The 246,560-nt window shown below is 45.0% G+C and overlaps 2 protein-coding genes across 3 annotated transcripts; one reads left to right on the forward strand and one right to left on the reverse strand.

Moving 5' to 3' along the window:
• Positions 1-53,584: 53,584 nt before the first annotated feature.
• On the reverse strand, positions 53,585-82,373 carry RDH13 (retinol dehydrogenase 13). 2 transcript variants are annotated; one of them, XM_044290756.1, is made up of 7 exons: positions 82,111-82,373; positions 75,976-76,094; positions 74,057-74,212; positions 69,362-69,466; positions 59,108-59,320; positions 54,682-54,783; positions 53,585-53,921 (listed from the first exon to the last, which is right to left on the reverse strand). In XM_044290756.1, exons 1-7 carry the CDS (start codon positions 82,182-82,184, stop codon positions 53,695-53,697), a joined length of 996 nt encoding a protein of 331 aa, XP_044146691.1. In that variant the 5' UTR covers positions 82,185-82,373; the 3' UTR covers positions 53,585-53,694. The 2 variants fall into 2 exon arrangements, with proteins under 2 accessions (XP_044146691.1, XP_044146692.1); XM_044290757.1 differs by lacking the exon at positions 69,362-69,466.
• An 18,397-nt stretch (positions 82,374-100,770) lies between these two features.
• On the forward strand, positions 100,771-243,055 carry SOS1 (SOS Ras/Rac guanine nucleotide exchange factor 1). Its single transcript, XM_044289759.1, has 22 exons — positions 100,771-101,469; positions 164,665-164,790; positions 168,313-168,444; positions 169,470-169,634; positions 169,858-170,067; positions 171,951-172,094; positions 174,961-175,071; positions 177,361-177,459; positions 179,324-179,451; positions 194,747-195,402; positions 201,904-201,985; positions 207,098-207,220; positions 210,578-210,681; positions 210,774-210,996; positions 214,507-214,626; positions 218,237-218,399; positions 222,168-222,285; positions 225,383-225,555; positions 225,688-225,804; positions 227,131-227,395; positions 228,236-228,354; positions 241,911-243,055. Exons 1-22 carry the CDS (start codon positions 101,383-101,385, stop codon positions 242,403-242,405), a joined length of 3,960 nt encoding a protein of 1,319 aa, XP_044145694.1. The 5' UTR covers positions 100,771-101,382; the 3' UTR covers positions 242,406-243,055.
• Positions 243,056-246,560: the final 3,505 nt, after the last annotated feature.

The raw sequence follows: 246,560 nt of genomic DNA on the forward strand, positions 1-246,560 counted from the left end.
AGAAGGTATTGCACAGATGTCACAAGTCACTGCAGACACCCTCTATAGAAAAAGTATTAAAATGTATGGACAAAATATACTAGTTTTCACTTATATTTTTTCTATCTCTGGCCCTGACACACAGAAGGTATTGCATAGATGTCACAAGTCACTGCAGACACCCTCTATAGAAAAAGTATTTAAAAAAAAAATTGATGGCTATATTAAATTGCTGCCACCACACAAAATAGTCCTTAAAAGGACTTTTGGGTCTTTGAAATGGATTGCGATCACACTCCCTACACTATCTATCCCTTCCTAAGGGCAGTTCTCCCTGACTACTAATGAGCCGAACACGCGCCATCGGGTGCTATATATCCAGCCAATCACTGTAATGCCAGTAACCAACAAGGCTACAACATTACAGTGATGGCAGTGCTTACCTGCATGTTTATTGGCTGCATAGCAGCCGTGAAACGTGCAGGAAGGAGACTCGAGCATGGCGCTCACTCGTACCGCCTTGTAGTGAGCATAGCGATGCTCGAGCCGAACAACAGTTCGGCCGAGCCTGATCACTCAACACTACATGTGACTGAACGTGTTGTCACTGACCTAGGAAAAGCTGTGAGAGGGTCACTGACCTAGGAAAAGCTGTGAGAGGGCTGCGGCAGTACTGTGAGCGCCAGCGCTTTCTCAAACAGCTGATCGGTGGGGTCCCAGGTGTCGGACCCCCACCGATCAGATACTGATGACCTAAAACCCCTTTAATGTAGTTTAACTGTATCTCACCACTGGTGGGAATTTGATATTAAAGTATGGTTCTTTCACTTTGTTAAGGTCTGAATGATATATACCCACTAGCTGAAGGACCCGTCTCCGCATGGGTAAATTTAATCTATTTAATTTAAAGTTTGTATGTGTCATTAAAAGATATCGACAGTATCCACTATAACAGTGACATCCACAGCCCCCCACCCCTTAAAGGGAGTCTTTCACCAAATATGACCATTACAGACCACTCAAATCAGATTCTTCATTACTTTCCCCAGATTACTATGGTACCTTTCATATTGGAGTCCATCGCCGATTTGCTCCAAAAAACACTTTTATACGATATGGTAATTAGATTCTGAAGGTGCCCAGGGGCGGCATTCATGCGGCCGGTGCCCAGGCCCCTCTGTGCTTTGCTTACCAAACCCCTCCACTTTCACCCCTCTGGCCCGCCCTTGTTTAATCTGATTACCTCCTCCTCTCTGTCTGAAATCTCGCGTCCTTGCCGCTCTACTCATTCCTGGCGCATGCATGGGCAGAGGAACAGGGACTTTGAATGCGCATGCGCCAGCCTGCGCAACCCGATCCAGCATGCGGAGGCACAGGATTTCAGACGGAGAGGAGGGGGTAATCAGATTAAACAAGGGCGGGCCAGAGGGGTGAAAGAGGAGGGGTTTGGTAAGCAAAGCGCAGAGGGGCCTGGGCACCGGCCGCATGAACACCCTGGGCACCTTCAGAACCTAATTACCATATGGTATAAAAGTGTTTTTTGGAGCAAATCGGCGATGGACTCCAATATGAAAGGTACCATAGTAATCTGGGGAAAGTAATGGAGAACCTGATTTGAGTGGTCTGTAATGGTCATATTCGGTGAAAGACTCCCTTTGACACTGCCCCCCCCCCCACCCACACACACACAGTGCCTTGTCTCCTTAAAATGGGACCTCCACAGCAGCCGACCCCCTTAACTTTGACCTTTACAGCAGCCTGCCCCTTTAACAGCGAGTTCCACAGAACCCCACCCCCTTGACAGTGACCTCCACAGGGTCCCACCCCCTTAACAATGACCTCTACAGCACCCAGACCCCTTAACACTGACCATAGGTTACAGTCCCCTTAACTGACCTCCACCATTCCCGTCCCCTTAACAGAGACCTCCACAGTGACTGCCCTGTTAACAGTGACTGCCACAGTACCCTGCTCCCTTTACAGTGACCTCCAATGTACCCTGCCCCTTTAACAGTGACCTCCACAGAGCTCTATTCCCTTAAAATGTGACTTCCACAACACGCCACCCCCTTAACAGTTACCTCTACTGGACCCTTCACCTTAAATCTGACCTCCATAGTGGACCATCCCCTTAACTGTGACCACCACAGTTCCCTGCTTCCTTAACAGAGACCTCCACAGTTTCTGCCCCTTTAACAGTGACCTCCACAGCATCCCGCCCCCTTAACAGTGACCTCCACAGCGGTCGCCACTTTATTAGTGACCTCCACAGTACCCCATCTCGTTAACAGTGATTTCCACAACACCCCGCCCCCTTAACAGTGGCCTCTACAGCAATCTGCCCCTTAACATTGATCTCCATAGCGGACCGTCCCCTTAACTGTGACCTCCACAGCAGCCTGCCCCTAGGGTAGCCAGAGGTCCGGTTTTAGGCCAGACAGTCCAGCTTTCAGACTCTCTGTCCTTCGTCTAGCACAGGGCCTGGATGGAGGAAGGGATGTCCTTTTAAACTGCTCTCTCTCAGACAGCAGCACTGTACTGTCTGAGCGTGAGCTTCAGGGAGAAAGTCATCGTCCCTCCCACCCCTGCAGCTGACAGAAGTTGATTTTTACTTTCATTTTTTCAATCCCCGTCGGCTGTGGAGTGGGTGGGGCGTGGTCTGATCGGACCAGGGGGCGTGGCTTAGCGGGACCTGGGGGTGGGGTTTTTAAGTCCGTATTTTGAGGGAGGCCTAAATGGCCACCCTACCTGCCGCCTGAACTATGACCTCCACAGCACTCCGCTCCCTTAACAGTGTCATCCACAGCGCCCTGCCCCTTTAAAGCTGACCTGCAGCAGTAAAGAAAAATGGCTAGGTTGTTATGGAAACCTGGTGTAAAACTGTGTGTATGTGGAGACAAAGGGCCTGTGAGATTCTATTGGCTGATAAGGGACATGTGAACGTGTGTATGGCAGTTGGGATATGAAGAGAAAGACCTACAGGCTTCTATTAGCTAATGTAGGTCATGTGATGTGCCATATCTCAGGAACGGTACGTGTTAAAGAGCTGAGACCCGGTCTAAAACCATCCCGGACACCTGATATACCTGTGTGCCAAATTTCGTGATTGTAAGTGCGACGGTGTGGATTCATTTAGCGGACATACAGGGAGTGCAGAATTATTAGGCAAGTTGTATTTTTGAGGATTAATTTTATTATTGAACAACAACCATGTTCTCAATGAACCCCAAAAACTCATTAATATCAAAGCTGAATATTTTTGGAAGTAGTTTTTAGTTTGTTTTTAGTTTTAGCTATTTTAGGGGAATATCTGTGTGTGCAGGTGACTATTACTGTGCATAATTATTAGGCAACTTAACAAAAAACAAATATATACCCATTTCAATTATTTATTTTTACCAGTGAAACCAATATAACATCTCAACATTCACAAATATACATTTCTGACATTCAAAAACAAAACAAAAACAAATCAGTGACCAATATAGCCACCTTTCTTTGCAAGGACACTCAAAAGCCTGCCATCCATGGATTCTGTCAGTGTTTTGATCTGTTCACCATCAACATTGCGTGCAGCAGCAACCACAGCCTCCCAGACACTGTTCAGAGAGGTGTACTGTTTTCCCTCCTTGTAAATCTCACATTTGATGATGGACCACAGGTTCTCAATGGGGTTCAGATCAGGTGAACAAGGAGGCCATGTCATTAGATTTTCTTCTTTTATACCCTTTCATGCCATCCACGCTGTGGAGTACTTGGACGCGTGTGATGGAGCATTGTCCTGCATGAAAATCATGTTTTTCTTGAAGGATGCAGACTTCTTCCTGTACCACTGCTTGAAGAAGGTGTCCTCCAGAAACTGGCAGTAGGACTGGGAGTTGAGCTTGACTCCATCCTCAACCCGTAAAAGCCCCACAAGCTCATCTTTGATGATACCAGCCCAAACCAGTACTCCACCTCCACCTTGCTGGCGTCTGAGTCGGACTGGAGCTCTCTGCCCTTTACCAATCCAGCCATGGGCCCATCCATCTGGCCCATCAAGACTCACTCTCATTTCATCAGTCCATAAAACCTTAGAAAAATCAGTCTTGAGATATTTCTTGGCCCAGTCTTGACGTTTCAGCTTGTGTGTCTTGTTCAGTGGTGGTCGTCTTTCAGCCTTTCTTACCTTAGCCATGTCTCTGAGTATTGTACACCTTGTGCTTTTGGGCACTCCAGTGATGTTGCAGCTCTGAAATATGGCCAAACTGGTGGCAAGTGGCATCTTGGCAGCTGCACGCTTGACTTTTCTCAGTTCATGGGCAGTTATTTTGCGCCTTGGTTTTTCCACACGCTTCTTGCGATGAAGGTCTTATCTGAGGCTGATGGAGACTGGAGGGGGTCTTACTTTTCTCCTCTAAATCCTGGGTGCATTTTATAGTCCAGTGTGCATTAAAGTCTGAAAAATATGGTACACTGTATGTACTATAGTTACATCATTTGTTGGTAAACATACATGCTGTGCCTTGCCTTACCACCCCCCATTGTGTGTGCCACTTGTTAGCTCCAGAACTCATGTGGCAATGGTAGCAGTTTCAGTCTGTACACTGCACCCATCTGGCTTCGGCATGCCGAATGCATGTATCTTCCCTCTTGCTTTGAGGGAAGCCAACTTCCAGAACATCAGCTTCAAGCTCAGGCATTGCATGCCTAAGGATCTGCAGAGAGAATCATTAGAGAGATAGAGTGAAAGAGTACTACAACCTCCATTCAGCATACACTGCTACTGGAGAAGTACTGCACTGTCATATGCCTTGCAACTGTGCCTTGTTATCATCAGATGTACTACTACTCCTATTCTGCACTTTAGTAAAGAGAGATTTATTTATACCAACTGGCCTGGTTACTGACTCCACTATTTGCTAGACACTGCACCTGCCTTCCTGCCTTGCACTCCGACCAACAACTAACATCAATGGTACCCCAACTACCACAAGGCATGAGCCCCAACACCAGGGTATGCCCTGAAGGAAGAAAGGATGCCCCTGCAGTCACTGCATGGCCCCAGGGAGCACCAGAGGGAGAGATTGCCACTGTGGCGAGCACTACTACTACCCATAAGACCACAACTACCACCTCACCTTTCTGGATGCTTGTAGTTTCATTGACCATAAGGTGACAAAAACCAACTATACTTGTATCATGGTATGCACATGGTTGGAGATTTAGTGACACATCTTTTTTTCTCCCATACAGAATCACTGCAGTCATATTATGCAAGCATTTTACCATGGATTTTTATTTCTGTGTATCCCCCAACATAGTCTTTCATCATTCATGTGAAATGGAGAGACCACGCAGTGAGCTTTTTCTTACAGTAATCTTCAGGTCTCCAGTTGTCATGGATGTACCGAGACATACTGACGTTCCCACGACAGGTGGCAGGAGATCTGTGAGACTGGCAACACATGGTTTGATCTGACATGTTTTCCTTTTGGATCAAATGATGTCTGTGTTGTTTCTGGTGCTTGTCACACCTTCTTTCCCCAGGTGTGGCTATTGTGGTCAATTAACCTTCTCTATTTATTGTTGGTTCTCCCACTATGCTATGCGGTTTATAGCTTCTGTTGGACTTGTGGTTAGCTTGTGTTTGGTTCTTGACTGGTTCCTGGTGCTACCAAAGCTTCTTTGAAGATAAGTGTTTACTTTCTCTTTTGTATTTTTGTTTATATATGTGTGTGTGTTACCTTTCCCTGTTGTTTGTCATTAGGCCTGAGGGAAACTCCTGTTCGTCCTTCCCTTTGGAGGAACAGGTAGACTCAGTCCTTACATTAGTTCCATGGTCCTTTAAGGTGAGATAGAATTCTAGGTATCCGGTGTATAAACTTGACTACCTTTGGGGCCTGTTCATACTGGTAGTCTTTCAGGACTGGAGATAAGGTTTTCTCTAGGAGGTGTCCATCTTCCTTCCCTACTTTCCAGGCCTTATTCTGGTACCCCCTTTCCCTCCTATGCTTGGTGTGGTGTTTTCCTCCCACACACAAGCGTGACACCAGTCTGCTGGTAGTGTCCAGCTCCTCTTCTTCCAGGGGTCTCCAGCCTCATTGTGGAGTTCATCATAGGGAGTGAGACCCTTGGAGGAGGAGGAAATTGTGTGTGAATTATGTGCATCCAGTGGATTTTGCTGCAATTTCATACCTGTAATGTGCTGGACGACAGAAGAGGCACAGTGGCATGGAGCTGAAGAGGATGGGAGTGTTGGTGGTGGAAACAAGGGGGGTTGTAGTTCTCACGGTGGCTAATCCCTCTCCCTTTATGGGGAGTAGCCACCCTCTTTCCCTTTGGGTGCAGATTATAAAAGTGCTATAGGAGATTTGTTTGCTTCACTAACCGACGGCTGACCTGAGCGGTTTCTTCATCAGGGAGGAACCTGTAACCTTTCTCTACAGAGAACACAGCATGGTGGCCCTGTGGTGTTCCAGCTTGGGATCTCTGGCCAGGAGATTAACGGATCGAGCACCCTCCTCTCCACTCTAGTCTTCTCATCCATAGCCGCATCAATCCAGGACTTTTATCAGAGTGGCCAGTCTGCGGCCCCAGCTTCTAGGGGGCAACATGACATGTGGCGACACATTCTGGTCAGGTGCTGGTACAAGGACTTCAGCCATGGCTTCAGCAGTGGCCAGTGATGGTTCTGTGTACTGTGCAGATGAGCGGCATTCTGTTCAAGCCATGTTTAGCTCCTAAAGTTCGTCGAGAAGCTCTGGTGCCTCTGGTGATGGTACCTTCCCCATTGGAGCAACAAACACAGCCAACCTTGCTCCCTTCTTGGTAAGCCATTTCCATTCCCACTATGAGTGGGGCATTCTCTGCAGTATTCTTGTGTCTGGGTTGCAGTCCTTCACAATTTTGGCATGGTTTCTCATCAATGGAAGTGGTGGCAGTCCTCATGGTGGTTAATCCTTCTCTCTAGTGCTTCTTGGGCCACGAGTGCATTGATGGGAGGGCACACCCTTTCTTCCCCCGAGCACACCCTGGACTTTTGGGGGCTCCTACCTGGTGGTGGCTGGGGTGTCCTTGACGTAACATAGAAAGGGTAAAAGGCAGGAGGGCAGGCAAGGGGACCCACAGATGGATGGTAGAGTCAATGACCAGGTCCATTTGGTTGTAATAAAGTTTCTCTCTAAGCAGATGATGGAAGCACTAGGCATAGTTCTGAGGTATATAACACAGCAGTATATAGGAGGTGGCAATGAGCAATCCTTCCTGAGCCTCTCTCTAAGGCCTCATGCCCACAAACGTATTTTCTTTCCGTGTCCGTTCTGTTTATTTTGCGGACCATATACTGAACCATTCACTTCAAAGGGTCTGCAAAAAAAAACTGAAGTTGCTCCATGTGCTTACCATTTCCATATGTCCTTATGTCCTATTATTGTCTGCACTACGGACAAGGATAGTACTGTTCTATTAGGGGCCAGCTGTTCCGTTCCACAAAATACAGAATGCACACGGACATCATCCGTATTTTTTGCAGATCTGTTTTTTGCAGACTGCAAAATACATACGGTTGTGTGCATGAGGCCTAAACTCATGCAAATAACCATCTTTTCTTTTCGTGTCTGTTCTGTTTTTTTTTGCAGCCAGTATGCAGAGCCATTCACTTCAATGGGTCCGCAAAAGAAACAGAAATGACTCAGTGTGCATTCCATTTTTGTATGTCCACATGTTTCTGTATGTCCACATGTATGTCCTATTCTTGTCCGGTTTGTGGACAAGGGCAGCCATTGTTATAATGGATCTGCAAAAAAAACGGATGCAACACGGACGTCACATGGATGTCATCCTTTTTCTAAAGATCCGAGTTTTGCGGACCGCAAATTGCATACGGTCATGTGCATGAGCCTTAAGGCCTCATTCACATTTCCATTTTAATGGACATGTGCTATGCACATTTTCTATGAGCAGTCCATGTACCATTACGCTAGCAACCTGTGTCTGCCGCTGTCGTGCTCTCTGGGTTGGTCTTCGCTTCAGCGCTGCTGGAGTTAATCCTTCTCCCAGTCCTGCTGTAAATTAAGGTGCTGATCAGCCTTCTATTTGTTCTTTAGCTGAGATTCTTGTCCCACCCCCTTGCCTAAGATTTGGGTTTTCTAGTATTTAATAAGGCCGGGTTCACATCACCATTTATTTTTCCGTTCTTCTGATCCGTCAGAAGAAAAGAAAAATAAAGAAAAACAGATCCTGTATTTTAAGCATCCGTTATTTTAGCCACTTCCATCTGAGATCTATTATTTTAGATAGAAAAAAAAACTGCGTGGAGGACTGCTGCCATAAATCAATGTGTGCAGGCATGGAACGTGCTGGCTGCCACTGCTGAGACCATTGATTGGCCGGCAGTGGTGACATGCATGTAAACGGCTCACCACATTTTCTGTCTAACAGGACTTGAGGCAGAGTGGGGAGCTCAGCACTGCAACCAGAGGACTGATGAAAGGTTAGTCTTTTTTTTTACTAGTCTATATGAAAAAGGGGTTGCCAAACGGGTAATCGCTTTGATCTTGATGTGAAGTGAATGGGAGCACCACTGCGGTGACGAGCACTGTCCACTGCAATGTTGTGAGTACTGTGTAGTTTTGGCGCAGGTGGCATTTTTACATCATCACCACCATATTCTGAAAATTTGTGGCTGGGGTCATCAGCCTCACCAGATTTACTATCCTTTACGACAGTTTGGGCTTGATTCATGAAAACTAAGAAGCAACCAATCAGATTCCAGCTATTTTTCTAGTGGATATTAGAAAATGAAAGCAGAAATCTGATTGGTCGCTATGGGTGACATTTGCACTAGTTTCAGGCTGCACACCTGTCTGAGCACTGACCATTTGATATTGGACTAACCACACTGGATAGCAAGTAACCAAGAAATAAGACAGATTTCATTTTTGTGTGGGTTTCCTCCAGGTTCTCCCTCTCTACAGGTAGATTAAGTGGCTTTTTATGAAATTAGATGAGAAATTGGATAGCGATCCCCACTGGAGATATGAATGATTAGAGTGCTGACAATGCTCATACACTAATTATAGGCATAGATACTATGAAGAGAGTATACATCATACAAAGATTGTGGTGCTTTTAACTCTTCTGATGTAACAGGAGTCGCCGTCCGAATATTAGATGGTCACAAAGAATCTGACAGTGGGAGCCACTGGAACTAGCTGGTAGCGCTTGGGAACCTATGGATGAATGCCAGGCTCAGTGTAATGTCCATTGGCAGTATAAATCGGAAAGATTTCTCAATGTATAACTCTGAAAAAAGACTCTGATGTATGCCACTGTACGGGTATACAATGTCATACATTTATTTATACCCAGTATACATTTTTTGCGGTGGCCCAGTCTACTGCACCTTCCTATACTGTTAAAAAATGGAAGGCCAATGTATATCACCCCAGTGGAGGCCAAGAGGATACTTTCTTAGCGTCCATTGGCTCAACAGAGCCCTATGGATACATTTCACGGATATTACAGAGGCTTTTCATACTCTGAACTGAGCTTTACATTGCTTTCTAGGAACGCTTTTTGCCCTCCGGAGTTGAGCATGGCACTTGATGTGGTTCTTAAATATGCCTTATGGGGTGTCCAAAAAGAAGCCTTAAAAGGATATTTATTGAAGCATCTATGCCAGCTTTTTGAAGCCTTTTTTTTTTTTTTTAACCAAATTTGCGACTTTTGACTGTGCTCGCCAAAAAGGGAATGGGCAGAAGGATCTGGGTCTAGGCAGCACTATAGATTAAAGGGGTTGTCTCACTTGTAGAGAAAGTTAATACAAGGCACTTACTAATGTATTGTGATTGCCCATATTGCCTCCTTTACTTCACATTATACACTGCTCGTTTCCATGGTTACGACCACCCTGAAATCCAGCAGCAGTCACCATGTTTTCACACTATAGGTAAAAACACTTGCCTAAGTGCATTCCCACAGTCCCGGCCACCAAATAGGCAGACACTTTTTCCTATATTGTGCAAGCACAACCTCCACTGATAGATGGCAGGGTGGTTGTAACCATGGAAACAGGCAGTATATCATGTTATGGAAAAATGAATCCAGCCAGCAAAGGAAGTAATATGGACAATCACAATACATTAGATTTAGTAAGTGGCTTGTATTAACTTTCTCTAAATGAGAAATGCCACTTGCTGAAGTGAGATAACCCCTTTAAGGCACTCTCTCCCCAAGGAGAGATAGTAACCCCCCAAATCCTGACTTAGGCCTCTCACCCAGTTAAGCCAGTACTCTCTTCTCTGCACTGATCAGGGGCAATCACCCTGAAACAGCTGTCTGCAGATAAGAGGTGCTGTCTTATTTAATAATTGAGTCATGTCCCAAGGCCTATTTAAAGGGTCAAACTGACTTATAGGTTAGCTGCCTTATACCTGGTGGTATCAGAGGCAGAGCTTGTTAAGAGCTCATTTGCATCTCTTTCTTCTCAAAATTACAGAGGAGCATGTATGGTCTATAAGTCTCCTCACGCCGATTAAGGCGCTCTCTCCCCAAGGAGAGAAAGTACCCCCAAAAGCTCTATAGATTTAAAGGGGTTTTCCAGCCCTTAATATTGATGACCTATCGTCAGGTACTGTATCATCTGACACCCGAGACCCCCGCTGATAAGCCATCTCCTCGTCATTACACTACATCTCATCTCCTGTGGAGCAGTGATATAGTGCATTGTAATTACGAGCACTTGCTCCTTTCACTTATATCATAGTCAACTATCAAAATAATGCCAGTGTGACACTTGACTCTGACACCTGACTCTGACTTGAATAGAGCGAGTACTTACAGGTGAAACTGGAAAAATTTGAATATCGTGCAAAGTTTATTTATTTCAGTAATGCAACTTAAAAGGTGAAACTAACATATGAGATAGACTCATTACATGCAAAGCGAGATATTTCAAGTCTTTATTTGTTATAATTTGGATGATTATGGCCCATAGCTTATGAAACCCCAAAGTCACAATTTTGAGGTACCCTTTGCTCAGGGGATATGGATTAATTAGCTGTCTAGAGTGCGACACTTTGAGCCTAGAATATTGAACCTTTTCACAAAATTCAAATTTTAAGCTGCATTATTTGCAATTACTTTTAATTTGTATTACTGAAATACTGTAAATGAACTTTTGCACGATATTCTAATTTTTCGAGTTTCACCTGTACAGTGAGGAACAGAAGTATTTGAACACTCTGATTTTGCAAGTTCTCCCACTTAGAAATCATGGAGGGCTCTGAAATTGATATTGCAGGTGAATTTCAAAAAAATATTCAGGAAATCACATTGTATGATTTTTTAAGAATGTATTTGTCTTGCACTGCTGAACATAAGTATTTGAACACTTGAGAAAATCAGTGTTAATATTTGATACAAAAGCCTTTGTTTGCAATTACAGAGGTCAAACGTTTCCTGTACTTCTTGACCAGGTTTGCACACACTGCAACAGGGATTTTGGCCCACTCCCCCACACAGATCTCCTCTAGATCTGTCAGGTTTTGGGGCTGTCGCTGAGTACCTAGGCCACTCCAGTACCTTGATATGCTTCTAACGGAGCCACTCCTTGGTTATCCTGACTGTGTGCTTCGGGTCGTCGTCATGTTGGAAGACCCAGCCATGACACATCTTCAATGCTCTTACTGAGGGAAGGAGGTTGTTGCTCAAATCCTCTCCTTAATACAGTGCAGTTGTCCTGTCCCCTTCGCAGAAAAGCACCCCCAAAGCATGATGTTACCACCCCCATGCTTCACAGTGTTCTCGGAATGCAACTCATCCTTGTTTTTCCTCCAAACACCACAAGTGAAGTTTAGACCAAAAAGTTCTACTTTGGTCTCATCTGACCAAATGACTTTCTCCCATGCCTCCTCTGTATCATCCAGATGGTCATTGGCAAACTTCAGACGGGTCTGGATATGTGATGAATTGAGCAGGGGAACCTTCCGTGCAATGCATGATTTGAAACCATGACGGCGTAGTGTCCTACCGACAGTGACCTTTGAAACTGTGGTCCCAGCTCTCTTCATGTCATTGAGCAGCTCCTCCCTTGTAGTTCTGGGATGATTCCTCACCTTTCTTATCATCAGTGATACCCCACAAGGTGATATCTTGCATGGAGCCCCAGTCCGAGGGAGACTGACAGTCGTCTTTAGCCTCTTCCATTTTTTAACAATTGCTCCAACAGTTGATCTATTTTCACCAAGCTGCTTGGCAATTGCCCCGTAGCCCTTTCCAGCCTTGTGGAGGTCCACAGTTTTGCCTCTGGTGTCTTTTGACAGCTCTTTGGTCTTGCCCATGGTGGTGGTGTGGGGTGGACAGGGGTCTTTAAAGAGCTCAGACAGGTGCTACTAAGTTGGATTAATGAGTGGAGTAGAGGTGGACTTTTCAAAGGCACAGTAACAGGTCTTTGAGAGCCAGAATTCTTGCTGTTTCTCAGGTGTTCAAATATTTATGTTCAGCAGTGCAAGACAAATACATTCTTTAAAAATCATACAATGTGATTTCCTGATTTTTATTTTTATTTTTATTCTGTCTCTTAGATTGGGAATGCACCTACAATGTGAATTTCAGACCCCTCCATGATTTCTAAGTGGGAGAACTTGCAAAATCGCAGGGTGTTCAAATACTTATGTTCCTCACTGTATATTGCACTGCTCTTCAGAGACACAGTGCAGTGTAATGAAGAGGACATGGTGGTCGCATGGAGTGCCCCTCTTCTTCAAACAGCTGATGGGCAGAGGAGAACCTAAGCTTTTGTTGGACTTGGGACCAACCACTGGACACTTGCATCCTAAATTGCGTATGCAATATAAATTTGTTTCATCATTAATAGAGCTCTGTCTTTACCCACAACGGTATGTTAGCAGTTTTAATCCACTACCTGGCACTGTAATTCATGGGCAGAAAGAAAATTACAGTCTGCATTTAAAATCCAATCAAGGAAATCTCATTGTTTCATACTGATACTTTTAATTTTTTTTTATTTATGCAGGTAATCTACTAGACATGGCATCTAAATATCCTGTAAAGTCAGGCTACAAGTATTCATTCTACAGGACAAAACTTGGGGAACCGGTAATTCTTCCACCTCTGTATCATCTATGTATCTGTCATCCATCTACTGGCTCATAATACATAATATTGTAACAATGTGTAGCCAACAACATAAAAAATTATTGTCCAGAATATAATACAGCTATACAGGCACACTACTGGAATTCTACAGGAGAAATGTATTACACTCACTTGCAATACTAGATTTCTGCTGTCCAGAGTTCCAGGGTAGACAAGCAGATATCTACTGGTCTTAAAATTATAGTCAGTACCAGCACACTTATCTGCCATACCTTTTTTTTTTTCATTCCCTGTTTTGTTTTGTTTTTTACCTCTGTCCACATAACTCCCCTTGGAGCAGACACGTATTGCGAACATAACAAGCAAATAGAATTACAAGCTACACTGCCTGTCCAAAAATAAAGTCAACACCAAAAAAAAGCTTTTTGCTTTAATTACGGCATTTAGATTCGCTGTGGCATTGTTTCGATAAGCTTCTGCAATGTCACAAGATTTATTTCCATCCAGTGTTGCATTAATTTTTCACCAAGATCTTGCATTGATGATGGTAGAGTCTGACTGCTGCACAAAGCCTTCTCCAGCACATCCCAAAGATTCTTAATGGGGTTAAGGTCTGGACTCTGTGGTGGCCAATCCATGTGTGAAACTGATGTCTCAAGCTCCCTGAACCACTCTTTCACAATTTGAGCCCGATTGAATCCTGGCATTGTCATCTTGGAATATGCCCTTGCCATCAAGGAAGAAAAAAATCAATTGAGGAAATAACCTGGCCATTCAGTATGTTCAGGTAGTCAGCTGACCTCATTCCTGGAGCACATTCTGTTGCTGAACCTAGACCTGACCAACTTCAGCAACCCCATATCATAGCACTGCCCCCACAGGCTTGTACAGTAGGCACTAGGCATGATGGTTGCATCACTTCATCTGCCTTTCTTCTTACCCTGATGCGCCCATACTCTGGAACAGGGTAAATATTGACTCATCAGACCACGTGACCTTCTTCTATTGTTCCAGAGTCCAATCTTTTGTCCAAATTGAAGCCTTTTTTTCTGGTTTTCCTCACTGATTAGTTGTTTTCTTACAGCTACACAGCTGTTCAGTCCCAATCCCTTGAGTTCCCTTTGCATTGTGCATGTGGAAATGCTCTTACTTTCACTATTAAACATAGCCCTGAGTTCTACTGTTTTTCTTCGATTTGATTTCGCCAAACGTTTAAGTGATTGCTGATCACGATCATTCAGGATTTTTTTTACCGCCACATTTCTTCCTCTGATACAATGGGTCCCCACTATGCTTCCAGTTTTTAATAATGTGTTGGACAGTTCTTAACCCAATTTTAGTTGTTTCTGCAATCTCCTTAGATGTTTTCTCTGCTTGATGCATGCCAATGATTTGACCCTTCTCAAACAGACTAACATCTTTTCCACAACCACAAGATGTGTCTTTCGACATGGTTATTTAAGAAATGAGAAGCAACTCATTGCACCAGTTGGGGTTAAATAACTTATTGCCAACTGAAAGATAATCGCCCATGCAGTCATTATCCAATAGGAGGCTCATAACTATTTGCTTAGTTAAATCCAGGACAGGCAGTGTATAAGCAACCAAGTTGTTGGCGGAGCTCTTGTTGGCCATGGCAGAATTTTGAACACTTGGACTTTGTGCAGGTTAATTAGTAGAATGAGGTCCAGGTTGATGGAGCTTAGCCATTTATTTCAAATTGCTGTATAGACAAGGGATAAACAAAGATCAACCAAAATAATAGAGTATGACAGTTCCCTTTTAAAATCACCAATATTTATTATAATTATCCAAAATACATTGCATGTCTTAATTATAGTAGCCGAATCAAATAAAAAGCACCATCAAAGAACACTTCAATATACTCTGTAAATACAACCAATATATATCAATATTGCACCTTATCCCTGGTAATCCAACTACAAATAGCTGTAATGAGTAGGGGCAACTTTATGCAATCAAAAATAGCTAAATTGTGATTAACAGACACTTGAGTTTGCGTTTTTTTGCAGTAATGTTAATGTAAAGATTTATTTATTTATTTCAGCTTTACCAACCAGGATATGAGTTTGATCTGACAGATCCAAACAGTTATTTGCTCAGCACAGAGTATAACAATTTACACGATCCACACCTGAAATCCTTCTTCTCTAACAAAACCAGACATAGCCATCTACTGTCACAAGGATATATAACCAAAGACAATAGGGTAAGTTTACTGGTTCAGTCCAATACTATCTATCTATATATCTCATTATCTCATTAGTGGTGGGTAAGTGAATTCTGAACCGTACGGGACGCCGCACTCAGGGTCAGAACACTAATTCCCCCACAGCATTTTCTTTACTTGCAAAGACCTTTTTACAATATTATACGTGACTGTATACAAATAGACATTACTTAGCATCGAGATATTTTCAAAAAGGAATACTCCACTATTACCAGTTGCTGGGAAGGGAGACCACTCCACTGCATCCTATTGAACAGCGCTATACAATATAGATCGCTTAGAAGCACTAACAGCTGTACGGCTAAGACAGCCATTTATCATTTTTACTACCTTTTTATCCTTTTTTATTTCTTATTTTACCATAAATTTTATACTTAACTCACTATTTTTCTTCACTAAAGTCTGGTACCAGCTATTTTATCACACACCTATTATTTTTTTACCCCATCCGGCAAACACATCCAGTGTACGGAGTCCTCACTTATTTATTCCCCGCCTACTGTCAACCAAATATACAAGATTTTATACAAGTATTTAAAATAAAGCAATTTTATGTAATCCCATCTATGAGTGCGCCTGCTACCTTTCTTACCAAATATCTCATTATCTATCTATCTATCTATCTATCTATCTATCTATCTATCTATCTCACAAAAGTGAGTACACCCCTCACATTTTTGTAAATATTTTATTATATCTTTTCATGGGACAACACTGAAGATATGACACTTTGATACAATGTAAAGTAGTCAGCGTACAGCTTGTATAACAGTGTAAATTCGGTGTGCCCTCAAAATAACTCAACACACAGCCATTAATGTCTAAACCACTGGCAATGAAAGTGAGTGCACTACTAAGTGAAAATGGCCAAATTGTGCCCGATTAGCCATTTTCCCTCCCCGGTGTCATGTGACTCATTAGTGTTACAAGGTCTCAGGTGTGAATTGGGAGCAGGTGTGTTAAATTTGGTGTTATCCCTCTCACACTCTCTCATACTGGTCACTGGAAGTTCAACATGGCTCTCTGAGGATCTGAAAAGAAGAATTGTTGCTCTATGTAAAGATGGCCTAGGCTATAAGAAGATTGCCAACATCCTGAAATTAAGCTGCAGAACGGTGGCCAAGACCATACAGCAGTTTAACAAGACAGATTCCACTCAGAACAGGCCTCGCCATGGTCGACTGAAGAAGTTGAGTGCACGTGCTCAGCGTCATATCCAGAGGTTTTCTTTTCAAAAAAGCCATATGAGTGCTGCCAGCATTGCTGCAGAGGTTAAATGGGTGCGGGGTCAGCCTGTCAGTTCTCAGACCATATGCCGCACACTGCATCAAATTGCATGGCTGTCGTCCCAGAAGGATGCACAGGAAAGCCTACAAACAGTTCGATGAAAACAAGCAGACTAAGGACATGGATTACTGTAAGCATGTCCTGTGGTCTGATGAGACCAAGATAAACGTACTTGGTTCAGATGGTGTCAAGCGTGTGTGGCGGCAACCAGGTGAGAAGTACAAAGACAAGTGTATCTTGCCTACAGTGAAGCATGGTGGGGGGAGTGTCATGGTTTGGGGCTGCATGAGTGCTGCTGGCTGTGGGAAGCTATAGTTCATTGAGGGACCCATGAATGCCAACATTTACTGTGACATACCGAAGCAGAAACTGGGCCGCAGGGCAGTATTCCAACATGATAACGACCCCAAACACACCTCCTAAACAACCACTGCCTTGCTAAAGAAACTGAGGGTAAAGTTGCTGGACTGGCCAAGCATGTCTTCAGACCTAAACCCTATGGAGCATCTGTGGGGAATCCTCAAATGGAAGATGGAAGAGCGCAAGGTCTCTAACATCTACCAGCATCGTGATGTCTTCATGAAGGAGTGGAAATGGATTCCATTGGCAACTTGTGAAGCTCTTGTGAACTCCATGCCCAAGAGAGTTCAGGCAGTGCTGGAAAATAATGGTGGCCACACAAAATATTGACATTTTGGGCACAATTTGGCCATTTTCACTTACTTTTGTTGCAAGCGGTTTAGACATTAATGGCTGCATGTTGAGATATTTTTAGGGCACACCAAACTTACACTGTTATACAAGATATACACTGACTACTTTACATTGTATCAAAGTGTCATTTCTTCAGTGTTGTCCCATGAAAAGATATAATAAAATATTTACAAAAATGTAAGTGGTGTACTCAGTTTTGTGAGATACTCTATCTATCTATATCTTATTGTTCCTCCTTTCTTTTGTGTTGCTGAAATAATGTTAGTATTATTGGGACTGGATGAAGGATATATGGTCTCCTACGTGTCTCTCAACTTTTTTGATCTTTTAAAGAGGACCGTCACTTGACATGTCTGATTTAGTAACTACTTGTTATGACCATGTAATAACAATTCAGTAGCATCTTTTCTTAAGATGTTGTGTCACTCCTCTATTATTCCTATTCGTAGTTTAATGATAAATTGCCTAATGGATTCACCTTACCATTGTTACCATTTACCTTTTCATAGTGGTTTGACTTTGATTGTACAGTGACAAACTGTGCTTAGACAACAATCCAAACTGGTAAGACCTAGTTGACAATATATTCATAAACTTATACTAAGAACAAAAGAGGAATGGCACAACATAGAGGTATATGAAAAAATTCTCCAGAATTGTCATTGTCAGGAGTGTTGAAAGGTACTCTTTTAAAGGCTCTATACATCATTCTACAAGGGTAAAGCAGTTCTGTACCTTTATCTTACTGATGATCTATCCTTTGGATAGGTCATTAGCATCTGATTGATGGGGGTCTGACATCTAGGACCCCCACTGATAAGCTGTTTGAGAAGGCAGTAATGTACTGTGATTGTCCATAATGCCTCCATTGCTGGATTCATTTTTCCATTGTATTATACACTGCTTGTTTCCTGGGGTTACTGCCACTGATGCAGCGCAGATACAAGGTGGGCCAGGATGGCAGTTGCTGCGCATGCGTGCTTATGCATGCTCCAAATGTCCTAGGCACCAGAGAGGCCAGCGCTTTTTCCTATAAAGTTCCTGAAGTGAGACAACCCCTTTAATACTGAAGACCTCTCCTCAGGATAGGTCTTCAGTATGTAATCATACCAAGCACAGAACTATCCATTGGTAGCAGCTGTGCTTGGTATTGCTGCTCTGCCCCATTTGATTTAATGGGACTTTGCTGCACCTAGGTTAAGTGACAGATGAACGTGACGTCATTGGCCTAGGAAGAGGCCTCTGCTGATACTGATGACCTATCCTAAAGATGAACTCTGAACACTCTGAAAAGCCTTTTCAAACTGCAGAGATTGCTGTTCCAAAAAAAGACAAGACTCACCTCACAGATCCCTCTCTGTTCTCTGCTTCCTGGTCCAGCAATGACACCACTGCACAGGGGCATGCGATCAGTGCAGCCAATCATCGTAGATGTCCGCATGCCTCTGTGTCAGGATGTCATTGCTGGACCAAAAAGCAGATGGCAGCATGGGAGTGGCAAGGAATCCAAGAGGTATTGCTTTTTTAAAGTTTTGAAATGCACTCTATATTAGTTTAAAACTTTTTTTTCAGGTAGAACCCCCCCAATGGGAAAATGTGAAGTAATGTGCAGGCAGTGTGATAGAGCAGGAGAAGATGAGCAGATTAATATATAGTTTTATTGGAAAATATGCAGTATAACTTGCAATTGATTCATTTATGTTCCTGCTCATTCTGGGCTTTGAAGTCCAGGAGGTGGTACTACCAGTGTTTGGCAGCCTTCCCTCTATGACTGTGTATCGCGATAGCTGTCAATCACTGATAGGACCACCTCCTGGACTTAAAAGTCCAGAATAGGAATGGATATAAGTGGAAAAAGTTTTACTGAATATTTTCCCATAAAACTATACTTCAATCTGCTCAGCTCCTCCTGCTCTATGACATGGTGCCTTCAGCTCAGACACCATGTTTATTGTGACAGGTTCCCTTTCAGGCTGGTGGAGTTTATGCAGAGTTTTCAGATTTCTATAAAAAAAAAAATTAAAAAAAGAAGCAAAAACCAACAAACATTTACAGTACATTCAACCATTACAGTAATGATTGTATGAAATGGATTCAAACATATTAACCGTGTCATAGAAGTAAAATCATCAGTTGGATTGTAGCAAAATTCGATGCCCGCAAAGACTTGTACTGATTCTAAGTACAGTTAGGCCACTTTCACATGAATGTAGTTTTGTTAGTATCTTCCATCAGTATTTATAAGCAAAAAAAAAGGATTGGAAGAAAAAGTTAGAATTAGAGAAAAAGTATAATGGAAAGATATGTTCCTTCTTTGTGTTTTGGACCCTACCTTGGTTTTGACTTATAGATACTGACCAAATGCTGAAAGTGACCTACTGGCCAAATGCTCAACCAGCTGACAGGTACATTACATGAGTGATTGTCTTGGCCTTGATATGGTATCTTGTGTGTTTAGGTCAAGTGTTCCTTACCAGAATTTAACCAATACAATAACTATATTCATCATAGAATGATTGCATTGAACAAACAATATGTAAAAGAACAGGTAAGTATAATTTCATTGCAAAATTATATTAAATTTAGGAATTGAAGACAGCAGGTGAAGATAGATCCGCTAAGGGATATATTTTTGGGTATTCAAAAGTATTCGCCCAGTGGAAAGCTCACGGAGAGCTAAAATGTTATGTGAACAGCCCCTTATATTACAGATAGTTGTACATTATTGTAATATATGCCTCAATTGACCAATAACTACAACATGGTTATAGTTCCTAATTAACAGAATGTATTTTAGCCAGTAGAAAAAAAAACTTTGGTAGATGCAGTTTGGGCTTCGTCCATATGTATGTTGGGGGCACTGTTAGGAGCCTTTAGCACTGATACTGTCAAATACAGTGGCGTGTGAACAGTCAAGCAAGTTGAAGATGAAATGATCTACAAAAGGTATAAAATTAAAGATTCAACATTTTAAGCAATACCAGAGTATTATTTTGGTTTAGTATAATTTTATAGTGAAAAAAGGAAAGGAGTACCTTGCAAAAGTACGGGAACCCAAGGAGATTTGTGCACTCAGATATCTTTTACTAAGGTCTCAGCATAAATAGCCTGTTAGGGTTAAGGCTTGTTCACAATCATCGTTAGGTAAGGCCAGGTGATGCACATTTCAAAGCTTTATAAATACTCAGACTCCTCTAACCTTGTCCCAAAAAACAGCAGTCATGGCTTCTTCTAAGCAACTGCCTAAATTGTTAAGGCCTGCAAAGCAGGAGAAGGCTATAAGGTCAGGTCAATGGAAGGTCTGGAAGACCCAACAAAAATTTCAGAGACAGCTGCTTGTAGGATTGCTAGAAAGGCAAATCAAAACTCCTATATGACTGCAAAAGACCTTCAGGAAGATTTAGCAGACTCTGGAGTTGCAGTACATTGTTCTACTGTTCAGTGACACCAGTACAAATATGGCCTTCATGGAAGAGTCATCAGACGAAAATCTTCAGAGTCAAACGTTTGCAAAAGAACATCTAAAGAAGCCTGATGCATTTTGGAAACAAGTCATGTAGAGGGAAGAATAGACTCAGAGAAATTCCAGCAAATTCTGGAAGCAAACATAACACCAACTGTAAAAAAGCCGAAGTTGAAAAAAGGATGCCTTCTACAAATGGATAATGATCCTAAACACACTTGACTACTATAAAAGGCACAACTGAAGGTTTTACCTTGTCCCCTGAGCTGAACATCATTGTAAATCTGTGGATAGACCACAAAAAAAGCAGTGCATGCAAGATGGCCCAGGAATCTCACAGAACTGGAAGACTTTTGCAAGGAAGAATGGATGAAAATCCCTCAAACAAGAATTGATTCTTGGCTAGCTAAAAAAAAGTGTTTACAAGCTGTCATACTTGCCAAAGGGGGTGCTACTAGGCTCTAACCATGCAGGGTGCCTAAAGTTTTGCTTCAGCTCTTTTAGTTTTTTGTTATTTTGAAAATGTAAAGGATAAAAATAAAAATAAATTTTTTGATTAAAATACTAAGGTAATGTGTCATCTTTACCTTCAGGCCTTTTGGAGACCATTTCATCTTCAACTTGCTTAACTTATCACAGTAACAGTAATTTTGACCAGGGGTTCCCAACCTTTTGCATTTTACTGTATCTGAGACAAAACAGCATAATGTTGACCTCCCTTAAGGAAAGCCATTTGTTTCTGGCATGCACTTTTATTTGAGTTTTTCTGCTACCTCGGAACCGAAGCTAAGTTCGGTTGCAAGTTTAAAAGTGATCCCAAAAGAAAGAAAGATGGTCCAGCTTCACTGAAAAAAACTTGAGGCTTTATTCAATCCCGTGCAGATAAAAACCAACATACAGCAATGCAGAAAATCGACCGGTTTCGGATCACTATAGATGTGGATCCTTAGTCATGATGTGCATCAGTAGGAGGTGAGGTCGAGACTAAATAGTGAACCACCAAACACAGGTGATCACAATCAGGTACAGGACACACCTCCTGATGACATCCTTCACAGATAAAGTGCATAGTAATTACAACATGCCAAAGGACATAGAAAAATAAGATAAAAACTACAAATTGCAATGATAAAAAAGAAGAAGCGTAAACATATTAGTAATGTAGAATAGTATCATGACGCCTATTCAGTCCTGATGGTATCCGTGAGCCTAGTTTGAAGATCCAAAAGCACTCACGATTGAGCAACTTTTTCTTGTGATCACCGCCTCTGCTTGGTCTGGTAACCCTTTCCACTCCTTGTACTGACATGCTGTCTGTATTATCATCGTGGACCGCAGCAAACTTGCATTGAAGAAATGAATACTGTCACCACTCGTCTCTTAGCCAGGAATTATCCCAGCAGACTTTTAAATCGATCTAAGAATATGGTTTCTACCATGTCTCGTGATAATTTAATTTTTCCCAACAAAATGCCCAGGCTTGGTCATAAAGAGAAGCAAGTTACTTTTTCCACGAGTTATAGCTGTGAATATTCACAAATATGTAATATTGTCAAAAGACATCTTCATCTTCTCAAATATGACCAAGCGTGGGGTGATGTTGTAAAAAGCGGTGTTAGATGTGTTGCCCGACGTGCTGTTACTTTAGCAAATATGGTGAGCCCCTCTATACCAGGATAAACCTGGCTCCCAGCCTACTTGGCTGAGAAACATAGGTAATTTTAAATGTGGGCATAAAAGATGTACATGTTGCTCATATATGAGGATGGGCTCGCATATTGTGTCTACAAGTAACCACACCACTCATACTATTCAGCAATATAAATTGCAACACCACATATGTGGTATATTGCATAACATGTTCTCTGTGCAATTTACAGTACATCGGGTGCACATCCAACTGTTTGAAAATTCGAATTTGCCATCACATCTCTGATGTACCTCATGCTAAAATAAAAAATGTTTCTGCCGCTAGTCTGCATTTTGCTGCGGTCCACGATGGTAATACAGACAGCATGTCAGTACAAGGAGTGGAAAGGGTTAACAGACCAAGCAGAGGCGGTGATCACAAGAAAAAGTTGCTCAATCGTGAGTGCTTTTGGATTTTCAAATTAGGCTCACTGATACCATCAGGACTGAATAGGCGTCATGATACTATTCTACATTACTAATATGTTTACGCTTCTTCTTTTTTATCATTGCAATTTGTAGTTTTTATCTTATTTTTCTATGTCCTTTGGCATGTTGTAATTACTATGCACTTTATCTGTGAAGGATGTCATCAGGAGGTGTGTCCTGTACCTGATTGTGATCACCTGTGTTTGGTGGTTCACTATTTAGTCTCGACCTCACCTCCTACTGATGCACATCATGACTAAGGATCCGCATCTATAGTGATCCGAAATCCGAAATATAGTGATCGATTTTCTGCATTGCTGTATGTTGGTTTTTATCTGCACGGGATTGAATAAAGCCTCAAGTATTTTTCAGTGAAGCTGGACCATCTTTCTTTCTTTTGGGATCCGTTGTGCGCCCAAGGTTCAGGGCGAGGTCCGGGCTCCTTGGCTTCCTGTGGTTGAGCGCGGCATTTTCCAGTGTTGCTCCAAGTTTAAAAGTGGGTTTTCACTTTAAAAATCAACACGCGACTTCATAAATAACTAATTTCAGCTCATCGGAGCCCATACATTCTAATACTGTATGGAGGAATCTCCGTACAGTATTATTCCGAAGTTTTGAACAAAGCAACTTTGGATTAAGCATCTGAAGCTTGCTTCGCTCAACTCGAATCAGGGCATTACTACTGTGAAGAGAGCACAGTGTGAGCATAAGTATTATGTACAGGCACAAAGGGGGAATGATTACTATGTGGGGGCATTAAGGGGACTGGGTCCATATACACTGCCTGTCCAAAAAAAAAAATCACCACCTGGCTTTAACTAAGCAAATAGTTATGAGCCTCCTATTGGATAATTACTGCATGGGCGATTATCTTTTATCTTTAACCCCAACTGGTGCAATGAGTTGCTTCTCATTTCTTAAACAACCATGTTGAAAGACACATCTCGTGGTTGTGGAAAAGATGTTAGTCTGTTTGAGAAGGGTCAAATCATTGGCATGCATCAAGCAGAGAAAACATCTAAGGAGATTGCAGAAACAAATAAAATTGGGTTAAGAACTGTCCAACTCATTATTAAAAACTGGAAGGATAGTGGGGACCCATCGTATTCGAGGAAGAAATGTGGCGGGAAAAATATCTTGAATAATCGTGATCGGCGATCACTTAAACGTTTGGTTAAATCAAATCGAAGAAAAACAACAGTAGAACTCAGGGCTATGTTTAATAGTGAAAGTACGAGCATTTCCACACACACAATGTGAAGGGAGCTCAAGGGATTGGGACTGAACAGCTGTGTAGCCGTAAGAAAACAACTAATCAGTGAGGCAAACCTGAAAAAAAGGCTTCAATTTGCTAGGGAGCATAAAGATTGGACTCTGGAGCAATGTAAGAAGGTCATGTGGTCTGATGAGTCAATATCTACTCTGTTCCAGAGTATGGGCGCATCAGGGTAAGAAGAAAGGCGGATGAAGTGATGCAACCATCATGCCTAGTGCCTACTGTACAAGCCTGTGGGGGCAGTGCTATGATATGGGGTTGCTGCAGTTGGTCAGGTCTAGGTTCAGCAACAGTATGTGCTCCAAGAATGAGGTCAGCTGACTACCTGAACATACTGAATAACCAGGTTATTCCATCAATGGATTTTTTCTTCCCTGATGGCACGGGCATGTTCCAAGATGACAATGCCAGGATTCATCGGGCTCAAATTGTGAAAGAGTGGTTCAGGCAGCATGAGACATCATTTTCATACATGGATTGGCCACCACAGTGTCCAGACCTTAACCCCATTGAGAATCTTTGGGATGTGCTGGAGAAGGCTTTGCGCAGCAGTCAGACTTTACCATCATCAATGCAAGATCTTGGTGAAAAATTAATGCAATACTGGATGGAAATAAATCTTGTGACACTGCAGAAGCTTATCAAAACAATGCCACAGCGAATGCATGCCGTAATCGAAGCTAAAGAAGGTCCAACAAATTTTTTTGGGTGGCGATTATTTTTTTGGGATGGGCAGTGTTGTAATGTTTTGGGCAGAGGAAAAAAAATATATATACATATTGACCCATATTAACAAGATTGGAAAATGTCGCGCTCATCCACAGGGAACCAGGAGCCCGGACCTCGCCCTGAACCTTGGCGCACAGTAAGTTCCAAAATAACAAGAAAAACGGTCCAGCTTCACTGAAGATACTTGAGGCTTTATTTAAATCCCGTGCAGATGAAAACCAACATACAGCAATGCAGAAAATCGACCGGTTTCAGATCACTACGAGTACGGATCCTTAGTCATGACTAAGGATCCGTACTTGTAGTGATCCGAAACCAGTCGATTTTCTGCATTGCTGTATGTTGGTTTTCATCTGCACGGGATTTAAATAAAGCCTCAAGTATCTTCAGTGAAGCTGGACCGTTTTTCATGTTATTTTGGATATTAACAAGATGTTTTTTTATTTGCTCGTATATGTGTATAGGTCATCAATTTGTAAAAACTGGCATACTCCTTTAAGCATAACCCCTGTCTATATGCCCTACAGTGCCCATTGCCTGCTGTCTCATACTGCCCCTTTGTGTGCCTATGATTTTATATGGCGTCACACACAGTCTTTTCGAATAGATTCATATGAAATTGGTATTCTCCCATAGAAGTTTGCCTTTTGATAGAGAACATCGTGCCACGTGGGCAGGGCCGTCTTTAACGCGGGCAAAAGGAGCAGCTGCCCCAGGCCCGGTTGCTCCTGAGTGGGGCAAATGCAGCTCCGTGTCCCGATCCTATCCTTTACTATGTGAGCGGCAGGGGTTTCGTTACATGACCCTGCAGGGTAGTCCCTGCAGCACAGGTTGCTGCTGACAGGCGCTTGTAGCCACTTCATACAGTGCTGGTGCCTCACAAAGAGTCCCACACCCATTGCATTTACCTCAGCACTCTTCTTTTACTCCTTACTGGGGTCTAGTCCTTCTGAACCTGTACCATACTTACCTTTTGCACCTTTCTTCATGTGTTACTGGTGTATAAAACTAGTGCACAGAAAGCAGTGCCATTGCTCTCAGCGATTACGACTCATTTTTCTAAGAGTAATTGCTATGGGAAACGGTTTCACCTTTTTGTCAGAATTTCATTTTATGCACAAAGTCTGGTGTCAGTCAGGGTAGCGTGCGCCATATACCCCTATGTACGCGTCTGACTAAAATGCTAGCTTGTCCCAGACGTCGTCCATCGCCATCATGTGTTATGGGCATACCTTATATAATGGAGGGATTCTTGCAAATGTTCCTTGTTTTACTTTTTAGGGACTAGGCCTGACCTGCTACGTACATGCGCCCATTTCTGTGTGCCAAAACTTATGGCGCAGATTTGAGGGAGGTTTTTTCTCCCTGGCTGTGACGCTCTGTGCTGCAATTGGACAGCGCTACAGCCAGGGAGACTACTCTACGAGGTGTATGTGTATTATATTTTTTTTTGTGTGTGTGTTGTGCTGGAGGGCGTGATTGCATGCTAGGGTGGGGGGGATCCAGGGGGGGATCCAGGGGGCTCAAGTAAATTCTTGCCCAGGGTCCAATCAATATTAAAGACGGCTCTGCACGTGGGTCTGTAATATGCACCTGAAGGGACGCTGTGAGATAACAAATAAGGTATCATAAAGCCCCAAATTCCCAGATCTGCCAGGAAAATGATGAATGGCTTTGAACACACACAATGCACAGCTGAAATACAATATTTATTTATTTATTTTTGCCACTTTCATCTTTATCTTTCTACCATATTAATAATAATAATAATAATAATAATAATATATTTGCTTTCTTTTTCTTACAGCAATATATTAAAAAGCAAATAGACAGCATTAATAGGAGCAAGTGAGTAACTGTTAACAATGAGTACTAAAGTATGTCGATAGTATCAATTAGTGTTTCATAAAGGCTACATGCACACGACCGTGCCGTTTTTTGTGGTCTGCAAACCGCGGATCCGCAAAAAACGGAAGCCGCCCGTGTGCCTTCCGCAATTTGCGGAACGGGCGGCCATTGATATAACTGCCTATTCTTATCCGTTTTGCGGACAAGAATAGGACATGTTATATTTTTTTTTGCGGGCCCGCGGAACGGAGCAACGGATGCGGACAGCACACGGAGTGCTGTCCGCATCTTTTGCGGCCCCATTAAAGTGAATGGGTCCGCATCCGAACTGCCAAAACAGCGGCTCGGATGTGGACCCAAACAACGGCCGTGTGCATGAGGCCTAAGTCAAATCATTTTTTATGTATCATTTGTGTACTTGAATCATGAGATGAACATTATTTGGCCTAGTCATATGCAGAGATTGCATCAGCTGTACATAGGCACACTGTAATGATGCATTACTCAAACTCATACACAAGGCTGTTAATATTTATGAGAAATGTATAAGGGAACGGCCACTGTTTTTACTCACATCACGCCCGTGTCAGTGCTCCCCCACATTGCAATAACCTCATAGTGGGCAAATTAAAAAATAATGTCAGGTAACCAACAGGCCAGGTTCACAATTTGCAGAACATTCTCCCAGCAGTACTTCAGTCAGTCTTTGTTCACATCTCCTGGAGATCTGGCAGGCTGTTTCGGCAAAGAGCAACCTGTCAGATCCTCTACTTCACCGCCGAATCCTCATTGACGTTCACATCTCCTGGAGATCTGGCAGGCTGTTTCGGCAAAGAGCAACCTGTCAGATCCTCTACTTCACCGCCGGATCCTCATTGACTGCAATGAGGACTGGCAGCGATCTGTCTGATTTTGGGCATAAATGCATGCAACATTTTTTGTAAGGCCAACAGTCGGCATTTGTGCCGTATTAGGCAGTCGAATCTCCTAAACAGATATGTGAATGCAGCCTAAGTACCATGTGGCATGTTTCAAGTTGATGCATATTAATTGATAAATCTTATTGGTGTTATGAAAAAGTGTATACATCGCTGAAAACTGGCATAGCTGCACTGATAAATATGTCCCTTTGGGTTGTGGTATGGACACAGAGTAAGGGCACATGCACACACCAGCACAGACTCACACATCCTCCTTTTGCTCATGCACACACTATCACAGACTCACACATCCTCCTTTTGCTCATGCACATACTAGCATAGACTCACACATCCTCCTTTTGCACATGCACATACTAGCACAGACTCACAAATCCTCTGTTTGCTCATGCACATACTAGCATAGACTCACACATCCTCCTTTTGCTCATGCACACACTGGCACAGACTCACACATCCTCTGTTTGCTCATGAACACACTAGCACAGACTCACACATCCTCCTTTTGCACATGCACACACCAGCACAGACTCACACATCCACCTTTTGCACAAGCACACACTATCACAGACTCACACATCCTCCTTTTGCACATGCACACACCAGCACAGACTCACACATCCACCTTTTGCACATGCACACACCAGCACAGACTCACACATCCTCCTTTTGCACATGCACACACTGGCACAGACTCACACATCCTCCTTTTACACATGCACACACCAGCACAGACTCACACATCCTCCTTTTGCACATGCACAGACTCACACATCCTCCTTTTGCACATGCACAGACTAGCACAGACTCACACATCCTCTGTTTGCTCATGCACACACCAGCACAGACTCACACATCCTTCTTTTGCACATGCACACACCAGCACAGACTCACACATCCACCTTTTGCACATGCACACACTAGCACAGACTCACACATCCTCCTTTTGCACATGCACACACCAGCACAGACTCACACATCCTCCTTTTGCACATGCACACACTAGCACAGACTCACACATCCTCCTTTTGCACATGCACAGACTAGCACAGACTCACACATCCTCCTTTTGCACATGCGCACACCAGCACAGACTCACACATCCACCTTTTGCACATGCACACACTAGCACAGACTCACACATCCTCCTTTTGCACATGCACACACCAGCACAGACTCACACATCCTCCTTTTGCACATGCACACACTAGCACAGACTCACACATCCTCCTTTTGCACATGCACACACTAGCACAGACTCACACATCCTCCTTTTGCACATGCACACACTAGCACAGACTCACACATCCTCCTTTTACACATGCACACACCAGCACAGACTCACACATCCTCCTTTTGCACATGCGCACACCAGCACAGACTCACACATCCTCCTTTTGCACATGCACACACCAGCACAGACTCACACATCCACCTTTTGCACATGCACACACTAGCACAGACTCACACATCCTCCTTTTGCACATGCACACACCAGCACAGACTCACACATCCACCTTTTGCACATGCACACACTAGCACAGACTCACACATCCTCCTTTTGCACATGCACACACCAGCACAGACTCACACATCCTCCTTTTGCACATGCACACACTAGCACAGACTCACACATCCTCCTTTTGCACATGCACAGACTAGCACAGACTCACACATCCTCTGTTTGCTCATGAACACACTAGCACAGACTCACACATCCACCTTTTGCACATGCACACACCAGCACAGACTCACACATCCTCCTTTTGCTCATGAACACACTAGCACAGACTCACACATCCTCCTTTTGCACATGCACACACCAGCACAGACTCACACATCCTCCTTTTGCTCATGAACACACTAGCACAGACTCACACATCCTCCTTTTGCACATGCACACACCAGCACAGACTCACACATCCTCCTTTTGCACATGCACACACCAGCACAGACTCACACATCCTCCTTTTGCACATGCACACACTAGCACAGACTCACACATCCTCCTTTTGCACATGCACAGACTAGCACAGACTCACACATCCTCTGTTTGCTCATGAACACACTAGCACAGACTCACACATCCACCTTTTGCACATGCACACACCAGCACAGACTCACACATCATCTGTCTGCTGCAGGCTCTGCTGAGTACAGTTATGATCTGCACATAATATAGTGCTTCACAGTGCTGACACAGGCAGAGAACGGAGCTTACACATGGCTCCTGTGCTCTGCTTTCTGATATAGACCATCCTGCAGTATAGAGAAAAAGAGATTTTGTCCAGCTTGTACTTGTGGTAATCCAAGGCTTCTTTATTGAAAATTCAGTATAAAATCCAGGTACAGAAAGCAGAGTCTACATGTTTCGGGCACAATGCAATCTTAGCCCTTACTCATGACTGTTTCAGATACACTGTGAGTTACTTTTGTAGAAAGGAGTGTATACCTGGCCGGACATGCGAGCACAGACTCCAAAATCTATACTAAGAGGCCTACGATCCAAAAGGGCTCAGCGTCACAGAGTCTCATTCAGCTCTACAGAGGCTGACTCACCTGAATCAGAATGTGATACCAACCAGACACAGACAGAGACATCCAAAAATCGCCCTATACCAGGAACTAATCCACACAGACAAGCGGCAAAAAACGCAGAGGAGGGCGACGACATCACAAGTCGCCGTTATCCCGCAAGATTCAGGAAGGAGCACCAAAATGACTCACAAAAGTGAGTACCCGTGCAGAGCCAGCACGTGTGGTAAGACACCAAAAAAGAGAAAGTAGGGCTCACACTAAATAGTATTATGAATATATAAATTTTATTAGTGTCTCCATATGAGACAAATCACAATTAAAACACATGGGAAACAATGGATGGTGAAAAATGAGCACACAGAATGACATGGAGCACGACTAAATTACTAAAAATGGCAAATAGATACAAAAATGAGTATATAGATATAGCACTAAGTGTGCATGTAAAGCAAATAGAATGTTAGTAATACATGTAATCAGGCAAAGCTATACAGGCTAGGTAATGATATCATACATAGTGAAACCAAAGTCTGCATATAAAGTGACCAGTGCACATAGTCAGAATAGATATATAGCCAACGCTGAGTAAATCATTATAACGCCATAAACCAACTACCTGTATAGTGCTCCAGCAACCCCGACGCACGTTTCACGCAAGGCTTCTTCAGGGGGAAGTGTGTGTGGAGGGGGGGGCTAGTGGGGTGGTTTATATAGCCAAAATGACATGGCTAATGGACGCAGAGCAGCTGCATACGATTAGGGAGCAGGACATGTGTGGCCACACACGGAAGTGACGCGATGCGTTCCAGCTTGGAACGCATTGCATCACTTCCGGTTCCTGTAGGTGGAACGCATGGTGGAACGCAAGACGTCACTTCCGGGATTCGGCAGGAGTAACAGGGTGAAGGGAAAGCTATGACCTAATGCGCTCCAGTATATACATGGAGCCTAACTGATGAATGGGGGAGCAAATGTAACTTATATTTATATTTTATAGAGCATGCCAGAGTGTATTAAGCCAAACTGTGGAAAAGACAATATACAGTACATCATATGGCACAATGAAAAACGGACCTCCTACAGCGCTAAATGACAAGCATGTTAATAAATAAAGTATATACATATATGTAATATATTACAATTAGGATGAGCAGAAAAGTGTATAGATGATAAAAAACCAATAAGTTGCACGTAAAACGTATATATAAATATATACACATGTGGAAGCTTGTCCCCACACATGTGTGTATACAATGAATACCACAGAAGATACTACAGTGATATAAATATATAAAGTGACAAAAGTGAATAAGGTACAAGCACTGCTGTACATATAGGAAAGAGAACAGATAAGGTGTGTGAGTGCGCGTGGATGCACGTGCGCACAGGGGAAAACATGAGCGCACGCGAGTGCACGCGCACACAGACACATGCAAATACATGAGTGTGTAAGATAGATAATAATTTAAGACCTAATTATATGTAGATAAAGGTGAATGCAAAAGGTCCGAAAGGGACGGTTGAAAAATATATAATGTCCGTGCTGAAAACGCCATGAAGTGAGAATACAGAAACATGGTCAATTAGTCTAGGAAGTAGATACATCTGTGGACCAGAATGGAGGGGAGAAGAAGAGCACGCCGAATCCCAGGTAACGATGGCAACCACACCTAAATAACTGACACAAGAGATATATAAGAAAAACGGAATTAAAAATCAGACTATGTGAAAGACAAATAAAACAAAAATTATAAAAACGAGTCAGCCAAAGAGAAGGCAGCCCTAAGGGATATTATACTAACCCTAAAAGCACCCAAGGTGGAGCCGTGCCTGGGAACAGACAAGACCCCACCAGTGGGCAGACACACACACATAAAATATGTAATCGCTCTAAGGAACACAAATAATAATACATAACCAAAATAAAGAGCTCAAGAAAAACCAGGAAGACCAACTACAACTCGAGGGTGAGGCCCCAAGGGCATTACGGCAAAAAAGGGGCAAAGCTTAAACCCTCATTTAAACCATGTGGGGTGACAGTATGCAATTGGAAGATCCACCTAGCCTCTCGTTGGGCTAGGAGGCGTTTCCAATTGCCACTCCTACTGCCCACAAAGACCCTGTCGATCCCCCTTACCTGGAGCAAAGAACTGTCGCAGGCATGATGTGTCTTGAAATGGCGAGGGATGGTCTTTAGGGCGATGTCATCTTCCTCAGTGGCAGCTGACTGTATCCCCAGCACATGTTCTCTCGTACGACGCCTCAATTCACGTGATGTGAGGCCAACATATAGAAACCCTCGAGTTGTAGTTGGTCTTCCTATTTAGTGCGAGCCCTACTTTCTCTTTTTTGGTGTCTTAAGATTCAGGAAGGGAAAGACGACCTACAAATAATTAATTTGTCAGCCTGTTTACTGTCAGACCATGAGCTCAAGGTTCTAGGTCGAGGTTTAACATTTGCGCCGTCATGCCATTTTGATTTGTACAGGACCATATTGGACGTGAACAGACTAGCCCGCAGTCTAACCCTGCAGCAACATTTCCAACCAACAGACTCACAGGTGTGTAGTCCAGGAGATGCTGCGGCTGGTGTGTCCACCTCCAACGTGGATCCTGACTTAGCTATGAATACAACTTTGAACCCAAATCATATATATGATCCAGCCAGTATGTCCTTTAATGAAATGCTACGTGTGTATGATTTATTGGAATTGGGAAACACTTGCCCACCGTCCAATCCTGTTTACCGTTCGTCAGATTTCAATCCCTCTAATCGTGATTTCTATCCTGTGCAATCTAGATCTCATGCACTGGATAGATTTCAGGAATTAGTTGAAAAGGATTTAGTCTCTTTGCACAATTCTGTTGTTTCACAACAAAGGGATCCAAATGCGCACAATCTATCCAAAAAAGAATTCCAAGCACTGCATAACCTCAGCAATAGAAATGACATTGTTGTGAAGCAAGCTGACAAGGGGGGAGCGGTGGTCATCTTGGATAGTGAACTCTATAGATCCCTTATCCATCAGATGTTACATAATGACAAGATCTATGATGTTTTACCTGGTGACCCGCTCCCCTCTTTTCAGAAAGAATTGAAAAACCTGTTGTTACAGGGATCCAATATAGGTGTTCTTAATCAAAAAGAATGTGATTATATCTTTGTTGCAGCCCCGGTTCTTACATGCTTTACCAAAAGTGCATAAATCAATCTTCCCCCCTCCACTGAGACCAATTGTCTCAGGCATAGGGTCGTATTCCGAACGCCTATGCCAGTGGGTCGACTCGTTACTGCAACCCTTGATTCCAAATATCCCCGGTTTTCTGAGAGACACTAAATCAGTTTTACAGGCTGTACAAAACCTGGAATGGTCCCAAGATTATCTATGGGTGACAGCTGATGTAGTCGCACTTTACCCTAGCATTCCCCATAAATTGGTAAATATCTCCCTGGTATGGTTTTTGGAGAATTTTGGAAATTTTTCTGTGGTGCTAATGGAGTATGTGGTGGCCGTGGTGGACTTCCTCCTGAGGCGGAATTATTTCATGTTTGATGGAAAGTTTTTCCTGCAGACATCGGGTGTGTCGATGGGGGCTAAGTTCTCTCCCTCCATAGCCAATATATTTATGGCATGGTGGGAGAGGGGCTTTCTCCTCATCGACACCAACCCATTTTCGGATAGCATAAGATGGTATGGCCGTTACATCGATGACCTGATCTTTATCTGGTCTGGTGATGTGGCGGCCATACCATCATTTGCAGATTATCTGAACGCATGTGTGAACGGTATCCAATTTACCGTTCAACATAGCGCCAGGAGCATTGAGTTCCTGGATCTCCGCCTCAGGGGAGACTCCGCCTCGGCCTCCATTTACACTAGCACCTACAGAAAACCAACATCAGGCAATACAATACTACATGCACAATCATGCCATCCCATGCATACCATCAGAAATATACCAAAAGGAGAACTAATTAGGGCTAGAAGAAACTGCAGTGACGAGTCGACATACGAAACAGAGGCGCAAAACATCATAAGTAGACTAACACATAGAGCATATTCGGAAAAAAAGATGAAGAAATGCAGCAGAGACATTCAATACATGAATAGGAATACACTATTGAACACACATATAGAAACAAAGAGACAAAAAACTAGAGAGATATCTAACCAAGAAAGAAAAAATATTTTTGTCACACAATATAGTAAGGAATACACTCAAATTTGTGACATTGTCAGAAAACACTTCCCAGTGCTAGCGTGTGACAAAACATGGGCATCTATGGTACACAATGGCATTAAATGTGCAGCCCGAAAGGCACCCACCATAGCTAGCTCCATCAGCCCATCTCTCTTCAAAAATGACAAATCTCGAACAACACAAAACACATGGCTGTCAACAACAGGAAACTATAAATGTGGTCACTCCATTTGCATTTGTTGTAAATACATGAAGATCTGTCAGAATTTTGAATCCACTATTAACGGCCAAGTTTTCAAAATAAAATCCTTTTTAAATTGTAATACCACTTATGCGATCTACTGCATAACATGCACAAACTGTAGGCTACAATATGTGGGATGTACCACAAATGCAATAAAAACACGCATTAGAAAACATATATCAGACATACCGCACCATGAGAACCGCAACATATCTGCAGCAAGTCTCCATTTTGCCATGGTACATGGTGGTGATGTCTCCTATATGTCAGTACAAGGCATTGAAAAGGTTAAAAAACCAACACGAGGTGGTGACAGAAAGAGGAAACTCTTAAACAGAGAATCATATTGGATTTTCCGACTTGAAAGTCGCCAGCCTCAAGGTTTAAATAAGAAACTGGATCTAATTCTGCAGTATTAACTAACGGCTTATTTCTCTTCCTTTCTTCCTTTATTTCCCATTTCCTTTAGGCTACTTTCACACTAGCGTTCGTTGGTCCGTTCGTGAGCTCTGTTTGAAGGAGCTCGCGAGCGGACCCGAACGCCTCCGTCCAGCCCTAATGCAGTCTGAATGGAGCGGATCCGCACGGACTGTGTCGGTTTGGCGGCGTTCAGCCTCCGCTCCGCTCGCCTCCGCGCGGCCGGGCGGACAGCTGAGCGGTGCTCGCAGCGTTCGGCTGTCCGCCTGGCCGTGCGGAGGCGAGCGGATCCGTTCGGACTTGCGTTGTAGATCGGTGGGAACGGATCCGCTTGAGGATGACTCCATATGGCTCAGTCTTCGGCCGGATCCGTCTCCCATTGACTCTGCGTTGGGAGTCTGGGCGGATCCGCTCAGGCATCTTGCGCACTTAGAAATGTTTCTAAGTTATTAATGCAGACGGATCCGTACTGAACGGAGCCGCCGTCTGCATTGATATGATCGGATCCGATCAGAACGGATCCGATCAAGCGCAAGTGTGAAAGTGGCCTTATATGTATTATTTTATGGACCATATGAATTGTCTTTTTGGCATGTTTTTACCTATGTACACATTTGTAGAAGGGAGGGGTTGAATTTTCAGCTGAATTTTCAGCCTGATTATCTCAGGTGAGAGACCCTCCCCCTCCTCTCTACAAAAGTAACTCACAGTGTATCTGAAACAGTCATGAGTAAGGGCTAAGATTGCATTGTGCCCGAAACATGTAGACTCTGCTTTCTGTACCTGGATTTTATACTGAATTTTCAATAAAGAAGCCTTGGATTACCACAAGTACAAGCTGGACAAAATCTCTTTTTCTCTATACTTCCGTATTTCTCCTGATTCGGGTGAAGGAGCTGCTCCGTGCTATACCAGTGGAATCCCTGGCAGGTGAGAGCTGCTCAATACTTTTGTTTTCTTCAGACCATCCTGCAGTGTACAGTAATTAGGACAGATTTCATGCTCAGTAATCTGAAAGCAGCCATTTTAATTTATCCACTTAGACTAAACAAGCTATTATAAATAATTAAAGGCATTTAATAATTTATTTATAATAACATGTTTTTCCAGTATTTTCAGTTTGTTATTTTTTTTGTTTCCCGGAGAACCCCTTTAAGTTACACAGTATAATAGAGGACGGTCCCCCACTTAAGACCTTTTTCTATGAGTCATAATAGAGAATAACAAGTATGATTGGTTCTGCCGTACCTAGGCCACCCTTGTATCGTAAGAACATCAATTTGTTTAAAGCGGACCTGTCACCAGTTGGGAAAAAGTAAACTGTACTTTACTAAAATTCCCCCGCTCCATGATTCTTATGGTACTTTTTCTTGTTAACTATGTAGTTGCGGAGCCCAACCCCATTCCGGAGCTACAACCCCTATTATTTCTCACATTCCTAAATGCATATAGGGCATTCAATTTTACAGACTCCAGTAAGTGCAGACAGACTCTAATAAGTGCAGCAACCTCAGCCTCAATGTATATGCTCCTCACCACAAAGAATTTAGCCACTTACCCTCATGGTCTCCCAATGATTCACTGCCTCCACTGTGGTGCCAGTCCGCCCTAGTTTCCCCAGCATTGTATCCCGCTGCTTCCAGTATAAGTGAAGCCAGTTGCAGTGAGTAAAGAGCGTGACTGCATCCTGGTGACAGTTCCTCTTTAAAGGGGTTTTCAAAGAAGGACAAAAAATAATGGCAGCTTGCTCACAGTAAGTTAAAAAAAATTAAAGAACCCTTGCTCCCCCACTGCTTCCCAGGTCTCTACTGGTTTCTGATTCCTGATCCTGTCTAGACTTACAGGAACTGCCGCTCAGCCAATCACTGGCAGATGCAGGACACCTCTACCATCAGAGGTTGGCTGGGCAGGCATCTACAGGCATTTTCTGGATGTCGAGATGGGATAAAGTAGAGATCACGGTGGACATCAGGCATTGTCAGAATGGATACAGCAGGGGATTGATGAGATGAGTATCACTTAATATTTGGATCCACTCTGAGCCTACTGCTAACAATTTTCTCCTGCTGGAAAACCCCATTTAACAGCCATGTAATACCACATATCTGCCGTGGGGAAAAATATACCACTGGTTTAGTTCATATTCCTCTTGGAACTTTTGTTCTGCCTTTTATTTCCTACATAGCAAATATACTGTTGATTATGGACATAACAAGTCATCATGGTACCCCTAGTAAATTTTGGAGTTGGCAGCAGAGCACTTTGGAGCCAACACACACACACATAAATAAAATACACACAAGTACATACCAACATGCACACCCCACAAATACAGAAACATATACAACATTAGATGTCAATAACAAACAATTGTCACAGTTTATATTGAGGCCGCTAACTCAAACAAATTTATTGGGCTCAAGTAATGTATTGGGCTAGTGTTAGGGCTCATGCACATGGCTGTTGCCATTTTTGCGGTCTGCGGCTAAGTACGTTCCGAATTTTGTGGCATGGAATGTCATGCCAAACTGTGCTATCTTTGTCCGCAAACGGACAAGGATAGGATATTTTCCATCTTTTTTGCGGGGCTGCAGGATGGACATATGGATGCAGACAGCTGTCTGCATCTTTTGCGGCCCCATTGAGGTGAATGCAGGGATCTCAACTCTCCCGGAGGTTCAGGGAGTCTCCCGCTATTAGATAGCGGCTCCCTGACACCCGCATGTGAAACAATATCTCCCGGAAAGGTTTATCTCAGTCAGATAGCAGAGCAGAGAGATAAGAGAAGTGACAGGACAGAGTTTAGATTACAGGTTGAATTAACCCTTTAGGGTCAAATTGGCTTCTCAAGGAGATATATATGTTAAAGGCATCCCTTCTGTCTCATTCAGTAGCTATATAACTATTGAGAGAGATGCGTTTTTTTTTTTTTAAATACATTTACACATTTAACCCTCCATTTTAATTTGTATTATTTACCCCAGTGTTAAATTCACACCCCCTGGATGCTTTAATCATATATATATAAATATGATAATTTGGGGCAGGGTAATGAGCCCGGTCCTCCACACCATAGAGAAAAGTGTGCAGATACTTCATATGTTTGGAAAATGTAATAAAAAGTTCGTGAAAAAAAACAAAAAAACTCCCTGAAATGAGAAGTGCACCTCCCTGAAATGAGTTTTTGCAGGTTGGGATGTCTGTGAATGGGTCCGCATCCAATCTGCAGAAAATGCGGATCGCATGCGGACAATAACCACGACCGTGTGCATGAGCCCTTAACCAGAAAAGAGAGAAACTGAGAGAAAAATAGCAAACTTGTGAATAATCTTTAGCAGGCATGAAAGCTAGCTAGGTGTCATCACCTTCACGTTCGCTATTAAAGGGTATCCACTACTGAGCAATTTATGAATTCTCACCATTGATGTGATTCTATATTTAAAATACTTGTATTTATTGAACAGTGCTAAACTTATGGAACGAATACACAAAAGGGAGCAATATAAAAGTCAGCTACTGAAAAAAATGGAGAAGGTGAGCCTAACATATATTAAACTAAACAGGAAATTAATGGTGAAATGTAAGTTAAGATAGGCTTTAAAAATTACCAAAATCTGAACTTAGTAAATCAAGGTAAGTAGAAGCAGCACACAGCGGTATCCCAGAGCTTGTATGTGGAATGCAACAGCTATATCAAACACCACGGATCCCACGTGGACACAGAACAATTGAAGAAAAAGATGTTACAGCAGTATCTCCAATGATCTCCTTTATTGTGGTATTTCAAAGCATACAGTGGGATGCGAAAGTTTGGGCAACCTTGTTAGGGCTCTTTCACATCTGCGTTCTTTTCTTCCGGCATAGAGTTCCGTCGTCGGGGCTCTATGCCGGAAGAATCCTGATCAGTTTTATCCTAATGCATTCTGAATGGAGTGAAATCCGTTCAGGATGCATCAGGATGTCTTCAGTTCCGGAATGGAATGTTTTTTGGCCGGAGAAAATACCGCAGCATGCTGCGCTTTTTGCTCCGGCCAAAAATCCTGAAGACTTGCCGCAAGGCCGGATCCGGAATTAATGCCCATTGAAAGGCATTGATTCGGATCCGGCCTTAAGCTAAACGTCGTTTCGGCGCATTGCCGGATACAACGTTTAGCTTTTTCTGAATGGTTACCATGGCTGCCGGGACGCTAAAGTCCTGGCAGCCATGGTAAAGTGTAGTGGGGAGCAGGGGAGCAGTATACTCACTGTCTGTGCGGCTCCCGGGGCGCTCCAGAGTGACGTCAGGGCGCCCCAGGCGCATGGATCACGTGATCACATGGCACATCATCCATGCGCATGGGGCGCTCTGACGTCATTCTGGAGTGCCCCGGGAGCCGCACGGACTGTAAGTATACCGCTCCCCCGCTCCCCACTACTACTATGGCAACCAGGACTTTAATAGCGTCCTGGCTGCCATAGTAACACTGAAAGCATTTTGAAGACGGATCCATCTTCAAATGCTTTCAGTACACTTGCGTTTTTCTGGATCCGGCGTGTAATTACGGCAAGTGGAGTACACGCCGGATCCAGGCAACGCAAGTGTGAAAGAGGCCTTAATCGTCATGATTTTCCTGTATAAATCGTTGGTTGTTACGATAAAAAATGTCAGTTAAATATATCATATAGGAGACACACACAGTGATATTTGAGAAGTGAAATTAAGTTTATTGGATTTACAGAAAGTGTGATATAATTGTTTAAACAAAATTAGGCAGGTGCATAAATTTGGGCACCACAAAAAAGAAATGAAATCAATATTTAGTAGATCCTCCTTTTGCAGAAATTACAGCCTCTAAACGGCTGTAGGTTCCAATGAGAGTCTGGATTCTGGTTGAAGGTATTTTGGACCATTCCTCTTTACAAAACATCCTTAGTTCATTCAGGTTTGATGGCTTCCGAGCATGGACCGCTTTCTTTAAGTCACACCACAGATTTTCAATTATATTCAGGTCTGGGGACTGAGATGGCCATTCCAGAACGTTGTACTTGTTCCTCTGCATAAATGCCTTAGTGGATTTTGAGCAGTGTTTAGGGTCGTCTTGTTGAAAGATCCAGCCCCGGCGCAACTTCAGCTTTGTCACTGATTCCTGGACATTGGTCTCCAGAATCTGCTGATAATGAGTGGAATCCGTGCGTCCCTCAACTTTGACAAGATTCCCAGTCCCTGCACTGGCCACACAGCCCCACAGCATGATGAAACCACCACCATATTTTAGTGTGGGTAGCAGGTGTTTTTCTTGGAATGCTGTGTTCTTTTTCCTCCATGCATAACGCCCCTTGTTATGGCCAAATAACTCAATTTTAGTTTCATCAGTCCACAGCACCTTATTCCAAAATGAAGCGGGCTTGTCCAAATGTGCTTTAGCCCACCTCAAGCGGCACTTTTTGTGCTGTGGGCGGAGAAAAGTCTTCCTCTGCATCAATCTCGCATACAGCATCTCCTTGTGTAAAGTGTGCCGAATGGTTGAACGATGCACAGTGACTCCATCTGCAGCAAGAAGATGTTGTAGGTCTTTGGTGCTGGTTTGTGGGTTGACTCTGACTGTTCTCACCATTCGTCGCTTCTGTCTATCCGAGATTTTTCGTGGTCTGCCACTTTGAGCCTTAACTTGAACTGAGCCTGTAGTCTTCCATTTCCTCAATACGTTCCTAACTGTGGAAACCGACCGCTGAAATCTAAGACAGCTTTCTGTATCCTTCCCCTAAACCATGATGGTGAACAATCTTTGTCTTCAGGTTATTTAAGAGTTGTTTTGAGACCCCCATGTTGCTACTCTTCAGAGAAAATTAAAAGAGGAGGAAAACTTACAATTGACCCCCTTAAATACTCTTTCTCATAATTGGATTCACCTGTGTATGTAGGTCAGGGGTCACTGAGCTTACCAAGCCAATTTGAGTTCCAATAATTAGTTCTAAAGGTTTTGGAATCAATAAAATGACAACAGTGCCCAAATTTATGCACCTGCCTAATTTTGTTTAAACAATTATAGCACACTTTCTGTAAATCCAATAAACTTCATTTCACTTCTCAAATATCGCTGTGTGTGTCTCCTATATGATATATTTAACTGATATTTTTTATGGTAACAACCAACGATTTATACAGGAAAATCACGACGGTTAACAAGATTGCCCAAACTTTTGCATCCCACTGTATGTGCAAACAGACAATGCAACGTTTCGGCTGTCCTCAGCCTTTGTCAAGAATATGCTTTGAAATACCACAATAAAGGAGATCGTTGGAGATGCTGCTGTAACATCTTTTTCTTCAAAATCTGAACTTGTTACTGAACATTTGTCCTGTATATTTCTCTCCTTTTTAGCTGCTTTTCATACATACAGTATGTCTTCTCTCTGTTATTCGTCCTGGAAATATATGAATAAAATGACCACAGTAAATCCCTACAGTTTGACACTGCACGAATGGCACTGCATATATGAATGGCACAACACACAGTTCTAAGAAAATGTGTTAATGTTACTGTATGTGAAATATAATTATTCACTAAAATGGACATGTCAGACATGTTGCGCGACTTCAAATATGCAGATTTGTGGGGTTGCCAAGAGTTGTACCCCCACCGATCTGATGTTGTTGGCCTGTCGAGCCCAGTCAATAATTTTAGTTTGGTATACAGAAAAAAATAAAAAATTGGATACTTGCTGTTCCTTCACAACTCCTGTCCCAATGCTTACTGTGTGCCGGCTGGTTGCTACTTCTTGGTTCCATTCAACAAACTGGAAATTCCCACTTTGCCCGTCTCTGACCACAGCATCGCCCCACTTCAGCCTTAGAAGGAATTTCTTGCGCGTGGAGAGGAACCAGGAAGAAAAGACTATCAAGAACCCAGTTAGCATGGAATAGGAGTGGCCGGGAACCACCAGAAAGGCAGCTCTGGACAGGCAGGGACTTTAACAGGTGAGTATTGGATTTTTTATTTAGCATAATCCCAACAGTCAGAAAATGATAAGCCAACCTGAATACACAGGTGTATCTGTAGTGAACCTCAATGTTCTCCTTCTCCAGTGTCATTTTTATAAGTGTCCAGGAAGCTGAGATACAAGAAGTTGTTTGCCTTTCTGTGCACAAAGAAAACACTGCAGTTACTTGGGATTTACCTTTCCTAATCAACAAATTACAGTAGCTACGAAGGTCCATGAATAAAAATTTGCTTTCACTTTATTGTGCAGAGCTTCAGTTTTTTTAAATTGAAAAAAGACTGGTGCCCATAGTGTGTTCCTTCCATGTCAAAAGCAGATATAGGGGCAGGAAAACTAACTGCAGACTGCACCAAACAACTCTCCATGTCTCAAATTTCTGAACTCCTTTTACCATGACTCAAAAATTGGTATATTTAGGTTAACTGAACATCTACATTTTTAGATTTTGAGTGGTATAATGTAGTAGGAACAACTTCACAAGTGGAGTTAGGATTTAAAGGGGTTGTACCATTGGCAAACAATTAGCCCTTCTCTACAGGATAGGATAGGGGATAACTAACTGATCACTGAGAATTTGACCGCTGCGATCCCCCGATCACCATAATGGTGGTCCCGTTCCCCTGTTCTGATGGAGCAGCACTGCCTCTCCATTATTCTCTTTGGGAAATGGCGGAGATACCTGAGTACAGCAACTAGTCATCAACTAAATATCCCCACTCCTGTGGATAGGGCATAACTTAAAAACTTGGCAAAACCCTTTTAAAGTGGTTTTCCAATTACAAACACTTAGAGGGTCGTTTATTATCCTGAAATACACTTATATTATTACTTTTCCCTGTTTATGCCAGGCCTAAAAAGTGGGTGTGGCATGGGCGGTGAAATAGGCGGGCCAGCAGACCAGTCTCATTCATAATTTTCTACGTCTGTTTTAGGTGTAGAAAATGGTCTAAATGTAAGCCAGCAAGAAAGGCCCCTCATTTTATGGACGGGTGGTCACGTACGCACGATGCCACTTTATTCAACTTTATAAGACTGCCGGAGGGAGCTGACTATTTTGAATACTATTCCAGAAATCCTGCAGTTAAATAGAACGGCAGCTTGCACGTGCGATCACCACTCCATTCAAGCACAGGAGCATAGGGCCCCAGCGGTCAGACCCCTGCCAGTCAGACATTCATCCCCTATTCTGTAGACAGGGGCTAAGTGTTTGTAATCATGCAACCCCTTTGGGATATGGGTCTTATGATCTGTAGGTAAAATGCATACACTATCCCATTACATGCAGTCACATTATGACCTATTTTAAAAACGGCAGAATATCTGCCTTTTAGGTATAATGGTGTGATTAATCCTTGATGAATGTATTAACAGCATCGATAAAAAGTAATTAATCTTTTCCTAATTCTTATGGATTATTTACTTAACGTTTTCCAGAACTGGCGAAAGAATGACCTGCAACTTCTTTCACAGATGAGGAAGGAGAGGTCACAGAAACTTCAACCAATAAAGGTAAATAAAACCTGACATACTACCTTCCATCTGTCCCCTACTCATTGCTAGCTTTCCAAATGGATGTCAGTAAGTAGGAGATGGATGGAATGGAATGTGACTGCAGAATTTCAGTCCTCAGGGTTTCTTGCACAGGAACCACAGACACAAATGGGTAGGATATTTATAATCAAGACTATTTGCAAAGTACATTATTTTTTTATTAGACACATTGGGATAATATAAAAAAAAAATGGTCACAAAGGTGTATTTAGCCAAGATAAATAACCATTCATACCAACATTCTATTGCGCTATATGCAATGTTAACAATTCCTTTTTTTTTTAGGAAAAGAAAAGGCCGGTTTTAAGAATGTTTGACAGTTCAGAAGATGTAAGCAGCTTGAGTTCATATACTGATTCTAGTACAAGTGTCCACAAAGGAAAAACAGTTTCTATATCGGGTACATCAGAAACCAAAATTACTTCCTCACCTGTGTCCACTCCCAAAGATTTATTATTAAAACGTGATCTTTCTATGCAAGACATGCGACCAACAATAGAAATATTTGGTGACCAAGCAGATGTAACCAGTCCCATTCCATCTACTGATTTTAGCACAAATGTTCATACAGACGAAACAGTTTCAGAGTTAGATACATCGATAAGCCATTCTGTTTCCACTACCATGTCTACTTCTATAGAGAAACCGACAACATTGGAGTTCCCAGTATGTGACCTGCAACTTTTTAAAAACACCTACTCTATGATGTTTCACAAAATATTTGGAGCTCAAAGTGATCACTTATCATCTGTTTCTGGAGACCTTGTAGAAATAGTTTTTGATAAGATAACTTCTGCAGCACCTGGGCACCATACTGGATTTACACCCATACAAACCGTGGCAAAAGAAACATGGCATGATATCCGAGGGAAATCACCATGCAGATATTTAATCTCAAGGCTTGAAGTGATGTCAACTGCCAGTGAGATTGTCGACAATGCTTTGAGCAAATGGCATGAAATTGCTGTTCAAAAATTTAGCATCCAGTATGAAGACATATTTGGGGAAAGAACTTCATTCAAGAAACTGTACAATTTTTTTAATTGTGCAAATAACCAGGAAGAAATGTACAAAGCAACACTTCCAATAGCCACAGACTCCATACTAGAAAGTAGTAAAGAGGTTGTCCAGATTGTGCTTGCTCATTTGGAAAAATTTGCCAAATCTAAGTCCCTAATGCCACAACAATCAGACTCTGTAGTAGATTCTTCCTTGAAATATACGTCTTCAAAATCTGATGATAATGCATTAGAATCAAGATCATTGAGTGACATAGTCAGATCACAGGAACAATATCAGCTCTTTCTTAAAAAACAACTAGGGATTTTGGCAACAAGTATTGACCAACCTGAACATAAAGTGCATGTGAGCATTCAAGAACTCATTAAAACAATGCTAAACTTAATAGGTGCAGACATTGATTATGACAGAAGACATGAAATTGGGAAGAAAGTTGCAATTTCAGCTGAGGAAAAATTCCTGCTTTACATGTATCTTGAAAAAAACTACACACCAGATAAAAAGGAACTACTGAGAAGTTACTCCAGAGTTCTGCTGCTGCCTAAATCACATGATTCAAATGTGAGCAGCAAATTATTTGGAGTTCCAGACCCAGAGAACCAGTTCTTAAGGGCTGTGATTGAAGAAGTTAATGTACCTGGGATGGTCAGTTGCTCAGAAGCTGAGGATAAACTTGACAGTGTAAAAGCAGATTGGATAAAATTGGATCGTGATACGCAATGCAGAGGATATTTTGAGAATGTTTCACAGCCACTGGACCACCAGGACAAATTGGACTACAGTTGCTTTCTTCTGAATATGTATGACTGTGACCACCTGAGTCAAAATGAATTTAATCATCCCCTCAAAGTCATAGATAATCTTGTCTGTGAGACCTTAATAAATATACTAACAGACTTAAAATACCCCCTCCCTGAGCATCTATATGGCTTTTTAGAATGCCTTAACAACAAATATGATGTTTACACTACAATCAAATACCAAAGAGATAGCAATGCAACGCTTTTACCATCTGATATCAGGTCTTTCTCCCATCATCTGGTAGAGTACATCCTAAAAATGTTGCATACAGCTTCCTCATATGAGAAATGGAAGGAATCTTTGCTATCCATTTTTTCTCAAGTAAAAGCCATGCGAAATTCAGAGTTTTGCTACTGTCAAGAACACAATATTTGGGAGGAAATAGCTCAAACGGTCTCAGCAAAACTTGAAGGCTTCCTGCTGCTGAAGTTTAAGATGTATCTAACTGCAGGAGAAATAGTTGACAACAATCTAATTCAGTCCATTCCAGGAATGCACACAGAATTAGAGGTTCACACCAAGGGTATAGTAACTAGCATTTTAGGTAAAATTGAAGAGTCAATTTCTCAGCAACAAACTCATGACCAACTCAACACAGTGTATGAATTATTTTCAAGAGATGACTCAAGTATAATGTGTCTATTATTAAGTTCTTTGCTTAAACATATATGCAATGAACAATTCAATATTAGCTCAGATAAACTGGAGCCAAAATCATCAACTTCACATGGATGTTTAGATGCAGCTTGTGCTCTGCACAATCTATATGAGAGGACTTTACCTATATATTCACAAAAGTCCAGGCTTTTAGACATTGCTTCTGCTTCTATAGGGGAAGCACTCAAACACATATTGGAAACAATAGATGTGAAATCTCCCAAGGGTACATCTGACCAGTCAACCTTGCTTGGTTTTGAAACTGATCTTTCCAAATGGTGCCAGGATAGTGTCAATTTCTTGCAAATGGAAATAAAAGTGCTATCCAAGTGTATTGTTGAAGATCTTATAAACATATTGTGTAGTGCAAAGCAACAAATGAAGAAAGATATGTACCAAGCATTAGCTGTTACCATAATCTGTGAAAATGTTGTCAAAACGGTCAGTAACTCAATTTTCACAGATGTTTTGGGAAAATTCAGAGGATTTGTTAGTTTTGCAGTGAAAGTTACTCACCCATCAAGCAAAAATATATCAGAAGAAATCCATTTCCCAGGGATTTTTTGCCAACAGAATCTACTTTACCATTCTGTAGAAGATCCAAGAAGAACACTTAAAAACTTGTGGCCAAAATCCAATCTGTATAAGCATTCAAAACGCCTTTGTCATGAAATGTTTGATGTTATAAGGCATCAATTCAAAAAAATATCAAAAAACATTAGACATTCTTTACTGGATGATGAAGACGTAACCTCTGAATCTACCAGCCTGCTTGTCTTTGAGGTAGAGCAGATAAGCTTGCACTCCGGTTTTTCACAAAACGAAAGTATCACATTTCACCGGGACACACGTATAATGCAGAATATAGAGAAAAACATAAAAAGACACCTTGTACAGAGTGTGTGTGCTCATCTTAAAGGAAAAGAATCGATTACGCAAAAAATGACACATGAAGTGAAGAAGGTAATGTTGACGCTCTTTAAACAGCTCTTGATTGATTTAGGTGTACCTCTTAAATTAACCCCTTCTAGTCTGATGAGTAAGATCCATCAGCAACTACTTTCAGAAATTGTGCTGACATGCAATCAGCATGTAGTAAGTTCTCTTTTTTCTGATTCTGAAGTGAGTGATATTTCTGGTGATATCCTAAAGATACTGTCTGATATTATACATGCATCTAACAGGAGTGAGCTGTGTGACCAAGCTAACAACATGAACAGAGACAGACTGGACCATACTTGTGGTGTCCAACCCATAAGTCCTGTTTTTACAAAATTAAAGAACGTTGTCATTTCTAAAATTATTACACTCTTCTGCCAATCAATCCAGAAACAAACACAGCGTGGGACAAAAAAAGACACACTAGCAGACACAAGACTTGAATGCTATGCTCAAGAGTTAGCTGACACGATAGTTTACCAAGCTGAAGAACACCTACATGAACAGATCAAGGAAGTTTTTCCTAGTGACAATTTCTTCCCATTATCTAACACTGAAATTGCTGATCACATAGTCAGTATCCTTCTTCTGTCTTTAAAGTATACATACCATAATAAGGAAGGACAAAACAAGTCACCACCTTCTGTTAAAGAAGAGACCCAAGAAATAGCTGCCAAATGTAATGCAATGGAGATTGCAAAAATGGTGGAAGTAATCATCAGGGATACCATTCTCCATCTGACAACCATTAATCTGTCTAATATAACTCTTGATATCTGTGCAAAGAACTTGGCCAGTTCAATACTGGGACTCATACAAAGAGAGTTAGAACAAGAATGGAGGTTTATACATGGAAGTACAAAATATACTATTGATAAAAATGCTCTAGCAGCTGAGATTGTGAATGTTATTTTACAGAAATTTGATGTAAAGGATGTTTCCTGTGATACCAGTTTAACAAATGCATCATATAATGCAGCAGATAACTACACTCATACATCAAAATGTGAAAAGAGTTTGACTTTCGAATTATCAGCTTTGATACAACAAGTAGAATGTGTTCTGCATGAGGTTCAGATAAAAATAGTACTGGAACTAAAGGTGGGCAGATCTCGGCTATCCTTCCGTAACAATCAGACAAACAAATCTTCATCTGAGTATCTTTGTGAGACCTATTTAGGATATACCGGATCTGATATGAAATTTGTGGCCAAGGACATAGTTGAAATCATAATGGCAAAGCTTTCCAAACATATCCAAGACATTCAGTACTATCCGAACCTGTCATATGAAGAACAATGTTTCACGTTCTTAGAACCAGAAGATATGCTTTGTTCAGAAGAAATTAAAAATAATTCTCATTTTAATAATCCAAGTGACAGAACAACTTCAATAGACTTTGAGTCTTTTATAGAAGATTGTTTATTTACTCACCAGTTAGTTCAAGCTGTAAGTGATAAGACCACAGCTTTTGCTTCTACAGTAGCTTTTAAATGCAGGCCTCACCTTCCAGTTAATGTGAAAAATGAAAATGTTAGCACTTACCTGGCACGAGTCAACAATATCTGTTCAGGACTAGAATCCTACTCAAAAGATATAGTTAGGAAAGTACTTGAGAATCTTAAGCCTAGGTTTAAAGGTAAGTTACTGCACGTACAAAATATGACTCAACATGAAGACATTCAAGCAACACATCTCATTGATTCCATTTTGCATGAGTTGTCATTCAAACATTACAGTTCTTCGAGTGAGTCTAAGGAATTGTCATTGTACAATGTATGCATGGAATCTGGGGATGCAGAAGATGTGCACCATCCAAAGGCTTCCTCAGAAAATAGACAGAGATGGTTTAACATCACAGGTGTGGAATCCCTAACCAACAGTAACACAGAATCTGATTTTGAGAATGGAGAAGCTGTAGACCATTCGAAGACTTGTACCACAAGGCTGCCACCATCTTTGAGTATATATAAACAGAGAGGGTTAAGTGTAACAGGAGCGGTATTATCAACCAGCAGTAGCACAGAATCAGATTTTGAGAATGGAGATGCAGTGGACCATCCAAGAGCTTCTACTCCAAAGCCACCATCATCTATTATGAATGAAGACATAAGATTCAATGTACCAGAGATGGTATCCCCAAACAGTAGTAACATAGAGTCCGATACTGACAATGGAGAATCTGTGTTGTTGCCACGAAGTGTGACTAAAAGTCAACCATCATCGCCCAATGGTAATGAGCAGAGAAGTTACAATATCAGGCTTCATTTTCTGTAATGACTATCACAGCCTAGTTCACTAAAATGTAAATGTTGCCACCCAGTTTATATCTGGATTGTTTTAATGAACAATAAATGTGTATTGTATGTAATATTTGTCAGTGGGTTATGAAAATCATGTATGGCCTTCCTGCGCAGGTGCACTGTTGTGCACTACATGGCGGTGCTGCATTTATTATTCAGACAGCTATATTACTGATTATGGTTTGTCCAAGGGCCAGGTACAATAGGGATCAGAGGCAAAACACATAATATAGTCTGATGGGTAAGCGTTTTCTAAGGCCTCATGCACACGACCGTTGTGTGCATCCGTGTCTGTTGTTCCGTTTTCCGTGATTTTCTGCGGACCCATTGACTTTCAATGGGTCCGTTGAAAACTCGGAAAATGCACCGTTGTTCATCCGCATCCGTGATCCGTGTTTCCTGTCCGTCCAAAAAATATGACCTGTCCTTTTTTTTACGGACAACGGTTCGCGGACGCATTCAAGTCAATGGATCCGTAAAAAAACACGGATGCACACAAGATTGTCATCCACGTCAGTGATCCGTGTCCGTAGGCTACTTTCACACAGACGGATCGCAGATCTGACACGGATCACGGAATAACGGAACCCCGTTTTGCGGACCGTGAAAAATGTGCATGAGGCCTTAGACGTTGAAGTAACACTTTGCTCAACCCTTTTTAGCTGACTGGAGAAACACTAATTCCAGAGCCCGACTTTGCCCTCTTTGCCATGTGGTTACAGAAAGATGGTTGCTGAAACACAGGCACTGTGCGGAAACAACGCAGCTTGAAGTGATGCTGTCAGCAGGACTGTTTTAATAAACACTTGTATTCCCTATTAAAAAACAACTCTGAATCATCTTTTTTAGACATCTAGATTGTGTTGCTCCTCTGATTTTCCTCCTAGAAATTTATAAATAAATTGACAATTGGATTTTGTCAGTTGAGGGTGTGCCAGTCTTTAGTCAGAGGCAGCAGTGTCAAAATGTGTAAGGACACACCACTTTGACCAGGGGAATTGGAGAATAGAGTATCCAATTTGTAATTTTTTGGGGAATATGAGTATTTACTAAAACAGTCTTGACAGGTCCTCTTCAAAGAGGTATATGTCTCATTACAGCTCATTCCACCGTATGGCAAAAGAAACTTAAGTAGGGTCTACAGTCACGAGCAGCTAGGATAAGAGACACATTAGAACGGCGTCACTGGTTGCTATGACGCCGTGCGCTCCCTGCTGCCGCCGCAATACAGTGATACACTGGTATGATCTATACCAGTGTATTACTGTACTGTGCCGGCAGCAGGGAGCGCACGGCGTCATAGCAACCAGTGACGCCGTGCGCTCCTGCTCTCAGGAGGGATCCAGGCCGCGGTTCCACGGCCCGCACACGGCCGTGTGCATGGGGCCTTATTCAAACAAACAGTCAGTGTTTGGTTAGTGATTTTGCGCCCAAACCAGCTGCGGCTCTAAACACAGAACAGGTGCAAATCTCTTCTTTCTACTTTATATCTGCAGTGTCTCCAATACTGGTTTTGGTTCACAATCACTGATGGAAAGTGTGAATGAGGCTTAAGGGTTACTTCATATTAACTCACATGTAGTTAAAGGGTCACTGAGTTTTTGTAAAACTTTTAATATATCAGACATAGCAAAGGTTTCAATTGGTGGGGGTCTGAGTCCCGAAACCCCCACCAATCGCATATCTTGCCTTGCTGCAAGAGGGGAAGAGTGATGGACGCAATAGAACGTCTATGGGCCTGTCTTAATTCCATCTGCAGCAGTGAAGAGAGAGATCACAATATCGTAATGCTTCTCTCTCCTCATTTTAATGACTGGTGGGGGTCTGAGCACTCAGACTCCCACCGATCAAAACCTTTCATATGTATCTCTGACAAATCAAAAGTTTTATGAAAACTCAGTGACCCTTTAACATCAGCTATCCAAGCAAAGAGGATACAAGTCTTTATGTAGGACACCAGTGTCTGATCAGTGGGGTTCCAACACACGGGACTTCCGCCAATCAGCTGTTTGAGAAGGCAGCGACGCTCTCAGTAGCACCGCGGCCTTTTCACAGCTTTTCCTAGGCCAGTGGCAACAGGTTCATCAGTCACTTGGCCTAGGAGCAGCTGAGTCCCATAGAAGTGAATGGGTCTAAGCGCAATACCAAGCACACCCGCTATATAATATACGACACTGTGCATGGTGAGCACGGTGAATGCCGCAGCACTCCCAGGAGTGCCGGGCCTTCTCAAACGTCTGATCTGTGGGGGTCCTGGGGGGTAAAACTCCCACCAATCAGATACTGATGATCTATCCAGATAGGTCATCAGTATTAAAATAAAAAAAATAAAAAAATTAACTTCTAAAAAATTTTCATGTCATGGGGTCTGAGTGTTTGGATCCTTGCTGATCACTAGAACGAGAAGAGTGATGTGCTCACAAAGCATCCTTTCTCTTTAGTGCAAGAGACAGGCTCACTAGAAAGTCTATGAACCCAACTCGATTCAGTCTCCTACAGTGAGAACAGACACCGTGCTTTATGAGCACTTCTTTTCTTCAGTATATCAATCAGTGCGGGCGTCAGCAATCAGACTCCCACCAATCAAAAACATTGATGTTTTTAAGTTCAGTGGCACTATACAGTTACAGTGTGTAGCTAAAGGTGGCCATACACATTAGATGAATATTGGACAAACCCACTGAGTTCAGCAAAACCAGCCAACTGTCTTAGGGTACTTTCACAGCAGAGCAGAGTTAGCGGGACACCGCGCATGCGCCGGGAGCTTCACCAGCGGTTAGGGTAGGGAAAAATGACGGGCCAGTGTGCAGGCACGGTGATCGGATGGATGTTCTCAGCTGGACACTGACTGATACTACGCATGCGCTGGTAGCTTCACCAGCGGTTAGGGTAGGGAAAAAGTACTGGCCCGTAATTTTTCCCTACCCTAACCGCTGGTGAGGCTCCCAGCGCATGCGTAGTGTCGGCCGGTGTCCAGCTGAGAACATCCATCCGATAACGCGCCTGCAAACTGGCCCCTAATTTTTCCCTACCCTAACCACTGGTGAGGGTCCTGGCACATGCACAGTGTCGGACGGTGTCCAGCTAACTCTGCTGTGAAATTTCCCTACCCCATCGTTGTGCACCTGCGCGGCGCGGCACACGTCCTCACGTCATGTCCGGTGCGGCCGGAAGTGACGAGGGTAGGGAAATCTCACGGAACACCGGATCCAACATAAAAAATACGTAACCAAGTAGGAAAGTGAAAAAAATGTAGAAACTGATCCGTTTGTCCGTATAACAAACGGAGAGAGAAGGATCAGTTATTGCAATGCATTTCTGAGACTAAATCAGTCTACAAATGCTGTCCGTTTGCATGCAGATTGCCTGATCCGGCAGGCAGTTCCGCCGACGGGAGTACATACATATGGGTCCCTGCTAAACTTGAATGGGGAGTGTTTCACAGACAGTCTTCACTGAGATTTCGCAGTTTCACAGATGCATCCCCGGTGTATGGTCTTGATACCAACCAGCAAAGCGACTTCCTTCAAGAGGAACAGATCATAGTGCAATACCCAAATCTTTTTTAAAAGGTATAATTTATTGTACTTACAATAAAACCACTTGCATATAGCGTGTAAACTGAACTGATTGCCGGATCACTCTGCCGCAAGTGTGAAAGTAGCCTCATGTGTATGGGATGTCCTAACTCTACCTTGGGTAAAGAAGGATCAGCATGTTGGATTTCAACATGCTTGATGTTTTGAACTCACAGAATATAAGCCGTTGAGGCACAGGCGTCTCAGTAGACAACTATATAAAAAGTGTATGACCACCTTTAGCAAGCAGTATCCGCCAACATAATCCAACCTGCCCAAAGATGCATAGACGTGAACGGGGACCACTTTCAGCATCTTTTGTTGGCAATTAAAAAAAAATATTCACTTGCTCTTTTATCTCGTCATACTATCGTTGGAGGCGGGATACTTTTTCATGGGCCACCCGGTATAATGTAGTTTCGGCACTTGCAGCGCACTGTTGCTGGTGGTGAAATAAAATGTCTGCACATATGTCTAGCATATACTTAGTATATACACAGTGACCAGAGGGATCTGCATAGTCACCTGTACAGCGTGACACCATGTCATTGGAGCATGACATGTACCATTAGATGCTTTGCCTAACTCTCTCCTTAGTGATTATGTCTCTGTATACCATACATACTGGATTGCAATGAGTGGGCCAGAGTTGAGTGATTGGAAACAGGTTTATTATTATATGATACAGATTAAAAAAAACACACATAAGACCATTCAGAACCTTCACTGAAGGCAATTCATTTATGTATTAAGGTGTCGTTATGCTTTACATTCTTGCAATGCTTCATCAAGATGAACAAGTTTGGCACTTTCTTCCCACAGTTTCTTTGCAGTCTCCTCGTCCAAAGCTTGTTTGGCTGGTTCTTTTTCCTTCAGAGCATTAAAATACTTTCCAGTTGTCCCTTGGAGGTCTTCGGCCACAGCCAGATAGACGCTGGGCTGTGCCGCTTGTCTTGCACTTTTTATCAAGAACCAAAATATGGGAGCTGAAATAAGACACATGATAAGGTCAAGCCAAACGAATGTATCTAAAGTTGAAATTGCTGCAAGGCAAATGTATTTGACTATGTTTAATCTACTTGTGAACTGATAAGAAAGTTCAGTTTCAGACTATACACTGAAGAACTATCACCAAACTCCATGGCTACATGTTCTATGCAAAGTAAGGGTACTTTCACACAAGCATTGTTAGAATCAGGCAGGCAGTTCCATTGCCAGTACTGCCTGCCATATCCGGAAATCCGTATGCAAACTAATATCTTTTTTTCCGGATACGGATCTGTTAAACTTATTCATTGAAATACCGGATCCGTCTTCATCCGGAATAACGGCTCCGGTATTAAATTTTTTCAAAGCTAGAAAGAACTGCGCATGCGCAGACTGGAAAACCTGATCCGGCGATGCGGCAATTTCCGGAACACTTGGTACCGGATCCGTCATTAATACATTTCAATGGATGTGGCAAGTGCAGTAGTGTTCTGGAATTTTGGTCATAAAAATAACGCAGCAAGCTGCGGTATTTTGTCCGGTCAAATACCGTATTAGGGACGGAACGGAAGACATCCTGATGCATACTGAACGGATTGCTTTCCATTCAGAATGCATTGGGACAAAACAAAAGCGTTTTTTTCCCGTACTAATACCCTTTACCGGATTTCAATACCGGAAAAGAATAACGCTAGTGTGAAAGTGCCCTAAGTTGCAGATTTCAGCCGCTGCATTAAACTAAGACTGAATATTCCTCACCTAGTACAGAACTGGAAAAAGTAGATTTGTGCATTCCAGTGTGTCTTCCCAGTTCAGTATCTGCAACTCCAGGATGCAAGGAGTTGACCGTAACTCCTGTTCCTAAAAGGAAGAATTACTTAATTAGTAAAATTAAAAAAATATAGAAAGCGCCAAACAATTAAAATGTAACTGATTATGTTCCATATTCTGTTTTATATCTGCAAATAAAAAAGGGAAAAAAAAAAAAAAGATTAGCCGTCATGCACAAAAGTTGTTTTTTGGGGGGGGGTAAAAAGCTACATCTAACTTTTAATCCATTTCCAATTTTTTTTTAGGGAATCTGCATTACCAGCAATTAGCTAATATACTAGGGCACATGGCCATGCAATGACTTTTTTAGTATGGTACGGAGACGTAATAAGGCTACCATACAGGTACATAAGCCCTCTACTATACCTCTGCATGCCTTTTATTTCACACACAAATTACGTACAAAACCATAAAAAAGGACCATGTTTATTAAGATTTGAATTACTGCTTTTAGGGGAGAATAAATCCGTAAACATGGAGTCTGATAGAGCCTGTATAGCAGCGCAAAGGGCTGTATCGCTCCATACTATAACAGTTGTACATGCCGTTGCAGTAACACATGGGTTCCAGGCACAAAGCTCTGCAGAATTTGGACGGAATAAGATGAAACTCTGACTATAACCTAGTAGTGCATAAAGATGCTAGAATCTAGATCCTCCTATCTCACACAGTAATACAAGAGATTATCATGTATCATATGATATCACATCCACTTACTTCTCCACACACATCACATATTTTATAGTACAGGACTATTATTTATGTATCCAACCAGACTGGCATTAAAGAGGTAAGCTACTTTCACATCAGCGTTTTGCATTCCGGTTTTGGGATCCGGCAGAGGGGGACAAAACAGAACAAACCAGATCAGGATGCATTGTGTTCCGGTTTGTTCAGTTTTCTGACCGGACACACAACCACTGTCAAGTCTGCAAAACTGAACAAACCGGAGACGGCATGAAAATTGATGTAAGTCAATGTTGCCAGATCCGTTTTTCAATCCGGCACCCATTGACTTACAATGATTTTCATGTCAGATCCGGTTTCTTCAGTTTCTATTCAATCCAACCAGATCCAGACTAAACGGATTCACCTGGATATATTAAATGAAATTGAAGCATAAAAAAAACGCTGATGTAAAAGTAGCCGTGTTAGGTCATGTAAAGATATCCCCTATCCACAGGATAGGGGAAAACTACTAGATTGGTGGGCATCCCTACTGATCACAAGAACGGGAAAAGCATGGAGAGGCTGGTCAGGCATGAGTGCAGCTACTCCATTAATGGATAACGTTGCATAAGGCCTCGTTCACATCACCATTTCTCCTTTCCGTTCTCCGCCTCTGTTGAGCAGGAGAGCAGAAAGGACGGATTCTGCAGATAACTGAGACCTAACTGAGCGTAACGGAGCCTAAAGACCCCATAGACTATAATGGGGTCCGTTCGGTGTTCACTCAAAACATGATTTTTGAGCGGAGACGAAAGTCCCGCTGTATGTGGGCCGCAATACGGCTACGGGGGGCACACGGAACCCTTACACAGAGAATAGTATCAGTAATCACTGATAGGTAGTTTTCACTGACAGACTCCCTTTAAGACCACACCCTTGAGCAGCTATCAGTGACTGCCATCTCTGTATATACACTTACACAGAGAATGCTATCAATCAGTGATAACACCTCCTCTGTCTACAGCTATCAGTGACTGTCAGCTATCTCTGTATACACACTTACATAGAAAATGCTATCAATCACTGATAACACTTCCCCTGTGTACAGCTGCTAGTGCCTGACAGGTGTCTCTGTATACAGACTTAGGCTTCATGCACACGACCGTTGTGTGCACCCGTGGCCGTTGTTCCGTTTTCCGTGATTTTCTGCGGACCCATTGACTTTCAATCGGTCCGTTGAAAACTCGGGAAATGCACCGTTTGTCATCCGCCTCCGTGATTCGTGTATCCTGTCCGTCAAAAAAATACGACCTGTCCTATTTTTTTGACGGACAACGGTTCACGGACCCATTCAAGTCAATGGGTCCGTGAAAGAACACGGATGCACACAAGATTGGCATCAGTGTCCGTGATCCGTGGCCATAGGTTACTTTCATACAGACGGATCCGAAGATCCGTCTGCATAAAAGCTTTTTCAGAGCTGAATTTTCACTTCGTGAGAATTCTAACACAGAGGCGTTCCCATGGTAATGCGGACGCTTCTAGTTAGAATATACAACGAACTGTGTACATTACTGCCCCCTGCTGCCTGGCAGCACCCGATCTCTTACAGGGGGCTGTGATCCTTCAGGGGGCTGCACCTTAAGGGGTTAATTGTGCATATCATAGCCCCCTGTAAGAGATCCGGGGCTGCCAGGCAGCAGGGGGCAGACCCCCCTTCCTCCCCAGTTTAAATTCCATTGGTGGCCAGTGCGGCCCCCCCCCCTCTATTGTATTAATAACATTGGTGGCACAGTGTGCGGCCTCCCCCGTCCCCCCCTCCCTCCCTCTATTGCATTAATAATATTGGTGGCCAGTGTGCAGCCTCCCCCCCCCCCAATCATTGGTGGCAGCGGAGTTCCGATGGAGTCCCAGTTTAATCGCTGGGGCTCCGATCGGTAACCATGGCAACCAGGAAGCTACTGCAGTCCTGGTTGCCATGGTTACTTAGCAATAGTAGAAGCATCATACTTACCTGCTGGCTGCTGCGATGTCTGTGTCCGGCCGGGAGCTCCTCCTACTGGTAAGTGACAGTTCATTTAGCAATGCGTCGCACAGACCTGTCACTTACCAGTAGGAGGAGCTCCCGACATTGCAGCAGCCAGCAGGTAAGTATGATGCTTCTACTATTGCTAAGTAACCATGGCAACCAGGACTGCAGTAGCGTCCTGGTTGCCATGGTTACCGATCGGAGCCCCAGCGATTAAACTGGGACTCCGATCGGAACTCCGCTGCCACCAATAATCGGGGAGGGGGGGGGGGGGGGAGGGAAAGAGGGGAGGCCGCACACTGACCACTAATGTTATAAATGCAATAGAGGGAGTGGGGGGCAGGGGGGGCCGCACACTGGCCACCAATGTTATTAATACAATAGAGGGAGGGAGGGGGGGCCGCACTGGCCACCAATGATATTCAAACTGGGGAGGGAGGGGGATCTGCCCGCTGCTGCCTGGCAGCCCTGATCTCTTACAGGGGGCTATGATACCCACAATTAACCCCTTCAGGTGCGGCACCTGAGGGGTTAATTGTGCTGATCACGGCCCCCTGTAAGAGATCAGGGGCTGCCAGGCAGCAGTCATGTACACAGTTTGTAGTATATTCTAACTAGAAGCATCCCATCACCATGGGAACGCCTGCCTCTGTGTTAGAATATACTGTCGGATATGAGTTTTCACAATGTAACTCAAATTCGATGGTATATTCTAACATAGAGGCGTTCCCATGGTGATGGGGACTCTTCAAGTTAAAATATACTATCGGATTGGAGAAAACTCAGATCCGATGGTATAAAAGGGACTCCTGACTTTACATTGAAAGTCAATGGGGACGGATCCGTTTGCAATTGCACCATATTGTGTCAACGTCAAACCGATCCGTCCACATTGACTTGCATTGTAATTCAGGGCGGATCCGTTTCCCTCCGGCCAGGTGGACACCAAAACGACTTTTTTTTCACGTCTGTGGATCCTCCAAAAATCAAGGAAGACCCACGGACTAAAAAACGGTCATGGATCACGGACCAACGGAACCCCGTTTTGCGGACAGTGAAAAAATACTGTTGTGTGCATGAGGCCTTACACAGAGAATGCCATCACTGATAACACCTCCCTGTGAACAATGAAGTCAGAAAAAGCTGAGATAGATTACAACTTTTAAAGAAATTTCCCATGAAACGATATATCTGCTGAGCTCCTCCTGCTCTATAACATGCTGCCTACAGGTTGTTGACAAATCCAGAAAACTTAATAAGTGGTGTAAAGCTGGAAAAAGTGTCTAACTTGTAGCATGCAGTGTGATCCACTGTGATAAATCTGATGCATCTTTAGCCTGCCTGGTCTAATGTGGTAACATTTCAAGTGCCACCACAAAGGTGGAGTGATTTTGTCTACTTTGTCAGTGGAGTAGGCGTTTCTGCAAGTAAATTTGTCCCAAAAACCTGACTTTAAACCAAGAATGCACTCCAAAAGAAGCAATAAGTTACATATTACTGCATTATGCCCTAAACTTAAACTGTCTGAATAGTAGACAGAATGCATCAATAAACTAATGGGATACTGCGATCTTCTCCCCTGCCAGTCTCTATAAACCAGTCACAAAGCCAGATTTCCTGGACGTTCATATTTGTTGCATTTTGTCATATCCTTACCTTGCAGCCTTTTTGCCAGCTCATTTGTGAACAGAACATTGGCCAGTTTGCTCTGACAGTAAGCTGCTTTTGTGTTATATTTCTTCTTCTCCCAGTTTAAGTCCTCCAAGTCAATGTCTCCCACTATGTGAGCTAAGGAAGACACATTAATAATGCGCGACTGGCCGGATTCCTTCAGTCTATCAAGTAACAGGTTAGTCAGGAGGAAATGGCCTATAAAGAATAGAGAAGTGAAGAAGAAAAAGGTCATTATTTCTCACTGTCTGAAATAAAAGATTGAGGGTATAATATGACCTGTCTCTATGTTCATTTGGGGAAGGGGGGGGGCGACACAGGATCCCCCCTCTCGAGCGGTAGGACCCTCACTGATCTAATAGCTATCCCCTATCCTGTTAATAGGGGATAACTTCAAATAAAATAATTCTTTAACCCCTTCAGGACCCTGCCATTTTTCACCTTAACCCTCTGAGGACCGGGCTCATTTTCACCTTAAGGGGAACCTGTCATGTGGATATTTGATTGTAATCTAACTAATTATATACAATCATTAACTACTAAAAAGTACCTTAGATGTATTCACTTACTGGTGTGACAGATGGTTACCTCATAATATACACACAAAGATGCCGCATGCTAATGAGCTGATTTGAGTCCAGCGTGATGTCATTGAGTCCAGCGTATATTTAATTCAGAGCTATAGCCACTCCCCTGCCCACCTGCTGCTGATTCATATGGAAAATAACTGTCAATCAGCAGCAGGTGGGTGGGGAGAGTCAGGAGCTCATGAATATTCATAACTCATCATTATCAGCTAGAGCTTTTCAATACAAAATGTTAGCAGATCGACTGGGTCAATTAAAGAAAGTGACCCAGCATTTTGCTAAGAGAATCAGTCACTTATTTATGTTGCCCTTAGTTAGGATACCATAAAACTGCTGACAGGTTCCCTTTAAGGACCAGGCCATTTTTTGCAAATCTGACATGTGTCACTTTATGTGGCGATAACTTTAAACCGCTTTTACTTATCCAAGCCATTCTGAGATTATTTTCTCGTCACATATTGTACTTCATGACAGTGGTGCATTTGAGTCAAAATATTTCTTTTTTATTTATAAAAAAAATAAAAAAATAAAAAATAAAAATAATACCAAATTTACCAATTTCTCAGTTTTTAAAAACAGATAGTGATACCTCCTAAAATAGGTATTACTTAAGACAAGAATAGGACATGTTATATTTTTTTTTAGCGGGGCCACGGAAGGGAGCAAAGGAGGCAGACAGCACTCGGAGTGCTGTCCACATCTTTTGCGGCCCCATTGAAAGTCAATGGGTCCGCATCCGAGCCTCCAAAACGGCGGCTCGGATGCGGACCAAAACAATGGCCGTGTGCATGAGGCCTACGGTGGCCGTTTTGTTGGTACTATTTTAGGGTACATATGATTTTTGGTTGCTCTATATTACACTTTTTGTGAGGCAAGATGTTTTTTGGGGTATTTACAATGTTCATCTGACAGGTTAGATCATGTGGTATTTTTATACAGCAGGTTGTTACGGACGCGACAATACCAAATATGACTACTTTTTTTGTTCTTTCAGTTTTACATAATAAAGCATTTTTGAAGAAAATTATTTTTTAGTGTCTTCATATTCTGAAAGCCATAGTTTTTTTGGGGGCGACTGTCTTATGAAGGGGCTAATTTTTTTCGTTATAAGATGGCGGTTTGATTTGTAATATTTCAGGGTGCATATGACTTTTTGATCGCTTGCCATTACACTTTTAGTGATGTAAGATTACATATTTTTTTTTACGGTTAACCTGAGGGGTTAGGTCATGTGATATTTTTATAGAGCAGGTTGTTTCGTTAAGGACATGGCAATACCTAATATGTATACTTTTTATTTATTTAAGTTTTACACAGTAATATTTTTGAAACAAAAAAAACAAAAACAACATGTCTCCATAGTCTGAGAGCCATAGTTTTTAAGATTTTTTTGGGGCGATTGTCTTAGGTAGGGGCTCATTTTTTGCGGGATGAGGTGACTGTTAGATTGGTAGTATTTTGGGGGGCATACGCCTTTTTGATCGCTTGGTGTTGCACTTTTACTGATGTAAGGTGACAAAAAAAGTTTGTTTTTTTAGCACAGTTTTTATTTTGTGACTGTGTTCACCTAAGGAGTTAGGTCATGTGTTATTTTTATAGAGCCGGTCGATATGGACGCGGCGATACCCAATATGTCTACTTTTCTTTTTTTTCCCTATTGTTTTTTTACTTTATATTGGGAAAAGGACGCTTTTTTATTTTTTACTTGAAAAAAAATAAAAAAATGTAAAACTTTATTTTTAACTTCTTTTTTCACTTTAGTCCCACTCTGGGACTTCAACTTTTGGGGGTCTGATCCCCTTTACAATGCATTACAATACTTCTTTTGAGGGGACCCGATGGCCACCCCGCAGGATACCGCACATGCCACGGTCAGCACTGACCGTGGCAGTGCAAGGGTTAATGCGCCGGCATCAGTGTTTTCACCGATGCCGACGCATACAGCAGGGGTCCGGCTATCAATGACTGTCGGACCCCTGCCCAGCTTCTACCCGATCACCATGCAGTACATGTACCTCACTGGTCCTCAAAGGGATTCTGTCATCTTGTTTTCGGTTATAGAGCTGCGGACATGCACGGATAGATCGCCGCTAGCATGTCCGCAATATACCTGTCTTATAGGGCTGTGTGCTTTTATTTTGTTTAAAAAAAATGATTTTAGAGATATGTAAATGAGCCTTGTAAGGTGCCCAAGGGGCTGTACGAACCTTCCTGGTGCCCAGCCACGCCCCCCTGTGAAGGAGCCCAGCACCGCCTATGTCCTCCGAATCTCCTCCAGTTAGATTGCCGTAATCTCGCGATGCGTGAGCTCGCGCATGCACAGTTCCTTCCCTGAGGCTAAAGCCAGCACAGGGAAGGAACACTATGCGAGCTCGCGCATGGCGAGATTACGGCAATCTAACTGTGACGAAAGGAGGAGATTCGGAGGACATAGGCGGTGCAGGGCACCAGAAAGGTTCGTACAGCCCCTTGGGCACCTTACCAGGCTCACTTACATATCTCTAAAAACAAGATTTTTTAATAACTTACCAGTAAAATCTCTTTCTCACTCTTCCTTGGGGGACACGGAAGACCTTGGGTATAGCTCAGTTCCCTAGGAGGCGTGACACTAAGTGAAAACTGTTAAGCCCCTCCTCCAGCAGCTATACCCTCAGCCTGGAGAGAGAGACTGCCAAGTAGTAAGAAAAGGCAATGTCCAACAAGTAGAACCAACAGGCCAACTACCCAAATCTGGAAACTGTGTAGAATAAAACAATGAATGGGTGGGTGCGGTGTCCCCCAAGGAAGAGCGAGAAAGAGATTTTACTGGTAAGTTATACAAAAATCTAATTTTCTCGCCCATTTTCATTGGGGGACACAGAAGACCTTGGGACGTCTGAGAGCAGTCCAAGAGGGGAGGGACCACAGCTCCAAGGTGAAGCACCCAAAGGCATCAAGGAACCGCCGCCTGCAAACCCAGACGGCCTAAGTCAGCACCCTGTAGAACTTGGTAAGGCGTGCAAGGAAGACCGGTGGCCGCCTTGCACAATTGCATGGCCGAAGCCCAATGCCTCCGGCCCAGGAGGCACCGACCACTCTGGTGAAATGAACGTTGACACCAAAGGCAGAACCCTGCCCTTGGTGCGGTAACCTCAGTAATAGCCATTCTGATGAAGCAGAGGAAAGCCACCCTAAGGGCAGTCAAACCCTTGCGCGGACCTCCTGGAAACACAAGAGACCGAGCATCAACAAGAGTTGGAGATCTCCAAGTAAAACTGCAAGGCCCCAACAACGTCCAATCTGTGAAGTATCTGTTCCCGGGGGTGGGAAGGGGAGGACGATAGCCTCGTTGAGATAAAGGCAGATACCACCTTCAGAAGGAAGGAAGGGACGGGGTGGGATGGAAGGACAGAAGGCTCGGAACAAGAAGGGCCGCCATTCAAACTCCAAGGGAAAGATTGGAGCGCCGAGAGCTCAGTATGTAGTTCCCAGGGCGGTACCGGGAAACGGTACAGAGGAACCAAAGAGCCACTCCGTGGAAGTAAGTCTTGACAGGCCCAGGAGGGCCAGGGAATGCTGGAAGTGGAAGGACAGCGCCGACACTTGACACTTCAAGTAACAGAGTCCCAGTCCCAGGTCCAGGCCGGACTGGAGAAAGACAGAACCATGGGGAGAGAAAAGGCAGAGTGGGGGAATGCCCAGCTTCCCACAGAACCCCAGGTAAGAACCCTAAGTCCGACAACAGATCCTGGACGAAACACGGCTGGGAGCGAACACCAGCGTGCCCGCTGGAATTGCCTGGGCAAGCGAGAGAACCCCCAATGTGATCAGGCGCAGAACAGTAACACGGGCAGAAGGGTCGGTAAAACTGGTCCCGTCTGCCCCAGAGCAATGTCGTCCCATATCCAGCCGGAGTGGGGGAGCAGAAGGACAGACGGAAGGAACCGAAAGGGTCCGCCCAGAATCTGACAGATGCCAGGACAAGACAGGTTAAAGTCCATGTCGACGTAGCCACCACAGGAAGGTGTTCTACAGTCCCGGTGTGGGAGATCTAAGGACAATCTTGACCGAAGAGTAGTCCTCCCAAGTTACCAAGAAGGTAAGTCCACAGCAGGACCATTGCCCAGAATGGAAAACGCAATCTACACCCAGCGGGAGGACAGAACGCGGTAGACTCGGTAAATAGGCACACAGCGAGTACTGCCAGTGAGAACGAGGGAGACAGTACGAGACCACAAGGAACACCGAACCATCCAAGTGAACAACCATGCTCTCCCCCGAGGGGAGGGCAGTAAAGGAAGAGCCTTTGAAGCCTGGCCAGGGCAGAAGCCACATCAGAGTGATATGCCCCAAGCGGGAGCCAAAACAGAGCCGGCGAGGAAAAGCAGTAGAGACAGAGGCCAGCATAACACCCTCCAACCGAAAGGAGGAGTTGGCAACAGGGAAGCCATAGGACAGCCCAAAAGCAGAATCCCCGCTACTCTGTGAGACGCCCTGCTCATCGCCTCGCAGAGAGCGAATATTCTGAAGAACCCAAAGTGGAGGTCCCCCGGACCTGGATAATCGAGAACCCAAAGAGAAGTTGAGTGACCTTCCCGAGAAGAGCGGCCCGAACCTGGTAGCAGATCAGACTGAAGCGCAGAGGGCGCCAATAGGAAGGACTCATACCACACTGCATCCGAAGAGGAGGAAATGGTAGTAGGCGAGGGAACCGTAGTCCCGCCAGAGCCAACGTAGAATTTGAGGGGAGCTGCAGACAGCACCCTCAACCATGTGACCGCTTGCGCAGGGAAGCAATGCCACGGGAGGGCGAATGGGTACGCATCTAGGAACCACGAACACTCCCCAGGTGGAAGGGCCAACGAACATGGTGGATACCATCACAACGGGACCACAATATACAATCCAAACCAGAGAATGAGTACCACCCAGCTCGGTGCAGTAGAGAGCAAGTAGAGCACACCCAGGCCAGGTGCACAGAATGATCTCTTCAGATAAGAGTGCAAGGCTTGCGACAAGCATCGTATCCCAAGAGAAAAAAGTATGTCGCAGGAGGAAGGGAGGCATACGTAAGAGCAGCCCCGCAAGCAGTGAGAAGGCCAACCCACCTACGGGAGGTGAAGGCAAACACGGCCCAAACAACGCACAAGAACGTCCACTCACTGCAAAAATAGTCACTCAGCGAAGAGGGCCAGCCACAGAGTCCCACAGTATCTACAGAAGTGCAAAGTGCAACCTGAAAGGGAGTTATGCACAAGACTAGTACGGCATACGATGGAACGCAAGCAGTCCGCCCAGAAAGGGGGTAAATGTACCTGGCAAACACTGTAGTCGGCAAGAGTGCAAAGGCCCGCCCCAAAAGGGGGGGGGATGCCCAAGGCCAGTACCTACTTCAGAGAAGTAGGACATACCATATTCCGCCCAGAAGGGGGACATGCACATGGCCGCACAGTATCCAGCAGGAACACAGGAGGTCCACCTAGTGACAGGGGGGCATGCACAGGGTTATCCTAGCATTAAGTGATTGTGCAATAATCCACCCATCACCGAATTTCGTGAGAGTGCAACTACTCCGCCAATGAAGGGGGACGTGTACCAGGCCAGCACAGCATATACAAGGACAGCCGTGAATCTCGTGAGAGTGCAAAATTCCGCCCATGGAATGAGGGGTGGTCATGCACAAGGCCAGCACCGTATCCAATGGGGGTGCAAGCATTCCACTCACGATAGAGGGCCATGCTCATGGCCAGCAACGTATCCGGTGAGAGTGCAATATGCCGACTAGAAATGGGGGGTCATGCACATGGCCAGCATCGCATCCAGGGAGAGTGCGAGAACCCCGCCATGGATGGGGGTTATGCACATGGCCAGCAACTTACCGGCGAAAGAACAACCCCAGTCAGTGAGAGTGTATGTATGCCGCCTGAGGGAAGGAGGCATGCCCAAGGCCGGCAGCGAATCCAATGAGAGTGCAGCATACCGCCTATGGAAGGGGGTCATGCACATGGCCGGCAGCGAATCCAGTGAGAGTGTAGAATTCCGCCTACGGAGGGGAGTCATGCATATGGCCGGCAGCGAATCCAGTGAGAGTGCAGTGTTCCGCCTATGGAATGGGGACGTGCACATGGCCGGCACCGTATCCGGTGAGAGTGCAGTATTCCGCCTATGGAAGGGGTTCACATGCACATGGCCGGCAGCGAATCCAGTGAGAGTGCAGTGTTCCGCCTATGGAAGGGGGTCGTGCACATGGCCAGCACTGTATCCGGTGAGAGTGCAGCATACCGCCTATGGAAGGGGGTCATGCACATGGCCGTCAGTGAATCCAGTGAGAGTGCAGCGTTCCGCCTATGGAAGGGGGTCGTGCACATGGCCAGCACCGTATCCGGTGAGAGTGCAGTATTCCGCCTATAGAAAAGGGTGTCATGCACAAGGCCAGGCTGCAGCCAGGGAGAGTGCAGTATTCCGCCTAGGAAGGAGGGTCATGCACATGGCAGGCACCATAACTGGAGAGGGTGACGAATTCTGCCTAGAAAAGGCAGCATGCACTCGGCCAGCACCGTATCCCGGGAGAGGGCAAGAAACCGCCTAGAAGGGGGAACATGCACCTGGCCAGCGCCGCAGCCAGGGAGCCTATGGAAGGGGGGCATGCATACAGGCAGCACTACTGATTGATGAGGCTGCAGCGTCCTGCGCAGCCACAAGAAATCTGTTATTTATCCATTTATTTAAAAAAATATATATTTTATATCACAGCCTCTCTGAGGCAGAAAGGGGGGCCACCATACAGGGGCACAGCCTCTCTGAGAGGCAGGAAAAGGGGCCAGCCATACAGGCCCATTGGGAGCCGGCCGGTACCCAAAGGGTTAACAGGGATCCGGCCTGGAGGGCGGCGCTGCGATCACCTGGAGGCGGGGGAACCTCCAGGCGGGAAGATTTTGCGCCTGGAGAAGTTCCCGCCCCCTCCAACAGAGGCCGGAATTTTGCGGCCCAGTAGGCCGTGAAGCCGGGCCTAAATTTTTGCAGCGCCCAGCCGACCGGGGCCGCCAGTATTCGAGGTACCGACCGGGACCTGAGCAGGAGTGGCGCATGTACATACCCTGCGGGCCGGAAGAGTCAGGGGCGCAGATGGAGCGCCGGAATCGCGGTCCAGCAGGCCGCGAAGCCTGGGCCAAAATTTGCGGAGCCCGGCCGACCGGAATGACCGACGGTCGGCCGGAGCCTGTTGAAGCATAGCTGTCAAGTTCAATGCCGACCATGGGTGCCCACCCTGCGGGCCGAAAGAGTCAGGGGCCCGGAAGTGCGGCCCATCAGGCCGCGAAGCCTGGGCCAAAATTTGCGGCGCCCGGGAATGTCCATGCCGTCAGGACCGGGCCCCAGGCCCTGAGCAGCGCACCGGTAAGGGGAAGGGGGTGGGAACCTGAGACCGGGTGCACGAGGATATATGGAGGGGAGGAGAGGGAGCAGACTGCCGCCCTGCGGCACCCCAGGAGCCAGCCTAGGTCCAGCATGGGAAGGGTCTAGAGGCACCAGTATGGGGGGGGGGGGGGTCAGGCACGCAGGAGACCGTAGGGCTGGAGAAGCCACTCTCTCACCATCAGCCGTCTTCACCCTCGGTCCGTTCCAGCAGGGTCGCCCCTTCAGCTACTGGCACCGTAGTGGCAGGACGCTGGAAGAGGGACTTGGCGTGTGGGCGACCCTTGAGCTGGCGGGATGCAGGGGAGCTAGGCTTCTGTGGGGGAGGCAGCAGTGCGGGTGACCGGCACTGGCGCAGCTCGACCCCGGGAGAAACAGAGAGGTCTATTGCGTCTCTGTTGTCCCTGATGGTCTGGAAGAAAAAGAAAAAAGTAAAAAATAAAAAAATTAAACAACAAGGAGAAAACAGCCCTGCAGAGCAGGGAGTGTCTTGCCTCGTTGGACACTAAGCAAAAAACTGGCAGTCTCTCTCTCCAGGCTGAGGGTATAGCTGCTGGAGGAGGGGCTTAACAGTTTTCACTTAGTGTCCCGCCTCCTAGGGAGCTGAGCTATACCCAAGGTCTTCTGTGTCCCCCAAGGAAAATGGGCGAGAAATAATTTTTTAAACAAAATAAAAGCACACAGCCCTATAGGATAGGTATATTGCAGACATGCTAGCGGCGATCTAGCCGTGCATGTCCGCAGCTCTATAACAAAGGTGACAGAATCCCTTTAAGTCATCACCAGATATGACGTACATGTACGTCATGGGTCCTTAAGGGGTTGTCTCATCATGGTCAATGGAGTCATATCGCTAGGATATGCCCCCATTGTCTTATAGGTGCGGGTCCCACCACTGGGACCCGCACTTATATCGAGAATAGAGCCCCACAAGAGAAGGAGGCGCAGCCACCCTCCATTCATTTTCTATGGGGCCGGCGAAAATAGAAATGAATGGGAGTGGGGGGCCGCGCATGCGCGGTACGCTCCCATTCACTTGTATGGGGAGCGGGCTTGGTGGTGGCCGGACCGGAGTCCTCCAGCCACCACCTTGCAGGGCTCCGTTCTCCAGTAGTCGGACCTGCACCTGTAAGACAATGGGGGCATATCCTAGCGATATGCCCCCTTTGTCTATGATGAGACAACCCTTTTAACTCTCCAGCAATTATTTTTTTATGTTTTTTCATCTCTGCATTTCATTTTTCTGCTGACATAGCCATATGAGAACTTGTTTTTGCGGGACGAGTTGTACTTTTTAATGACACCATTTTGGGCTACACCTACTGTACTGTATGGGCGACGGTGTGAAAGAAACAACAAAAGTCTGCCATTGTTTTATGGTGTCATTTTTACAGTGTTCACTGCATGCTAAAAATGTTAATTATAGAGGAACCAAATTTATATGGTTTGTGTAATGTTTTAGCAATTAAAAAAAAATAATATTACATTTCTTAGAAAAAAAAGATAGTCTTGTGTCACAATATCCTGACACCCATAACTTTTTCATTTTTCTGCTGATACAACAGTGTGAGGACTTTTTTTTTTTTGCAGGCGATCTGCAGTTTTTTTTATTGGGATACATGTGACCTTTTGATCATTTTTTACTTCATTTTTGGTGGAAAAAGAGAGGTGACAAAAAACATCAGTTAGACAATGTGGATTTTTTTATAGCGTTCACCATCGGGGTTATATAATGGGATAATTTAATACACTGGGTTATTATGGATGTGGTGAATTACGTTTGTCTTTTCTTATTTAGGAAAAGTTGTTTCATTTTTAATATTTTAGGATTTTTGCATATTTTTTTAGTTTTTCACTTATTTTTTTTATTTTTTTTAATACCCTTAGGGTACTTGAACCTGTAATCTGATTGCTTTTACTATATGTACATTGTAATACTTCTGTACCACAGTGCATAATGATTCTGACATACAGGATGTAAAATGGCTGGGATATGTCAGGTCTGGGGGTCTAAGGATATATAAAAAAGCAGACAACCCCTTTAAGGCCACTTTCACATGGTCATTATTTGGTCAATATTTTTCATTAATAATGGAAGGATTTGTGCCTCTGCTATGTTTTGGATCCACAATGTGAAAGTGGCCTAAGAACTCCCAACTTACTGATATACATTACCTAGCCGCTCTGTTGGCCAACAGATTGATAAATGTTCCAGATCTATAAACTTCTTAGAAAATGATACCATTGCCATAAAACTTACCCAAATGGTTGACTCCAAACTGCATTTCAAATCCATCTTCTGTCTTCCAGTGAGGACACCTCATTACTGCGGCATTATTTATTAAAACATCTAGGTGTTCCTCCTCTACAAAAAAAAAAAAAAGAGGCAATCATAAAAAAAAAAATGAGAAAGACTGATTAATTTGAAAACTCTTATGGGTATTCCCATCTGATAAAGTGATGGCATATCACTAGGAAATGGCATAATTTCATGATCGTTTGGGACCACAGCAGAAACTGCAGCCAGACTTGCATTAAGGGCTTGTTCACACGACAGTGTGAAGCCCGTGCCCGTGCTGTGGACCGCAAATTGCGGTCCGCAATGCACAGGCACAGTCCATGGGGCAGCCGCATGGGAATTGCAGACCCATTCACTTGAACGGGTCCGCGATCCGATCGTTCCGCAGAAAGATAGAGCAAGTTCTATCTTTTTGTGGTGCGAAGGCACGGAACGGAACCCCAGAAAGCACTCCGTAGTACTTCCGTAGTGTTCCGTTCCGCATCTCTGGTTTTGCGGACCCATTGAAGTGAATGGGTCCGCATCCTTGATGCGGAATGCACACGGAACGGTGCCCGTGTATTGCGGATCCGCAAATGCGGGCCGCAATACAGCAACGGGCGGCACACGTTCCTGGGAATGAAACCTAACGGAGCCGTGTTGCAGGTTTCTACTGCAATGGGTGAACTGGGAGCCACTGTGCAGGAAACCACTGTGATGGGGCCACAGCCCTGAATCACCACTGATTGGACTGGTGGTGGTTCAAGAGGTCATAAACCCCTTAGATAATAAAGAGATGGCAAATCATAGCGATAGGCAATCACTTCAGATATGAGATACTATAGAAATAACCCTTTAAAGGCTATGGACACCTTTGGGTACAAGTTTTTTTTATTATTGCATTGTACTAATTTTGAGCTAAAAATAATTTTTTTCAATTGGTCTTTATTAAAAACATGAAGCCCTTTTTTCAGTACATAGCTGAGATATAGCAGCCTTTGGATTCTCTCTCTTTTTCGTCAGTTGGAGAGCTGAAGGGCTCATTATCTCTGCTCTCTGACATTATAAACACTTTATAGCTTAGTTATTAAGCTATTAAGAAAGAATGTGGCTCAAAAAGTGTTTATGACCTCATATTAGTTTAGAGATAAGGGTCATTAGGTGACCGGCACAAAGTGAAAGTACCAGTCACTCAGTGAAAATGCCCGTGCTATTAAAATATAAAAATATTTTTCCACTACGGCGAATGGCCAATTTGCCATTTGTTCATTGCTTCTCTTACACAATTTTTTAAATAAAATGTGATAAAAAAAAGTCACACACACTCCAAAATGGTATCAATAAAAACTACAAAATGAGCCCCCCCACATAGCTCAGTAGATATAACTATGAAAAAAAGTTATGTGGGTCAGAATATAGTGATGTAAAAAAAAAAAAAAAAAGAAATCGAGTTGGGAATAATCGCGGGTAAAACCTGCTTTTATTTTTACTTTCAGCTTCATTCACAGCATCCCGATTTCTATCAGTGATCTATCTTGCCCCTATTGCTGTCATTCTGGTGTTGTCTGTCAACCTTCAGACAATACAAAGCCCATATCTCTAGCTGGTACCAAACCAGAGATATAAGCAGATAAAGCAGCCGCCCCGCTCCCTGTCAGTGTGGAGGAGAATGAGGGAGCAGCTGCAGAGCTGACAGGTGACTATTAAGAGGTTAAAACAAATGCTTACTGAGTTCATGTAATTAGCTGTATGCGAGAGGATACACACTGCTCTGGGGTAGTGGGGGGAAGTTATCTAGGTTCTAATTGGTCTTGTCTGTCTCTGGTTAGCTGCATGTGAGAGGATACACACTGCTCTGGGGTAGTGGGGGGGAAGTTATCTACGTTCTAATTGGTCTTGTCTGTCTCTGGTTAGCTGCATGTGAGAGGATACACACTGCTCTGGGGTAGTGGGGGAAGTTATCTGCATTCTGATAGCTCTTGTCTGTATGTGAGAGGATACACACTGCTCTGGGGTAGTGGGGGGGAAGTTATCTACGTTCTAATTGGTCTTGTCTGTCTCTGGTTAGCTGCATGTGAGAGGATACACACTGCTCTGGGGTAGTGGGGGAAGTTATCTGCATTCTGATAGCTCTTGTCTGTATGTGAGAGGATACACACTGCTCTGGGGTAGTGAGGGGAAGTTATCTGTATTCTAATTGGTCCTGTTAGTTCATGTGAGGAGAGCAAGGGCTTATTGGAAGTGAGGGAAATACAGGATAGCCTCAAGGACAGGTCAAAGATCACCACAGGAAGTGAAGCAGGGGCCATCTTAGGAAGATGCTGACAGAGAAGCACAGAGAAATAGGGTTACTAAGGGCTGAATACAGACATCAGAAAGGTAAAGTTACCTGAAAAAGCTTCATGAATATGTTCCCTTCAGCATCACATATGTTAGGAATTAAATTTTTGGTAGTGAAATGGCAGTTACACTTTAAATTTATTTTTACACTATTTCAACATTTAAAAAAAACTATACATATGGGGTATCATTGTAATCGTACCGACACAGAGAATGAAGGGCATGGGTACGTTTTGCCGCAAATGGAACACCGTGGGAACAAAACCCGTAAAACTGTGGAGGAATAGCATATATTTTTTCCAATTACACCCCATTTGTTTGTTTTTTTACCATTTCCTACTACATTGTATGCCATGATTATTGGTGGCATTAGAATGTACAACTTGTTCCGCAAAAAATAAGCCCTTATACAGCTATGAGAATGGAAGAAAAAAAATAAAATAAAAAAATACCGGTAAGTTAGGGCAGAAAAATGAAAAAACAAAAATCTAAAAGGATGAAAAACTCGGAAACTCGTGCTTCCTGGCTTCTTACCGGCACCCTCTGATTTTAATGAGCTGAAGAGACCCAGAGCATTTAAGCTTTAATTCTTATTTTGGCCAGCAGGTGGCAGGCCAACATAAAAAAATTCGCAATTCTGAACAATTAATGGATGTAACAAATCCATAATTGTCCAGAATTTTTTTTAAATTAGATTTTTTTGGGCTCAAATACGAGCTTCAAAAATCATAAAGTTTAAAAAAACATAAAAATATAAAAGTTTCAATAACCTCCCTTCCCGTAGAATAAAAAAATACATAAATAACAAAAAATATAAACATCATGGGTATCACCGCGACCATGAACGCACGTACTATTAAAACATAAAAAATATTCTTCCAATATGGCAAATGGCGTAACAGAAAAGGATCAAAATGGCTGAATTTGCAATTTTTTCATCGCTTCTCTTACCCCAAAAGTTATAAAATGTGATCAAAAAGTCACACACACAAAATGGTATCAATAAAAGCTACAGATTGTCTTGGAAAAAATGAGCCCTCACACAGTTCAATAGATATAACCATAAAAAAGTTATGGGGGTCAGAATATGGTGATGTAAAAATATTTTTTTTCCCAAAGTTTAAATTTATTTTTACACTATTTAGACATAATAAACCTATACAGATCATTGTAATCGTATGGACCCAAAGAATTAAGGGCACGGGTCAGTTTTGCCGCAAACAGAACACCGTGGGAACAAAACCCGTAAAACAGTGGAGCAATTGCGTTTTTTTTTTCCAATTCCACCCCATTTGAATTTTTCCCCCGCTTCCCACTACATTGTATGCCATATTAAATGGTGGCTTTAGAAAGTACACTTGTCCCGCAAAAATTAAGCCCTCATACAGTTATGTGAATGGAAAAATAAAAAAGTTACGGCTCAAGGAAGATAGGGAAAAGAAAAATGAAAAACGCAAAAACGAAAAAACCTCTGGTATCCTAAGGGTTGTTTTACACGAGCGAGTCCATTGTGGGAATCGCGCTCCGTGTGGGAGTGTGATCCTCTGCTCTGGACTTGCAGTAGCGCACGGCATGATTATAATTTATAATGCTATGTGCCTCTGCTTGACCTTATTTCTACAGAATAATACTGACAGTTTTATGTCACTTTGATTCTGTGGAAAAAAGGCCATGCAGAGACACATAGCATTATTTATAACACATGATAATGCCGTGTGCTCCTGCAAGTCCAGAGCGGAGGATCACACTCACACACGGAGCGCGATTCCCGCAACGGACTCGCTCGTGTGAAACAGCCCTAAGGGTTAATAAAGATAACTGAAAATGCAATCATAAACAAAAATTGCCTCCGAAGGTGTACATAGCCTTGAATGAGAAGGGTAAAAATATTAGTTAAAGAGAACCTTTTGCGTTGTACATGCAGTCTTATCTGTTGGCAGCATGGTATAGAGCAGGAGGAGCTGAGCAGATTGATGTATAGTTTTGTGGGAAAAGATTCAATAAAACCTGTAATTTATTAATTTACACCTATCATCCTGGATTTAGGAGTCCAGTAGGCAGTTCTATCAGCGATTGATAACCTTACATGAATAGAGAGATTACTGTCAATCATTGATAGGACCGCCCACTGGACTCCTAAGCGCAGGATGAGCAGAGGCTTAAATGAATAAATTACAAGTTCTACTAAATCTTTTCCCACAAAACTCAGCTTCTTCTGCTCTTTGCCATGGTGTCCACAGACTGGACAGATTCCCTTTATATTTATTAGGGCAGCCAAAATAAAGGGTACCGATTTTTCCCACTCACCAGTCCCAATACGTTACGTTTCTGCCTTACCTTTTAGGATTCGATTTGCAAATTCTTTGATAGATTTCATAGATGCCAAGTCCAGCTGTTTGGCAAACACATTGTGATTTAGTGTTTTGCCACGGATTTCCTTTGCCGCATTTTCACACTTTCCCATGTCTCGACATGCCATGATTATTCTTCCACCTACCGATTGACGAAAATGGAAAAATTAACGGTTTACGTAGGTCTTCTGCAAGTAATTCACAGTCACTTCAACCAACCTGTAAGATACTGTACATGCTTCACCTTCAACCAAGAAGGTTCTCCAAAAACAGATCAGCCGCAAGTTTATGTTAAGTACAGTAGGATTTAACATACAGGACTGCGGCGATGTACACACGAAACAGGTTTCTTTCTCTAAGGTAACCTTAGGCCTCTTTCACGCGGGCGTCCCGGATTTGCTCTGGATGCGTCGCGTGTACATTGTGGGAAACCTGCACGAGTGTGCAAGCAATTTCAGTCAGTATTGACTGCGATTGCATTGCGCGGTTCAATTTTTTCCCCGAGAGTGCAATGCATTCTGCACGTGCGTGATAAAAAACTGAATGTGGTACCCAGACCCGAACCCAGACTTCTTCACTGAAGTTTGGGTTTGGGTTAGGTGTTCTGTATATTTTAATTATTTTCCCTTCTAACATGGTAATAAAGGAAAATAATAGCATTCTTAATACAGAATGCTTACTAAAATGTTGCTTGAGGGGGTAAAAAAAATAAATAATAATAATTAACTCCCCTCATCCTCTTGTTCGCACAGCCGGCATCGTCTTCTTTCTTGATCTTTTAAAAGACCTGCCAAAGGACCTTTGAAGTAATCGCGCTCACCACATGGTGAGCGCGGTGACGTCAGCGCAGATCCTGCTGAATGAAGATAGAAGATCCTTCAAATAAAGGATCAATTGAAAGACACCCCAACAACCACTTCAATAATGCAGCCACTGCGGACACCCTGCAAGCAAAGTCTTTGGATAGTCATTTCTTGCACTACATAAAATGGTTAGGAGGGGAGAACCTATATGTTTAAATATTGGTATATGGAGGAGCAGATTCTGTGGTATGATATAATGCATTTCTATACATCTGCTTTAGGCTACTTTCACACTAGCGTTTTAGTTTTCCGGTACTGAGATCCGTCATACGGGCTCAATACCGCAAAAAAAACGCTTCAGTTTTGTCCCCATTCATTGTCAATGGGGAAAAAACTGAACTGAACGGAATGCTCCAAAATGCATTCCGTTCAGTTTAGTTGCGTTCCCATACCGGAGAGCAAACCGCAACATGTTGTAGTTGGCTTTCCGTCCTGGTATGCGTAGCAAGACGGATCCAGCATGACCCCCAATGCAAGTCAACGGGGACTGATCCGTTTTCTCTGAATCAATAGAAAACGGATCCGTCCTCCATTGACTTTCAATAGAGTTCATGGCGGATCTGTCTTGGCAATGTTAAAGATAATACAAACGGATCTGATCACAACGAATGCAGACGGTTGTATTATCAGTAACGGAAGCTTTTTTGCTGAACCCTGCCGGATCCAGTAAAACAGTAGTGTGAAAGAAGCCTTATAGGGTTTGTCCAGGATTTTACTATCCATGGCCGATCCTCAGGATAGGCCATCAATATCTTATTTGGCGGGGTTTTGAAAACACCCCACACCTCCACCAATCAGCTGCTGCCAGATTATACAAATCTGTCCTGGTTACTGCAGCATTGCCCCCATTAGAGTGAATGGGAACAGCACTGCAGTTACAAGCTCCGTCCACTACACAATGGAGGGAGCTTTGTAGGTCCGACACTACCCTGAAATAGTTGATCGGCAGGGGTTTGGGGTGTGGGACCACTCCGATCCTCAGGATAGGCCATCAATAGTAAAATCCTGGACAATCCTTTTAATGGTTGTAACAAAAACGTACCTCTTTTTGCAAGCTCCAAAGCAGTTTCTTTACCAATTCCTGTATTCGCACCGGTTACTATCACGGTTTTCCCATCAATTTTCGCTTTGCTTGGAATGTGACCACCACCTACATAGTCCCTGAAGTATGAAACAACATTACATGAAATGAATAGGACTGAATGATTGGACCCCTTCCTGACGTCCCTTAATATTACTTATTTGTCACAATAAATGGTTCGATATTTATGTATGCCGCACCTAGCCCACTGGTTGTCTCTAGATTTTGGACTATACTATGGATGTGAATTTTTAATGTGTGAATACAGAATTAAAGGGGTTCTCCAGGCCACAAGCAGCACGTCACTGCTGGAGCCAGGCGTTGGCCGCAGCGGAGCATGTAACCAAACCCATGCTGCATCGGATGTGAACACTGTGAGGACTGAAACATGGACGCAGAGGAGGCAATGCAGAAGACTGACGCAGCAGGTAAGTATGAGTCTCTGTTTAGAAAGGCAGGCTGCGGGCACTAGATAAAAACAGATTATTCCTAGAGGACCTTTTTAATTAACAAAAATGCAAACACAAAAAAGTGTACAATAAAATAAAATAAAATAAAAAAAATAAAAACACCCACGTCAACCCATAACCACCCCAATCACCTGAGACTATACTTATTATACATCAAAAGAAAGAAACTAGGGAAGCCACTTTAACACTTTAAATTTCTGAATAGACACTAAATAAAGAATAAAAAAAGTAGACTTTGAAACGCTTCCGTTACTGATAATACAACCGTCTGCATCCGTTATGAACGGATCCGTTTGTATTATCTTTAACACAGCTATGATGGATCTTTCATGAACTCCATTGAAAGTCAATGGGGGATGGATCCGTGTTCTATTGTGCCAGATAAAACGGATCCGTCCCCGTTGACTTGCATTGTGGGTCATGAAGGATCAGTCTTGCTCCACATCCCAGGACGGAAAGCAAACTGCACATTGCTGCGGTTTTCTCTCCGGTATGAGAATGGAACGGAATGCATTTTGGAGAACTCCGTTCTGTTCAGTTAGGTTTGGTCCCCATTGATAATGAATGGGGACAAAACGGAAGCATTTTTTTCCAGTATTGAGACCCTATGACGGATCTCAATACTGGAAAACATTAACACTAGTGTGAAAGTAGCCTAAAATAGAAAAAGTGGATTGGTATCCAGAAAATCACTGTGAAATCTGCACATTAATCTACACTATGTATCATGGTTTCAGTGCATTTTTTTGCACTTTTTATGCGGTTTTTGTTGCAGATTTTAGCACGAAATTTCAGTTTATGTATAAACCCCCACTAAAGTCTAGGGGAAAACCACTATAGAAAGTGTGAAATCTCACAATTACTATGCTGCTGATTTTAAAACCCCCGCAGGAGGTCAATTTCCACACATATAAAATATGCAAAGTGTACATGAGATTGCCTAATCTCATTCACTTTGCTAGTACTGTATAAGGCTACTTTCACACTAGCGTTCGATCGGATCCGTTCTGAACGGATCCGCTCATATTAATGCAGACGGTGGTTCCGTTCAGAACGGATCTGTCTGCATTATAACTTAGAAAAAATTTCTAAGTGTGAAAGTAGCCTGAGCGGATCCGTTCCGACTTTACATTGAAAGTCAATGGGGGACGGATCCGCTTGAAGATTGAGCCATATGGTGTCATCTTCAAGCGGATCCGTCCCCATTGACTTCCATTATAAGTCGGAACGGATCCGCACGGTCAGGCGGACACCCGAACGCTGCTTGCAGCGTTCAGGTGTCCGCTCACTGAGCGGAGGCTGAGCGCTGGCAGGCGGATGCATTCTCAGTGGATCCGCCTCCACTGAGAATGCATTAGGGCCAGACGGCTGCGTTCAGGGCCGCTTGTGAGCCCATTCAAACGGAGCTCACGAGCGGACACCTGAACGCAGGTGTGAAAGGAGCCTAAGGCCTCTTTCACACGACCGTATGTGTTTTGCGGTCCGTTTTTCACGAATCCATTCTTCCGTTTTTTGTTTCGTTTTTCCGTATGGCATATACAGTAATAACAGAAAAAATTGGGCTGCGCATAAAATTTTCAATAGATGGTTCCGCAAAAACGGAACAGATACGGAAGACATACGGATGCATTTCCGTATGTGTTCCGTTTTTTTTTAAGGACTAATTAACTTGAATGGAGCCACGGAACGCGATTTGCGGACAATAATAGGACAAGACTCAAAATGTAGCGGAACGGAAATGTAGATATACGGAAACGGAATGCTCACAGAGTAGATTCCATTTTTTTTGCGGACCCATTGAAATTAATGGTTCCGTATACGGACCGTATACGGAATGCAATAAACAACCCTTATACGGAACGCAAAAAAACTTTCGTGTGAATAAGCCCTTACACTGGGGATTTTCGTGCCGAAAAAACACATTTTACCCATAGACCTCTCTAGCAAAAAAATTTAAAAAATCTGGAAACAAAATGCAAGTAAAGAATCATGCGAGTAAAAAAAAAAAAAAAAGAGGAATGGGGGTCTGATACAAACATTTTTTTTCTTATTTTCCTTCTCTATAAACTAGGTGTGTCTTATGGTCCAATGCGTCTTATGGGGTGAAAAAATATGGTATCATGTAGAGAAAGTTAAAGGGGTTATCCAATGCCTATAAGGACCTCCAGAATACCCGGGCCCCTCCTCTAGATCATACTTTCGTGCTTTCTGGTACTCGCGTCCTTCCGGATCGCTGTGCGGCTGTCGCTTTATCTCCCAGTCACTCGCAATGCTAGGGAGGCTACTCACTGTCGCAGCCTGCTCCACCAGTCGCCAGATGTTTTGATCCGAACGATGGGGAGATGCAGCGTCGACCGTGCAAGGACGCGGGTGCCGGCGAGTATGCTCTAGAGGAGGGGCTGGGGCATTCTGGGGGTCATTATAGGGATTGGATAACCCCTTTAATACAAGGGACTTACTAATGTATTGTTATTGTCCATATTGCCTCCTTTGCTGGCTGGATTCACTTTTCTATCACATTATACTCTCCTTGTTTCCAGGAGTTACAATCTTGGCTGCAGGGCAAAAACGCAGTGACCACCAGAGATACAGTGACCACCAGTGCTTTTTCCTATTGGGTGCATGCATGGCCACCACTGAAGGATTACAGGATGGCCGTAACCATGGAAACAAGCAGTGTATAATGTGATGGATAAATGAATGAAGCCAGCAAAGGAGGCAAAACACTTATGTTAGTCAGCGCCTTGTATTAACTTTCTCCACATAATAAATACCATTTCCTGAAGTGGGACAAACTTTTAACCCGCCTTCACACATAAATTCGGTCTGGCATTCTTTAGCTGTTAAAAGAGCGCATACTTTTTTTTCCCCATATCACATGCATTTATATGGTGGTTTTAGTGACTTTTTCTTTACACTGGTGAATTGCATTTTCTTTTCAGCAGTTTTTTTTTTTCCAAATAGAGAATGATATGGAAAAACACACCTAAAAATTCCACTGCTACAACATGCTTTTTTTTTTTTTTTTTTTTTTTTTTTAATGCCATGAAAGCAAAAAACGCTCCCCAACTAAAATCAAAAACAGAAATAGCAAAAACTGATGTGTGCACTTTAAAAACGTCTATAGACTTTTAGCAAACCTCTGGAGCTGGTGCTTTTCCCAATAAAAAAAATAAAAATAAAAAAAACAAACAACAAAAACAACTGTAAAGAAATGCAGCAAATATGTGAATCCAGCCATAGGCGCAACACATAGGGCACAACTACGCTGCAACATGTGTTGCGCGACATTTTGTCACACCAATGTTGCGCAACAATGTTCATAATGCTAGTCTATGGTGTCGCACTGCGACATGCTGCAACTGCGACACGGCAGTCGCAGAAAAATCCATCTTGGCTGGATGTTTTGCTACTGTCGTGTCGCAGCATGTCTCAGTGCGACACCATAGACTATCATTATAAACATTGTCCCGCGACATTGGTGCAACAAAATGTGTGGTCATGTAGCAATAGCCTTAAGGCCCAATCACACAGTGTCTCTTGACGCAGGAATTTTAGCACAGATTCCAAGCAAAAAAGTAGTAGTTTAAAGCCACAACCGCAGCAAAAAAAAAAAGGGACTGTCCATTTTTGGTGCGGGGTACGGACCAACGCCTCTGGAAGCCGTGATAGGTGTCGGTTTGTGGTTAAGTTCCATTCAATGGGGCTGAACTTTGAGCAGGTCCGTGGCTTTCAAATTGTAAAAATGTGACAGAAACTGTGGTGGAATCTGATGCGGAATACCGGGTGGATTTTGACAATATCAAAATCCCCCATGTGAACATACACTAGGGGTACATTGTATCTGCCTGAGCTAAAGTATTTTTCGCACTATAAGAAGGTTTTTAGGAGGAAAATAAGAAAACATTTTTTTTACCAAAAAGGTGTGCTTTTGGTGGGTTTTGAACTAATCGTGGTCTGTGGATGACGCACTGCTATGGGCTGGGGCATCCGTGGATGACGCACTGCTATGGGCTGGGGCATCCGTGGATGACGCACTGCTATGGGCTGGGGCATCCGTGGATGACGCACTGCTATGGGCTGGGGCATCCGTGGATGACGCACTGCTATGGGCTGGGGCATCCGTGGATGACGCACTGCTATGGGCTGGGGCATCCGTAAATGACGCACTGCTATGGGCTGGGGCATCCGTAAATGACGCACTGCTATGGGCTGGGGCATCCGTGGATGACGCACTGCTATGGGCTGGGGCATCCGTGGATGACGCACTGCTATGGGCTGGGGCATCCGTGGATGACGCACTGCTATGGGCTGGGGCATCCGTGGATGACGCACTGCTATGGGCTGGGGCATCCGTGGATGACGCACTGCTATGGGCTGGGGCATCCGTAAATGACGCACTGCTATGGGCTGGGGCATCCGTGGATGACGCACTGCTATGGGCTGGGGCATCCGTGGATGACGCACTGCTATGGGCTGGGGCATCCGTGGATGACACTGCTATACATGTGTGATCCACAGATCCCCCTCATAACAAGTATAAGGAATACGTTTTTTGTTGTTGCATACTTTGCTGAAGGTTTCGCCCTATGCATTGATAAGAATTTGCAACGTAACGTAACATGCTGTAGATTTAAGCCTCATTCACATGTCAGTGCTCAAATCCATGAGAAGGTGGTCAGTGATATATGCGCGAAGCGGTCCGTGAAGGATCCGTGTCTGTTTTTTTGCTGTCCGTGTTGCATCCGTGTTTCAATGACCCGGAACAGTTGAAAAATTATTTTCAAAGAATCTCTTCTTAATTATCCGTGAAACACAGATGGCATCCGTGGTTTTCACGGACCCATAGACTATAATGGGTGGATGTATCCGAGAACACGGACAAAATAGAGCATGCATCTGTGATAAAAAACTGACCCACGGACCGTGCTAAAACACTAATGGCTGAATACACACATTAAAATGAATCCGTGGAGAACACATACAGCACACGTCCGTGAAACTGACGTGTGAATGAGGCTTTAGGGTACGTTCACACAGAGTTTATTCTGTGCTTAAAATAAAAACTGAAGTTGAATCTGCTTTAATATTCCTTGGGGTATTTTAGGAATGCGCTTTTTATATTCCGACACAGTTTTTGCTGTGGTTTTTCATCCTGCCCATTTCAATGGGAACTCTGGACGTAGAATCGGCATAAAGAATAGACATGCCACTTCTTTTTTCCACTGCCTGTTTTTTTTTTTTTTAAACAGAATCAGAACAAAAAAAAAGCACCATGTGAATTGACAAGCCGTTTCCTTATTTAATTCAATGGAGACGAGTTGCAGGCGTTTCTGCCACGGAATCTGCGCTTAAATTAATGCGGAAAAAGATTAAAAATTTGCGCCAGAGGTCAATTCTTTGCAGATTTTTTTTCTGCATGGCTTGTGGATGAGATTTGATGTCATCCACTTTGCTGCAGATTCACAATATGACCGATCTTTTTTAGACCTGTGCATCACATCCCTAATGGCCACAAGCTTCCTTCTAGCACATAGTAACTGCAGTCATTCTGAAGGGACATGAACATGAACCAGCCAATCACAGGTATAATATTATATAATATATAATACTACAGGATACTGACTTCAGGAGGACGGAGGTCCCGAACACCGTTCCCACCACGGAAGCTCCGAGCACATACTTATTTATGGCCACCATGTCTCCCCGACTACACCAGAGGTCACTGCACACTGCTGCTGTACAAGCACAACGTGACTGCCGCCACTTCCTGCTTATCTACGGCTGCTCGTTTGAGTCAATCCTGTAAAGGGTTTTCATTATCGCCATGGAAAGGCAGGAGTCCGGTATAGTGTCCGTGCAATTGGGCCTGTAACAAAACGACGTTCACATCAGCAGCACCAGTGGAGACAGAAATAATGCGTTATTCCGCCTACCACCAGAGGGGGCTAAGGAGCATGCTTACTAGGTTTACTGGAGTTACCTCTGCGCCAAGCTCCCCCTGCAGGCGGTCAGGAGGAAGTGTGACCAGAGGGCAAGTCCCGGGATCACTTTTACTGGATTTAACCCTTTAGTAACCAGCCTGTTTTTGGGCCTTAAAGGGGTTGTGCACTTTTTACTATTGATGACCTGGCCTTAGGATAGGTCAGGTCTAGGGATGAGCGAATCGACTTCGGATGAAACATCCAAAGTCGATTTGCATAAAACTTTGTTATAATACTGTACGGAGCAGAAGCACGACTGTTGCACACGACCGTTGTTTCGTTTTCCGTGATTTTCTGCGGACCCATTGACTTTCAATGGGTCCGTTGAAAACTCGGAAAATGCACCGTTTGTCATCCGCCTCCGTGATCCGTGTATCCTGCCCGTCAAAAAAATAGGACCTGTCCTATTTTTTTGATGGACAACGGTTCACGGACCCATTCAAGTCAATGGGTCCGTGAAAAAACACAGATGCACACAAGATTGGCATCCGTGATCCGTGTCCGTAGGCTACTTTCATACAGACGGATCCGAAGATCCGTCTGCATAAGGCCCCTTTCACACAAGCAACGTGACGTGAACGCATAGCACCCGCACTAAATACTGACCCATTCATTTCAATGGGTCTGTGTACATGAGTGTTGTTTTTCACGCATCAGTTCTGCATTGCATGAAAATCGCAGCATGTTCTATAGTCTGCGTTTTTCATGCAGCCCTGGCCCCATAGAAGTGAATGGGGCTTCAGTGAAAAACGCATTGCACCCGCAAGCAACTGCGGGTGCGATGCGTTTTTCACTGATGGTTGCTAAGAGATGTTGTTTGTAAACGCGTGTGAGAAATCGCATCAAAACGCATTGCACCCGCGCGGAAAAAACTGAACAACTGAATGCAATCGCAGACAAAATTGACTGAACTTGCTTGCAAAATGGTGCGAGTTTCACTGGATGCATCCGGAGCCAATCCATCACGCCCGTGTGAACCCAGCCTAAAAGCTTTTTCAGAGCTGAGTTTTCACTTTGTGAAAACTCAGATCCGACAGTATATTCTAACACAGAGGCGTTCCCATAGTGATGGGGACGCTTCTAGTTAGAATATACTACGTACATGACTGCCCCCTGCTGCCTGGCAGCAGCCGATCTCTTACAGGGGGCTTTGATCAGCACAATTAATCCCTCAGGTGCCACACCTGAAGGGGTTAATTGTGCGTATCATAGCCCCCTGTAAGAGATCAGGGGCTGCCAGGCAGCAGGGGGCAGACCCCCCTCCCTCCCCAGTTTTAATTTCATTGGTGGCCAGTGCGGCCACCCGGCCCCCCCTCCCTCCCTCTATTGTATTAACTCATTAGTGGCCAGTGTGCGTCCTCCCCCCGGCCCCCCCTCCCTCTCTCTATTGTATTAATATCATTGGTGGCCAGTGCGGCCCCCCTCCCTCCCTTTATTGTATTATCATTGGTGGCCAGTGTGCGGCCCCCTGCCCCCCCCCCTCCCTCCCTCTATTGTATTATCATTGGTGGCAAGTGTGCACCCCCCCGGCCCCCCCTCTATTGTATTAATATCATTGGTGGTCAGTGTGCGGCCTCCCCCCCCGATCATTAGTGGCAGCGGAGAGTTCCGGTCGGAGTCCCGCTGGGGCTCCGATCGGTAACCATGGCAACCAGGACGCTACTGCAGTCCTGGTTGCCATGGTTACTTAGCAATATTAGAAGCATCATACTTACCTGCTGCGCTGTCTGTGACCGGCCGGGAGCTCCTCCTACTGGTAAGTGACAGATCATTAAGCAATGTGCACAGACCTGTCACTTACCAGTAGGAGGAGCTCCCGGCTGGTCACAGACAGCGCAGCAGGTAAGTATGATGCTTCTAATATTGCTAAGTATCCATGGCAACCAGGACTGCAGTAGCGTCCTGGTTGCCATGGTTACCGATCGGAGCCCCAGCGATTAAACTGGGACTCCGATCAGAACTCTCCCCTTCCACCAATGATCGGGGGGGGGGGGGGGGAGGGGAGACCGCACACTGGCCACCAATGATAATACAATAGAGGGAGGGGGGACCGGGGGGGCCGCACACTGGCCACCAATGACAATACAATAGAGGGAGGGAGGGGCCACCAATGATATTCAAACTGGGGAGGGAGGGGGGTCTGCCCCCTGCTGCCTGGCAGCCCCTGATCTCTTACAGGGGGCTATGATACACACAATTAACCCCTTCAGGTTCGGCACCTGAGGGGTTAATTGTGCGGATCACAGCCCCCTGTAAGAGATCGGGTGCTGCCAGGCAGCAGGGGGCAGTCATGTACACACTTCTTAGTATATTCTAACTTGAAGCGTCCCCATCACCATGGGAACGCCTCTGTGTTACAATATACTGTCGGATATGAGTTTTCACGATGTAACTCAAATCCGATGGTATATTCTAACATAGAGGCGTTCACATGGTGATGGGGACGCTTCAAGTTAAAATATATCATCGGATTGGAGAAAACTCCGATCCGATGGTATAATAGGGACTCCTGACTTTACATTGAAAGTCAATGGGGGACGGATCTGTTTGCAATTGCACCATATTGTGTCAACGTCAAACGGATCCGTCCCTATTGACTTGCATTGTAAGTCAGGACGGATCCGTTTGGCTCCGCACGGCCAGGCGGACACCAAAACGACTTTTTCCTTCATGTCCGTTGATCCTCCAAAAATCAAGGAAGACCCACGGGAGGAAAAACGGACACGGATCACGGACCTACGGACCCCATTTTTGTAGACCTTAAAAAAAAACGGTCGTGTGCATGAGGTCTTAGAATGTATTGGCTCAGATGAGCTGAAGTTATTACTTTGCGAAGTCTCGCGAGACTTCAGGTAATAACTTCATAAATTCATTTCTAATGTAAAAAAACATTTCCCTAACTCAGGTCCAGTTCCAAGGTACCGCCTGGAACCGAACCCGAGTTCGGGAAATGTTTTTTTACAGTAGAAATCAATTTATGAAGTTATTATGCAAAGTTTCTCGAGACTTCGCAAAGTAATAACTTCGGCTCACCTGAGCCAATACATTCTAATACTGTACGGAGCGCTCACTTTGATGGGACGGCTCTCTAGTATTTACTGGAACAGACGGAGTCATCCCATAGGTGTGAATGGGACGCCATACTTGTAATTACACCTGCAGAGCAGAGAAGGCAGTGCTCTTAGGAGCGCTGTGTTCTCTTTAAACAGCTGGGAGTCAGACCCCCGCCGATATGATATTGATGACCTATCTTAAAGGGGTTGTCCGGGTTCAGAGCTGAACCCGGACATACCCTTATTTTCACCCCGGCAGCACCCCTGAGCCTAGCATCGGAGCATCTCATGCTCCGATGCGCTCCCGTGCCCTGCGCTGGATCGCGCAGGGCACAGGCTCTTTTGTTTTTAATAACACACTGCCGGGCGGTAACTTCCGCCCAGCGGTGTGTTCGGTGACGTCACCGGCTCTGAGGGGCGGGCTTTAGCTCTGCCCTAGCCGTTTTACTGGCTAGGGCAGAGCCAAATCCCGCCCATCAGTGCCGGTGACGTCACCGGGGTTCCTCTCAGCCCCATGGAGAGCCCGGTACGTCACCGGAACTCTGAAAAATGCCTTTGCCCTGCGCGATTTAGCGCAGGGCAAAGGAGAGCATCGGAGCATGAACTGCTCCGATGCTCATGTCAGGGGGGCTGCCGGGGTGAAAATGGAGGGCTGTCCAGGTTCAGCTCTGAACCTGGACAACCCCTTTAAGGATAGTTCATCAGTTGTAAAAAGCGGAGAACCCCTTTTTTGACGACAAGGATGTTTTTTCACTTTTCAGGAGCTATAACGGTTTTATTTTTCCATCGATTTAGCCATATGAGGGCTTGTTTTTTGAGGGACAAGTTGTAGTTTTTAATGGTGTCATTTTGGGGGAGACATAACTTACTGATTAAAGTGGTTGTCCGGGTTCATGCTCCGATGCTCTCCTATGCCCTGCGTTAATTCGCGCAGGGCAAAGGCATTTTCAGGAGTTCTGGTGACGAATCAGGCTCTCCATGGGGCTGCCAGGAAGCCCGGTGACGTCACCGGCACTGATGGGGGGGCTTTAGCGCTGCCCTAGCCAGTAAAACGGCTAGGGCAGAGCTAAAACAAGCCTATCTGTGCCGGTGAAGCCTCCGCCCGGCAGTGTGTTATTGTAAACAAAAGAGCCCGTGCCTTGCGCAATCTAGTGCAGGGCAAGGGAGCACATCGGAGCATGAGGTGCTAACATCAGGGGGGCTGCCTGGGTGAAAATAAGGGTATGTCCGGGATCAGCTCTGAGAGGGGATAGGAAAAAACAGCAATACTGCCACTGAGTTTTTCCATTATAAATTTTGCAGCGTTAATTTTTCTGAATAAATAACACAATGACTTTATTCTCTGGGTCAATCCAATTACAGCAATACCAAATACATGTTGTTGTTTTTTTACTAGTTTTACGCAAAAAGAAGAAAATATTTTTGCATCAGCACATTCCAAGACCCTTACCTTTTTATGTTACTTTCTATGGAGCTTTGTGAGAGCTGTTTTTTTGCGGGATGACTTTTAGTTTTCATTGGTTTCATTTTGGGGTACATAACACTTTTTGATTGCTTTGATCAGCCTTTTAAGGCCCCCTATACACTGCTCGATGAAGCTGATGATTGTCAGAAAGAAGCGTTCTTTCTCAACAATCGCCTGCCCGTCAGTGAAGGAGACCACTGATATTACATGCAGTGATCTCCTCCACAGTATGTAGAGGAATGATAGCTATACCAATGCTTGTCCCCTTACAGATTTGTTGTTTGTGGGCAGTAGTGTGCTTTAGATGGCATAATCAGCTGCCCACAAGCGATAATTTAGGTGACTGCACCAACGATCTGTAAAGCCTCATTCACACATCAGTGTCCATGAAGGATCCATGTTTGGTCCATGTGTCCGTTTTTTGCTCTCTGCGTGTCATCCGTATTTCACTGACACAGCACAGCTGAAAATTAATTTCCATAGCATCTCCTCCTAATGATCCATGAAACACGGATTACATCCATGTTGCGTCCGTGTTTTTCATGGACCCATGGACTATAATGGGTGTGAGCATGTACAAAATAGAGAATGATTCAGTGCTAAAAGCACAAACCCACGGACCGCATTAAAACACTGTAAATGCACAAATTAAAATGAATGAGTAGGTGTGCTGTCCGTGGAAAACATGTACAGCACATGTCCGTGAATCTCTGACGCATGAATGAGGCATTACCCGATGAACTAGCATTTCGCTTGTTCATCAGGGAATTGGCAGCACAGTTAAACTGCCCGTTATTGCTAACAAGCGTTCGTACAAATGCTCGTTAGCGATAATCTGCCTAAATAGTGGGCAGTGTAAAGGGGCTTTATCCTCTATCATGTGGATATAGGAATTAGGGCTCATGCTCACGGCCGTTGGTCAGCCATTCCATGCATTGGATTCCGCATGTTCTATTTTTTTGCGGTGCAGAGGCACGGAGAGAAACCCCACAGAAGCACTCCATAGTTCCTCCGTTCTGCACCACACCTTCCGGATTGTGTACCCATTCAAGTGAATAGGTCCGCATCAGTGATGGAGGGAGCACACGACCTGCAGACCCGCTGCAACCAAACAACGGCCGTATGCATGAGCCCTAAGTATAAAACTTGGCACACCCTCTTTTAACCAATTCAAAGCCAGACCATTTTCACCCGTTCACAACCTCACACTTTTTTTTATCTTTTCAGGACATGCAGGCGGTTTCAAATTTTTCTCTATCTTTTTATTCTCACAAAGTACAACTAAAATACTTTTTTTTAAATGTGGTCTCCCACTCAATTCATCCTAAACTAGTTATGCCTGATTCATCCACTTTTCCCCTCGTTTCTCCTCCTCCTCTCACCTCTGCCAATCCCTTCTCTTGTTTCCTGTTTCCAAGCAGATACAGGTCAAAATACTAACTATAACATACAAGGCCGTCCATAATCCATCCCCTCCTAACCTCCTGATGTATCGTAATCCCCCATTGTCAATAGTCCACCTTTTCTCTCCTCTTGTCTGCTCCTCATACAATCAAAAAGGAATTAATTACATGCTTTATTGAGTCAAATTAAAAGGAGCTAACACACAATGCAGGTAAAAAAATGGATGAGAAGACGAGGACACAGGCAATTAGCTTGTAACACTTAGGCCCCTTGCATACGAGCGTTCCCGGATTAGGTCCAGATGCGTACCGGTGCATTGCGGCAAACTCGCGCGAGTAGGAACGCAATTGCAGTCAGTTTTGACTGCGATTGCGTTCCGATGTTCAGTTTTTATCGCGCGGGTGCAATGTGTTTTGCACGAGCGTGATAAAAAACTGATTGTGGTACCCAGACCCAAACTTCTTCACAGAAGTTCAGGTTTGGGTTAGTTGTAGTGTAGATTGTATTATTTCCCCTTATAACATGGTTATAAGGGAAAATAATAGCATTCTGAATACAGAATGCATATTACAATAGGGCTGGAGGGGTTAAAAAAAATAAAAAAATAATTTAATTCACCTTAATCCACTTGTTCGCACAGCCGGCATCTCTCTGTCTTGTTCTGTGAGGAATAGGACCTTTGATGACGTCACTACGCTCATCACATGGTCCGTCACATGATCCATCACTATGGTGATGGATCATGTGACGGACCATGTGATCGAAGGTTCTATTCTTCACAAAAGAAGACAGAAGAGATGCCGGCTGCACGAACAAGTGGATTAAGGTGAGTTAAATTTTTATTTTATTTTTTTAACCCCTCCAGCCCTATTGTAATATGAATTCTGTATTCAGAATGCTATTATTTTCCCTTATAACCATGTTATAAGGGAAAATAATAATGATCGGGTACCCATCCCGATCATTACCTAGCAACCGTGCGTGAAAATCACACCTCATCTGCACATGGTTGTGGATGCATGCGATTTTCACGCAACCCCATTCATTTCTATGGGGTTTGCGTTACGTGAAAAACGCACAAAGAGGAGCATGCTGCAATTTTCCCGCAACGCACAAGTGATGCGTGAAAATCACTGCTCATGTGCACAGCCCCATAGAAATGAATGGGTCCGGATTCAGTGCGTTCACCTCACGCATTGCACCCGCGCGGAAATCTCACCCGTGTGAAAGGGGCCTTAGGCCTCTTTCACACGAGCGTCATGTTTTTGGCCCGGATAAGATGCGAGTGCGTTGCGGAAAAATGTGCGATTTTTCGGCGAGTGCAAAACATTCTAATGCGTTTTGCACAAGCGTGAGAACAATCGGCATGTTTGGTACCCAAGCCCAAACCCGGACTTCTTCACAGAAGTTTGGGTTTGGGATCGGTGTTGTGTAGATTTTATTATTTTCCCTTATAACATGGTTATAAGGGAAAATAATAGCATTCTTAATACAGAATGCATAGTACAATAGGGCTGGAGGGGTTAAAAAAATTAAAAATAATTTTAAGGGAACCTGTCACCTGGATTTTGGGTATAGAGCTGAGCACATGGGTTGCTAGACAGCTGCAATATCCAATACCCATAGCTTTGTGTGCTTTTATTGTGTAAAATAAACAATTTGATACATATGCAAAATAACCTGAGATGAGTCCTGTCCCTGAGATGATTTTCATGCAGCCCGGCAAGTGGAGTACACGCCGGATCCGGACAACGCAAGGGTGAAAGGGCCCTTACAATAACCCTGCTGTCACTACGCAATAAAATGAGCTACTTCTACCCTCACCTACTGTCTCCTTCCCTTGTAGATTGGAAGCCCTGATGGGCAGGGTCCTCTCCGCCTCTCTATCAGTCTGTTAACAAGTTCATGCTTATTGTACCTATAACGAAATCTGAGGTGAATAGACAGATAGATAGACAGATAGATACAGGGGCGTAGCTAAAGGCTCACAGGCCCTGGTGCTAGAGTTCAGCTTGGGCCCCCATTCCCTTAGTGCTTGTTGGCAAGGGGCAGGGTAGCACATAGCCTTCACATTGAAAGGGCACCCCCTCATGCCAAATTCTTGACCTAACCCCTTTCCTCTAGACAGAGGTGTAAATAGACCAGCATGCACTTTCTATAATGCCAGTGTCTTATGTGGCACAAGGGTTTTTGGGCCCCCTCAGGCTCCTGGGCCCGGTAGCGACTGCTACCTCTGCACCCCCTATAGCTACGCCCCTGGATAGATAGACAGATCTCATATTCTCCTAAACTTACATTATCAATAGCTAATTATATAGCAGTGGCTATTGATCTATTAAGCAAATGCAAATGGTGCCTCTAGATGCCAGCCCGTCTGAAGACTAGGTGAGACACTCCACATTCTCAGAGGAAGCCCCCATTTAGCACTAGCCTGCTAATTGCAAACCATTTGGGCATCCTAATGAAGACCTGGGAGGGGAATACTTAAAATGCACAGCCACCCTAGACATATTGACTGCTAGACCAGTGGGTGGTCTAACCAATTCAGTAGATGAATGAAATAATATCAAAAGCCATAACTCTGACCTCATGGCACCCACAGCCTCAGAACCATAATAATTGTGTTAAGCCTGACATGGGCTTTGGGCAGATTCTATGCACACCATACTGGACAGGAGGCATTTCTCGGTATTCAGGATCTGGCCTTCTGGAAATCATAACTTACTCATATTTGGTGTCTGTATGACGGGGACGTAGCGACTCAGATTATGGGATCATACCTGTACCCGCAGTCCATGTCATACAGCGAGGAATCGCCATGATTCATATTGCCACCTCAGTCAGTCTTCTGGGAAGGTGGGGCAGAAACCTGAATAATATCAGACGTCCCAGAAGGCCGGACCGAAAGGAGGGAGGTTCCCTCACAGCCCACCCCTCGGATGAGGGGGGTGGGGGGGGGGGGATAAAAATGGGTGTTTGGGAACAGGTAATGGTCAGCCATTTTGGGGATCCACATCGTTTGGAGTGACTGCCCATATCACCTGTCCCCACAGCTGGAATATAACTGCTCCATCTCACTAAGCCATTATTCTGTATTTTATCCCTTTTATTTTATCTGTTTTACTGCATTGTTATTGTATGTATATTTGTATTTTTTTATCTTTTTTTTCTTTTTGTATTGCACTGCACTATTGTGTATTAAATTTAAACATTAATAAGTCCCTTCCTTGTGGTCTTATAGGACTTGCTCTTTTGGAGGGAATAACATTACCAGTAGTGTTTCAGAGGATTTTAGTTCCCATATAGATAACTTGTGTTACGGTGTTAAATTTGGGTTGAGAGAATATCTGAGTATAGGCCCCTATTGCCTTATAGTATAGGTGGTAATATTGGGGTGTTAGAATCTAGGGGAGTAAGTTAGCATAATCTAGAATAGGTGGGTGGGAATTTCTGTGGTAACTTGGTGAGCTCACTAGTATAATTCACCCCAGTGACGTGACCTATTGAGTAGGGATCGTCACAGTACTTGTTCTGTTTTAGATTATGTATGTATACTCCTGTTTAATGGCGCTTAAAAAATAATAATTTGAATCTGCTAAGACCCAGCAGCTCCTGACATAACAAAGCCATTACATGATTGGCTGTCACGCCGGACGGGATATCAGACATACAGATAAACCAGGCTCTAGGCGAGAAGCAGGGGAAGGGTCACCTCCTAGCAAATCCCTGACTTCTCTCCCTGCTCTGCTCAGCCCACATTGAGACCTAAATGGTAGGAATGATGTGTCCTCGTGCCTGGGCTAAAACGCCCTAGATTCTCTGAGATGGTGAAAAGGGGAATAGGAGCAGCCTGCTCGCACAGAACCTGGATGGGAGAGATGACACCAACACAACCAAGAAAGCAAACAAAAACCACACTTATCTTTGCAGAGCTGGAACAGACAACCTTCCTTCCTTGCTTCCAAGGCCAGAATGATTTCTATAACCCGCTCAGAGCACTGGGATGGAGTGCTATTTAAACTAATGACCCCACCCAGTGCACCTGATGGGAGGCGGATCCAGCACGGCTCCAAAACAAAACACTAAACACATGCTGCTATTCTGGCCGACCTCCGCACATAGTCAGAGCAGGGCATGACATTGGCAGGATGGAAGCAGGAAGAGTCATGGCAGCTGCTTGAACTGTATACATTTTGTTAATTGAGCACCGTGTATATACCGTAGAAAAGGGAAGAAAGGAAAAAAGCGCAGCACATCCATTCGGTGAAATCTGTGTTGTCCTTTATTCACCCAAACAGCATCAGAAAAGGCAGAGACTGTAGGGAGGGGTGGGGGCGGTTTCCAAAAACTCAGTGTTTAATCAGTGATTAATCAGTGATTTCCATCAGTGATTGTGAGCCAAAACCAGGAATTGAGGAACACAGAAAAAGGGTATCATGGAAATACAGTGCCTTGAAAGAGTATTCATACACCCACAAACCTAAATGTATTATATTGGGATTTTATTTGATAGACCAATACAAAATAGCAAATATGTGTGAAGTGAAAATAAAATGATACATGCTTTGCAAAATTTTTAATAAATAAAAATCTACAAAGTGTGAAGTGCATTTGTAGTCAGATGTCGTGCACCTTTCTTTAGAACCTCCGGACGGTGGTTCACATATGCTGAACTGCTGGGACTGTCTGAGCCCTGTGCCCTTGGACCATGGAGATCTAGGCAACTACATCACTTCCTCTCCTCTATCCCCTCATCCCTGGGACTTGATAGATCCCTTACACCATTTGAAAAAATGTGTATAGGCTCAGGAGTATACTGTCATTCTCTTTCAGAATTGTATAAAGCGTTAGTATTCCCTGAAACGGACCTCCGCCCTCCTTATACTAGCAAGTGGATTCAGGATTTGCAAGTTGATATCTCCTCTGACCAATGGTCCAAACTGTTTCAATTGGCTCATAAATCCTCCATTGCCAGTAAATATCAAGAGGCCAGCTATAAAATACTATCAAGATGGTATTATGTTCCGACCTGTCTTCAGAAAATGTTTCCGACGACGTCCCCATTATGCTGGTGTTGTGAAGCATCTCAAGGCTCGTGGCTTCATATTTTCTGGCAATGTGACAAAATCAAACGTTTCTGGGAATCAATCCACAAGACCTTGGCAACTATGTTTTCTTTTTCTGTACCAAACACGCCAGTTTTTTTCTTATTATTTCTTTCGGATTTACCCTCGAGTTTACTCCGTCGGTCATGCTTGCGCCATTTGGTAATTGCGGCTAGGTCCTGCATCCCAGCTAAATGGAAATCCCCCGCTCCACCATCCACTGAGCTTTGGGTACAGAAAGTGTAAGAGATCCGGAGAATGGAGGAAGAATAATCACAAAGCTTTTGTTACTGCCTGGTCTCCTTGGTTTGTCTTTCAGGACTCCTCGGAATACCAATCCTTACTGACCTGAAGAGGTTACTTCTACCTCTGTTACCTGCCTTATCCTATTACTGTCCTCTCTTACCTTGTGTAGCCCACCTTTCCTCTTGGGTGTTAGTCTTGTTGTCCCCCTAGTCTTGTCCTGTCATTACTATGACCCCCCCCTTTCTCTTATTCCTCCTTAAATTAGTTGGGTCAAGTTCTATTATTTTGTACCGCTCACAGAGTGGTTGTATTTCTTTCTCATTCTAGTTCTTTAATAAGACAGCTCTAATACCATGCATACCATGCAAACGCTAGAGTGAAAGTAGCCTTAGTTGCCCATACCAACCAATCAGATTGACTCTTTCATTTTCCAAAGGACTGCTGAAAAATGAAAGGTGGAATCTGATTGGTTGGTATGGGCAACTAAGCCAGACTCCCTTTGCACTCAGTTTGATAAATCTCCCCCCATAGTGTTTTTTTTTTAGCATCAGTTATGATCAGTTTTTGTCACTTCCATCAGAGATCAGTCATTTTCGATGGGAGAAAAAGTGCTGCATGCAGGAAAAATAACTGATCTCTGATGGAATTAATACAAACTGATGCAAACTGAAAAAAACGGATTTGGTATGAAAATCATTGTAAGTCAATTTGCGTCGGATCAGTTTTTTTCGTTAACAGAAAAAACAGATCTGGTACCATTGACTTACATGCCGGATCTGGTTTGTCCCACTTGGCAAACTGGACACAAAACTGCAGCTTGCGGTGGTTTTGTGTCCGGCACCAAAACGGAACGGAAGCATACTTATGCACCTTGATTAGTTTGTCCCCATTGACAGTGAATCGAGACAAAACTGAACCATTTAATTCCGGTTTTGAGACAGTAGCCATACCTGGGCAAGTGCCGGGCCCTACTGCTCCTGGGGCTTCTTACAGCTGATTGTAATGCTGAAGAGTGAGCAATTACAGCGTCTGATCAGTGGGTGCCCGACACTTGGGACCCCCGCCAATCAGCTGTTTGAGAAGGCAGCAGCGCTCACAGTAGCGCCATGGCCATCTCGCTGCTTATTGCAGGCCAGTGACCTCACGACTAAGGGCTCTTTCGCATGAGCGGATGCCATTCGTGGAATCCGCTGCGTGAAAGAGAGCCAAGCCCCGTTCCGGACAGCAGATACACAGAGCATTTACATGATTGATAATGCTCTGTGCCTCTCGGTGATCTTTTTACTACAAAATCACAGTGAGATAAAGTTGTCACTGTGATTTTGTAGCAAAAAGGTCACAGAGAGGAAAAGAGCATTATCAATCATTTTAATGCTCCGTGTCTCTGCTGTTCGGAACGGGGCTTGGCTCTCTTTCAAGCAGCAGCTTCCACGCACGGGATCCGCTCGTGTGAAAGAGCCCTAAAGGTCACGTCGCCTGGTCGTAGCTCAGCACCACTGAAGTGAATAGGGCTGAGCGCAATACCTAGCATAGCTGTTATACAATGTACTGCACTGTGCTTTTCAAGCTGCGAAAAACTGCTGATCATAGGGGTGCCAGGTGTCGTACCCCCATTGATCAAAAATCGGTGACCTATCCTAAGGATAGCTCTTTAGTATTAAAGGGGTTATCCAAAGAGTAAAACATGCCCCACAATGCCCAGGCCCCTCATATACAGTTGTGTTCAAAATTATTCAACCCCCACTGAAATTGAGTGTTTTGGCCAGTTTGACATTGATTTTGATCATTTCAGTCATCTTGTTTACAATTAAATCAAAGAGGCACTTGTAAGTCAGACAAATATAACATAACATTTATAATGAAATAACCAAAAATGTCTTTTCTGGGCTCACATCATTATCAGTTTTATTCAACCCCCAAGTGACATTCAATCTTAGTACTTAGTACAACATCCTTTTCCAGTTATAACAGCTTTTAAACGTGAAGCATAGCTTGACACAAGAAGAGGCAGCGGTATTAAGGCAGGAGCTCGTCGGTAGGATGGCAGCCCCTTAGTAGGGGCAGCATATGGAGGGAGCAGGGACCCCTGTGCGGGGAGAAGGGGGGCGGCTGCCTGTACATATATGACAGCTGTGTGTAGACATGCAGCCCCACAATGGCACTGGGTGTCGGGGGACACAGGAGGCCTCGGCTGTGCTCTGTCCTCCTGCAGTGCTCTGACAACGGGATCACCCGCAGCTCATCTCCGTGTCGGTGCACTGACAGGGCAAGGGGTGAGATCGGGCGTCACAGGGAGACCCCAGTGCCCCCCCGGCCGTGAGACACCCCGGCTCCCCTCCCTTCTGTCTGCCGCCCAGGCCGCCTTCCCCGCCAGACGGCAGCGCCAGGTGCCGGAGGTCCTGCAGGAAGTCAATGGCGGTGTCACTCAGTTGTTGTTATTATTGTTGTTGTTTGTTTCCCCTCCGCGTTCTCTCCCGATAGTTGTGCTCAGCGGCCGTTGGAAGAGGCTCGCACAGCGCCTGCGTGCTGCAGGGAGGACGGAAAGGCTGCCTGCCACTATCACGTGATGCGCGCTTCTAACTACGCCTCGGTTCCCGAGAAACGTTTTTTCTTTTTCACGCAACTTTATTTGTCTACATAGCGTAAGTCTAGAGATACAAAAGTGTATCTGTTTGTAGTATAACCGAGGAATTCCTCCCCAATGATTATATGAATGATGCAGCATATTGTATCTGAAAATAGAATATTGATAGTGATTATAAACTTACTTAGCCACAATGAGATCGGCCCCCGACATCTGTATAAATTCAATATTTCCACTGCATCACATAAACATGAGGAAAAAAAATTGATGAAAACTGTCTAAAAGAAAAACTAGCTGTGTTGTCCAAAGAAGCCAATCACAGCTCAGCTTTCAAGAGCATAATACAAAAATAAAAGATGCTCTGTGATTGGTTGCCAGGGACAACAAAGCCATCTCTCCTATAGTGTTTTTAGGAAAAATGGTGCATGTTAGCGTACATCCAGAATAGAGGTATAAAACGCACATTGATGGTCTTTTTCATCACGGTTTGTATTTTCAGACCTTAATGTTTTCTTGAATGCTCAAGGTAAGACTTTTTTCACGGGTTTTACCATAGTCTCCCCGATAAAGAGGTTGTGTCACTTCAGCAAATGACATTTATCATGTAGAGAAAGTTAAAGGGGTATTTTTATCTGAGACAATGGGGGCATATCTGGGACCCGCACCTACATTGAGAATGGAGTGGAAAAAGTGGTGGCCATGAATGGAGAGCGGCTGCGCATGTGCAATGCGCCCTCCACACCTTTCAGGCCTCTTTTCTCAGCGTAGGTGCGGGTCCCAGCAGTGGGACCCGCACCTATCAGACAATGGGGGCATATCCTAGCGATATACCCCCCCATTATCTGTAAAGAAAAAATCAAGGCAACTGGACTTACTGTAGATTTCTTGAAAACCCTTTGTCTGAGATGGGAAAACCCCTTTAATACAAGCCACTTACTAATATACTGTTACTGTCCATATTGTTTCCTTTGCTAACTGGATTCATTTTTCCATCACATTATACACTGCTTGTTTCCATGGTTACGACCACCCTGCAATCCAGCAGTTGTGGTCCTGCTTGCACACTATAGGAAAAAGTGCTGTCCTTTCTGGTGGCCGAGACAATGAGAGCTCACATAGGCTGGTGCTTTTTTCTATAGTGTGCAAGCATGGCCACCTCTGATGGATTGCAGGGTCGTCATAACCATGGAAACGAGCAGTGTATAATGTGATGGAAAAATGAATCCAGCCAGCAAAGGAAGCAGTCTACAACGGGAAGAGCGGGGTAAGTGTGGGGGAGCGGGGTAAGTATAATCTACAGTTGTGTTCCAAATTATTTAACCCCCAATGCTGTAAAGGGTTTTAGGGAATTTAGTGTACATTTGTAATTGTGTTCAGAATGAAATCTTACAAGGACTTTTTAAAGAACCAAATGCAACTAAAATGACATCAATAGTTTTTGTAATACAGTATTATTATTTTTTTTGTGATTTCTTCATTGACACAATTATTCAACCCCTTAAAGACTACCACTCTTAAGAACAGAGGTTCATTCAAGTGTTTTCGATCAGGTATTGAAAACACCTGTGGATGTCAAGGAGCAGCAATCAAGCATAATAAGCACCAATTAGGTAGATTTAGGCCGAATGCACACGGCCGTGTTCCGTGGCCGAGTGCGGGCCGTGAAAACCCTGCCAGGATTCCTGCTGACTGCTGGAGCGCACGGCGTCATGGGTTGCTATGACGCCGTGCGCTTCATGCAGCCGCTGCTGGACAGTAATACACTAGTATAGTGTATTACTGTACAGGAGCGGCTGCATGAAGCGCACGGCGTCATAGCAACCCATGACGCCATGCACTCCAGCAGTCAGCAGGAATCCTGGCAGGGTTTTCACGGCCCGCTCTCGGCCGCAAACACGGCCGTGTGCATTCGGCCTTAAAAGGACTGTGACACTCAGCTCCTTCTAGACATTTACTGGTGTGTTTACAAACATGGTGAAGTCAAGAGAATGGTCCAGGAAGACAAGAGAAGAGGTGATTTCTCTTCACAGGAAGGGCAATGGCTATAAGAAGATTGCAAAGATGTTAAACATATAAAGAGACACCATAGGAAGCATCATTCGCAAATTCAAGGCAAAGGGCACTGTTGAAATGCTACCTGGTTGTGGCAGAAAGAAGATGCTGACTTTGACTGCTGTGCGCTACCTGAAGCGCAAAGTGGAGAAAAGTCCCCGTGTGACTGCTGAGGAACTGAAAAAAGATTTGTCAGATGTGGGTACTGAAGTTTCAGCTCAGACAATAAGGCGCACACTGCATAATGAAGGCCTCCATGCCAGAACTCCCAGGAGCACCCCCTTGCTGTCTCCAAAGAATAAGAAGAGTCGACTGCAGTATGCCAAAAGTCATGTGGACAAACCACAAAGGTTTGGGGATAGTGTTCTGTGGACTGATGAAACAAAATTAGAACTGTTTGGGCCCGCAGATCAGCGCTATGTTTGGAGGAGGAAGAACAAGGATGAAGAAAAGAACACCTTGCCTACTGTGAAGCATGGCGGGGGGGTCAATCATGCTTTGGGGCTGTTTTGCTTCTACAGGTACAGGGAAGCTTCAGCGTGTGCAAGGTACCATGAATTCTCTTAAATACCAGGAGATATTGGATGAAAATGTGATGCAGTCCGTCACAAACCTGAGGCTTGGGAGACGTTGGACCTTTCAACAGGACAATGATCTTCCCGTTGTAGACTGCTTCCTTTGCAGGGGTTTGGCAGCTCCTCCAGAATTGCCACTATATATTTTTTTGTTTTTTTTGCTTCTGACTTGTTAGATTTGAGTGCGTTTGCCCTACTTGGCATTCCAACACTCTTTTGCACCTGGTAACCTCCATCACATGGTCTGGTGTGGGTGTGGCTCGCGGCCTGGTTCTGTTCACATAGTACTACTCAGTATCCATGCTGGGCATTTGTGGGGGAGCTTGGCTGCGAGCTGAACTATATCACCTTTAGACCGTGTTCACACCATAGTTAGAGCAGCGGTTAGGACCCCTTGCCATGCTGAGAACCGTGACGTGGTGCATGATGGGCTCCGATATCTCCATGACTGGAATATATTGGCAAAAGTCTCAGCTTTTAATACCTTTACTTATGTCTTGCCAGCATAGTCAGTGTTACATCTGTTTGGTGCATTTTCTCTCTGTGTATTATATGCTTCCTTTTCTGGCTGGATTCATTTTTCCATCACATTATACACTGCTCGTTCCCATGGTTATGACGACCCTGCAATCCATCAGAGGTGGCCATGCTTGCACACTATAGAAAAAAGCACCAGCCTATGTGAGCTCTCATTGTCTCGGCCACCAGAAAGGACGGCACTTTTTCCTATAGTGTGCAAGCAGGACCACAACTGCTGGATTGGAGGGTGGTCGTAACCATGGAAACAAGCAGTGTATAATGTGATGGAAAAATGAATCCAGTCAGCAAAGGAAACAATATGGACAGTAACAGTATATTAGTAAGTGGCTTGTATTAAAGGGGTTTTCCCATCTCAGACAAAGGGTTTTCAAGAAATCTACAGTAAGTCCAGTTGCCTTGATTTATTCTTTACAGATAATGGGGGGGTATATCGCTAGGATATGCCCCCATTGTCTGATAGGTGCGGGTCCCACTGCTGGGACCCGCACCTACGCTGAGAAAAGAGGCCTGAAAGGTGTGGAGGGCGCATTGCACATGCGCAGCCGCTCTCCATTCATGGCCACCACTTTTTCCACTCCATTCTCAATGTAGGTGCGGGTCCCAGATATGCCCCCATTGTCTCAGATAAAAATACCCCTTTAACTTTCTCTACATGATAAATGTCACTTGCTGAAGTGCCACAACCTCTTTATCGGGGAGACTATGGTAAAACCCGTGAAAAAAGTCTTACCTTGAGCATTCAAGAAAACATTAAGGTCTGAAAATACGAACCGTGATGAAAAAGACCATCAATGTGCGTTTTATACCTCTATTCTGGATGTACGCTAACATGCACCATTTTTCCTAAAAACACTATAGGGGAGATGGCTTTGTTGTCCCTGGCAACCAATCACAGAGCATCTTTTATTTTTGTATTATGCTCTTGAAAGCTGAGCTGTGATTGGCTTCTTTGGACAACACAGCTAGTTTTTCTTTTAGACAGTTTTCATAAAAAAAATTTCCTCATGTTTATGTGATGCAGTGGAAATATTGAATTTATACAGATGTCGGGGGCCGATCTCATTGTGGCTAAGTAAGTTTATAATCACTATCAATATTCTATTTTCAGATACAATATGCTGCATCATTCATATAATCATTGGGGAGGAATTCCTCGGTTATACTACAAACAGATACACTATATAGACAAATAAAGTTGCGTGAAAAAAAAACCGTTTCTCGGGAACCGAGGCGTGGTTAGAAGCGCGCATCACGTGATAGTGGCAGGCAGCCTTTCCGTCCTCCCTGCAGCGCGCAGGCGCGGTGCGAGCCTCTTCCAACGGCCGCTGAGCACAACTATCGGGAGAGAACGCGGAGGGGAAACAAACAACAATAATAACAACAACTGAGTGACACCGCCATTGACTTCCTGCAGGACCTCCGTCACCTGGCGCTGCCGTCTGGCGGGGAAGGCGGCCTGGGCGGCAGACAGAAGGGAGGGGAGCCGGGGTGTCTCACGGCCGGGGGGGCACTGGGGTCTCCCTGTGACGCCCGATCTCACCCCTTGCCCTGTCAGTACACCGACACGGAGATGAGCTGCGGGTGATCCCGTTGTCAGAGCACTGCAGGAGGACAGAGCACAGCCGAGGCCTCCTGTGTCCCCCGACACCCAGTGCCATTGTGGGGCTGCATGTCTACACACAGCTGTCATATATGTACAGGCAGCCGCCCCCCTTCTCCCCGCACAGGGGTCCCTGCTCCCTCCATATGCTGCCCCTACTAAGGGGCTGCCATCCTACCGACGAGCTCCTGCCTTAATACCGCTGCCTCTTCTTAAAGGGATCCTCTGTTTGGGGACGCGTGACAGTTCTGCTAGAGCAAGCCTGCGTGCTCCGGGGATACAGCACAGTCATGCAGGCGCCCCAGCTCCAGTACGACTTCTTCAGCGAAGAGAATGCTCCCAAGTGGAGGAATCTGCTGGTCTCCTCCCTCAAGAAGGTAAGACACCCCATGTCTTCCATGTCCCGGCATTACAAGACCTCTTATCCCTGAGGAAAGAGCTGCTGCTTACACCAGCCAATCAGATCACTGCTTTCATTTTACTAAAGAAGGCTGGAAAGTGAAAGAAGCCACCTGATTGGTCGCTGTGTATCCTAGTCTACATTGTGTGTGCATTGCTTTTCATGGTTAGCGCTCATGCACACGAGCGTTTGTGCCCTGTGCAAATTGCGGCCTGCAATGGACGGGCACTGTCTGTGCGTATACAGACCCATTGACTTGAATTAGTCCGCAATGCAAAAAAATAGGACACATTCAATTTTTTTTCGTGGTGCTGAGGCATGGACCGAAATCCCACGGAAGCGATTTGTAGTTTCTTCGATCCGGGCCTCCGCTCTGTATTTTGAGGATCGTGGACCCATTTAATTCAAATGGTCCACAACCGTGATATGGGGTGCGCAGCCCGTATATTGCGGACCTGCTGTATACTGGCACGGGACGCACAGGGTTGTGTGTATGAGCCCTTTACGTGAAAGGTAAAATTGGTTGTCAGATTGCTTTTAAAGGGAAGCTCACTCAATATGAGGGCTCCATCCATGTATAACTTATTGGACCTGTTGGTGTAGTTTAGACAAATGTGTCATAAGTCCCCAATATTGCTGAGCTGTGGTTCCAGGCTGCGGCTAATTGACAGCTTCCTCCCCATACAGGTATCTCCCCGACTGGTTCTCAGCTTTCTGCCAATACACAGTAAAGGGAGAAATCTGGAATTAAGGAGAAGCCGCAGCTCGCAAATGGGGCCGATGGCAGTCTGCAGGAACATGCGCCTGGACAGGTTGACCATACTGCGCTCTGTTTGGTGGCTGAGCTGCAGTGTGGAGGAGATTATACCGTAGAGTGCTTTCAGCTTAGTCCACTGCATAGTTTATGGCATTGGCGGAGGTGCCTAGTTTTGGACCCCCAGCGATCTGATACTGATCAGCTATCCTGAGGATAGATCAACAATATCTAAGTATCTGAAATCCGCTTTAAATCCTAAGCCGTTCTGGGTTTCCTGCAGCGATGATGTGTCATGCATCCACATGACCACTGCAGCCAATCACTGGTTTCAGCATTGCTGCTAGCATGTCCGATCATGGAGACGAGTGATTGTATGTGGTGTTGTAGCTGCAGGACGTAGAACGAATGGGAGGTTAGGTAAGTCACATTTGTTGTACTTTGTGTTAAACTTTTAGTTTAAAGGGGTTTGCAGAGATTGTCCCAAGGATAGGTAGTCAGTATCAAAATCTCGGACAACTCCTTTAATTTCAAAAAAAAATGCATGAGCACCTTACGTGGCCCAGCTGCATGGAGATCGCAGTCCCATTCACTTGAATGGGTCCGCAATCCCTCTGTTCCGCAAAAAGAGAGCAAGTTCTGTCTTTTTGCGATGTGGAGGCACGAAACAGAACCCCAGGAACCACTCCGTAGTGTTCCGTTCTGTGATTCCGTTCCGCATCTCCGGATTTGCAGACCCATTGAAGTGAATGGGTCCACATCCGTGATACGGAATGTACACGGAACGGTGCCCGTGTATTGCGGATCCGCAAATGTGGTCCACAATACGGCAATGGGCATCACACGTTCGTGTCAATGAGCCCTAATTCTGCGGCTGTCACTTCTGTAGCCCCATCCTGGTCTGTGTTCTTCCTGCTCCAGAGATGTTAAAGGGATTGTCTGACGTAAATGAAAACTGAATGGAATGGCAAGAGTGTTTAAATCTTGCCACCATCCCAGCAGTGGGAAGCCCCTGGAAGTAATGATATTCCGTTCCTATTCACCTGTCCACTGCAGCCAGTCACTGGCCTCAGCGTGATGTGGGACGACCCCTTTGAAAGGGTTTTCTGAGATTTTTTCACTGATGACCTATCCTCTTAATTGGTGGTGGGGGTCCGACACCCAGGACCCCCGCTGATCAGCTGTTTTGAGAAGTCATCGTGCTCACCGTGAGCACCGATCACTTCTCACAGCTCACCAAGCACAGCGCCGTACATTGTATAGTGGCTGTGCTTGGTATTGCACTTGAATGGGGATGAGCTGCTCCTAAGCCACGTGACCGATGAACTTGTTACTCGGCCTAGGAAAAGCAGAGAGAAGGCCGCAGTGCTCACAGGAGCTGCTCAGCGGGTGTCCAGGGTGTCGGACCCCCACTAGGGCTGCACGATATGGGAATTTTGTGCGATTGTGATTAGGGCCCTAAAAATTGCGATAACGGTATGTGATGCAATATTTTAAGGGAATTGTGCTAGAGGTCTATTTGCTTGGATTTTCAAAGCAAAAGCACACACTAATTACTAATAATGCTGAAATGTAGTTATGCTTAAGGCCCCTTTCACACTAGCGGGTTTTCCGCACGGGTGCAATGCGTGACGTGAACGCATAGCACCTGCACTGAATCCTGACCCATTCATTTCAATGGGTCTGTGTACATGAGCGTTGTTTTTCACGCATCAGTTCTGCGTTGCGTGAAAATCGCAGCATGTTCTATATTCTGCGTTTTTCACGCAGCCCTGGCCCCATAGAAGTGAATGGGGCTGCATGAAAAACGCATTGCATCCGCAAGCAAGTGCGGGTGCGATGCGTTTTTCACTGATGGTTGCTAAGAGATGTTGTTTGTAAACATTCAGTTTTTTTATCACGCGCGTGAAAAACGCATCAAACGCATTGCACCCGCGCGGAAAGAACTGAACAACTAAACGCAATCGCAGACAAAACTGACTGAACTTGCTTGCAAAATAGTGCGAGTTTCACTGAACGCACCCTGAACGCATCCGGCCCCAATCCGCAACGCCCGTGTGAAACCAGCCTAAGGCCTCTTTCACACGACCGTTTTTTTTTTTCCGTTTTGCGGGCCGTTTTTTGCGGTCCGTATACGGTCCGTATACGGAACCATTGATTTCAATGGTTCCGCAAAAAAAACGGAATGTACTCCGTGTGCATTCCGTTTCCGTATTTCCGTTTTTCCGTTCCGTTTAAAGATAGAACATGTCCTATATTTGGCCGCAAATCACGTTCCGTGGCTCCATTAAAGTCTATGGGTCCGCAAAAAACGGAATGCATACGGAAATGCATCCGTATGTCTTCCGTATCCGTTCCGTTTTTTGCGGAACCATCTATTGAAAATGTTATGCCCAGCCCAATTTTTTATATGAAATTACTGTATACTGTATTTGCCATACGGAAAAACGGAACGGAACAACGGAACGGAAACGGAACCACAACGGAAGCAAAAAACGGAACAACGGATCCGTGAAAAACGGACCGCAAAACACTGAAATGGACATACTGTCGTGTGAAAGAGGCCTAACTCAAGAACTGAAATGCACAGTGTTTTTCAAAATAAAACATCTTTTACAAAATTAAATAACATATTTGCATTACTGCAAAAGTACAAAATACTAAACTTGCAATTTTCTTAATAGCACTGCACAGAACAGATAAATAAAATAGAATAAATAAAAGAACATTTGTTCATTAAAATAACGACTTGCCTCCAGCCCCTCCTCCCTCCCCATACTGTAACTGATGTATCGCCGGCCGCGCTGTGCAGCATAGCGGCCGGCGATACATCCGTGTCAACCACGTAAAAAGTCAACCATCGCTCTATAAGGCGCACTGCCATTTTCCCCCCCACTTTTGGGGGGGAAAAAATTTGTCTTATAAAGCGAAAAATATGGTAATATAATTGCAGCATTTTTGGGTCGGCCAATTGGCGATTGCGATATGGCGATTAATTGCGATTGCTTTGGCGATATATTGTGCAGGCCTAACCCCCACCAATCAGATACTGATGATCTGTCCTCAGGATAGGTCATTAGTAAAAGAATCTTGGAAAACCCCTTTAACTTGACTGTCATAGAGATAAGCCCAGTAGTGTTAACATGTCGCCACTGCATCTAGTGATTGGCTGCAGCAGTCACATCTACGCATCTCTGTTGGAGCAGGATGAACATGGCCCGTTGGGACTGGAGAAGTGCCAGCACAGAAGCCACAGGGGAGCTGCAAGGTGGTCTTGTTCTTACACCATCATAAGCGGTTGTCTTTTTGATCATGGAGTTGGAGAACCCTTTTAACTGGGTGTCTCATGAATTTCATAGTGAATTGTAATTCTGCAAGCACTTTTGGAAAAATAAATGAGGAAGCTGTGTAAAGGAAAACTGGCTTAGTTGCCCATAGCAACCAATCAGATTCCACCTTTCATTTTCTAAAGGAGCTCTGAAAAATGAAAGGAGGAATCTGATTAGTTGCTATGGGCATCTAAACCAGTTATCCTTTAAACCACGTCTGAGTGTTGGATCTTTGGTTTTTGGGACTGTTTTGCAGTGTCATGGGAGCCCTTGTTATTGTAATTATAGGTGTATATCATATGTGACCAAGCGTTTTTCTTCCTTTTTTTTTCTTTGTCTCGTTCCAAGAGCTATAACTTTTTAATCTTTCCGTCTATATAGCTTTATGAGGGCTTGTTTTTTGCGGGACAAGTTGTAGCTTTTAATGGCGCCATTTTGGGGTACACATAACTTTCTGGGAGTGAGATGGGAAAAACAGCAATACCGTCACTGCGTTTTTAAGTTATAGATTTTACGGCGTTCATTTTTCAGTATAAGTAACATAATATCTTTATTCCCTGGGTCAGTACGATTACAGTGATACCAAATACATATTGTTTTTTTTTACTCCTTTTTTAAATTTTATTTTTTAAAGAATAATTTTATTTTTTTTGCATTGCCGCTTTCCAAGACCCATAACTTTTTTTTTCTTCTTTTTTTTCTTTCTTTGGAGTTGTGTGTGGGCTTGATTTTTTTGAGGGACGCCTTGTATTTTTTATTGGTAACATTTTGCAGTTTGGTGTTTTTTTGATCGCTTGTTCTAATTTTTTTTTTTTTTTTTTTTTTAAGAATAAATTAATAAATGTAGCAATTTTTTTACGGCGTTCACCATAGGGGATAATTTACATGATATTGATGTAGTCCGGGTCGTTAAGGACATGACAATACCAAACATATGGGGAAAAATTATTATTTTTTTTGCAATATTTTTCATTGAAAAGCGTATTTTCAATGGAAATTTTTTTATTTATTTTTTTAACCACGTAATAGTCCCACAAAGGGACTATACTAGACAGATTTTTGATTGCTTTTAAAGAGGACGAGGACCTTCGTGTCTTGTGAACTAAGTATCATGACATATACAGTGGCGCCCAGGGATCTCACTGCACTTACTATTATCCCTGGGCGCCGCTCCGTTCGGCCGCGATGTCCTCCGGTATGTTCGCTCACTTGGTTATAGTAGGCGGAGACTTAGGGGACTTGGTTATAGTAGGCGGAGACTGCCCTTGTTCTGCTGGGCGTCTCCTCCTCCTAGGCTGTAGCGCTGGCCAATCGCAGCGCAGAGGTCACAGCCTGGGAGTTTTCTTTTCTCCCAGGCTGTGAGCTCTGCACTGCGATTGGCCAGCACTACAGCATTGGAGAAGGAGACGCCCAGTAGAACGAGGGCAGTCTCCGCCTACTATAACCAAGTGAGCGAAGATACTGGAGGGCACAGCGGCTGAACGGCGCGGCGCCCAGGGATAATAGTTAGTGCAGGGAGATCCCTGGGCGCCGCTGTATATGTCATGATACTTAGTTCACATTGTTTTTCCAGGTGAAAGGTCCTCTTTAAAACGCAATGCACTATCCCTATAGTGCATTGCATTTTAATAGCAATGCTATTCTAGCATTATCCAGCAGGCGGCGCCAGAGAGGCGCAGCCTGCTGGAAATTACTGAAGGTATTTGCGGGGTGCTGACAGGAGACAGAGGGAGTCCGCTCCCTCTGTCAACACTTTACATGCGGCGGGCACCATTGCCGCGGCATGTAAAGTGTTAAACAGCCCAGATCGGCACTCCGGGCTGTTAGAGCAGGGCCGCGGCTCTCAGGCTGGGTTCACACTTGAGCGTTGCGCAAACACGCGTTTTACGCGCGTTTTTGACGCGCATTTTTATGCGCGTTTTTGTAATAGTAAACGCGCGTTTGACGCGCGTTTGTGTGATTCACTACAGTGTCCTATGGCCACAAACGCCCCAAAAGTCGCTCATGTACTTTTTGGAGCGTCGGGCGTTTTACAGCGCGATCGTACGCGCTGTAAAACGCCCAAGTGTGAACCATTCCCATAGGGAATCATTGGTTTCTCCTTGTTGAGCGTTTTACAGCGCGTAGGAACGCGCTGTAAAACGCTCAGGTGTGAACCCAGCCTCAAGTGTGCTATACAGTGCTACAGAAGAGGACATATCTTGCAGGCTTCTTTTTTCCATGGCTTTGTCCCTATGACAAACATTCTGGTTTCTGCACTGAGCTGTCCGCAAAGAACATGTAACAAAAAAAAAACTAGAAACTCTACTGATGGAAGACCGGTATCTTCAACTTCAGCCAGGTCTGCGGGTGGGATTGAGTGGTTCCTACAATAAACCTTATCTGCCTATGTGACTTTATAGAGTATGAGGTTTGAGAAGAAGAGGATGGAGGAACAGTGAGCACAGGCAGAGTGGGAATGGGGTATGACCTCTGGGCGTAATTTTTAATATGGATGTCCTATCTTCAGGATAGGCCATCAATACCTGATCAGTGAATGTCTGACTCCTGGCATCACGAACATCAGCTGAAGAGGCCCCTCTCCCTAGTCCAGTGATGTTGTGTTCATGGGGGCCACATGGCCTAGGTCAGTGATGTCAAACTCGTGGCCCTCCAGCTGTTGCAAAACTACAACTCCCATCATGCCTGGGCATACTACAGCTATCAGGGAATGATGGGAGTTTTAGTTTTGCAACATCTGGAGGGCCATGAGTTTGACATCCATGGCCTAGGTGAAGCTCAGTCCCATTCAAGGGAATGGAGCTCAGCTGCAATACCGAGCACAGCCACTATACAATGGACAGCACTGTGCTTGGTGACCTGCGGGAGGCCCTTAAACAGCTGAGCTGTGATATCCCTGTGTGCATTGGTTTGCAGTTGTCCTGTGTACGTCAGTTATGCTGACTGTACACTTTGGCTTTATGATTATAATGTATTCCCCATGTAGTAATTATTCTGGAACATCTATTCCTATGACTATAATGTGCCATTTCTTTATTATTCCTTCTAGAAGTAATGAGTTACTAACAGTTTGCAAAGTCCGGGGTGTTACCGGTTTGGGGTGTCTCCTTAAGCAGTCTGACCCTGGAAGCAGTAAGACAGTACAGGGACCCCCCCCAAACTAGTAACACACAGGTGGAACTTTACTACAGCATGCCGGCAATTCATTCATTCATAAACTTGTAGAAGGAATAGTAGAGGAATAACACAGCATATGGTTGTAAGAATAGAAGCTCCAGAATTGTTACTAAAACAGACAAATCAGGAGCGGTGACGGGTACTCTTTAACCTCTTCCCGACATCTCCTGTAATAGTATGGTGAATGTCGAGTCTTTAAATATGACACCCACTCTAGAACAGAGCAAGTGCCATAGCTGCCAGGTGCCTGCTGTTTCACACAGCAGACACCCATGGTTAATAGCAGACATTTAACCCCCTCAGATGTCGTGGTCAAATGTGACCATGTCATCTGAGAGGTAAAGAACCTGGAAGTGCATGCTTCCTGATCAGGAATGTCTTTCCCTTTCGGAGATCGGGGAAGGCGTTCCTTAGCAGTAATAGGCCAGACCCTGTACAAGGCTTTAAAGGGGTTGTCCAGGTTCAGAGCTGAACCTGGACATCCCTCCATTTTCACCCCGGCAGCCCCCCTGACATGAGCATCGGAGCAGTTCATGCTCCGATGCTCTCCTTTGCCCTGCGCTAAATCGCGCAGGGCAAAGGCATTTTTCTGAGTTCCGGTGACATACCGGGCTCTCTATGGGGCTGACAGGCAGCCCGGTGACGTCACCGGCACTGATGGGCGGGATTTGGCTCTGCCCTAGCCAGTAAAACGGCTAGGGCAGAGCTAAAGCCCGCCCCTCAGAGCCGGTGACGTCACCGAACACACTGCTGGGCGGAAGTTACCGCCCGGCAGTGTGTTATTGAAAACACAAGAGCCTGTGCCCTGCGCGATCTAGCGCAGGGCACGGGAGCGCATCGGAGCATGAGATGCTCCGATGCCAGGCTCAGGGGGGCTGCCGGGGTGAAAATAAGGGTATGTCCGGGTTCAGCTCTGAACCCGGACAACCCCTTTAAGGCCTATTATTGGTATGTTCCTGGTGGCAGCACTGCATTGCAATATATTGATTTCTGTAGATAGAATTCCACTACTTAATACAAATGGCAGCCCAATGATCACACGTGGGGATCCCTTAGGGGCCTAAAAAAATGCAAAAAAATAAACATGGCCATCGCTGTATCTGAAAATGCCCATACTATTATGAAATGAAAAAATTAATTTTTTCCAAAGTTTTTATTTTTTTCAGTATTAAAACACAAGAAAAACAATATAAGTGCAGTATTGTTGTAATCGTAGTGATCCAGAGAATGAAGGCTACATGTCAGTTTTACCGCATAGTGAAAGCAGTAAAAACAAAACCCAACTGTCACAGAATTGATTTTTTTTTTTTTTCCAATGCCACCCCATTTGGATTTTTTTTTTTCAACTTCCCACTACATTGTATGCAATTTTAAATGGTGGCATTAGAAAGTACAAGTTGTTCCACAAAAAACAAGCCCTCATACGGCTGTGTGAATGAAGGAAATAAAAGTAATGGCTCCAGGAAGGCAGGGAGTAAAGGATGAAAAATTCAAAAACGGAAAGTCATCATATCAGGAAGAGCTTAAATGCAGCCCAATTTATCGGACAGCTCAGAAATTTGTAAAATAAGACCGCATCCCCTGGGAACTGGCTCTGTGATTCCCCAGAACTTGGCAGCATGTCTTGTCACCCTTACAGTAGAGAGGACTCTGATTTCATCCTGCCTTGTCATGCTGCCCTTCAGTGGGTACCCTGTTAGGCTACTTTCACACTAGCGTTCGGGCGGATCCGTTCAGAACGGATCCGCCCATAATAATGCAGACGGAGGCTCCGTTCAGTACGGATCCGTCTGCATTATTTTAGCAAAAAAAAGCTAAGTGTGAAAATAGCCTAGTACGGATCCGTCCAGACTTTCAATGTAAAGTCAATGGGGGACGGATCCGCTTGAAGATTGAGCCACATTGTGGCATCTTCAAACGGATCCGTCCCCATTGACTTACATTGAAAGTCTGGACGGATCCGTACGGATCCGCACGCCTCCGCACGGCCAGGCGGACACCCGAACGCTGCAAGCAGCGTTCAGCTGTCCGCCTGTCCGTGCGGAGGCGAGCGGAGCGGAGGCTGAACGCCGCCAGACTGATGCAGTCTGAGCGGATCCGCCTCCATTCAGACTGCATCAGGGCTGGACGGCTGCGTTCGGGTCCGCTCGTGAGCTCCTTCAAACGGAGCTCACGAACGGAATACCGAACGCTAGTGTGAAAGCAGCCTTACATGGCAAGATTAGGACTGTAAGATGACTTCAGTTGCCTAGAGTCTGGGAGGACCATATTTATTAACCCCATGTTGCAGGGTTTAAGAGTTTGGGGTGGCAAAATGCTCTAAATGGTTATGGGTTTCCTTGTATCGCAACATGATGTGACCAAATCGTAGTTCTTGTTGCCAGGGAGAAAGACGTACATTTAAATGGATTTTCCGAGATTTTAATACTTATGACCTCTCCTCAAAATAGGTCATCAGTATGTAGTTGGTAGTGGTCCAACACCCGGGACCCCCGCCGATCAGCTTATGTAGATATTATAGTTTAGCTGTGCTTTGTATTGCGTTCAGCCCCATTCACTACAATGGGGCTGAGTTGCGCCTAGGCCATGTGACTGATGAATGGGTCATCACTGGCTTGGGGAAAGCTGTGAGAACGCCGTAGCACTACTGTGAGCAGGAGTCCCAGGTGGTGGACCCCCACCAATCAGATACTGATGACCTATCCAGAGGATAGGCCATCAGAATTAAAATGTCAGAAAACCCATTTAAAAGGCTGTGTTCTCATATCTTTTTGTAAAAAAGCCAAACATATTAGCGCAGCATGCAGAACTTTTTTGTCCAATCAAGTGCCCAGCTCTGTGGTGGAAGCCCTGCAGTCAGGCACCATTCGTGGCATCATTTGACGTCAAAGGCACATCCATTAGTTTTATTGATCTGAGCAGAACACTTAGGCCCCATGCACACGGCCGTGTTTCACAGCCGTGTGCGGGCCGTGGAACCGCGGCCTGGATCCCTCCTGTGAGCTGAAGCGCACGGCGTCACTAGTTGCTATAAAGCCGTGCGCTCCCTGCTGCCGGCACAGTACAGTAATACACTGGTATGATCTATACCAGTGTATTACTGTACTGTGCCGGCAGCAGGGAGCGCACGGCGTCATAGCAACCAGTGACGCCGTGCGCTCCAGCTCACTGGAGGGATCCAGGCCGCGGTTCCACGGCCCGCACACGGCTGTGAAACACGGCCGTGTGCATGGGGCCTTAGGCTGGGTTCACACTTGGGTTCACATTTGATATGCGCGTTTGTTGCGCGTTTTTGTGCGCGTTTTTGTCCATAGTCAACGCGTGTATTACGCGCGTTTGTGTGATTGACAGCAGTGTTGTCCAATGAAAATACAGCCCTGTCTATATGAAAGGTGTCTAATGAGAGAGAAATGCAGGTGGGAAATTTCATGTGTGTTAGGAGAGTGGATTGTTTGCAGTCATGGAATTCTCCAGAAGGCGACCAATTGCGGCAATTGTTGCATCTTGGTCAGGCTAGACATTTGCCTCTCACTAGTGTGTGGCCTTTTATTGCCTGTTGCTATGTGCCAAACGCGCGTTTTTCTCGTCACAAACGTGCAAAAGAACATATTTGCGAGTTCCTATGCAATCCTATGGCCGCAAAGGCGCGACAAGACGCCCCAAAGAAGCTCAAGAACTTTTTTGAGCGTAGGGCGTTTTTCAGCGCGTTTAAACGCGCTGTAAAACGCTCGAGTGAGAGCCAGGGCCATAGGGAAGCATTGGTTTTCATGTGTTGAGCGTTTTACAGCGCGTTCAAACGCGCTGTAAAACGCTCAAGTGTGAACCCAGCCTTATAGCGCAGATGTGAACAAAGCCGTACGAAAGCATTGTCTTACTCACTGATTTGTTTTCTATAGTTTCAACAACATAAAAATAATAAATAAAAAAAAGCAGTATTACATCCCTATTGGGACCAGCACATCCACTCCGTTTCTACCTGCCAGGCTTTCGTTGCCTGGCTACAGCCAACCACTGGCGTCTGCAATACACCTTTTTAAAGGGATTTTCTGCAATTTGTTTTTTAATTTCCCCCCTTCCACCCCAGTGGGACTGCGCAGAGAACTATACTTATCTGCTCCCCTCCTCTCAGTTCCAGCTCCATGACTTCCCGGTTGTCTTCACTGCACTTTTGGTCCCCTTATGTAAACTTCCTGCATGGATGGGGTAACATGCGCCACCGCAGCCAATGACTTACCGCCCGGTGCTGTTAGTGCTGAGTCAAGTCACTGCTAGATTATTTGCTGCTTGGGGACACGTCACTGCTGGAGCAGGTCATTGGCTGCAGCGATGCAGGTGACCTGATCTGTGGAGGAAGTTTACATGCAGTGCAGTGAAGACAGCCTGGGACCCACGGATCGGCCGGGAGCAGGTACGTAAAAGCACCTTCACAGGTCCTGTTGCATCTGTGTGGAATTAAAATAAAAACTCATGGCCAACCCATCTAGCGTTTGCTGTGAGCTCTTTGATTGTGCGTTCTCGCTTCGTTTTCCACCATGAATTATTTGATATAAGACACCGCTGACGGGCCCTGCGGTGGTGAGCTCATGCGATGAGGTAGTCGGCTTTTGTTTTGTACTCTTACCTCAGCAGATTTATGTAGCGTTACACACAGAGGTACCAGGGACGTGTTCTGGACGCAATTCCAAAGTGAAATTGATAGGATCTGCAGCATGGCCTGTGACTACTCATATTTCTGGCTCTGACAAAATTTAGAAAAGTGCTTACAGGTGGATGAGGTTTTCGTCTTGGCAGCGATGTTGCTGAGCAGCATCATTCTAAAATATATTTTTATCCACAACAAAATGCTTTGTCATATGAATGTCTATTCCTGATATGAGATTTTAAGATTTTTTTAATTTTTTATATGAGATGCACAATTGATAGGATTTTATTTTTGGTTTCAATGCACTAAGAAAAAAAAACAGAAATTTAAAAACGTGTATAGTTATGGAAACTGGTCACATAAGATATGCAGTTTAGGCTTCATGCACTAGTCCGGATTTTGGTCCTCAAACAGATCTCCAAAATACGGATGCCTTCCGTATACATTCCGCATTTTCCTCTCTCCCATCAGTAGAAAGGGCTATCCTTGTCCGCAATATGGACCAGGATAGAACATTTTCTATCATTTGTAATTTTCTATAAAAACGGCCACACGGATCTGCATCAAGCACGGATGTGCGCATGGCCCCATAGGAATGAGATGGCCAGTTTGCAATTCACAAAAATTGCAGATAGTACATGGATGAAAAATACAGCCTTGCGTGAGGCCTAAGTCTACAGGGCAGGAGGAGCTGAGAAGATTGATATGAAGGGAATTATGGTGTCCGTTTTACAGGAGGCTTTGTTGCTGTAATTTTCACCAAATTTCTGAAATGTGCCAAAATTTTGGCGCATGGAAGTGCACTTTAGTCGCACCCTTTTTCCCTGTGAAGGAAATCGGGAGTAAAAAGGTTAAACTATTGAAAATGAGCCAGTTTTCACTTTTCTATCTTCCCCAGTGTTCAGCGCTTCAGGTTCCCTTTAAAGATTTAAAATGTGTATGAAAATCTGAAATTGGGCTTAAAGGCGTTTTCCAGGACCCTCCAAAATGCTACCAAATGTCCAGAATCTTTGAGAGCCTACTCGGACCCCAGTTCTCCTAGCGTTGGGGCTCCTGCTCATCTTGTTTTCCAGCACTACAGCGATGACGTCGGCGACTACTCCGTGGGACCGATGCAGCCAGTCAGCGGCTTCATGCAGTCACATGTGGTAGTAAGGTATGTTATCGCGGCAGCGATGACAGCCAGTTGTCAGTTTATTTGTATAATTGCAGGAGGGATAAAAGAGTAATAGAACAATGCAGAGTTGCAAGGAACAATGCTTGAGGATTATTTGATTGAAAATGCAAATGTTTGCTAATAGTGACATGTCTGCAGACTTGTCAGGAGAACTGATGTCTGTTTTGCTAAAAAAAAATGTTTCTTATTATAGCCCAAAGCTGTACCTGCTTGTTAGAGATCGCTAGGCTGCTCCACTCTCTGAATCGGATAAACTTAAAGGGTTTGTTTACACCTTAGGACCATTTCTACAACCCCCTCCCAGGGTGCTGGACCTCTACTGGGAATCATACTTGCCTGATCCCCGCTGCTGGATTCCGGCTCCAAAGCTTCCCCTTGAGTGCCGCAGCTCTTGGGTTTCCCCATGTCATCTTCTGATTTGAAGCTGGTCACTTGGCCGTGGCAGCGATGACGTGTCACCCATGTGTCATGCCACTGGGTCACGTGGCGCATGGGTGACTTGTTGCTGCAGTGGCCATGTGACCCCCATTAAACTGGATGTTGACGCAGGGAGACCTGCAGCCCCGTAGGGGGAGCGATTCAGCTGGAACGGAGAAGCAGGATTCCGGTAAGAATGATGACCAGGCTTGTGCCGAATTTGTCTCCTGCCAATGGCTAATAACTTCGTAATACATTTACTGTAGTAAGATGGTAACATCAGGCTTTTTCTTACTGTCATGTAAGGTATCTACTTAGATTGAACTTAAAGGCTGTGTACACCTTTTAAAGGCAATATTTTTTTTTTTTATGATTGTATTTTAGGCTACTTTCACACTAGCGTTCATAGGTCCGTTCGTGAGCTCCGTTTGAAGGAGCTCACGAGCGGACCCAAACGCCTCCGTCCAGCCCTGATGCAGTCTGAATGGAGCGGATCCGCTCAGACTGCATCAGTCTGGCGGCTTTCAGCCTCCGCACGGACAGGCGGACAGCTGAACGCTGCTTGCAGCGTTCAGCTGTCCGCCTGGCCGTGCGGAGGCGAGCGGATCCGTTCAGACTTACAATGTAAGTCAATGGGAACGGATCCGCTTGAAGGAAGATGTCACCATATGGCTCAATCTTCAAGCGGATCCGTCCCCCATTGACTTTACTTTGAAAGTCTGAACGGATCCGCTCAGGCTACTTTCACACTTAGAATTTTTTCTAAGTTATTAATGCAGACGGATCCGTACTGAACGGAGCCTCCGTCTGCATTAATATGATCGGATCCGTTCAGAACGGATCCGATCGAACGCTAGTGTGAAAGTAGCCTAAGGCTATTTTCACATTAGTGTTTTTTTGCAGATCTCTCATGGATCTGCAAAAATGCTTCCGTTGCCATAATACAACCGCATGCATCCGTCATAAACAAATCTGGTTGTATTATGTCTTCTATGACGGATCCGTCTTGAACACATTGAAAGTCAATGGGGGACAGATCCGTTTTCTATTGACTTAGATTGTGTATCAGGACTGATCCGTCTTGCTCCGCGATGGGGACGCAACCAAACGGAACGGAATGCATTCTGTTCCGTTCAGTTTTGTCCCCATTGACAATGAATAGGGACAAAACTGAAGCGTTTTCTTCCACTATTGAGATCCTATGACTGATCTCAATAGCGGAATTGAAAATGCTAATGTGAAAGTAGCCTTAGTCATTTTTGGCTAAAAATATTTTTTTCAATTGGCCTTTATTAAAAATAGTGAGCTGTTCTGTCACAAAGGGTTAACTGTTGTTCTAGCTGTGTGACTGGTACTTTCACTTTGGTCATCTAATAAACCTTATCTCTAAACTACTGAGAGGTCCTACACATTTGTTTAGGCCACATTCTTATCAATAAGATAAGAACTGAGCTATAATTTTAGAGAGCAGAGATAAGGAGCCGGTCTGGTCCTGGTCTGACTGAAAAGACAGAAAATCCAAAGGGTGCTACTAGAGCATCTCGGCTCTTTACAGAAAAAAGGACACCACATTTTAATAAATACCAATTTTAAAAATAAATATCTTTAGCTCAAAAGGAGTACAATGCAATAAAGGACACCACATTTTAATAAATACCAATTTTAAAAATATATATTTTAAGCTCAAAAGGAGTACAATGCAATAATACAAAATGTATTGCCCCCAAAGGTGTACCTAGCCTTTAAAGCATATTTATTGGAATACAGTTTCCTGACCTTTTCTAAATTCCTGGAAGTAAATATGCAAAGTACTATGTATTAAGTGGAAAACACTTTTATACACTTACTAATTGTAAAAAAATCTGTGAATTTGTATATGATCATAATTGACATTTCTAAACTTTCCTAAATTTATATGAAAGTAAAAAAAATGAATGATGCAATATTAATAAGGGTTCATGTGCACAACCATTACCTGTTTTGCAGTCTGCAAATTGCAGATCCGCAAAACATGGAGACCATCTGTGTGCGTTCTGCATTTTATGGGACATCCGGGACATAATAGAACAGTCCTATCTTTGTCTGTAATGTGGAGAAGAATAGGACATGTTGTAACGGATGCCACGGAACGGACATATGGATGGTGTCAGCACATGGTGTGCTGTCCTCATCTTTTGTGGCCCTGTTGAAGTGAATGGGTCTGCATTGGACCCGCAAAAAAATGCAGATCGGATGCGGACAAAGAATACGTTCATGTGCATGAGTCTTGACAGATATTGGTTTAAAGGGAACCTGTCACCGGGATTTTGTGTATAGAGCTGAGGATATGGGTTGCTAGATGGCCGCTAGCACATCCGCAATACCCAGTCCCCATAGCTCTGTGTGCTTTTATTGTGTAAGAAAACTGATTTGATACATATGCAAATTAACCTGAGATGAGCCCACCGTGAAGGAGCCCAGCACCGTCCCTCATCCTCAGAATCTCCTCCTTGCTCCCCGACGTCAGAAAGCTAGATCGCCGTAATCTCGCGATCTGCGCTGATGCCAGCACAGGGAAGGAACACTATGAGGACACTGTGCATGCGCTAGCTCATGCATCGCGAGATTACAATGCTCTAGCTTTCTGACATCGGGGAGCAAGGAGGAGATTCTGAGGATGCGGGGCGGTGCTGGGCTCCTACACAATAAGGGCTTATTTGCACGAACGTATTTTGCGTTCCGTATACGGGCCTTTTTATGCTTTCCGCATACGGTCTGTATACAGAACCATTTCAATGGGTCCGCAAAAGATGTGGACAGCACTCTGTGTGCTATCCGCATCTGTTGCTCCTTTCCAAGGCCCCACAAAAATTCCTATCCTATTCTTGTCCGTTTTGCAGACTAGTATAGGTATTTCTATAATGGGTCTCCTGGTCCGTTCCGCAAATTGTGAAAGGCACACGGCATTCGTTTTTTGTGGATCCGCAATTTGCGGACCGCAAAAAAATGGCACGGTCGTATGAACAAGCCCTAAAAGCGCAGAGAGCTCTGGGGACTTGGTATTGCGGATGTGCTAGCGGCCATCTAGCAACCCATGTCCTCAGCTCTATACCCAAAATCCAGGTGAACAGGTTCCCTTTAAGCTGAAGTCAGCACATTTCTTCCGACTCCAACCAAAACTAGCTTTGACTCCGACACCACAGCCCTTATGATGACCACTGTGGGTCAGGCCATGCTGATGGGTCTGCAGAAATGGTGAACAACCCTTTTTAAGTTTTTGTCTCAATTTAGATAAACATAGTGATTAATGGTGGGTGTTCAGGTAAACTCCTGCAGTGCTTGAGATTATAAGGTTAGTATGTTAGGCTACTTTCACACTCACGTTTGGTGTGGATCCGTCATGTATCTGCACAGACGGATCCGTTCAGATAATACAACCGTCTGCATCCGTTCAGAACGGATCGATTTGTATTATCTTTAACATAGCCATGACGGATCCGTCTTGAACACCATTGAAAGTCAATGGAGGACGGATCTGTTTTCTATTGTGTCAGTGAAAACTGATCCGTCCCCATGACTTACATTGTATGTCAGAACGGATCCGTTTGGCTCAGTTTAGTCAGACGGACACCAAAACGCTGCAAGCAGCGTACTGGTGTCCTCCGCCAGAGCAGAATGTAGATGGCTCGGAGGCAAACTGATGCATTCTGAGCGGATCCTTTTCCATTCAGAAAACGGATCCGTTTTGGACCGCTTGTGAGAGCCCTGAACGGATCTCACAAACGGAAAGCCAAAACGCCAGTGTGAAAGTAGCCTTGCCTTTCTTTAGAGAAAAAATAAGTTTGAATTTCGTTGCAGCCATAGAGGACTCATTAAGGCTAGTTTCACACTAGCGTTCGGCTGTCCGCTCGTGAGCTCCGTTTGAAGGGGCTCACAAGCGGCCCTGAACGCTTCCGTCCAGCCCCGATGCAGTCTGAATGGATGCGGATCCGCTCAGACTGCATCAGTCTGGCGGCGTTCAGCCTCCGCTCCGCTCGCCTCCTTACGGACAGGCGGACAGCTGAACGCTGCTTGCAGCGTTCGGGTGTCCGCCTGGCCGTGCGGAGGCGTGCGGATCCGTCCAGACTTACAATGTAGTCAATGGGGACGGATCCGTTTGAAGATGCCACAATATGGCTCAATCTTCAAGCGGATCCGTCCCCCATTGACTTTCAATGTAAAGTCTGGACGGATCCGTCCCAGGCTAATTTCACACTTAGCTTTTTTTTGCCAATATAATGCAGACGGATCCGTACTGAACGGAGCCTCCATCTGCATTAATATGATCGGATCCGTTCTGAACGAATCCGATCGAACGCTAGTGTGAAAGTAGCCTAAATCCACCATGGTCAGTCCCACCCGGTAGTATGACTGGTTTTATAAGGTTGGGCTTCTTTCTTTGTAAAATTTGCAGGGGAACGGGAGAGGTGAACAAATCTTCTTATGAAATCCAAACCTACTTGCCTACAATTCCAAGCTTGTTTGTATTTCTCGAAACGTGCTCTATCTAATACATTTATTGCCTGGAGGGCTATGACAGGATAGTTCAGGAGACGCATCGTCTTTCATGTGATTAGGCAAGTGAAAATAAAGCGGTATTAGCAATGGGAACAAGTGCGCCAGTAGCCCATATCTTGTTTCTCAACCGCGAGGCGTCATTCTGTTGACTCATAACATAAAGGACGTTTCTTTTCTTCCTTGAGCTGCACATGACCTGACATTTTCCAGAAAGCTTTGTTGTTAGAAAGTCCAGGCAGATCAAGTGAATCTGACTCAGCGACTGCTGTCCAGAAATAGGTTTTTAGAATAGTCCTAGAAATAATGCACCCGACCCGAAGCTTGTTACCAGAATACGGACAGAAAACGTGAGGTTGTGTTCCCCCCCCCCCTTTCTTTTTTTTAAATATAAACTTTTATTTTTTAGTTATCATACAAAAAGATACATAACAATATACCATTTACAATGCTATAAAATCCAAAAGTCCGTCAGTTCTAGTCCTTAAAGCATAGTTAAATATGATTTCATGCAAATAACCATAATTATATAGATATTAACTAAAATCAAATAGAGGTCTCACTGCCTGGGGGGGAAGCAGGACCCACCCGGCATCGAAGGGTTTAGCATTACAGATAGAAAGAGACATCTTATTTAATATTATTATCTCTATACTGGGAGGGAGCATAGGCCCGAGGCCCGGGCGGCCCACCGAGCAGCGAACACGCACCTCCCACGGCCTCCCTCAGACGTAAGTAAGCACCACGGACAGGACCAACACCCGTGGGGCGAATCCTCTGGTGCTCACCTATCCCGTATGGGGCAGGCTCACAGCGATCTTTGATCGCACCCTTCCGTAGAACCGAAGGAGAACGGAGGGGGGTCCAGCAGTCTTCTATCCCAGTGGTATAAAACCCACTCCCAGGATTTCCTGCCTCATCCCCATATAGTTGGATTAAATGTTAATGGCTTGTTTAAGCATAACTCGCATGAGTTCACCACGGTGTCTCGTGGAGAGAGGACACAAATCAAAGTGTCGCTCAACAATCTCCAACACTTGGGGAGAAAAAAACGTAGCCAGCCAGCACTGTCTCATTAAGAGAGCAGAGCCCAGCATCAACTCCAGTTCATTAAGAAGGGACAAATGACGGGACCCAGACCACACCCGTGTCAGATCACTGCCCGTGGAAAAAACTCACGTCCAAGAGGAAAAGCCGCATCCCGGGTCGCACCCGATGCCCGGACCCCCCAAGATCCCGAGCCCCGAACCCTCACCAGAGTATTAGTCAATATTTTAGATTAATCAAAAATTAACCAATATCCGATGCCGGTGAGTCCTGCCAGCCCCCGGCATTTCTAAAGATGCTCCAATGCTCTATTATGACTTCACATTCTGCATTAATACATTGCATACAAAAGAAGCCGGACAAATTGGATCTTCCCCAAAAAATCCCCCACCATACCCCCCCCGCCCCCCACCTTGCAGACAAAAAAAAAAAAAAATATATATATATTTAAATTTGTTGATCGTATCCCAGTCTTTCCACAATTTATCCCACTTTAAGTAGGATCCTCGTTGTTTATACAAGATCTTCTCGTAGCTTTTCACCTTCTCAACCAAACCCAGCCAATTATTACAATCTGGAGCGGAGGAACAAAACCATGCTCTAGAAATGAGAAGCCTAGCCAGAAACATCACCTTAATCAACAATCGACCATTTGCGGGTTGGTAATTGACCTCCGATAAGTCTCCCAGAACCCATATCCTGGGAGTGAAGGGAACAGCAATGTTGAGTTTACGAGCCAGGTTGGTTTGAACCGATCTCCAGTACCTGCTCACCATTGGGCAGTCCCAGAACAGATGTAGATGATCTGCCTCGGATTTACCACAGCGTGGGCAGTCAGAGGAGGTTCTAAGTCCTCTCCTAGGTGTCACATATATTTTGTGCAAAATATTAAATTGTACCACAATGTGATTAAAATTGTGCGAGACCAATTTTAAACTTTCCCCTATATTCTCCCAGTTTGGAGAGCCCGTCGCTGAAAGCGAGGATGACCAGGCTCTCTGTCCTGGTGAAAGAACATCAAAAAAAAACTTTTTCATTAAGTGTCTATAACAGTGAGATACTTTAATTCTCGTGACAATTTTCTTGGAAATTAAATCATGTAAAAATTCAGGAGTTTCTATAGTAAGAAGATAGCGATTCGCAGTGCTAGAAAGTGCTGACCTTAATTGAAAATATGCATACCAAGCCACCTCACCTAGATTTGCCCCTTGCTTTAAATCCGCAAGGGGCAAAATGTGTTCACCACTGACCACTTGATGCAGGTACTGAATATTCTTGGTCCTCCAATACTGGCTGCAACTCAGGTCATTTAAATTCAAAAGCTTTGGATTATGCCACAATGGAGTACAAATAAGTGATGCCCCAGCTCCACACCAGTTCCCTATATTTCGCCAAGACTTTATAGCCATTCTGCAGAAGAGTGTATACCCATTTACTGCATTTAATAAATAGTCAGACTCAAGTACTGTAAAAAAAATCTGCAAAGCCTGAATCTTTCACCACCCTGCTGCAGAACTGGTTATTTTCCCATTCATTAAACAAGCAGAGTTGAGAGGCCACAAAGTACCCCCTAAAATAGGGGAGGTTAAGGCCTCCCCGATTATAGGGCATAGAAAAATAGAGTACCTTCAATCTCACACGCTTCCTCCCCCATATTAAATCATTAAGCATCCGCTCTATCAATCTAAAGTACTTATCTACAATCCATACAGGCGAGTTGCGCAAGATATATAGAACCTGGGGCAGCACCACCATTTTTATTAATGAAATTCTGTCGGCTCTCGCCGACAGGATTTTTTGCCATATCTTTATTTTAACCCTCAGCTTTATCAACAGAGGGAGCAGATTGAGTTGTAGATATTCCTGTGGTTTGGCAGAAACTGTTATCCCCAGGTACTTTATTGAATCTGAGATCGTTAGCTGGTTGTACCGTTCGCCCCGCAGTTCATCTATAGGGAGGAGAACGGTCTTCTCCCAGTTGATCTCGAGACCGGAAGGACCGGAAAAGAGACCAACCAGGTCCATTATGCGAGGAAGAGTCGTGTCTGTCTGATGCATAAAAATCAAGATATCGTCTGCTTAACCACCTCCCGACCGCTGTACGCAGATATGCGTCCGGGAGGTGGTTGCTTTACTCCTCCTGGACGCATATACGCGTCTTCTCGCGAGACGCGAGATTTCCTGTGAACGCGCGCGCACAGGCGCGCGCGCTCACAGGAACGGAAGGTAAGCGAGTGGATCTCCAGCCTGCCAGCGGCGATCGTTCGCTGGCAGGCTGGAGATCCGAATTTTTTAACCCCTAACAGGTATATTAGACGCTGTTTTCATAACAGCGTCTAATATACCTCCTACCTGGTCCTCTGGTGGTCCCTTTTGTTAGGATCGACCACCAGAGGACTCAGGTAGGTCAGTACAGTCCCACCAAACACCACACTACACTACACCCCCCCCCCCGTCACTTATTAACCCCTTATAAACCCCTGATCACCCCATATAAACTCCCTGATCACCGCCCTGTCATTGATCACCCCCCTGTCAGGCTCCGTTCAGACGTCCGTATGATTTTTACGGATCCACGGATACATGGATCGGATCCGCAAAAAGCATACGGACGTCTGAATGGAGCCTTACAGGGGGGTGATCAATGACAGGCAGGTGATCACCCATATACACTCCCTGATCACCCCCTGTCATTGATCACCCCCCTGTCATTGATCACCCCCCTGTAAGGCTCCATTTAGACGTCCGCATGATTTTTACGGATCCGATCCATGTATCCATGGATCCGTAAAAATCATGCGGACGTCTGAATGGAGCCTTACAGGGGGGGTGATCAGTGACAGGGGGGTGATTACCCTGATCACCCCCTGTCATTGATAACCCCCCTGTAAGGCTCCATTCAGACGTCCGCATGCGTTCTGTGGATCCGATCCATGTATCCATGGATCCGTAAAAATCATGCGGACGTCTGAATGGAGCCTTACAGGGGGGGGTGATCAGTGACAGGGGGGTGATCACCCTGATTACCCTGATCACCCCCTGTCATTGATAACCCCCCTGTAAGGCTCCATTCAGACGTCCGCATGCGTTCTGTGGATCCGATCCATGTATCCATGGATCCGTAAAAATCATGCGGACGTCTGAATGGAGCCTTACAGGGGGGGGTGATCAGTGACAGGGGGGTGATTACCCTGATCACCCCCTGTCATTGATAACCCCCCTGTAAGGCTCCATTCAGACGTCCGCATGCGTTCTGTGGATCCGATCCATGTATCCATGGATCCGTAAAAATCATGCGGACGTCTGAATGGAGCCTTACAGGGGGGGGTGATCAGTGACAGGGGGGTGATTACCCTGATCACCCCCTGTCATTGATAACCCCCCTGTAAGGCTCCATTCAGACGTCCGCATGCGTTCTGTGGATCCGATCCATGTATCCATGGATCTGTAAAAATCATGTGGACGTCTGAATGGAGCCTTACAGGGGGGGTGATCAGTGACAGGGGGGTGATCACCCTGATTACCCTGATCACCCCCTGTCATTGATAACCCCCCTGTAAGGCTCCATTCAGACGTCCGCATGCGTTTTGTGGATCCGATCCATGTATCCATGGATCCGTAAAAAATCATGCGGATGTCTGAATGGAGCCTTACAGGGGGGTGATCAGGGAGTCTATATGGGTGATCACCCCTCTGTCATTGATCACCCCCCCCCTGTAAGGCTCCATTCAGACGTCCGCATGCGTTTTGTGGATCCGATCCATGTATCCATGGATCCGTAAAAAATCATGCTGATGTCTGAATGGAGCCTTACAGGGGGGGTGATCAGTGACAGGGGGGTGATCACCCTGATTACCCCCTGTCATTGATAACCCCCCTGTAAGGCTCCATTCAGACGTCCGCATGCGTTCTGTGGATCCGATCCATGGATCCGTAAAAAATCATGCGGATGTCTGAATGGAGCCTTACAGGGGGGGTGATCAATGACAGGGGGGTGATCAGGGAGTCTATATGGGTGATCACCCCCCTGTCATTGATCACCCCCCCTGGTAAGGCTCCATTCAGACATTTTTTTTGGCACAAGTTAGCGGAAATTTTTTGTTTGTTTTTGTTTTTGTTTTTTCTTACAAAGTCTCATATTCCACTAACTTGTGTCAAAAAATAAAATCTCACATGGACGCACCATACCCCTCACGGAATCCAAATGCGTAAACATTTTTAGACATTTATATTCCAGACTTCTTCTCACGCTTTAGGGCCCCTAAAAAGCCAGGGCAGTATAAATACCCCACATGTGACCCCATTTCGGAAAGAAGACACCCCAAGGTATTCCGTGAGGGGCATATTGAGTCCATGAAAGATTGAAATTTTTGTCCTAAGTTAGCGGAAAGTGAGACTTTGTGAGAAAAAAACAAAAAAAAAATCAATATCCGCTAACTTATGCAAAAAAAAAAAATTTCTAGGAACTCGCCAGGCCCCTCATTGAATACCTTGGGGTGTCTTCTTTCCAAAGTGGGGTCACATGTGGGGTATTTATACTGCCCTGGCTTTTTAGGGGCCCGAAAGTGTGAGAAGAAGTCTGGGATCCAAATGTCTAAAAATGCCCTCCTAAAAGGAATTTGGGCCCCTTTGCGCATCTAGGCTTCAAAAAAGTGTCACACATGTGGTATCGCCGTACTCAGGAGAAGTTGGGGAATGTGTTTTGGGGTGTCATTTTACATATACCCATGCTGGGTGAGAAAAATATCTTGGTCAAATGCCAACTTTGTATAAAAAAATGGGAAAAGTTGTCTTTTGCCAAGATATTTCTCTCACCCAGCATGGGTATATGTAAAATGACACCCCAAAACACATTACCCAACTTCTCCTGAGTACGGCGATACCACGTGTGTGACACTTTTTTGCAGCCAAGGTGGGCAAAGGGGCACCTTTCGGATTTCGCAGGCCATTTTTTACACATTTTGATTGCAAGGTACTTCTTACACATTTGGGCCCCTAAATTGCCAGGGCAGTATAACTACGCCACAAGTGACCCCATTTTGGAAAGAAGACACCCCAAGGTATTCCGTGGGGGGCACGGCGAGTTCCTAGAATTTTTTATTTTTTGTCACAATTTAGCGGAAAATGATGATTTTTCTTTTTTTTTCTTTTTTCCTTACAAAGTCTCATATTCCACTAACTTGCGACAAAAAATAAAAAATTCTAGGAACTCGCCATGCCCCTCATGGAATACCTTGGGGTGTCTTCTTTCCAAAATGGGGTCACTTGTGGGGTAGTTATACTGCCCTGGCAATTTAGGGGCCCAAATGTGTGAGAAGAACTTTGCAATCAAAATGTGTAAAAAATGCCCTGCAAAATCCGAAAGGTGCACTTTGGAATATGTGCCCCTTTGCCCACCTTGGCAGCAAAAAAGTGTGACACATCTGGTATCGCCGTACTCAGGAGAAGTTGGGCAATGTGTTTTGGGGTGTCATTTTACATATACCCATGCTGGGTGAGAAAAATATCTTGGTCAAATGCCAACTTTGTATAAAAAAATGGGAAAAGTTGTCTTTTGCCAAGATATTTCTCTCACCCAGCATGGGTATATGTAAAATGACACCCCAAATCACATTCCCCAACTTCTCCTGAGTACGGCGATACCAGATGTGTGACACTTTTTTGATGCCAAGGTGGGCAAAGGGGCACATATTCCAAAGTGCACCTTTCGGATTTCACCGGTCATTTTTTACAGATTTTGATTGCAAACTACTTCTCACACATTTGGGCCCCTAAATTGCCAGGGCAGTATAACTACGCCACAAGTGACCCCATTTTGGAAAGAAGACACCCCAAGGTATTCCGTGAGGGGCATGGCGAGTTCCTAGAATTTTTTATTTTTTGTCGCAAGTTAGTGGAATATGAGACTTTGTAAGGAAAAAAGAGGAAAAAAAAAAAATCATCATTTTCCGCTAACTTGTGACAAAAAATAAAAAATTCTAGGAACTCGCCATGCCCCTCACGGAATACCTTGGGGTGTCTTCTTTCCAAAATGGGGTCACTTGTGGCGTAGTTATACTGCCCTGGCAATTTAGGGGCCCAAATGTGTGAGAAGTACCTTGCAATCAAAATGTGTAAAAAATGGCCTGCAAAATCCGAAAGGTGCACTTTGGAATGTGTGCCCCTTTGCCCACCTTGGCTGCAAAAAAGTGTGACACATCTGGTATCGCCGTACTCAGGAGAAGTTGGGGAATGTGTTTTGGGGTGTCATTTTACATATACCCATGCTGGATGAGAGAAATATCTTGGCAAAAGACAACTTTTCCCATTTTTTTTATACAAAGTTGGCATTTGACCAAGATATTTTTCTCACCCAGCATGGGTATATGTAAAATGACACCCCAAAACACATTCCCCAACTTCTCCTGAGTACGGCGATACCAGATGTGTCACACTTTTTTGCTGCCAAGGTGGGCAAAGGGGCGCATATTCCAAAGTGCACCTTTTGGATTTCACCGGTCATTTTTTACACATTTTGATTGCAAAGTTCTTCTCACACATTTGGGCCCCTAAATTGCCAGAGCAGTATAACTACCCCACAAGTGACCCCATTTTGGAAAGAAGACACCCCAAGGTATTCTGTGAGGGGCATGGTGAGTTCCTAGAATTTTTTATTTTTTGTCGCAAGTTAGTGGAATATGAGACTTTGTAAGAAAAAATAAAAAAAATAAAATCATCATCATTTTCCGCTAACTTGTGACAAAAAATAAAAAGTTCTATGAACTCACTATGCCCATCAGCGAATACCTTAGGGTGTCTACTTTCCGAAATGGGGTCATTTGTGGGGTTTTTCTACTGTCTGGGCATTGTAGAACCTCAGGAAACATGACAGGTGCTCAGAAAGTCAGAGCTGTTTCCAAAAGCGGAAATTCACATTTTTGTACCATAGTTTGTAAATGCTATAACTTTTACCCAAACCATTTTTTTTTTGCCCAAACATTTTTTTTTTATCAAAGACATGTAGAACAATAAATTTGGCGAAAAATTTATATATGGATGTCGTTTTTTTTGCAAAATTTTACAGCTGAAAGTGAAAAATGTCATTTTTTTGCAAAAAAATCGTTACATTTTAATTAATAACAAAAAAAGTAAAAATGCCAGCAGCAATGAAATACCACCAAATGAAAGCTCCATTAGTGAGAAGAAAAGGAGGTAAAATTCATTTGGGTGGTAAGTTGCATGACCGAGCGATAAACGGTGAAAGTAGTGTAGTGCCGAAGTGTAAAAAGTGCTCTGGTCATGAAGGGGGTTTCACCTAGCGGGGCTGAAGTGGTTAAAGTGATACTCGATCGTGATTCCCCATTGTGCCAAAACCGGCCACCCTCGGATCCTGCCTAATACTAGCCGCTAAGGGTTCAATGTAAATATTAAATAACAGGGGGGAAAGAGGGCAGCCCTGACGGGTACCTCTTCCTAATATAAAACTCTCTGTAATCATATCATTGATCCTTATCCTAGCAACTGGGGAGTTATATAGGAGCTGTACCATCACCAAGAATCTTGGGCCAAAGCCCATTTTTTTCATCACCTCCCAGAGAAAGGTCCACTCCACCCTGTCAAAGGCTTTGGTAGCATCCAACGACAGGATGGAGCGGGCGCCGCTCCCCGGGGACTGGATATTCATAAATAGCCTATGCAAGTTATGATGGGTGCCCCTTCTTGGCATAAAACCATTTTGATCTGGATGGATAATAGTGGATATAACCCGCGAGAGCCTCCTAGCCAAAATTTTTGATAGTAGCTTAACATCGGTATTTAATAAAGAAATTGGTCTATAGGAGCTCAATTCTGCCGGGTCTTTATCCTTTTTCGGAATTAAAACAACAAGAGCCTCCATCATGGAACATGGTAAGCCCCCTCCCTGGATCGCTTGGGAAAACACCTCAAGTAACTGGGGGAGGAGCGTCTCACCATACCTACGATAAACTTCATATGGGAGGCCATCCAATCCTGGCGATGAGCTCCCCGAGATAGACCCCAGAGCCTCCTTCAGCTCAGAAAGGGACAGCTCCTCCTCCAAAAATTCCACCTGAGCTTCATTCAAAGTAGAAAGTGGAATCCTCTCCAAGAATCGCATCGCCAGTTCGGATGTCGTGTCGGGAGGGGGTCTATATATCTGAGCAAAATATTGTAAGAAGGTATCCCTAATCCCCTCTAGATTTGTTATGGTTTCCCCCTCTAAATTACGAATTAAAGTGATGGATTGATTTTTCCTATCTTGTTGAGTAATTATTCTTGCTAAGAACTTACCAGGACGTCCGGACTCCGAAAAATATTTAAGCCCCTTAAAGAATACTCTATGATTTGCTTTCTCTACTAAATACTTTTCCAAGCAACAGCTAGCCTTCTGCATCTCTTCCCTGTTGTGTTCCGTGGGTTGACTGGTAAAACACTCATTGGTAGAGACAGCGATCTTAACCAGTTCCTCCTCTTTACCCCTAAATGTTCTCCTTGCTGCAGCAATCTCACTGATGAAGACCCCTCTTAGATACGCTTTCAAGGCATCCCATACTACATTGATGTTAGCAGAGGGAAAGTTTACCTCCCAAAAGGAGGATGTCAGTAATGTAATAGACTGAGGATTCTCCATAACGGCAAGCCAATATGGGTTCAACTTGAATCCTAGCCCCCTTATATCCTTATTCTCCCCAGTGCGAACCTCAATTAGTACGGGTGAGTGGTCCGAAACGGTTCGTACTCCGTATCGAATCTTGCTGATATTACTCAAGTTGCTCTCATTAGTGAGTGCTAGATCAATCCGAGACATTGCTCTCCCCCCCCTGCTGACGCAGGAGTATACTCTCTTTCCTCCGCCGAGGTGTTCCCATATATCTACCACTCCTACCTCTAAACAGAACTGGGGCAACAAGGAGTTACAGGGGTTCCTCCCCCGATCTGCATCTAAAGTGAATCTATCCTTGTTGGGGTCCATAACCGCATTGAAGTCCCCCATCAGGATTAGCCGGCATTCTGATCTATTTTCAGCAAAAAGCAATAGCTGAGTCAAGGGATACATTGAGAATGGAGGGGGTATATAGAAGAAAGCCAGAATGTAACTGTGGCCATACAGCTTGCCGTGTAGGAAAATGAATCTACCCTGATCATCTATATGGGATTTTATAAGGATGAAGTCTACAGAATTATGAATCAGGACTGAAACGCCCCTGGAAGATCCGCTAAAAGTGGAGTGATAAGACTGGGAGTGCCATCCCGTTGTCAGACGGCGCAGGGTTTCTTTAGTAAGGTGAGTTTCTACTATACATATAATTGCTGGAAGGTATCTTTTTACTGCATCCATAATAGCTTGCCTTTTAACCCTTTCCCCGAGCCCTCTAACATTCCAAGATACAATTCTAATAGACATCAATCAAAGAAAAAAAAATAAAAGGAAAAAAATAAATAAATAAAATGTCCTAAAGCTACATTGAGCAGATGTCGCAGGGAGATTTATCTTCCCCTTTGTGCCTGAAAAGTGGGTTTAAAAAGTCTCTAACTATGTGTTTGCACCACCACCACTTTTTCTAAAAGGTGCATGCCTACCAGCGGGACAAATTTTATTTTAATTTATGCCAGTTTTCTGCTACAAATAAGGCCAGAAATCTATGGCAGCTCTGGAGCGCAAACTGCCGGAGGATGCGCCTAATTTATGAGGGGTGTAGAAAGGGCCGTTCTTGGTAAATCTTCCCTGAAATGAGTAAAAATCCTTCTCTTTTTAAAGCGGTGTATAGAGTGTCATTCCACACTGACCCCTGCAAGCACTTGTGTCTACAGAGATAGACTACCCTTCTTCAGGAGGGTCAGAAGGCACCAGTTTCCATGTTGGGAATATGTGTGCTGGTGGGCTTCTTCCTTCACCTCTCTTCACGTTGTAAGCCCCCTACTAACTGGATCAATGAGTAGACCTCTAGCTGGCATCATTTAGGTCCCTTTTAACACGAGCAAGTTTTCCGCGCGGGTGCAATGCGTGACGTGAACGCATAGCACCCGCACTGAATCCTGACCCATTCATTTCAATGTGTCTGTGTACATGAGAGTTGTTTTTCACGCATCAGTTCTGTGTTGCGTGAAAATCGCAGCATGTTCTATAGTCTGCGTTTTTCACGCAACCCTGGCCCATAGAAGTGAATGGAGCTGCGTGAAAAACGCATTGCATCTGCAAGAAAGTGCGGGTGCGATGCGTTTTTCACTGATGGTTGCTAAGAAATGTTTGTAAACATTCAGTTTTTTATCAACCGCATGAAAAACGCATCAAAACACATTGCACCCGCGCGGAAAAAACTGAACAACTAAACGCAACCGCAGACAAAACTGCTTTCAAAATAGTGCGAGTTTCACTGAACGCACTCTGAACGCATCTGGCCCCAATCCGCAACGCCCGTGTGAAACCAGCCTTAGAGGTGTGCCCCCCTCCCCCGGCCACTCCTTTTGTACTTATTTTAAAGGGGATGTCTGGTGGAGTTACAGTTTTTATATATGGGCAGAACAAGTTTAAAAACTATTCACAATGTGGAATCTTCACCGAAAATCCAATGGCAACACCATCACGCCTGAATGTAGCCTTTTTAAAGATGGTCCACTCCTGTTAAATTGATGGACTATCCTCAGGGAAGGCCATCAATATCTGACTGGCGACGGTCCGTCAGCCTGCATCTTGCTATAGCTTCGGTATCAAAAGTAGGTACTGGAACTTCACAACTCCATCCATTGTGTAGTGGACTGAGCTGGTTACTGCCACAATGCTCCCATTGAAGTTGACGTTCAAGCTACTACAGGGTCGCGAGGTTTTGGACTCTCGACAATCGGATATTGGTGGCCCATCAATATAGAAAGTACAGGAAGCCCCATTTAAGGCTCTAATGACACTAGTGTGGTGGCTTCCATTTATCTCAAAACCATTACATCTATGCCGAATCAGTTTTCTAATCCAAGCACCTTGGTCGACTGCATAGCCTTTAATTGAGTCTAACAGGGTTTGGATACACTTTATCAGCAAAGAAAACCAAAAATGCTGCAGGCTATGCTTTTCTTGCCCTAGAAATAATGGAAAACTAAGGAAACCCTGGAGACTTTTAACACAAATGTGAACAGAGTCTTATGCATAGATACAGCACGGTGGCTCAGCACTGTTGCCTTGCAGCACTGGGGTCCTAGGTTCGAATCTGACCATCTTCTTGGAGTGTTCTCCTCGTGTTTGCCTTGGTTACCTCCGGGTACTTCGGTTTCCTTCCACACTCCGAAAACATACTAAAGGGGGGATTTAAATTAAGCCCCATTGGGTAACGCTTGATGCTGGTGTCTGTAAAGTGCTGCGGTATATAGTAGTGCTATATAAGTGCGTAAAAAAACAAAACTAATTTAAGTAATTTAGCAAATACATTGAGGGAAACTTGCTAAGAAAACTTACTGAGACGGGCGTTTTATACGCCCAATAAAGTTCACTGGTGGTTCCCCCCACCCTTGTATTGTGTTGTGATCCTGATCTGTCTTCACACTATTGAGGGTTGGTATTTAAAGCCGTCAATAAGGACCTGTTCACGTCACACATTCGCCATCTGTTTGAAATCTACGCTCCCAATATATTCCCCCAGTGGAAAGCTGCAATGTATCCCATGGTATAGACATAAAGTGGGATACGTCCCCCTTGGGCTCCCATTGTAGAAAAAACGGGTTTAACGCGGTATGCGTTTCTTTGACTGTATAGTGTTTGGAATACTTATACTAGCCTAACGCAGACCAAAAGGACACAGCTTTGGCCCCATTGGGTGACGAGTCCTATAGTGTTAGCCAAGCTTTTCCCCGCATGCATCACTTGCTTGATGGGTACGGAGTTGTCTCACTTCAGTAAATGGAATAATCATGTAGAGAAAGTTATTACAAGGCACTTACTAATGTATTGTGATTGTTCATATTTCCTTGATTCATTTTTTTCCATCACCTTATACACTTCTTGTTTCCATGGTTATGACCTCCCTGCAATCCATCACAGGTGGTCGTGCTTGCCCACTATAGGAAAAACATTGGCCTGTGTGAGCTCCACCGGTCCCAGCCACCAGAGCGACAAGCACTTTTTCCTACAGTGTTCAACCAGTGGATTGCAGGGTGGTCGTAACACCTGGATACGAGCAGTTTATAATGTGATGGATAAATGAATCCATCCAGCAAAGGAAGCAATATGGACAATCACAATACATTAGTAAATGCCTTCTATTAACTTTCTCTCATGCTACTTTTGTGAAGTGAGACTACCCCTTTAACGTCACCAAACCGCTCAGGTGAGTATTCAGCCTTATAATACAGAGGATGCCTTCACACTGTGGATTTTGTTGCAGAATTTTCTGCGACAGAAAATCAATTCTGTTAATTTGAATTAGGCGGCAAACACATGGATTTCTGCAAAACTTCATTCAAGTGAATAAAACTGATTTTCAGTCACGGAAAAATTCTCAACAAAATCCGCAAAGGAACCGGATTTTGAAAACTCACTGAAATAAATCGGCTCAGAATTTGCGCTGGTTTTCTGTGCGGTTTTTCAGCTTCCTTTTTTTTTCAACTTCCCTTTCATTTAAATGGGAGAATCTGTGTGGATTCTGCTCCGAGATAGCGCTTGCTGCTTCTTTTTTTTCTACAGCATGGGAAAAAAAGCATGTTCTGCCTCCCATTGACATGTTTTGGTGTGCATTCAGCAGGAAAAATGCATGGAAAACAGCTGCAAAAACCATCATGTGAACTGTCCCTTAGGCCCCTTTCACACGAGCAAGTATTCCACGCGGGTGCAATGTGTGATGCAAACGCATTGTGCCCGCACGGAATCCGGACCCATTCATTTCAATGGGTCTGTGTACATGAGCGTTGGTATTCACGCATCACTTCGCAGCATGTTTTTTATAGAAGTAAATTGGGGCTGTGTGAAAATTGCATTCGCAAGCAAGTGCGGATGCGATGCGTTTTTTAACTGACGGTTGCTAAGAAGTTGGTAGTAAACATTCCGTTTTTTATCACGCGCGTGCGAAACGTAATAAATCGCATTGCACCCGCGTGATAAAAACTGAACACGATCGCAGACAAAACTGTATGAACTTGCTTGCGAAATCGCACATTTTTGTATTTTTAGAATTTTCATATTAGTGGATAGGCTGCTGTTTCTCGAACATACGTTTTATACTGCAGTCTGTACGATGTCCTCTACAGTTGACACATCCCTCCATTGTCATTTTGCTATACTCTGTATTACAGTTTGTATGCTTGCTTCCATCACTTTACTCCTACAGCATTACTCCTACATGAGTCATTTTTAATGTCAAAGTTGCCGCCTGTTTCTACTAGATTGCAAGCTCCTTGACAAGGTCATTCTTATCTACTGTTCACAGTCAGTTGTCTTTTCTTTGAGAATTGTGTATTTTCCTTGCACGGAGGAGTAGTTTGACCTTTTTTAAAGGGAACCTGTCACCGGGATTTTGTGTATAGAGCTGAGGACATGGGTTGCTAGATGGCCGCTAGCACATCCGCAATACCCAGTCCCCATAGCTCTGTGTGCTTTTATTGTAAAAAAAACTAAACTATTTGATACATATGCAAATTAACCTGAGATGAGTCCTGTCCCTGAGACGAGTCAGGTTAATTTGCAAAATTTTTTTTTTACACAATAAAAGCACACAGAGCTATGGGGACTGGGTATTGCGGATGTTCTAGCGGCCATCTAGCAACCCATGTCCTCAGCTCTATACACAAAATCCCGGTGACAGGTTCCCTTTAAATAAATACTGCAGTAACATGTGATTCTTCATACATCTTCCATAAAGGAAATGCAAGTGTCATGTAACTATAGGATGGGAAGAGTTTTTTCCGAATTTCTATACTGCATAACCAGCTGTAGATGTCAGGGGTTGTAGTCAGGGTTGTTGTCTGTTTTATAGACAACAATCGCAAAGATATAAAAAAAAAAAAAAAAAAAAAAAAAAAAAATACAATTCTAGTATACGTTGTACTCCAATTCTATTGGTGATTCCACCCATGGCTTTAGCCATGTTCAGTGGTTGTACTGTGATTTCCATGTGTGTCCTTACATAGTTTCTCCTATAGGTAGTTTGTGAAATGTAGAGGCCTTCTTTAAAGAGGTTGAATAGATGTTTTAATAGGTCATATGGAGAGGACAGTGGGACATCGGAACTGAAAATATTACTGAGGCCAAAAAAAATAATCTTCACTCACCCGCTCAAAGTCCTGCCTATCCATCGCCACGAGAGTGGGGCTCCCAGCGGTGTGTGGCTGCAGTCAGGATATGCTAGACTGTTCTACGTGACTGCCCCAGCTAATCCTTGGCCTTAGGGTACTTTCACACTAGCGGTTTTCTTTTCCGGTATTGAGTTCTGTCCTAGGGGCTCAATACCGAAAAAAAACTGATCAGTTTTATCCTAATGCATTCTGAATGGAGAGCAATCCGTTAAGGATGCATCAGTTCAGTCCCTCTTACGTTTTTTTGGTCGTAGAAAATACCGCACCATGCTGCAGTTTTCTCTCCGGCCCAAAATCCCGAACACATGCCGGAATAGTGGATCTGGGATTAATTTTAATTGAAATGCATTAATGCCGGATCCGGCCCCAAGTGTTCTAGCAAAACGGATCTGGTTTTGCGGTCTGCCCATGCGCTGACCTATAAAAATGAGAAAAAAAATAATACCAGATCCGTTTTTTTCCGGATGATAACAGGAAAGACGGATCCGATATTGCAATGCATTTGTCAGACGAATCCGCATCCAGATCAGTCTCACAAATGCATCCGTTTGCGTCCGGATTGCCAGATCCGGTGTTCTATAAAAAAAAACCTCACCCCGTGAAAATCTCTTTCCCCTCGTGACTTCTGGTGACACGGCCGCACTGGACATGACAAATATCAGCTGGAGGAGGGGGTGCGCGCCTCAACACAAGCGCACTACCACAGGTAAGGTAAAATTACAGGGAGCGCTGCGGGAGAAGCCGCCACCAAATGCGCATGCGCTACAACCAACAGCTAGGCTCCAGGAGACGCTGCGACTGCACGCGGATGCGCGGTGTCCGTTAGTCAGGCTGTGCTGGATGGCTGCACGCGTGCGCATTGAGGGGTAGGGAGTTCGGATGGTGGTTCGCTGTGCGAGCGATCCCTGGCCGATGGAGCGCACGCGCAGCGTAAGCGCTCCCTGTAATTTTACCTTACCTATGGTAGTGCGCTTACGCTGAGGCGCACACCCCCTCCTCCAGCTTCGTCATGTACAAAGTCACGAGGGGTAAGGGATTTTCACAGGGTAAGGTTTTTTGATAGAACACCGGCAGGCAGTTCCGCCGACTGAACTGCCTGCCGGAATCCTCTGCCTCAAGTGTGAAAGTACCCTTAGCTGTCACCTCGTAGTCAGCGTTGGGATCACTATGGTAGTGACATACCCAACTACTTCAGAAGGCCTCTGAGACCACAGTGATTGGCTGCAGAGGACACGTGGAGTAGTTGGACACATCATTGCTGCAGCGCCAGAAACTAAGTCCACCAGGTACATTCCCAGCATTTGGCAAATTATGGGGGGGTCCTGGAACATTTCTTTAAGGGCTTGGGTTAGGGTTGTGTAGGTGTTTCCTTTCCAGGATTTACACCCTAGTTACAGGGCACTGGCAGTGGAAGAGGGACCTCAGTCTATGCCAAATGGTTACGTAGCCTGCGAAGCGACTTGCAGGGAACGCCGGGCTCAGGCCTGTGCTGTGCGCTCGGATCCCTGCCTGTTGATAAAGGAAAGCCAAGAAATGAGAGCAGAACAATGATTCAGTGATTACAACCCCAGCAACAGAAGGAAAACATTATACTGTTGCACTGACCGGTGCTCCCAAGGGGGCTTCCAGGTTTTGTGAAAATTATGGAAATCTTCAGGCAGTGTGATCAGAACACTTTATTTCCCTGGCACACATGGCTATCCTTGCACATGTACTAATCCAAGGAAGACCTCCAGCTCGATGCAACTGGCCTACCTATACCTGATTGCAGAGGACAAGAAGGGGTTTGGAATGGTTGTCAGGGGGTTTGATGTACTAAAGGGATTTTCAGTTCTATGATAAGGCTCCTTCATGTTCACAATGTTAAAGTAATAAAATGCATTACTTAGATTTAGTGTAGGTCACAGAGTCCGTGGCAGCTTCTCGGCATCCACTAGTGACTGCAAGCCACCGTGGTAACAGATTGTTGGCGTTCAGGAAATCCTGTTAAGCCATGGAAGTGCCAGATTTATCCTAAAGGGTTATACCCATCTCAGACGTTGTAAGCATAACGCTAGACTCTGCCACCAATGTCAGATAGATGGGAGTACCACCTCTGGGACCTGCTCCTATCTCCAGAATCGCAGGGAAGTGCATTGTGTATACGTCGTGCTCTCTATTCACTTTTATGGGAATTCTGAGTTCTCTCGACTGTTTTCAGAAGTCCCACAGAAGTGGATAGAGAGCGCACGGTTCATGCACGCCCACCTCTCCATTCACAGCTATCGGGCTGCCAGCAATAGTGGAGCCGATGCTCAACTATTTTGGGAACTCCGGTAGAGGTGAATGGAGGGTGCCAACACATACGCAGTGTGCTTTCCTTCATTTTCAGGGACCTATTCTGGAAACGGGAACGGGTCCCAGAGGTGGGACCAGTACATATCTGAAATTGGTGTCATGTCCTAACAATATGACACCAGTGTCTGAGATGAGAGTGCCACTTTAAAGGGGTTTTCCAGGAATTCACTTACCTTCAGCTTTTACCGTGTATGCTTTAAGGGCCGCTTCACACGAGCGGATGCCGTGCGTGGCATCCGCTCCGTGAAAGAGTGCCAAGACCCGCTGCAGACTGCAGAGGCACGGAGCGGTAACATGACTGTTAATGCTCCGTGCCTCTCTGTGATCTCTTTACTACGAAATCACAGTTGTCACTGTGATTTCGTAGTAAAGAGATCAAAGAGAGGCACGGAGCATTAACAGTCATGTTACCGCTCCGTGCCTCTGCAGTCTGCAGCGGGTCTTGGCACTCTTTCACGGAGCGGATGCCACGCACGGCATCCGCTCGTGTGAAGCGGCCCTAATACTTACCTGCTCGCTTGCTTCCATTTGGTTGTCTTGCTTTCCGTGGCTTGTTTACTTCCGGGCTGAGTATGGACATGGTCACCTGCACTACTGCAACCAATGGCTGGCTTCAGTGTTGGCGTCACCAAGCGACATGTCACTGCTGGATCACGTGCTGCTTGGGCACACGTTACTTCCGAAGCGCAGTTGACCATTTCTATAGACCTACTGGATATATTTTTTTTATTCTCGGGTTACGGCAACTTTCAGGTCATGCTGCAAACCCATTCAGTTTGGTGGCTTAGCACAGCAATTTTTGGTCGTGCAATGGGTTTTCGCGGCAAGGTGACTATCCTCTTGGCTAGGTGTCCGATCTCAGACAACCTTCAGTGTGTGACTTATGTAATTCTTTATGCAGATTCTTTATGCAAATCTATGCAGATATCATCCTTTTTCATTCAGGGGTGATCTGGGCGGCAAAACTGCATAACATTTGCACCAAAAGCCACAAGTAATGCATGCGGTAATTGTGTGCAGGTACCTTTCTAAAACTTTGCCCTTTCACTTTTCCAGTTTGCATCTTCAGGTTTCCCACACTTTTGGGATGCAGTAAGGTTTTTGTGAAAACCCTGATGAAGGTACATGAGCAAAAACCGTCCAATTAGCCTGTTAGGCTCCATTCACACGTCCGTAACGTGTTTTGCGGGATCCGCCAGCACTAATAGAATATACCTATTCTTGTCCGCAATTGCGGACAAGAATAGGACATGTTCTATTTTTTGGGGGAACGGAATTGTGGACCTGGAAGTGCAGGTCCGCAATTCCGTATCCGGGCAGCACATCGAAATGAATGGGTCCGCAATTCCATTCCGCAAAATGCGGAACGAAATTGCAGACGTGTGAATGGGGCCTTATTCAAGAACTTACGTAAGAGTGGCGAGAGCCGTTTACCCTCATGAAATCCATTAGGATGAAATGCGTTGTAAATGTTAGTGTTTCAGCGACTTTGCGTGAACTCATTACGTAGCAGAGCCGCTGCAGCTTACACTACAACCTCAAGCACTTTGCACGGGCAAATCCTTAAGAGATGAGTAATGTAGCCGGCTGCTCTCCACACCTCCAAGCAATTTTGGAATATTTTAGATGCATTCCTTTCATCTTAGCTAAAGTATGCCTGACTTTAACCCATACTCATCTTTAAATAGGGGATTTCATTTTTTTTCTCTTTTAGAAAGTAGTCTCTGTTGCAGAATGCAAAGTTAAGCAGTTGTCCAGGCTACAGATGTTAATGACCTAATTTTTTTTGGGTACAATTTTTGCTTTTGTCCATTCGTGGCTTGAGGTTTCCTGTTGACCTCATTATATTAGAGGGTTTATAAAATCTTGAAAAAAAAATTGTTGGTATTTTACCACTCACGTTTTCTGCAAGCAACTTCAATGTTCCTTATTCTTGGGCATGCACGGCACAGATATTCCGGTTGTTAAGTTATCCCCCATCCACCGGATAGTGGATAAGTCTAGGAACCGTGGGTATCCAAACATTTCTCACAGTGAGGGGAAAACACTCAGGAATGTAATGCAATTAAGAATGTTTTTATTAAAAACCCACCTCCCTCATGATAAGAACGTATCGGGCACTTGAATCCTCTTTTTCAGACCAGGATGTCTTCTATTTAGGCATCGCGGAGGGGTTATCAGATGGGTGGAGGTCATACCGCTTGGACTCCTACCCTTCACGAGAATGAGTAAGTGCCCTGCACCCCCTTGGAGACCCCCGAAATGAATGGATCGGCAGGACAGGAGTTCCACAGACAGCCCAGTAGAGAGCTCAGCTATTTCCCGAACTCCTATAAAGATAAATGGAGCGGCAGTTTGCATGCCTAACACCCCCCCCCCCCCCCCCCCCCCCCCAATCTAATATATATATTCTAGTATAACAACTGGAATACCCCTTTAAATTGAATACACGTCAATGAGTGAAAGCCTCTAGGACGTAGCTGGCAGTTGCTGAAGGAGTCCCAACAGAAGCAAATGCTAATGAGTGTGTCATTTTACAAATGTCCATAGACCAAAAAAAGATGAAACTGTAAAAGAAAGGTATTTAAATACTGTGTAATTCCCTATTTAGATGGACTTTACTACAGTAAGTATTGCTAGTGTATAAGTTAGACATGTCCCAAAGATGCCTAGAAGAAAAGAGCAATGGCATCAAATATCGGAGGTCCTTCATCAGTCTCCTTCATGTTGATGGTGGTGAAACCTTGGCCTGTGTAACGCCTTTTACTGGACATGGGATGCTGGTGATTCATTACGTGTGGACAGAGATTCGTCACCAGCTAGAAACCTCACTTCTTCTTTTTTTTAGGGGGTCCATGGTGGTTTGTCTGGTGAGTTTTAGGTTGGATTGTCAAGGGGTACTACATCTGAAAGCTGGAATTGTCTGAGCTCGCACGTACTGTGCCCTAGAAGGTTGGAAAATCTAGATTATTGTATTGCTCCACTGGTGCAGCAACTGATGTGAGTGATGAAATATTATCCAAGTGTTGTGGCTGTCGTCTAAATACTGAGTAATTAGGTTGATTTTATTTTCTGTAGCTGCTGGTGCTGAGTTGATATACAGTCAAGTCCATAAATATTGGGACATGGACACATTTCTAACATTTTGGGCTCTATACACCACCACAATGGATTTGAAATGAAACAAACAAGATGTGCTTTACCTGCAATTTGAGGGTATTAACATCCAAATCAGGTGAACGGTGTAGGAATTACAACACTTTGCATATGTGCCTCCCACTTGTTGAGGGACCAAAAGTAATGGGACAGAATAATAATCCTAAATCAAACTTTCACTTTTTAATACTTGGTTGCAAATCCTTTGCAGTCAATTACAGCCTGAAGTCTGGAACGCATAGACATCACCAGACGCTGGGTTTCATCACTGGTGATGCTCTGCCAGGCCTATACTGCAACTGTCTTCAGTTCCTGCTTGTTCTTGGGGCATTTGCCCTTCAGTTTTGTTTTCAGCAAGTGAAATGCATGCTCAATCGGATTCAGGTCAGGTGATTGACTTGGCCATTGCATAACATTCCTTTTCTTTCCCTTAAAAAAAACCTCTTTGGTTGCTTTTGCTTTGGGTCATTGTCCATCTGCACTGTGAAGTGCCGTCCAATTAGTTCTAAAGCATTTGGCTGAATATGAGCAGATAATATTGCCCGAAACACTTCAGAATTTATCCTGCTGACAAAAGTTTTGTCAGCAGTCACATCATGAAGAGAGCTTCTGAAGTATGTCCAGACCACTCCAAGGGGGTGGAGACACGTGAAAAGAGACTGGTGCCCACTGGTTGTAATTATGAATGAGTGAACTTGTGTTTTCAAGTTTGGCGTACAAGGTTTGGGTTATTTAAGAATTCTGTTATGGATTCCACTACCATGGACCATAACTTGTGGTCCGTGGTAGCCAGGGCCGTCTTTACCAAGGGGCAAAAGGGGCAGCTGCCCTGGGCCCAGTTGCTCCTGGGGGGCCCAAGGCAGCTGCCTCTTGAGCCCTGCTAGCTACTGCCCTGGGTGTCAGGCTGTCGGCTACACAGGCATCATGATCGTACTGTGCTAATGATCTTAATTCTAGGACCTTAATGAGTTTTGCTTTAGGACCTTAAAGGGACTCTGTCACCAGTTTCTAACCCCCCCTTTTAAAACTATTGTTCTCTCCATGGTGCCCTTGTCATTACAAAGCTGTTGTTATAAGATAAATCCGCCGTCTAGTTTTGATAAAAATCGCTTTTATCTAACCTGTCAATCTTCTGGATAAGGTGCCCAGGGCATTTCTGAAGGTCTGAATCTGCCGCTCTCCGCCGCCGCCGTTGGTGCCCAGCTCCTCCCCTGATCCTTTCAGCGCCACCTGGATGTAATGAAATCCGCCTCCGGCTCTCCTCAGTGCCCCCTCCTCCTTTTCAAAGATCCCGCGCGTGCGCACAGGCCTGTGCCTGATTCGCCCGTGTGGACTTTTAGATTCTGCCTCGTTGAGCGAAGTGCGCATGCGCGCGCGAACATGCGCGAACGCGCGCTTCGCTCAACGAGGCAGAATCTAAAAGTCCGCACGGGCGCATCAGGCACAGGCCTGTGCGCACGCGCGGGATCTTTGAAAAGGAGGAGGGGGCACTGAGGAGAGCCGGAGGCGGATTTCTTTTACATTCAGGCGGCGCTGAAAGGATCAGGGGAGGAGCTGGGCAGCGGCGGAGAGCGGCAGATTCAGACCTTGAGAAACGCCCTGGGCACCTTATCCAGAAGATTGACAGGTTAGATAAAAGCGATTTTTTATCAAAACTAGACGGCGGATTTATCTTATAACAACAGCTTTGTAATGACAAGGGCACCATGGAGAGAACAATAGTTTTAAAAGGGGGGGGGGGGGGGTTAGAAACTGGTGACAGAGTCCCTTTAATGACATCATTACCATGTGATCAGTAACCTAGCAATTACTGGTCACATGGCTATGAGGTCATCACAGGTCCTACAGAAGTTAACTGTGGAGCTTTTTTGTGTAAAGATTACATCAGAAAAAGGTGACGGGGGCTGTTATGTTAATATACTGTAAACTACTGTATAGTGGGGTGCTGTATACTGTATGGTGGGCTATATATTGTGTAATGGGCTGTATATTGTGTGGTGGCCTGTATACTGTGTGGTGGGCTGTATACTGTGTGGTGGGCTGTATATTGTGTAATGGGCTGGTTACTGTGTGGTGGCCTGTTTACTGTGTGGGGGCCTGTATAGTGGGGGGGGGGGGGAGTGCTATACTGCTGTACTGTATAGTGTGGGGGGCTGTATCGTGTATAGTTTGAGGTGTTGTATACCGTGAGGTGCTGTATACTGTGGGGTGCTATACTGCTCTACTATATATTGTGGGGTACTGTATAGTGTGGGGTGCTATAATGCATACTGTGTGGTGCTGTATACTATAGGGTGCTATACTGCATACTGTGGGGTGCTAGGGTGCGCTGTAACACTAGGGTGAGCCAAGCCCTGGTCTCCTTCCTGCAGAGCGGTGCCCACTTCCAGCCTGAGCCCAGCTGCCCAGAGCACTGATCCTGAGCCGCTGGAGTCTTCAGAACTGGAAGTATTTACAGTCATTCACTGGACTCTACCAGATGTGTGGATTTTTTGTGTGTGTGTTGTGGTGGAGAGCGTGATTGCCTGCTAAGGTGTGGGAAGGCGGGATCCAAGGGCCCAAGTAAATTTTTGCCCGGGGTCCAATCAATATTAAAGATGGCCCTGGTGGTAGCGGAATCCATAACTGAACTGTTAGATAACCTGAACCTTGTACGCCGAACTTGAAAACAGAAGTTCGCTCATCCCTAGTTGTAATATTTAATAATACCTGTTGACCCCACTCTGGAGGCGGTAGGAGATTGTTGACCTCTAGGACAGGACTTCAGCAGCCATAACACTTCCCACAATGAGCTGGCGGGCTTGCTCTTTCTGATGTTGTAAGTGTGCCTGTGGTCTAGTACTTGAATTACTCAACCACACAGTAGGCACAGCCTGAAAGGGCCTGAAGTGATGAAACCGCTGTCAGGAGTCTGTATAGGATGATCTGTTTTCATGTCTGTGTGACCTCTTCTTGTTTTTCACTAGTAATGGTGTTTGTTACACAAAGGCATTTACAATGAGTCTTCGAAATATTCTGGGATAGCGTCTTAAGCCATTACCATTCTCAATAGTTCTCGTCAGCACATTAAAATGAAGGTCATTTCTTGTAGAATGGAAAATTCTTCAAGGTTCAAATATACTTTCTTGAGTGGATTTCTGGCCTTTCAAAATCTCTGCTTGTAGTTGGAGCTTTCCTTATTTATATAGGGTTAAAAGACATAAGCATAACCGTCAGTATTTGCCAATGGGCCCCAGATCACCTGCTTTGTAGATTTGACAGCTGCCTCCATAGCTTCCCCTGCTGGCACATGTATGTAAGTGCAAGCAGAACAATCTACGCAATCTTGTGGTGCAAGCATTCACGTATGTAAAGCAGGGTATTTGTGACCCATCATCTAAAACGGAAGTCTGATATTGTGCTTTTTAGTAAAATATAAAAAATAAAAAATGAAATATTAAAGGGGTTGTCCAGCCTAAGAGCAAAGGTGCCCCATGAAAAAAAAAAAGAAAAAGTCCCACCACTGCCCGTTCCTGGAAATTGCTTGATGACATGGCCGCTGTGGCCAATCCCTATTAGCAAGGTGCCATTCACGCACATATGACCACAGAGGCCAGCAATTGGGTCCACTTCCGATTAGGGTTGGGCGATATCAAAAATATTCCCACGATAATAAGAAATTTATTGCGATAACTATATATATATATATATATATATATATATATATATATATATATATATATATATATATATATATATATAATATTTATTTCGCGATACATGCCCATTTAGAAGGAAAAAAACACTTAGGACCACAAGGAGACGTTGCACTGTATGGGAACAGCCACAAGGAGACGTTACACTGTATGGGGGCGGCCACAAGGAGACGTTACACTGTATGGGGGCGGCCACAAGGAGACGTTACACTGTATGGGGGCGGCCACAAGGAGACGTTACACTGTATGGGGGCGGCCACAAGGAGACGTTACACTGTATGGGGGCGGCCACAAGGAGACGTTACACTGTATGGGGGCGGCCACAAGGAGACGTTACACTGTATGGGGGCGGCGACAAGGAGACGTTACACTGTATGGGGGCGGCGACAAGGAGACGTTACACTGTATGGGGGCGGCCACAAGGAGACGTTACACTGTATGGGGGCGGCCACAAGGAGACGTTACACTGTATGGGGGCGGCCACAAGGAGACGCCATATCGCCGTTTTTTTAATACCGCGGTACCGGTATATCGCCCAACCCTACTTCCGATTCGGCTGGGAAGAGGGGCAGCAGTACTTGCACATCGGGTGTAGTATAACTATTTAATATGCTAGTCTACAACATACCTACTTATTGTACCTGCTGCGTATTGATCGCTTTCATATTGTATTATTATAGGCATAGGAGCTCTTGGAGAGCGGGAATGGCTTCTCATATGGTCATTCAGTGAGCAGGGCTTAATAAGAAAGACTCCCCTTCTATTTGTGGCTATGCTTCCAGCAATGCGCTCCCTTAGGCTACATGCACACGACCGTTTGTGTTTTGTGGTCCGCAAATTGCGGATCCGCCCAAAAAAAACGAATGACATCCGTATGCCATCCCCTTTTTTTTTTTTTTTTTTTTTTTTTTTTTTTTTTTGCGGATCCATTGTAACAATGCCTAAAATGGACAAGAATAGGAGATGTTTTATTAATATTTTTGTGGGGCTACAGAACGGACATACTGATGCGGACAGCACACGATGTGCTGTCCGCATTTTTTGCAGACCCATTGAAATGAATGGGTCTGCATCCTATCTGCAAAAAAATAAATAAAATAAATGGACACTGAAGCAAACAACGTTCGTGTGCATATAGCCTTAATCTTTTTTTTTTTTTTTTCTGTGTTTGCATTTAGTGTTGGTTTTTCTGTTTGGATTGTATCCGGATTGCATGCGTTTTTCACGAGCGAGTGAAGAAAACCTGAAGACTAAAAATCTACATCTCCTAACAACCCTCAGTGAAAAAATGCATTGCATCCGAGAGCCCGAGGTGTGTGAAAAACGTACAATGTAGAACATGCTGGTGCGTGAAAAACAGTCGTGTACACAAAGTTATTGAAATGAATGGGTCAGGTAAAGTCCAAATGCTGTGTGCTAGGATATGCTATCAATGTCAGAGAGGTGCGGAAATGGGGCTTCCGATATGAAGGAGAGCACACTGTTTATGCGTGGCCTTTCTTCCATTCGCAGCCTCTGTACTTCAGAAAATAGCTGAGCGCGCTGTTTATTAGCGGCCTTCATTCACTTATATCGGTAACAGACATGGGAATTGGCGCAAGCGTAGTCTGTCCCCAGTGTTAGTGAACAGAGGCCGCTGATGGATTGTACCCTCTATCGGCGGCCATTTTGGAAGCACTGCTCCAGGAAGCTGGGGAGCGGACCTGCAAGTAAGCAGCACTGATTGTTTAATGTTGCCTGTGCTGTGTCCAGATAGTGGACAAATCCTTTATATGTTGAACTGTCCTCAGATTAGTTACCCAATAGATCAGTGGGAGTCCAGCACCCCCACTGATCAGCAGTTTGATGGGGCCTCTTCATGCTGTAACAAGTACAGTGCCGTGCATTCTATAGTGGCTGTGCTTGGTATTGCAGCCAGATCCTATTCACTTGAATGAGACCTCCTCACAAAGGGTCATGTGACTGATAGATGTCTGCAGCGCTCAGCCCAGTGCCACTGTCCTGCCAACATCAGATCGGAAGGTGTGCTGGAAGTGGCACCTCCACCAATCGGATACTATAAAAGGATAGATCATCAATATTTAAATTCCCAAAAATAAAATGCACAAGGTGGAATCTGCAGCAAATCTGCCAGCACAATTTGCAGCAGCAGTTTGCTTCCAGTGTGGACATACCCTCAGGACCAAATATCACTTACGCTGGGTTCAGACCTGAGCGTTCGCGATGGAGCGCTCTGTATGCGCGATTGTACGGGCGTTTGCAATCGCCCATACAGAGACAAGCGAACGCCCATTGTCGTGCGTTCCCGCTGAAGTCGATGTACGGGAACGCGCGACAAGCTCATGATTAAAGTGCGTTTTTCCTGCTGGTGAAACTCAGAAGAAAATTGATAATGCTCCGTGCCTCTCTGTGATCGTTTTACTACAAAATCACAGTGAGATAAAATTGTCCCTGTGATTTTGTAGTAAAAAGGTCACAGAGAGGCAAAGAGCATTATCAATCATGTTACTGCTCCGTGCCTCTGCTGTCCGGAACGGGGCTTGGCTCTCTTTCACACAGTGGATTCCACGCACGGCATGCAGCCCTTAGGGCTCATGCACATGACATGCCGCAAAGTCCACAAATTACGCATCTGCCAAACATGGGATACCTGTCGTGTGCGTTCCACTTTGAACGGAATGGCCGGCCCATAATAGAACACTCTAATCTTTGTCCATAATGAGGACAATAATAGGACATGTTTTGTTTTATTTTTTGCGGAAGGGGCATGCAGGCATATGGACACGGAACGAACATGGAGTCATTACCAATTTTTTTGCAGCCCCATTGAAGTGAATGGGTAAAAAAAAACAAAAAAAAAAAACGCATCGGACACAAACAAAGAATACGTTTTGTGTGCATGAGCCCTTACAGCGGGAAATCCCAGCACCACCTGAACAATCAGTCCACAGCCACCGGCAAATCCAGCCTTGCGTCTATGTGTGTGTGTGCAGCTGGAGAAATAACCTCAGGCTCATTATCACCTCCCACACACTAAAGAAGCCAGAACGGCAATTACTTCCCCGCTAAGATGTTGCGCTATGATTGGCAGGGGGAGGAGCTTCCAGTTTTCTATCCAAACGTGCTATTTGCAGAGCAGAAACTGGACCTCTACTGAGTCTGCTGCCTCCTGATCTTCAAATATGACTCTTCTGTTCGCCACTCCTTTAAGAAAACACGTAACCATCTTGTGGCCCGCGAGTCCTTCTCAGGAATACGCTCAGGGTTCACAGAGGCCCTTTTTGCTGTTGCGGTGCAATCCCTTTTCCCACAATCTGTGCCTGCAGGACACAAGGAGAGCGAAGCTTTACTTTGGAATATTGCAGTTTTCGTATGCAGTAAAACAAATGAAAGATGATCTGAACTTGGCAGTGGAAAGACGACTGGAATTTGATGTGCGCAGGGTTTTTCTGTGGGAAAGCGCTCTCGCTCTGGCTGTTCCCATGACACATTTGCATACAGTCAGAGGGCCCTTTCTTCTGGGGGTTCAGTTGGTAAACCAGGCCTCATAACGGTTCACATTGTTCCTCTCTGTACCTGCTGGAGCAGGATCTGCTTCAGAGTAACCCCTTAATAACCGGATAGGTCCATCATAGGTGGCTCGTGTATCTCTCACACTGATGAAGCGGAATATTTACTCGTGGTTTTTGTTGCAGTTTTCTGAATGGATTGCATACTCCATCAAAATTAACGGAGACGTTCCGCTTTAGAAAAGCCCCACAGCCCCTCCAATATTTGCGCAGTGGAACACAGTGCTTTTCAACCCCATAGGATAACATGAGGGAAGTATTCATGCTGCCTATTTTCTGGCAGATCTTTCTGCCACGTGTGAAGGCACTCACTCATACGCAGCCTTGCTTCTGCTGCAGATGGCAGGATCGCAACAAAAAAAGGCTGACCTTGGCAGTTAACCGTGTCAGTGCCGAGATCACCCTTGTGATCATTATAATGGAGACTGCCAGAGACCTATCGGAGGTCTTGAGGGCTTTCCCGTGTCATGGCAACTGATATTATGTTGGTACTATGCCCTAATGGGTGCGAAATGTTACTGTGCAGAGCCACTATATCCTGGTATACAAAAGTGTTTGGAGGGAATTTTTTTATTTATTTTTTTTAGCAATGTGTCTGTGTGACAAAAAAAATAAAAAATGTAAAGAGTAAAAAAAAGTTATGAAATAATATAAATAATTTTTTATTTATTTATAAATTTTCCTTTTAAACATCAGTTTTTTTTTTTTTTGTATTAAGAATTAAGTCTGCCAGAATGTGTTGTGCTCCGCCCCTCGATGTAAAAGCGTAATAAACTGCACATAGTAAACTGTACTATATATACAGTATTTTTTGCCCTATAAGACGCACCTATTCCTAAGGGCTCATGCACACGAGCAGATTGCTGTCCGCAAAGCACAGGTGCCGGCTGTTTACAGATGAAATCACATTTAAACACTGACGTAAATTGCACCAAAATGTGGCACAATTTCTGATCTGCGGGGCTCTGATTCCCGGCACCCCCCAATGATCAGCTGTTTTTCGGTAGCTCCTTCACGGGAAATAGTCACTGATACTAGACATCTCCATTCAACGTGTAGTGGAAGGAGCTACAGCAGTATCATCTGAAATTCTGTGTGATGCTTTTGTTCATCCGTGAGTCTGAGTGAAATGATTTATGGCAAATCATATCTGTCTATCATGGAATGGAGGCATATCGCTAGGATATACCCCCATTGTCTGATAGGTGCGGGTCCCATCTCTGGAACCTGCACCTACAACGCGGACGGAGCGGGGAGAGCTGTGGCTGGAGGACCACGGATTTGCTGCTGCCGCCATAGAAGGAGTGCACCGCGCATATGTGGCCCCTGCTCCCTTTCATTTCTATGGGGCAGACGGAAATAGCCGAGCCAACCCTCACGCTATTTTCGGCGGCCCCATAGAAATGAATGGAGGACGTCTGCGCATGCGCAGTGCACCCTTTGTTCATTTCCCCGCTCCATTCTCATTGTAAGTGCGGGTCCCACCTCTGGCACTCGCACCTATCAGACAATGGGGGCATATCCTAGCGATATGCCCCATTGTCTGAGATGGCAAAACCCCTTAAGGGGAGCATTCAGTGTCCAAGATGCATCTTGTATTAATTTTTATTTTTTTATACAATTTTTTTCGCTTTGTTTCCTGTTTCTTTGAAATGTATCTTGTGGATCAGAATTACAGAGAATTGTGTTGCGATTGTTTGTATTGGGAAACCAAATACTAGAATACGTGTAATTTTATGCTAGATTGGGGAAGTAATTGAAATGTCTGTCCTTTTTGAATTTGTTTTGATGTCTGTTGTAATTGTATCTTAGTGGACAAGGGTGTGAAACAGTCATATTTCCGCTAAATTATTATTCCCAGCACAATATTTAGAGAGCAGCACCAAAGTTTTTTTTATTTTTTTATTGTTTTTTAGTTTCATGATATATTTTTTTCTGCAGTCACATAGAAATCTGAGTCCGATTTACGAGAGAAGTGCACTGCAGAATCTTAGATTGCCATGAGAGTTACACCACACTTCAAGTGTTCGGCTACATGGCGGTCTTGGTCATGTGACAGCTATGGTGCCTGAGGATCACAGTGTAGCATTGCTAGCACAAAAATAAATGGGTGATCAGCGCGATTGCCATGTTTGCTGTAACCGTAATCCTAGAATAGAAAAAAAAAATCCAACCCTGCTGGGGGTCACGATCGCAACAAGCATGCATTCATTTCTATGCTAGCGTTGCCAAACTGCAATCGCAACCAAGATCGCTGTGTGAGCAGTGCACTAAAGGAAACATGATCTAAATCAATAATGCATGCAAATATGCAAAGCTCTGTAATGCACACAAAAAAGTACCTCTTTCTCCACTTATCAGCCTCTTCTTCTCCTTCCCTTGCCTCGTGAACTGATAATTCACCCTAAATTCATATCTAGGGATGAGCGAACTCGAACTGTATAGTTCGGGTTCGTACCGAATTTTGGGGTGTCCGTGACACGGACCCGAACCCGGACATTTTCGTAAAAGTTCGGGTTCGGTGTTCGTCGCTTTCTTGGCGCTTTTGTGACGCTTTCTTGGCGCTTTTTGAAAGGCTGCAAAGCAGCCAATCAACAAGCGTCATACTACTTGCCCCAAGAGGCCGTCACAGCCATGCCTACTATTGGCATGGCTGTGATTGGCCAGAGCACCATGTGACCCAGCCTCTATTTAAGCTGGAGTCACATAGCGCCGCCCGTCACTCTGCTCTGATTAGCGTAGGGAGAGGTTGCGGCTGCGACAGTAGGGCGAGATTAGGCAGATTAACTCCTCCAAAGGACTTGATTAATCGATCGATCTGCAGCTGTGCATCATTGAGCTGCTGAAATTCAAATGCTCACAGTTTTTAGGCTGCCCAGACCGTTTGTCAGTCACTTTTTTCTGGGGTGATCGGCGGCCATTTTGTGTCTTGTGCGGTGCTGCGACCAAGTGCATCCAAGCTGCGACCAAGTGCATTTAACCCTCAATTGTGTGGTTGTTTTTTGGCTAAAGCCTACATCAGGGTGAAGCTGTCACACCAAGTGCATTTAACCAGCAATAGTCTGTTCATTTTTTGGCCATATACTAAATCAGGGGCAAGCTGCGCCCGTCACCAAGTGCATTTAACCAGCAATAGTCTGTTCATTTTTTGGCCATATACTACATCAGGGGCAAGCTGCGCCCGTCACCAAGTGCATTTAACCCTCAGTAGTGTGGTTGGTCAAGCTGTGACACCAAGTGCATTTAACCAGCAATAGTCTGTTCATTTTTTGGCCATATACTACATCAGGGGCAAGCTGCGCCCGTCACCAAGTGCATTTAACCCTCAGTAGTGTGGTTGGTCAAGCTGTCTGCGCCCGTCACCAAGTGCATTTAACCCTCAGTAGTGTGGTTGGTCAAGCTGTCACACCAAGTGCATTTAACCAGCAATAGTGTGGTTATTTTTTGGCCATATCCCAGTCTAATTCTGTCACTAAATCCATACCGGTCACCCAGCGCCTAAATACTAGGCCTCAAATTTATATCCCGCTAAATCTGTCGTTACCGCTGTACTGTTGTGGCTGGGCAAGTTATTTAGTGTCCGTCAAAGCACATTTTTTGTTCAGGGTTGAAATACAATTCCCAATTTAGCAATTTCATAATTTAGTGGTTTCTGCTATATCAGAGCTATTTAAAATCTATCCCTAAAAGGGTATATAATATTCAAGGTGCACATAGGGTCATTCAGAATAACTTCACACACACGCTACTGTGCATTTCCAAGTCTAATTCTGTCACTAAATCCATACCGGTCACCCAGCGCCTAAATACTAGGCCTCAAATTTATATCCCGCTGAATTTGAATACAATACATTGGGCCAAATAATATTTTTGTTGTTGTGGTGAACCAGAACAATGAGGAAAACATCTAGTAAGGGACGCGGACGTGGACATGGTCGTGGTGGTGGTAGTGGACCCTCTGGTGCTGGGAGAGGACGTGGCCGTTCTGCCACATCCACACGTCCTAGTGTACCAACTACCTCAGGTCCCAGTAGCCGCCAGAATTTACAGCGATATATGGTGGGGCCCAATGCCGTTCTAAGGATGGTAAGGCCTGAGCAGGTACAGGCATTAGTCAATTGGGTGGCCGACAGTGGATCCAGCACGTTCACATTATCTCCCACCCAGTCTTCTGCAGAAAGCGCACAGATGGCGCCTGAAAACCAACCCCATCAGTCTGTCACATCACCCCCATGCATACCAGGGAAACTGTCTCAGCCTCAAGTTATGCAGCAGTCTCTTATGCTGTTTGAAGACTCCGCTGGCAGGGTTTCCCAAGGGCATCCACCTAGCCTTTCCCCAGCGGTGAAAGACATAGAATGCACTGACGCACAACCACTTATGTTTCCTGATGATGAGGACATGGGAATACCACCTCAGCATGTCACTGATGATGACGAAACACAGGTGCCAACTGCTGCGTCTTTCTGCAGTGTGCAGACTGAACAGGAGGTCAGGGATCAAGACTGGGTGGAAGACGATGCAGGGGACGATGAGGTCCTAGACCCCACATGGAATGAAGGTCGTGCCACTGACTTTCACAGTTCGGAGGAAGAGGCAGTGGTGAGACCGAGCCAACAGCGTAGCAAAAGAGGGAGCAGTGGGCAAAAGCAGAACACCCGCCACCAAGAGACTCTGCCTGCTACTGACCGCCGCCATCTGGGACCGAGCACCCCAAAGGCAGCTTCAAGGAGTTCCCTGGCATGGCAGTTCTTCAAACAATGTGCTGACGACAAGACCCGAGTGGTTTGCACGCTGTGCCATCAGAGCCTGAAGCGAGGCATTAACGTTCTGAACCTGAGCACAACCTGCATGACCAGGCACCTGCATGCAAAGCATGAACTGCAGTGGAGTAAACACCTTAAAACCAAGGAAGTCACTCAGACTCCCCCTGCTACCTCTTCTGCTGCTGCCGCCTCGGCCTCTTCTGCTGCTGCCGCCTCGGCCTCTTCCTCCGCCTCTGGAGGAACGTTGGCACCTGCCGCCCAGCAAACAGGGGATGTACCACCACCAACACCACCTCCGTCACCAAGCGTCTCAACCATGTCACACGGCAGCGTTCAGCTCTCCATCTCACAAACATTTGAGAGAAAGCGTAAATTCCCACCTAGCCACCCTCGATCCCTGGCCCTGAATGCCAGCATTTCTAAACTACTGGCCTATGAAATGCTGTCATTTAGGCTGGTGGACACAGACAGCTTCAAACAGCTCATGTCGCTTGCTGTCCCACAGTATGTTCCCAGCCGCCACTACTTCTCCAAGAGAGCCGTGCCTTCCCTGCACAACCAAGTATCCGATAAAATCAAGTGTGCACTGCGCAACGCCATCTGTAGCAAGGTCCACCTAACCACAGATACGTGGACCAGTAAGCACGGCCAGGGACGCTATATCTCCCTAACTGCACACTGGGTAAATGTAGTGGCAGCTGGGCCCCAGGCGGAGAGCTGTTTAGCGCACGTCCTTCCGCCGCCAAGGATCGCAGGGCAACATTCTTTGCCTCCTGTTGCCACCTCCTCCTTCTCGGCTTCCTCCTCCTCTTCTTCCACCTGCTCATCCAGTCAGCCACACACCTTCACCACCAACTTCAGCACAGCCCGGGGTAAACGTCAGCAGGCCATTCTGAAACTCATATGTTTGGGGGACAGGCCCCACACCGCACAGGAGTTGTGGCGGGGTATAGAACAACAGACCGACGAGTGGTTGCTACCGGTGAGCCTCAAGCCCGGCCTGGTGGTGTGTGATAATGGGCGAAATCTCGTTGCAGCTCTGGGACTAGCCAATTTGACGCACATCCCTTGCTTGGCGCATGTGCTGAATTTGGTGGTGCAGAAGTTCATTCACAACTACCCCGACATGTCAGAGCTGCTGCATAAAGTGCGGGCCGTCTGTTCGCGCTTCCGGCGTTCACATCCTGCTGCTGCTCGCCTGTCTGCGCTACAGCGTAACTTCGGCCTTCCCGCTCACCGCCTCATATGCGACGTGCCCACCAGGTGGAACTTCACCTTGCACATTTTGGACAGACTGTGCGAGCAGCAGCAGGCCATAGTGGAGTTTCAGCTGCAGCACGCACGGGTCAGTCGCACTACAGAACAGCACCACTTCACCACCAATGACTGGGCCTCCATGCGAGACCTGTGTGCCCTGTTGCGCTGTTTCGAGTACTCCACCAACATGGCCAGTGGCGATGACGCCGTTATCAGCGTTACAATACCACTTCTATGTCTCCTTGAGAAAACACTTAGGGCGATGATGGAAGAGGATGTGGCCCAGGAGGAGGAGGAGGAGGAAGAGGGGTCATTTTTAGCACTTTCAGGCCAGTCTCTTCGAAGTGACTCAGAGGGAGGTTTTTGGCAACAGCAGAGGCCAGGTACAAATGTGGCCAGACAGGGCCCACTACTGGAGGACGAGGAGGACGAGGATGAGGAGGAGGTGAAGGAGGATAAGGATGAAGCATGGTCAGAGCGGGGTGGCACCCAACGCAGCTCGGGTCCATCACTGGTGCGTGGCTGGGGGGAAAGGCAGGACAATGACGATACGCCTCCCACAGAGGACAGCTTGTCCTTACCCCTGGGCAGCCTGGCACACATGAGCGACTACATGCTGCAGTGCCTGCGCAACGACAGTAGAGTTGCCCACATTTTAACCTGTGCGGACTACTGGGTTGCCACCCTGCTGGATCCACGCTACAAAGACAATGTGCCCACCTTACTTCCTGCACTGGAGCGTGATAGGAAGATGCGCGAGTACAAGCGCACGTTGGTAGACGCGCTACTGAGAGCATTCCCAAATGTCACAGGGGAACAAGTGGAAGGCCAAGGCCAAGGCAGAGGAGGAGCAAGAGGTCGCCAAGGCAGCTGTGTCACGGCCAGCTCCTCTGAGGGCAGGGTTAGCATGTCAGAGATGTGGAAAACTTTTGTCAACACGCCACAGCTAACTGCACCACCACCTGATACGCAACGTGTTAGCAGGAGGCAACATTTCACTAACATGGTGGAACAGTACGTGTGCACACCCCTCCACGTACTGACTGATGGTTCGGCCCCATTCAACTTCTGGGTCTCTAAATTGTCCACGTGGACAGAGCTAGCCTTTTATGCCTTGGAGGTGCTGGCCTGCCCGGCGGCCAGCGTTTTGTCTGAACGTGTATTCAGCACGGCAGGGGGCGTCATTACAGACAAACGCAGCCGCCTGTCTACAGCCAATGTGGACAAGCTGACGTTCATAAAAATGAACCAGGCATGGATCCCACAGGACCTGTCCGTCCCTTGTCCAGATTAGACATTAACTACCTCCCCTTAACCATATATTATTGGACTCCAGGGCACTTCCTCATTCAATCCTATTATTATTTTCATTTTACCATTATATTGCGAGGCTACCCAAAGTTGAATGAACCTCTCCTCTGTCTGGGTGCCGGGGCCTAAATATATGCCAATGGACTGTTCCAATGTTGGGTGACGTGAAGCCTGATTCTCTGCTATGACATGCAGACTAATTCTCTGCTGACATGAAGACAGATTCTCTGTTACGGGACCTCTCTCCTCTGCCTGGGTGCTGGGCCTAAATTTATGACAATGGACTGTTGCAGTGGTGGCTGACGTGAAGCCTCATTCTCTGCTGACATGAAGCCAGATCCTCTGTTACGGGACCTCTCTCCTCTGCCTGGGTGCTGGGCCTAAATTTATGAAAATGGACTCTTACAGTGGTGGGTGACGGGAAGCCTGATTCTCTGCTATGACATGCAGACTGATTCTCTGCTATGACATGCAGACTGATTCTCTGCTATGACATGCAGACTGATTCTCTGCTGACATGAAGCCAGATCCTCTGTTACGGGACCTCTCTCCTCTGCCTGGGTGCTGGGCCTAAATATCTGACAATGGACTGTTGCATTGGTGGCTGACGTGAAACCTGATTCTCTGCTATGATATGAAGACTGATTCTCTGCTGACATGAAGCCAGATTCTCTGTTACGGGACCTCTCTCCTCTGCCTGGGTGCCGGGGCCTAAATATCTGAGAATGGACTGTTCCAGTGGTGGGTGACAGGAAGCCAGATTCTCTGCTATGGGACCTTTCTCCAATTGATTTTGGTTAATTTTTATTTATTTAATTTTTATTTTTATTAATTTCCCTATCCACATTTCTTTGCAGGGGATTTACCTACATGTTGCTGCCTTTTGCAGCCCTTTAGCCCTTTCCTGGGCTGTTTTACAGCCGTTTTAGTGCCGAAAAGTTCGGGTCCCCATTGACTTCAATGGGGTTCGGGACGAAGTTCGGATCGGGTTCGGATCCCGAACCCGAACATTTTCGGGAAGTTCGGCCGAACTTCTCGAACCCGAACATCCAGGTGTTCGCTCAACTCTATTCATATCTAAAATAAATCTTGAGAAATGTGATGGGCTATTATCTCACTAAGGGATCAACTTATGTACTGCCTATAGACTGTATAGAAGGGGGAGCAGGAGGAGTGAGTTGCTGCAGGGAGACACAGATGCTGCTGCTGAGTTTTCTAACTTGCAAAAGTGCTGGATTCACCTATACACTGCCAGGTACTGTTGTATAATGTCCTCCATGCTGCTGCTGCTTCTGAAGGGTTGCTACAGAGAAATATGGGGTTAGAGACTCCTGTTCTGTTTGCTGTGTATGGGAGACCTTACAGCAGCTAATCTCCACCCCCTGGCTCAGAGAAAGCTGACAATTAGGTTACGTCCACAGGGGGCATATTTTTCTGCAGCAAACACTCTACGAATTCCCATCAAAATCCATGAGTTCAGTCTGTGCATTACAAAGGCTAAAATCTCTACATGGAGTTTGCAGCTACTGTAAAATACTGCAGACTTTATACCCTCAGTTCCGCAGCGGAGAATCCTCAACATGATACTATTAGTGTTGAGGTAACCCTTCGAAATCGAACCTGCAGAGGGCAAAACTGATAAAAACGAAATATACAAGTTATACAATGACCGATATTGCCATCAATATCTTCACGACTAGCATTATATCACTAGGAAATGTCATCAGTATCTGGGCAGTGGAGCGCTAGGTATGCCTATTATTCCAAAGCATAACTTCAAATTAAATTGGCTTAAAGGGAACCTATCGCGTTGAGAATGGTATCAGGGCTGCAAGTAGGATGTTCAAGAGCAGGAGGAGCTGAGCAGATTGATTTGTATGAAATGAACTAGCAAAACTTCAAATGTATTCATTTAAATTCTTCCTCATTCTGAGCTCTAAAGTTAAGAAGGTGGTCCTAACAGTGATTGACAGCCTTCCCTCTGTGACTGTGTATTCGGAGGTAGCTGCCAATCACAGATAGGACCTCCTCCTGGACTTCAAAGCTCAGAATGAGGAAGAATTTAAATGTATAAATGACAAGTTTTACTGAATCTTTTCAAACAAAACTATCACTCTGCTCAGCTCCTCCTGCTCTATAACATGTTGCCTGCAGCTCAGACACCATGTTTAACGTGACGGGTTCCCTTTAAAGGGGTGAAGGCTTTATGATTTGCGCAACGGCCAAATGGATGCAGATGACATCCGTACATGGTCTGCATTCTTTGCCGACCTGAGGTGGACCAAAATTGTGGTCATGTGCATGAGACCTAGAGAGAAATCTTGCTTTGGGAGGTTCCCTTTCTTTCTGTGAGGTTTCCAGTAAAACCAAAGGCAAAAAAAAAAAGTGATATATTGTTAAACATTATGCAAGTCGCTGTTCAGTATCATGGTACGTTTACTGTACATCATGTCTATGTCCTCAGCTCCTGCTGTCTGATGATGTTGGTTATTTATGACCTGCTAATGGTAACGCTCAGCTAGATTGTTATTCTACAGCAAAAAGTAATTGATGAAAAATGGCTGAAATGGCTGCTGTAGCATACATAATTAATAGTCCGTTTAATGGATATGGTCACTGACTTGAAAGGTTAGTGTGGGACTTTTAGGGTCACATTGCCTCTTCTAATGCAGTTAATTGTATGAGGTCATGTTCAGAGTAAGGGCTCATGCACCAGAACGTATTTTCTTTCCGTGAATTTTTTATTTATTTTTTTGCGCACCGTATGCGGAACTATTCATTTCAATGGGTTCGCCAAAAACCCCCGAAGTTACTCCTTGTGCATTCTGTTTCCGTATGTCTGTTCCACAAAAAAAAAAAAAAATAGAACATGTCCTATTATTGTCCGGTGCCTGAGCCCTAAGGGTCAAGTAAGCATCTTAAAGGGGTTGTCCCAAGCTATTATTATTATTTTTTTAATGTCAAATGGCAAGTATGCTTTTAGAATAACAAAAATAAAATAAAAATCTACTCCTCTTATTGAACCACACCAGTTCCAGCTCAGCCGCCTCGTCCTCTCTGCCACCTTTATTGTCTTTGATTGCAGTGGTGATGTGTTAATATAGCTTACTCTACCCACGGAGCCAGTCTTCAGGGGTCTCAATGCATATACAGCTGAGGCCAGTGATTGGCTGCAGCGGTGACTTGTGGTATACATCGTCTGTGCAGCGTAATGGATTCAGAAGTGAGGAGGATTGACCCCTAAGTAGCTGATGTGGCAGAAATATATCAGCAAATGGTGTGTGCGCAGGCTTCAGGAGTGCAAAGAAGAGAGAAATTAAATTTATTATTGTGCTAGCGGAATGACCCGGCTTCGCACCGGTATATTTTAACTATTTCATCAACTGTTTGTGTGTGTGTGTGGTAAAATATATAGACCGTATCCCCCATAAGTGACCTCCACAGCACCTCACCCCTTAAGGGGGTTCTCCAAGAGCAGCCAATGGCAGACGGGGGAGGAGCCTCCCTAGCGTCACCCGCGATGCTAGGGAGGCGTGTCCCTGTCTGCCATTGGATGCTCCCCCCGACATTCCAAGTTTTCATCCATGTGCAGGAAGAAGCAGCAGTGTCTCGGGCACCTGGGTAAATATATTCCATGTGGGGTGCCCGGCACATGAGGGGGCATTTTATACTCTTGGACAACCCCTTTTAATATTGCTGCTCCACAGCAGTCCACCCCCCTTAAAGGGGTTGTCCAGGCTTTTACTATTTATGACCTATCCTAGGATAGGTCATCAATATCATATCGGCAGAGGTCTGACACCAGGCACCCCCGCCGATAAGCTGTACGAGGAGATGGCGCGTGCAGTGCGCACATGCTGTCTCCCTTCTCTCTTCCTGGCTGCTTCTGCGGTCTGTGGGGAAGATCGTAGATGGCAGCGGTGAACAGGAAGGAAGATGGCATGTGCGCACTGCACACGCCTTCTCCTCATATAGCAGATCGGCGAGTTGTCGGGTGTCAGACCCCCACTGATCTGAGGGTCATCAATAGTAAAAGCCCAGACAACCCCTTAAAGTGACCTCCACATTACTCCTCCCCCATAAGTGACCTCCACTGCACACCATCCTCTTAAGGGCTCATTCTGATGACCATATGAATGGGTCCGCATCCGTTCCACAATTCTGCTGACCCATTCATTTCAATGGGTGGTTTGCCCATTAGTTCCAGTGACGTCACTGGGCTCACTGCTAGGCAAAAGGAACTCCAAAAAAAGCCTTTGACCTACGCGATTCAGCGCAAGGCAAAGGAGAGCATCAGAGCATGAAATGCTCTGTTCAGGGGGCTGTCTGGGTGAAAAAGGGGATATGTCCAGGTTTAGCTCTGAACCCAGACAACCATGAGCAGAGACTGAGTGATGCTGTGTCGAGGCAGGGGGTAGGAAAGGAGCCTAATTAATGGAGAAAGAGGTACTTTTCTGTACTGTGATATAATACTTTACTACCATCACTTGTGCCATTGATTTATGGGAAATATTTCTGATGACAGTTACATTATAAGTGATGGGTCATGTAATGCATTACTGGGAATCCCTTGTTTAATGGGTACTTCTGGAAACATAGTGACATCAGCATCTGGTGGAATCATTGGGCTTATACAGTGAAGTGCAAGCTGAAGCATCTGACCCTACCCTAATATTTTTACTTTTCCTCATGTTGGCCACAGAATAGCTGTAAGCAAAACACAAACCGCTTCCCAAGATAAGACTGTTGTAGTAGAAATTTGCTTTCGATGCATGTTCCTCCTAGCTTACTGGGCAAAACCTGTGAGAGGGCAAAATAGCCTTCCTGGAACCGAAGCTGGTCATGTGACCTTCCGTAAGAAGGTGGTGGTAACCAGAAAACCACACAGTGCAGTATAAGCAGCCTGCATGGCTAGGTCTGCACTTTAAATATTTTTTTTATTTTTTTCATGCACTTACTGTTTTGTTTTTTTTATTCAAGGTTTGAACTATACAATAAATATGATCACCTTTGCTTCCATCTCTTACTTTTTGCTTACACAAATGAGATAAAGAAGAACGGATAGAAGGGTATTTGACTGCAGGGTGATGATTTCCCATTGCTTAGTTTGCTCATCAAAATCGCCTACTTGGTCAAATTTAAACCCAGGTCACCTGTGCTTAAGGTAACAGTGCTATCCACTGAGCCACTTTGCTGCCCTTTCAGCATCAGACTACGCAGGGTTGTTTGTAGTCTGTGACCATTGAAACAATTAAGCCTGCCTAGAAGCTGTAGACATAAAGCAATAGGAGATGTTTAAACTAAGTGAATACGGTGAAAGTGTTCTTTAACCACCTCAGCCCCCCCTAGCTTAAACCCCCTTAATGACCATACCACTTTTCGCAATTCTACACTACACTACTTTCACGGTTTATTGCTCGGTCATACAACTTACCACCCAAATGAATTTTACCTCCTTTTCTTCTCACTAATGGAGCTTTCATTTGGTGGTATTTCATTGCTGCTGTCATTTTTACTTTTTTTGATTATTAATCAAAATTGACCGAGATTTTTGCAAAAAAATGACATTTTTCAAATAAAACTACATTTCTATATACATTTTTTTTCTCTAAATTTATTGTTCTATATGTCTTTGATTAAAAAAAATGCAATACGTGTATATTTATTGGTTTGGGTAAAAGTTATAGCGTTTACAAACTATGGTGCAAAAAAATTAATTTACGCACTTTGACTTTCTGAGCACCTGTCATGTTTCCTGAGGTTCTACAATGCCCAGACAGTAGAAACACCCCACAAATGACCCCATTTCGGAAAGTAGACACCCTAAGGTATTCGCTGATGGGCATAGTGAGTTCATGGAAGTTTTTATTTTTTGTCACAAGTTAGCGGAAAATGATTTTATTATTTTTTCTTACAAAGTCTCATATTCCACTAATTTGTGACAAAATATAATTTTACATGAACTCGCCATACCCCTCACGGAATACCTTGGGATGTCTTCTTTCCAAAATGGGGTCACGTGGGGTATATATACTGCCCTTGCATTTTAGGGGCCCTAAAGCGTGAGAAGTAGTCTACAAAGAGACTTTGTAAGAAAAAAACAAAAAAAACAATTTCCGCTAACTAAAAAAAAAAATTCTATGAACTATTGAACTAGTGACTATTCTGTCACTGCGGTGGGGCGGACTGAACGCAAGTGTGCGCACAAGATCAGGCTTGATCGGGTGAACACTGCATTTTTTTGTAGAGCCTATAGAACAATTGCGGAAAAGAAAAGGCATTTTCTATATAGTTCTGGCAATGTGCGGATCCGCAAAATGCGGAAAGCACATTGCCGGTGTCTGTGTTTTGCGGATCCGTGGTGTCTGTGTTTTGTTGATCCGCAGATTCGCAAAACATACGGACGTCTGAATGGAACCTTACAGGGGGGTGATCAATGACAGGGGGGTGATCAGGGAGTCTATATGGGGTGATCAGGGGTTAAGGCTGGGTTCACACGGGCGTGTCCGGATGCGTCCCGGTGTATTGTGGCAAACCCGCACGATTAGGTACGCAATTGCAGTCAGTTTTGACTGCGATTGCGTTCCGATGTTCAGTTTTTATCGAGCGGGTGCAATGTGTTTTGCACGCGCGTGATAAAAAACAGACTGTGGTACCCAGACCCGAACTTCTTCACAGAAGTTCAGGTTTGGGTTCGGTGTTATGTAGATGTTGTTGTTTTCCCTTATAACATGGTTATAAGGGAAAATAATAGCATTCTGAATGCAGAATGCTTAGTAGGTGATCAATTGAGGGTTAAAAAAAATTAAATAATTAACTCCCCTTCTCCTCTTGATCGCGTAGTTCCCGGTCTCTTCTTTACATCTTTAATGATGAACTACCGGCTAAAGGACCTGTGGTGACGTCAGATCACATGCTCCAATCACATGATCTCCATCGCGGACGTTCCAAAGCTGTTTCTGTCACCGCTGCTTTCCGCATCCTGGTCCATGCTCAACTAGAATATAGTCTGTTTTGTGGACTGCTGTTGACCTGTTTAATATCCAGTCCATGTGCAGGAACCTAGGTCCTTTAAGAACTTTATCAGTGGCAGTAACTAAGAGCTGCTGGAAGCTGGTAAATCACTTTGTACTTGAATCAGCCGATAAGTGACTACACTTTAGAAATACAGCTCCTGCTGATTGGTACTGCTTGTCCCCAATGGTATATAGAGAGTGTTGTGTGTGTGTGGGGGGGGGGGGGGGGGGCGGGGGGCAGGGAGATATATATACACCTCACCTGTGAAGGAAACTATACTTACCTGCCACTCTGTTCCGGTTCTGTGATTCCCAGGCGGTCCCTGTATGTAAACTTCCTGCACAGACTGGGTCACATGTGCTGCTGCAGCCAATGATTGGCCTCAGCAATTACATATCCCCAGGCAGCATGTGACACAGCAGTGACTGTCCTCAGCGGTGAAATGTGCCCAAACAGCACATGACCTAGCAATGACGTTTCTCTTGGGGGCATGTTACCACTGAGGCCATCATTGGCTGTAGCAGCGCACGTGACAGTTTCCCATGGACTCTTATAAAACATACCTTTTGCTTCTCTTTTCAGTGTTAGCAGGGTGGATCTGATTTAAATCAAACCGATTTAAATCACTAGTCAGTAAGGCTTGATTAAAATCATAGTTTTTTTACATAAAGATTCATATTTGGACAATTTTTCTGAAAAATGTGTTTCTTTGCTCATCTTCATCACAGCACATCTCATGATGTTGCCTCATTCGGGCCACCAGGCCTTGCATTTCTTTGTTGCAGTTTTTGCATTTTGCACGCATGCCTGCCTTACCGATGGGTAAAGGAACTTCATTAAAATATTGCCAAACTGGGTCTCTTTTACGGCCAGTTTTTTTTCCTCCAAGGAAAGAATGTGATAAACCTCAGGTCATACACACAAAAAGATCCAAAGACTTGTCTGTGAAGGTTCTCATTTATCCAGGTCATGGTATATCTGTAAAGAATAAATCAAGGCAACTGGACGTACTGTAGATTTCTTGAAAACGTTTCACTCGTTCTTCCAACAAGCTTTCTCAATTCTGAGTGACTGTACAAAAATTCTGGGAATAAACATGTAACTGAATCAACATCTGGTAATTATACCCAGCATTGGGTCAAAGGTGTTGATTCATTATCCTAATTGGAGTCAGTAGGTGATAAAGACTTCCCAGAAAAAGGTGTCAAGACAGCATTATACGTGGCAGACAATAGATTTCTATTCAAGCTTGGCTTCTCCATTTTTACGTAGATGGCCTCTTTGACGTACAATGCTGTCTTGACACCTTTTTCTGGGAAGTCTTTATCACCTACTGACTCCAATTAGGATAATGAATCAACACCTTTGACCCAATGCTGGGTATAATTACCAGATGTTGATTCAGTTACTTATTTATTCCCAGAATTTTTGTACAGTCATTCAGAATTGAGAAAGCTCGTTGGAAGAACGAGTGAAACGTTTTCAAGAAATCTACAGTACGTCCAGTTGCCTTGATTTATTCTTTACAGATGATCCAAAGACTTGTCTGTCTGTGGCTGTGCAGTACTGTGCTCAGAAAGTTTCACTTTAATTTTGTAGTACTCCTTGTCTGCTTGCCTTTTCCTCCTTACACTTAGTTTCACTTTCTTCTTGTGCAGATCTATTCCACTCCAAACAATCAGAAAAATATTGTTTATATTCTATTCACTGAACTTTAAACTTGGCACTGAAGGGGTTGATTCTGTATTTATAGGTTTGTAGAAGTTAGGATTTAGTTCTTTTTCTCAACTCTTTTCATGTTATAAATTCAGTTTTGAGAACTCCAAAATTAAACCAAGCATCTGTGATAATATCTTGTAGGCAGAGAAACTACCCAGTAATCTTACAAAAACCTCTGGAAGAGCATGACATTGTGAATAGATTAATGGAATTTGACAAAAAAATTAAACATAATTAAAAAAGTAATCTTTATTTCATAATGAAATAACCTTTGGATGGTAATATATTTTCCTCAAAAAGCATTTTATATTAAAAAATCTGATTTGAATGAAAATCTGATTTAAATAAAAAAAATCCGATTTTATTTATATTTTTTTTTATTTTAAATCATTGATTTTTATCCACCCTGAGTGTTAGTATCCCCAGGCAAAAAGACTGTTTGACGTGCAAAAGAGGCACGACGTGCCCAGATGAGCGTTATTCTTCTTTCAAAGTGCCCAGGTCTACTGATCCCAGCTCTTCCCCCATGTGCTATAATGTCCTTCTCCTAGCTTTTCCAACAGCTCTGTTACCTGCATCTAAATCTCGCACCGGCTCAGACCAGCATACATTCTGCTCATATTACTGTCTTCTGTGGGCAGTTGGCCAGCGCATGCACAGAATATACTGAGAAGCTGATAGTATGGGAATGCGCAGGTTGTGCTAGATTTAGATGCGAGGGACGAAATGTAGTGCAATCGGAGGTGGGGATGGGATAGGTTGGGGAGGCGGCCTGGGCAGCTTAAAAGAAGGATAACGCTCAACTGGGCACTTGGTTCTCATTTGTGTATGAAAGTTATGAGTCTACAAACTAAGTTATGCAATTAATTGGCGCTGATGTGTTCCATTTTTCTTATCTTGACATGCTGGGTTATTGGATTACTGTAATTGTGATTTGGAAAAGAGCCCAGAATTAAATGCCAATATAAAATGTGCTTTTTTGTCCTATTTTTTTGCAGGTTCAGGTACAGGTCCATCCCAACCTGGCATCAGCTGAAGATGCTCTCCAGTATGTGGAAGAGTTAATTTTGCAGCTGCTTAGCATGCTTTGCCAAGCGCAGCCCCGCAGTGTCCTGGATGTTGAGGTACTCAGAAATAGTTTATATATTGATCTGCTCGTAAAGATGCCACTTAAAAGTACTGTATTTTAGTCTTTTTGCAGTGACTGCGGTGCTCAGCAGCCAAAAATCCATCAGGCTCCTTACTTCTCTGCAGTAAAGATATTTGGAACTTTACCATTTCTGCTTATACAGCAAATATATATATTTTTCCATAGCCATATATTTATTGCAGGGTGAAGGTGGTCACATGTATTGAGGCATATTTAAAGGGGTTGTGCAGTTTTGGTGGAGATCCGACTCTCAGCACCCCTGCTGATCAGAGGCTGTGGCCTCTTAACAACTGATCAGTGGAGGTGCCAAAATTTGGACCCCCACCAATCTTATATTGATGACCTATCCGTCATTAATTTAATAAAACCAGAATACCCCTTTAAGTTGCATGTAAGGGGTTGTTTCATCTGAGACATCGGTGGCATATTGCTAGGATATGCCACCGATGTCAGATAGGTGTGGGTCTCTAGAACGGGACCCCCCAAAGTGAGCGGGGGTCAGCCTGCATGCACGGCCACCCTCCATTCATTCCTATGGGATTTCCGAAAATCTCTGGTAGTCTATTAGAAGTGAATGGAGCAGTGGCCACTCCTGCGCAGTGCGTTCTCCATTTTTTTTTTTTTTTACATGGGACTTCCAAAAATAGCAGAGTTTGCTTGCTGGGCTATTTTTGCAGCTTTGAAGGCTCCAATAAGTTTTCTATCTCACCCCTGGATCCACAGCTACACTGCTCAATACGGCTGCATAATGTCCTCCATGCTGCTGCTGAGGGTGCGATTGAAGAGATAGAGGAGCAGGATCTTCTCTTCTCTGTATGCTAAGTCTATGGGAGACATCATAGCATCTCGCATCCACCCACTAGCTAAGGGAAAACTGGCAATTATGTAACCTGCAGAGGGGAAAACTGGTGAAAAGTACAGAATACAAGTCACATAATTATTCTGTTGCCGTGAGAATGCATTGAAGCAGGGATGCGGCCCTCCAGCTGTTGTAAAACTACAACTCCCACAATGCCCTGCTGTAGGACAATGGCTGTAGGCTGTCCGAGCATGCTGGGACTTGTAGTTTTGCAACAGCTGGAGGGCCGCAGGTTAGCATCCCTGCATTGAAGTATCACACTGTATAATATTGTAATTTGTGTCATATAGAAATCCATAATAACCTTATCAAGTGGCAACAAGAACTGGCTGATGATAAGTCTAGATCTGTGATCGGGTTGGATGTGACCCAGCCGGGGATAAGAGTCTCTTGCGCTATATAGAATTACATTACTTGCTTCCCAAATTGCAAGAACAATTTGCATTATGTGTTACAATATACCGTTAAGCTTATGCAAACTTCCACAAATTACTAAAGAGAAAAGGACATCATTTCTTGTAAAGTTATTAAAGGAAAACTCCGTTCTCTGAAGATCCGTTCTCTGCTTCCCCTATCAATTAGAGATATGAACAGAACTAAAAGTTCCCTTTACCTAAAGGTGCATGTGGCGATATTACACATATTACTGTATTATACCGGTTGCACTATTATCATATGGTGTGTCAGGCAGTACATGCCATGAACCCTCTACCATCTTACATGAATGCAGGAGTGCTTTTTCTGCTGATGTATGGCCAGTATGTAGCATATGTCGCCACCCAGTTGTTGGAGGGCGCAGCTTGGACGATAGTTGCGACATTAATGATTATAAGCTGCACAGGCCTTTCTATGGTTGCACCAGACTGTGTTCATAGCTTTCAAAATAGTAAGCTGTTTATCCAGATGACACAGTGTCATCTACTGCGCACATGCTGAACACTGGCAAAAAGCCTCCAGCGCATGTGCAGATAAAGGGAGCAGCATCTTTTGTCTGTGTGCACGTGCTGATTGCATTCAGCATCTGTGCAGAAGACGAGGCGTGGGGAAGTCACAAGACCACTGCTAGCTTGCAAACTATGGATGTGGAGACTGCTTCTGTCCAATATTTTTATACCATATCCTCGGGGAAGGAGAGCAGTAAGTCATGACAGTTTTCTGTGCTAGAACACAAAAGTTTATGGCATCTTAGAAGTTGCCCAAGAAAGTGGCCTAGATATTATAGCCAGCCGTTAAAAGGGGTTTCCGAGACTTTAGAACTGATGACCTCTGGATAGGCTATTAGTATCTAATCGTGGGGGATCTGGCACCTGAGACCCCCAACGATCAGCTGTTTGAGAATATATACTTTTATATAAAAAAAAAATATTTTTGCAAAGTAGGCACCTAAAATCTGTGCTCCCGTATACTGATGTGTATGGGAGGACAGATTCCACTGAGCGCTGTACGGGCAGGAGCTCGATAGCATATTGCTACTCTGCCTGTGCCCGCTCTGCTGGAGCCTGGCATAGCACTTCAATGCCTTGCTTTAGGAGAGCAGCGCTGGAACAGACAGGAGCAGCAATGTACTATGGAGCTCCTGCCCGTGAAGTGGAATCTGTACTCCCATAAACATCAGTAATAGCGTAGTAGGCATCTGAATATCAAGTGTCTGTTTCGCTAGGAAAACCAAAAATATAAATAAATAATGAAAGCATATTAGAAAAATTGTCAGCATATTATTTTGAACATTTAGGTACACTTTTTTTTTTTTTTTTTTTTTTAATGGAGTATCTTAGGATGTCCGTTTTGAGGGTATTCTGCCATATCCAACCCTTATAATGTCCCCACTAACGCCCGGTCCCCTAATATAGGTTATACTTACCCCTCTCCCCGGCACCCGCGTCGTTCCTGATGCCCGCATGGCTGCCACTGCATCTCCCCATCGGGTGGATCAAAACATACAGGGGGGAAGCTGGGGCAGGCCGCAACAGGGATGAGCCTCCTTATCATCACCCACAAAAAATGAACTTTTTCCATAAGGCCTCATAATATAATAGAAAAAGAACAGGCGCACGGGCAGCCATCCCACTCCTCTGGTTTCCTCCCTCCCGCCACGGCCGGCTGGGTTTAGCGACACTGCAGTGGTCGCTAGAACCATGCCCTAGACCCCACCTAGCAGACATTTATAGCCTGTCCTGGTCACTTCTGTTTCTCTATTTGTACACCTTCCATGGCAATACTGAGAAAGCAAACATGTTCCGCTGTAATGTGCCGTCTTGAAAGATCTCTCCAGTGTGACGTAAGGGAAGCTCAATAACTAATTATATTTTTGATTTTGACCTTTCCAGGCATGTGGCTAGGAATGCTGCATAGTAGTTATTAATGGCTTAGAAGACTGTGCTGGCATGCGGGGACTGCGCCGTTAGTAAATGAGACATAAAAATACCCATAGCAATTAAATTCCTCAATTCGATAGCCAAAGTTTGCACTTTTATTCCCCCTCCTCCCCTGTATGATGCCCATAAATACTATAAGACCATTTTATACATTTCTGCATTTTGCCAAACACAGCATGCAGTAGCCCAATCCTGTTTGTTCTGTTATGTATCAGACATCTGAAGTAGTGTCTCTAAAATGTCCTACGTCTTCTTCTTGCAGGAACGTGTGCAGAAAAGCTTTCCTCATCCCATAGATAAGTGGGCGATTGCTGATGCCCAGTCTGCGATTGAAAAGAAGAAACGGCGGAATCCGCTCTCTCTCCCTGTAGATAAAATCCATCCTTTGTTAAAGGTAATGTAGAAGCTGATTGCAAATGATTTTCAAGATAATATCCTAAGGCTACCTTCATATATAAGGCGAAGATTCAGTTGGGGGCCTCCATCCTACAGTGGATAATGTGCCCCAGATGTCAACGTAGTCTTATTACGGTTTCGGTCTATGCTGCACTTGGCTGTGCATTCTGAATTTAAAGGGGGCTTTGATGAATAATTGGCTAATAACTGAATTCCTCTGGCCTGCATCGCCTACTGAAAGATTTATACGTAACTGCTCCCCACTGCGCCAATCTCGTTCGCTAGCTCCTGTTCATTCATCCTCTGGTTCAAGGCTTTTATTTATCACCCGTCCCGCTGCAGCCAATGACTGGCTTCCACGGAGACACCACTGCTGAAGCCAGTCATGGACTTCAGTGCTGCACGTAATCATGTCCATGCCCTGACCTAAAGAAGCAAGCCGGTGACTGCAGGATGGAGGAATGGGAGCCAGCTAGATTAGGGTGGGTTCACATCACATTTTTATCATATGTTTAAGGTACACCCAAAAAAATGGATACGTTAACGGATGCCTCACACTGGTAAAACACTGGTACTGGCCGTGTGCGTTGCACGTTTTGTGGACCGCACATGGCCCGCCCTATGATAGAAATGCAAGTATAAGACATGCTTTTTCTTTTTGCGGGGCTGCGGAACGGAACTACGGATGCGGACCGCACACGGTGTGCTGTCTGCATCTTTTGTGTCCCCGTTGAATTGAACGGGTCCGCATCCGTTCCACAAAATTGCGGAGCCAGGAATACAGATGTGTAAATGGATGCTAAAGGTTATAGTGGACCCCATGTAATTATGGTGTGGCTACAGTCCGTTGTGGCCCTCCACTCTGAAGCCTTTCTACCAGTTACATCTATGTTATTGCATTTCAGACCATGTGTGATAGGAATATACTAAGTCATGGCAGGTTCTATGGCCACAGAGCTGTGACACTTTGTCAAGTAACTTATTTTCATTTCTTTATGTTTTTTTTTCTCTTTTATTCCACAGGAGGTTTTAGGTTATAAAATTGATCATCAAGTATCTGTTTACATAGTTGCAGTATTAGAATACATTTCGGCCGATATATTGAAACTCGCTGGGAATTATGTGCGGAATATCAGGCATTATGAAATTACCAAGCAAGACATAAAGGTTGCAATGTGTGTAGATAAGGTAAGACTGTGCAGTATCTTTTACCATCTACAAGGCAATTACACCTCCTTTATGACCTCTGACCTGGGCCCCTCTGCAATATTGAGACCCTTGGGCAGTTAGTGAGAGGGACTTGCTACAAACAGCTTCCTATAGACCCCAAGAGTTTGGTTGGTGGAGAAGGGGCAGTTCTTTACAAATGCTCTTTCATCCACTCATTTCCCATATCTATTGTTTTACACAGGTATTGATGGACATGTTCCATCAGGATGAAGAAGACATTAGTGTATTGTCCTTAGCCGACGAAGAGCCATCCACTTTGGGGGAACAAGCATACTATGACCTTGTGAAGTCCTTTATGGCAGAAGTTAGACAATATATAAGGGAACTCAACCTTATCATCAAAGTATTCAGAGAACCTTTTGCCTCCAGCACAAAACTGTTTTCAGCTCATGTAAGTATTTAACCCCCGTTTTCTATCTCTTTCTTTATTGTACCTTATGTTTGACTTAGTTCACTCTTGGAGGATTCAGGAATAATTTCTAGACAGAATCTGCCTCAAATAAGCGCTCAGTTCGCCTCACCTGCAAGTAAATGGGGTTTCCGCAAAACCATTCATATGCATTGGAAAAATTCCCAGTGGATGGTGGTCCATGTGGCCCTCCTTGAGTATAATGGGGATATTCCTTATTCCTGGATTCTGCTTGAAAAAGCTGCACGTTAACCTGACCGCCAATAGTTCTGCTGCAGTTCGTCTAGAAAATACATGTTGTAGACCCACCTATGTGTAGGGTTCAGAGGGTTTTATTTGTACTAAAATTGACTGGAAATGTATGTACTGTATTTTGGCGAAGGATTTATATCCAGCCATTGGGCCTTATAACAAAGCTCAGAATGTATTCTACCACGAAGAGCTTGGCCAAAGTCGGTAGTGGCGAACCTATCGCACGTGTGGCGGAGGGGGCACTTAGAGCCCTCTCTGGGCATGCGCTCTGTGTGGGCCGTGTGTAGGGTTGCCACCTGAGCACCATTACTAATTTGCGCTTCCATTGTGAAACGCTCATTAGTACAGCCTTTGCCCCCTCCCCTTCTGCTTATGTTAAAAAAAAAAAAAAAAACATGGTGAACACGCACTGCTCATTGGATGCGCAGGACAGCGCTGTGACGTTTCATGGCATTGATTGGAAGCTGCAGAACCTGCGAAACGTCATCATGCTGGAGCGCAGATCTTGATTTGCGCATCCCGTGAGCAGCAAGTGCTCACCTCGGACGAGGCGAGTTGTATTTTGCTTATTTTACTTTTGCACAAGTATAGAGGGGAAGGGGGCATTAATTTTACTGGGGGCCATTAATGGGGGGTCATATTAATCCTAGGGGCCACTACTTGGGCTTTATTAATACTGGGGACCACTAATGGGGGCCTTAATAATACTAGGAGGGTGCTAATGGGAGCATTCATTTTACTGGGGCCCTGTGTTAAGCCACGCTCCCATACAACTAAATTTGGCTGGTAGTTTTCAGGTTAAATTGCCATGTTGGCACTTTGCAATAAATAAGTGGGTTTTGGGTTGCAGTTTGGACACCCGGTCTCTAAAAGGTCCGCCATCACTGTACCGAGGTTGTGCAGTGGTGTAATATTGATGGCCAATCCAGGTCATCAATATCAGATTGTTGGGGGTCCGACTCCAGGCACCTCCACCGATCAGCTGTTTGAAGAGGAGGGGCACTGCTTCCTCCTCAAAATTACCTTCCTGTCAAAAAATAACTTCCCGCTGCGCCCTCGAGTCCCTGTCTGTGCGCCGCATAAACATCATATAGGGTGCAATATGGCAGCAATGACTTGTTTCACCCACGTCACTGCTGTCTGAGCTGCCTCTGGATGGAACCTCTTCTGTGCTTGGGCGGAATAGTTCATTTACTGTTCATTGCTTGCACGAGCCAATGAGTTAAATGGTAAGATTCTGGTTGCCTGCACCCAGCACTAGGTCGAACTAACACCAGATGGCTTTATTATTTTAGTATTGAGCTGTAAAAATCTGTTTGCACTTAGAGGAAACACAATGCTTTCAGTGACTGCCTCCTTTCACCGCTAGCTTTATAGCAGCTGTATGGTTGTTTTTGTTTTCTTTTTATATAAATTATCCTTCAGGTAATAATATAGCCGTTTCAGACCAATGGGATCATGTTTCAAAAAGTTTATTGAACAAGTTGAAAAACTTTTCTATGCAGATGTTTGACCTGCAAAATTTAAATGCTAACGTCGTATCGTAACGGTTGCCAAGGTCAGAAAATGTAAGCTCGTATTTGTGCATTAACCGCAGTAAATGTTCCTTTCAGGATGTAGAAAATATATTTAGTCGAATCATTGATATCCATGAACTTAGTGTGAAGCTTTTGGGCCTTATTGAAGACACCGTGGAAATGACAGACGAGAGTAGTCCGCACCCATTAGTTGGAAGCTGCTTTGAAGATTTGGCGGAGGTGAGATTTGTTGTATTGTTTCAATTCAATGTTTCATTCTGTATTCCTATCCGCAGAATATGCCATAAATGTCTGACAGATGCGGGTCCCAGCCTTGGGATCCATATCTATGCCAGGAATGGGGCTTGGAGGAGCCACGGCTCTGAAACCGGACAACTACTTTAAGGGCTAGGGGGGCGTTTTTTTCTATTGTATTCCACTTTTCTTGGGTTAAGAATGATTTTGCTAAATTTTTTTATTAAACCTTTTCAACACTCTTCTACAGCCTTCAGTTTTCACTGCCACTGTAGGCTGTTCTTTCTGCTTTTTACTGACATTTATCAGAGCTGCTCTGACGCTTTGATCCGTATCTCCTATAGCAGTGAATAGGAGCGACGCTGTTTCTCTGGCTCTGCAATTACAGAAACAGCGTAGTTTGCGTTGCTTCTGCGTAGCTCTCATTCACATCTATGGTAGTTTGTAATCTCTTGGGAGCAGGGCCCTCATTCCTCTTGTTTTAACTGTTGATTTGCTATGATATTTATGACGTAGAGATTATTATTATTATTATTATAGTACAACCCACATGTCTGTTTCTATAACTCTGCCCATTCCTGGCCGTCATATGAGGGTTATTCTGATCTCAGCCTTTAAAGGGGTTCTGCAGTTTGTTTTAACTGATGATGATCTATCCTCTGGATAGATCATCAGCATCTGATCGGCGGGGGTTCGACACCCGAGACCCCTGCCGATCAGCTGTTTGAGAAGGCAGCGGCGCTCCAGCAGTGCCGCAGACTTCTCACTGTTTGCCACAGGCCCAGTGACGTCACGACTAGTATCAATGGCCTGTGCGGGGCTAAGCTCCATTCAAGTGAACAGAGCTTAGCCCTGCCCAGGACATTGATACTAGTCGTGACGTCACTGGGCCTGTGGTAAACGGCGAGAAGGCTGCGGCGATACTGCCAACGCCGCTGCCTTCTCAAACAGCTGATCGGCAGGGGTACCGGGTGTCGGACCCCCGCCGATCAGATGTTGATGATCTATCCAGAGGATAGATAATCGGTTAAAACAAACTGCAAAACCCCTTTACTTACATATTAAATTCACTTTCTTATTATACCATTAGGGGGCAGCAAATTCTTCCAGTGTTTGTCTTAGCCTTGCATTGCTGTGGTGTACATAGTACATATTATCAGGTATTTTAAATATATACCATGTGATGTTGTATAGGTAGTCACAGAACCGCACAGTTAAAGGAAAACGATAAGGATGCATGTAAAATGATATATTTTTTGTGTGTGTGTGCTGAAAATAAACCATTTAATAGCTTCCTTATTATCTGTGCCAGTGCTTGGAATTATAGGCCATCATACATACAATTTTTGGTGGTTTTCCATTCCACTGTTATCATAGGGACATTGTGAGAGTCCACATGCCCATGGGCACACACCTATATACACATATAGCTTTATGGGATTTGGTTGGATGCACACAATTCAGTGCTGGAGCTGAGGAGCACAGAACGGGCCTCGTGATAATAGAGTAGCAGCTGCAAACTTTTTTTATGTAAGCATATTTTTCACAGGGACTATGTTAATTCACTTCTAAAAGGGCAACCAATATGCCTGCAGGTTCTGTTGTCACAGCTCTAAAAATAAAAAATAAAAAAAATGTCTGGTTAGGTGCTAATGGTAGGAGCTTGACTGCTGGGACCTCCATTTCCAGAGCGGAAGTTTCTGTCCTGTTTGAACAGGGTCACAATCAAGCATGCATGCGGCCCTTCTATGCAAAGTCTATGGGAATGATGAAGGTTGATGAGCATCTTAGGCTACTTTCACACTGGCGTTTCTAGGTCCGCTTGTAAGATCCGTTTCAGGGCTCTCACAAGCGGCCCAAAACGGATCAGTTCAGCTCCAATGCATTCTGAATGGATAAGGATCCGTTCAGAATGCATCAATTTGGCTGCGTTTGGTCTCCGTTGCGTTTTTTAGGCCTTATTCACAAGTCTGTGATGAAATCCGTGACCAGATGGTCATTGATTCATCCGTGAAGACTGTGCTAAAACATGAATGTGTGATTACACATTAAAATGAATTGGTAGGTGTTCTGTCCATGGAGAACACGTACAGCACATGTCTGTGAATCACTGACATGTGAATGAGGCCTTACTCTGCTATCTCCTTCAGTGTAAGGCTACTTTCACACTAGCGTTTTAATTTTCCGGTATTGAGATCCGTCATAGGGACTCAATACCAGAAAAAAAGCTTCAGTTTTGTCCCCATTCATTGTCAATGGGGACAAAACTGAACAGAATGCTCCAAAATGCGTTCCGTTCTATTTAGTTGTGTTCCCATACTGGAGAGCAAACCGTAACATGTTGTAGTTTGCTTTGCGTCCTGGGATGCGGAGCAAGAAGGATTCGGCCTGACCCACAATGCAAGTCATTGGGGACAGATTTGTTTTCTTTGACGCAATACAAAACTGATCCGTCCCCCATTGACTTTCAATGGAGTTCATGACAGATCCGTCTTGGCTATGTTACAGATAATACAACCGGATCCGTTCATGACGTATTGTGTTGTAACGGATCAGTTTTTGCAGATCCATGACGGATCCACCCAAAACGCTGGTGTGCAAGTAGCCTAATAGACTTTAAAGGGAGCGGCAGCTCGCATGCTTGAGTGATGCTGCTTTCAAACAGGAGACCTTGTTGTGGCAATCGGCAGGGGTCCTAGCGATCGATCCCCAATCAGTCTACCAGTTATCACCTTTCCACTGCATTGGTTGTAATTTATTATTAGAGTACCCCTTTAAGGAGGAACTACTCACAAGAACTGTGTTCTGTCTTTGTACACTGTTCTATATAAACTGTTCACATGCTTTACAGGAATTAGCCTTTGATCCATATGAATCCTACGCTCAGGATATTCTACGACCAGGTTTTCATGATCACTTTCTTGGCCAGCTTTCGAAGCCCGGTGCTGCTCTTTATTTACAGGTATGTGTATCTTAATTCTCCTTTCATTGGTTTGTACTTTCTAAAATCAATATATGGCACTGTAGGCCAAGATTAGGAGATGTTTAGATCGCCCTCCTTTCCCCAGAATTAAAATAAAAATATAAACCTCATGAGTTATGGTTACAACTGCTTGGCCCATTCAAGTGGTCAGTTTTTTTTTTTTGTTGTTTTTGTTTTTTTTATTGTATTTCCATGGTTGCCTAAATTCTTCTTCCCCATTTTTGGAGGTAAATAGAGCTTTTCATATTGTACCAAATTAGAGGCAAAATCGCTTTCTGATATGACTGATCCTGTTGCCTGAGGGATCTGATTGACTTATAACGGGATCTATTAGGATTCAAGTATTTTGATGGCAAGAGTAGAGTACACTATTCTTGTGGTTAAACACTCCGGAATCGATAAATCAATGTACCTAAAAATTGCTCCACTAGAATAGATGACTTGCCCCGCAAAAATCAAGCCCTCAAACAGCTATATCAATGGAAAATGAAGGGGCAATTTAAAAACAATTTTTTATTTTTATTTTTTTAATAAAATGTTTGATTATTGTGTGAAAGTACAGATGTAGTAGAGTTAACTAGGGTTACACTGGGTATCGATGCAAACCTAGTTGCATACCCAATCGATACTTTTGTACCAATTCGATTCGATACCGGGATTTGCCTTTTACCGATACTAGGCTGCACTACTCAGCAGCCTAGAATCACAGAACATGGCATGCGCTGCTCTCAGCGTGCGCCATTTCTCCTCAGCAGAACAAGGGAGAAGGAAGCAGTCTCTCCCTCCCCCTGTGCTGCTTCTGCCGCTGCCACTAATGAGAGGAGAGGAGGGGCTGTGGCCACTGCACCACCAATGAAGATAATTAAAGTTTAATACAGATACAGGAGGCGGGTGCCGGCAGCAGAATCACATAGCCGGCACCTGGCCTCTATGACAGGGGAGTGTGTGTCTCCCCCCCCCCCCCCCCCAGTATTAAAAACATTGGTGGCCCCACCCCAATATTAAAGTCATTGGTAGCCACAGTGTCCCCTCCCCGCTACTGAAGCCCTGGCTACCATTGTAAGCTCCCTGCTGCTGTGTGCACAAAGCACAGGGAGAGTGTAAAGTCCCATTCACCCTAATAGAGGTCTATTAGGGTGAATAGGACAAGGGATTAAATAGCCCAGGTTCTAGCCCCTAAGGGGGGAAGTAGTTTATTAAGTAAAAAAAAAGTCACACTCTATCCCAATTTTACATATAAAATGTTTAAACAATAAATAAATAAACATATTAAATATCGCCACATCCGAAAAGTCCAAAGTATTAAAATATAAAAAAATCTCCTACGTGGTGAACGCCGTAACAGAAAAAAAAAAGAATCAAAAATTGCGCGATTTGAATTTTTTTGTCACCCTGTCCCCCCCAAAAAAATAGGAAAGGACTGTTCGATTATGGTCCGGACATTCCATAAAATGCAGAATGCACGCGGCTTTTTTGGTGTTTTTTTAATGGTATCGCAGTACTTCTTTTATGGTATCAAAATTTTGCTATCGTGACGACCCTAGAGCTAACACTCGTGCTTTAAGAGACGGGTTATCTAAACTAAATGCTTTAAGCGAACTCCTTCAATTGCTTTTCAATGGCTTTTGTTTTAAGATAACGCGATGAGTTAAGAATTTAGAGTTAAGAGTTTGTGTTAATCCTGCTACATCTGTAGTAAAACAAGAAAAAAATAAAAATTTGCTATCTCTGTATTTCATACTGATCCGTAGGCTAAATGTAATTTGTTATTTATTGAGTAGGGTGAACAGCACAAAACTTAAAATGCAAAAAAGAAATGCCGGAGTTGCTGGTTTCCTGACCGTATTAGGCCGTGCCATTTTTTTCCTGTCCGCAAACCAGGGATGCGCAAAAAACCAAAGCCGCCTGTGTGCCTTCCGCAATTTACGGAACAGGCGGCCGTCAATATACTGCCTATTCTTGTCCGCAAAGCAAGAATAGGACATGTTATATTTTTATTCCGTGGAACGGAGCAACGGATGCGGACAACACTCGGAGTGCTGTCCGCATCTTTTGCGGCCCCATTGAAGTGAACAGGTCCGCATCCGAGCCGCCAAAACAGCGGCTCGGATGCGGACCCAAACAACAGTCGTGTGCATGAGGCCTTAAGCTGATGATTATAATTACTTTACGTTCTATATATGTTTTACCATTAAAATGGCCTCTTAATATCGTCATCAGCAATATTGTGGAATCTTATACTCATTCTTGCTATGCACTTACTTCCAGTCTATAGGAGAAGGTTTTAAAGAAGCTGTGCAATACGTTTTGCCTCGGCTACTTCTAGCACCTGTTTACTACTGCCTGCACTACTTTGAATTTATTAAGGTAAGACAGCATTCATGTGTTCATTGCAGTCAGGCTTTTATGTTTGCTATGTTGCCTTACCTTTGATACTGTACATTAGAGAATTGTATAAATGGTGATGAAAATTTATGTTCACCACTGAGCTCCTTCCAATCTGTTAGGCTACTTTCACACTTGCGTTGTTACTTCTGGTATTGAGATCCAGCAGAGGATCTCCGTACCGGAATTAAGCATCTGTGAAAACAAAACGGAAAAAAACGGTGTTAAATACATTGCAAATCAATGTGTGACGGATCTGGTATTTTAGGCTTTAAAAAAACTGATCCGGCACTGAAAACAATGTAAGTCAATAGTGACGGATACGTATTTTTTTTAATTTATTTTTTTATGCCTATTGACTTTTAATGTATTTAGTGACAGATCTGTATTTTTTTTTATTTTTTTTTTCCGGCTTGCGTTTTTTTGTCCAGTCACAAAACAAAATGCTGCTGGAAAGGAAGACATCCTGAGGAGTCCTGAACAGATCTCTTTCCATTCAGAATACATGAGGACTAAACTTAAATGTTTTTTTTTTTCTGATATTGAGATCCTCTGCCAGATCTCAATACCGGAAAACAACAACGCAAGTGTGAAAGTAGCCTTAGCGGAGTTACAAGTGTGTGTCCTGCATATGTATAGAAACGCAGTCATAGAACAGCCTGTCGCTTGAGTTCTCTGTTGCTATTGCATGTACGAGGAGCATTTTTTACAGTTCCCTAAAATATAAGTTTTGATTTGCCATAGATGAACCTACAACTTTACATAACCTAAAACAATTTATACTCTTTGAAGAAGTATCTCTATCTGGACATTTAGGACATATCCACAGGAGATGCCATAAATATCCAATAGGTGCTGTTAGCGCCTCTGCATCCTATCTCAACAGGCCCCGTGTCGCGTTCCTCTGGGAATGGAGAGCAGGGGCTGTGCATGCCTGGCTCTCCCCATTTACTGCTATGGGATTCCAAAATAGCCAAGCACGTCTACTCAGCACAACTTGCTCTCCATTCATGACAGCGATCGGTGGGATCCCACTCTGAGAGAAGAATGGGTCCCAGTGGTGGATCCTGCACTAATTGTTCAATGTTCAGAATGGAATGCCATTTTATAGAGAAGCTGTTACATTGGACATGTCGTCTGATGTGCAGGTAGCTTGGTATGGAGCAGGAGGAGCTGAGCAGATTGATATAGTTTTGTGGATAAAGACTCGGTACAAACAAGCTTTTAAACCACGTGTTGGGCAGCATTGTCACTCTTAAAGGCTGACTTAGGCTTCTTTCACACTTGCGTTCAGAGCGGATCCGTCTGAGACGGATCCGCTCCTATAATGCAGACGGTGGCTCAGTTCAGAACGGATCCGTCTGCATTATATTGTTAAAAAATTTCAAGTGTCAGAGTAGCCTCAGACGGATCCGTCCAGACTTTACATTGAAAGTCAATGGGGGACGGATCTGTTTGAAAATTGAGCCATAGTGTGTCATATTCAAACGGATCCATCCCCATTGACTTACATTGTAAGTCTGGACGAATCCGCACGCCTCCGCACGGCCAGGCGGACAGCTGAACGCTGCAAGCAGCATTCAGGTGTCCGCCTGCTGAGCGGGCAGAGGCTGAACGCTGCCAGACTGACGCATTCTGATCCGCGTCCACTCAGAATGCATCAGGGCTGGACGGATGCGTTCGGGGCCACTTGTGAGCCCCTTCAAACGGAGCTCACAAGCGGAGCCCCGAACGCTAGTGTGAAAGTAGCCTTATATAGTTGTATTATTATTGTCATTTGAGGACTGTCTTTATGCACTTGGAAACATACGAGACACGTGTTTCTCTTTTGGTCCCTGCTTTTTAGCAATTAGAAGAAAAAAGTGAGGACGAGGAAGATAAAGAATGTTTGAAGCAGTCCATAACTGCCTTACTCAACCTTCAGAGCAGTATGGAAAGGATATGTTCGAAGAGCCTGGCCAAAAGACGTCTCAGGTACCCAAAGTATTTCCACATAAATACATGTGACTGGTACATCTGCCATAGTTAATTTGTCTAAAGGTATTGACCATTGTCATGTAATGATGATGAATATCCCCCAAAAACCGTGATTGCCTTTGGTCCTATAAACACCACGCTATGACCCTTCATTTGATGTATGCAATAGGAAAAGCTCCTGTTGTATGCCTGCAGCGGAAGGTACCATGGCCCCCACTGTATAGCTATAAAATAAGTCGTCCACGGTACAGTGTGACAAAGACACTCACATGGCCCCTGTCAGATGAATGGCGTTCAGCATGTACACAGTAAGCATAGATCCCTAACATTGTGTGAAGGGGGCTTTTAAAAGGAGATTTATCAGATGATTTAGCCCAGGAATGCTCAACCTTCAGCCCTCCAGCTGTTGCAGAACTACAATTCCCAACATGCCTTAATAGCTGTAGGCTGTCCAAGCATGCTAGGAGTTGTAGTTTTGCAACAGCTGGACAGCAGCAGGTTGGGCATCCCTGATTTAGCCCTACCAAATGATTCTTCCTAGGCTTTTAGCAACATGTACGTTTTTTGCATTCACTGCATCTTCATTGCGAGATTTTTTTTTATCCATTATGCAAATTAGGTTTGAAGTGTCACAGGGTAGTCCATTTCTGGCAAGTGCTCTGGTTCTCGCTTATAAGCCTTGCCAAATGCCACCCACTTTGGTCTGGCTTCATGAGGGATCGGTCATGTCAAACTAATTTAATCAGTTTCTATGAGGAGGTAAGTTCTAGACTTGACAGCAGCGAATCAATGGATGTCGTATCTAGACTTCTCTAAAGCATTTGACACTGTACCGCATACAAGGTTAGTATATAAAATGAGAATGCTCGGACTGGGAGAAAACGTCTGTATGTGGGTAAGTAACTGGCTCAGTGATAGAAAACAGAGGTTGAAATTTGCAATGGACCGTGCTGGGCTATTATATCTTTGCAGTCCCAGCAATGCCACCACTGAACATCTATAGTGACCCAGGTAGATTTAAAAAGCCTGGTCACCAACCAATGTAAAGTTTAAGACCACTTGAAAAATGGCAAAAAATCATATTTAGCATGGCTGGATCTTAACAAGGTTCCAAGTAAAGCTTCAACATGCAAAACAAACAGACAAAACATTTTTTGAGCATTCAATTTAATGAAAACAGTGAATAAACGGAAACAGGCTGTTTTTCAGCTGATTAAAAGTGTAGGACCACATGCCTTTAAAAGGCCAAATCTGTGCAAAGATGTGGATTCATTGTCATTTTCTGTCAGGTAGTCACACGTGGTGATGGCAAAAGGCAAAAAAACTCCCTTTTTGAACGTGGTCGGGTTGTTGAACTGCATAATCGGGGTCTCTCACAGCGCGCCATCGCTGCTGAGGTGGGACGCAGTAAGACGTTCATTTGGAATTTCTAAAATGATCCTGAGGGTTATGGAACAAAAAAGTCAAGCGAAAGACCCAAAAAATTGTCATCAGCACTCAGCCAGAGGATCTAATTGGCTGTCCGTCAAGACACTGGACGATACTCCACCCTTACTGGAGCTGACTGCAGCCCCATAACCATCAGGCGGCATCTGAGACTGAAAAAAAAGTCTTCAAAAACCTCATCTGCTTGAACGCCACAGAACTGCTTGTTTGGACTTTGCAAGAGAGCACCAAACATGGGACATTCAAAGGTGGAAGAAAGTTTTATTCTCTGATGAGAAAAAATGTAAACTTGATGGTCCTAATGGTTTCCAAATTTACTGGCATGACCAGCAGATCCCACCTGAGATGTTTTCTGCGCGCCACAGTGGAGGGGGCGCCATAAAGGTCTGGGGTGCTTTTTCCTTTAGTGGAACAATGGAGCTTCGGGAAGTGCAGGGGCGTCAAACGGCCGCTGGCTATCTCCAGATGTTGCAGAGAGCATTCCTCATGACTGAGGGCCCTCATCTGTGTGGTAACGACTGGGTTTTTCAACAGGACAACGCTACAGTACACAATGCCTGAAGGACAAGGGACTTCTTCCAGGAGAATAACATCACTCTTTTGGCCCATCCTGCGTGTTCCCCTGATCTAAATCCAATTGAGAACCTTTGGGGATGGATGGCAAGGGAAGTTTACACAAATGGACAACAGTTCCAGACAGTAGATGGCCTTCGTGCGGCTGTCTTCACCACTTGGAGAAATGTTCCCACTCACCTCATGGAAACGCTTGCATCAAGCATGCCGAAACAAATTTTTTAAGTGATAAACAATAACAGCTGAGCTACTCATTACTGAGTTCATGTTTTGGAAGTTGAAATTCTGTTTTGGGCGGGTTTATTTTATTTTTTTGGGAGGTGTGGTCCTAAACTTTTGTGCAGCTGAAAAACAGCCTGTTTCAGTTTTTGTTGTTTTCATTAAATTTGAATGCTCCCAAAAAAATTGGGCTCGCTCCCATTTCTTCTTGTTGCATGTTGAAGCTCTACTTAGAACCTTGTTAAGATCCAGCCATGCTAAATATGATTTCTCGCCCATTTTCCTTGGGGGACACAGACCTTGGGTATAGCTCAGCTCCCTAGGAGGCGTGACACTAAGTAAAACTGTTAAGCCCCTCCTCCATCAGCTATACCCTCAGCCTGGAGATAGAGGCTACCAGTTTTAGCTTAGTGTCCAAGGAGGCAAGACACTCCCTGCTACTGCAGGGCTGTTTTCTCCTTGTTATTTTTACTTTTTCTTCTAATTTTGTTATTTTATTTTTTCCTAGGGATACCAGAGACGCATTTGACCTCTCTGCTCTCCCGGGGTTGAGCTGCGCCAGTGCCAACTTATCTGCACTGCTGCCTCCCCCACAGAAGCAATAGGAGGATCTGGGCAGCAATGGCTCCCCTACATCCCGCCAGCTAGGGGGTCGCCCGCACGCCAAGCCCCTCTTCCAGCTTCCTGCCACTGCGGTGCCAGTGGCTGAAGGGGCGACCCTGCTGGAAAGGACTGAGGGTGAAGACGTCGCACGGTGAGATGGCTATTCCAGCCCATACCCCGTCCCTATCTGCAGCATCTACCCCTCTGGGTAAGGGGGGCACCCGTGGTCGCTCATTCTGAGCACAGCAGCATCCTCAGCACCCCCACGCTTTTCCCCCCCCTCCCCCTCATCGGGGCTGACTCCATTTTTCTCTTCTCTCTCTCCCCCTTCCCGCCGAGAACGGGGGGCGGGGCTTAGCGGTCCCGGCAGGGGGCGGGGCTTCCGCGTGTCATTTTGGGGGCGGAGCTACGTTCTCCTTCACAGGAGACATTTCAAGCGCTGGAGGGGGCGGAGCTTGTTCCCCGCGCTTTCTGCTGAGGTTTCCCGCGCTTCCTCACTCCTGACAGGAAGCTGGGACACGGTGGGGGACTCTAACCTCCTGTGTACATCGCTCGGCTTCTGTGGGCGCTCTCTGCTGCTCACTGCTGTTCACTGCTTCTCTGCTGCTGCTGATCTGGGCCATCTCCTGACGTTCTTCTGAGGCACTGGTAGGACAGTTAACCCTCTCCTAACCCTCCTGGTCATAGCTGCTATAACCCTTTGTGGTCTCTATATTAGAGTACAACCACACTTCAGCATGTCAGATCCCACAGGTGCCCCCAAACCCTGGTACCATGCCTGTACCGCCTGTAAGGAACTTTTTCCGCGTGGGCAATCTGAGCCGCATTGCCTTGCATGTCAGGCCCCGGTGCAGGGCCCGCTTCCCGCTGCGCCCCCCGGTGCCTCTGAACCCCCTGACTGGGCTAGGTCTCTGTCTCAGGCGGTGGAAAGCCTTACACACGTAGTGGGCCGTCTCGTGGATAGACCGCCTCTCCCGCAGGCTGCCACAATCCCTGTCGCACCCGCTGGGACTACCGTTTCTGCCGCCCCCACTGGTTCCCTGCCTCCCAGCGAATCTTCCAGGGCCCGGCATACTCAGAAACGTTCAAGGGTTGAGCGCACATCTTCTCCAGATGCTTCGCTCTCTCCGCCATGCGTGCGAGCTCAGTCAAGTCTATCCTCTCAAAGGGATACGCTTTCTGAGGGAGAACTGGCGGATTCGGACGTGGACATGGACTCAGAGCTTCCGTCCAAATTGGCGTCCGCGGTGGGGCATCTTGTCACTAGCATCCGTGATACCTTTCAGCTACACGATGACCCCCCCCAGCTCTGAACAGGCCGGCGTGTCCTTTCTCCGCCCCAAACAGGCCTCCAAGGTTTTTCCCATACACGCTGATTTTTCTTCTGTGGTATCCAAGGCTTGGACTCGGCCTAACGTCCGCTTTATTACACCCAAAAAGCTGGACATTTGTTATCCCTTTCCAGCGGATTCTGTGACCACGTGGACATCCCCGCCTAAGGTTGATCCTCCCGTGGCTCGCCTGTCCAAAAGCACTACTATTCCTGTACAGGACGGATCTTCCCTCCAGTCTGTTGAGGACCGTCGTACGGAATCCCTCTCCAAGGCCATATTTACTGCCTCTGGTTCGGCCCTTAGACCGGTCTTTGCCTCCGCCTGGGTTGGCAAAGCGGTCTCTGAATGGGGTTTGCAACTGGAACGGGAGTTAGGGTCGGACGTCCCTGTTCAGGACCTCCGTTCCTTAGCCCAACTAATTGTTCAGGCCGGAAAATTCGTCTGTGAGGCCTCCCTTGATGCGGGTGCCCTCATTGCCCGTTCCTCTGCCCTGGCAGTTTCTGTCAGGAGGGAACTCTGGCTGAAGGTTTGGGCGGCGGACGCCGCTTCCAAACGCTCTTTGGCCGGCCTACCATTCACGGGTTCCCGCCTGTTCGGAACCCGTCTGGACGAACTTATATCAGAGGCCACGGGTGGGAAGAGTACTCACCTCCCCCAGTCCAGGCCAATGGGCGCCCCCCGTGGTCGCGCTGGTTCGTCCCGTTTTCGGTCCTTTCGCAAGCCCACCGGGTCTAGACCCGCGGCCAGTTCTTCTTCCTCTGGCCCAGCCCAGGATAGACGCAAGAAGCCGTTTTTTCGGACGCAACCTACCTGGCGCAAGTCCCAGCCTGCACGGGCTCCCACAGGCCAGCAGCCCTCTGCCTGAAGGTGCGCCCCCACCCACCCGGGTGGGGGGCCGCCTTCTCCTATTCAGGAACGTATGGCGGGCCCACATCTCAGACGCATGGGCGCTCGAGATTGTATCTTGCGGATACAAAATCGAATTGCGTCCATTCCGCCAGACCGTTTCTTCCGATCCCGTCCTCCGCGAGATCCCGTACGAGTGGCCGCCTTCTTCGCGGCCATTCACTCTCTAATGGACAAGGGTGTCGTCGCCCCCGTGCCTCCGACGGAAAGGTTCAGGGGGTTCTACTCGAACCTCTTTGTGGTTCCCAAGAAGGAAGGCTCAGTGCGTCCGATCTTGGACCTAAAACGCCTGAACCGTTTTCTCCGACTGCAGAGATTCCGGATGGAGTCTCTCAGGTCCGCAGTGGCCTCCCTGGAAAGAGGGGATTTCATGGCCTCAATCGACATTCAGGATGCATACCTCCACGTTCCGGTTGCTCCATGTCATCACCGCTTCCTGCGCTTTGCGGTGGGGGACGATCACTTCCAATTCGTCGCCCTTCCCTTTGGTCTGGCGACTGCTCCTCGAGTGTTCACCAAGGTCCTGGCCCCTGTCTTGGCCCTTCTACGTTCAAGAAGTGTTTTTCTTCTCCCATACTTGGACGACATCCTGGTCAAGGCACCCTCCTTCTCTCAGACATCCCGCAGTGTGGAACTCACTCTGGAGACCCTGACGCGGTTCGGTTGGATTATCAACCACCCCAAATCTTCCCTTACCCCCTCCAGACGGCTGATCTTCCTGGGGATGCTCCTGGATACAGAGTTGGCGGAGGTCCGCCTTCCGTCGGACAAGCGTCTGGCCCTTCGCGGGTCGGTTCGCAGTCTCCTCCGTCATCACCGCCCTTTCCTCAGATCCAGCATGCGGTTGTTGGGAAAGATGGTTGCCTGTTTCGAAGCGGTGCCGTTCGCACAATTCCGATCCCGCACCTTTCAGAGGGCAATTCTGTCGGCCTGGGACAAATCACTGAGGAGTCTGGACAGGACCTTTCTTCTGCCTCCCCTGGCTCGAGCTTCCCTCGGCTGGTGGTTGCATATCCCTCTAAGGGGGAAGTCCTTCCTTCCACTGAACTGGCTGGTGATTACCACAGATGCCAGCTTACGGGGGTGGGGGGGGGTTTTCCCTCCCCGGTCCGTCCAGGGCGTTTGGTCTCTATCGGAGTCCAGACTTCCAATCAATATTCTGGAACTGAGGGCGATTCTTCTGTCCCTCAGACACTGGACCCATCTGCTGAGGGCCACCCTGTTCGGATCCAATCGGACAATGCCACGGCTGTGGCATACATAAACCATCAGGGAGGCACTCGCAGCGCTGCAGCGATGCAAGAGGTGACCCTCATTCTCCTCTGGGCGGAGACGCACGTGCCGGCCTTATCTGCGATTTACATCCCGGGGGTGGACAACTGGGCGGCGGATTTCCTCAGCCGGTCCACCATCGACCCGGGAGAATGGTCCCTGCACCCAGAGGTGTTCGAAGCCCTTTGTCTTCGCTGGGGTCGCCCCGACGTGGACCTCATGGCCTCCAAATTCAACCACATACCTGGCCAGGGCACGGGACCCGAAGGCATACGGCGCCGACGCGCTCGTCCTTCCGTGGCGCGAATTCTCCCTTCTGTACGTCTTTCCTCCTTTTCCCCTCCTGCCACGGGTTCTTCGGAGGATCGCGGCAGAGGGCGTCCCCGCGATTCTAATCGCCCCGGATTGGCCCCGCCGGTCTTGGTACGCCGACCTAATGTTGCTGTTGGCAGACGCACCGTGGCCACTGCCCTCCAGGGAAGACCTTCTCTCTCAGGGACCGATCTTCCACGAGCATTTAGGCTCGCTACGTTTGACGGCGTGGCTATTGAGACCGCCGTCTTAACGCGACGGGGTTTCTCCGTGGACGTAGTCCGCACCATGATCCGGGCTCGTAAGCCCGTATCCTCTAGGATCTACTATCGGGTTTGGAGGTCCTATCTGGGGTTCTGTGAGTCCCGGAGCATCCCACCTCTCCGGTTTTCTCTTCCCACAATCCTGTCCTTCCTCCAGTCGGGTCTGGACCTGGGGCTGTGCCTCAGTTCTCTGAAGGGTCAGATTTCGGCGCTGTCTATTCTTCTCCAGCGTCCCCTGGCCCCTCTAGGGCCAATTAAGACCTTTTTACAAGGGGTGGCTCACTCTGTTCCGCCGTACCGCCCTCCAGTTCCTTCCTGGGACCTGAATGTGGTGCTCTCGGCGCTCCAATCAGCCCCCTTCGAGCCTTTACGGGAGGTCTCCCTTCGCCTTCTGTCCTGCAAGGTCCTCTTTCTTGTGGCCGTCACGTCTCTCCGACGGGTGTCGGAGTTAGCGGCTCTTTCTTGCTCCGAACCTTTCCTGATCTTCCACCAGGATAAGGTTGTGCTTCGGCCTGTCCCGACTTTCCTGCCAAAGGTGGTCTCCGCCTTTCACATCAATGAGGACATCGTCCTTCCGTCGCTCTGTCCCTCTCCTTCCCACCCCAGAGAACGGGAACTGCACCGTCTGGATGTGGTCAGGGCGTTGAGGATTTACTTGGAGGTCACCGGGTCCTTTCGGCGCACGGACTCCCTGTTTGTGGTTCCGGAGGGTTCGCGCAAAGGGTTGGCGGTCTCCAAGGTGGCTATTGCCCGTTTCATTAAACTGGCGGTGTCTGAGGCTTATCGAGCCAAGGGCAGACCTCCGCCTTTTGGCGTCACTGCTCATTCCACCAGAGCAGTCGGAGCTTCCTGGGCGCAGAGGCATCGGGCCTCGGCTGAACAGTTGTGCAAAGCAGCCACTTGGTCCTCTCTGCACACTTTCACAAAGTTCTATAGGGTGCATACGCATGCATCAGCGGATGCTGCGTTGGGCCGCCTGGTTTTGCAGGCAGCGGTTTCCTGATGCTCTGGTGGTGTTCCGCTTTGGGTTTGTGGTCCCTCCCTTCTTGGACTGCTCTTGAACGTCCCAAGGTCTGTGTCCCCCAAGGAAAATGGGCGAGAAAAGGAGATTTTTGTATAACTTACCAGTTAAATCTCTTTCTCGCTCTTCCTTGGGGGACACAGCACCCACCCTTCTGTGTTTGGTTACAGGGTTATGGTCTGGCGCCCCGTTGGGTTGCTGGCTGGTTGTTTCCGTTATTGGTTGTTATCCTTTCACTACTTGGACACGCAACTGGTAGCCTCTATCTCCAGGCTGAGGGTATAGCTGATGGAGGAGGGGCTTAACAGTTTTACTTAGTGTCACGCCTCCTAGGGAGCTGAGCTATACCCAAGGTCTGTGTCCCCCAAGGAAGAGCGAGAGAGATTTAACTGGTAAGTTATACAAAAATCTCCTTTTTTTTTGCCATTTTTCAAGTGGTCTTAAACTTTTGATCAGGACTGTATTATACATCAAGGGTCCATATATTTAGCCCAGGATCTGCCACCCTGCTGTCCATATACTTGACAGTCAGAGTGGTCACCCGGAGGACCCCTACCACCAATAGAATAGAAGGCTAACTAATCATGCCCAGCCCTGCTCGATGCATTTCTGGTGACCCTGTATCGGGCACCTCCTCAGGAGCTTATGGGCAAAGACTGCAGAGTAACTGGTTAGTTGCCTAAATAAAGAAATTGGCGTAGAACGCTGCACATGGTTTGTGCAGCCTTAGGACATTTGGAAGGAGGAGGTTCCTAATAGTGGGAGGAAATATGGGTGATATGAGATGTACACGCCCTCTCCAGCTTTGCTAGGTGAAATTGGGCCCTGGGGCGAAGAACAATAAAGCCCCCCAATGCACATTTCTCCAGTTCAAACAGAACCAGGGCGGCCCCATGGCACATTTTTCCAGCAGTGCCAGTGCCAGCACATGCACAGACATCTCTCTCATGACCCCCCCCACAAATCGAATGCACACTTCTCCAGTCCAAAAAACAGAATCAGGGCGGGCTAGTACACTGGCTGGCACTACTGGGATGGGTGGGAATGGGATCCAGTAACAAAGTTATAATTAATCAACCTGGCTGCCTCCTGTCACAGTCTCAGAAGATTCTGCTTTGTGTGGGAGGCGGCAACGTCAGACAGACGCGAAGACGTGCCTGCCTGTGCGGCAGCGGCGGCACGCTCACTCACAGCCACCGCTCGAGTCTCTTAAAGAGGCAGGCAGAGCGGGTGGGGGGGGGGGGGGGGGCCCTCCTTTTCCATAACTCCATGCACAGCTGCGCTTAGCAGTTAGAAAACTTAGCAGTTAGAAAACCTAGTAAGCTAGTATTGCGGGCCGGCGCTGGGGGGCCTCTGTAAGAGCCGCATTCAAGGGGCTAAAGAGCCGCTTGTGACTCGCGAGCCGCAGTTTGCAGACCACTGGTCTAGGGGGATCCTTAGTTGGCTTTTAAGCTAAAAAAACTGTGGATAACCAAAATCTGGATGATTGGGAATAGTGAAAGTAAAGGTGGAAAGCTAGAAACTAAAACACTACCGCCCAGCTCGATCCTGTCAGCTGTATAGAAAAACATTGAACAATGTGTTGCATTAGTAGCGTTTACATCAATCCAAAAGATAACAAATAAGCGCAGTCCATAAGTTGAGTTAGATGACCCTCAAGCAATTTTTCATAGTGATAAATAAATACAACATCACCGCATCATGCTGTCTAATTAATGTAATATTGAGAAGGGGTACAGACCTTAATAAATGCATTCACCCTATCAAAGTGACTCAATCCATCAGTCATGAGTCACCTGGATGTTAGGGGATATGGAAACAATCGCAGGATGGTCACTCAGACACAAAGATCTCAGATTGCCATCTACTCAAATTCCCCCAGTAAGTGATGCCTCACCCCTGGATATATTTCTAGAGGTGGTTACCCAGAAATTAAGTCACCTTAAAGGACAGGACCCATGCCCTCTGAATTTTGACAAATCAGAACTAGAAGGACTCCTCATTGGAAAGAGGTGAAGAAATTATTATAAAACAGGAGGGAGGGAATATCGTGATCCTTCATAGGCTGTAATCCTCTTAAAGGGGGACCCATAGTGTCAGGTATTTGGAGTTTGAATCAGAAAATGAGTGTCTATGTGGACAGGGTTCTGCGTCCGTTTGTTACCTGTCTTCCATCTTACGTACGTGACACTATGGATGTCCTTAACCACATAAATGATGTCCTTTGTGAGGAGGATGTTCTTGTGGCCAGCCTGGATGTGGATGCTTTGTATAGTTCTATCCCACATACAAGGGGATTGGAAACAATTGACTCTACTTGACTTGCCAAACTCTCTGGTCTGGTGGGAGAAAGAGATCGTTGTTGGGGATCAATGTGAGGAGTGGTCATCATGTGTCCAGCTGTGAGTGAGATACATTGATGACATTCCGATTTTGTGGAAGGGGGATACCCTACAGTTTCATGCCTTTGTGGAGCAGCTCAATATCAATGAGGCTGTTTTTGACCTCCACAATGGATCATGACTCGATTACCTTCCTGGATCTAACTATTACTAGTGGAAGGGATGGGCGCCTTATTACGAGGATTTATAGAAAACCCACAGTAACTAACAATCTTTTGCAGTGGGAGTGCCACCACCCCTGGGCACTACGAAAGGGCATACCAAAAGGACAGCATCTTAGAGCGAGACGCAATTGCTCGGATACCTTGGATTTTAAAATGGCAGCGGATGATCTGAGATATAAATTTAGATCAAGAGTTTATCCGGATACTGTCCTAAATGAGGCTTACCATCATGTCCAATGCAGTGACAGAAAGGACCTACTGATCCCCAGGTCATCAGGATTATTGATACCGATGATACTGGACATCAAAAAGTGAGAGAAATTCTCACTCGGTAGTGGAGTATTCTAAAAAAGGATCCTGACATCGAACTTTCCGGAGGGGACGCAATCTCAAAGACTGACTGGTTCATAGTTTTTTAAAACCTGTACAATCTTGCACATGGCTTTCTACAGACATAAGGGGCAACTTTAGATGCAATGGATGCAGCGCATACGGCTCTTTGAAGGTTAGCAAGGTGTTTATCAGCACCGTCGCGTCTCAAAGTTTTGCGATCAGGACCACGGGAGTTATTTATTTGATTACTTGCTCCTGTGGCCTACAATATGTTGTGAAAACCACCTGTGAGTTCAGACAACGTGTAGGCGAGCACTTAGGGGACATCCCCAATAGCCAGACACATCGTGGACTCGCATGCAGGAGACTCGGGGGTGATTAGTTTTTTAAGGCATTGAACACTTTCGCCAGTCACCCAGAGGGGGTGACATTGATAATAGGCTTTTGAGAAAGGAGCTTGAGTGGATTTTCCACTTGTGCACAGAAAAACCTAGGGGTCTGAATGAGCGAAGCAGCGACACTTTCTTCATTTAGCTCCTTATCTGATTCATTTATTTCTCTAAATGACCCACTATTGCCTCTCTCATTATTGATAGTGTGTTGAGGTCGATCATTCCTTGTATCAGCCCCTGGGCAATGGTCTTTGTATATGAGTGACCATCCTGCGATTGTTCCCACATCCCCTAACGTCCAGGTGACTGTCATGACTGATGGATTGAGTCACTTTGATAGGGTGAATGCAGTTATTAAGGTTTGTACCCCTTCTCAATATTACATTCATTAGACAGCATGTTGCGGTGATGTTGTATTTATCACTATGAAAAATTGCTTGAGGGTCATCTAACGCTTATTATGGGCTGCGCTTATTTTGTTATCTTTTGGATTGATGTCAACGCTACTGATGCAACACATTGTATCTTCTGAATACAATGTTTTTCTATACAGCTGACAGGATCGAGCTGGGCGGTAGTGTTTTAGTGCGTACTTAGAGATGGTACTTCGTGACTTGGAGCGGTATGTCCTGTTCAGACACACCCCTCTCATCTGATTGGCCGCCTCAGACGGGTCCTCCGATCGTATCCCGGGCACATCCTTATTTAAGGAGGAGGATTTAGCGCATGCGTACTGCCAAACTAGCACCGAAACAGCTGCACAAACCATGTGCGGCGTTCTCCGCCAATTTCTTCATTTAGGCAACTAACCAGTTACTCTGCAGTCTTTGCCCATAAGCTCCTGAGGAGGTGCCCGATACAGGGTCACCAGAAATGCATCGAGCAGGGCTGGGCATGATTAGTTAGCCTTCTATTCTATTGGTGGTAGGGGTCCTCTGGGTGACCACTCTGACAGGGTGGCAGATCCTGGGCTAAATATATGGACCCTTAATGTAGAATACATTGGATGGTGACCAGGCTTTTTAAATCTACCTGGGTCACTATCGATGTTCAGTGGTGGCATTGCTGGGACTGCATAGGTATAATAGCCCGGCACAGTCTATTGCCAATTTTACCTCGGATAGTTACCTTATCGCTGTGGCCATCTATAAACAGTTCTAATAGGCATCCACAGGTTGATATAGGGGATAGCTGTGCATATACTTACCCCTATTTAATAAATACTTAATTTGCCCATCTCTAGATTTAAAGAGAGGGATCAGCCATATTTTATAAGTATCTTCAATAAAGTGTTAATATTTTTTAACCGTTTTATTATACTTACAAGATTCCAAGTAAAACGGTCATATAAAATATAGTCAATCCTTTAATTTGCCCGACCTGGGTTTTGCCTCTGCTTTAATGTCATGTGTTAATGGTTTTTTTTTTTTTCCAGCTCATGATTTAATTTTTGTGTTCCACATCTTTACAATACAATTTTTTTAGTCCTCCCACACAAGGAAGTGGGCAGGCATCTCTTAGGGTTTGGCCACATGTCTATTTTGGGCGCGCCCAAGTATCACAGTTTGGCTGGGCAACCATAGAACTAAATGGGGTTGCAGCATGCCTTTCATGTTTGCCACCACAACAAAATTGCCCAATATCCAGCAGTGTTGGCTTTTTTGCGATCTTACACTGCAACCCTATTCATTTCTATGGCTGCACTGCCACACTACAAAACTTGGGCGCGCAACAGGTGTTTCGCTCCCGAAGTTGCCCTGTAGAGGAACCCCTGTTCTTGTAGCTACTGCCTTTCTAGTGTTGGACAAGTATACAAAAGCCATATTACAGTTACTGTATGTTGTGCCCACTCGCTGTAATCAGCATCTTTAGTACTTTCTTTTTTCTTTACTGTAAAAACATTGAGGCTTTATACACTTTTAAAAAATCTTGAAAGCAGTTAAAGTGGTTGATTTCTTCTTGCGGCACTTTGTCCTGCCCGGGTCAGTATAAACATTATGTAGAGCATGCAGAGAAGTGGGAGAGGCCGAGTCCTGTCTATTGTTTGTGAAGGAAGTGACATTAAAGGCAGGCGATTCTTATTGTCCTCAAAGATATTATAATAAGCCGACACTGCAACCTGCAGCTCGAGACGTTCTCTTACAGGGAGCCGTGAATGCCCAAGAAGTGGACATTTTCCAGGTTCGGCTATGTAGAAGCTTCTCATTTTACTGCTGTGATTTGTAGCTGTCTTTTTTTTTTTTTTTTTTTTTTTTAGAATACTCCATAATTTTGTAATCTTTGACTATTTTGTGTCATTTATGTTCATTGCTTTGCAGTTAGGGACTTTTTCTTCAGTTTTTATATTGTGATGTACCCGCATTTTGTAGATCTATTGAATTTCTAGTTGAACCATAAACTGTACATTTGGTGTAGAAATTAATGTTAAGAGATTAAACGAGTTGTCTGGTTTCCGATACTGTTGGCCTGTCGTCAGCATAGGTCATCAATATCAGATCAGTGGGGTCCGACTCCTGTGAGCGCTGCGTTCTTCCTGGTCACCGCGTCCAATCACTTGAATGGAAGGTAGTGTAACTACAACTGCTGCTTCGTATTCAAGTAAATGGGACAGAGGAGCTGTAATTACACTTGCTCACCATAATGCTGGCAAGGTGCTAGGAGTCAGACCCCCACCAATATGATATTAATGACCTATTCTAAGGGTCATCAATATTGGAAACTGGCCAACGCCTTTAAGGCTGCATTCAGTCAGTGTTTGATAAGTGATTTACATCAATGATTATGAGCCAAAGCCAGGAATTAAGCCTACACAGATAAAGTATAACGCTTGTGCTGGGCTTTTTGGCCGACACCTGGTTTTGACAATCGCTGATTAAACACGGGCTGTGTGAAAGTGGAGGAACACATTCTGCTTCGACCTGAGACTCCCGTAGATATTCATAGAGATCATTTATGAAACTTAACCGCAATAGCAGCCAATTAGAGTTGTCATTTTTCCAGGTTAATAGGGTTGTCCAGGAGTAGAAAAATGTCTGTTTTCTTAGAAAAACAGCATCACACCATTCAGTCCAATCTAATGTCTATGAACATCATTACCATTCCCTTTTTCTTTCTTCTTTTTTTTAAATCTATTTTTACTTAAAGTTTTATCTTCTGCTCTTTCTTCGTTCTATATTTGGGCCATATGCAAGACTGTTGTTAGCAACCAGTCTTTTTCCTTCATGATATCTATAGGCTAGCCACTTAAATTTGCATCTTATTTTGTATTTTTGCTCTGTTTCTTTCAGAATTGGGTATTATATTGTCGCATTTTTTTCTGTTTGATGTACTGTGTCTTAATTGTAGAGGACTTTGGTTACGATAATTGTTTGTTACTCTTTACTCTACTTTACTTTACTTTTCTGTATAAACTCAATAAAATTGATTATTTAAATAAATAAACAGCACCGCACCTGTCCACAGGTTTTGTAGGGTACAGCAGCTCTGCTCCACTGAAGTGAGGGGAGCCGAGCTGCAATACCACACTCAACCTGTGAATCGGCGTGGTGCTGCTTTTTAAGAAATGAAAAGTGATCTCTTACTAATGTACAGTTTTTATAAACGAGGCCCAAAATTTTTAAAGGGGTTCTCCAGGAATGATTTAAAATGGCCGCCAGCTACGTGTCCTTGAATGTGAGCAGGACTGGTTTCCTCCACTTGCACAGCCTCCTAGGAGGGTGAGGGAGTGGATCCTCACTAGACACAATGTTCTGGCACTTGCATATACTATGTAATGGTGAGTCTTCCTGTCAGGCTGCTCAGCCATATTGGCATATTGTGGGCAGGATCACATCATTACCGTCTATGGTAGAGCAGTTTATTGTGTAGTGAGTCCCTGCAGCTCTGCAAATGGTGGCGCATTGTAGGACAGATTGCCAGCTGACATTTTAAATCCTTGCCGGAGAACCCCTTTAATGGGACTGTAATTTACTGGTCTGAGCAGTCCTATTTTTCTAGGATTGGACTGTGCATGTGATGTTTCCCCAGTAATCCGTTTCCATTTCATTCCACAGCGAGTCTGCATGTCGTTTTTATAATCATCAAATGAAAGGAAAACAGTTAGCCATTAAGAAAATGAACGAAATTCAGAAAAACATTGACGGATGGGAGGGCAAAGACATTGGACAGTGCTGTAATGAATTCATCATGGAGGGCGCCCTAACACGAGTCGGGGCCAAGCACGAGAGACACATATTCCTCTTTGATGGCTTGATGATCTGTTGTAAGTCAAATCATGGACAACCTAGGCTACCGGGTGCAAGCAACGCAGAATATCGGTTAAAGGAGAAGTTCTTTATGCGGAAGGTACAAATCAATGACAAGGATGACACTAATGAGTATAGACATGCCTTTGAGATTATCTTAAAAGATGAGAACAGTGTTATTTTTGCTGCTAAATCAGCAGAAGAAAAGAATAACTGGATGGCCGCCTTAATATCGCTGCAGTACAGAAGTACATTAGAACGGATGTTGGATGGGACTATAATGCAGGAGGAGAAGGAGGAGCAGTTACGCCTCCCCAGCCCCAAGCTGTACAGGTTTGCCGAGCCGGACTCAGAAGAGAATATTATATTTGAGGAAAACGTACAACCCAAATCTGGTATTCCCATCATCAAGGCTGGGACTGTAGTGAAACTCATCGAAAGACTAACGTATCACATGTATGCAGGTATGGTACTGCTGGACCGTCTCGACAGGCCTGCCACAAAATCGCCCAAAAATATTTTTTTTTCCTGTTATGTTGGTCACCTAGTTTAATCCAAAGCGTGAAGCCAACCATGTCGCATTCAGTCTGTATTGGGCAGGTGAAATCGCATAAGATCCACACTATTTCTGTGCCTTTCTGCACCAAAATTCACAATTATTAACAGCAGTTTTTGGTGTGGATTTGATGTGGTTTTGCAGCAGATTTCACCCTTCCTTTGAAAAGTGTGAAATCCACAGCTAAAACCGCAAACACAACTGACATGCTATAAATTTGGAAATCCGAACGGCAGGTAAATTTTTCGCACAAAAAAAAAAAATCAAAGTGTACATGAGATTTGTGTACTCTCATACTGCTGGTACTGTAATACGCTGTGGTTTTTCCGCACACAAATCTGCTCAGAAAAATCATACATATTCTGCAACATGTGCAGGTGGCCTTAAAGGTCATCTGTCAGCAGATTTGTACCTATGACGCTGGCTGACCTGTTACATGTGCGCTTGGCAACTGAAGGCATCTGTGTTGGTCCTGTGTTCATATGTGCCCACATTGCTGAGAATAATAAAGTTTTAATATATGCAAATGAGCCTCTAGGAGCAACAGGGGTGTTACCGTTACTCTTAGAGGCTCTGCTCTTTCTGCAACTGCTGCGCCCTTTCCATTTTAATTGAGGGGCAGGGAGGAATAATCACAATTTCACTTCCTGGCTCTGTCTATCAAAGTGCAGAGGGTCCGGCAGTTGCAGAGAGATCAGAGTCTCTAGGTGTTAAGTCAACACCTCTGCTTCTAGAGGCTCATTTGCATATATTAAAACTTTAATTTTTCTCAGCAATGTGAGCACGTATAAACATGGGGCTAAAGGTTGTTGACCTCTGATATAGAGTGTACATTGATATGAGGGAATACTGTAGTACCCTAATATAATTCTGCTATCAGAATTGTTCTTTATGAGAAGGCACCATCATCTGGTAAAGCAGAGTAGCCTGTTTTCTGCTAAAAGTCCATGGTGTTCATTTGCTCTAAATGATACTACCTTTAGGGTCCATTCACACGTCCGTAGTATTTTTTGGATCCTCAATACACCCGGTCGGCACACCCATAAAAATGCCTATTCTTGTCCGCAATCTTTAGTGTAGACATGTTCTATTTTTTTCCGGAGCTGCGGACCGGAAGATTGGGGGCGCACTCCGGAAATGCGGAGAGCATATAGTGTGCTCTCCGCATCCATTCCGTCCCCATAGAGAATGAATGGTTCCGCAAAATTAAGGAACGGATGTGGACCCATTTGCGGACGTGTGAATGGAGCCTTACTATTACACTTCTATACTTCCAATTTCCCAATGTTTCTTATAAAGGAAAGGATCTTACAAAGAATCCTTAGTGGTTTATTTGGGATTTTAATATTATGCCAGGCCTTCAATATCATGGAGATAGGAATCTGACTCCCAGCATCCCCCATGATCTGCTGATTGAAGGGGCCATGATGAACCTCAGAACTAGTCATCCCCTTCATTTGGTTATGATGCACCATTTGTAATGGTTATTTCTGCGGTTATTCATTTGAATGGGACTGAGCTGCAGTACCAGGCACAGCCACTACGAAATGCATGAAGCTGTTCTTGCACTTGCCAGAGCGGGCCCATAAATTTGCGAATTGATGGCTGTGTCAGGAATTCGACCCCCACCCATCTTATATTGATAATCTGTCCCAAGGGTAGAAAAAAAAGCACACATCAATTAAAAAATTAAGCGCTGCTCCTGACAGTCCATGTACCAGAAATTCAAATCATAGCTGGTGTGGGTTTGAACTGAACTTTAGGCCACTTGCATTTAATAAGTGTGCCTGTGTCTATTTGGCGGAGGTCTTTTCAGTGAAGTGTAACTGTCAGAAAAATAGTCTTTACCTTTAATACCCCTTTAACTTGAATACCTTCTGGAAACACATAAAAACTCTTGACCTCCTCTATCCTCTCAGTTGTGACATTTACTATGGATAGACTCTACTGATACTTATTTGGTGGTAGAGCTGTATGTAGAAGTGCCAAAGTTTTAGGTAGGTGTGAAAAATGCTGCAAAGTAAAAATCTTTTAGGAAATAGAAGTATTTATAGTTAATTTTTTATCAGTTAACAAAATGCAAAGTGAATGAACAAAGAGAAATCTAAATCAAATTAATGTTGCCTTCAAAACTGCATCGGTTCTTCTAGGTAGACTCTGACACAGTTTGAAGGAACTCAACAGGGAGATTGTACCAAACATGTTAGAGAACTGAACTAACCCAGATCTTGCTTAAATTCTTCTGTCTCTTCATTTAATCCCATCCTCAATGTTGAGATCAGGGCTCTTTGAGGCCATATCATTACTCCTTGTTCTTCTTTACACTGAAGATAGTTCTTAAAGGGGTTGTCTGTTTCTCAGCAAATGGCATTTATCGTGTAGAAAAAGTTAATACTAATACAAGGCATTTGTGATTGTCCATATTGCCTCCTTTGCTGGTTGGTTTCATTTTTCAGTCACATTATACACTGCTCGTTTCTATGTTACGGCCACCGCTGCAATGGTTGCACACTATAGGAAAAAGCACTGGCCTCTTCGGCCAAGGCCATGGGAGCGCACATAGACCACCTCGTGTCTGCACTGCAGCAGTCGCCTTTGTTTCTCAGCATTGAGGGCAGCAGTAGTTCTGACCAAATCCTCAACTTAATTTGCTGAAATGCATGCTTCAATATTGCCTGCAGACAGGGGTCGAGTGGAGGGGGAACGCGTGGGAACGGCGTTCCTGCGCTTTTTTCATGGCAGGAACGCCGTTCCCTTTCAGCCTCAAGCCAGGAGAACGCGGCTGAAATCGGGGTGAAGCTGCTTCACAGCTGTCTGTGCGGTGCTGCTGCCTCACTGTGACTCCTCTCATGGCGCCCTGCCCCCTACTGACATCATCTCCTTCACTTCTTCTGTCGGCCTGATACGCTGCGAGTATGTTCAGTCACTTCGGGCAGAGCGTTCGCAGCTGACACATAGGAGATCATTTAGAATGTCTTTCAGAAAAGTTTATCCCGGGATTCGAACTCACGACCTCTACACATCAGAGGCAAGGCATTTACCCTAACAGCCATGAAAGCTGTCTAGGTAGTTGCTTCAAATGTATGGCTTTTCGGCCACATTTCTTCCATGAAGACAACTTCTGGCCAGACCATTGAAATCGCTAGAACTGTCAGAAACCAGTGGGACCCAGGTCCACCGAGTTACTGTTCAAAGGGAAGTAAGCATAATGTGTCTCGCATCTGCTGCGCTAAGGGTACTTTCACACTAGTGGCAAGGAACGCCGTCAGGCTGTTCCGGCGGGTGAACAGCGTGTCTGATCCGTGCTGCCGCTAGTACACCCGTGCCCCCGGACTACTGCTCTGTCCCCATCGACTGACTATAATGGGGGAATGCCGGAGTTCCAGCGGTAGCACGGCAAACATGCCGAGAGGCGGCCTGAATAAAACTACGACAGCCTGCCGGAGTTCCTTGCCTCTAGTGTGAAACTAGCCTAAGTTTCCTTGGCCATCCACTGCTTCTATAGTCCTCAACATTGCCCGTTTCTTTGTGCTTCATCAAAAGAGCTGGATACAGGCAGATACTTAATTATTATTCAGTACCATCAGGGAGGCGTCTGATTAGATCTGAATTTATTCTGCAGCAGGACAGTGACCCCAAACATACAGCCACTATCTTCAGCGTAAAGAAGACCAAGGAGTCCTGAAAGTGATGATATGGCCTCCACAGAGCGCTGATCTCGACATCGAGTCTGTCTAGGATTACATGAAGAGACAGAAGGATTTGAGAAAGCCTACATCTATGTTAGATGTTGATAGTTCTCTAAGATGTTTGGAATAACCCCCTCTGAGTTTCTTCAAAAACTGTGTGCAAGTCTACCTTGAGGAATTGATGCTGTTTTGAAGGCGAAATGGTCCCAACAAATATTGATTTGTTATAGATTTCTCTTTTGTTCATTCACTTTGCATTTTGTTAATTGATCAAAATAAACAGTTAACACTTCTATTTTTGAAAGTATCTTTGAAGCATTTTTCCACGCATGCCTAAAACTTTTGCGCAGTACTGTATGTATGCAGTAGGTATATAAAATATACCTATATGTTTCATATTAATGTTGTTTTGAGTGTCAATTTGTTTCTGGGCTTTTTCTATTGATTTTTAAAAATAACTTCATGACTCAAACCCAGGACAGACATTTGACTTTAGAGAAAAAGTTAATGTTTTCCACTGGATAAGAAGTGACGATAACGGAAAAAGGGGGTTCTTGTCTCCAAGTTGAAACAAAGATCTGCCGTGGTTACTCTATTTTTGGACTCCAAACTGCTCTTGTCTTAATGAGTGCCGTGTGCAGCTCCAGTGTAAGGAAATGACTTGTCTGCTGTCTTGTCCTTCTTAATTAATTGTGTTCCAATGAGTCGCTGTTTGGGTCCTGACTCTCGCCTACCAAGAATTGTTCTCCAAGTCTGAGGAGATCTATTTCTGGTTCTTCTTTTTTTTTTTTGTGTGTGTGTATTCAAAAATAGCATTTGTGCGTCAGCAAGAAGTCTGTTTCCTTTCTTAAGGAATTCAAGAGAGATTGTTTAGAGCTAATTGCAGGTCACAGTATTGTTTTCTGCCATCTATAAACTGCCTCATTGACAGTACAAGAACACACAATATAAAGAACGCTGAGTCTTTCCACATTAGAGACTATACTAGGCAATGGCATACATTGCAGTTCCCTAAAATGATATGATTGGAAATTGGATGACCTCTTTAACTTACTGTGAACAATCCCAGCAGCGATTGTTCATCCTCACGATTGCTGCATGTAAGGCTACTTTCGCACATGCGGTTTGGCATTCCGGTTTTGAGATCTGGCAGATGGTCGCAAAACGGGTCCGTTCTGTCCGCGTGCATTCTGAATGAAAAGAGATCCGTTCCGTCTTGTGACCGGACACAAAACCACTGCAAGCTGCGGCTTTCTGTCTGGTCATCGAAACGGAACAAACTGGATAGTCGCTAAAAACAATGCAAGTCAATGGTGACGGATCTGTTTTTATAGGATCCTAAAAAACTGGATCAGTCACCCATTGACTTTCAATGTATTTAGTGACTGATCCAGGTTTGTTCCGTTTCGATTTCACACAACCGCATCCTAACGGAACGGATGCATCCTGATGTGTAATTAAAACGGAAACGTTTTGGTCAGAGTTTGAGATCCTCTGCCAAAACGCATATATGAAAGGAGCCCAAGTGGAGCTGAACGATCGGGCACGGTGACTTCACAGCTATGGACGGGCCACCATAGAGCCCAACACCTCAATATCATTGAATGTGTTTGGCAGTAACGTAGGAGCTTTTTCTGCCAGAAGCATGGGAACAAAATATCTTGCAAATGTTTGACGGTAATAGAAGTGAATAGTGGACACATGAAATACATAGAATATATTTAGTTGTTGAGACTGAGGAAATAAAGCGGTTATATTGATATGTGTGTTGGGGGGGGGGGTTCTACCCCTGGGATCCCTGTGGAGAAGACTGAAGGCTGGCTCTGGCCAACATGGTGTCCTCGCCTTCATTGTTTATACAGGCACAGCCGTTCCTGGTACCGCAGTGCAGCCCTGTTAACGGGAGTCTGTCACCACAGTATGCCATTATACCCTGCTTACATAGTACTGTAGCATAACTATAGTTTAATAAAATTGTACCTGTCTCCTTTTGTTTAGATGTTCGCCAAAGGAAAAAAAGGCTGTTTTATTCATATATAAACGAGGGCTCGCAAGTGCCCAGGGGCGGTGTTCTTTTTGTAAGTGCCCAGGCCGCTCATTCTTCTTACATAACCCCTCCCCAGCCTGTTGCTTGGCCCACCCTGTAAGCCTCTTGCGTCATCCAATGTACTGGCCGCGATCCTGCCGGAGCATGCGCACTGTGATGACCGTTGTGGGTAGCAGCATCGCTCCGATTCTGCTGCCCACAATGGTCATCACAGTGCGCATGTGCAGACAGAATCTCATACAGTAAACTGGATGAACGTCAAAACAAAAGGAGACAGGTACCTTTTGATTCATCTATAGTTATGCTACAGTACTATGTTAGCAGTGTATAATGGCATACTGTGGTGACAGACTCCCTTTAAGTAAACCCTTGAAGAAGACTTTCCTCATGCCTTCTGCCTTTGGCCGAACTATGCTTGTTATCGTGGATACTTTTCTATCAGGTTTCTAGAGTTTTTTTGTTTGGGTTTTTTTTGGTTTATTTTTGAATTTATTGTAGTGTTATTATGATGTACATATTTAAAAAAGTACTGTATTACATGGCAGTAGACATGCCGTACATAACCTTTGGGATCTACAACCACACGATTAAAAGTAACATGTGATTCAGAATATGAAAGATTTTACTTATGTAAGTTTCGCTACCTCACGTGCTATTGAAATTCTGTTCTCAGATCCCAACTTTGTGCGAACGTTTCTCACAACGTATAGATCTTTCTGCAAACCACAGGAGCTTCTGAGCCTTCTTATAGAAAGGTAAAGTCCCTCAAAACAATAGAACGTGACTCCATATTTTGTATTTCGTCATTCTGTTCTCTTTTTTCTTATTTAGTATTTATTTGCAAGTGAATTTTTTTTTTTTGTGGGATATTATTATATAGACGCTTGCAGATGGAGTTGAAATAATGTTGTCCAACTCTTGAAATGTGCTTTCTATGCAGCAAATGTCCTTTCTCGCCCATATTCATTGGGGGACACGGGAACCGTGGGTATAGCTATGTCCTCTAGGAGGCGTTGACACTAGATAAAGCTGTTAGCTCCTCCCCTGGTAGCTATACCCCCTTCAGCCTGGAGAGAGAGCTTCAGTTTTTTTTCTATTTCTAATGTCAATAGGAGGCAAGACCTCTATTTTCGTTTTGTTTTTTTCCCCCTTCTTTTCAGGTGGGAAACAGTGGTCTGTTCTCCCGGGGGAGCACGCCAGCGTAGGTCCGCCACGCTGCCTCCTCCCCCCACAAGAAGACAAGGTGGACCAGGGCAGCCTCGCTCCCCTGCATTCAGCAGAAGGGTCACCCATCCAAGTCCCTCTTCCAGCGTCCTGCCACTACGGTGCCAGCAGCTGAAGGGGTGACCCTGCTGGAGAAGAGGAAGGGTGAAGATGGCGGCAGGACAGAAGATGAGGTGAGTACACGGAACTAGGTAACAGGTCAGACCCTGTTCTGGTGGCATAGTTATTTCCCCCCTTACAAGGCAGGGGCACTCTCCATAGGGGGTTAATGGCAGAAGTGGTTATGCTCCACCTGTGCAATCCTGTTCTACTATGGGGACCGAGCGCACCGCTGTGGTCCAGGGCGCTCGGTCAGACATGCAAGGAAGGGGGGGGGGGGCTTAGTAGGCTCCCACTCCCCCCGACACCTACCACATGATCCGCCCCTTTCGAATGTGGATGCCGGAGCGTTGCTCCGGAAGGGGTTTACCGCAGAGTGATCGGCCGTGCTCCGCATCGGTGTTCTGGCTCGCGCTTTTCTCTGCCTGGCCTGCGGGGAGGATGCCCCCAGTCCGGGCGGGCGCATTCGCGCTGCTCCGGTCCCTCTGAGGGGGGCACTCTCTTGGATAGCCGCGCAGCTGCAGCCTTCGTCCCTGGGGGGGTGAGGGGGGGGGCGTGTTTCACTCTGGCGTGAATTCTTCCCGTCCTACTTCCCCCTCCCCCAGACACCTGCTGAGCTCCGCCCACTGGTCCTCAAGACTGCCTTAACCCTTCCTGGCCAGCCACCATTCTTTAGGCTGGCACCTGATTATCTGGGGCTCTACCTCTAGTACACTGTGCATAATGTGGTGGAATTTAACCCCTTCCTGACTGGGCCCGTGTCCTATCTCGGATAAGGAGGACCTTGCTTAGTTCCCAATCCGCCCTCATGGACCGTTTGGTTGATAATTCTCCACCTTCGCAAATCCCGTGGAGGACAGCTGAAGTATTCCCAATCCACCCTCAGGGTCGTTTGGTTGATAATTCTCCACCGGCGCAATACAGTGGAGAACCTCTGGAATTCCCAATCCTCCCTCCTGGGTCGTTTGGTTGATATTTTTTCCACCTGCGCAATCCAGTGGGGGACCGCTGGAACTCCCAAACCACCCTCCGGTGTCGTTTGGTTGATAATTCTCCACCGGCGCAGTTCAGTAAGGACCTCGGGCATTCCCCATCCACCCTCCCGGGTCGTTTGGTTAATAATGCGCCGCCTTCGCAATCCGGTGGAGAGGCCTCTAGAAGTTCCCATTCCACCCCCTGGGTAGTTTGGTTGATAAGTCCCCACCTTCGCAGTCCACAACTGCCAGGGGCGAGATTCTGAGGGGTAGCCCTACACACAAGCGAATATCTCCGCACCCCCACCCTTCCTCCCTGAGTCCTGCTCAGACACACCATCCCTCTCAGGGGAGGGTCTGTCCAAGGGGGGAGAATCACTGATTCGGACCCTGACATGAGTCCAAAGCAATCTCCCTAGATTGCGTCTACGGTGGTCAGCAGTACTTGTCGTATGCATTACCTCTTCCTTGGCGGAGTAACTGCACTACTTTGGGATACAGTTACTTGTCTTATACATTGTCCCCTACCATAGGTGGACTAAGTACAATAGCATTGGGTTCAGTACCTGCCGTATGCATTAGCCTCTTCCATTGGTGGCGCGATGACATTATCACTGGTTACATTGCGTGCTGTATGCATTACCCCCTTACTTGGGTGCAATAATTGCACTCCCACGGGGTAAAGGACTCGCCATCTGCACTAGTTCTCGCCGTGGGCATTCGCCCCCCTTCATAGGTGGAGTATTCTATCTACCACTGGCTTAAGTACTTGCCGTATGCTTCCACCTTCCTTAGGTAGGGTAATTGCACTACCATTGAATATGGTTCCGACTGTCACGCTATCCTTCCATAGGCGGAGTATTGCACATCACCGTGCTTTCTGTTGAATTACCCCATTTCACAAGTGATCTACTAGTGGGGGAATAACTAAACATCTTCAGATGCTTCAATTCTGCTGCACTGCGGCTCCAGGTGCCTTCGCTTATTTCACAAAGGGGTGTGGCAACAGTCAGTACTCGCAGGTGCCCGGTACTCTTACTCTAGTGATATATGGGTGCCACCAGTAGACACGGTGGCTATTCTTCATTGTATCCTTCTTTTCCTTTGGTGCTGGTTTTGCGCATAATTATAACATCCTCTGTCTTCTCAGGGTTTTTTCCTAGCATCTCTTATGTGTCCTAGAGACCCTCATCTCCATGGGCCTCCATTGTTCCAGTCGGTCATGATATTGTCCGCATCAATACGTAGGGCGTACACCATTGCACATATATGGGGAGTACGTTCCAGCAAGTCGAGTGTTTCACTGGCTCTGTATTCTCTATCCACCACTCCTCCTTCTCTGGGAAAATGGTTATGCTGGCACTCTGGTTTAGCTACTGCAGCGTGTTCTCCTCCACAGGTGCACTTTTTCGCTAATGCTCAAGTTCGTGGTCGCTGCAATGGGGCATCCCCTCAGGTCGGACCTGGTGCTGGCTTAGCAGTTGCTCCTGTTCAGCACCCTTTCAGGTAGAAGTTTTTAAGGTTAGCTCTACTTATCTGGAGCAGTATGGTACGTGGCTTCCACGGATAGTCTCAGGCCCCCCTCCCCCTCAGTTTTGCGCTGATGGGCCAAGCGCTGGCTACTACTGTGGGAACGGTATTGCGTTACCACTACATACTTGGTTCTTACTGCACAGCTCTTTCGTCAGGTGGTGGACTCTTCTAGCCCTGAATTCGGTGGCCCTTGTGGGTGGCCTTCTCCTCTGCTGGGGTATGGGGCTAGCAATACAGTGTGACTCCCCTTACCTAGCTTCCTCCTCAGGCTTAGTTTTTTTCTGAACGGTCACTTAATTCCTGGCTATTTCTGTATATCGCCGGTCTCAGACGGGGAATGGGCTTAGACCTAGCCTATTCTTCTCCTGTCTTTTCCCCTCTGGCTCATGGTTCATAGCCACCCCGCAAGCCTTGGTAGCTCCTATGATCCTACCTTCCCTCATCTGCATTGCCCAGTGTATTCGTTTAGTGGCTCCCATTTCCAGACACGCTCCCCATCCCTCCTTCTACAGGGAATCCTTCCATGGTCCCGGGCGTGCTAGCGATATCCACACCACAGCTGCCACCTTCTCTCCCAGACAAGAGATCCGGAAGCATGGGGCGTGAACGCCCTGATATCTCCTTGGCGGGAGTCCTCCCTCCTTTACGTGTTTTCCCCCTTCCCCCTTTTACCCAGGGTTTCATGGAAGATCAAGATGGAGGGCATTCCAACAACTCCTAGTCGCTCCGGATTAGCCGTCACGTGTGGTACGCCGACCTTGTTCTCCTTCTAGGAGACGTCCCTTGGTCACTGCAACTCAGAGACGACCTTCCTTCACAGGGTCCAGTCTTACATCAGCATTAGGGTCTTTTGGATTGACAACGTGGCTATTGAAACTGCCATTCTGACGTGGAGAGGGTTTTCGGCGGACGTCTCCGCACTATGATTCAGGCCAGGAAGCCCGCATTGCCCAGGATCTATTGTAGGACCTGGAGGTCCTTCCTTGGCTTCTGTAAAGCCGTGACATCCCCTCTTTCCATTTTTTTTTTCTCTCCCCACGGTCCTCTCCTTGGACCTTGGTTTAGCCCTTAGTTCCTTGATGGGTCAGGTTTGGGCGCTTCTGTCCTGGTGGACACATCTTTTCCACCGTCTTCTGGCTCCCCTGGTGCCCATGAAAACCTTCCTTCTGGGAGTGGCACATATGGGGGAGTGGCACATATGGTTCTTCCGTACCATCCTCTACCACCTTGGGATCTGAAAATAGTTCTCTCAGCGCTCCTGTCTTCTCCCCTTTAGCCCTTGCGGGAGATCTCACTCCGACTCCTGTCCTAGTAGGTAGTTTTTCTGGTAACTATCACATCCATCAGACAGGTGTCCGAGTTGATGGTGCTCTCTTGCAGAGAACCTTTCCCTTGTCTTCACAAGGATAAGGGGGTTCTCCGGCCCATTCTCTTTCTCCCGAAGGTGGTCTCTGACTTCCATATCAATGAAGAAATTGTCCTTCCTTCACTGTCCCTCTCCTTCACACACTACGGAAGGGAGTTACATCATTGGACGTTGTCACGGCTCTGATCGTTATTGGCAGCATCCATGCCCTTCTGGCGTACGGCACCCCTTTTTGTCCTCCGGAGGGTCCTCGCAATAGATCCTGTGTCCCGCAATGAAAAAAGGAGAATTTTGTATAACTTGCCAGTAAAATCTCTTTCTCGCTCTTCATTGGGGGACACAGCACCCACCTAGTATTGTTGTTGGACCACAGTTGCTGGTATGAACCCCGTTGGGTCTTTTGGCATGTTTTGGTGTTCCATGTTTTTTTTTTTCTTGGTTGGCTTGCTTCTCCTACTGCTTGTACACAAACTGAAGCTCTCTCTCCAGGCTGGAGGGGGTATAGCTGCCAGGGGAGTAGCTAACAGCTTTATCTAGTGTCAACGCGTCCTAGAGGACATAGCTATACCCCCAACGAAGAGTGAGAAAGAAATTTTCCTGGTAAGTTATACAAAAATCTCCTTTTAAGCCATCATTGTCATTTTGTACAATATCTCTGTGTCCACGACTAGGTTCGAGATTCCAGAGCCTGAACCAAGTGAAGCAGATCGAATTGCCATGGAAAACGGAGACCAACCACTCAGCGCAGAGCTCAAAAGGTTTAGAAAAGAATATGTGCAACCTGTACAGTTGCGGTAAGTTTATGTTGACTCTCATAATGTTGTACTTTGAAAAATGTAGGAGACAATTTCAGGTATGTGCTGAGTTAACAATCTTAGGCCATTGCCCCAAGCCATCCAAGTGAATATTTTTGTAATTTCAATATTGTTTCAAAAGTCTACCAGTCTAAACCACCACAAGACCAATATTCTGTAGTGTGGTTCAATTGTTACGTGGCCAAACATGCAACAATGACCCAGCAGTAAGATGGTGCATTAGTGCTCTTCAGCCACTCTGTTTCTATGTTAGTAGAGTCTCTGAACACGCTCTGTAGACGACACAGCATACACATGGTATGTTTATGGGAATAGTAGTTTTACTACCTCCTTGCGAATTACATGCACCCTGATGAAGGACTGCCTAGGGGATGCCAAAATGGGTCAGGTTACTGTGCATATAAAATATAATGACTTCAGCCATTTTTTGAACCAAATTCTCCCTAGCTCTTTAAAAGGGTTCTCCAAGATTTTTATACTAATGACAGATCCTCTGGATAGGTCATCAGTATCTGATTGGTGGGGGTCTGACACCCAGCTATTTGAGAAGGCACTGGCACTCCTGTGAGCATCCGGTCTTCTCACAGTTTCCCAAGCACAGCCCAGTACATTGTATAGCGTTGTGCTTGGTATTGCGCTCAGCCCCATTCACTTCTATGGGGCTGAGCTACTGCTAGGCCACACGAACAATGAACGTGCAGTCACTGGCCTAGGCAAAGCTGTGAGAAAGCTGCAGCGCTAACAAGAATGCCGGTGCCTTCTCAAACAGCTATGCTGAGGATAGGTCATTAGTACAAAAATCTTGGAAAACCCCTTTAAGTGCCCAGCAAGAACCAATGTCCTAGATATTAAAGGGGTTGTCTGGGAATAAATAATTTTTCCCTGATGATCTAGGGGAAGCTCAAAAATAATTTATTCCTGGACAACCCCCTTAATATAAAATTAGGCACCTACTGTAAGCTGCTTGACACCTGGTTGAGTAGCCCTTACGCATTCCATTTTCTTCAGTGTTACAACTTAGGCTACTCTCACACTAGCGTTTAAGTTTTCCGGTATTGAGATCCATCATTGGGGCTCAATACCGTTAAAAAAAAAAAAAAAAAAAAAAAAAAAAAAAAAGCGCTTCAGTTTTGTCCCCATTCATTGTCAAAGGGGACAAAACTGAACTGAACAGAATGCTCCAAAATGCGTTCCGTTTAGTTGTGTTCCCAGACCGTAGAGTAAACCGCAACATATTGTATTTTGTTATCCCTCCTGGGATGTGGAGCAAGATGGCATTACCCCCAATGCAAGTCTATGGGGACGGATTAGTTTTCTCTGACCATAATCTGCTACAATAGAAAACAGATCCGTCTCCCATGGACTTTCAATGGAGTTCATGACGCATCCGTCTTGGCAATGTTAAAGATAATACAAATGGATGCAGATGGTTGCATTATAAGTAACGGAAGCGTTTTTGCTGAACCCTGCCGGATCTAGTAAAAAAACGCTAATGTGAAAGTAGCCTTAAATCTATACAGGTCCTTCTAAAAAAAATTAGCATATTGTGATAAAGTTCATTATTTTCTGTAATGTACTGATAAACATTAGACTTTCATATATTTTAGATTCATTGCACACAACTGAAGTAGTTCAAGCCTTTTATTTTTTTAATATTGATGATTTTGGCATACAGCTCATGAAAACCCAAATTTCCTATCTAAAAAAATTAGCATATTTCATCCGACCAATAAAAGAAAAGTGTTTTTAATACAAAAAAGTCAACCTTCAAATAATTATGTTCAGTTATGCACTCAATACTTGGTCGGGAATCCTTTTGCAGAAATGACTGCTTCAATGCGGCGTGGCATGGAGGCAATCAGCCTGTGGCACTGCTGAGGTGTTATGGAGGCCCAGGATGCTTCAATAGCGGCCTTAAGCTCATCCAGAGTGTTGGGTCTTGCGTCTCTCAACTTTCTCTTCCCAATATCCCACAGATTCTCTATGGGGTTCAGGTCAGGAGAGTTGGCAGGCCAATTGAGCACAGTAATACCATGGTCAGTAAACCATTTACCAGTGGTTTTGGCACTGTGAGCAGGTGCCAGGTCGTGCGGAAAAATAAAATCTTCATCTCCATAAAGCTTTTCAGCAGATGGAAGCATGAAGTGCTCCAAAATCTCCTGATAGCTAGCTGCATTGACCCTGCCCTTGATAAAACACAGTGGACCAACACCAGCAGCTGACATGGCACCCCAGACCATCACTGACTGTGGGTACTTGACACTGGACTTCATGCATTTTGGCATTTCCCTCTCCCCAGTCTTCCTCCAGACTCTGGCACCTTGATTTCCGAATGACATGCAACAGTCCAGTGCTGCTTCTCTGTAGCCCAGGTCAGGCGCTTCTGCCGCTGTTTCTGGTTCAAAAGTGGCTTGACCTGGGGAATGTGGCACCTGTAGCCCATTTCCTGCACACGCCTGTACACGGTGGCTCTGGATGTTTCTACTCCAGACTCAGACCACTGCTTCTGCAGGTCCCCCAAGGTCTGGAATCGGTTCTTCTCCACAATCTTCCTCAGGGTCCGGTCACCTCTTCTCATTGTGCAGCGTTTTCTGCCACACTTTTCCCTTCCCACAGACTTCCCACTGAGGTGCCTTGATACAGCACTCTGGGAACAGACTATTCGTTCAGAAATTTCTTTCTGTGTCTTACCCTCTTGCTTGAGGGTGTCAATGATGGCCTTCTGGACAGCAGTCAGATCGGCAGTCTTACCCATGATTGCGGTTTTGAGTAATGAACCAGGCTGGGAGTTTTTAAAAGCCTCAGGAATCTTTTGCAGGTGTTTAGAGTTAATTAGTTGATTCAGATGATTAGGTTTATAGCTCGTTTAGAGAACCTTTTCATGATATGCTAATTTTTTGAGATAGGAAATTTGGGTTTTCATGAGCTGTATGCCAAAATCATCAATATTAAAACAATAAAAGGCTTGAACTACTTCAGTTGTGTGTAATGAATCTAAAATATATGAAAGTCTAATGTTTATCAGTACATTACAGAAAATAATGAACTTTATCACAATATGCTATTTTTTTTAGAAGGACCTGTATATCTATAAAAAATATATAAAATCTGTGTATGAAATATTGGGATAGTTCAGACTGATGGAAAGCCGCTTCATTTGTTAGAACTATTATCGCAGGTGCTTAAAAATGTGTGTCTCGCCCTTCTCGATGAGTGTTAAAATAAAAAATAAAAAAATTATATATACATATGTACATACATATTAATCTCATTATTTTTAATGCCAGATCTTCGTGTCCACGGCCAGTTTTAATGAATTAGCTCCTTCACTTTTAGGGTCCTGAATGTTTGCCGGCATTGGGTGGAGCATCATTTCTATGACTTTGAGCGAGACGCTGACCTGTTAGTGAGACTTGAAGAATTTATTGGAACGGTCAGAGGTATAATGTTTAAATTGGTTATGAACCCAATACTAAAAATGATTGGGCAACTTAGACTTGATTTTCACATTAACTTTTTTTTTAATCTGCAGGAAAAGCCATGAAAAAATGGGTTGAGTCAATCACAAAGATCATTCAACGTAAAAAGCAAGCGCAAGCCAATGGACCTAGCCACAATATAACATTTGAAAGCCTACCACCCTCTATAGAATGGCACATTAGTCGGCCGGGCCAGATTGAAACCTTTGACCTCCTTACATTACATCCCATAGAAATAGCTCGCCAGCTGACCTTACTGGAGTCTGATTTATACAGGTATGCTGTAAATATTCATAAGGTTATTAGACCTAGGTTCACTGTGGGTAACATTTTAAAGAGGATCTGTAACCCCCCGTTTTGGTAAATTCTTGCATTCCCCATTTATTAACGATTCTGGAGCATCTTTTCTTAAAATGCTGCATTGTGCGATTCTTCAGTTATTCCTCTTAGAAATGTATGCATAAATTGACAACTGGTTGTTACCATTCCTACTTTCAAAGGGGTTTGTGCATATGCCGTCTGACATTGTCAGCTATGACTGGACAGTGTCAGATTGTATGGGGACACATTCCCAACCAAAAACATGGAGTTGTCAATTATTCATACAAATTTAACAGAGAAACAGTTCAACATAGTTATAAGAATGCACCACAATTGTTATATAATGGAGAATACAATTCTCTACTGCAACAGACATGACAGTAGAGTTGACAGGTTCTCTTTAAAGAAGCACAAAAGTTTTTATTCTCTGACCTGTTAGAAAGGTCAGATCTAATCTATAGTGAAGGTAATCTCACCAGTGACTGTATTTGTGAGTTATAACCTCCTTTCTGATCCTCAGCTGTGTCATGTGATCTCCAACTGACACAGGAAAGGAAGTAAGTTACTTCTTTCTTCACTCCTATGAGTCTGACTTTGTGGTTCCCATAGGAATACATGGAGAAACTGACTTCCTGTCCACACATAAGATGCTAAGTTATTTGGAGAGTCTGAGTGTTGGTCACATGACACAGCTGAGGATCATTAAGAGAGGTTATAGCTCACAAACAGTCACCGGTAAGAAAATTACCGTCACTATGTTTTACATCCTGGGCCTTTCTAACAGGTCGGAGAATAAAAATATTTGTGGGAGTGCTTTGTTGAAGGGGTTGTCTGGTTTCATGACATTGATGACGTATACCCAGGATGGCTTACACCAAGCCTTTCTCAAGCAATGTATAGATCGAAATAAACTTGCAAAAAGAGAAGACGCTTGTCACAATTGCTTTATTTTCTGACCGTGCATCGCTTCAATAAAGTGGGGCGCTGGTGCAGTCTTCAAACATACTTTTCTGGTATACACAGGATGGGTTATCAGAGTATCAGTTTGGGAGCTGTTTCCGTGACGTTTTGTTAGCGTTGGTGCAGGGTAATCACAGTGTATGGGATTAACGGCTGTAATGATCCTGAACCGCTGCTACAAAGCAGACTGTGCTCAGGCAAATGTTAACGAGGGGGCGGTGAAACAGCTGATTGGTGGTGGGTCCGGCAATCTGGTATTGATATCCTGTCCTGAGAAAAGATCATCAATATAATGAAACCAGACAGCCCGTATAAACTTGCAGCTACAAGGTGCACCATATTTGCACACACTCCTGTTCATTATGGTGACATCCATCGACGAGTGCGTTTGTGTGTCTGATTTCACTTTCTACACGTCTCTCCCTGAAAACATGTATTGGATCCCTCTTACCCTGCTGAGCTGTGGAGGATTGGCAGCTGATGAAGAGCCGCCACATATGCTACGTAGCATACTGTAGATGTTGCTCTCTGCTAGGACTTCCAATCTGGTGATGGGACTTTGGATCTTACAGATCTTCTGCATGTTCAGTTTCACAAAGTGCTGTCAGTGGATGGAAAGCCATCCTGACGGTGGAGTTTACGTAGCTTAGTGGTACCGTTGTAGAGAAAAATGAACTTTTAAAATTATGCAAATGAATGATTTGAGCTCCAGGAGGCGGGCGTATGTGGTTTGAGCACCACTCCTGTGACGCCCCTGGTGCTCAGTAATGAGCCCCCCTCTCTGACAGCGCTAGACTGCAGTCGTGTCCAGAACGGCGCACCGTGTACTACATCTTTGGCTTCATCCAAACGAGCAAAGATGCTGTGCACACGCGCCGTTCTGGACACCAGTGCGGTCTAGCGCTGTCAATCTAAAGGCAGGGGGAGGGGGGGTCGTTGTGGAGCACCAGGGTCGTCGCTGGAGCAGTACTTGAACTGCATAAGGTTGATTTTTCTCTGCAACGATACCACCAGCAGACATAAGACTTGTAACGGACCGTTTCAGCAGACAAGGGGTTAAAATCCGTTTAGGCGATATGCCCCTTTCTGAGAGACGGGCACAGCTACTGCAGAACACCAAACTCCCGAACTGGATACAAAATAGCACTCCAAACTGGAACCTCGCGAATAGCTGCCGGCAGAGGAACAGGAAAAGCATACAATCAGCTTACACTCCTGGCAATCAGTCTCTAACAGCATACAGGAAATCCCCCCAATAACGAGACAAGGCTCCGTCTTGAGGGTCAGCAGTGGTCTGACTGTACTTCAGGTACAGCCCCTTTTATTCATAAAAAACAAACATAGTACTGCCCACAGGGTTTTGAAATACAACCAATCAGTAATTTACAACACATACAATGTAAATACAGCAACCAATCCTTCACGCCCCTAGAGGACCAGAAGGGAGACTGCGACACAGGACAGATACAACATATCCCCACAATGCATCATGGTTTCCTCCTCTCTGTCCCGGAGACAACCGAAGGCAATCCAATTATCTCTCAGAACAAAGGGAGATCACCAATACACATGTGGAGACAACAGGACAGACATCACCATTTAAACACACAATGTCACACCCCCACAGCAAACACAGACATTTAACATATCCCCAGATAGCTCAAGTCTGAGTGCATATCATTAGGTGAATGGCACTCAGAATACATGAATACAACAATATTAGCTATCTGGGTACCCTCACATAACATACAATTTAACCGAACGCATAATAGCATAAAATACAATTCCACAGACAGATTTAAGCTGTGCGGCCGGTCTGTCTTCTCCTTTAAAGTTACTATGGGCCATAATCCTGAGGCAAGAGGCTTTTAAACAGCACTCTCCAAAACCCAGTGGCGAGGTTGGTTTCGCCACAAGACTGGTATCGTTTTAATCCGCGTAATCAATCCTACCAGGCTATATGCCTGGTAGGTTACGGTTGATCCAGGTGACAGAGCCGCTTTAAAATCAATATGGTATAATATGAAAATATTAGTTTTTAGAATTTTATCCACCATTAACTTCCCTTTTGTGAATGTATCCCATTCTGGCAATTACATAATTCTTGCTTGTACTCTGAGCACTATGCAGAGGAGTTGTGTAGTTCTGTTCCGTGAATTTCTTAGATGGCTGCAGTAGAGTTGGCTTTTTTATTTTTTAAAAGAAAGGAGTCCACAGAGTTTTTATTATGACTTCAGTTGTCTTTAATCAGAAGCGGTCACATAGGACGGAGGTTTTCCTGAAGTGTCCTTGGTTTGGCCTTTCTATAAATACATGAAGGGAAGGCAGTGACTTGCATAATAGTAGAAACTTATGGCACAAGACGCAATCAAGTATTTAAGCTTGCTTTCCGGAGAAGATTAAGGCCCCTTTTAACAACCCTTGCCATAAGTAGGAAATCCAAACCTATATTGCTTTCCTACCGGGCTTTGACAATGGATCTTTACATATTTTTCTCTCCTTTAGGGCCGTTCAGTCTTCTGAGCTTGTCGGAAGTGTATGGACGAAAGAAGATAAAGAAATTAACTCCCCCAACCTCTTAAAAATGATTAGGCACACGACCAATCTTACTTTATGGTTTGAGAAGTAAGTATTCTTTATCCTTTATCTGATCTTTCTTCTTTACACTGAGTGGTATTAAAGCATCTACTTCCTAATTGCTACCATTTTTTGGCCCAAAAATTTGAAGACCTGGTTTGCCTTAATCTGGCCATAAACATACCGTAATAGCCATTGGTTAAAGGCGTTGTGTGCCGAGTTACTCGCTAAAATGTTTCCATATAGAGCCATCTGCTGTGTATTGTTTTTCTTATTTCTCTGTCCAACTCGCTGAGGTGGGCGCACATGCTCAGTTCCATTCTTCAGCTGCCTCTTGAGCTGTGATAGGGAGAGAGTTGCAGCAGAAGAGAGGTGCTCCCCTGAGCTTTCAGCAGAAAGTACATGCCCTCTGAGCTGCCAGCTTGATAAGAATCTAACAGAGCAATTGGAGCAATATTAAAGTAATTAATGCCTTTAGATGCCTTGATGTAGTGCGATCACGGCATCTAAGGGGTGAAAAACCCGGGCTTCTAACCGGCATCCTCTGCAGCCAGTGAGGCCCTTGGCACCAGCATTCACCACCATCCATTGTGCCTGTGTCCTGCTCTGCCAGTGAGAGTCTACCAACAGCCCCAGTGGCACAGACATACCCACCTGAGAGCTCATCTACAAGGACGTAACTTTGGTGGGCAGCAATGGCCACGTGATGGATGGCAAACCCCAGTGACCAGCGGCACAGAAACGGCAGCAAAAATTAAAGGGATTGTCCCAAGATCAACACTATTTACCTATCCATGCTTGATCCAGAGAACACTAGAACATGGTAACCAAAGTGGGACCCCCAGCGATCATGTACTTGAAGGGGCATGTTTGTTTTAGTAACGACTTGCATTTCCCATGCAATAACAATTGGGGAATCGATTCCTGTGACTCTATATTGTACCGTTCCTCTATTATTCCTACTAGAACTTATGAACGAATTGCTAGTAGTCTGCAATAAAGGTCCAGCTAGGTGTTACCAGTTGACAGCACTGATTGAATAATGTCAGGCTGTGCAGGGACACCCCCATCTGGACCTTCACTGCAAACTGCTAGCAAGTCATTCATAACTAATAGCAGGAATAATAGAGGAATGGTTATGGTCAACATAAGGTCATAAGAATAGATGCTCCAGGTTTGTTATTACATGGGGAGTGCAAGTAGTTATTAAAACAGACAAATCAGGAGAGGTGAGGGGTCCTCTTTAATGACAGGCAATAAATATCGATCTTAGGACAAACCCTTTAAACCTCATAAAATCACTGCAACAGTGAGCTCAGTGGTGCCGACCCCCCTCAGAGCAACAGTGAGCTCAGTGGTGCCGACCCCCCTCAGAGCAACAGTGAGCTCAGTGGTGCCGACCCCCCTCAGAGCAACAGTGAGCTCAGTGGTGCCGACCCCCCTCAGAGCAACAGTGAGCTCAGTGGTGCCGACCCCCCTCAGAGCAACAGTGAGCTCAGTGGTGCCGACCCCCCTCAGAGCATCAGTGAGCTCAGTGGTGCCGACCCCCCTCAGAGCAACAGTGAGCTCAGCTAAATTTAAAATTGTCTAAATTTGCTATTTATGTATGGAAGACAGTTCTAGATACTAGTAATGGTTTCCCTGCATAAATGGCAACCCCCTAATGTTATGTAGGCCTTCGTATTAACTATTTAGGAGTACAAAAGTTACAGTAATTTAATCGGCTAAAAATACTCCTAAAAAATAGTAAGAGGAGTATTTTTACTCTTCGAGAAAAAAATGTAGCGTGATCTCTGACAGTGTGAATAGGCCCTTACCCATGTATCCTCTATTAGTTATGCTTTCCCAATATGTCATTACAAAAGATTTAAAATGGGTAAAGAGCATTACTTGTTTTCTATCCAAAGAAATGGCGAAGAGGGGTTTTCTAAGGTACCGTAAATATTATGCGCTTACTTTTCGATTTTCTGGCGAACAATGACATTGCAGAGACCCTTTTGATTGTAACTTCCCTGATTCGACGCTGTCGCTGACTGTTTACTGACTTTTACTGTTTTGGAAAATGAAGTTATTTTGTAAGTAGCGGATCCGTTCTTCACTTTCCATTGTGTATTAGGCTGCGTGCTTCCTTTAAGTGTATGCGCCTCAGCCATTGTTGTGTGAGGTACCTCCATGGAGCATTGCCAGTACTTTGCTGGCATAATGCTCCTGTTTTCATCACCCGTATTCTGAGGTTAAGAGGAACTTTCAAATGACCTACTTGGGGGAAACTGTTTGTATCCTGTTAATACCTGGAAGCTCAGTAGATGTGGCCCTTTTAATTGGATTGCTTTCCTGTGGTCCTCATATCCTCTGCTGTTATTGTTGTAGTATTTGTGTATGAACACATTTAGATTGTTTTTCTAATTTTGAGACTGTTTTTGACACTTTTTATGGGTCACTTGTGTGTTTTAAAAGTAATTAGCAACAACTTTCTTACAAAATGCACTTTTAGTTAGAGCAGTTAAAGTAAATGGGTCAATATCAAGCACAGCCACTATATGATGTAAGGCTCTGTGCTTGACGAGGAGCTGAGAGGAGGGCACGGCCTCTTCAAACAGTTGATCAGTGGCAGTGTCCGGTGTTTGGAGGGTACTAGCAGTGCTGGGTGTTGAAATGCCAGGTGTTGGAACACCACTGATCGGATATTGATGACCTCTCCTGAAGAGGCAAACCATGGGAGAACATTTACACTCCATGCTTATGTTGCCTTTGGTGGTTTCGAAGCCTTTGGTGTTGAAAGGCAGCAGTGCCATGCAAATCGCTGAGCCACCATTCTCCAGGCCGATAGCGTCTTCTCCGTCCAGCAATGCCAAGGGCTGTTGTACAAAGCTGGACACCTCTAAGGCTTTGTTCTCATCACCGTTCAGCCTTTCCGTTATCCTGCTCCGTTTAAGAGCTGGAGAACGGAAAGGACGGATTCGGCACTTAACTGAGCCAAACGGAGCCCTTAGGCAGTGATGGTCAGTTCGCAGTGTTCGCCAGCGAACACATGCGAGCTGCCATCTTTTGTAAGGTATACTCACCTGTCCGGTGATGCACAGGTAAGTCCTTGCCTGTGCAGGGAGCAAGTTTGAAATCAAATGCAGTCACCGGGAGCAGGCAGTTCCGAGAACAGCCGCCGGGGGCCATCATCAGGCTGTTCTCGGAACTCCCTGCTCCCGGTGACCGCATTTGATTTCAGACCGGCTCGCGGCACAGGTAAGGGCTTACCTGAGCATCGCCGGACGGGTGAGTCTACCTTACTAAAGATGGCAGCCCGCATGTGTTTGCTGGTGAACACTGCAAACTGATCATCACTGCCCTTAGGACCCTATAGACTATAATGGGGTCTGTTATGTTTCCGCTAAGAAGATGATTTTGAAGCGGAGACAAAAGTCCTGCATGCACAACTTTTGTCTCTGCTCCAAAGTCATCTTCTGAGCAGAAACCTAACGGACCCCATTATAAACTTCTATTCCATGTGGCACATACACAATCTATTGCATTTCTCCACACTTCCTATACCCTGTCCCATTGTGCGCAGATAAAAATCCGCTATAAACGGGCTTGATTTTATTGTTTTGTTCTTTATGAGCTTCAACCATTTAGGCTTTCTTTTTCCTCTGTTGTCCCACAGATGTATTGTAGAAACCGAAAACCTTGAAGAGCGGGTGGTGGTTGTTAGTCGTATCATTGAAATCCTACAGGTTTTTCAAGAGCTAAACAATTTTAATGGAGTACTTGAAGTTGTAAGTGCCATGAACTCCTCACCAATTTACAGACTTGATAACACCTTTGAGGTGAGTGACCAGAAATTCTCTCATCACTGCTGTTTCATATAGCTTTATATATTTTAATGCCACATACATACATAGTTAGATGCCACTAGCGTTATTATAAATATAAACCTATGTGTAGATAAGATGATTTCCTTTTTTGAGGTTTTTCATGTACAATTTAATCTGCAAGCTATATAATAGTACACAGGCATTTCTTCTTTTTTTTTTCTATTTTGTTCTCCACATTTTTTTAATTGTTTAAGGGTTTTTCCAAGATTTTGATGCTGATGACCTATCCTCAGGATAGGTCATCGATGTCTGATTGGTGGGGGTCTGACACCTGGGACCCCTGCCCATCAGCTGTCTGAGAGGACACCGGAGTTTGCCGAGAACGCCACAGCCTTCTCTCAGCTTTTCCTAGGCCAATGACATCATATTCATCAGTCACGTGGCCTAGGCGCATCTCGGCCCCATTGAAATGAATGGAGCAGAGCTGCTGTACCAAGCACAGCCGGTATATGCAATGTACGACGCTATACTTGGTAGACTGTGAGAAGATAAAATTCCAGCAAAGTCAATAGACATTGATATAATGGGGTACAGGCAATTAGTGTCAACTAGTCCAGCATAGGAAATTAACCCCTAAAAGTAACAATTTTATTGATATACCTTAAAAGGATCCTACTAGGGTCCACTATACATAACAACAAATATATATAAAGACTTAAACGCAACTGATATTCACATCCAGCATTGGATAGTGAATAGCCTGGGGTAAGGGAATAGTTATCCCTACAACTCCCCCTATCCTGTAACTTCAGCCCAGGGAGGACTCTTGATGGTAGAGGCCCCCTGTCCACGTACCTAGACTGCTACCCCTTCCAATTCCCTACAGGAGTACAGGGAAGGGGTGGCACTAGATTACCCCAGGTTAAGGTGAGGATAATTAATACGTCAATAAATATAAAGATCAGCTGGATGGAGTGAAAAAACAGACAATACAGACACAATACATAAAGTATAGACAGATACTAAACATATAGTTGGTCCAGGTTGACTGGATAGTCAAACACCTTGGCCACCTCGCTACCTAGTGGTGGACAACCACTTTGGTTACCTCAACGCGTTTCCCCCCTAGGCCGTGCTATGGGTTCATCAGGAGGTGTAGTCAAATTATTGGTCTATACAAGTAGGATGCAACTAGATAAATACTGACATAAAGCCAGGTCGCATAGGAAAAATACTTTGGCTGTAGCGCTGGCCAATCGCATCGCAGAGCTCACAGCCTAGGAGGAAAAACCTCCCAGGCTGTGAGCTCTGCGCTGCGATTGGCCAGCGCTACAGCCAAGGAGAAGGAGACGCCCAGCAGAACAAGGGCAGACTCCGCCTACTATAACCAAGTCCCCGAACATACCGAAGGACATAACGGGAGAACAGAGCGGCGCCCAGGGATAATAGTAAGTGCAGTGAGATCCCTGGGCGCCGCTGTATGTCATGATACTTAGTTTACAATGTTTGGACCGATGAAAGGTCCTCTTTAATATGTGTATTCCAATGCATTACAGCCTGTGTATGCACTGTAAAATGCAAAGATTTCTAAATGGTCATTACTATAAAGGCCCTAACAGTCATTGAAAGTCATGTACTAACGACCTATGCCATTATTTGACGTAAAAAAAAAAAAAAACACAAATTTTGAAGTGCTGTTTTGCAGCAAAATTTGCTAACTTTTAGCTTTTTCTGACACCAAAAAGTAGGCGGGAGATAGGCAGTTATACAACTTTCTTTTTTTTTTTTTTTTTTTTTTTTATAGCGTTTATTTAGACATTTTCAATTTTATACAACACTCCCAGAGGGAGAACAAAGAAGAACAATTCTTCATGACGCACACATTCACATTAGCAAGTTCATCGTCAGTATAGATCATGACCATAGAAGACTTTCTAATATGTATCTAAAATTTCTCTCAGACCTTTGTCTTGTAAGGGATTGCTCTCTCTTAGGGGTCGGCAATGACAGACTTTTCATCAAACGGGGGGTTTCAAACTCAAACAGTGCTTTATTTGTCACACAGCACATCGCACTTCCAAGTTTGGCGTCACTTAGCACCACGAAGTCGCAGCTTAACCTCACAACATGTTACATCATCACAAAGCAATAAACGCTTGCCTGGCTAGGCACTCACTATACAGAGGTCTCCCTAACTCACCTCTAGGTCAGTGTTCACACTGTGGTATTTGGCTTTGGTCAGACAGCCTCCTAGCTGTGACCAGTGCAACCTACCAGGCTTCCTGGTGGAAGCAGCGAAATACCTTGTGGGGATATGGTCCAGCAGTCCACTTGACTCTGACCGTGCAGAACCTCTCTCTTTCAGGCATTGCTGGGTCACCCCAAACTCAGGCTTCATCAGCCTTGTGGCCGCACAGCCCTCCTCGCTGGGACCATACAGAGCCTCCGCAGGCTTCCTCCTCAATTTCCTCACACTTAGGCTTCCTCAGCCTTGTGGCCCCCCAACCCTCCTGGCTGGGACCACACAGAGCCTCTGCAGGTCTGTTCCCTGGGACCTTACTCCTCTCACACTTTAACCCAAAGTGATTATCGCACCTGGCCTCACCTCAGGCCAAGTGATTGTGGGGAAAACGCAGCAGATCATACCATACATCTTCTCTAATAGGTTTCCTGCACCATTCTAGGAGACATATATATCTTCCCTCATATGAGGCCTTCTCTAAAGAAGAAATGTTATTTATTTTTTTTGTCCTGTAAAATGCATCTGTAGGAGATCTGAATAGGACTAAAGAGGGGACTCAGTTATTCGACCCCTGGCATTCAGTTAACTGTTCAGTTAAAAATAATGATATACCAGGATCAGTCTGGTGTTTACCACCCAAGTGTATGCAGAATCATTGATCAAAGATCGGTGCTCACTTACAGTTCAGATGTTGGAGAGACTCTCCAAGATATTATTTCTGTTGTCCCACTATCATGTGGTCTTGATAAGAACCGCACTACAATCAAAAGTTATAGTCACTGTGAGAAGGCTGCAATGCTTACAGGAGTGACTATGACTTCTCAAGCAGCTGATCCGCAGGGGTCGTGGGTGTCAGACTCGCAGCAATCGGATACCGATGACCTATCTAGAGGATAGATTATCCGTTTAAAAATCTCAGAAAACCCCTATAAGTTTAGCTGTTAGGATGTAATAATTAAGATGATTCCAATATGAACAATAATAAAATCATATATTTTGTATGTTTTTATTTATTTATTTATTTTTCTATCCAAAATATAAATTAGTAATTGATTTTATTATTTTTAAACGGCAGATCATACCATACATCTTCTCTAATAGGTTTCCTGCACCATTCTAGGAGACATATATATCTTCCCTCATATGAGGCCTTCTCTAAAGAAGAAATGTTATTTATTTTTTTTGTCCTGTAAAATGCATCTGTAGGAGATCTGAATAGGACTAAAGAGGGGACTCAGTTATTCGACCCCTGGCATTCAGTTAACTGTTCAGTTATCTAACAAGTGTATAGCGGTTTGAGATGCAGCACATAGCCACATATGTATACACGGTAATTCTGTCTGCAGCAGCACCTCATTATGTCTGTCATGGTGACCTATGTTAACTGTAAGAAATTGAAACAATAAATACAGGGGAGACAGTGTAGAAACACATGTAACTTCATTAACAACCTGACAACATCACCTAGAGACAGGCAGCCATTTTACAAATCACCTCTGCTGATGTATTTATATGTTTTACTTTATATTGCTGTATAGCAAGTTCCAAGTCGTCAGAAGAAGATTCTAGAAGAAGCTCATGAATTGAGTGAAGACCACCAAAAGAAATATTTGGCTAAACTCAGGTCAATTAATCCACCATGCGTGCCTTTTTGCGGTAAGTACTTCTGTTATGGTAATTATAATAAGTGATAATTTAAAGTAGAACTGTCGTTAAATATTTTGGTAATCTACTTCATTAGGGAAAAATGTTTCTTTGCTCTAGAAAACAACAGATTGTAAAGTTTCTTAGGAAAGCTCTGACAATGTTGCTAAGGAAAATCAGCTAAATTGATCGAATATGCTTTAAAATGGCAACCAAAACCTAGACATATGGGGAATAATTATTGATAACTATCTGTCTTAAATGTATTAAATTTAAAAAAATAGTGAATTTTTCTGAATTATCAGTAAATTTTGATGTTTTTCCCAAATAAATGAAAAAAAATATTGTAAATGGAGCCGTGTCAGATGAATTCCTGATCACCAATGGGACACGCCAGGGCTAAGCCTGAGCCTGCGGTAAACGGTGAGAAGGCTGCGGCGCTGCCTTCTCAAACAGCTGATCGGTGGGGGTCCCGGTTGTCGGACCCCCGCCAATCAGATACTGATCTATCCAGAGGATAGAACCCCTTTAATAAAATGGAACATCCTTCTTAAAGGGATTCTGTCACCTCCCCTAACCCAAAATCCAATTTTAAAGCAGCCATGCAGCACAGCTTACCTTGATTAGGCTGTGCTCTTCTATCTTGTAATCCGTCCAGTACTTTGTGAAAATCGACTTTTATGGTTATGCAAATTAGCCCTGAAGGTGCCCAGAGGGGCGTTTTGTCTCCCTTAGTGAGCCCAGTAACGCCCCTCTTACAGTGCCCAGCCCGCCTTCCTTGCGACTGTCTAACCGCCCCCAGCCTCTCCTCCCCCTCCCTCACGGCCGAACGAACTCTCGCACAGGCGCAGTACCCACTGAGGGCTGCGCCAGTGCGATCTGAAGGAGACTGAGGGCAGGAGCTTCATCCTCGTCACTGGGCATGCGCCGAGCCCAGTGACGTCCGATGCTCGTTCTTCCCTCAGTCAGCAGGGAAGAGCGAGCATCGGACGTCACTGGGCTCGGCGCATGCCCAGTGACTAGGATGAAGCTCCTGCCCTCAGTCTCCTTCAGATCGCACTGGCGCAGCCCTCAGTGGGTACTACGCCTGTGCGAGAGTTCGTTCGGCCGTTAGGGAGGGGGAGGAGAGGCTGTGGGAGGCTGGGGGCAGTTAGACAGTCGCAAGGAAGGCGGGCTGGGAACTGTAAGAGGGGCGTTACTGGGCTCACTAAGGGAAACAAATCGCCCCTCTGGGCACCTTCAGGGCTAATTTGCATAACCATAAAAGTCGATTTTCACAAACTACTGGACAGATTACAAGATAGAAGAGCACAGCCTAATCAAGGTAAGCTGTGCTGCATGGCTGCTTTAAAATCAGATTTTGGGTTAGGGGAGGTGACAGAATCCCTTTTAAAGTGTTTTTTTCTACTTACCTGGCTCCCCGCGCCGCTCCTGGTCCCCGCACCGCCGCGGCTGCTTCTCCTCGTGTGCAGATGAAAAAATCCCGTGTCGGGGACTGGGGGAAGGAGCAGCCAATGGCAGATGGGGACGAGTCCTCCTAGCATCACCCCTGATGCCAGGGAGGCTAGTCACCGCCTGCCATTGGCTGCTTCCCCCAACACCGGATGTTTTCATCCGCGGTGCAGGGAGCCAGGTAAATAAAATTAGGGCCCTTGCACACCACCGTATGAGTGGGCCATATGTCCTGGAGCGGCATTGATCGTGCGCACAGGAGTACACAGCATCATAGATTACAATGATGCTGTGAACGTCGGGCCACCCGCGGGGCTATTGTCCTGCACTCATAAGATCATATAAGTGGAGGACAATAGCCCTGCGGGCGGCCCGGTGTCCACAGCATCATTGTAAGCTACGATTCGGTGTACTCCCGTGTGCACGATCAATGCCGCTCTGGGACGTATGGCCCGCTCACGGACTGTATGTAAGGACCCTTTTTAGTCTCCGATAACCCTTTTAAGTAGTTTTCCTTTAATTGGGCTCACCTAATTATCCATAGGTGTTTGAGATTGATTTCAGTGATCCAAGGAGCCCTGAGACACACTACCATCCATGAGTTTAATTAAAAAACAAAAAATTAATCTTTGACAAATCCAGTTTGCATAATCATTTGGTACGCGGTGTACAGTGTATTTCCTATACACTCCAATGCTAATTTGAGAAAAGAGATGGTTGCGCTCACCTGTGTATTCGCTTACGAGGCACGCATATCACCTGGATCTGGCGTGTCAATGTCCAAAATATAACACAGAAACCAGCTTCCCATAAGAGCGTGGTTGAGTTTATTCTTCAAGTTCTGGCAGCCACCTTTCATTTTGCCAGTGTACATGGAGGAGACACTTCCTTTTTTTTTCTCGGCCTAACGGGCGGAATGTGTCACTGCTTCTGTTAAAGGGGGCGATCACAGGAAAAAACTGTTCAGCCGTGATTCTTTTTGGATGTTCCGCTTTTGGTAGTTGTACCCCAACAGGCCTGTACAAAAGACATGACCTCCCTCTGCAACATCACTAATTTTATTCAGCGTTATATTCAGTTCACATTCAGCGTTTTTTCCCATGTTTTTATATTCACTATTAGGGTTTACTCCTCTCACCTTATGCTAATTTATATGGCTCAGGTGTGGAGTCTGTTAATGGACTTTCCGTTCCACAAATTGCGGAAGCCACTCGGGCGGCAGCCGTGCTTTGTGGACTGCAAAACACGGCACGTTCCTGTGCATGAGCCCTAAGGCTGTTTTCAGATGTCTGATCATGGGGGTCCAACTCCCGGCACCCCGCTGATCAGCTGTTTGAAGAGGAGGTGGCGCTCGCACAAGCGCTGTTTCCTCCTCAAGATTACACTGTGCATTGTCTTGCTTGCAGCGGTGGTGCACTGTAATTACAAGTGCTCGTCCCATTAAAGTGAATGCGCAGTGTAATCTTGAAGAGGAAGAAGTGCTTGCACAAGCGCCGTATCCTCTTCAAACAGCTCATGGGCGGGGGTGCCGGGAGTCTGACCTCCCACCTATCTTGAGGGTAGGTCATGGATATTTCCTGGCTGCACAACCCCTATAACACAGATCATCTTACCAATAATGGCTTAATATTGAAATATATTTTTATTTCTACTTCAGGAATTTATTTGACCAACATTTTGAAAACAGAAGAAGGCAATCCTGATTTTTTGAAGCGACATGGCAAAGAACTGGTGAATTTTAGCAAACGGAGGAAAGTGGCTGAGATCACTGGGGAAATCCAACAGTACCAGAATCAGCCGTACTGTTTACAAGTGGAGGCTGACATCCGGGTAAGAATAGATGTGAATAACGATCGACGGCAAACCTCTCATTGGTTGTGTCGTCTATAAATACACAGCGCCTAGTTGAGCTATAATATAACACATGGCTTGCAAGTTAATACAAAATGTAATTCTTTTTAGAGATTTTTTGAAAATCTTAATCCAATGGGTAACATCTTAGAGAAGGAGTTTGAGGATTATCTATTCAAGAAGTCATTGGAAATTGAGCCAAGAAACGCTAAGACTCTGCCACGATTTGTAAGTAGGCTCTGCCACAATTGGTTACTATTGTTCTCATTTCTGACCTGTCATTTGATCCCAGGGAGCTATAAATCGGACCCCACTTTTTATAGATATCATTGATTTGTTTAGGTGAATGCTTACTCACACCATTTCTGACCGTCCACATAATTGTTTTTGGAGAGTGGCTGCACACACCTGACCATCTCTGTGGCGGGAAACTTTGGATACCATGTTCCTGGTAACATTGGGGCTGCCAGGAGTGAGGACCCTCTGCCACCATCTCTATAATATTTCATGACTGGGAGGTGTTTCTTGGGGGACGACCTCTTTACATCTAGAAATTTTGGCCTGTTTTTCCAACAAGGTTAAACTGCTGATAACTGGTGTGATATTACATGATCATTATGCACCAAGACTTTAGCTTTCATGACCATTGTCTATAGTGAGGGGTATATTCTATATTGACCCGTCATAATATGACAGTGTGGCATACCAGCATGGCAAAGTAATGGAATGATTGCTTCCTATTACCGTTAACCCCTTCCCCCTACAACACAGCAGGAGGCGACTTGCCACTCAGTGCCTTACATGTTCGGTGTGCTGATCGGGCGGGCACAGAAGATACGCTCGCTTGATCAGCTGCTGGGGCCCAGCTGTATCTGCCAGCATCGGATTAAGGGTCCATTCACACGTCCTTTCTATGGGGCTACACTATATGCTGTCCAGATCCGCACGTCTGGGTCCCCAATTCCGTTCCTGAAAAAAATAGAACATGTCCTATTCTTGTCCGCAATTGTGGACAAGATTAGGCATTATCTATAATGCCGGCGATGTGCGGTCTGCGCATTGCAGATGTCTGTGTTTTGTGGATCCGCAGAACACATACGGATGTGTGAATGGACCCTTACCTTGAGCCGAGAGCTCTTGAACATGGGGAATCATTGGTATGTTCTGGAGCTGTTAAGATTTAAAAAAAAAAAAAAAAAAATGGGGAAAGATTCCCTTTAACACTTGGCCCTTACCACACATTATTCTTCTGGTGCTGCTGCCTGATGAGCCAGTTATTCCTCCTGGCTAAATGGTCCATGGGTTTTATAGGATGAATTATATGGCTTGATTGGGTTGTGTCCAACATGCCATTTACAGTATTTCTACATTACTTAAGGAGGAGCCTCTTTTATGCTGCTTTGATCAGCGTCACATTGTATTGTACTGATATACTGAAATAGAAGTAAATTATTTGTAAATCTGTTCAGCATGTCATATAGAGAAAGCGGGTGGTGGGGGGACAGTAGCTGTGGGTTATTTGCCGATTTCTATAGCTTATTTTTTTTTCTTCAGCAAAAAAAGTACAGTTATCCCCTCAAGTCACCTGGTGTGCGGCCATCAAACCCAAGACCGGGTACCTTGAGGCACCCTACTCCTTTACAGCAGGAACCCAGGAAAATCAGCTACAGTCGTATCCCTGAGAGCGAAATGGAGAGTACAGCATCTGCTCCGAATTCTCCCAGGACGCCACTGACCCCTCCGCTGCCTTCTGCTGCATCCAGTACGACTGATGTCTGCAGTGTCTTTGACTCAGATACTTCAAGCCCCTTTCATTCACGTAGGTTCCATATTTTTAGATTGGCAAGATTTTTCAGTGGTTATCAGTGACCATAGTGGTCTATTACACTATACTGATAAGAATTTGGCTACAGATTATAATTTTTTTTTTTGTCCTACAGTTATACACAAGGGTAAAGCCAGCCATACCTGTTGATTTTTTTTTTTTTCGTAGCTAGCTTCTGAAACATGGTGTCATTTTTGATCACACAGTACTTTATTAACCATGTTCATTAATGAACCAGATCTAAGGCTCTTTCATATGCATTGCTCTTTATGGAACAGTACAGTCTACTGTACTGTCTACCATACGGTAAAAACTGAAAAACCATTTGCAGGCATAGTGTAACCAGAGGCTAACTGATAGTTATCCCAGAATGGCAACTAAATGACCTGCAATAAATATGGCCTATTAGGGCTGTTTGACACGAGCAAGTCCATTGCGGGAATCGCACTCCGTGTGTGAGCGTGATCCTCCGTTCTGGACTTGCTGGAGGGCACGGTGTTATACTGATTTTATAATGTTTTGTCCTCTGCTTGATCTTACTTCTATAGGATCGTAGTGACATAAAGCTGTCAGTATGATCCTGTAGAAGTAAGGTCATGCAGAGGCACAAAACATTATAAATCAGTATAATGCCCTGTGCTTCTGCACAGCACGGAGGATCACGCCCACACACGGAGCGTGATTCCCACAATGGACTCGCTCGTGTGAAACTACATCAGCATTATTATTTGTTTTACCATTTTCCATTGCTATATAGCAGCACTCTGAGATTAGATATTGAGTGTTGAAAGCAGCTCTTCTGCCCCTTCTTTTTAACCGTTATATTATCCTCAGGTTCTGCTTCAGTATCTTCAATTAATTTCCCTAAGAACTGTGATGAAATGCAAGTTCCACCACCTGTGCCCCCTCGCAGAAGACCAGAATCTGCCCCAACAGAGTCATCCCCCTCAAAGGTAAAAAAAAAAAAAAAGTATTATTAACCCTTAGGATAGCGGATTTTTCATTTTTCGGTTTTCATTTTTCTTCCCTATCTTCCTTGAGCCATAACTCTTTTTTATATCTTACATAGCTGTATGAGGGCTTATTTTTTGCGGGACAAGTTGTACTTCCTAAGGCCACCATTAATTATGGCATGCAATGTAGTGGGAAGCAGTAACAATTCCAAATGGGATGGAATTGGGGAAAAAAAAACTTTCTCGCCCATTTTCCTTGGGGGACACAGACCTTGGGTATAGCTCAGCTCCCTAGGAGGCGTGACACTAAGTAAAACTGTTAAGCCCCTCCTCCATCAGCTATACCCTCAGCCTGGAGATAGAGGCTACCAGTTTTAGCTTAGTGTCCAAGGAGGCAAGACACTCCCTGCTACTGCAGGGCTGTTTTCTCCTTGTTATTTTTACTTTTTCTTCTAATTTTGTTATTTTATTTTTTCCTAGGGATACCAGAGACGCATTAGACCTCTCTGCTCTCCCGGGGTTGAGCTGCGCCAGTGCCAACTTATCTGCACTGCTGCCTCCCCCACAGAAGCAATAGGAGGATCTGGGCAGCAATGGCTCCCCTACATCCCGCCAGCTAGGGGGTCGCCCGCACGCCAAGCCCCTCTTCCAGCTTCCTGCCACTGCGGTGCCAGTGGCTGAAGGGGCGACCCTGCTGGAAAGGACTGAGGGTGAAGACGTCGGACGGTGAGATGGCTATTCCAGCCCATACCCCGTCCCTATCTCCAGCATCTACCCCTCTGGGTAAGGGGGGCACCGTGGTCGCTCATTCTGAGCGCTCATCTGCAGGACAATGCAGCACAGCAGCATCCTCAGCACCCCCACGCCGTTCCCCCCCACGCTGCTATCTTTCTCCCCCCCCTCCCCCTCATTCGGGGCTGACTCCATTTTTCTCTTCTCTCTCTCCCCCTTCCCGCCGAGAACGGGGGGCGGGGCTTAGCGGTCCCGGCAGGGGGCGGGGCTTACGCGCGCGTCATTTTGGGGGCGGAGCTACGTTCTCCTTCACAGGAGACATTTCAAGCGCTGGAGGGGGCGGAGCTTGTTCCCCGTGCTTTCTGCTGAGGTTTCCCGCGCTTCCTCACTCCTGACAGGAAGCTGGGACACGGTGGGGGACTCTAACCTCCTGTGTACATCGCTCGGCTTCTGTGGGCGCTCTCTGCTGCTCTCTGCTGCTCACTGCTGTTCACTGCTTCTCTGCTGCTGCTGATCTGGGCCATCTCCTGACGTTCTTCTGAGGCACTGGTAGGACAGTTAACCCTCTCCTAACCCTCCTGGTCATAGCTGCTATAACCCTTTGTGGTCTCTATATTAGAGTACAACCACACTTCAGCATGTCAGATCCCACAGGTGCCCCCAAACCCTGGTACCATGCCTGTAAGGAACTTTTTCCGCGTGGGCAATCTGAGCCGCATTGCCTTGCATGTCAGGCCCCGGTGCAGGGCCCGCTTCCCGCTGCGCCCCCCGGTGCCTCTGAACCCCCTGACTGGGCTAGGTCTCTGTCTCAGGCGGTGGAAAGCCTTACACACGTAGTGGGCCGTCTCGTGGATAGACCGCCTCTCCCGCAGGCTGCCACAATCCCTGTCGCACCCGCTGGGACTACCGTTTCTGCCGCCCCCACTGGTTCCCTGCCTCCCAGCGAATCTTCCAGGGCCCGGCATACTCAGAAACGTTCAAGGGTTGAGCGCACATCTTCTCCAGATGCTTCGCTCTCTCCGCCATGCGTGCGAGCTCAGTCAAGTCTATCCTCTCAAAGGGATACGCTTTCTGAGGGAGAACTGGCGGATTCGGACGTGGACATGGACTCAGAGCTTCCGTCCAAATTGGCGTCCGCGGTGGGGCATCTTGTCACTAGCATCCGTGATACCTTTCAGCTACACGATGACCCCCCCAGCTCTGAACAGGCCGGCGTGTCCTTTCTCCGCCCCAAACAGGCCTCCAAGGTTTTTCCCATACACGCTGATTTTTCTTCTGTGGTATCCAAGGCTTGGACTCGGCCTAACGTCCGCTTTATTACACCCAAAAAGCTGGACATTTGTTATCCCTTTCCAGCGGATTCTGTGACCACGTGGACATCCCCGCCTAAGGTTGATCCTCCCGTGGCTCGCCTGTCCAAAAGCACTACTATTCCTGTACAGGACGGATCTTCCCTCCAGTCTGTTGAGGACCGTCGTACGGAATCCCTCTCCAAGGCCATATTTACTGCCTCTGGTTCGGCCCTTAGACCGGTCTTTGCCTCCGCCTGGGTTGGCAAAGCGGTCTCTGAATGGGGTTTGCAACTGGAACGGGAGTTAGGGTCGGACGTCCCTGTTCAGGACCTCCGTTCCTTAGCCCAACTAATTGTTCAGGCCGGAAAATTCGTCTGTGAGGCCTCCCTTGATGCGGGTGCCCTCATTGCCCGTTCCTCTGCCCTGGCAGTTTCTGTCAGGAGGGAACTCTGGCTGAAGGTTTGGGCGGCGGACGCCGCTTCCAAACGCTCTTTGGCCGGCCTACCATTCACGGGTTCCCGCCTGTTCGGAACCCGTCTGGACGAACTTATATCAGAGGCCACGGGTGGGAAGAGTACTCACCTCCCCCAGTCCAGGCCAATGGGCGCCCCCCGTGGTCGCGCTGGTTCGTCCCGTTTTCGGTCCTTTCGCAAGCCCACCGGGTCTAGACCCGCGGCCAGTTCTTCTTCCTCTGGCCCAGCCCAGGATAGACGCAAGAAGCCGTTTTTTCGGACGCAACCTACCTGGCGCAAGTCCCAGCCTGCACGGGCTCCCACAGGCCAGCAGCCCTCTGCCTGAAGGTGCGCCCCCACCCACCCGGGTGGGGGGCCGCCTTCTCCTATTCAGGAACGTATGGCGGGCCCACATCTCAGACGCATGGGCGCTCGAGATTGTATCTTGCGGATACAAAATCGAATTGCGTCCATTCCGCCAGACCGTTTCTTCCGATCCCGTCCTCCGCGAGATCCCGTACGAGTGGCCGCCTTCTTCGCGGCCATTCACTCTCTAATGGACAAGGGTGTCGTCGCCCCCGTGCCTCCGACGGAAAGGTTCAGGGGGTTCTACTCGAACCTCTTTGTGGTTCCCAAGAAGGAAGGCTCAGTGCGTCCGATCTTGGACCTAAAACGCCTGAACCGTTTTCTCCGACTGCAGAGATTCCGGATGGAGTCTCTCAGGTCCGCAGTGGCCTCCCTGGAAAGAGGGGATTTCATGGCCTCAATCGACATTCAGGATGCATACCTCCACGTTCCGGTTGCTCCATGTCATCACCGCTTCCTGCGCTTCGCGGTGGGGGACGATCACTTCCAATTCGTCGCCCTTCCCTTTGGTCTGGCGACGGCTCCTCGAGTGTTCACCAAGGTCCTGGCCCCTGTCTTGGCCCTTCTACGTTCAAGAAGTGTTTTTCTTCTCCCATACTTGGACGACATCCTGGTCAAGGCACCCTCCTTCTCTCAGACATCCCGCAGTGTGGAACTCACTCTGGAGACCCTGACGCGGTTCGGTTGGATTATCAACCACCCCAAATCTTCCCTTACCCCCTCCAGACGGCTGATCTTCCTGGGGATGCTCCTGGATACAGAGTTGGCGGAGGTCCGCCTTCCGTCGGACAGGCGTCTGGCCCTTCGCGGGTCGGTTCGCAGTCTCCTCCGTCATCACCGCCCTTCCCTCAGATCCAGCATGCGGTTGTTGGGAAAGATGGTTGCCTGTTTCGAAGCGGTGCCGTTCGCACAATTCCGATCCCGCACCTTTCAGAGGGCAATTCTGTCGGCCTGGGACAAATCACCGAGGAGTCTGGACAGGACCTTTCTTCTGCCTCCCCTGGCTCGGGCTTCCCTCGGCTGGTGGTTGCATATCCCTCTAAGGAGGAAGTCCTTCCTTCCACTGAACTGGCTGGTGATTACCACAGATGCCAGCTTACGGGGGTGGGGGGGGGTTTTCCCTCCCCGGTCCGTCCAGGGCGTTTGGTCTCTATCGGAGTCCAGACTTCCAATCAATATTCTGGAACTGAGGGCGATTCTTCTGTCCCTCAGACACTGGACCCATCTGCTGAGGGGCCACCCTGTTCGGATCCAATCGGACAATGCCACGGCTGTGGCATACATAAACCATCAGGGAGGCACTCGCAGCGCTGCAGCGATGCAAGAGGTGACCCTCATTCTCCTCTGGGCGGAGACGCACGTGCCGGCCTTATCTGCGATTTACATCCCGGGGGTGGACAACTGGGCGGCGGATTTCCTCAGCCGGTCCACCATCGACCCGGGAGAATGGTCCCTGCACCCAGAGGTGTTCGAAGCCCTTTGTCTTCGCTGGGGTCGCCCCGACGTGGACCTCATGGCCTCCAAATTCAACCACAAGGTCCCCCTATACCTGGCCAGGGCACGGGACCCGAAGGCATACGGCGCCGACGCGCTCGTCCTTCCGTGGCGCGAATTCTCCCTTCTGTACGTCTTTCCTCCTTTTCCCCTCCTGCCACGGGTTCTTCGGAGGATCGCGGCAGAGGGCGTCCCCGCGATTCTAATCGCCCTGGATTGGCCCCGCCAGTCTTGGTACGCCGACCTAATGTTGCTGTTGGCAGACGCACCGTGGCCACTGCCCTCCAGGGAAGACCTTCTCTCTCAGGGACCGATCTTCCACGAGCATTTAGGCTCGCTACGTTTGACGGCGTGGCTATTGAGACCGCCGTCTTAACGCGACGGGGTTTCTCCGCGGACGTAGTCCGCACCATGATCCGGGCTCGTAAGCCCGTATCCTCTAGGATCTACTATCGGGTTTGGAGGTCCTATCTGGGGTTCTGTGAGTCCCGGAGCATCCCACCTCTCCGGTTTTCTCTTCCCACAATCCTGTCCTTCCTCCAGTCGGGTCTGGACCTGGGGCTGTGCCTCAGTTCTCTGAAGGGTCAGATTTCGGCGCTGTCTATTCTTCTCCAGCGTCCCCTGGCCCCTCTAGGGCCAATTAAGACCTTTTTACAAGGGGTGGCTCACTCTGTTCCGCCGTACCGCCCTCCAGTTCCTTCCTGGGACCTGAATGTGGTGCTCTCGTCGCTCCAATCAGCCCCCTTCGAGCCTTTACGGGAGGTCTCCCTTCGCCTTCTGTCCTGCAAGGTCCTCTTTCTTGTGGCCGTCACGTCTCTCCGACGGGTGTCGGAGTTAGCGGCTCTTTCTTGCTCCGAACCTTTCCTGATCTTCCACCAGGATAAGGTTGTGCTTCGGCCTGTCCCGACTTTCCTGCCAAAGGTGGTCTCCGCCTTTCACATCAATGAGGACATCGTCCTTCCGTCGCTCTGTCCCTCTCCTTCCCACCCCAGAGAACGGGAACTGCACCGTCTGGATGTGGTCAGGGCGTTGAGGATTTACTTGGAGGTCACCGGGTCCTTTCGGCGCACGGACTCCCTGTTTGTGGTTCCGGAGGGTTCGCGCAAAGGGTTGGCGGTCTCCAAGGTGGCTATTGCCCGTTTCATTAAACTGGCGGTGTCTGAGGCTTATCGAGCCAAGGGCAGACCTCCGCCTTTCGGCGTCACTGCTCATTCCACCAGAGCAGTCGGAGCTTCCTGGGCGCAGAGGCATCGGGCCTCGGCTGAACAGTTGTGCAAAGCAGCCACTTGGTCCTCTCTGCACACTTTCACAAAGTTCTATAGGGTGCATACGCATGCATCAGCGGATGCTGCTTTGGGCCGCCTGGTTTTGCAGGCAGCGGTTTCCTGATGCTCTGGTGGTGTTCCGCCTTGGGTTTGTGGTCCCTCCCTTCTTGGACTGCTCTTGAACGTCCCAAGGTCTGTGTCCCCCAAGGAAAATGGGCGAGAAAAGGAGATTTTTGTATAACTTACCAGTTAAATCTCTTTCTCGCTCTTCCTTGGGGGACACAGCACCCACCCTTCTGTGTTTGGTTACAGGGTTATGGTCTGGCGCCCCGTTGGGTTGCTGGCTGGTTGTTTCCGTTATTGGTTGTTATCCTTTCACTACTTGGACACGCAACTGGTAGCCTCTATCTCCAGGCTGAGGGTATAGCTGATGGAGGAGGGGCTTAACAGTTTTACTTAGTGTCACGCCTCCTAGGGAGCTGAGCTATACCCAAGGTCTGTGTCCCCCAAGGAAGAGCGAGAAAGAGATTTAACTGGTAAGTTATACAAAAATCTCCTTATTCCTCCACCGTTTTACGGCTGGTGTTCACACGGCGTTCCATTTGCAGCAAACCTGACCCATGCTCTTCATTCTCTGGGTCAGTACGATACCCCATGTGTATAGGTTGTTTATGTCTCAATAGTTAAAAAAAAAAATTTAACTTTGAAAAAAAATATTATTTTTTTACATCACCATTAGGGATGAGCAAACTTCCGATTTTGAAGTTCGGGTTGGGGTTTATGCTGAATTGCGCTATGGATTCCGTTACCACGGACCATAGCGCAATTCCATAGTGGAATGCATAACGGAATGCCTTTAGAGGCATTCTGTTATTCATTCCGTCATAATAGAAGTCTATGGCCGGCATAACGGATCCGTCCGGTTTCCGTTGTACAGGAGAGGACTCCAGCATAACGAAAACCGGACGGATCCGTTGTGCTGGCCACAGACTTCTATTATGACGGTATGAATAACGGAATGCCTCTAAAGCCATTCTGTCATAGAATTGTGTTATGGTCCGTGATAACGCAATTCACCTTTAACCCCTTAAGGACCAGGCTCATTTTCACCTTAAGGACCAGGCCATTTTTTGCAAATCTGACCAGTGTCACTTTAAGTGCTGATAACTTTAAAACGCTTTTACTTATACAGGCCATTCTGAGATTGTTTTTTCGTCACATATTGTACTTCATGACACTGGTAAAATAAAGTCAAAAAAATTAATTTTTTTGCATAATAAAATACCTAATTTACCAAAAATTTTGAAAAATTAGCAAATTTCAAAGTTTCAGTTTCTCTACTTCTGTAATACATAGTAATACCCCCAAAAATTGTGATGACTTAACATTCCCCATATGTCTACTTCATGTTTGAATTATTTTGGGAATGATATTTTATTTTTTGGGGATGTTACAAGGCTTAGAAGTTTAGAAGCAAATCTTGAAATTTTTCAGAAATTTACAAAAACCCAATTTTTAGGGACCACTACAGCTCTGAAGTCACTTTGCAAGGCTTACATAATAGAAACCGCCCAAAAATGACCCCATTCTATAAACTACACCCCTCAAGGTATTCAAAACTGATTTTACAAACTCTGTTAACCCTTTAGGTGTTGCACAAGAGTTATTGGCAAATGGGGATGAAATTTGAGAATTTCATTTTTTTGCCTAATTTTCAATTTTAACCCATTTTTTCCACTAACAAAGCAAGGGTTAACAGCCAAACAAGACTGTATCTTTATTGCCCTGACTCTGCCGTTTACAGAAACACCCCATATGTGGCCGTAAACTACTGTACGGCCACACAGCGGGGCGTAGAGTGAAAGGTGCGCCGGATGGTTTTTGGAAGCCAGATTTTGCTGGACAGTTTTTTTGACACCATGTCCCATTTGAAGCCCCCTGATGCACCCCTAGAGTAGAAACTCCATAAAAGTGACCCCATCTAAGAAACTACACCCCTCAAGGTATTCAAAACTGATTTTACAAACTTTGTTAACCCTTTAGGTGTTGCACAAGATTTAATGGAAAATAGAGATACAATTTCAAAATTTCACTTTTTTGGCAGATTTTCCATTTTAATATTTTTTTTCCAGTTACAAAGCAAGGGTTAACAGCCAAACAAAACTCATTATTTATGGCCCTGATTCTGTAGTTTACAGAAACACCTCATATGTGGCTGTAGACCGCTGTACGGGCACACGGCAGGGCGCAGAAGGAAAGGAATGCCATACGGTTTTTGGAAGGCAGATTTTGCTGGACTGGTTTTTTGACACCATGTCCCATTTGAAGCCCCCTGATGCACCCCTAGAGTAGAAACTCCATAAAAGTTACCCCATCTAAGAAACTACACCCCTCAAGGTATTCAAACTGATTTTACAAACTTTGTTAACCCTTTAGGTGTTGCACAAGATTTAATGGAAAATAGAGATACAATTTCAAAATTTCACTTTTTTGGCAGATTTTCCATTTTAATATTTTTTTTCCAGTTACAAAGCAAGGGTTAACAGCCAAACAAAACTCATTATTTATGGCCCTGATTCTGTAGTTTACAGAAACACCTCATATGTGGTTGTAGACCGCTGTACGGGCACACGGCAGGGAGCAGAAGGAAAGGAATGCCATACGGTTTTTGGAAGGCAGATTTTGCTGGACTGGTTTTTTTGACACCATGTCCTATTTGAAGCCCCCCTGATGCACCCCTAGAGTAGAAACTCCAAAAAAGTGACCCCATTTTAGAAAGTACGGAATAGGGTGGCAGTATTGTTGGTACTAGTTCAGGGTAGATATGGTTTTTGGTTGCTCTATATTACACTTTTTGTGCGGCAAGGTAACAAGAAATAGCTTTTTTGGCACGTTTTTTTTTTTGTTATTTACAACATTCATCTGACAGGTTAGATCACGTGGTAATTTTATAGAGCAGGTTGTCACGGACGCAGCGATACCTAATATGTATACAATTTTTTTTATTTATGTAAGTTTTATACAATAACTTCATTTTTAAAACCAAAAAATTGTTTAGTGTCTCCATAGTCTGAGAGCCATAGTTTTTTCAGTTTTTGGGCGATTATCTTGAGTAGGGTCTAATTTTTTGCGGGATGAGATGACAGTTTGATTGGCACTATTTTGGGGTGCATATGACTTTTTGATCGCTTGCTATTACACTTTTTGTGACGTAAGATGGCAAAAAATTGCTTTTTTTGCACAATTTATTATTTTTATTTTTTATGGTGGTCACCTGAGGGGTTAGGTCATGTGATATTTATATAGAGCCGGTCGATACGGACGCGGCAATACCTAATATGTATACTTTATTTTTATTTATGTAGGTTTTACACAATGATTTTATTTTTGAAACAAAAAAAATGATGTTTTAGTGTTTCCATAGTCTAAGAGCCATAGTTTTTTCAGTTTTTGGGCGATTATCTTGAGTAGGGTCTAATTTTTTGCGGGATGAGATGACGGTTTGATTGGTACTATTTTGGCGTACATGTGACTTTTTTGATCACTTTTATTACCTTTTTTGGGAAGTAAGGTGGGCAAAATTTCAATTTTCTCATAGTTTTTATTTTTTTATTTTTATGGCGTTCACTGTGCGGGGAAAGTAACATGACCGTTTTATAGATCAGGTCGTTACGGACGCGGCGATACCTAATATGTGTAGTTTATTTTATTTTTTTTTAATTTTTATTCAGTGATAAATGTTTTTTTTTTTAATCTTAACTTTTTTCACTTATTTTTTATTTTTTTTGACCCAGACCCACTTGGTTCTTGAAGATCCAGTGGGTCTGATGTCTGTAAAATACAGTACAGAACCTATATAGGTATCTGTACTGTATTTTACTTACACTGAACAGATCTATGCTTTCAGCATAGATCTGTTCAGCACCATGGACAGCAGGACGCCTGAGCAGGCGTCCTGTTGTCATGGGAACCTTCCCCGTCTGCTCAGTTATGGTCAGAACTGCGCAGACGGGGAAGGGTAAGGACGGGGCTCTGGGGGGGCTGTCTGGGGGCTCTCTCTCCCATCGGGGGGCTGCAAAGGCACAGCAGCCCCCCGATCGGAGAGGGAGGGAGCTCCCTTTTACTGTTAACCTTTTCCATACAGCGGTCCGTACGGACCGCTGTATGGAAAGGGTTAAACGGCTGACATCGCATCAACGATGTCAGCCGTTTATACCAGGGTGCCAGCAATGTGCTGGCACCCTGGTATACCCACTGTACACCAACGATTATTCAATGGGAGGCGGGCGGGGGATCGCGATCCCGCCTGCCGCACCGCCCGCCTCCCGCAACGCCCCCACCGCCTGCGACACCCCCCCTGCACCACCCGCTGCCATCAAATCATGCAGGGGTGCAGGGGGGGGTGTACTATATTGATTTTAGACACTCTAAAGTTTCTGATCCCCGCGGTCAGGGACCGCGGGGATCAGAAACTGCAAATAGCGCAGCAAACCGCAGGTCTGAATTGACCTGCGGTTTGCTGCGATCGCCGACACGGGGGGGTCACATGACCCCCCCTGGCGTTTTAACAGGATCCCGGCTGAATGATTTCAGCCGGCATCCTGTTCAAATTAACCCCTGCGGCGCCGGAATGCCGATTTTAAAGTCAGGACGTACCGGTACGTCCTTGGTCCTTAAGGACTCGGGAAATAGGGCGTACCGGTACGTCCTATGTCCTTAAGGGGTTAACCAACAAAGGACGTGTGAACGAATTTCATAAGCAAAACTTCGCTCATCTCTACCCATGATGTTTATATCTTTTGTTACTTAGGTATTTTTTTTTTTATTATACGGAAAGGGGGGTGATTTAACCCCTAAGGACCTCCGCTGTATATGTACAGCGGAAGGCCAGTCCCAAAACATGACGAGCCATAGCAGAGACCCGCGGCACATGTATGCGATGGCGATAAGGCTGATCGCATACATTTTCCCCTTTTAGATGCCGTGGTCAAATGTGACCACGGCATCTGATCAGTCCAGAAGCGGGGAACCTGTTATATCTCTGAAATAGCCAGAAGCCTCAAGCAGGCTTCGGAGCTTATTTCAAGAATATACCAATACAGGCCACTAGATGGCAGCATTTATATTAGTATAGTGCAAATGAAGTCTTCAATGATGGCTATATAGCCAATGAACACAATGATTGCCAGTTATTGTCACCCAAACGACTTAAAAAAAAAAAAAAAAAAAAAAAAATGTAAAAATATAAGTTTACAAATATTTAAAAAACTTAAATTTCAAATCACCCCTTTCCTTAAAATAAAAATACTTAACCAATAAAAAAATAAACATCATGGGCATCGCCGTGTGCAAAAATGCCCATACAATTAAAATATAACAATATTAATGGCATACGGCAAATGGCGTAAGGGGAAAAAAATAAACTGCCAATTTGCCATTTTTTTGGTCACTTCAACTTCCCAATAATTTTTTAATAAAAAGTGATCAAAAAGTCTTACACACTTCAAATTGGTATTGCTGAAAAGAACAGATCGTCCCGCAAAAAATGAGCCATCACACAGCCCTGTAAACATAGCTACCAAAAGGTTATAGGGGTCAAAATATGGTTCTAAAATATTCTATTATACTTTTTTTTTTTTTTTCCCCCCATCAAAGGTTTGAATTATTTTTTTTTCAGTATTAAAACGCAAGAAAACTTATATAAGTGTGGTATCGTTGTAACCGTACTGACCTGGAGAATGAAGATAGCAGGACAATTTTACCACATAGTGTACAGTGTAAGAAAAAAAAAAAGTTATCAGAATTGCGTTTTTTCCCATTTTTAATTTTCTGCCCGCTTCCTACTACATGGTATACATCCGGAAATGGTGCCATTAGAAAGTGCAACTTGTCACGCAAAAAATAAGCCCTCATAAGGCTATATGAATGGAAGAATAAAAAAGTTAGTACTATGGGGAGGTGGGGAGTGAAAAACGCAAAAATTGAAATTCTTAAGGGTCCTTAAGGGGTTAAACGTTTATATTTTGTTGTAAAAAATGTTTATTTTTTTACTTTTTTGTAATGATTTTGAAGTTTGTATTTGAGATTACAAAATCCATTTTTTAATTTTGAACAATCGTGGATTTTTAAAATGCATGTATTACTGACTATTGCAAAGTTTTTTATGGTGGTCAAAATAAGAATTGCAGCTTGAATGCCCTCAGCCTCTTCAGCAAGGCTAAGTGCATTTAAATCAATTACCGGCATCCTCATTAGCCACTTTAGCCACAGAGGATGCTGGTAACAAGGGTTTTTGACTCTTTAGATGCTGTAATCTCACTTGAACACTGCATCTAAAGGCTTTAATTACTGCGATCGGCATTATTGCCCGTCGTAGTAATTAGCCGCGGGTCTCTGCTGTTTGAAACAGCAGAGACCTGCCAGCCATGTTTGCCTATCGCTGTACGGTGCTGGTAGCAAAAGGGTTAATACATCTATCGGCACTCTTAAAGGCTTTCATTTTGTTAGAAAACATTATGAGAGATATTTATTCTAAGAAATACTTCGCATTTTGGATGGTTAGGACTAGAGATGAGCGAAGTATTGAAAAATTCAATTTGGCTACTTCGCCGAATTTTACAAAAAAATTTGCTTTGTGACGAATCACGAAGCGCATTTCTTTGTAAGTAGTGAGTGCAATGACAGGGAACGGTGATTGCTCTGCCCCTCTCTGATTGTACACCTCAGATGCCACGTTCATATCTTATCGTGGCATCTGACAGCAATAATACAGTGTAAAATTTAAAGAAAAATGATACTTATCTCCTCCGGTTGACTGTTAAGAGCCGACCGCTGCCATCTTGATTATCTAGTGCGAAATCACGCACGGGATTTCGTGCAAGATCTTCAATCAAGGTGGCAGTGGCTGGCTCTTCGCGCTCAAATGGAGGAAGTACTGCAAGTTTCTTTTTTAATTTTTACTGCCATTTAGGGAAGATCGCTTTCCTACCACGAAACATGAGGAAATTCACAGAATTATCCCTGAAATTCTGAAGTGGACTTCAATTCGCTCAACACTAGTTAGGACATTACATCTTTTAACATCTTTCCTGACATGCCTGAATATTTTTTTGTATCCTCCATAATATAATGATTCTGAGTAATATTTTCCTATAACTGGGTGTTACCAGTCAGGCGTGCCCCTATGCACTCTGATACTGTCCAGTCAGTGTTGACTAGACACTCATTTGTTGGTTTATTCATACATTTCTATCAGGAATAACAGAGGAATGGCACAATGCTCCCGATTTATTATTTAATTTTTATTTTTATAGTGAATGCAATTATTTGCATAAGATATCATATTGGGAGAATTGATGGGTCCTTTTCAAAGTTCTGGGTATGGACTGTTAACCTAGTAAGAGGGTAGTAGTTCAGCGCTGCAGTATTTGAACAGTGGAAGAATATCTAAATCCACAATAGTCTTTGTCTAAGAAAGATCCCCAACATAGTCGGATTAATCTGATGTTTATGACACTGCATTTATAGATAGTGTGATGGACCTCTCATATAAATCATCCTGTTGCCCACGCATCTGTTTCAAGTTGCAGTGTGTAAATCTATGAAGACATCAGAGAGCATTTTCTTTCTGTAGCCTTCAGTTTTTGTATGTGTATGCGCTCATACATGTTAGGGGGCAGGACTGCAGCCTCCACTAGATAGAGCTTGGGGAGAACAGTTATGCACACCCACTGAGTTCAGGTTACAATTTTATCATTGAAACTGTGTGACTGGATGTATATAGAATGCTGTATAATAAATAATAATAATAACAAAATAAATAAAAATGGAGCTCCATTATAAAGATAATCTGAAATTTTTTATATTATGAACTTATTGGCACGATGGCTACACTGTGGATGATATGTTCTAAAGACAGTAAAACCAGATCATAACTCCTTTCCTTTCCTTTCTAGATCATGTCTAAACACGCAGACAGCCCTCCAGCAATTCCTCCGCGGCAACCTACGTCTAAAGTATATTCTCCACGGTATCCAATGTCTGAACGCTCTTCAGTTTCTGAAGGACCCGAGAGCCCCCCACTTTTACCACCACGAGAACCATTGCGCACCCCAGATGTCTTCTCCAGCTCTCCTCTCCACCTTCAGCCTCCTCCTCTAGGACGGAAAAGTGAACACGCTACCACTTTCTTTCCTTATAGCCCTTCGCCATTCACCCCACCTCCACCACAAACTCCATCCCCCCTTGGACCAAGAAGACATCTGCCTTCTCCTCCCTTAATAGTGCAAGATCTAGAACCGCCTCAGATTACTGGGCCTCCTGTGCCACCCCGACAAAGCACTTCTCAGCCTATCCCAAAGCTCCCACCAAAAACTTATAAAAGGGAGCCCCCACATCCCTCTATCCACAGAGATGGGCCCCCGTTGTTGGAAAATGCCAATTCTTTGTAACACAGTGTATTCTAAACACTAAAAACTTATGTCTCTTCAAATGAACCATTGATAAAAGGACTAAACTGTATCGGCTCAGAAGGCCATGCCTTTCGGTTACTTTACACCACGTCTCATTGCTATTCCTGTTGGATGCATATTGCGCCATTACAAGAATAGACTGTTGGTCAGGAAGGAATAAGCCTTTTGCAAACCGTTAAAGAGTGACAGACGCATTGTGGACACTTAATGTCCATGAGATACAAACTAGAATGTTATGCACTTTTTTTTTTTTTATATATATATATATACATACATATATATAAAAATGGATATTTATATCCTACATGAATTCTCTTTTGCTTCGTGCCTCTGCTTTGAACTTATTTTATAAATCACAAGAAGCTTGTGATGACTCTGTGGTACCCAACTTTCTACAAGTATAGCGCTGTAATGCCCGTTCAGTTTACAAACTGTTCCATGTCTTCTTTTGGTACCTGCCTCATCGAAGAGGTACTTTTTGTTTTTATTTTAATTTCCTTAAAAAAAAATTTTTTTATAAAGTCAATTATGGAGCCAGTTAAAAAAAGGAAATTTTATCTGGAAAGAATGTGTAATTATTGCCTTCAAACAGGGGGAACGGTCTTATCATTAAAGCAGTAGCAAAGCTATGTGTGACATCTGCTTGTGGTGTATATTGCTCAAGTTTTCAGCCTTTATTTTTGTACTTCTACATTGGCGCTGTCATGAACCGGAGAAGAATGTGCTCATGCAGGGGCGTAACTACCATAGGGGGACCTTACTTCTCTATGTGCGCCACTGGACATGTATTTGTCATTCTTTGTGTAGGTCTATCTTCTAAAACAAATCATCACAGTAGCGTTGTATAGTGAAATATACTGAAGCAATGTCAGGTTAAAATGGTCACAACTTTGTCCAGGAACGCTGCTACTTTAAATACTACTTTATGCAGAACCACTAATGTTGTGTTCACATCACTCTTGGCATATGTATTTACAGAATAGAAAGCCCCTGACATACATGCTAAATGTGTTTAAAGGTCTACTGTCGCCCACAGATGTCTACTATAAAAACACAACAATTTTCAAATCTGCAGCAGCCAACAGCATGGGGCGTGTGCATTCACTCGACCATGCTGTAGCGGCCACTCAAGACAAATTTCAATTGTTGACAGTGGCCAAGGGCTAAAGGCAGCTTCCTTTTCGACTATGCAGCGGCCAAGGGGGTTATGAGCGGTGCCTCCAGGACTCTCTGCTACTGTGGTGGCAACGGTGAGGCCCCCATGGCTCCATCAGCAACAGTGGGCAGGGGCTATTGGCTTACAACTAATGGCAACAGGAGGGTTCACCATGGCTCTCTGGGCAACTGGCAACAACAGGTGGGTACCCCAGAGCTCCCTCAGAAACTGGCAACACGAAGATACCTCATGGATCTCTATAGACAACTGGCAATGGGCTGGTGCTTCATAGCTCTCTGCAACTTGCAACAATGGGCAGACACCCCTTGGATCACTAAGAACCTGCAACAGGCGAATATAGAACACTATAGATCATTAGGCAATGGGCGGGTGCCCTATGGATCTTTAGGCCACATTGGTTAGAGCCCCATGGCTCATGTAAACTGACTACAACAAGCAGGCCCCTTTGGCTTATAGCAACAGGCGGGTGCCCTATAGCCTTGTTCACAACTGGCAGAGCGCCTCAACTGACTGCAACTGGCAACAAGGGGCAGATGCTGTATGGCTCTCGGCAACTGCCAATAATAGGCAGGGGCCTTGGCTCACGGCAACTGGCAGGTGCCCTTTGGATCTCTAAGCAACTGGCAAAAGTGGGCAAGGTCTTCTGCCATGACTGATGGCAACCTCTCATTAACGGAAGGTAACTGGGATCCCCATCTCTAAGACTTGAGCCTCATTCACACATCAGTGTTTTCCCATCAGTGATTCTGAGCCAAAACCAGGATTGGAGCCTCCACAGACATATGGTATAAGGTAAAGATCTTCCCCGTTCTGTGTTTAGAGCCGCACCTGGTTTTGGCTCAAAACACTGACGTTCAAATGCCTTTGAAACAATGCATAGGCCCACTCGCTACGTAAAGGTGACCCCTTTTGAGTGGGTCCCTGCGCCAAATTGGCAGAGCACCACTTCTCAACTGTCTCAATATGGCAGCTACACTAGCCAATTGTAAGGCAGCAGCCAAGGGGTAACTGTTGGGGGCTATTCTCTGCAATGGCCAAGGACTTGCAGTGACTGCATTTACTCAACTATGTTGCGATGGCCAAAGGAAAGCAGCCACTGTGTGCAATTTCCAGCTCTTGGCATAAGGGGCATAACTGGGATAAGGGGTGGTGCTTCCATGACTTACCTTGGTGGCAATAAGTGGGGCCTTCATAGCTCGCAGCAATGGGAAGAGCTTCCCTGGCTGCTGTCAGGATATGCCTCCTTAGTACTGGGCCATATCAACTGAAATGCACAGTACTACAGCTACCATGCAGCATTGTACCACGAGAATGGATGTTGTAAGCACGGGTTTCTAGCCTTTCCATTGCCGATACGTGCAAAAAAAAAAAATATATATATTGCATGGAACAGGATGCAAATATTCAAAACCGTATAGAAAGACAAAGGGGGGATTTAGCAAACTGGTGTAAAGTAGAACTGGCTTAGTTACCCACAGCAACCAATCAGATTCCACCTTTCATTTTTCACAGCCCTTTTGGAAAATGAAAGTTGGAATCTTATTGGTTGCTCTGGGAAACTAAGTCAGTTCTACTTTACACCAGTTTGATAAATCTCCCCCTTAGTTTTCCTGTTAGACAGTTTGATAGAGCCCCTGTCTTTGTCTTATTTGCCCATAGCCACCTGTCAGAGCTCACCTTTAAATTTTTCAGAAATAAAAGGGCTCTGATTGGTGGCTATGGGCAACTGAGACAATTTATTTTGCCAACAGGAAAACTAATACGCAACATGTGGATGTGCAGTCTATAGGCCTCCAAGCATAGCTCATTAAAGGAAATGTCATCAGAAAATGACTATTGTTTGAAACACATTTTTATTTTATTTTATTTTGTTTTAGGAATTTATATTTTTAATTTTCCATGTCAATATCTATAGTTAAACTAAAACCATAAATTAGAATATATACTCCTAGCCGCTCACCTCTCTGATACTATGAAATGAGGTGCTCTGACACTTGGCTTTACCCACTGACAAAAGGTTTGATAATGTTTTATAATGGCAGTTGACAGACACACTCTTACCTGGACATCAAATATGCTTTTTATATATATATATATATATATATATAATGTGTGTGGGTGTGTATGTATGTATGTATGTAATATATATATATATATATATAATTACAGACCAAAAGTTTGGACACACCTTCTCATTCAAAGAGTTTTCTTTATTTTCATGACTATGAAAATTGTAGATTCACACTGAAGGCATCAAAAAGATGAATTAACACGTGGAATTATAAACATAACAAAAAAGTGTGAAACAACTGAAAATATGTCATATTCTAGGTTCTTCAAAGTAGCCACCTTTTGCTTTGATTACTGCTTTGCACACTCTTGGCATTCTCTTGATGAGCTTCAAGAGGTAGTCACCTGAAATGGTCTTCCATCATTCTTAAAGTAATGATGGCCACTTGTTTTTCTTTACTTAGCTGCTTTTTTCTTGCCATAATACAAATTCTAACAGTCTATTCAGTAGGACTATCAGCTGTGTATCCACCTGACTTCTCCACAACGCAACTGATGGTCCCAACCCCATTTATAAGGCAAGAAATCCCACTTTTCTTATTAAACCTGACAGGGCACACCTGTGAAGTGAAAACCATTTCAGGTGACTACCTCTTGAAGCTCATCAAGAGAATGCCAAGAGTGTGCAAAGCAGTAATCAAAGCAAACGGTGGCTACTTTGAAGAACCTAGAATATGACATATTTTCAGTTGTTTCACACTTTTTTTTTATGTATATAATTCCACATGTGTTAATTCATAGTTTTGATGCCTTCAGTGTGAATCTACAATTTTCATAGTCATGAAAATAAAGAAAACTCTTTGAATGAGAAGGTGTGTCCAAACTTTTGGTCTGTACTGTGTATGTATGTATGTATGTATGTATATAAATATATAATATAAAATCTG

The sequence above is a fragment of the Bufo gargarizans genome, chromosome 4, assembly GCF_014858855.1.
Source record: "Bufo gargarizans isolate SCDJY-AF-19 chromosome 4, ASM1485885v1, whole genome shotgun sequence".
Classification (NCBI taxonomy): Eukaryota; Metazoa; Chordata; class Amphibia; order Anura; family Bufonidae; genus Bufo; species Bufo gargarizans.

Coding starts and splice junctions, on each gene's coding strand:
- RDH13 (XM_044290756.1), bottom strand. CDS start 82,184: ATGGTGGCCATAAATAAGTATGTGCTCGGAGCTTCCGTGGTGGGAACG. Junction 74,213..75,975: donor TTTGGAGCTTGCAAAAAGAG/GTACGTTTTTGT, acceptor GTCAATCGGTAG/GTGGAAGAATAATCATGGCA. Junction 59,321..69,361: donor GTTTGGAGTCAACCATTTGG/GTAAGTTTTATG, acceptor TATTCTTTATAG/GCCATTTCCTCCTGACTAAC.
- SOS1 (XM_044289759.1), top strand. CDS start 101,383: ATGCAGGCGCCCCAGCTCCAGTACGACTTCTTCAGCGAAGAGAATGCT. Junction 210,997..214,506: donor CTGGAGTCTGATTTATACAG/GTATGCTGTAAA, acceptor TCTCTCCTTTAG/GGCCGTTCAGTCTTCTGAGC. Junction 222,286..225,382: donor ACCATGCGTGCCTTTTTGCG/GTAAGTACTTCT, acceptor TTTCTACTTCAG/GAATTTATTTGACCAACATT.